The sequence below is a fragment of the Pseudophryne corroboree genome, chromosome 2, assembly GCF_028390025.1.
Source record: "Pseudophryne corroboree isolate aPseCor3 chromosome 2, aPseCor3.hap2, whole genome shotgun sequence".
NCBI lineage: Eukaryota > Metazoa > Chordata > Amphibia > Anura > Myobatrachidae > Pseudophryne > Pseudophryne corroboree.
The window spans coordinates 47,567,768-47,811,560 of NC_086445.1; the positions used below are offsets into that span (position 1 = coordinate 47,567,768).

The 243,793-nt window shown below is 46.6% G+C and overlaps 1 protein-coding gene across 1 annotated transcript; it reads left to right on the forward strand.

Annotated features, from left to right (window-relative positions):
* Positions 1 to 127,567: 127,567 nt before the first annotated feature.
* Positions 127,568 to 233,629, forward strand: LOC134997196 (antizyme inhibitor 2-like). The gene is made up of 8 exons (XM_063951256.1): positions 127,568 to 127,713; positions 129,029 to 129,202; positions 185,778 to 185,950; positions 188,458 to 188,592; positions 191,589 to 191,754; positions 193,213 to 193,360; positions 211,817 to 211,935; positions 232,962 to 233,629. Exons 1-8 carry the CDS (start codon positions 127,570 to 127,572, stop codon positions 233,214 to 233,216), a joined length of 1,314 nt encoding a protein of 437 aa, XP_063807326.1. The 5' UTR covers positions 127,568 to 127,569; the 3' UTR covers positions 233,217 to 233,629.
* The last annotated feature ends 10,164 nt before the right edge of the window (positions 233,630 to 243,793 follow it).

The following is a 243,793-nucleotide window of genomic DNA, read 5'->3' on the forward strand; positions in this document are numbered from 1 at the left end:
TATTTTAACAGCATACAGGACCAGTGTACTTTAATTTTAACAAAAGCACACCTGTATTTTTACAGCATACAGGACCAGTGTACTTTTATTTTAACAACAGCACCCCTGTATTTTTACAGCATGCAGGACCAGTGTACTTTTATTTTAACAACAGCACCCCTGCATTTTTACAGCATACAGGACCAGTGTACTTTTATTTTAACAACAGCACCCCTGTATTTTTACAACGTACAGCACAAGTGTACTTTTATTTTAACAGCACCCCTGTATTTTTACAGTATACAAGACAGGACCAGTGTACTTTTATTTTAACTACAGCACCCCTGAATTTTTACAGCTTACAAGATAGGGACAGTGTACATTTATTTTCACTGCACCCCTGAATTTTTACAATTTACAAGACAGGGCCAGCACCCCTGTACTTTCACAGCATACAGGAGGACAGTGCCCCTGCCCCCTGTACAACACAGTGACAGCCAGGACAGCAACACTTGTGTACAGCTGCAGCACCCCTAACAGCACATGAAACACCAGTGACAGGAAGGACAGCACCCCTAACATCACAGGGACACCACAATGACAGGAACAGCACCCATACAGAGCACACACTGACTCCACCCGATGCCACCACCCACAGAGAGACAGAGGTCTGTCTCCCTCACTCTCCAAGTCTGGAGTGAAAATGGTGGAGATGCGCGGCTGTTTATGTGGAATCCAAAATCCACGAGAATCCGATAGTGGGATGACAAACTTTTGCCTCGTTCTGGTCTCCGATTCTGGCGGGAAGTCCCGAGCCGGGCTCGGTTCCCATCTCAGAACATGGAGTTCAGTCCTCTGCAAACTGAACCCGCTCATCTGTAATCTTAATATGGTGCAAGGGACATTACTGTGTGGTTCATAATAAAGTACAAGGGGCATTACTGTGTTGGTCTTAATATGTTGCAATGGGCATTACTGTATGGGGCATAATAAAGTGCAAGGGGCATTACTGCATGGGGCATAATAAAGTGCAAGGGGCATTACTGTGTGTGGCATAATAAGGTGCAGAGGCATTACTGTGTGGGGCATAATTTGGTGTAAGGTAGTATTTTCCTTGAAGACCACACCCATTTCAGAAAGGTCATGCTCATTCTCTGATAGACCACACACCCTTTTCCCGGGGTGCGCAGGCATTCCGCCCTTCCCTCAAGCTATGGGGGACACAGGGACAAATGCAGGATTTTCATGGAGGGGTTTCCGCACATAGCATACACACACTGCATATACATGCAAACACACACAAATACACAGCATATGGACGCAAGCACACAAACACACACAGCATATACACACACTAACAGCATACACACACATATACAAAGAAACACACACACAAAGCATACACACACAGCATATACACACACAAACAGCATACACACACAGAAACACACATACAGCATATACACACAAAGCATACACACACACACACACACCGCATACACACATATAATACGCAGAAACACACACAGCATATATATATATATATATATACACACACACACACACACACACACACAAAGCATACTCACACACAAACAGCATACACACACCTATCATACACATAAACACACACACAGCATGTACACACACATAGCATATACACACAAACACACCATATACACACAAACACACACAGCGTATAAACACAAACACACATACATAGCATATACACACACAGCATATACACAAACAGCATACTGTATACACATATCATACACACATAGCATACATCCCCCCCAAACATCAATACTACTACTACACCAAGACACCATAATAACTATGCCCCCAGCACCTGGCTGCTCAGCTGCAGAGGACAGTCACTGGAGTGTCTTCCGTCCCTTCAGCTCTGTCCTGAAGTAACATGGGAGTCTGCCTGGGAGGAGCTGCACTCTGCCTCTGCAGCTAGCTCCCGCCCCCACATTCACATGATTCATCCATCGGCCAGCCTGTGTCTCCGTGGCCCAGCATGATTCAGCTGCCGGCAGCCGCACAGGCTGCACTGTTTACAACTGAATAAACATTGGACAGCTGATCCGATAGATCGGTGGGCAGGGGGGGTTTCTAGGTACTCGGAAACCCCCCCTGCGTGCACATGTGGGACGCACACATTTTTTTGTGTTCGCACTGGGAGCCAAATTGGCTAGAAACAGCCCTGCTTCCAACCCATGGTGCTGCACAGAGCATAAGGGATGGAAGACACATATTATTTCAGATACACCAAGGAGGAGAGAGGAGTAGTGTGTGTGCATTTACACATAAAGGTTGATGGAAAAATATTGAATTCCAACTGCTATCCATCACATACCAATAGAATTTTTTTTTGTATAATCTGTTTTTATTCAGAAAAATATAAAGATTACATCACATTCAGATACAAAAACGACAATGTGTAAAATTAGGATTAAGTACACTTTAGCCTATGGTAGCAGAGTAGTGGGTTACCCCAGACTCTGGGGGACAGTATAGGTAAAGGCATTGGTATCTCATCCTATAGCATCAATACAGTATCCACATGCTTTCTATCTACACAATGAATACAATCGTGGTATCTGAGTGAACATAATAGGATAGTTATAGGGAGAGTGAGAAATGAAGTAAAGAAAAGGAGAGGGAAAGAACAAAGAGTGACCAGTACTGGGGGGGTCTGTAAACTAAGAGATATATATATAATGCCGCCTCTGTAATCGATCAATTGGGATGCTAAGTTACTTGGTTGCATAAATGTAATCTTTGTAGTCTTTGGAGGACATGTATTCTACCCATGGCAGCCACGTGGTCATGAACTCTGAGAGTTTGTCTCTGGAGACCAGGAGAATGTTCTCCATGTTCATGTAGTAGTTAATTCTAGTGAACCATAGTTTTCTTGTAGACGGGGTTGGGGTCCTCCAGAGAGTGGGGATAACTGCCCGTGCTGCGTTTGATAGGTGGCGGAGCAATGATATTCTATGCTGGGCCAGCGAGAGAGATGAGTGGGAAAGCAACCAGAAGGCCGGGTCAGTAGGGACAGAGGCATGAAGTATATCTTGAGAAATGGAAATGACATCAGCCCAGAAAGGGCGGAGTAGAGGGCAGCTCCACCAAATGTGCATTAGGGAGCCGGTGGCGCTAAGGCATCTCCAGCATCTGTCCGTCACTCCAGGATACATGAAGTGGAGGAGAGAGGGGTGTCTGTACCATCTCATTAGTAGTTTGTATTGGGTTTCCCTCACTTGTATGCACACTGAACTTTTATGGGATTTGAGGAATATCATCCGCCAGTCCCTGTCTGTTAATGGAATCCCCAGGTCCCTCTCCCAGGCCACCTGGAAGGATGTAGGTGTTTGAGCATCAGTGCTTTGTAACAGTTTGTAGAGTGTAGAGACAGTATGCTGGGGGGAACACTTGGATACACACAACCTCTCAAACTGTGTTAGTTCCCTTGAAGCCTGGAGATATCTACGCTTGGAGTGCAAAAAATGTCTAAGCTGTAGATATTTCCAGAAGTCATGTTGTGGGATGTCCCATTTTGATCGTACCTCTGAAAACTGCTTAACTCCTGAGGGAGTCGCCAACTGACCTACCCTAAAGAGACCCGCAAGGGCCCAGTCGCTAAAGTTGGAGGGCGTTAAGCCGGGTAAGAAGTCGGGGTTGGCTAGAAAAGAGGTCAACGGGCCAAAAGCGGAAGAAAGGGAGGGCCAACTGCGAGCTTTTTTCCAGAAAGAGAGGGTTGCGTTGATAGTTGGGTGGGAGGGTGGAGGCCTGGGCAAGGAGGGGAGCCAAGGGAAGATCTCTGGGAATTGCTGCATATAGAGCCCTTCTAGAGCCACCCACTGTTTGGTATCACGACTCCTCGTCCAATCCAGAACCCTATTTAGCAATATTGCCCAATAATAGCCTCTGATATCTGGTAATTGGAAACCACCACTTCGGGTGGAACGAATCATAGTGGATCGACTAATTCTGGGTCGTCTCCGAGACCATATAAATTGTTGTATCAAGAGTTGTATGGACTTGAACCAGGAGTCTGGGATCCGTATGGGGAGGGCTTGTAATTTGTAGAGTAGCTTAGGGAGAGTATTCATTTTCACAACGTTTACCTTCCCCAGCCTTGAGAGTGGTTTAAGATACCATCTGCTATAATAAGCTTTGAGTGTTCGGAGAAGGGGTGCGAAGTTCAAGTTGAACAAACAGGTCAAATCACTCGGCAGCTGTATTCCCAGATAGGATAGGTGAGAGGTGTTCCAAGTGAAGGGGAAGGATCGCTTAAGTTTAGCCACTGTGTCGGGGGGTGTGGATATGTTCAGGGCGCAGGATTTGGACATGTTAATCTTAAAGTTGGAGAGTAGTCCAAAATGGGACAGCTCTTGCATGAAGTGAGGAAGGGAGGAGATCGGATGTGTTATTGTGGCCAATAGGTCATCAGCAAACAGGGAGAGTTTGTGATCTGTATCTCCAACCCTCAGGCCAGTGATGCAGTCATTGGCCCTAATAGCTCTCGCGAAGGCTTCGATACAGAGGATAAAAAGTAAGGGGGATAGTGGGCAACCCTGACGTGTCCCATTACTTATGCAAAAGGGGTCGGATAAGGATCCGTTGACTCGGACTCGGGCTGTGGGTGATCTGTAGAGTCCCATAATTCTGCCAAGCGCTAGGGGACCCAGTCCGATGTGCCCCAACACCGACCTCATAAAACCCCAACTGACTCTATCGAAAGCCTTCTCGGCGTCGGTAGATAATAACACGGTAGGGGAACCCCCCTGGTATGCTATATGGATTAGGCTCAGAACCTTGGTGGTATTGTCTTTGGCCTCGCGGTTCGGGACAAAGCCCACCTGGTCGTTGTGGATTAGGGAAGGCAGGAAAGCATTTAGTCTATTTGCCATTAATTTTGCAAACAGCTTAACATCGACATTTAGAAGAGATATGGGCCTATAGCTGGAGCACACCGAGGGGTCCTTGCCGGGCTTAGGCAAGACGGAGATGTGGGCCTCCAGGGATTGGCGTGAAAAATGGGTATCTGCGGAGATGGAGTTAAAGGCCTGGAGAAGATAGGGGGAGAGAAGGTCTTTGAATTGTTTATAATATGCAAGCGTGAAGCCGTCCGGCCCCGGGCTCTTACCAGAGGGTGTCGAGGCCAGGGCGTCTTCCAGCTCTAGCTGGGTAAAGGGTTGTTCCAGTACCTCCCTGTCCGTAGGTGATAGGACAGGATAGGACACCTTTTCTAAATATGCTTTCGCCTGTAGGAAGTTATATGGAGTGGCTGTGTCATCGGCTCGGTTCTCTAGGTTATATAGAAGGGAATAATATTGTTTAAAGCACGCAGCAATTTCAGGGGTTTTGAATCGGAGGGCATCTCCGGTATCTTTTATGTTGTTAATGTACAGAGATGAGCGTTGAGCTCTGAGAGCTTGGGCCAGGAGGCGACCGGGTTTGTTGCCCCATTGGTAGTATTTGGAGTTGCATTTGCGGACAGAGAGCTGAATACTATCAGTGAGGTTTTTTTTTAGTTGGGCACGGGCATCAAGTAGTTCTAGGTAGTCAGTCTCCGAGAGGGACGTTTTGTGTGAGGACTCGAGATGGTGAAGTCGTTCTAGTAGTTTAGTGATTAGTGCTGACCTCTGTTTCTTCATAAATGTCCCCAGCTGTATAAGTTTACCCCGTATGGTACATTTATGTGCTTCCCACAGAGTAACCTTGGAGACGTCATCAGTATCGTTAAAGGAGAAAAATTCCGTCAGGGCTTTTTCTATTTCGCCCTTACAATATTGGTCTTGTAGTAGTGACTCATTGAGGCGCCAAGTCCATTGGCCCAAGGCTGCCTGGGGGGTTGAGATGGTCATATGTACTGGGGCGTGGTCAGACCAGGTTATCGAGCCTATGGAGGAATCTATTAGTAAAGGGAGATGTCTATGACTCAGAAATAAATAATCGAGACGAGAGTAAGCATTGTGTGGGGTCGAATAAAAGGAGTAGTCTCGATCAGAGGGATGGAGAACTCTCCAGGAATCCGCCAGCTGAAGGTCATGGAATAGTCGCCTAACCTGTCGGTATTGACGCTGGGATGTCCGGGGAGAGCCGGAAGAGGAGTCCAGTGATGGATCCATTATCCAGTTCAGGTCTCCCCCTAGGACCACAACCCCTGAAAGTAGTGGTTCCACTAGGGTAAGGGCGGAGCGGAGAAATGGGATCTGGTCCTTATTCGGGGCATAAAGTACAACAAATGTGTATGGACACATACATATTTTACAGCTGACTATCAAGAGTCGACCCGGGATCGGTTTGTGGACTGATATGTCAGACAGTTGGAGAGTCCTAGAGAAAATTATCGCTACCCCCTTGGACTTGGCGTCTGGGTTGTTGTTATAAAAGGCCTGAGGATAGCGGTAGTTAGTCAAGGGGGGGGGTTCTTGGCGGAAATTTTAAAATGTGACTCCTGGACTAGCGCAACATCCACTCTGTCAGCCCAAAGGGACCGCAACAGGGATGCTCTTTTCTCCGGCACGTTAAGGCCTTTCGCATTGATCGATGTTACTTTAACTCTACCAGGGGTTGCCATAGGTCGCGGTGGAAGGTCGTGGGCCCAGAATGGTCAATGAAAGGAGAGAGGGGGGAGTAGGGGAGAGTGAGAAAGGGACAGAGCATGGAGAAAAAACAACAATAACATTCAAAAAACCTGCATTGAGGTTACCGATCCAACTAAGGATTGGGAACCCAAGAGGCAATACAGCCAGGGGCGGGTGTGGGGCGGATAAGGGAGCCTCCGCCGAGGGCAACTTGGCAATAAGCAAAAGTAGAGCAAGAATCAATAAACATGCATAGTGTTAAATTAGCTATTTGTAAACTTTAAACTGTAAACTGTAAACCTCGTTAACATGTAAAGGACATCGGGTGATTGGCTGCAAGGAATCCCATAGTCAGGGAACAGGAATTTGCAATCAACGACTCGTGACTTAATGGGGGGAGGGGGCGTAGCCCCAGCGACAGCAAGATATCGGATGAGAGTCCATCAATGTTGAGAAGCGGTATCACGTTGTGATCCAGGAAACTGTGTCCCACCGCAACCTTTCTATCAAGTAACGCGTGAGTCCCTGTCTGGGGGGGGTCTGTTGGAGCTTCTTCTCCCAGCTTTCCGCACCTCTTTCCAGGGTGCTCCGGTACGCAGGGGTTGGAAAGATGGTAGCTCAGGAGTGGGGAAGTCCCAGTTGCGCAAATCAGGTTTCGGAATGCCCAGTCCAGTACAGAATTCCGGGAAGTCCGAGAATGAGTTGAGGGTGTGGGTTCTCCCCGACAAGGAGACTTGGAGATTAAAGGGAAAGCCCCATCTATATTTCAATTGGCGTTTACGGAGTTCATCCGTTAGGGGCTTGAGGGCCTTCCGCTGTTGGAGTGTGTGCCAGGATAGATCTTGATATATCTGGATCGGTGAACCGTTGAAATCAACTCCATCGAGTTGACGGACTTTGCGCATGATATCATCCTTTTGAGAGAAATAATGCAATCTGTAGATTACGTCACGTGGTCTATCCGCAGAGAGACCCCTTGGTTTCAGAGCTCTGTGGGCCCTATCGAAAGTAATGGTATCGTTGGAGTCGTTGCCCAAGATCTCGTTAAAAATTTTCATGAGGGCGTCGATCAGACCTGTCTGAGGGACATCTTCCGGCAAGCCCCGCACACGGATATTGTTTCTTCTCCCTCTGTTGTCCAAATCTGTTAGTCGTGTTTGGAGTGAGCGGATCTCCGAGGACTGAGCATCGATGATGGTTGTCAACGACTTTAGAAATGTGTCGGAGGAATCCTGGTGGTCCTCTAGGCTCGTCACCCAGTCGGAAATGTGGGAGATATCTTGTCTCACGGCGGCCAGCTCACGTCTAACTGTATCTTGCAGATCTTGCTTAGTGGGTAGGTTTTTCATATAGGCTAAGATATCTTGTAGGTCCCTACTTCCTTGGGAGCAAGTGTGTGATGCTTCCGCACCTGGAGGAGATGAGTGGGGGGATCTGTGGGGGTGCGGGGGAGTCCGCAACAGGAGGGCTGTCAGCCAGGGCGGGTGGGGTGGGTTGTAGAAAGGATCTCATGGCCGATTGTGACATGTTTCCTCGCGGAGTTGATGTGTCGGTCTTTTTAGAAGGTCTTTTGTTCCTGGTCATCACTCAATCAGCGGCGGGGGGTGTAAATTCCCTGAATTCAAATCAACGAGGTTGGATTTATTTACATAGCTTGCATAAGAATGCCTTCAGCGGAGCAGCTCCCTGTGGGTTGGCATCAGCAGTGCATTACGGTATCAGTAGCAACGACAACCAGGTGTGGCGCATAAGAAAGGAAGGAGGCTGCGCTAGTGGAGGAAAGAACAATATAAACAAATCAATGTGTAATTAAAAAATTTATTAAAATACATAAATTCATTAAGAAGCAATAATTCTGTGCAAGATAATGTGCCAAATATATGCAGAAAAAGGATGGAATTTGCCAATGCTATGCAAAGATAGGAGTTTACCCAAGGTGTTGGTACAGGATTGGTGGAGGTAATTCTCTAGAGTCCGTTCCTTATTTTGCCCATCAATGAAGTATCCAGTAATATTCCGGTAAGGAGATTCCCTTTTAGATGTTACTGAGGAGAGTCCATGGAGAATTTCTATATACCGCTAGAGGATTAGTGCAATGTCTCATGGATGTAGAGTACCTCATGCAATGCGGAAATAGGCTGGTGCCTCTCTCGGGCTCCTCCGGATAACTGGTCGGCAGAATGGGCTGGTTCGGATCCAATTCAGATATATCCTGTTCCAACGGGTAGGTACCTGACGCGTTTCGCTGCATAAACCTTGCAGCTTTTTCAAAGGTGTATTCTAATGCCTGGGTTTTGGCTTTATATACCCTAGGCAAGATGGTGGCTTAATTGGCACCTGGATGCACATTTCCTGTTTGGCACTAATATTTCTTTTTCCAATCTTTAAAACAATAAAAAAATAATAAAGATGTATATAGGAGACAGACCTACTAATATAAAGCAATTTGAATTTATATAAAGCTTTTATTTTAGCTGTTTTTATAAACATTTCGTTTACTTGACTTTTAACATGGGATACATTGATCCAATCAGAGGGTTTGTATATTGCTCTGTAGTCATGGAGACCTTTGAAAGGGATCATTTCATAGGTCAGAAGCAAATCACGTCATCGGTATTGATCATGTGACCTAGGTCACCTGATAAATGAAGTGTCACCAAATGTGTTTACATAATATATACTAAATGAAGAAACCGTTATTTTTAGGTTTCTATATAGTAATAGGACCTGATTGTTCATGTCGATTTCAAATTCATACTCTTTTTAGAAAAAGGGAGCTCCGAGGAATCGTCTTCTACTCCCGGACCGTTGCCTAGGCAACCGCTACCGGAAGTGACGTGACGTATCAGAGAGCCAGTGAGAATACCCGGGCTGTCACCATAGTAACGCGGCTTGTAGTGGACGGATTGTTGTCCCTGCATGCTTAGAGGTTTAGACCCTCCTCTCTCCGTCGTCATAACGACGTGGTCTTCGGCCGTATCCTCCGCAGCATAGATACAAATGTTTCCATGGGATTTTTTCTATATGATTCCTAACCGGTAACCATGGAAACCTTCCTCAACTCGTCCTTCACAGGCTGATCTCAGCGTGAGGGCAAAGGGATTAATATTATTTATATATTGTATGGGAGGCTTTGGTCCGGTTTCCATGGGAACCTAGCTGGATCATCTTATACTAGACATGATATAATTGGCTGTACTATAAGCTTAGTGTATATTTTATACCAGTAACTATGGCAATCGTTTCAAGCTAGAATGCTAAGGTAACTCAATGGCTACTGTTCTAAAGAGCCCACACATATCTTATAGCTGAATCATATACATGATTACAGGATCAGTAATATATTTATACCTTAACTAGAGTAGTTGATGGTTAATTCTTATATCTTTTAATATTCCTCTGTGTATAAATTTGATCCAGTAGGTTTTACACTTATATATAATATAGATGTCTATAGGTTATTTATTTATTTATTACTCAGGTTTTTTACAGATATTTTTAAGTATTGAGTTTTTTTATATTATTTTGATTCTCTATATAGTTCAAGAACAATTATTCTAAAGACCTGATTGTATCCAATTAGGCCAGTGGACCCCATATAGCAAGATCCTATACATGTCTACAACAAAATATTTTTTTATTTTTTTATTATTTATTTTTTTAATTTAGTGTATAATAGTTGTCTTATCGAATTTCTCCATGGGGACTACAATTGGTCAAAAAAAAAAAAAATAACATGTTTCTATGGTTGACGAGATAGTTAACGCCTGTTAGGAGGGACAAAGACTACATGATATATAGAAAAATAGAAAAAAAGAAGAAAGTTGATTAGCTGAATAGATTGAAGGTGTTAGGCGATAATGCCTATACAGAAAAAAATTCGCTATAAATAGCAAATGAACGGGTAGAGGGACATAATGATTGATCTTAGGATTAAATAATCATATTTAATTCTACTGCCTCGTTGAGGCCATCTGGGTGAATGGAGCCCATTCTAAACATCCAGTAAACCTCCTGTTGGCACAGTTTTTTGAAACGATCTCCTCCCCTATTTGTTATGGGAATTTGTTATCCGGAGGAGCCCGAGAGAGGCACCAGCCTATTTCCGCATTGCATGAGGTACTCTACATCCATGAGACATTGCACTAATCCTCTAGCGGTATATAGAAATTCTCCATGGACTCTCCTCAGTAACATCTAAAAGGGAATCTCCTTACCGGAATATTACTGGATACTTCATTGATGGGCAAAATAAGGAACAGACTCTAGAGAATTACCTCCACCAATCCTGTACCAACACCTTGGGTAAACTCCTATCTTTGCATAGCATTGGCAAATTCCATCCTTTTTCTGCATATATTTGGCACATTATCTTGCACAGAATTATTGCTTCTTAATGAATTTATGTATTTTAATACATTTTTTAATTACACATTGATTTGTTTATATTGTTCTTTCCTCCACTAGCGCAGCCTCCTTCCTTTCTTGTACTTCTCACCTGGGAGTGACTCCCCTGTAATACTGGCTGCTGCTTAGCCAACCATCTCGTCTCACAGCGCCCGTATACCTTTGGGTATATTTTACCTTATTTTTGCAACCAGGTGTGGCGCATGTCTGGTAGCGCCATTTACTCGAAGTTGTAGAGACATGCAGATGGTTTCCCTTGGGTGGGTTTAAAATAAATGCACTTCTTTGGTGAATTATCCCAACGTAGCCACCAGGGGGAGTTTTCTGTGTGAGTAATGGCTCAGGGTCTATGAAAGAGCCTGTCTCAGAGCCTGTCAGGCGTAGTGAATAATTGAGTCCCCGGCTTTAGGAGTGGAGCTAGGCCGCAACCTGCAGGGGGGTTTTAAGGCCCCCCCCCCGGCTCCGCAAACCTAACTCCTATGATCCAGGTAATACCCCTGTACTGATAGGGTGTGAGTGGGCACTGGGGTAGAGGGAATAGACCACTATAGGAGTGGTATTAATCCTATTGGGGCAGCTGCCTCAAGTAGCAGAGAGAGGCCTCCCGGGATGGTGTGTCCGAGGGTGAGGGGAGCCCCAGCGCCTGCAGGGCGAAGGGGAGCACGGGTGGGGCTAGCTGCCAGCGAGACCGTCGGGCGGTCCGAGCAGCGGGACGTACAGTGCTGCGCTGCGGGGCTGCGAGCGCGTAGCAGCGGGTTCACAGGAGCGGCGGGCCGCCGAGGACCGGCCTAGCAGTCTCAACTCGAGCTCCGTGCGTGGAGCGGACTCACCCCGGGATGCGGGACCAGCCCTCCACTTTCCAACCGAGGCTAGGTGGGTCCGGGTAGGGTAGCAGGAACCGCCAGGCGCCGTCACGTAGCGGAGGTCCACCTCCGGATGGAGCGATCCGGGCTCCTCTCCAACTCCAGGCCCCGGCTTCCGTCCGGGGAGAAGGCCGCAGTCCGCAGAAGCGCTGAAAAGCGCTCCCCGACTCCGCGGGTCTCCCCAAGCTGTAGTGGTGAGGTAAGGGGTGCAGCTGAGTTGCCTCCTGGCTATGTGGGGATTGGGTAAAGGGAGTAAAAAGGCTTTGGTTGTTGTTCACTGAGGGAGCTGTGGTAAAACACAGCCACCTTCCCTGCTAGCCAAGCCACGCCCCATACCAATAGAAATTGTTTCACCTTCCTGGACTCCAAGGAAAAAATGCGGCAACCAGGACTCAGCTTTAGACTTCACTCTCCTTCTAAGCCCACCCCCAGACTCCCATTGGTGAGTTTCACAGGAGTCTGGGGGCTGGCTTAGGAGAGTGAAGCCTAAGGCTGAATCCCTGTTGCCATACAGCGGCTTAATACACAGAGCACTGCCAATCCCCGGGATAACCAGACAGCATATATATTACATGCAGCATAACATGCATGTTTATATGTGCTAAGCACCCCCCCCCCACCACCCCCCACCTTCACGGGACAGGGACTGCATCTGCCACTGGTTGGCTGACAATTTAGAAATACATAGATGTATGACCAAAAGCAGGTGATATCATCATGTACAGTAGTATACTATAGGATCGCCAGATAGCAGTGGCTAGTGGCATGTGTTTGCAAACGTATGTAACGGAGATCTCTACATTTTACTATCATGTTGGATGCTTGTCTCTTTTGCTGCTTAGGTATGGCCATCGACCATCGATCATTTCAAATCATCTGTGAAACCATCAATGGATCCCTTCCAGATGGTTTCACACCATAGAGATTATCCGTCAATGGTGACCATCGATGGATAACCCACCAATGGCCATCTTTATCGCTGGTCTAGTATGGTGTGCTAGAGGAATTTATGTCTTGTCTTTCTTGTCTAGATTAAACTCTGACCTTGCAAGCACCTGTGATGGACCAATTAAAATGATTGAGCATCTTCCAATCTGTGTATCACTAAACAGGTAACTAGTAGACAGGAGCATGGAAGGTAACTGGATAAACTGGCAAGTGGAGTAACTTGGTATACCAGGTCATTTGCACAAAGGGAGCAGCACTTCTGGCAGAGATTGGACAGACTCAAGGAGAGCTGGACCCCTGATGGATGGTACTAGTGCAGGTGCATCTGACTTAAGGGGGGAGGGTTAGTTGATTCAGTTGGATGAAATACAGTATGCTGTTCTGGAATGGCACATAGGGCCCATCACCATCACAAGTCACACCACATGTAAGTGTGAGGGAAAGCCTGAAATATTGACATATTGGTCATCAGCAGTACTTCAGTGGAAGCGGATTGAGAGGTCATTCCTTCTGAGATGCATTGACTGGCCTTGGGGAAAGTTATTTTTCAATTTACAGAAATTGGATGTGATGATCCTACTCAAAACTTTCAGGGTCACAACCAGGAAGTTTACCTGAAGAATAAATGAAAAGTCCATTATTTTTACTAAAGGTTGATTTCCATCAGTTTTTATCAATTTCAAATCAATGGGAATTGATCTAAATCAATGTTGTATTTCAGGGGCTAAAACAGACATTTATACCGCTTCCACGCCACACATATACCGGGTCTGCGCGGGTTGCTGTTCAGTGTGAAAGAGTCACTCCCGAATTCCCGGGTCGCCTCTGACCCAGTAATTCAACCCGGGAATAAAGGAGGGTTATTCCAGGTTATTACTGGGTCCAGTGCAGTGTGAACGTGTTACCCGGGTCGATATGGCCAGGGACCCTTTCACAGTATAGGCAGAGGAGGCGTGGAGATGATCTCCTCTCCCAACGCCGCCTCCGCAACCCAAGATGCCGCCTCTGTCCCTGCCCCCAATGGCAATCTGACCCGGCAATAAGCCGGTTTGGGAAGCCAGTTGAAAACGTCGAATGCTGGGTCGCACCCGTGAAGGACCCATTCCCAATTCCCGGGTGCGAACCGGCATTTGTGATCTGAAAGCGGTATAACTAACATTTAAAAATTAATTAAAAAACTGTCTTTATTAAATGTATGTTTTAGCCTCAGAAATACAACATCGAAATACTGCAGATAGAAAGTGATGGAAATTGACCCTTAGTAAATATGGGATCCGGTCTGAAGATCGACACTGTCTAGGTTGACAATGTTTAGGTCGACCACTATAGGTCGACAGTCACTAGGTCGATAGGTCAAAAGGTCGACATGAGTTTTTCTCATTTATTTCTTTTTTTGAACTTTTTCATACTTAACGATCCACGTGGACTACGATTGGAACGGTAATCTGTGCAGAGCGAAGCGGTAGCGGAGCGAGGCACCTTGCCCGAAGCATGGCGAGCGAAGCGAGCCATGCGAGGGGACACTGTGCACTAATTGGGGTTCCTGGTCACTCTACGAAGAAAACGACACCCAAACAATAAAAAACCTCATGTCGACCTTTTGACCTAGCACATGTCGACCTAGAAACCCTGTCGACCTTCCTACCCTGTCGACCTAGTGACTGTCGACCTATAGTGGTCGACCTAAACATTGTCGGCCTAGACACTGTCGAGCTAATAATCCACACCCAGTAAATATACCGCCAAGTGTACAGAGTTCTTTTATGCCTTGTTATGTAAACAACTGGGACCCCAGTGTTTGGGAATTTGCTAATCTCAGCATAACAGCTAAGGTGGTTTATTTTTTTATGAAAAAGTTTTTATTATTTCTTACACTCATAAATGAAATATGTTTTAAAAAATATGCGGTTTACTGCAATGGTTGAGAAATGGAACCCCCTTACTAATTAACTGAGTTGGGTATGAACGGCCCGCTCCTCCCCCTCATTCTTTTTTTTGGCCAAATGTGGCTGCCTCCCCCATCATCTGTGCCCATCATTGCTTTGATTGCTCTGGTTTAAAGGTAAATATATATATAATGGGGTCAATTTTTATATTTGCTTTTTATTATAGAATACAAACTGACCACTATGTGCTGTTTTTCTTAATATTCTTCTACTCTCTGAACTTTTGGACATTAACACTGTCCTTTAATAACAGCTAGTGTTTATTGCAAACACGTATTGAGTGCCACTTAGTGGACAAACTAGGGTGCAGAAACACGATTGTTTTCATTGGGGTCTTTTTTAATTCAAGTCAGAATTCCCGACTTGTCGGTAAAACGTCAGTTTCCAACATTTTAAGGTCAAATCCAGATTCGACCTATTCAATAAAACTGACGTTTTTCCGACAAGTCAGAAAATCCGACTTGTCGGAAAACATGTGGATCGGCGGATTAGCCGTGGATCCATGTGTTTGTCGGATTAGTGATCCAAATCCGACAGGTTTTAGATCCGTTTCCAACAATGTCAATCTGACTTTAAAAAAGTCGGATTGGCATTGTCGGAAAGAGCCAAAACCTGTCGGATTTGGCAGCAAATGAAATACTGAAATGTCGACATCGATTGAATAGACCGAATTGTCTCAGTTTATTTTATTGTAAAGTGGAAATCATTTGATTTATTGGAATGGTGGTTACAATAAGGGCATAGGAGATGTGAAAGTGACTTTTAGTCCACACCAAGATGCTAGGTTTATAGGTAAACAGCAGTTACAGAAGATGCAGCAACACAGTGGTAGTGAAGAGGTTAACAGCAGTCACCAAAGATAATGCAGCAGTGGTATCAAACAGTGGTAAATACAGGTATTAGATGTCTCACCTCAAGAGGTTAAGTACCATACTGTGCTTCTGCACAGCACAGTATCACTCTACATAGTAAAGAAGATGGCTGCAGTCGCATATCAGGTTGGAGGCTGCACCTCTTTGCAGACACTGTGTCCTAGTGTCCAGCATGTATGCACATTGACAGTACTGAAGCATACTGCTCTTTAATACCTCAGCTCTGGACTGTGTATGGTTACATAAACACACATAATATAACACACTTTACTGAACTGAATTGGTAACCAGAAAAAGTGGTGTTATACATAAAAACAACAATAAAAAAAATATAAACATATCGGGCTAAATGTAATAGCCTGTGAGTAGCAGGAAGAGCATGGGATATTGGCCGAGTCTTGACGAATTTTTAATGCGGCCATTTACATGGCAAACTCAACCTTTCCTTGCCACTGCATGTGGTGAATGGCGTGTTGGTAATTTTATGTTTTTCTGCAGTAAACTTTCCCTTTATTAGAGATGTTTTTTTGTTTACCAATGTAAAATGTTTTAATTCAGATGCCCTGACTTAAACCTTCTATGTCCTTGAGCATCGGCTTTAGTAGATGATGTTGAAGCACTAGTATCATCATCACTGGGGCAGTAGCTGCAGTGCTAGTATTTGGTTGCTGCTCCTGCTCTTCTCTTAACTTAATGTTATGCATATCGATGAACACACACAAGTTGTACAAAAAACTACTTTTTTTTAAAACTTTCTTCACAAATTACAACTCACACTGCGGAGTCACAGTGCTTATATTTATGTGAACACAGTGGGGTATGGCACCTACAGCACACACAAGTTGTACTTTATTACACAAATGACAACAACTTCCCCAAAAACTTTAGCGGGCCCCAGCGTTCACTGTACACTAAAAAAGGGTTAATGATGCTGCCCATATTAGGAAATCTGGGCTGCAATGTATACTAGACAGTGACAAAAAACATCAGTATGCACCAACAGTTAATGCTGCCTTATGTGGAGCTCTGGACTGCAATGTAGGCATGGCACTAACAAAAACACACCAGTGTGCACTGTGCACTAAGGGCCAATACTGCCCATGTATTAGGAGGACCTAGTAGTGACAAAAAAACACCAACAGTCTGCTGTGCACCAAAGTGCTGCAGGTAAGTTACAGCGCCAGTGTGACAGAAAAGCAATTAGTATTATGGAGGTGCCTTTCTGACCTATACAAAATAACAAATAATGTTTTGCTAACTGCCTACATCCATCTAGCACAGCCAGTAGTTAACTAGGGACATGTCAAACAGTGACTCCTCACTTCAAAGCTTCCTCAGCAGCAATGAGCACCAGTGTGACTGTGCATGTGCACCAGTAATGATGGGTAAATGCCCTTAGTAGCTCTGGGCTGTGTACCAGTAAAATACTGTTATATTTATTAATAATAGGATTTTGGTACTTACCAGATAAATCCTTTTCTTTGAATCCATAGGGGGCACTGGAGTACTCTTGGGATATGGACGGGCTTTAGCAGGACAGGCACTGAATATTTAAATTAAGTAACTCTCCTCCCCTCCATACTCCCATAGTACCTCAGTCTTTTTTACTGAGCAGAACAGGAGCGATAGAGAAGATGAACCATGGAGAATTACATATAACATTATAACATAACGGACAACAATAAAGTTGACACATATCGTAACTGACAACTAAACAGTTGACACCATAACCGATATAACCTGAACATTTGAACAAGTCGGTGAGAATGTGTTACCATAAGATCCACTGAACTTACCACAAGACAGGTAAAACTGCTCTGGGTGGGCGTCCAGTGCCCCCTATGGATTCAAAGAAAAGGATTTATCTGGTAAGTACCCAAATCCTATTTTCTTTTTCATCCACTAGGGGTCACTGGAGTACTCTTGGGACGTACCAAAGTTTCCCCCTTGGGCGGGAGAGCTGTTTGGCACCTGTAACACTAGGCGGCCAAAGCTAGATGCTGATGCATCGTATCAAACTTGTAAAAGCGCACAAACGTGTGCACTGATGACCATGTAGCCACACAGCAAAGCTGAGTTGTAGAAGCCCCACGACCAGCTGCCCATGAAGTTCCCACAGAACGTGTGGAATGAGTTGTAACTGATGTAGGCGGCTGTAGCCTAGCATGAAGGTAAGCCTGACGTATGGTCAGTTTAATCCATCTGGATAAGGTCTGCTTGGAAGCTGGCCAACCCATCTTGACAGCATCATAGAGAACAATGTATCCGTCTTATGAACTGTAGACGTTCGGGCTACATAAACGCGTAGTGCGCGTACCCCATCCAAAGTTCCTGAATTTTCTGATAACACAGGCACTACTATTGGTTGATTGATATGAAAAGATGACACTACCCTTGGCAGGAAAGCGGGATTCGTCCGAAGTTCCGCTCTGTCATCATGAAACACCAAATATGGTGGCTTGCATGACAAGGCACCCAAATCTGAAACACGCCTTGCCGAAGCTAAGGCTAGGAGAAAAATTGTTTTCCAAGTGAGGAACTTAACATCCACTTGTTGTAAGGGTTCAAAATATGAAGACTGTAAAAAAAAATCTAAAACCAAATTCAAGTCCCATGGCGCTGTAGGTGGTATAAATGGAGGTTGTACTCTGAGGACACCTTGCAGAAAGGTGTGTACAGTCGGCAAAAGAGCCAAACGCCTTAGAAAGTAAATTGACAAGGCAGAGACCTGCACCTTCAGTGTAGATAACCGTAGTCCTCCATCCAACCCCGTCTGTAAAAATAACAAAAGACGGGATAACCTGAAAGATGATGTCGGAAACATCCGAGCTTCACACCAACCTATATAGGCACGCCAAATTCTATGATAATGAGCTGCCGTAACTGGTTTCCTAGCACGTAACATGGTTGGTATAACCGATTCCGGAATGCCCCCACTTCTTAAGAGGGCGGTCTCAACAGCAACCCCATCAAACGCAGCCGCACTAAATCAGGGTAAAGGAACGGACCCTGCAGTAACAGGTCCAGACGTAGCGGGAGCGGGCAAGGATCGTCTGCGAGTAGTCCTTGGAGATCCGAGAACCATGCTCTCCGAGGCCAATGAGGCGCCACTAGTATGACTGTGGCGGCCTCTCGTTTGATCCGTTTAAGCAACAGAGGAAGCAGCGGAAACGGTGGAAACAGATACACGAGGCTGTACGGCCACGCGATCGTGAGAGCATCCACTGCCACTGACTTTGGAACTCGCATTCTGGACACATACTGGGGTGTTTGGTGACTGTGGCGAGATGCCATCAGGTCCACTTGTGGGTAACCCCACCTCTGGACCAACATGTGAAACACTTCTGGATTTAATGCCCATTCTCCTGGATGAAAATCCCGACGGCTGAGATAATCCGCCTTCCAGTTGTCCACTCCCGGAAGGAACATTGCCGACAATATCACTTGGTGATGCTCGGCCCAATTGAGGATTCAAGTTACTTCCCGCATGGCCATGCGGCTTCTCGTTCCTCCTTGTTTGTTGATGTATGCGACTGCCGTCGCGTTGTCTGACTGCACCTGGACAGTCTGAGACCGGAGCATGTGCACTGCTTGTCGCCACGCGTTGTAAATTGCCCGGGGTTCCAGGACATTTATAGACAGCAATCTTTCGTGATCCGCCCAGAGACCCTGGAGCTGACAATTTTGGACCACAGCTCCCCAACCTCTGAGACTCGCATCCGTCGTTAGAATTATCCAATTCCAGACGCCGAACCGTTTCCCTGCGGTGAGATTGTGTACTTTGAGCCACCAGAGTAGAGATACTCTGGCCCGTGGAGACAACCGCACCATCTGGTGAATCTGCAGATGCGAGCCTGACCACTGTGTGAGCACATCCAGTGAGTGAAATCTTCCGAACTGAAGCACTTCGAAAGCCGCCACCATTTTCCCTAACAGTCGAATGCACCGAGACTGTGCGTGGCTTGAGCACTAACTGTACCAGATGACGAATACTCTGTACCTTCTGTTCTGGTAGGTAAATTCTTTGATTCACCGTATCGAGAATCATTCCTAGGAATTGAAGTCGTCGAGACGGAATTAGATTTGATTTCTTGAAATTGGCAATCCAACCGTGCTGAACTAGCACATTGTATGTCAGCAAGGCATGTTGTAGGAGTATCTGTTGAGACAGAGCATTGATGAGCAGATCGTCCAAGTACGGAACTATTATCACTCCCAGGGATCTGAGATGAGCTATCATCACAGACATCACTTTGGTGAATAACCGAGGCGCTGACGAGAGGCCAAACGGTAGAGCCTGAAATTGGTAATGGTTTTGCCGTACCGCAAACCGTAAGAACCTCTGATGAGGTGGCCAAATTGGAATGTGTAAGTACGCATCCTTGAGATCCAGCGCAATCATGAATTCCTGTGGCTCTAAACCTGCAATTACTGGCCGCAGGGATTCCATCTTGAATCTGTAGTAAGTGACGTACTGATTGAGACCCTTCAGGTTTAATATTGGTCTGACCGAGCCATCCGGCTTTGGTATTACAAAAAGACTGGAATAATAACCCTGACCTTGTTGGTGAACAGGGACCGGAATCAAAACTGCTGAATCTAGCAGAGACTGAATTGCAATTTGCAGAACCGCCTTCTTGTCTTCTGACACAGGCAGTCCTTTCTTGAAAAACCGCACTGGTGGGAGACAATCGAACTCTGTTTTGTAACCTTTTAACTAGAGATGAGCGGGTTCGGTTTCTCTGAATCCGAACCCGCCAGAACTTCATGTTTTTTTTCACGGGTCCGAGCGACTCGGATCTTCCCGCCTTGCTCGGTTAACCCGAGCGCGCCCGAACGTCATCATGACGCTGTCGGATTCTCGCGAGGCTCGGATTCTATCGCGAGACTCGGATTCTATATAAGGAGCCGCGCGTCGCCGCCATTTTCACACGTGCATTGAGATTGATAGGGAGAGGACGTGGCTGGCGTCCTCTCCATTTAGATTATAAGAGACTGAGAGAGATTTACTGGAGCTGACTAGGAGGAGTACTGTTACTGTAGAAGTGTAGAGACTGAGTGGAGAGAGTTTACTAGTGAGGACAGTGCAGTTTACTTTTATAATCCGTTCTCTGCCTGAAAAAAGCGATACACAGCACACAGTGACTCAGTCACATACCATATCTGTGTGCACTGCTCAGGCTCAGGCCAGTGTGCTGCATCATCTATTATCTATATATAATATTATATATATCTGTCTGACTGCTCAGCTCACACAGCTTATAATTGTGGGGGAGACTGGGGAGCACTACTGCAGTGCCAGTTATAGGTTATAGCAGGAGCCAGGAGTACATAATATATTATATAGTGAATGACCACCAGACACACAGTGCAGTTTATTTAATATATCCATTCTCTGCCTGAAAAAAGCGATACACACAGTGACTCAGTCAGTCACATACCATATCTGTGTGCACTGCTCAGGCTCAGGCCAGTGTGCTGCATCATCTATTATCTATATATAATATTATATATATCTGTCTGACTGCTCAGCTCACACAGCTTATAATTGTGGGGGAGACTGGGGAGCACTACTGCAGTGCCAGTTATAGGTTATAGCAGGAGCCAGGAGTACATAATATATTATATAGTGAGTGACCACCAGACACACAGTGCAGTTTATTTAATATATCCGTTCTCTGCCTGAAAAAAGCGATACACACAGTGACTCAGTCAGTCACATACCATATCTGTGTGCACTGCTCAGGCTCAGGCCAGTGTGCTGCATCATCTATATATATTATATATCTGTCTGACTGCTCAGCTCACACAGCTTATAATTGTGGGGGAGACTGGGGAGCACTACTGCAGTGCCAGTTATAGGTTATAGCAGGAGCCAGGAGTACATATTATATTAAAATTAAACAGTGCACACTTTTGCTGCAGGAGTGCCACTGCCAGTGTGACTGACCAGTGACCTGACCACACTGACCACCAGTATAGTTAGTAGTATACTTATATTGTGATTGCCTGAAAAAGTTAAACACTCGTCGTGTGACTTCACTTGTGTGTTTTTTTTTTTTTTATTCTATAAAAATAAAACTCATTCTGCTGACAGACAGTGTCCAGCAGGTCCGTCATTATATAATATATAATATATACCTGTCCGGCTGCAGTAGTGATATATATATATTTTTTATATCATTTATCATCCAGTCGCAGCAGACACAGTACGGTAGTTCACGGCTGTGGCTACCTCTGTGTCTCTGCACTCGGCAGGCAGTCCGTCCATAATTGTAATACCACCTAACCGTGGATTTTTTTCATTCTTCTTTATACATACATAGTTACATAGACATCTTCTCTTTATCAACCAGTCTATATTAGCTGCAGACACAGTACAGTACGGTAGTTCACGGCTGTGGCTACCTCTGTGTCTGCACTCGGCAGGCAGTCCGTCCATAATTGTATACCACCTAACCGTGGTTTTTTTTCATTCTTCTTTATACATACATAGTTACATAGACATCTTCTCTTTATCAACCAGTCTATATTAGCTGCAGACACAGTACAGTACGGTAGTTCACGGCTGTGGCTACCTCTGTGTCTGCACTCGGCAGGCAGTCCGTCCATAATTGTATACCACCTAACCGTGGATTTTTTTCAGTCTTCTTTATACATACATAGTTACATAGACATCTTCTCTTTATCAACCAGTCTATATTAGCTGCAGACACAGTACAGTACGGTAGTTCACGGCTGTGGCTACCTCTGTGTCTGCAGTCGGCAGGCAGTCCATAATTGTATACTAGTATCCATCTCCATTGTTTACCTGAGGTGCCTTTTAGTTGTGCCTATTAAAATATGGAGAACAAAAATGTTGAGGTTCCAAAATTAGGGAAAGATCAAGATCCACTTCCACCTCGTGCTGAAGCTGCTGCCACTAGTCATGGCCGAGACGATGAAATGCCAGCAACGTCGTCTGCCAAGGCCGATGCCCAATGTCATAGTACAGAGCATGTCAAATCCAAAACACCAAATATCAGAAAAAAAAGGACTCCAAAACATAAAATAAAATTGTCGGAGGAGAAGCGTAAACTTGCCAATATGCCATTTACCACACGGAGTGGCAAGGAACGGCTGAGGCCCTGGCCTATGTTCATGGCTAGTGGTTCAGCTTCACATGAGGATGGAAGCACTCAGCCTCTCGCTAGAAAAATGAAAAGACTCAAGCTGGCAAAAGCAGCACAGCAAAGAACTGTGCATTCTTCGAAATCCCAAATCCACAAGGAGAGTCCAATTGTGTCGGTTGCGATGCCTGACCTTCCCAACACTGGACATGAAGAGCATGCGCCTTCCACCATTTGCACGCCCCCTGCAAGTGCTGGAAGGAGCACCCGCAGTCCAGTTCCTGATAGTCAGATTGAAGATGTCAGTGTTGAAGTACACCAGGATGAGGAGGATATGGGTGTTGCTGGCGCTGGGGAGGAAATTGACCAGGAGGATTCTGATGGTGAGGTGGTTTGTTTAAGTCAGGCACCCGGGGAGACACCTGTTGTCCGTGGGAGGAATATGGCCGTTGACATGCCAGGTGAAAATACCAAAAAAAATCAGCTCTTCGGTGTGGAGGTATTTCACCAGAAATGCGGACAACAGGTGTCAAGCCGTGTGTTCCCTTTGTCAAGCTGTAATAAGTAGGGGTAAGGACGTTAACCACCTCGGAACATCCTCCCTTATACGTCACCTGCAGCGCATTCATAATAAGTCAGTGACAAGTTCAAAAACTTTGGGTGACAGCGGAAGCAGTCCACTGACCAGTAAATCCCTTCCTCTTGTAACCAAGCTCACGCAAACCACCCCACCAACTCCCTCAGTGTCAATTTCCTCCTTCCCCAGGAATGCCAATAGTCCTGCAGGCCATGTCACTGGCAATTCTGATGAGTCCTCTCCTGCCTGGGATTCCTCCGATGCATCCTTGCGTGTAACGCCTACTGCTGCTGGCGCTGCTGTTGTTGCCGCTGGGAGTCGATGGTCATCCCAGAGGGGAAGTCGTAAGCCCACTTGTACTACTTCCAGTAAGCAATTGACTGTTCAACAGTCCTTTGCGAGGAAGATGAAATATCACAGCAGTCATCCTACTGCAAAGCGGATAACTGAGGCCTTGACAACTATGTTGGTGTTAGACGTGCGTCCGGTATCCGCCGTTAGTTCACAGGGAACTAGACAATTTATTGAGGCAGTGTGCCCCCGTTACCAAATACCATCTAGGTTCCACTTCTCTAGGCAGGCGATACCGAGAATGTACACGGACGTCAGAAAAAGACTCACCAGTGTCCAAAAAAATGCAGTTGTACCCAATGTCCACTTAACCACGGACATGTGGACAAGTGGAGCAGGGCAGGGTCAGGACTATATGACTGTGACAGCCCACTGGGTAGATGTATGGACTCCCGCCGCAAGAACAGCAGCGGCGGCACCAGTAGCAGCATCTCGCAAACGCCAACTCTTTCCTAGGCAGGCTACGCTTTGTATCACCGCTTTCCAGAATACGCACACAGCTGAAAACCTCTTACGGCAACTGAGGAAGATCATCGCGGAATGGCTTACCCCAATTGGACTCTCCTGTGGATTTGTGGCATCGGACAACGCCAGCAATATTGTGTGTGCATTAAATATGGGCAAATTCCAGCACGTCCCATGTTTTGCACATACCTTGAATTTGGTGGTACAGAATTTTTTTAAAAACGACAGGGGCGTGCAAGAGATGCTGTCGGTGGCCAGAAGAATTGCGGGACACTTTCGGCGTACAGGCACCACGTACAGAAGACTGGAGCACCACCAAAAACTACTGAACCTGCCCTGCCATCATCTGAAGCAAGAAGTGGTAACGAGGTGGAATTCAACCCTCTATATGCTTCAGAGGTTGGAGGAGCAGCAAAAGGCCATTCAAGCCTATACAATTGAGCACGATATAGGAGGTGGAATGCACCTGTCTCAAGTGCAGTGGAGAATGATTTCAACGTTGTGCAAGGTTCTGATGCCCTTTGAACTTGCCACACGTGAAGTCAGTTCAGACACTGCCAGCCTGAGTCAGGTCATTCCCCTCATCAGGCTTTTGCAGAAGAAGCTGGAGGCATTGAAGAAGGAGCTAAAAGGGAGCGATTCCGCTAGGCATGTGGGACTTGTGGATGCAGCCCTTAATTCGCTTAACAAGGATTCACGGGTGGTCAATCTGTTGAAATCAGAGCACTACATTTTGGCCACCGTGCTCGATCCTAGATTTAAAGCCTACCTTGGATCTCTCTTTCCGGCAGACACAAGTCTGCTGGGGTTGAAAGACCTGCTGGTGACAAAATTGTCAAGTCAAGCGGAACGCGACCTGTCAACATCTCCTCCTTCACATTCTCCCGCAACTGGGGGTGCGAGGAAAAGGCTCAGAATTCCGAGCCCACCCGCTGGCGGTGATGCAGGGCAGTCTGGAGCGACTGCTGATGCTGACATCTGGTCCGGACTGAAGGACCTGACAACGATTACGGACATGTCGTCTACTGTCACTGCATATGATTCTCTCAACATTGATAGAATGGTGGAGGATTATATGAGTGACCGCATCCAAGTAGGCACGTCACACAGTCCGTACTTATACTGGCAGGAAAAAGAGGCAATTTGGAGGCCCTTGCACAAACTGGCTTTATTCTACCTAAGTTGCCCTCCCACAAGTGTGTACTCCGAAAGAGTGTTTAGTGCCGCCGCTCACCTTGTCAGCAATCGGCGTACGAGGTTACATCCAGAAAATGTGGAGAAGATGATGTTCATTAAAATGAATTATAATCAATTCCTCCGCGGAGACATTGACCAGCAGCAATTGCCTCCACAAAGTACACAGGGAGCTGAGATGGTGGATTCCAGTGGGGACGAATTGATAATCTGTGAGGAGGGGGATGTACACGGTGATATATCGGAGGGTGAAGATGAGGTGGACATCTTGCCTCTGTAGAGCCAGTTTGTGCAAGGAGAGATTAATTGCTTCTTTTTTGGGGGGGTCCAAACCAACCCGTCATATCAGTCACAGTCGTGTGGCAGACCCTGTCACTGAAATGATGGGTTGGTTAAAGTGTGCATGTCCTGTTTTGTTTATACAACATAAGGGTGGGTGGGAGGGCCCAAGGACAATTCCATCTTGCACCTCTTTTTTCTTTTCTTTTTCTTTGCATCATGTGCTGATTGGGGAGGGTTTTTTGGAAGGGACATCCTGCGTGACACTGCAGTGCCACTCCTAGATGGGCCCGGTGTTTGTGTCGGCCACTAGGGTCGCTAATCTTACTCACACAGTCAGCTACCTCATTGCGCCTCTTTTTTTCTTTGCGTCATGTGCTGTTTGGGGAGGGTTTTTTGGAAGGGACATCCTGCGTGACACTGCAGTGCCACTCCTAGATGGGCCCGGTGTTTGTGTCGGCCACTAGGGTCGCTAATCTTACTCACACAGCTACCTCATTGCGCCTCTTTTTTTCTTTGCGTCATCTGCTGTTTGGGGAGGGTTTTTTGGAAGGGACATCCTGCGTGACACTGCAGTGCCACTCCTAGATGGGCCCGGTGTTTGTGTCGGCCACTAGGGTCGCTAATCTTACTCACACAGCTACCTCATTGCGCCTCTTTTTTTCTTTGCGTCATGTGCTGTTTGGGGAGGGTTTTTTGGAAGGGCCATCCTGCGTGACACTGCAGTGCCACTCCTAGATGGGCCCGGTGTTTGTGTCGGCCACTAGGGTCGCTAATCTTACTCACACAGCTACCTCATTGCGCCTCTTTTTTTCTTTGCGTCATGTGCTGTTTGGGGAGGGTTTTTTGGAAGGGACATCCTGCGTGACACTGCAGTGCCACTCCTAGATGGGCCCGGTGTTTGTGTCGGCCACTAGGGTCGCTTATCTTACTCACACAGCGACCTCGGTGCAAATTTTAGGACTAAAAATAATATTGTGAGGTGTGAGGTATTCAGAATAGACTGAAAATGAGTGTAAATTATGGTTTTTGAGGTTAATAATACTTTGGGATCAAAATGACCCCCAAATTCTATGATTTAAGCTGTTTTTTAGTGTTTTTTGAAAAAAACACCCGAATCCAAAACACACCCGAATCCGACAAAAAAAATTCGGTGAGGTTTTGCCAAAACGCGTTCGAACCCAAAACACGGCCGCGGAACCGAACCCAAAACCAAAACACAAAACCCGAAAAATTTCAGGCGCTCATCTCTACTTTTAACACTAAATTGCGGATTCACCCATCTGTGAATGTCTGGAACCACGCCAAATGGAACGTCTGAAGGCGTGCCCCACAACTGAAGTTCCGAGATGGGCTGGGAGCCCGTCATGCCACTGGCTTGTCGGTGGGCTTAGCGTCCTGACGACGGGTGGTGGTTTGTTGAAAACCACGTCCTCTACCACGTCTACCAGGTATGGTTGTTCCTCTACCACGGCCACGAAAGGGCCGAGGTCTAAAGGATTTGAATGCTGGTCCAGAATATTTCCTTCTAGGTACCTTTGGAGGCAATGGAAGGAAAACAGACTTACCCCAAAACCCCCCCACCCCCGTGGCCTCAGAAATCCATTTGTCCAATTCAGGACCAAACAACTTCTTGCCAGCGAAAGGTAACGCTTCTATTCCTCTCTTGACCTCTGCCTCCGCCTGCCAAGAACGCAGCTAGAGTGCCCGTTGTGCCGTAACAAGAGACGCTGGAAGGCGTGATCTAACCTGACAGACATACGTAGAAGCTGTACATAGATACTCAGCAGCTTCACAGATTTGATCAGCGCAAAGTATAAGGTGGTCGTCTTGTAGAGCAGACCTGAGTTCTGTTATCCATATAATCAGCGCCTTAGTTACCCAAATTCCAACCAAACCAGGTCTAAGCAGCACCCCTGCTGCTGTATACATCGACTTTAGCATAGCTTCTAACTTACGCTCTGACGGGTCTTAAAGCGTAGTAGCAGCTGATACAGGAATGGTTAATTTTTTGAAAGTTTTGACACAGACGAATCCACCATTGGAGGATTCTCCCATTTAGATGTCACAGACTCTGGAAACGGGTAACTAGACTTAAACCGGCGAGGTATAGAAAACCGTTTATCCGGATTTTGCCGTGCCTCTATTAACAGCTTATTAAGAGATTCTGAAAAAGGAAAACACATTGGAGATCTCTGTCGCTTAGCAAATACCACCTCATCATTTGTAAGAGGTTCTTCAGTCTCTGCAAAATTCAGAGACTGACGTACCGCCCTGATGAGATTATCAATGCACGGTCTGTCTATATCCTCACTATCTGACTGCTGGTCTAATTCACCTTCCTCATGCTCATCTTGCACAGTGAAGTCTGGCATTGAATCGTCAGAAAACAACATAGCAGAAACTGGTAAATTATAAGACAAATGAAAACTATCTTTGTGACCCGAACTAGACTTGGACCTTTGCAAAGGCTGAGACCCCTCTGGTATCTCTGGCGGCCTCACCCGAGACTCAGATCCTGCCGCTTTCCGCTCTTGTCGAGCGGCGGCCAATTCAGATTGCAACCCAGCCATTACATCCACTAGTATTGCCCATTGAGGGTCAGGAGATGAAATCGGAGGTGAAATGGTATTTGTGGTTGATTTTGCTGGTGCTTTACTCATTATGTAACCAGACAACACAAATAGACAAAGACAGACAAAACCCACGACTCAGTAAAATTGTTACTAAGGTGTGTATATATATGGCCGAAGTGCAGTGCACGTGGCCAGACTATAAGAAACCTGATCCAAAATTCCCACTAACACCCCTGCGCCATCCGGTGGAGTAGTGTTGTAGGACAGGAACGTTCTGGAATCATAAACAGGAAGAAACAGGAAGCATGGTTAAAATGGCCCCCATGCCATGCTTTCAGACATAGTAACATATCAGGTTATAAATACGTGTCTATACACATTTATAACCTGTAACTACCCTGTTAATATAGACTTAACAGCCTATGCAATATCCCTGTAAGCCCATGCAGCCTTGCCTATAATGCTGCTGCTGATATGTGCAATACTCCCCCCCCCCGCAGCTGCGCTGCCTCAGAGGACAGACTTCTACCCCCTCTGCTCACCCCCTTGAACTCCGTCTAACTTCTCCCTCCAGCAGACGGGAGCGGGTGCAGGGAGCTGGGGTCAGGGAGCAGGGATGCAGGGAGCCGGGGAGCGGCGCCGGGAAGCGGCGGTGTGGGAAGTGGCCTTGTGAGTGGCCGTAGCGGCCGGCGGCTGTGAGCGACGGACGGCGGCTCTGGTGGGCGGCTCTGAGTGCTGCTTACTTCTGAGCAGCGGCGGCGGCTCTGGCGGTGAGCGGCAGGTGGGGCAGCTCTGGCGGGCGCTGTGAGCGCTAGTGCTCCTTACTTCCGGGCAGCGCATACAAACCAGCGTGTTCCTCACACAGCGGGCGGCAGCGTGAGCTGACCGCCCTGTCCCCCCCGCATACCTGATCTTGTAGTGAGGGGCTATGACGGGGCTTCTTCTGTAAGCTCCGTCCAGCCTTTCCTGCAGGTCAGAGACTGAGCTGCTTGTGGATGTTAGGGTGCTCCTTGTATGAGCGCCGACACGCCATTAGCTGCTTCTTGCAGCGTGCACTATCCCAGACCCAAACTTCTTGTTAAGCTGGGAAGGGATGTGCTTGTGTAAAAATCTGAAAAAAATATTTTACAAAAAATTGGAGTATGTGTGGAGGAATCCACTCATGCTGTCACTCCTGTGAGCACTGAAAAACACTGAGGTACTATGGGAGTATGGAGGGGAGGAGAGTTACTAAATTTAAATATTCAGTGCCTGTCCTGCTAAAGCCCGTCCATACCCCAAGAGTACTCCAGTGACCTCTAGTTGATGAAAAAGAAATTTTATTAATTTCTGAATGACAGTACAGTGATCATGCTATCCCCCTGGCAGTCCCGTGTGAAATGGTGCCCAAATCACTGCGGAAAGGACTTTGGATTATTGAATCCAAAACCCGTGAGATCCGACACCCGGATGATGAAGTTTTACCTCAATTTGGAATTCCTTGGATCCCTGAAGTTCAGCCAGCCTCGGTTTCCCGCACAACTCTAATATATAATATATAATGTGTGTGTGTGTTTGTGTGTGTGTGGATATATATATATATTAGTGCTGGGCAATGATTAAAATTTCTAATCGCGATTAATCGCAGGATTTTCTGCGATTAATTGTATTGTTAGGCACTAAAGTCAATAATGAATTTAAAAGTAGTGAATTGCTCACTTTTAGTATTTCTATATGAACAAAAGTGCAATAACATTTGGTTTGCAGTTTTCCCTTTACACAGTAGCATTTAAAAAACTTTCAAATTAAAAATAAAATATATTTTCTGAGAGTCTAAATCTGTTTTCTTTTGTTTTCTTTCCCAGATTTTTTTTCCCACCAGACAGATTGGACATACATATATTGTAACCTATTTACTCCTCTGCACCAAGCCAGTTGCTAAGACACACAAGGTTATTTACATTTTCAGATGATAAAGAAACTCTCTTCTTCTGTACAATATGACCAGCAAGAGAAAACAACCTTTCACAGGGTACTGATGTTGCAGGTGTGGCCAAGTACTTCTGTGCAATGGAGGCCAGCCTGCTGTGTGAGCCTGCATGTTTGGACCACCACTCTAATGGACAGGACTCTGGGGGTCATTCCGAGTTGATCGCTCGCTGCCGATTTTCGCAGTGCAGCGATTAAGTAAAAAAATGGCAAAAATGCGCATGCGCATGGTACACAGTGCGCATGCGCTAAGTACTTTCACACAAAACTTAGTAGTTTTACACAAGCTCGAGCGACGTATTTTCATCGCTCGAGTGATCGTAGTGTGGTTGACAGGAAGTGGGTGTTTCTGGGCGGAAACTGGCCGTTTTCAGGGAGTGTGCTAAAAAATGCAGGCATGCCAGGTAAAAACGCGGGAGTGGCTGGAGAAACGGGGGAGTGGCTGGCCGAATGCAGGGCGTGTTTGTGACGTCAAACCAGGAACTAAACGGACCGAGCTGATCGCAATCTAGGAGTAGGTCTGGAGCTACTCAGAAACTGCAGCAAATTATTTAGTAGCAGTTCTGCTAATCTTTCGTTCGCTATTCTGCTAAGCTAAGATACACTCCCAGAGGGCGGCGGCCTAGCGTTTGCAATGCTGCTAAAAGCAGCTAGCGAGCGAACAACTCGGAATGAGGGCCTCTGTACTGATGGTGGGCTCCGCTCTGTATTGACACACACTGTTCTCAAATGAATCTTCCTCCTGTTCAGAATCAGACTCTGATGAAGCAGCCAAAAGGGCTAACTTTTTATTTGGTGCCTCTGATGTTGTTGCTTCCACAGGTTTCTCTGCAACAAACCTCTGTTCCTTGAGTAAGTTGGTGACTAAGGCCCACACCTCACCCCTCTCAGCTCTGGGTATACACTTGTGGTCTTTGAATCTAGGGTCCAATGCGGTAACAATCTCCAGATATGCAATGTTGGCATTTTCCTTGTGTGTCAGACTCTCCAGGTCTGTTCTGAATGTAGACTTAAATTTGACCACGTAGGCAGGGTCATCATCTGAACTCTCCATGACCCGAGAGAGATGGCAAAAAGCAGGCAGAACCACAGAGCATGGAACATACTTTTCTCCCAAAAGTTCAGTCACATACCTGCAACAGCAAAAAAAAAAAAATCAAACCCATTTCTTTGGGTACGGAAGAATGCTGGTGGTCGGGAGACCGACAGCGGCATCCTGAAATCCAGATACCCATAAGTCCCTGGTAAGTATACTAACCCTCCCTACCCTTAACCCTCCCTGCATGGTGCATAACCCTAAAAGTCAGCTGGTGGTTCCTAACCCTAACTCTCCCTCCATGTAGCCCAACCCTAACCCTTCCTGCTTCCTACTAACCCTAACCCTCCCTGCTCCCTTCTAACCTTAACCCTCCCTGCTCCCTACTAACCCCAACCCTCCCTGCTCCCTACTAACCCCAACCCTCCCTACTCCCTACTAACCCTAACCCTCTCTGCTCCCTACCCCCCACCAGTAAGTGCCTAATCCTACCTACCTAACCAGGGGCAAACGCAGGATTTTCTGAGGGGGGTTTCCATACTGTACACACACATATATATATATATATATATATACAGTAGCACATCACACACACACATTCATATTCATATTGCATACACATACATAGCATAACACACACACACACACACACACACACACACACACTCACACACATTCATATTCAGATTGCATACACATACATAGCATAACATACAAACACACACACACACACACACTGACACTCACACACACACACACACACACTGTATACATAGCACACCACACATACTTACATACATACATACATATACATACATACTGTAGCTCACAACACACATTGCATACACATACATAGCACACACACATATACATTACATAGAACACCACACAAATACACACATGGCTTTAACGCGCTTGTCCAAGAAGGTGGCGCTGCCGTCTCCAGACACGGCAGCCCTCAAGGATCCTGCTGATCGCAGACAGGAAACTACCTTAAAATCTATTTATACACATATGAGTGCTTTACTCAGGCCGGCAATAGCATCGGCTTGGGTTTGTAGCGCAGTAGCAGCTTGGACAGATACCTTGTCAGCTGACATTGATACCCTAGATAGGGATACCATTTTATTGACCTTAGGTCACATTAAAGACGCAGTCTTATATATGAGAGATGCTCAGAGAGACGTCGGGCTGCTAGGTTCGAGAGCCAACGCCATGGCGGTTTCTGCTAGGCGAGCCCTGTGGACCCGCCAATGGACGGGTGATGCTGACTCAAAGAGGCATATGGAAGTTTTGACTTACAAGGGTGAGGTTTTGTTTGGGAAAGGTCTCGCAGACCGGGTTTCCACAGCTACCGCGGATAAATCTACCCTTTTGCCTTATGTTCCCCCACAGCAAAAGAAAACTCCACAATATCAGATGCAGTCCATTCAGTCGCATAAGTCCAGAAGAGGTCGGGGCTCTTCCTTCCTTGCCAGAGGTAAGGGTAGAGGAAAAAGAATGCCTGCTACGGCTAGTTCCCAGGAGCAGAAGTCCTCCCCGGCTTCTACAAAATCCTCCGCATGACGCTGGGGCTCCACTGAGGGAGTCCGCACCGGTGGGGGCACGTCTTCGAATCTTCAGCCAGGTCTGGGTTCTGTCAGACGTGGATCCTTGGGCGATGGAAATTGTATCCCAAGTCTACAAACTGGAATTCGAAGAGGTGCCTCCTCGCCGATTTTTCAAGTCGGCTTTGCCAGCTTCTCCCCCAGAGAGGGAAATAGTTTTAGCGGCAATTCAAAAGCTGTGTCAACAGCAAGTGATTATCAAGGTTCCCCTAGTCCAACAGGGGAAAGGGTACTATTCAACCCTGTTTGTGGTCCCGAAGCCGGATGGCTCGGTCAGACCCATTCTGAATCTAAAATCCCTAAACCTGTACTTGAAAAAGTTCAAATTCAAGATGGAATCGCTCCGGGCAGCCTGGAAGGGGGGGATTTTATGGTGTCCCAAGACATAAAGGATGCATACCTTCATGTCTCCATATATCCTCCTCATCAGGCCTACCTGAGATTCGCTGTACAGGACTGTCATTACCAGTTTCAGACGTTGCCATTTGGGCTTTCCACGGCCCCGAGGATTTTCACCAAGGTAATGGTGGAAATGATGGTGCTCCTGCGCAGGCAGGGAGTCACAATTATCCCGTACTTGGACGATCTCCTGATAAAAGCGAGATTGAGAGATCAATTGCTGAAAAGCGTGTCGCTCTCCCTGAGAGTGCTGCAGCAGCACGGTTGGATTCTAAATCTACCAAAGTCACAATTGATTCCAACGACTCGTCTATCATTCTTAGGCATGATTCTGGACACGGAACAGAAGACGGTTTTTCTCCCAATGGAAAAAGCCCAGAAACTCCAGAACATGGTCAGAGACCTGCTAAAACCAAAAAGAGTGTCAGTTCATCAATGTACTCGAGTTCTGGGAAAAATGGTGGCAGGCCTACGAGGCCATCCCCTTCGGCAGGTTCCATGCGAGGACATTTCAGTGGGACCTTCTGGACAAGTGGTCGGGGTCCCATCTGCAAATACATCAGAAGATAAGCCTGTCCCCCAGGGCCAGGGTGTCTTTCCTGTGGTGGCTGCAAAGTGCTCACCTTCTAGAGGGTCACAGGTTCGGCCTTCAAGACTGGGTTCTGGTGACCACAGACGCGAGCCTCCGAGGATGGGGAGCAGTCACACAAGGAAGACATTTTCAGGGACTGTGGTCAAGCCAGCAGGCTTGTCTACACATCACCATACTGAAATTGAGGGCCATATACAACGGCCTACGACAAGCGGAGAATCTTCTTCGTGACTTACCGGTTCTGATTCAATCAGTCAACGTCACAGCCGTGGCTCATGTAAACCACCAAGGCGGGACAAGGAGCAGAGTGGCGATGGCGGAAGCCGCCAGGATTCTTCGCTTGGCGGAAAATCACGTATGCGCTCTGTCAGCAGTCTTCATTCCGGGAGTGGACAACTGGGAAGCAGACTTCCTCAGCAGACACGATCTCCATCCGGGAGAGTGGGGACTTCATCAAGAAGTTTTTGCAGAGATAACAAGTCTTTGGGGACTTCCTCAAATAGACATGATGGCGTCACGCCTCAACAAGAAGCTTCGGAGGTATTGTGCCAGGTCAAGAGACCCTCAGGCAGTAGCGGTAGACACCCTGGTGACTCCATGGGTGTTTCAGTCGGTCTATGTGTTCCCTCCTCTTCCTCTCATCTCAAAAATATTGAGAATCATAAGACGAAAAAGAGTGCAGACAATACTCATTGTTCCAGATTGGCCTCGAAGGTCCTGGTACTCAGATCTTCAGGAGATACTCACAGAAGATCCGTGTCCTCTTCCTCTCAGGGAGGACCTGTTGCAGCAGGGGCCCTGCGTGTTCCAAGACTTACCGTGGTTACGTTTGACGGCGTGGCGGTTGAACACCAAATCCTAGCAGGGAAAGGTATTCCGGAGGAAGTCATCCCTACTCTGATAAAGGCTAGGAAGGAGGTGATGGCAAAACATTATCACCGTATCTGGAGGAAGTGTATATCTTGGTGTGAAGCCAAGAATGCTCCTATGGATGATTTCCATCTGTGCCGTTTTCTCCACTTTCTACAAACAGGAGTGGATATGGGCCTAAAGTTAGGCTCCATTAAGGTACAGATTTCGGCCCTATCTATCTTCTTTCAAAAGGAATTGGCTTCTCTTCCAGAAGTCCAGACTTTTGTAAAGGGAGTGCTGCACATCCAGCCTCCTTTTGTGCCCCCAGTGGCACCTTGGGACCTTAACGTGGTGTTACGGTTCCTGCAATCTCACTGGTTTGAACCTCTTCAAACGGTTGAATTAAAATTTCTCACTTGGAAGGTGGTCATGTTGTTGGCCTTGGCATCTGCAAGGCGGGTGTCCGAATTGGCGGCCTTGTCTCAAAAGGGCCCCTATCTTATTTTTCATGTGGATAGAGCGGAGTTGAGGACTCGTCCTCAATTTTTGCCTAAGGTGGTTTCATCATTTCATATGAACCAACCTATTGTGGTGCCTGTGGCTCTGGGTGACTTGGAGGACTCCACGTCCCTGTATGTAGTCAGGGCATTAAAAATGTATGTAGCCAGGATGGCTCGGGTTAGGAAAACAGAAGCACTGTTTGTCCTGTATGCAGCCAACAAAGTTGGCGCTCCTGCTTCTAAGCAGACTATTGCTCGCTGGATCTGTAACACGATTCAGCAGGCTCATTCTATGGCTGGATTGCCGTTACCAAATTCGGTAAAGGCCCATTCCACTAGGAAGGTGGGCTCTTCTTGGGCGGCTGCCCGAGGTGTCTCGGCTTTACAGCTTTGCCGAGCAGCTACTTGGTCGTGTTCAAACACATTTACAAAATTCTACAAGTTTAATACCCTGGCTGATGAGGACCTCATGTTTGCTCAATCGGTGCTGCAGAGTAATGCGCACTCTCCCGCCCGGTCTGGAGCTTTGGTATAATCCCCATGGTCCTTACAGAGTCCCCAGCATCCTCTAGGACGTAAGAGAAAATAAGATTTTAAACCTACCGGTAAATCTTTTTCTCCTAGTCCGTAGAGTATGCTGGGCGCCCTTCCCAGTGCGGACATATTTCTGCAAGACTTGTATATAGTTATTCCTTACATAAGGGTTATGTTACAGTGGAGATCAGTCTTTGGCTGATGCTGTGTTGTTCATAATGTTAACTGGTTGCATATATTCCAGGTTATATGGTGTGGATGGTGTGGGCTGGTATGAATCTTGCCCTTAGATTAACAAAAATCCTTTCCTCGTACTGTCAGTCTCCTCTGGGCACAGTTTTCTAACTGAGGTCTGGAGGAGGGGCATAGAGGGAGGAGCCAGTGCACACCCATCTAAAGTCTTTAGAGTGCCCATGTCTCCTGCGGAGCCCGTCTATACCCTTACGGAGTCCCCAGCATCCTCTACGGACTAGGAGAAAAATATTTACCGGTAGGTTTAAAATCTTATTTTCTCTTGCGTCCTAGAGGATGCAGGGGTCCACATTAGTACCATGGGGATGTACCAAAGCTCCCAGAATGGGAGGGAGAGTGCTGAGGCTCCTGCAGAACTGATTGACTGAACTTCAGATCATCAGAGGCCAAAGTATCGTACTTGTAAAACTTTGCAAACGTGTTCGACCCAGACCAAGTTGCAGCTCGGCAAAGTTGCAGTGCCGAGACACCCCGTGCAGCCACCCAGGAAGACCCCACCTTACGAGTAGAGTGGGCCTTAACCGATTCTGGACACGGCAGTCCTGCCATAGAATAAGCGTGCTGGATAGTGAACCTAATCCAGCGAGAAATCGTCTGCTTAGAAGCAGGACCCCCAATTTTCTTGGGATCATACAGGACAAACAGAGAGTCCGACTTTCAGTGACAAGAAGATCTCTTCACATATCTTCAGAGCCCTTACGACATCCAAAGCCTTTGATGTAATTGAGGAGTCAGTAGCCACTGGCACCACAATAGGTTGGTTGATATGAAATGCCGACACAACCTTTGGAAGAAACTGCTGACGAGTCCGGAGCTCAGCTCTATCTTCATGGAAGATCAAGTAAGGGCTTTTACAGGACAAAGCCCCCAGCTCAGACAGACGTCTAGCAGAAGCTAAAGCCAACAACGTGACCGCCTTCCACGTAAGAAATTTGACCTCTACCTCCTGTAGAGGTTCAAACCAATCCAACTGGTGGAACTGGAACACCACTTTAAGGTCCCAAGGCACAGTAGGTGGTACAAAGGGAGGTTGGATATGCAGAACTCCCTTCAAAAAGGTCTGAACCTCAGGGAGGGCAGCCAATTGTTTCCGAAAGAAAATGGATAGGGCCGAAATCTGGACCTTCACAGATCCCAACTGCAGGCCCTTATCCACTCCTGCTTGCAGGAAGAGGAGGAAACGTCCCAGATAAAACTCCACCGTAGGAAACTTCTTTGATTCGCACCAAGGGGTTTATTTACTAATATTCGTGTTTGAGTCGGTTTGTGTAGTGCAGGGATGGGGAACCTTCGGCCCTCCAGCTGTTGTTGAACTACACATACCAGCATGCCTTGCTACAGTTTTGCTATTTGGCCATGCTAAAACTGTTGCAAGGCATGCTGGGATGTGTAGTTCAACAGCAGCTGGAGGACCGAAGGTTCCCCATCCCTGGTGTAGTGTTTAAACTCATTTTTTATCGGGTGCATTTTCATGCAACTTTTTGAAGCTATATACGCTAATGTACTAAGCTGTCGCGTTATTTGTTTTCGTGTTTTCCTATGTCGATGGCAGTCGTATTTTTTTGGGTCATTTACGGCCGTCATTGACGTTTGCGTTCGTGTTTTTGTTGTTTTTACTTGTTTTTGTTCTATGTTAAATGCGGCAGGGTTTTTTACCAACCACGTCCGCATTTTCACTTGTAGTTTCGTTTTTCATCCACGTTCGTGATTGGTTGTGTTTCAGATGTAGGAGTGTCTGTGCGCAACCATATAAATACGCCCAAACCGTCCGCACCTCCTGGGTTTAGTTAGTGGTGAGGAGGGAGGTTGTGCTGTGGAGGTTGGTGAGTAGTTGGTTTGGTGAGGAGTTTTTTGGGCGATTTCTGAGTGTAGTATTGTGTTTGAAAGTAGTTTTGTCATTCTTGTAGTCTTGTTTTTTTGGTTTTGTCTCATTTTTTGTCCAAGTTTTTTTGCTTTATAGTCCCTTGTCAGTGTGTGTGTGTGTGTGTGTGTGTGTGTGTGTGTGTGTGTGTGTGTGTGTGTGTGTGTTGTGCAGTGGTAGTGGAGGAGTGTGTTGTTTGTCTTATTTTTTTTCTGTGTTAATTGTTCAACCACACAATTATGTCTGACTCAGAGGTGGGTGAGGTGGCTGAGGTGAGTGAGGGGGAGGGTGTGAGTGAGGGGGAGGAGGTTGGTCAGGTGGAGGAGGTGAGTGAGAGTGAGGTTAGTGAGGTGGAGGAGATGGGTGAGGCTGCTGCAGCAGCCTCAAGTGACAGTGATAGTGACAGTCAGACAGCTCCGCAGCCACGCACCACTACTAAGACTGGGCGGAATGTAAGGTTTAGTTATGCTGAAAATGTGGCATTGGTGTGGGAGCTCATGAAGTATCAGCGGCAGGTATTTGGGCCTGAGTCCGCCAAGGTGCCAACACGAAAGAAGACGGTGTTGTGGGCGAAAGTTGTTGCTGCTGTAAATAGTGAGGGGCTGGTCAAGCGGACGGAGGACACGTGCCGCAAACGGTACTATGACATAAAGCGACGTGTCAAGTCCAAAATGGCCAAGGAGGCGAAGTCGGCTCGCAAAACCGGTGGTGGACAGCCCTTTATTGCCAGATATCTGAACTATGAGGAGCCCATGTGGAGTTTAATACCTCCTGAAGTAGTGTCTGCAACCCATGTCCGTGATTCTGATCGGCCCAGGAAGGATGGTGAGCATGTGTATTTGTCTTAACATTCTATGACATTACTTCTGGCTTAATTTTTTTTGAAAATGTGTGTCATGTGACGTTGCATATTACTCCCATCTTCAAGTGTGCGTCAGCAAATACATTGTTTTGGGTAATGTTTTCTACAAAAGCCAATGTAACATATTACTTTATTGTATGTCATGTGGTATTTTCACAGTACATTTTCCATGTGTAGTTTGGACTTGGTGTGTCATTGAATTGTCCAGCAATAATGTTTTCCTTTTGCACATTTTACAGTTTGAAAGTTGGACTATGTTTTTTTTTTCACTTATCCATGTGCAATGTTGCCAAAACGTGGTTGTCATTTTAGAGGCTGGAGTAGTGCAAAGTGGCTTTGAAGCCAGTTACATGTGTAATTTCATGAGTACTGAATGTAATATTGTTTAAGACAAACCCACTATTTGTTGGTTCAGTTTGAGTCTGTATTTGTACCCTGACACAACACTGCAGACTTAGTTACCTTACTATTATGATGTTTTTTGTTTTGTTTTTGTTTGTTTTTTGTTGGCTCATATTGTGCTAATGTGTGTTTGGAGTGCCATATCACAGAGCAATTTCTATATTGCATCTTTAATTTTGTACATTTCATTAGAAAATGAAGATGTGTGTGTTTTGGCTTGTTAGTGTATGTATTTGTAATTGTGTCCTATGTCTGTGTCCTGTACATTATTTCCTGTGTTGCACTTTCCATAGTGCATACGGCTATTGGTCAATGTTTTTTTTCTTCATGTTTTGGTTTTTTGGTTTAAGGTCCTTATTTTTGGACAAATAAAAAAACAACCATTTTTTTAAGATGTTATGTTTATAAACATAATGGGTGGATGTATCAACAATAGCATGAATAAATGAGTTATGTTATTTGTTTATTTCTTGTTGAAAAAAAGCGGTACTGGTCGTCCTACAGTCACTCCCATCACATCTGATGATGATGACGCTGCGGAAGCAGGTAAAGTGTCCATTGTAGTATAGGTTATATTTGTAAAGGAATGGCCATAACAAAATGTCACTTTCAATACTAGGTCCATCAAAAGAAGTCTTGAGCAGCAGAAGGCGGACTCCTGGACCACACCACAAAATAATACATGTGGCAACAAAGAAAGCAAGGTCTGATGTCCAGTCCCAACCACAGCAGGCTACCCCGCCACGAAGATTATCGTCAGTTTGTTCGGTCCCACCACTCCAAATTTTGGACACACCTCCAAGATGCCAACCACACTCCCCTCATCTTGATTGTGAGTAACAAACTGAAAAAATAGAAAAAAATGTCAGCTCGTAATAATCCATTTACTTAAACTAATTAAGTAAAAAACCATCAACATCTGCTATACTTACCGAAGTCAGTAAAACATGAAATGGAATCCGAGCAAAATGGCCTTGTCCACATCCAGTAAAGATATGTATGTCCACTTCAGCCATACAGTAGCACATTGTGTGGAAGATGCTGCAACATGTGTAAGCTTGGCAAATAGTAAGGTTGTTGTATTCATTTTCACATGTGTGTTTGTCCTAACATTGCCAACCACATGCAAAAACATTACTATGTTTTTGTTTGAGACACTATAAGGCAACACATTATGGATTAAAATGTGTTTTTATGGTGGAGTATGTCTGATCTACCATACAACTCATGTGTTTGCTTTCAGAATGAATTAACCAGACACATTTGCCACAAACAGGCATATGTATGTATTTAAGTGATGATGCAGGATATCTGAAAGCACCATTCAATTACATGTGTTCCAGGTTTATTGCTTTGTATTAATTTCTTATACATATGGATAACTAATGGCTAAATGTTTATATTTCCAGATTCTAGTACTGGTACCAGCATCCCTACGCAACACCAGCAACACAGTGACATGGATGAGACAATAATTTTAGAAATGCAGCCAGTAAGCGAAGGAATCAGCCACCCAGCACCTGTGAGTACACCACCACAGCAAAGCACACCACTACCACAACACAGCCCAACAACACCACTAACACAAAGCCCTGATCAAGTGTTTTGGAACATTTGGGCTAGACAGCAGGCCACTAATGAAGATTGCCTGCGTAGGCAGACCCAAATGTTTGCAAGCCTACCATCTCACCTCAGAAGAATCAGCAGAAATATCAGTAGACAAAATGAACCAACTACGAGAATTGCCAATACCATGGAAATCATGCGTGCAGACATTACACAGATCATAGGCAACTTACAACGCATAATGGAAGAACAGCACAGACAACAGCAAAGCTATATCAACATTCAAATAATCAATGAATCTATCACCAGAATTTTAGAAAATCAAAATGCTGCAACACGTGAACTCAATGCCACCCTCACTAACCTCAATGAAACACTCAGATCCCAGCACCAACAGCAACCAAGCAGCAGTTCTGGTACGACTACTCCAATTATATCGCCAGTGTCATCACCGCCAAGGCGCTCCACCAGAGCACGCCAACACGACAGTGGTAAAGGCAAAGGCCAGTACAAGCAGCCACCCAAAAAAACATAAAAAATATATAGACCGATTTCTGTAAAGAGAAGGAAACAAACACACTTAGTAAGTGTATGATTGTCAGAATATATATAACACTTAGCACCTTGACAATTTTTACAACATCATTAATTAGAACTGTTACAAACAACAACATGATTTTTGTCCAAACATTTATTCTTTAACATCTTTTTATTTTTTTGGAGGAGGAAAATGTTGTTTGAGCTGCACATAGATCTTAGCATGCAGAAACCAGACCACTTGATTTTTTTCTAATCATTACTCTTTCTAGATTCCAATCATTCTCAGATCCTGCAGACAGACTAATTGGCAGCCAGGCAGAATGTCTTTAGCATGCAGAAACCAGACCACTTGATTTTTTTTTAATCATTACTCTTTCTAGATTCCAATCATTCTCAGATCCTGCAGACACACTAATTGGCAGCTATGCAGATTCATCCATGACCAATACAACTTACAATGTGAATTTTAACTCTTTTACATTTCTTCCCTAGACGACATTACAAAAATAACATAATTGAGTTGGCGAAAAGTGTCCTAATATGTTGGGTAAAAATGTAGATAATTCATTCCCAAAATGAATTACATTATTGTTGTGGCATGTTTGTGTGTGGTAAAAATGAGTAATCAGATTCCAAAACATGATGCAGAAACAACAAAATTGGAAATTTTTGAATGTTAAAAAATAATGTGTGTAATAAAAATGCATATATGTTGAAAAATGTGTATTGACTTACAAATCACCAAGTTTACTCCAGCAAACATAACGAAATAAATTATTTTATTTGAGACTAAGTTTGTGTCCCTTAAATACGATGGAACATCACACATAGGGACACATGTATTCCTCAAGGCTAACATATTTTATGTGGAGAAGTGTTACATTAGGACGTTACACACATTCATACAGTTAAAAACATACTCAATTATTATGTGGATTATGTGTGCTTTTAAAAAATTATCAGTAAAAGTTTATGAACACTTATCCTGACTTCATGCATGTCACTCATAATCTGTGGTTTAGAAAATGTAAAAAAACACAATACACGTGCTGCATTTGTTTGGCATAAAGCGAGGGTATGTTTGTATGTCTGAAGGAGACAGGCACATTCAGAGTAATGGTTTATAAGGAAAAATGGGCCAACATATATTTAGCCTTACACAACAAATGAAATAAGCAAAACAAACTTACCTTAAAAATAAGTATTTATGAGGTCTTGCCGAACCTGCCTCCCTACATCTGTACTCCAAGTGTCGCCAGATGTCTCTAATTCCTCTGCTTGCTGGCTGCTTTCTTCATCCTCCTCGTCATCATCAACATGTGGCAGATGTTGTTGCAAACACATGTTATGAAGAAAGCAGCAGCAGAACACAATTTGAGTCACCTTCAAGGGACTATACAACAAAAGGCCACCAGACACCGAAACCTAGATTTCAGCACACCAAAACATCTTTCTATCACATTCCGCGTGGACTTATGTGCATTATTGTAATTGTGTTCAGCAGGGGTATCAGGTCGGGACAATGGAGATAGAAGCCAAGAGAAATAGCCATATCCTCCATCACCTGAAAGACAGATATAGTAACGTGATTCATGTTAAGATACAGCAACACATAAATAACACAGTGTATTTTGGCAAAGTATACACAGTCTTACACATATCAAATTACATACCCAGCAGCCATCCATCTGGCATTTGTCCGTCCTCAAACTTATCAAAGAGGGATGACTGACTGAGGATGAAGGAGTCATGGCAGCCCCCAGGGTAACCAGCAACAACACTCATTATTTTGAGTTTTGCATCACAAACCACCTGCACATTTGTGGAATGGTCTAGATGACGATTAGTATAGATGTGCTGCCTGCCCCTAGGTGGTCTCAGCTGAATGTGTGTGCAATCTATGGATCCCAGCACATTGGGCATGCCAGCAAGCTCATAGAAATCTACCCTGACGGCATGCCACTGAGACTCCTGGGTAGGGAAGCAGATTGAGGCATCGATGTGGGGCTGTAAAACAGCCAACACCTGTATGTATATTTGACAGACAACAAAACATGAGATTTTAGGACAGAACATCATCACTGGCCACTGAGAGTAACTAAAACCAACCAAAAACAGAGGAGGTAGTTAGGTATACATCACCTGTGTTAGTATTCTTGAAAATGAGGGCTGTGAGATTCCAATGACATCCCCACACACAGCCTGAAAGCTCCCAGTAGCCATAAAGTGCAACACAGCCAGGAGTTTGTGCAGGCCTGATACAGGGCAAGAGCGTGCTGTCTCAGGGTCTAGGCCCAGTTTGACAAGGTCATACAGACGGAAAATGTTGTTACGATTTAGACGGAACATCTGTATGACCCTGTCATCGGACAATGCGTTCAAGTTTAAACACCCCCTTAAAAAAACGAGGCCTGCGCAGCCTCTGCGGAACCTGTACAACCTGCTGACCATGTTCAGTTTCTTGGCCCTGGTTACTTACAGGCTGATGTCTGAGTCTGAGGAATCCCACAGCACACAAAATATCACTGGCCCACAGTCCTGCAGCCATTTCTGAGTGTAGGTTGTTTGAAATGGGCCTAAGATCCTCTTATAGGCATCCTAATTCAGGTGTGAATGATTTGTACGTGTAGAAAATTTGGTTACCCAAGGGTACTCGGGCGCTTTAGGTAGGAGATATTTCACCAAGCTGCAGTCTCAGGAAAGGGGAAGTCACTCCCGTATACAATGCACAGAAAAGAAGTAGTGAGGCTGCGCTGAATTTGATGAATATAACAATATTAATGTAATGAGTAAAACACAGTTTTATTCCTAAAATAGGTACAATAGGTATATATTAAAAACTAAATACATAAAATGCATATCAGAAACAAAGGTATAGTTTCTATGTTTCGAAAAACAATTCTAAAGGGTTACCCAATTCGCCAGGCAGAGAGTGTGGAATTGTGGAGTTTTTTGCAGTGACCGTTCCAAGATGTTTTCCCCTGTAGTGTTATAGTCCAGCATAGACAACAGTCTCAGAATTAAGCAATATCCAATGGGTGGACTAATTACCGTTAGAGGGTAGTGTGCTCCAGATTCTTTGGTGGAGAGCTCCTCATGCGTTACGGTTGGTACAGTCCTTTATGCAATTATTGCTGTATGCAGTCTGAGAGTTTGGTAAGGCCGTCTGGACAGAATTCACATTCTGTGAATGATTTGTAAGTGGTAACACATGTAAACACGCCTGAAAAAAGCAGGTCTATTTTTTTGCTGCTTTTTTTTTACGATACGCAAAAAAATACGACCGCAATTGAGCACTCAGAGACTAACACCCAAATACGAATGAATAGTGAATACCCGTGTTGTATAAAATAACAGGCGCGTTTGACCGATGGTCTATTCATTCGTATTTCTGAACTTTGCCGTTAAAACCATTACGAACAGGCCAAACACTGCCGAGATTGGTGCTTAGTGAATGCCCGTGTTGGGACTTAGAAAAAAAAAAACACAAATCGGAAAAACTCGGATTATTAGTAAATATTGGCCCAAGAGACATATTTCTTCCAAATATGATGGTAATGTTTAGACGTTACCCCTTTCCTAGCCTGTATCAGGGTAGGAATGACCTTCTTCGGAATGCCCTTCTGAGCAAGTATCAGGCGCTCAACTTCCATGCCGTCAAACATAGCTGCGGTAAGTCTTGATAGGCGAACGGTCCCTGCAGCAGCAGATCCTCCCGAAGAGGAAGAGGCCTCAGCTCTTCTTGCAGTAGATTCAGAAGGTCCGCGTACTTGAGGCCTTGTTCTCCTTATGAGCTTTAGGATTCTTGGGATGAGTGGGAGTGGAGGAAACACGTACACTGACTGGAACACCCACGGAGAGACCAGGGCGTCCACTGCCACTGCCTGTGGATTCCTCAACCTGGAACAATAGCGCCGAAGCTTCTTGTTGAGGCGAGAGGCCATCATGCCTATTTCGGGTAACCCCCAAAGGTCGGTTATGTCCTGGAACACCTCCGGATGGAGACCCCACTCCCCCAGATAGAGATCATGTCTGCTGAGGAAGTCTGCTTCCTAGTTGTCTACTCCAGGAATGAAGATGGCTTACAGCGCCAACGTGTGTTTTTCTGTCCAGAGGAATATTCTTGTCACCTCTGACATTGCCGCTCTGCTCTTCATTCCGCCCTGTCAGTTTATGTAAGCCACTGTTGTTACGTTGTCTGACTGCACTTGAATGGCCCAATTTCTTAGAAGAGGGGCCACCTGAAAAAGACCGTTGTAGACGGCTCTTAGTTCCAGGATGTTGATGGGCAGGCCGGCTTCCAGGCTTGACCACCATCCTTGGAAGGTTACTCAGTGAGTGACAGCTCCCCAACCCCCGAAGGCTCACATCCGTGGTTAGCAGGACCCAGTCCTGAATCCCAAACCTGCGGCCCTCCAGAAGGTGAGGCAATTGGAGCCCCCCGAGGAGTGAAATCCTGGCCTTTGGCGACAGACGAATCCTCTGGTGCATGTGGAGGTGAGATCCTGACCACTTGTCCAGGAGTTCCAGTTGGAAGGTCTGAGTGTGGAACCTCCCATACTGGAGTGCCTCGTAAGAGGCCACCATCTTTCCCAATAGGCGGATGCATTGATGAACTGACACCCGGAGTGGCTTCAGGACATACCGGACCATAGCTTGTATCACCAACGCCTTGTCCTGTGGAAGAAACACCCTCTGCACTTCCATATCCAGGATCATACCCAGAAATGACAACCTCCGGGTTGGGTCCAAATGTGACTTTGGAAGGTTTAAAATCCAACCGTGACTCTGGAGCAGTCGTGTTGTGAGAACAATGGACTGCAGCAGCCTCTCCTTTGATGATGCCTTTATCAGTAGATCGTCCAGATAGGGAATGATGTTCACCCCCTGTTTGCGGAGGAGAATCATCATTTCCGCCATCACCTTGGTAACCATCCTCGGTGCTGTGGAGAGGCCGAATGGCAGGGCCTGGAACTGGTAATGACAGTCCAGTAATGCGAAGCGGAGATAAGCCTGATGCAGCAGCCAGATCAGAATGTGGAGGTACGCATCCTTGATATCCAGTGATACCAGGAACTCCCCTTCTTCCAGACCTGATATCACGGCCCTGAGAGACTCCATCTTGAACTTGAACTCCTTTAGAAAGGGGTTCAACGCTTTTAGGTTCAGAATGGGCCTGACCGAACCATCCGGTTTCGGTACCACGAAAAGGTTCGAATAGTAACCTTTGTTCAGCATGTGAGGTGGCACGGGCACAATGACCTGTGCTTCCACCAGTTTTTGGACAGCGTCTTGTAGCACAGTGCTGTCCTCCAACAGAGCTGGTAAGCCTGACTTGAAAAAGCGATGAGGAGGGAGATTCTGAAATTCCAGCCTGTATCCCTGAGACACAATATCTATCACCAAGGGATCCAGGCCGGATGAAACCCAGACATGACTGAAGTGTCTGAGTCTCGCTCCCACTGGCCCCACCACCGGGGTTGCAGTCCACCGTCATGCGGAGAATTTGGCATACCCAAAGTAGGCATTTGTTCCTAGGAACCCACAGTGGCAGGTTTCTTGGACTTAACCCGACCTCCCCTAAAGAAGGTCTGGGATGTTCTGGCCTTTCTAGGCTTGTTGGGCCGAAAGGACTGCGTTGTAGCTGAAGAGAAAGATTTCTTCAGAGCAGGTGCTGCCGAAGGAAGAAACGGAGACTTACCCGCTGTAGCGGTGGATATCCACGCATCTAGAGCTTCCCCAAAGAGAGCCTGACCTGTATAGGGTAGGGACTTCACACTTCTTCTGGATTCCACATCGGCCGACCACTGGCGCAGCCACAGTCCCCGATGAGCTGAAACAGACATGGAAGATATTCCCGCAGCCATGGAACCCAGGTCTTTCATTGATTCTACCATAAATCCTGCAGAATCATGTATGTTGTGTAAATACAATGCAACGTCATCCCTATCCATCGTATCCAAATCCTTAAGCAAGGTAGCCAACCATTTCACTATTGCTTTAGCAATCCATGCACTAGCAATAGTGGGACGTAATATGGCCCCAGAAGCAGTGTACATTGATTTAAGCGTGTTATAAATTTTCCTATCTGCCGGCTCCTTTAAAGCGGTAGATCCTGGAACAGGCAAAACCACCTTCTTTGAGAGTCTGGACACAGATGCGTCAACAATCGGAGGGTTTTCCCATTTCTTCCTATCCTCCTCAGGGAAAGGAAACGCCACCTGGACCCTTTTAGGGACCTGGATTTTTTTCTCTGGGTTTTCCCATGCTTTTTCAAATATAGCGTTCAACTCCTTTGACAAAGGGAAGGTTAGCAAGGCTTTTCTACTTTCAGTGAAAAAAGCCTTCTCAACCTGCTCAGGTGTGGGATTATTAACATTTAACACATCCCTGATAGCCTCTATCAACACCTGCACCCCCTTTGCAAGAGATGCGGACCCCCGCAACACATCCCCATCACCATATATAGTGTCAGAATCAGTGTCCGTGTAATCTTGTGTGACATGCACAAGCGCACGTTTGTGGGGGTATATAGCAGGGCGTCCTGAGGTACCAGAATCGGGCCATACTGCCATAGAACTCTGTAATACCTGGGTTGCAGATTCATTACTTGCAACCCTGTCAGAAATCTGAGAAATCCTAGATTTGATAGAGGAAAACCACTCAGGTTCCCTTGCTGGTATCTGTGGTTACCCAGCGATGTCCAGTAATCTCCAGTGAGAGCAACATGTGGTGCACATTGTAACGCCATCGCTTTTGTAGTCCTCTCCTTTTTATACAAGTCATGTATTCTTCTTGCGATGGTGCATCTTGAGGGAGGCTCATACGTGCTGTCATTAGAGATGAGCGGGTTCGGTTTCTCTGAATCCGAACCCGCACAAACTTCATGTTTTTTTTCACGGGTCCGAGCAGACTCGGATCCTCCCGCCTTGCTCGGTTAACCCGAGCGCGCCCGAACGTCATCATGACGCTGTCGGATTCTCGCGAGACTCGGATTCTATATAAGGAGCCGCGCGTCGCCGCCATTTTCACACGTGCAATGAGATTGATAGGGAGAGGACGTGGCTGGCGTCCTCTCCGTTATAGTAGAAAAGAGTAAAGACTGAGTGACTTAGTTATAATTGTGGGGAGGATTGGGGACGGGGAGCAGCTGTTAGGGAGTACAGTGATTTAGATTAGGAGAGAGAGAGAGAGAGAGAGAGAGATTGACCTGATTTACTGGAGCTTAGGAGTACTGTAGAAGAGAGTGCAGAGTTTACTAGTGACTGACCACAGTGACCACCAGACAGTGCAGTTGTTTTATTTAATATATCCGTTCTCTGCCTGAAAAAAAACGATACACACAGTGACTCAGTCACATACCATATCTGTGTGCACTGCTCAGCCCAGTGTGCTGCATCATCTATGTATATATTATATATCTGACTGTGCTCAGCTCACACAGCTTATAATTGTGGGGGAGACTGGGGAGCACTGCAGTGCCAGTTATAGGTTATAGCAGGAGCCAGGAGTACAAGACAGTCACATACCATATCTGTGTGCACTGCTCAGCCCAGTGTGCTGCATCATCTATGTATATATTATATATCTGACTGTGCTCAGCTCACACAGCTTATAATTGTGGGGGAGACTGGGGAGCACTGCAGTGCCAGTTATAGGTTATAGCAGGAGCCAGGAGTACATATTATATTAAAATTAAACAGTGCACACTTTTGCTGCAGGAGTGCCACTGCCAGTGTGACTGACCAGTGACCTGACCACACTGACCTCCAGTATAGTTAGTAGTATACTATATTGTGATTGCCTGAAAAAGTTAAACACTCGTCGTGTGACTTCACTTGTGTGGTGTTTTTTTTTTTATTCTATAAAAAACTCATTCTGCTGACAGACAGTGTCCAGCAGGTCAGTCATTATATAATATATATACCTGTCCGGCTGCAGTAGTGATATATATATATTTTTTATATCATTATTTATCATCCAGTCGCAGCAGACACAGTACGGTAGTTCACGGCTGTAGCTACCTCTGTGTCGGCACTCGGCAGTCCGTCCATAATTGTATACCACCTAACCGTGTTTTTTTTTTCTTTCTTCTTTATACATACATACTACGACATCTCTTTATCAACCAGTCTATATTAGCAGCAGACACAGTACAGTACGGTAGTTCACGGCTGTGGCTACCTCTGTGTCGGCACTCGGCAGTCCGTCCATAATTGTATACCACCTAACCGTGGTTTTTTTTTCTTTCTTCTTTATACATACATACTACGACATCTCTTTATCAACCAGTCTATATTAGCAGCAGACACAGTACAGTACGGTAGTTCACGGCTGTGGCTACCTCTGTGTCGGCACTCGGCAGTCCGTCCATAATTGTATACCACCTACCCGTGGTTTTTTTTTCTTTCTTCTTTATACATACATACTACGACATCTCTTTATCAACCAGTCTATATTAGCAGCAGACACAGTACAGTACGGTAGTTCACGGCTGTGGCTACCTCTGTGTCGGCACTCGGCAGTCCGTCCATAATTGTATACCACCTACCCGTGGTTTTTTTTTCTTTCTTCTTTATACATACATACTACGACATCTCTTTATCAACCAGTCTATATTAGCAGCAGACACAGTACAGTACGGTAGTTCACGGCTGTGGCTACCTCTGTGTCGGCACTCGGCAGTCCGTCCATAATTGTATACCACCTAACCGTGGTTTTTTTTTCTTTCTTCTTTATACGTACATACTACGACATCTCTTTATCAACCAGTCTATATTAGCAGCAGACACAGTACAGTACGGTAGTTCACGGCTGTGGCTACCTCTGTGTCGGCACTCGGCAGTCCGTCCATAATTGTATACCACCTAACCGTGGTTTTTTTTTCTTTCTTCTTTATACGTACATACTACGACATCTCTTTATCAACCAGTCTATATTAGCAGCAGACACAGTACAGTACGGTAGTTCACGGCTGTGGCTACCTCTGTGTCGGCACTCGGCAGTCCGTCCATAATTGTATACCACCTAACCGTGGTTTTTTTTTCTTTCTTCTTTATACGTACATACTACGACATCTCTTTATCAACCAGTCTATATTAGCAGCAGACACAGTACAGTACGGTAGTTCACGGCTGTGGCTACCTCTGTGTCGGCACTCGGCAGTCCGTCCATAATTGTATACCACCTAACCGTGTTTTTTTTTTCTTTCTTCTTTATACGTACATACTACGACATCTCTTTATCAACCAGTCTATATTAGCAGCAGACACAGTACAGTACGGTAGTTCACGGCTGTGGCTACCTCTGTGTCGGCACTCTGCAGTCCGTCCATAATTGTATACTAGTATCCATCCATCTCCATTGTTTACCTGAGGTGCCTTTTAGTTGTGCCTATTAAAATATGGAGAACAAAAATGTTGAGGTTCCAAAATTAGGGAAGGATCAAGATCCACTTCCACCTCGTGCTGAAGCTGCTGCCACTAGTCATGGCCGAGACGATGAAATGCCAGCAACGTCGTCTGCCAAGGCCGATGCCCAATGTCATAGTACAGAGCATGTCAAATCCAAAACACCAAATATCAGTAAAAAAAGGACTCCAAAACCTAAAATAAAATTGTCGGAGGAGAAGCGTAAACTTGCCAATATGCCATTTACCACACGGAGTGGCAAGGAACGGCTGAGGCCCTGGCCTATGTTCATGGCTAGTGGTTCAGCTTCACATGAGGATGGAAGCACTCAGCCTCTCGCTAGAAAAATGAAAAGACTTAAGCTGGCAAAAGCACAGCAAAGAACTGTGCATTCTTCGAAATCCCAAATCCACAAGGAGAGTCCAATTGTGTCGGTTGCGATGCCTGACCTTCCCAACACTGGACGTGAAGAGCATGCGCCTTCCACCATTTGCACGCCCCCTGCAAGTGCTGGAAGGAGCACCCGCAGTCCAGTTCCTGATAGTCAGATTGAAGATGTCAGTGTTGAAGTACACCAGGATGAGGAGGATATGGGTGTTGCTGGCGCTGGGGAGGAAATTGACCAGGAGGATTCTGATGGTGAGGTGGTTTGTTTAAGTCAGGCACCCGGGGAGACACCTGTTGTCCGTGGGAGGAATATGGCCGTTGACATGCCAGGTGAAAATACCAAAAAAATCAGCTCTTCGGTGTGGAGGTATTTCAACAGAAATGCGGACAACAGGTGTCAAGCCGTGTGTTCCCTTTGTCAAGCTGTAATAAGTAGGGGTAAGGACGTTAACCACCTCGGAACATCCTCCCTTATACGTCACCTGCAGCGCATTCATAATAAGTCAGTGACAAGTTCAAAAACTTTGGGTGACAGCGGAAGCAGTCCACTGACCAGTAAATCCCTTCCTCTTGTAACCAAGCTCACGCAAACCACCCCACCAACTCCCTCAGTGTCAATTTCCTCCTTCCCCAGGAATGCCAATAGTCCTGCAGGCCATGTCACTGGCAATTCTGACGATTCCTCTCCTGCCTGGGATTCCTCCGATGCATCCTTGCGTGTAACGCCTACTGCTGCTGGCGCTGCTGTTGTTGCTGCTGGGAGTCGATGGTCATCCCAGAGGGGAAGTCGTAAGACCACTTTTACTACTTCCACCAAGCAATTGACTGTCCAACAGTCCTTTGCGAGGAAGATGAAATATCACAGCAGTCATCCTACTGCAAAGCGGATAACTGAGGCCTTGGCATCCTGGGTGGTGAGAACCGTGGTTCCGGTATCCATCATTACTGCAGAGCCAACTAGAGACTTGTTGGAGGTACTGTGTCCCCGGTACCAAATACCATCTAGGTTCCATTTCTCTAGGCAGGCGATACCGAAAATTTACACAGACCTCAGAAAAAGAGTCACCAGTGTCCTAAAAAATGCAGCTGTACCCAATGTCCACTTAACCACGGACATGTGGACAAGTGGAGCAGGGCAGGGTCAGGACTATATGACTGTGACAGCCCACTGGGTAGATGTATGGACTCCCGCCGCAAGAACAGCAGCGGCGGCACCAGTAGCAGCATCTCGCAAACGCCAACTCTTTCCTAGGCAGGCTACGCTTTGTATCACCGGTTTCCAGAATACGCACACAGCTGAAAACCTCTTACGGCAACTGAGGAAGATCATTGCGGAATGGCTTACCCCAATTGGACTCTCCTGTGGATTTGTGGCATCGGACAACGCCAGCAATATTGTGTGTGCATTAAATATGGGCAAATTCCAGCACGTCCCATGTTTTGCACATACCTTGAATTTGGTGGTGCAGAATTATTTAAAAAACGACAGGGGCGTGCAAGAGATGCTGTCGGTGGCCAGAAGAATTGCGGGACACTTTCGGCGTACAGGCACCACGTACAGAAGACTGGAGCACCACCAAAAACTACTGAACCTGCCCTGCCATCATCTGAAGCAAGAAGTGGTAACGAGGTGGAATTCAACCCTATATATGCTTCAGAGGTTGGAGGAGCAGCAAAAGGCCATTCAAGCCTATACAATTGAGCACGATATAGGAGGTGGAATGCACCTGTCTCAAGCGCAGTGGAGAATGATTTCAACGTTGTGCAAGGTTCTGATGCCCTTTGAACTTGCCACACGTGAAGTCAGTTCAGACACTGCCAGCCTGAGTCAGGTCATTCCCCTCATCAGGCTTTTGCAGAAGAAGCTGGAGACATTGAAGGAGGAGCTAACACGGAGCGATTCCGCTAGGCATGTGGGACTTGTGGATGGAGCCCTTAATTCGCTTAACAAGGATTCATGGGTGGTCAATCTGTTGAAATCAGAGCACTACATTTTGGCCACCGTGCTCGATCCTAGATTTAAAGCCTACCTTGGATCTCTCTTTCCGGCAGACACAAGTCTGCTGGGGTTGAAAGACCTGCTGGTGAGAAAATTGTCAAGTCAAGCGGAACGCGACCTGTCAACATCTCCTCCTTCACATTCTCCCGCAACTGGGGGTGCGAGGAAAAGGCTCAGAATTCCGAGCCCACCCGCTGGCGGTGATGCAGGGCAGTCTGGAGCGACTGCTGATGCTGACATCTGGTCCGGACTGAAGGACCTGACAACGATTACGGACATGTCGTCTACTGTCACTGCATATGATTCTCTCACCATTGAAAGAATGGTGGAGGATTATATGAGTGACCGCATCCAAGTAGGCACGTTACACAGTCCATACTTATACTGGCAGGAAAAAGAGGCAATTTGGAGGCCATTGCACAAACTGGCTTTATTCTACCTAAGTTGCCCTCCCACAAGTGTGTACTCCGAAAGAGTGTTTAGTGCCGCCGCTCACCTTGTCAGCAATCGGCGTACGAGGTTACATCCATAAAATGTGGAGAAGATGATGTACATTAAAATGAATTATAATCAATTCCTCCGCGGAGACATTGACCAGCAGCAATTGCCTCCACAAAGTACACAGGGAGCTGAGATGGTGGATTCCAGTGGGGACGAATTGATAATCTGTGAGGAGGGGGATGTACACGGTGATATATCGGAGGATGATGATGAGGTGGACATCTTGCCTCTGTAGAGCCAGTTTGTGCAAGGAGAGATTAATTGCTTCTTTTTTGGGGGGGGTCCAAACCAACCCGTCATATCAGTCACAGTCGTGTGGCAGACCCTGTCACTGAAATGATGGGTTGGTTAAAGTGTGCATGTCCTGTTTTGTTTATACAACATAAGGGTGGGTGGGAGGGCCCAAGGACAATTCCATCTTGCACCTCTTTTTCTTTTCTTTTTCTTTGCGTCATGTGCTGTTTGGGGAGGGTTTTTTGGAAGGGACATCCTGCGTGACACTGCAGTGCCACTCCTAAATGGGCCCGGTGTTTGTGTCGGCCACTAGGGTCGCTTATCTTACTCACACAGTCAGCTACCTCATTGCGCCTCTTTTTTTCTTTGCGTCATGTGCTGTTTGGGGAGGGTTTTTTGGAAGGGCCATCCTGCGTGACACTGCAGTGCCACTCCTAAATGGGCCCGGTGTTTGTGTCGGCCACTAGGGTCGCTTATCTTACTCACACAGTCAGCTACCTCATTGCGCCTCTTTTTTTCTTTGCGTCATGTGCTGTTTGGGGAGGGTTTTTTGGAAGGGACATCCTGCGTGACACTGCAGTGCCACTCCTAAATGGGCCCGGTGTTTGTGTCGGCCACTAGGGTCGCTTATCTTACTCACACAGTCAGCTACCTCATTGCGCCTCTTTTTTTCTTTGCGTCATGTGCTGTTTGGGGAGGGTTTTTTGGAAGGGACATCCTGCGTGACACTGCAGTGCCACTCCTAAATGGGCCCGGTGTTTGTGTCGGCCACTAGGGTCGCTTATCTTACTCACACAGTCAGCTACCTCATTGCGCCTCTTTTTTTCTTTGCGTCATGTGCTGTTTGGGGAGGGTTTTTTGGAAGGGACATCCTGCGTGACACTGCAGTGCCACTCCTAAATGGGCCCGGTGTTTGTGTCGGCCACTAGGGTCGCTTATCTTACTCACACAGTCAGCTACCTCATTGCGCCTCTTTTTTTCTTTGCGTCATGTGCTGTTTGGGGAGGGTTTTTTGGAAGGGACATCCTGCGTGACACTGCAGTGCCACTCCTAAATGGGCCCGGTGTTTGTGTCGGCCACTAGGGTCGCTTATCTTACTCACACAGTCAGCTACCTCATTGCGCCTCTTTTTTTCTTTGCGTCATGTGCTGTTTGGGGAGGGTTTTTTGGAAGGGACATCCTGCGTGACACTGCAGTGCCACTCCTAAATGGGCCCGGTGTTTGTGTCGGCCACTAGGGTCGCTTATCTTACTCACACAGTCAGCTACCTCATTGCGCCTCTTTTTTTCTTTGCGTCATGTGCTGTTTGGGGAGGGTTTTTTGGAAGGGACATCCAGCGTGACACTGCAGTGCCACTCCTAAATGGGCCCGGTGTTTGTGTCGGCCACTAGGGTCGCTTATCTTACTCACACAGTCAGCTACCTCATTGCGCCTCTTTTTTTCTTTGCGTCATGTGCTGTTTGGGGAGGGTTTTTTGGAAGGGACATCCTGCGTGACACTGCAGTGCCACTCCTAGATGGGCCAGGTGTTTGTGTCGGCCACTAGGGTCGCTTAGCTTAGTCATCCAGCGACCTCGGTGCAAATTTTAGGACTAAAAATAATATTGTGAGGTGTGAGGTATTCAGAATAGACTGAAAATGAGTGGAAATTATGGTTTTTGAGGTTAATAATAATATGGGATCAAAATGACCCCCAAATTCTATGATTTAAGCTGTTTTTTAGGGTTTTTTGAAAAAAACACCCGAATCCAAAACACACCCGAATCCGACAAAAAAAATTCGGTGAGGTTTTGCCAAAACGCGGTCGAACCCAAAACACGGCCGCGGAACCGAACCCAAAACCAAAACACAAAACCCGAAAAATTTCAGGCGCTCATCTCTAGCTGTCATTCATTGCGATCCTAAGAACGTTCCTCAGACCGACATCTTCCACAATACTAATCGGTCTGCAGTTTGTAGCTATCCACTTCGCTGTTATTTGTTAGCTTTTCTTGCTTTTGTTTATCTACACTTCTCCCATATGCTGTATCCAACGTCATGGCGCTCTCCTGATTGGCTGTGCACTCCTAGCCTGTCACTCAGGAGAGCGCCATGACGTGGTGCTCCCTGATTGGCTGGCGTGACCTTCAGTGACAGAAGTCACCTGGGTTCCCGGCATTCTCTTGAACGGCCGATACATCGCGGGACCATCGGCCAGTGTGTACGGGCGATACGTCTGTAAACTCCGTCATTCACAGACGTATCGCGTCGGCCGCGCAGCACAGCCGACAGCCAATATATCTAACGATATATTAGCCCGTCGCTGTGTGTGTACGAGGCGGTCGTCCGACCGCCCGTACACATGCTGCGGCGGCCGGCGGTGAGTGACAGGTGAAGTGGGCGGGCGCGAGCGCCCGCCCGCCCAGTTCATGACGTCAGTCCCCCGACGGATCGGGCTGTGTGTATGCACAGCACACTGCCCGATCCATACATAGATATATCTGCAGATCAATTGATCTGCAGATATATCTAATAGTGTGTACCCACCTTTACAGTTGAAGACAATACAGGACAAGTGCAGGGTAAATAAACATCGCTACAGCAGCAGATGACACTGGAATAAGTATCAGGTGGCAGAAGACTGCTGGATTTGGTGCAGTTGAAGATTATTAAAGTAAGAAAAAGGATAAGCACATGAGGGAAGAGGGCCCTACTCGTGAGAGCTTACATTCTAAAGGGGAGGGGTAGACAGACAGGGGTGAGACAGATGGGGTACATAGAGAGCGTAGAACAGAGGGTTAGGATGAGATTTGGCTGGGTTTGGTGAAGATGTGGGTCTTGACAGCTCGTATGAAGTTTTGCAGAGAGGTGGAGAGTCTGAGGGGGAGAGGTAGGGAATTCCAAAGAAGTGGTGCAGCACGTGAAAAATCTTGGAGGTAGGAGTGGAAGTAATCAGTAGGCAGGAGAGTTGGCGTGCATTAGCAGAGTGAAGAGGATGGGTGGGAGTGTAAAGGGAGATTTGGTCAGAGATGTAGATGGGAGAGGAGTGGGTGAGGGCTTTCTAAGTGAGTGTGAGAAGCTTGAAATGGATTCTGAAAGGGAAGGGAAGCCAGTGAAGATCTTGTAAGAGAGGAGAGGTGGACATAGTGCGTTTGGTGAGGAAAATGAGCCGGGCAGCAGCATTGAGGATAGATTGGAGTGGAGAGAGGTATTTGTCAGGAATGCCAGTCAGGAGGAGATTGCAGTAGTCCAGTCTGGAAATGACCAGTGAGTGGATAAGAGTCTTAGTAGCATCCTGGGTCAGAAAGGGTCTGATCCTGGTAATATTTTTTAGATGAAAATGGCAGGTTTGCGAGAGGTGCTAAATGTGTGGTTTGAATGAAAGGGAGGAGTCAAGGATTACTCCACGACAGCACACTTGGTGGCTAGAGGAGATAGTCGTGCCATCAATAGATAAAGAGATTGTAGGAGGTGAGGTTATGCGGGAGGGAGCGAAGATGATCAGCTCGGTCTTAGACAGGTTAAGTTTAAGAAAGCACTGGGACATCCAAACAGAGATAGCAGAGAGACAGTTGGAGATACAAGTGAGGAGAGCAGGGGAGAGATCTGGAGAGGAAAATAAGAATTTACTTACCGATAATTCTATTTCTCATAGTCCGTAGTGGATGCTGGGGACTCCGTAAGGACCATGGGGAATAGCGGCTCCGCAGGAGACTGGGCACATCTAAAGAAAGCTTTAGGACTATCTGGTGTGCACTGGCTCCTCCCCCTATGACCCTCCTCCAAGCCTCAGTTAGGATACTGTGCCCGGACGAGCGTACACAATAAGGAAGGATTTTGAATCCCGGGTAAGACTCATACCAGCCACACCAATCACACCGTATAACCTGTGATCTGAACCCAGTTAACAGCATGATAACAGAGGAGCCTCTGAAAGATGGCTCACAACAATAATAACCCGATTTTTGTAACAATAACTATGTACAAGTATTGCAGACAATCCGCACTTGGGATGGGCGCCCAGCATCCACTACGGACTATGAGAAATAGAATTATCGGTAAGTAAATTCTTATTTTCTCTAACGTCCTAAGTGGATGCTGGGGACTCCGTAAGGACCATGGGGATTATACCAAAGCTCCCAAACGGGCGGGAGAGTGCGGATGACTCTGCAGCACCAAATGAGAGAACTCCAGGTCCTCCTCAGCCAGGATATCAATTTTGTAGAATTTTACAAACGTATTTGCTCCTGACCAAGTAGCTGCTCGGCAAAGTTGTAAAGCCGAGACCCCTCGGGCAGCCGCCCAAGATGAGCCCACCTTCCTTGTGGAGTGGGCATTTACAGATTTTTGGCTGTGGCAGGCCTGCCACAGAATGTGCAAGCTGAATTGTACTACAAATCCAACGAGCAATAGTCTGCTTAGAAGCAGGAGCACCCAGCTTGTTGGGTGCATACAGGATAAACAGCGAGTCAGATTTCCTGACTCCAGCCGTCCTGGAAACATATATTTTCAGGGCACTGACAACGTCTAGCAACTTGGAGGCCTCCAAGTCCCTAGTAGCCGCAGGCACCACAAATAGGTTGGTTCAGATGAAACGCTGAAACCACCTTGGGGAGAAACTGAGGACGAGTCCTCAATTCCGCCCTGTCCGAATGGAAAATCAGATAAGGGCTTTTTCAGGATAAAGCCGCCAATTCTGACACGCGCCTGGCCCAGGCCAGGGCCAACAGCATGACCACTTTTCATGTGAGATATTTTAACTCCACAGATTTAAGTGGTTCAAACCAATGTGACTTTTGGAACCCAAAACTACATTGAGATCCCAAAGTGCCACTGGAGGCACAAAAGGAGGCTGTATATGCAGTACCCCTTTTACAAACGTCTGAACTTCAGGGACTGAAGCTAGTTCTTTTTGGAAGAAAATTTACAGGGCCGAAATTTGAACCTTAATGGACCCCAATTTCAGGCCCATAGACACTCTTGTTTGCAGGAAATGTAGGAATCGACCCAGTTGAATTTCCTCCGTCGGGCCTTACTGGCCTCGCACCACGCAACATATTTTCGCCAATTGCGGTGATAATGTTTTTGCGGTTACATCCTTCCTGGCTTTGATCAGGATAGGGATGACTTCATCCGGAATGCCTTTTTTCCTTCAGGATCCGGCGTTCAACCGCCATGCCGTCAAACGCAGCCGCGGTAAGTCTTGGAACAGACAGGGTCCTTGCTGGAGCAGGTCCCTTCTTAGAGGTAGAGGCCACGGATCCTCCGTGAGCATCTCTTGAAGTTCCGGTTACCAAGTCCTTCTTGGCCAATCCGGAACCACGAATATAGTGCTTACTCCTCTCCATCTTATCAATCTCAGTACCTTGGGTATGAGAGGCAGAGGAGGGAACACATACCCTGACTGGTACACCCACGGTGTTACCAGAGCGTCTACAGCTTATTGCCTGAGGGTCCCTGGACCTGGCGCAATACCTGTCGAGTTTTTAATCATGTGGAAGACTTCTGGGTGAAGTCCCCACTCTCCCGGGTGGAGGTCGTGCTGAGGAAGTCTGCTTCCCAGTTGTCCACTCCCGGAATGAATACTGCTGACAGTGCTATCACATGATTTTCCGCCCAGCGAAGAATCCTTGCAGCTTCTGCCATTGCCCTCCTGCTTCTTGTGCCACCCTGTCTGTTTACGTGGGTGACTGCCGTGATGTTGTCCGACTGGATCAACACCGGCTGACCTTGAAGCAGAGGTCTTGCTAAGCTTAGAGCATTGTAAATGTCCCTTAGCTTCAGGATATTTATGTGAAGTGATGTCTCCAGGCTTGACCATAAGCCCTGGATATTCCTTCCCTGTGTGACTGCTCCCCAGCCTCGCAGGCTGGCATCCGTGGTCACCAGGACCCAGTCCTGAATGCCTAATCTGCGGCCCTCTAGAAGATGAGCACTCTGCAACCACCACAGGAGGGACACCCTTGTCCTTGGTGACAGGGTTATCCGCTGATGCATCTGAAGATGCGACCCGGACCATTTGTCCAGCAGGTCATACTGGAAAGTTCTTGCGTGGAATCTGCCGAATGGGATTGCTTCGTAGGAAGCCACCATTTTACCCAGAACCCTTGTGCATTGATGCACTGAGACTTGGCTCGGTTTTAGGAGGTTCCTGACTAGCTCGGATAACTCCCTGGCTTTCTCCTCCGGGAGAAACACCTTTTTCTGGACTGTGTCCAGGATCATCCCTAGGAACAGAAGACACGTCGTCGGAACCAGGTGCGATTTTGGAATATTGAGAATCCAATCGTGCTGCCGCAACACTACCTGAGATAGTGCTACACCGACCTCCAACTGTTCCCTGGATCTTACCCTTATCAGGGAATTGTCCAAGTAAGGGATAACTAAAATTCACTTCCTTCGAAGGAATATCATCATTTCGGCCATTACCTTGGTAAAGACCCGGGGTGCCGTGGACCATCCATACGGCAGCGTCTGAACTGATAGTGACAGTTCTGTACCATAAACCTGAGGTACCCTTGGTGAGAAGGGTAAATTTTGACAAGAAGGTAAGCATCCTTGATGTCCCGAGACATCATGTAGTCCCCTTCTTCCAGGTTCGCAATCACTGCTCTGAGTGACTCAATCTTGAATTTGAACCTCTGTATGTAAGTGTTCAAAGATTTTAGATTTAGAATCGGTCTCACCGAGCCGTCCGGCTTCGGTACCACAACAGTGTGGAATAATACCCCGTTCCCTGTTGCAGGAGGGGTATCTTGATTATCACCTGCTGGGAATACAGCTTGTGAATGGCTTCCAAAACTGTCTCCCTGTCAGAAGGAGACATCGGTAAAGCCGACTTTAGGAAACGGCGAGGGGGAGACGTCTCGAATTCTAATTTGTACCCCTGAGATATCACCTGAAGGGTCCAGGGGTCTACTTGCGAGTGATCCCACTGCGCGCTGAAATTCATTGAGACGGGCCCCCCACCGTGCCTGATTCTGCTTGTAAAGCCCCAGCGTATACTGAGGGCTTGGCAGAGGCGGGAGAGGGTTTCTGTTCCTGGGAACTGGCTGATTTCTGCAGCCTTTTTCCTCTCCCTCTGTCACGGGGCAGAAATGAGGAACCTTTTGCCCGCTTGTCCACGAAAAGACTGCGCCTGATAATACGGCGTCTTCTCATGTTGAGAGGCGACCTGGGGTACAAACGTGGAATTCCCAGCTGTTGCCGTGGCCACCAGGTCTGAAAGACCGACCCCAAATAACTCCTCTCCTTAATAAAGCAATACTTCCAAATGCCGTTTGGAATACGCATCACCTGACCACTGACGTGTCCATAACCCTCTACTGGTAGAAATGGACAACGCGCTTAGACTTGATGCCAGTCGGCAAATATTCCGCTGTGCATCACGCATATATAGAAATGCATCTCCCTATCTAGGGTATCAATATTTTCAGTCAGGGAATCCGACCACGCCAACCCAGCACTGCACATCCAGGCTGAGGCGATTGCTGGTCGCAGTATAACACCAGTATGTGTGTAAATACCTTTCAGGATACCCTCCTGCTTTCTATCAGCAGGATCCTTAAGGGCGGCCATCTCAGGCGAAGGTAGAGCCCTTACAAGCGTGTGAGCGCTTTATCCACCCTAGGGGGTGTTTCCCAACGCACCCTAACCTCTGGCGGGAAAGGATATAATGCCAATAACATTTTAGAAATTATCAGTTGTTATCGGGGGAAACCCACGCATCATCACACACCTCATTTAAATTTCTCAGATTCAGGAAAACTACAGGTAGTTTTTCCTCACCGAACATAATACCCCTTTTTTGGTGGTACTCGTATTATCAGAAATGTGTAAAACATTTTTCATTGCCTCAATCATGTAACGTGTGGCCCTACTGGAAGTCACATTCGTCTCTTCACCGTCGACACTGGAGTCAGTATCCGTGTCGGCGTCTATATCTGCCATCTGAGGTAACGGGCGCTTTAGAGCCCCTGACGGCCTATGAGACGTCTGGACAGGCACAAGCTGAGTAGCCGGCTGTCTCATGTCAACCACTGTCTTTTATACAGAGCTGACACTGTCACGTAATTCCTTCCAACAGTTCATCCACTCAGGTGTCGACCCCCTAGGGGGTGACATCACTATTACAGGCAATCTGCTCCGTCTCCACATCATTTTTCTCCTCATACATGTCGACACAAAAGTACCGACATACAGCACACACACAGGGAATGCTCTGATAGAGGACAGGACCCCACTAGCCCTTTGGGGAGACAGAGGGAGAGTTTGCCAGCACACACCAGAGCGCTATATATATATACAGGGATAACCTTATATAAGTGTTTTTCCCCTTATAGCTGCTGTATAGTTAATACTGCGCCTAATTAGTGCCCCCCTCTCTTTTTTAACCCTTTCTGTAGTGTAGTGACTGCAGGGGAGAGCCAGGGAGCTTCCCTCCAACGGAGCTGTGAGGGAAAATGGCGCCAGTGTGCTGAGGAGATAGGCTCCGCCCCCTTATCGGCGGCCTTATCTCCCGTTTTTCTATGTATTCTGGCAGGGGTTAAATGCATTCATATAGCCCAGGAGCTATATGTGATGCATTTTTTGCCATCCAAGGTGTTTTTATTGCGTCTCAGGGCGCCCCCCCCCCCAGCGCCCTGCACCCTCAGTGACCGAAGTGTGAAGTGTGCTGAGAGCAATGGCGCACAGCTGCAGTGCTGTGCGCTACCTTGTTGAAGACAGGACGTCTTCTGCCGCCGATTTTCCGGACCTCTTCTGCCTTCTGGCTCTGTAAGGGGGCCGGCGGCGCGGCTCTGGGACCCATCCAAGCTGGGCCTGTGATCGTCCCTCTGGAGCTAATGTCCAGTAGCCTAAGAAGCCCAATCCACTCTGCACGCAGGTGAGTTCGCTTCTTCTCCCCTTAGTCCCTCGATGCAGTGAGCCTGTTGCCAGCAGGTCTCACTGAAAATAAAAAACCTAAACTAAAACTTTCACTAAGAAGCTCAGGAGAGCCCCTAGTGTGCACCCTTCTCGTTCGGGCACAGAGATCTAACTGAGGCTTGGAGGAGGGTCATAGGGGGAGGAGCCAGTGCACACCAGATAGTCCTAAAGCTTTCTTTAGATGTGCCCAGTCTCCTGCGGAGCCACTATTCCCCATGGTCCTTACGGAGTCCCCAGCATCCACTTAGGACGTTAGAGAAAGATAGATTTGAGTGTCATCAGCATACAGATGATATTGGAAACCAAAAGTACTAATGAGCTTACCTAGTGAGGACATATAGAGAGAGAAAAGAAGAGGATCAAGGACAGAGCCTTGGGGTACACCTACAGTTAGTGGAAGTGAGGGGAAGGTGGTGTCATGAGAGGCGACAGAGAATGAACGGTCAGAGAGGTAAGAAGACAGCCAAGAGAGGGCAGTATCACGCAGACCAATGGAGTGAATGATTCGCAGTAGGAGAGGGTGGTCGACAGTGTCAAAAGCAGCAGAGAGGTCAAGAAGAATAAGTAGCGAGTAGAGGCCCTTAGATTTAGCAGCATGGAGGTCATTGCAGAATTTTGTAAGGGCAGTTTCAGTGGAGTGGAGAGGATGGAAGCCAGACTGGAATGGGTCAAGCAGTGAGTGTGAGGAAAGAAAGGAAGTAAGGTGGTTGTAGACAATACAATCAAGGAGTTTGGCGGCAAAAGGGAAAAGAAAGATGAGTCGGTAGCTGGAGAGAGTGTTTGGATCAAGGGTAAGTTTTTTTTAAGAATAGGAGAGACAAGTGCATGCTTGAAGGCAGAGGGGACAGTGCCTGATGAGAGGGAGAGATTGAGAAGGTGGGAAAGATAGGAACAAGCAGAAGGAGAGAGGTAGCGGAGGAGGCGGGAGGGGATATGGTCAAGTGGGGAGGTGGTGAGGGGACAAGAACGAATGAGGGCCAAGACTTCCTCACCAGATGCATGGGAGAAAGATATCAGAGTTGGTGAGTGGGTTGGGGAGGGATGGTAAGGGATGGGATGAGGCTGGTTGCTGATGGTCTGGTGTGATGTGATGTCTTGACATATGGAGTCAATTTTGGATGTGAAGTAAGTGGTAAAGTCAAGAGCAGAGAGTGAGGAAGGGAGACGAGGTGGAGGTGGGCAGAGGAGTGAGTTGAGAGTGGCAAAGAGGCACCTGAGTTGAAAGACTGGGAGATGAGGTTCTTGAAGTATGACTGTTTAGCAAGAGAAAGGGCAGAACTGAAGGATGAGAGCATAAGTTTGAAATGAAGGAAGTCTGCCTTAGAGCATGATTTCCTCCAGTGTCGCTCAGCAGTACGTGACCATTTTTGCAGATATCTGGTGCATTTAGTGTGCCAGGGTTGAGGTGTTAATTTGCAAGGGTGAATAGTGGTTGGTGGAGCAACAGAGTCAAGAGCAGAAGTAAGGGATGCATTGTATATGGAAGTGGCTTGTTCAGGACATGAGAGAGAGAGAGAGAGAGAGAGAGAGAGAGAGAGAGAGAGAGAATAGGAGAGAGAAGTGAGTCAAACAAGGAGGAAAGGAATGTGGTGTCAATAGCCTCAATGTTACGCTTAGTGATGGTAGCCTTAGGAGGTAGAGATGGGGAAGCCGAGAGAGATAAGTTAAAGGAGAGTAGGTGGTGGTCAGAGAGGGCAAATGGGGAGTTGGAAAAATCAGAAATATCACAACAGTGAGTGAAGACCAGATCCAGTGAGCTCCCATTCACATGGAAGGGTGAGGAGGTCCACTGGGAGAGACCAAGTGAAGAGGTGAGGTAAGGAGTTTAGAGGCAGGGGATTGTGTGGGGATATTGATAGGGATGTTGAAATCGCCTAGGATAATGGAGGGAATGTCAGAAGAGAGGAAGTGAGGAAGCCTGGAAGCAAAATTGTCAATGAATTTGGAGGCAATGCCAGAGGGGCGGTAAATGACAGCTACTCTAAGATGGACTGGTTGGAAGAGGCGTATAGCATGGACCTCAAATGTAGAGAATGTAAGGGATGGTTCTGGTGGTATGAGTTGGTAGGAGTAACTAGAAGGTAAAAGAACCCCAACACCACCCCCATGGCGACCCCAAGGTCAGGGTGTGTGTGTGTGAATGTGAGGCCCCCAGCAGTGAGAGCAGCAGGAGAAGTAGTGTCAAGTAGGTAAATAGGTTGAGGGAAACTGGAACTAGGAGTGGAGACTGTAAGGGAATCAGAGCAGAAGAATTGCAGAAATCCAGGTGAGAAAAGCCGTGTAAGCTCAATGGGTGTAGATTTAGCATGAAGTGAATCAAAAGCGTAGATAAGGTGTGTGCAGAAATGTATTGGGACTGTAAGAAATTAGAGGATTGTGAGAGGATTAAAAAGCAATGGTAATTCTAAATGGATTTTAAGTGTTTGTAGGTAAAATTGCATTGGCGCAGCTGTGCATAAAAAACAAAATTACAAAAATACAGATACAAGCATTTATTGGTGAAATGGATGGTTTTTGAAATGTCCAAGTAAGGTAGTTCAGTGCTATTTAATTAGATGCAACAATCGTTCCTAGCACAGATTTAAGTTATAAGTGTCCAGGTTAAGGGCCCTGGCCGATCCGCCGCCGAGCTGCCCGACGGCGGATACGGCCGACGGGCGACCCGGTGGCCTGGGGGCAGTGACGGGGGGAGTGAAGTTTCTTCACTCCCCCCGTCTCCCAGCTCCATAGCAGTGCAGGCAAATATGGACCAGATCGTCCATATTGGCCTTCATGTACAGCCGACGGGGCACCAGCGATGAACGAGCGTGGGGCCACGCATCGTTCATCGCTTGTGCCTCCACACTCAAAGATATGAACGGTATCTCGTTCATTAATGAACAAGATCGTTCATATCTTTAAGTAATGTCGGCCAGTGTGTAGGGCCTATTACTCAGACTGGAGTAGTTTGATGGGTAGAGTAAGTGGACTCATATTTGTTTGAAAGCAGTCCTTCAGTGGTCCAGATTGTGGGTTGTTTGTGATCCATCAGTCTTCCTTCGGTTTAACGTCAGTGTAACATCATAATTATATTTAAAATTGTAGTTATCTTTTGAATAATGTCCTTTGAATTAATGGACACAAGCCTATGGGCACAAGCCTTCCTAATGCTCTTAAGTAATGGGCAAAGCATGTGAATACACTGATTACACCCAAACTCTAATGAACCCTCCCCCAGCAATGGCTAGTAATAAAACAGTTTAAAGAAAAACAAGCTAACATACCAACCTTCAAAGATTTAACAGAGTCATGCCCTCATGCCTATACTCAGGATATAACATTCCAATTTATCAATAGCAACCCATCATGTGCATAAGCAATCTAATACAAAAGCAGATGCCTTATGCCAATTTGCTAATTAGTATTTCAGTGCAATCAGTAGTGATAATCTGCAGCTCTCATTTTCAATATACCTAAACAAGTATATTTTCACAAGCAGTCATTTGATTGAAATGTTCTGCAGGAGGATATTAGATGATATTACCTGTTGAAGAGAAGGATGAGGGAGGAGTCATTTCACAATCGATATCAGTTGAAGATGTGACTAATATATCTAATTACGTCAGTGTAATATCATAATTATGTTTAAAATTGTAGCTATCCTTTGAATAATGTCCTTTGAATTAATGGACACAAGCCTATAGGCACAAGCCTTCCTAATGCTCATAAGGCGGGGGGGCAGTGACAGGGGGAGTGAAGTTTCTTCACTCCCCCCGTCACCCGTCTCCATAGAAGTGCAGGCAAATATGGACGAGATCGCTCGTTCATCGTTGGTGCCTCCACACTCAAAGATATGAACGGTATCTCGTTCATTAATAAACGAGATCGTTCATATCTTTGAGTGATGTCGGCCAGTGTGTAGGGCCTATAACACCAAGGGCTACATTTACTAAGATGGGAGTTCTATTTAAGATGGGATGTTGCCCACAGCAATCAATCAGATTCCAGGTATTATATTCTAGAAGCTGCTAGATAAATGAGAAGTAGAATCTGCTTGGTTGCTATGGGCAACATCCCATCTTAAATAGAACTCCCATCTTAGTAAATTTACCCCCAAGACTTAAAAACCTGGCCATTGCTATCACATAAGAGTCAAATTGAAAATATGCTTCTAGGTTTAAAGCTCACCTGCCAACTAACTTATGGCTTTTAAAGGTGAGATAGTCACCAACACAGCTTCTAAATTACCACCAAGGAAGCAGCTGACACAGGTTTAAAGTAAATGAGCTTACAAGGGGTGCATGAGAAAGCTATGATCACAGAAAGGTTTATTAAAAATTAACCACATATACATACTCTCCAACATGACTAATTCCATTAGGTACAAAATGCTCTGTTCCTGGACTTGTTTGCCAGTGGCAGTTGTAGAGGTGGGGCTGCAGCACAGTCCAACATTCAAATAGGATAGGACCTTAATACATCAGTACATAGGGGGTAATTCCAAGTTGATCGCAGCAGGAAATTTTTTAGCAGTTGGGCATGTGCACTGCAGGGGAGGCAGATATAACATGTGCAGAGAGAGTTAGATTTGGGTGGGTTATTTTGTTTCTGTGCAGGGTAAATACTGGCTGCTTTATTTTTACACTGCAATTTAGATTGCAGATTGAACTAACCACACCCATATCTAACTCTCTCTGCAAATGTTATATTTGCCTCTCCTGCAGTGCACATGGTTTTGACCAACTGCTAAAAAATTTCCTGCTGCGATCAACTCAGAATTACCTCCATAGATAAGTAATGGGGTTTTAGTTCATGGAATGTACAATGCATTTAAGCTTGCAGCCCAACATTATTTATTTAAGTACTGATGTATTGAGGTGAGTGAGCTTACTAAGGTAAGTGCAGGGCTCTCGGTATAATATTATTTAAGCAATGTGGTCACAGGCCTGTGGGTGGTGAGTGCAGGTGTGCACCCCATTCCTGGGTATGGTGAATGCAGTGGTGTCCTGTAGATGTCATATATAATATATAGTATATATCTATACATACACTGTATATTATATGGTCCATGAGTGTGGGGGAAAAAAATAATAATAATAATAATATGTGTGTATATATAAGTCAATTGGTGCGGCACTCACGGCGACTTTCCAATAAATGCACTGTAGACAGCAAAGTTCAGCAACGTTTCAATGCTTTACGCATTTTCCTCAGGCTTACAAACATTACATGAAAGAACACTCACCTAAATAGCTGTAACACCACCGTGCATGGCGCCATGACTCCGGAACCGGGATTGAAGCCCGCCCAGTGGCGCTGACGTCGGTGTGGCCAACGTCATCATTGTGCTCCCATCACCATGACAACATGTCAACTTACATGGAGATCTATATACAATAGGATTGCATCATGCTAAAGGCATATATCATTTACATGAATATCTGATATAACATTTTCATGTGAAAACAAATGTTTTCACATGAAACCCCCGGCGCCTCTTTGCCACTGTTAACTCCCTCCTCTGCCCACCACCACCTCCTCTCCCTTCCTCATTGTCTGCTCTTGACTTTGCCACTTATTTCACATCAAAGATTGACTCCATACGTCAGGATATCACTTCCCACCAGACCAGCAACCAGCCACCACCCATCCCTTGCCACCCCTCCCCTTCCCTCTTACCAACTCTGACATCTTTCTCCCATGTATCTGGCGAGGAAGTCATGGCCCTCATCCGTTCCTCCCCCCCCACAACCTCCCCGCTCGACCCTATCCCCTCCCACCTCCTCCGTTACCTCTCCCCTTCTGCCTGTTCCCATCTTGCCCACCTTCTCAATCTCTCCCTTTCATCAGGCACTGTCCCCTCTGCCTTCAAGCATGCTCTTGTCTCCCCTATTCTTAAAAAACCTACCCTTGATCCTAACACTCTCTCCAACTATCGACCCATCTCTCTCCTCCCCTTTGCCTCCAAACTTCTTGAGCGTATTGTCTATAATCGCCTCACTGCCTTTCTTTCCTCTCACTCACTGCTTGACCCATTCCAGTCTGGTTTCCGTTCTCTCCACTCCACTGAAACTGCCCTCACAAAAGTCTGCAATGACCTCCATGCAGCCAAATCTAAGGGCCACTACTCTCTGCTTATTCTTCTTGACCTCTCTGCTGCTTTTGACACTGTGGACCATCCTCTCCTTCTGCAAATCCTTCACTCTCTTGGTCTGCGTGATACTGCCCTCTCCTGGCTGTCCTCCTACCTCTCTGATCGTTCCTTCTCTGTCTCCTCTCATGATGCTACCTCCCCCCCACTTCCACTAACTGTTGGTGTCCCCCAAGGCTCTGTTCTTGGTCCTCTCCTTTTCTCTCTCTATACGTCCTCTTTAGGTGAACTCATTAGTTCTTTTAACTTCCAATATCACCTCTATGCTGATGACACTCAAATCTACCTCTCCTCCCCTGATCTCTCCACGGCTCTCCTCACTCGTACCTCAAACTGTCTTTCTGCTATCTCTTCCTGGATGTCTCAGCGCTTTCTTAAACTCAACATGTCTAAGACTGAGCTGATCATCTTCCCACCCTCCCGCACAGCCTCACCTCCCACAATCTCATTATCCATTGATGGCACAACTATCTCCCCTAGCCCCCAAGTACGCTGTCTTGGCGTAATCCTTGACTCCTCCCTCTCCTTCAAACCACACATTCAGCACCTCTCACAAACCTGTCATTTTCATCTCAAAAACATTTCTAGAATCAGACCTTTTCTCACACAGGATGCCACTAAGATCATTATTCACTCACTGATTATTTCCAGACTGGACTACTGTAATCTCCTCTTAACTGGCCTCCCTGACAATCACCTCTCTCCACTCCAATCTATCCTCAATGCTGCTGCCCGGCTCATCTTCCTCACCAAACGCACTACGTCTACCTCCCCCCTCCTACAGGCCCTCCACTGGCTTCCCTTCCCTTTCAGAATCCAATTCAAACTTCTCACACTCACTTACAAAGCACTCACCCACTCCTCTCCCATCTACATCTCTGACCTTATCTCCCTTTACTCTCCCACCCGTCCTCTTCGCTCTGCTAATGCACGCCGTCTCTCCTGTCTTCTGATTACTTCCTCCCACTCCTATCTCCAAGATTTTTCACGTGCTGCTCCATTTCTCTGGAATTCTTTACCTCTCCCCCTCAGACTCTCCACCTCTCTACAAAACTTCAAACGGGCTCTTAAGACCCATTTCTTTACCAAACGTAGCCAAATCTCAACATAACCCTCTGTTCCACGCTCTCTATGTACCCCATCTGTGTCATCCCTGTCTGTCTACCCCTCCCCTTAGAATGTAAGCTCTCACGAGTAGGGCCCTCTTCCCTCATGTGCTTATACTTTTCTTACTTTAATAATCCTCAACCGCCCAGATCCCACAGTTTTTTGACCACCTGGAACTTATCTCTATGTTTACTGGTGTAGTTATGCTTAGCTGCCCTGTACTTGTCCTATATTGTATTCAACTGTAAGTCACTGTTTTCCTATTTTTTATGTGCATTTGTACTCTGTAATCGGGCGCTGCGGAACCCTTGTGGCGCCATATAAATAAAGGATAATAATAATAATAATAATACTAAGAAAACTTTTCAAACAAGTATGTTGCTACTAAACTACCTTTTCTATACGTACAGCTCTATGGAATATCTTATTGAACTGCGAGTATAATAATTATGTATCCTATGTGGTTAAAAAAAAGTTGACATGTTGTCATGGTGATGGGAGCACAATGATGACGTTGGCCACACCGACGTCAGCGCCACTGGGCGGGCTTCGATCCCGGTTCCGGAGTCATGGCGCCATGCACGGTGGTGTTACAGCTATTTAGGTGAGTGTTCTTTCATGTAATGTTTGTAAGCCTGAGGAAAATGCGTAAAGCATTGAAACGTTGCTGAACTTTGCTGTCTACAGTGCATTTATTGGAAAGTCGCCGTGAGTGCCGCACCAATTGACTTATATATTGAAAATTTCTATATGCGGGCACCCGGTGCATAATTTGGAGCAAGTGGGAGAGCCGGCACTTGCTGATTTGTTGTATTATCTAGCCTCGCCACAGACAGCCGGCGTGGCTACTCTGCAAGGCTCCCCAGCATTTATATTGATATTTCCACAGGACCTCATCTTTTAGTGGGCACCCCTGCTATGGGGGCCTTATAGTTTTGTCCAGCTACCGCACAGGTCTTTTGGCCGTAAGTGGATTCTTTTAAATTGCACCAGCACTTTTGTTTGCACTTTAAAGCAACAGTCACTTTCATTGGATCTTTTTTGCACGAATATATTGGTCAATATGACAGCTGCTAATCACAATGAGGAGGGCACAAGCGGATATATGCCGCGAATAAGTCCCTTGGGAGTGTTACATATGTACTCTGAGTCTGAAGCTGAGGAAATTTTATATACAGCAGCGTTGGAAGATCAGGCGGAGGCCTGTTCCTTGGAAAATATCTACCGCAATCTGTTAAAATACAAGCGCAGAGAAACGGATTTCTACTACCACTGTTTATCCCTGAGCGAATATTATAGATCTAAAAAAATCCCCCGCGGATTGAGGATTACCAACTCGCCTACAATTGGTAGGCATGATCCTACCTTTTGCAGAAAATGGGTTGGTATCATGAATCGCTGCTCCATGGATCTCATGTTATTAATTATAGAGCAGAGTACCAAAGAAATGAATATACTTAAAGAAAAAATCAAGACGTTGGAAACAGCTCATAAAGTTGCACTGGAAGCAGATACTATTAACAACTGGTACGAGAAATTAAATAACCAGTTGCAAGTCTATAAGAGAGACCTAATTAAATTTAAAGCAGACAAAAAAATGAAAGTGGATCAGGACTATGACAATAACAATGTGTATCGTTGGAACGACAATCAACGCACCAATGGGAATAAGAAACCTTTTTTTCCGTCGTCGACAGAACAGACGTTACCCTAAGGATTCATCTAACGACTATACGTCAACGGCTAGTGAGTCAGATTCTCATGCCCAATCATCTCAAACCAGGGGCCCTTTAGGGGTCACTACAAGAACCAAGGAACGAGATGGCCAAGAAGGAGAATCCACACCAGGCGCGGCAAACAGTGGAGGAGGCAAAGGACGGGGCAGAGGCAGGGGCACAAAACCACCGAAGGCGAAATCAGCCCGGTAATCAATCTTTCAGACTATGAGCTCAATGACATTGAGAAACAAGTTCTTAGTAAGGGCTTGTTGTTTGTGCCAATGTCTAAACCCCAGCCGTTAGAATGGAAAGTCGAAAAATATAAACTCCACAGAACTCTTAAACTTAAGGAGTACTTTGCTAAGTCACCTAACATTATCAAGACACACAATGAGGAATCAACGATCAAGGTTCCAGACAAATTAAAGAAACTGCTACCAAAGTCGACGTTTGATCCACAGTCTTTCAATGCATCAATACGTACTTTCATGCGGCTTATTGAACAGGACTGTGATCCGCTAGTTAATCACCCCCCCGTAGTCCGTGATACTCTCACTAAAGGCCAAAGAGAAGCGCTTAATAAATTAGCAGCCAACAAAGATCTTATATTTAGGCCTGCAGACAAAGGGGGAGCCCTTGTGATCCAAAATTTAGTAGACTACAAGGAGGAAATATCGAATCAACTTAGCGATGGTAACACCTACTGTAAATTAACTGGTGACCCTACGAGCCAATATACTAGGGAACTCATGGTGTGTTTAGAATCTGCAGTTTCTGCTGGATATATTCCATCTGACGTGAAAGATGCGCTCATACCTTCACATCCCATAGTCCCGTTACTTTATACCACACCGAAAATCCACAAAAGGTTGAATAAGCCCCCTGGCCGACCTATTATATCGACATGGGGTTCCTTATTTCAACCTGTAGCGATTTTTTTGGATGATATTTTCCAACCATATATACAGAGAATGTCCAGGTATCTATTGGATACCAGTACTATACTTAGACGACTGGAGGCTCTACCTGAATTGCCGACCGGCACTTTGCTCTGCACAATTGATGTGCAGAGCTTATATACGGTCATCCCCCATGATGGGGGTCTAGCGGCAGTTGATTCATTTTTGCATGCCCAACCTGATTATGCGGGACCTGATATCCCGTTTTGTCTCAAATTGCTTGAGATGACGTTATTAAAGAATTATTTTCTGTATGACGGCAAGTACTATCTGCAGTGCCGGGGGTGTGCGATGGGGTCCAGTGTGGCCCCATCGTACTCTAACATTTATATGTTTGGGGTAGAAGAAGATTTGTTTTTTGCCGATATTGAAATTTCCCAGTATATCTTATTTTTTGGTCGATATATAGATGACCTATTGGTCATCTGGCGAGGCCCCAGAGAGTTACTAATGGCGACATTAGATAATCATAATACTAAAGAACATCCCATTAAACTTACTTATTCTATCGAACCCAATACTACTCAATTATCAAGTACTTAGATGTACAAATATCTATAGTCAACAACAAAATTTTTACCTCCCTTTATTCCAAACCCACAGACAGAAATAATTTATTACATTTCACTAGTAGTCACCCGTTGCCCCTTAAACGTGGGTTGCCTTACTCCCAGTTCCTGCGAATTATAAGGATTACATCAGATCCTGAATTGGCTGCCAATCAGATAGACGCAATGTATAACAAATTCTTGGATCGAGGATATAGTCCAAGGTTACTAGATCAGGCTAAAACTAAGGCTATGGGCCTTGATCGCAACAATTTGTTATATGCACAAACAGAAAGGAATCAGCGAAGTGTTTTGCCATGGGTGAATAGCTTTAATTCAGCTAGTCGTTCAATTGTAGGGTCTGTTAAAAAACACTGGCATTTGATTCAGTCGGATCCAGAACTTCAGTTACAACAAACTAGACTAATGCCCAGTTATAAACGTGCAAAAAATCTGCGTGACATTCTGGTTAAATCAGATGTTTATAATCCAGTACAGCAGACATCGTTGTATGGAGTTAGAAAGGTGACAATGCTAAATTCCTTTGTCGTATAAACAACCCTTTATGAAGTCTAAGAACACTGTACGCTGCTTACTTAAGAAGTACCGTAAGGGTACGCTATTTGCGTAACGATCGCTCAGCCGTAGGCGAGACGCTCACGCGTCACGATCGCTCACGGCCCAGTGATCACAGGACAACACGTTATTGGTTATGACTAGAGTAATGATTCGCTATGGCGTAGCGGACGCTCGAGACCACGAGGAGGTCACCAGCGGCGCAGACGCTCACAACGCTATACCTTTATGTCTAAACCTTATACCAATGAAATGCACAGAATACCTTAATGTGAGTACAGGGTGTAAGTGCAACCTTGTGTAACCTGACTAACTACAAAGCTGCTTGAGCGTCACCGACGCTCAAGTGAACACTTAACACTATAGAAAATACACAGATACTGGTTTAGGGTCCAAAGCCTATTAACTGTATTATATCTAATATACTTGTAAAAGGGGATAACAGTACAAATGATACACTACAATATAACAGAGACTTCCTAACCAAAATACAATACTATCTAATACAATACAATACTAGTCTAGGGGAGATGTGAGAGAAAAGAGAAAGGAGAGAGAGAGAGAGAGAAAGAAATGGAGAGAGATGAGAGAAATTGGCTCACAGTAAGACAATGATTACGGAGAGAAACTTACGCACAAAGGTAAACGATCGCATGCGCCTGGACATCCAGCACCCGATTTTCAGCAATGAGAACCGTTGAAGAGTGAGAACTGGATGTGGTCGGCCTGCCTATTTATGCCCCACACACAATGCAATCTCATAGTCCCTACAATCCCATTGTCCATTGGACGTCGGAATTCGGCCCTGTATCATAACAAAAGGTCATAGGTTGATTCATACAGGTGGGCTGTGACGATTTCAAACAGCTCAGGTGGGTGGGAAACTAGGTTTCCCGCCGCATACCTGAGTATGAGTAAATAATAGAAATGGACATAAACTTCTTATGTCCATAACTATTCGCACGAGCGATTAATACGCTCCAAACCAACACCGGAATATTGCTAATTAAATACTCTTCCGATGGGTACCAAACACTGCTGCATGACTCTTGTTAGACCCTTCCCACAATACAAAGAGGGATTCCTCAGCTCAGGGACATTCTATATTAACTAAACTTTCAGAAACTATCAAAGGGACCATGATCTACAAACTACATTAATTGTGAAAATATGTAACGATTGGGTCGCACGCTACGACTACATACTCTTTACCGTAAATACGCATACCGATGCGAGCGGGTGCACGCATCAGCGGGTATGCGCTATCACGGGAAAGCGCACGCATGCGCAGCACGGACCAGCATGAGGTGCAAATATGGCAGCGTGTATAGGGATATTTTTCTGACTTTGACAGTCCACCCTTTGGCAGTCAATAATAACTGCCACCTTCTAAAACATTTCAAAAGGAGAAAAATATATGTCAGGGGTTAATTCATTTCCATGGTTGGGTGAGGGAGGAGAGAGGAGTAGGTGTGAAGAGGGTATGACCTAGTGTGATAGCAGAAGCATGTGTGTATGAGTCCATGTTTGGAGGGTCATGTATCATCGTGCCGTACGTGTTGTAAATCAAGCTTCGAGGTATTGCGAAGTATACATTTGAATTCCTTCTTATCCCGTGGTACGGGTCTGTGGATGGGCTGTCAAACTTTACCGAGCTCATTTCGGCTTTCAGTTGTAACAAAATGGGGATGCACATTTTAGTTGATGATACATGAATGGGGGAGGTATGTGGTTGCTGATATCTGTGCCTGTATTCCCTATCGTCTATGTGTGTCATTACCTGAGGGTTGTAGAGATGAAGATAAAGAACACTTATGGAAAATGCAATGATATTCTATGTCAGGGAAATGTACATCTGTCGTTGAAGTTGTGTTCGGTATCTGTTGAGAGTCGTCTTCTTTGCGCTGTATTGCTCCTTGGGCATGAGCAAATAGCTTTGTCAGTGCCATCAGATTTACAAAAAATGTTGGGCTAGCGTGAGTTTAAAAATACTAGGGAAACTGGGGATCCATGGCAAAGTTCATCAAGTGTCCATATCATAGGTTGTCAAAACTTCATCTTGGGTGCTTGTCTGTTGTCTGTATAGCGTCTCGTCAACTTCCTCGTCCAAGGGGGTCTTTGTATCTTGGAGAAAAGCAGAAAAACAGGTGAAAGAAACGGACCGTATAATCGCATTTTCATCACATTCTGGTTTCTATCATTGTGTCATAAATCAAATCCAGGTTAATTACAGTTTCCTCACTCCTCAAGCTCATCACTTTTGTACTTTGTTTGCACCTCATTAAAGCCTGCCCGCATCTAAATATCAATCCAATCGATATAACGACACCCAAGATACATAGTAGAAACTTTCCAACATCCATTATGACTCCTTGAGCCCAGTCTCCCAAACCGGAGAACCAATTTCGCGGGTTCAACCATGACACCCAACCAGTCAGCTCATTACCTACAGCAGCAAGGGTGAGATTGTGTTTCCGACGAAATTCCCACTTCAATTGGAGAATATCGTCCATCTTTTGGTCTATGACCTCTACCGGATCCTCGGTGATATTTGTGATATACGTGCAACACTTTATGCCATACTGTGTTGCCAATGTAACACAATATCCGCCTGTTACTGCTGTAAGATAATTAAGAACCATCCTATGCTGAACTAGTTCTGTTTTGTACGCTTGAAGTTCTCTTCCAGTGTATCTGAACGTGTCATCATACATTTCAGTGATATTATCTAACAAATTGGCGAGTGCGGAAATGTATCTATAATTCATCACTCCTCGAGCGGTGCGAGTGAAATCTAACGCTACCAGAACCTGAATCCCGGTGGATTCATGGATAAGATCAGAGGCCGGATGCTCTAACCTTTCTGACAGTTGTCTTTTAACTCGGTGCTCGTAATGAGTGTGAGTATAAGGAGCTTGGGCACCACGGTGTATGTCCTTCATTTTGTCATGTGTAACAGTCATCACTTCAGGCAATACTTTTCCAATATAACACAATCCTTCAGAGTTTGGGGCAAGCCACTTGTACGCCTTTCTCCCGCATATGAAATATGCGTCATCGGGGAGAACATATGGGACGGAGAAGGACATGACCATGTTACAAACCTTCCAGGTGAAATCTCCTGACCCTAATTCTTCCATCTGCTTAAGGCACGTATCAGTTTGTACGATATGTGCACAGTATCCTGGTGATACTTCTCCAACTCTAGTAATCCTATTTCCTAAGGTATATCGATACCGGAAAGATTTTCCTCTACTGGCTATGTGGCGTACAAGCTCTGTATCTGTAGGCATTCTATCTGCTCTGTGTGAAAAGGTCATGGTAAGGTTGCTCCATGACACTTCCCAATTTCCCGGCTTACGGGGATTGGAGATATTAAAACATAATAGGGACCTATCCACATGGTATTGGTGGAGCTTCAACCTAGGAGGGCTGGAGATATTAAACCTCCTGTCCACCGGTCTCCCACCCTTTAGCTCAAGTACCTCCCCTACCGTTAAAGGAAATGGTACTAGCCCTGATTTACTATGACCCTGAGGTACTTGAGAGCATACCCAACAATCTGTTTTATTTAACACACTACCCACTAAGGAGTGATAGTCACTCAATGGATGCCGGTCCATATGGATATTAAAACTGGATTGGCATTTCTTTATGCATCCATCTTCAACCAGGTTATCACAGAGCCTACAGATACAGTTTTTCTTTTTGAACTAACAATCCTTCAAAGAAAATGTTTACAGATAACATGGTTGTTAGATCGTGCCCGGTACTCGCCTTTGCTTGGTGATTGGGTTGCTATTGGAAATTTACACCTCCGTCTCAGTCATCAGGACCTTTCTGGATCCTTTCTCGACCTCGCTGGTACTCTCACCGAAACAGACTGCTCTGGTCAACATCATGGTCAACAGGAAAATCCATATCACAGTCTCTTGGGGTAAGTCCATCTTACAGGAGGAGAAAAGAAGAAATTTGTAAAGGGGGTATAAGAAATCAGTTTGAGGGGGGAGAGAACTTGTTACGATAATAAGTTCTCTCGTCTTGTTGTTCTTCTTGTTCTGCTGTCCTCTCAAAGGTGCTGTCTCTCAGTCTTCCAAACGAACATTCTGGTGATGCAATATTCCTTCCCAACCGACGATCTTTCTGTAAGGAGCAAAAATCTGGCATTACCATTGGTCCAACTGAGGGGTGACATAGCATCTTTAAACCATGGAAACATGCGTGGGAAGAGAGAGAAAACACAAAAAAAAAACAAAAGAGATAGAGAACAATTCATGTGCATATATGCATTACATAACTCGACAATAACCATCAATAAGAAAAGAGAAACAAAACATTTTTTTTTTTTTTAAACATTGTCAACATTAAGAAAACATTGTTAGCATTAGAAAAACATTGTCAGACTTATTAGGCTGTCATATCTATGTGTCTAATGGTCTCCTTGAGCAGTCTCTCCCCACCAGCACCTGCATTACTCCACTGTCTGTATCTGGCCAGAAATACATTGTGGCGGAGGTCATGCTGGGGTTTGGTAGACTTCTGCAAGGACCAAGTGGATATGCAATGTGTGAATTCTTACCACTACTCGTCAGAGATGGGGATAGAGAGAGAGAGAGAAAAAAAAAAAACATTTCACTGATACATTTACAACGTTTCACCTGGTCATTCCTGTGTCTTTCAGTGAATGACCTCCCAATTTATTAACCGTTACCTCAGGCTTACCATCAGTCCTAATGATCACCTTTCCTGACTATATATTATGGGTGTGGCCCAAAATTCTTCCTATATGATCCCTGATTATAATGGTGTGTGTTGTAATTTTGCTCATTTCTTGGTCTAGGGGGTCTAACTTTATGTGGGTTATTACAGTTGTTGGCATAATGCCCTTCTCTTCTACAATGGTAACAGATCCTTGGCTTTCTCCGAGTGTCAGTGAACTGGGGTCTTGGCTGATTTGATGCCTCCTCAAACGCTCGGATGCTCATCATCATCAACCGTTTCCCCTGTTCTTCCCTGATTCCTTGGATTTCATGATTATGGTGTTGTCTTTCTCTTGATCTACAATCTCTTGCAAAGTGTCCCTTTTTATGACAATTGTAACAGACTTCCATATCTGGATTTCTCGCAGGGGTGTGGGGCTTTTGTTGGGGTGGTCTTGTGGTTAGGGCCTGTATATTTGCTGCCATTAACTTATCTCTTAGTGACTCTCTGTATCTGGTGATATTCTGATCATGATTAATGACGGCCTCTCTTAGTGCGGTCACCGAGATATCTCTCCAGTTTGGGTTGGTGGTCTGTACCTTTGTTTTTAATTCATCCTTTAAACCATTCATTAATACCTTAACCGCTATTCCTTTATGTTGTGCATTTGTCTTGATGTCTGCGATCCCAGTGTTTCTAGCCATTATTTGCAGTGCTCGATTGAAATAATTAGAAACATTTTCCCTTTCGTTTTGCCTTATGGAGAAAATGTCATTCCACTTGACAGCGGCTGGGAAATATATTCCTAACTGTCGGTTAATCTGCCTAATACATTCCTGATTGTGTTCCTCCATACAAGGTACCTCCGTGTCTAATTTACAATCAGCAATGAATTTTGCAGGGTCAACACTGGAGGGCAAACATGCCCTCAGCACTGTCCGCCACTCTTGGTTGGTGGGTTCTGTGGCTTTTCCTAGTTCTTTAATAAACCTTTGACATTTGGCTAGATTTTTCCTAGGATCAGGAAATTCAGACATAATTGATCTCAATTCGGTCCGGGACCAGAGACAGTGCATTGCGCTGTCCTTGACGGGAATGATTCCCTGATCGTCAGTCTTCCCATTGGGGACTGAGATCACCCTGGCCAGATCGAACTCAGTTACATCATCTTGTGTTGGTCTTACATTTTGGGGTACATCTGTTTGTGCGTGATATGAAACATTGTACGTACCTGTGGACACGACCTCACCTGACCCTTCGTTAGGGGGTTTGATTATTGCCTTTACCAATTTGGTCGCGTCCACCTGGATGGCTTTTGTGATGGTTGCTGGAAGAGGTGCTGACATCGTTCTGGGCTCACTTTCTTGTTTGTATTCCTGAGGGAAGTTTGACATGGGGTGCAACTTGCATAGGTTAATAGTTGTACATTCAACAACATTACAATAATCATTGTTACATTTATTACACTTATTCTTATAATCTTTATTACAGTTGCTAAGAGCGTTTTTATTGTTCCACCTTGTGCTTTTCTCCGCAACCACAATCCTCCCTGCTGCCATATCTCTCCCCTCAAGATAAGAGTCAGAAAAGTCAATTGAATCTCTTTGTAATTCACCTTCCTGTTGCCATAACTGCAAATAATCATAATGTTTACTTCGTCTCTTTGTTGGTTCAATGAGACATATCCTCCTCCTTAAATTTTGTAACACTTTTTGGCTGAAGCTACCTATTCTTGGGAACTTCTCCCCATCATGTACAGTCATTCTCTCCCATTCATCACATAAAACTTCAGCGTGATTTCCATATTTCTCACACATTGCCGACCCGACTGGCCGGTTCCCTAAATCAACCCGAACCGAGGTTGATCGCCCCCTACCTGAACAACTGGCCCCCATAATCTGCAGGTGTTGCTTACTACTCCTTTGATCTTTATATCAAGGTTTTCAGCGAACCCTTACAAACAAACCAAGATGTCCTGGGCAGGCTGGCGGTGGCGGTTTACCAAGTACCCCACTCACTTCTCGCCCACGTTGGCCAGTACTGCAATCACTGTAACCAGAGCTGCTGTACCCAACTCAGGGCCCCTGTGAACCTGTGTTTACTGGAACATATGAGGGTTACCCGCAGGACACTTACTCTTTCCAGTAAAGGTGGGGTTGTTAGATAGTTCCTGAGTGACCAGCGAACTTCCCTTTAAAATAAAAAATTACACAAATCACGTCAGAATGTACAAATAGCGTTTGTGACCACTTTACTCTAATGGTATTAGGTCAGATTACTAACTACTGCACACAATTACGTGCGGTCCAATCGTTCAGTACATAAGCACTACTTGTCATGTACTGAAAGATCAATGGAATCGATGTTTCCGGCCGCGATTCCTTCAGCAAGAGCTTGTATGGCCTATATGGGTTCTGCACCAACACCCCAGGCGTTGTGCCTCTTGTACCTTTATAGCGGACCTCTTTGTCTATTTTACCTGTTACCTTATGACCTCCTGGTCTGTTACCGTCTGTTAATGACCTCCTGGTCTGTTACCTTATGACCTCCTGGTCTGTTACCTTCTGTTAATGACCTCCTGGTCTGTTACCTTATGACTTCCTGGTCTGTTACCTTATGGTCCGCTATACTCTAATGCTCAAATATTATTTAACCAGGGATGCCTCCCTAGCCACCGTATATGTCACTTACACGTGTGTCCCTTGACGAGTACCCGACTTTCCTTTTGGTTCAACCTCTAAGTTATATAAACTTATGTGATAAAAAACACACTCACTCAACACATGTACACTTGGTTTCTATATCTATTTCTGCGCAGAAATTTTTCTTCAGCCCAGCAGTGTTACCAATTTGGAGCAGGATCTGTTAAACTAAATTTCAGATTTTTCCAAAAATAGATTTGCGTTATTTACCGCTGTGCGTTACTTATCGCCTTTGCGCTAATTATCGCTTTGCGCTAATTCAACTTTTCGTGACTTGAGCTACGTGGGCGTAACCAGACGCTACGTTGCGTAATGTACGCTGCGTGCGTCTGCCTCTGGATTGCGTACGCTAGTCTTTGTTAGAGACACGTGTACGCAAAACAAAGATCCACCGTAACACAATTTCTACCTTTATCAATGTAGATGATCCCTGATCATCTACCGCACACCACACTGACTGCCTTGTCTCCCAGACAAGCCGTGTGTTGGTCTATATTTTAACTATTACCTCTACTATGAAATAACAGCAAATCTCTTTTAGCGCTTTCTATCAACTATAAAAATTGGCAAACAGGAATAGTGATATACGAAATTGAAAAAGAAATGCAGATATATATGTATGCGTGCGTGTATACGCAAGACAGAAGAGAAATAAAACAGTTTTAAAAGACACAAGCGTTTTGTTCTTACTTCCGGTTCCCGGATTCCTTCAGCACTCTTTATCTAAGCGAAGCAGACGCTTATCCCGTCAGCACTGCGAGACAACCTCCCACCCTTTGCTGGGGGATAATGTCTGCTGATCTACCTAGTGCAGATATGAGAAGGATAGGACGAGTCCCCAATTGACAATGCTAAATTCCTTTGTCGTATAAACAACCCTTTATGAAGTCTAAGAACACTGTACGCTGCTTACTTAAGAAGTACCGTAAGGGTACGCTATTTGCGTAACGATCGCTCAGCCGTAGGCGAGACGCTCACGCGTCACGATCGCTCACGGCCCAGTGATCACAGGACAACACGTTATTGGTTATGACTAGAGTAATGATTCGCTATGGCGTAGCGGACGCTCGAGACCACGAGGAGGTCACCAGCGGCGCAGACGCTCACAACGCTATACCTTTATGTCTAAACCTTATACCAATGAAATGCACAGAATACCTTAATGTGAGTACAGGGTGTAAGTGCAACCTTGTGTAACCTGACTAACTACAAAGCTGCTTGAGCGTCACCGACGCTCAAGTGAACACTTAACACTATAGAAAAAACACAGATACTGGTTTAGGGTCCAAAGCCTATTAACTGTATTATATCTAATATACTTGTAAAAGGGGATAACAGTACAAATGATACACTACAATATAACAGAGACTTCCTAACCAAAATACAATACTATCTAATACAATACAATACTAGTCTAGGGGAGATGTGAGAGAAAAGAGAAAGGAGAGAGAGAGAGAGAGAAAGAAATGGAGAGAGATGAGAGAAATTGGCTCACAGTAAGACAATGATTACGGAGAGAAACTTACGCACAAAGGTAAACGATCGCATGCGCCTGGACATCCAGCACCCGATTTTCAGCAATGAGAACCGTTGAAGAGTGAGAACTGGATGTGGTCGGCCTGCCTATTTATGCCCCACACACAATGCAATCTCATAGTCCCTACAATCCCATTGTCCATTGGACGTCGGAATTCGGCCCTGTATCATAACAAAAGGTCATAGGTTGATTCATACAGGTGGGCTGTGACGATTTCAAACAGCTCAGGTGGGTGGGAAACTAGGTTTTCCGCCGCATACCTGAGTATGAGTAAATAATAGAAATGGACATAAACTTCTTATGTCCATAACTATTCGCACGAGCGATTAATACGCTCCAAACCAACACCGGAATATTGCTAATTAAATACTCTTCCGATGGGTACCAAACACTGCTGCATGACTCTTGTTAGACCCTTCCCACAATACAAAGAGGGATTCCTCAGCTCAGGGACATTCTATATTAACTAAACTTTCAGAAACTATCAAAGGGACCATGATCTACAAACTACATTAATTGTGAAAATATGTAACGATTGGGTCGCACGCTACGACTACATACTCTTTACCGTAAATACGCATACCGATGCGAGCGGGTGCACGCATCAGCGGGTATGCGCTATCACGGGAAAGCGCACGCATGCGCAGCACGGACCAGCATGAGGTGCAAATATGGCAGCGTGTATAGGGATATTTTTCTGACTTTGACAAAGGGTTGTTACAAATGTACCTGTACCACCTGCCAGTATCTAATATCTGGCAGCACGTTTCAACACCCACATACTGGTAAGACATACCATATCAGATACCGACTTATGTGTAATTCCAAATATGTGGTTTACCAATTAATTTGCCCCTGTGGGCTGTCATACATAGGTAAAACTGAGAGAACGTTTAAGGAACGTATGACAGCCCACAGGTGTGCTATAAAAGCAGCCATAGCCACCGGCAAAAGTGATCAGCCGGTGGCTAGACACTTTGCCTCTGCTCGGCATTCCCTTACATCCCTCAAATATCGGATGATAGACCAGGTCCAACCGTCCCTTAGAGGGGGGTAATAGAGGTCTCAAATTGTTGAGACTTGAGACACAATGGATACAGCGATTGGACACAGTATCTCCGCGAGGTCTTAATGAGCAATTAGGGCTAAACTGCTTTTTAACCACATAGGATACATAATTATTATACTCGCAGTTCAATAAGATATTCCATAGAGCTGTACGTATAGAAAAGGTAGTTTAGTAGCAACATACGTGTTTGAAAAGTTTTCTTAGTATAAACATTTGTTTTCACATGAAAATGTTATATCAGATATTCATGTAAATGATATATGCCTTTAGCATGATGCAATCCTATTGTATATAGATCTCCATGTAAGTTGACATGTTGTCATGGTGATGGGAGCACAATGATGACGTTGGCCACACCGACGTCAGCGCCACTGGGCGGGCTTCGATCCCGGTACCGGAGTCATGGCGCCATGCACGGTGGTGTTACAGCTATTTAGGTGAGTGTTCTTTCATGTAATGTTTGTAAGCCTGAGGAAAATGCGTAAAGCATTGAAACGTTGCTGAACTTTGCTGTCTACAGTGCATTTATTGGAAAGTCGCCGTGAGTGCCGCACCAATTGACTTATATATTGAAAATTTCTATATGCGGGCACCCGGTGCATTATTTGGAGCAAGTGGGAGAGCCGGCACTTGCTGATTTGTTATATATATATATATATATATATATATACAAATGGAGATCTGGCATTCAGTTACCCCAATTGGGTGTATTACCTTGCTCCGGTGCCATCCCTTACAAGGGGCATCCCCTGTTACATCCAGCACTATCCAAAAGGCGGCACTTGGAGACTATGAGCTTGGTGAACAAGTGAAGAACTTTATTCAACAATACAGTTGTAGCCTGACCACTGGCGTTTCTATAATGGGTGCAGTGTGTGCAGTGCACATGGGCCCCTGAGTCTAGAGGGGCCCCAACCGCACACGCTGCATCCATTTGTAAAATACTTACCCCTCCGAAGTCCAGCGCCTGCATCCGCAGCGCCGCTAGAACACAGTGAAAATGGCCCAGCGGCCATTTTCATGGCATGCTGCACATGTGCAGTAGAGAGATCTCAGGGAAAATGGCCGCCGCGCCATTTTCCCAGAGATCTGCGCATGCGCATTAGAGTCTGAGCCCTCTAGTGCTCAGACTCTACGGCGCTCCTGGCAGAGAGGAGGGGGCCCGACGGAGGAGGCTGAACACGGGCCTCCTCCTCTCTTAAAACGCCCCTGAGCCTGACGAAGGGGACTAGTGCCCCGAAACGTAGATTCAAGTTTTCCACTTGTTTACCAAGCTCATAGTCTCCGAGAGTTGCCTTTTGGATAGTGCTATACAGTATACATCCTACAAATTCAGCACTCACTTCAGAGAATGTTAGATCCAAAATATTGCAATAGTTAGTTAAGCTGAGCAGCTCCTTCATGGCCATTCCCTATTGGTCAGTCCCTACACTGACTTTCAAAAATATGTGCATTGCTCTCAGGCATTTTTTGGATTTTAAATACACAGTATGCTTCTATTCTGTCATGGATTTAGGCCATGTGTCACTCTTTTAAAGAGACAGGAACCACACCCAAGCATATCAGTTAATGAACACCTGGGGAATTTCTTAACATTTAATTTACATATGGACAATAGAGGTGCAAGAAAAAGTGTGACCATAAAAATGTTATATAAACAATAGGCTAGAACCCGCAACACTCATACATCTGCGGTGCCAGTGGTATTGTGACCACACCATTTATATAAAAAAGTAATTGTTCATTTCATTTCTGAGTGCTGTGGATTCTAACCTATATATATATATATATATATATATATATATATATATATATATATAGACTGGCGTGTACGGCGGCACTCAGGTCAGAAAAACGACAGGACACAGCCTCTGTTTGCCAACGTTTCAAAGATTTCTCTTTTTCGTCAGGGCATGAAAACATACACAAACTTACACCCTATTTAAGTGCTCACCATTCACCACGTTCTCAGTTCGCGGCGGCGGCCCCCGTGGCCCGCCGTGCGCCTCTTGATGACGTCACCCGTGCAAACCGTCACCATGACAACAACCATATACAAAATATTTAAAAACATCAGAAAGCGGTATTGTTAATACAGAACACCACGGTTCAGTGCCTATCCATGCTAATCACTACATTGGAAACGTTAGAAACATTTAATCCAATATAGAACAAGGTAAATAGAAATATATGGGACTAAGCACGGCATACAATCGCTAACGATCCACATAATATTAACAATACCGCTTTCTGATGTTTTTAAATATTTTGTATATGGTTGTTGTCATGGTGACGGTTTGCACGGGTGACATCATCAAGAGTCGCACGGCGGGCCACGGGGGACGCCGCCGCGAACTGAGAACGTGGTGAATGGTGAGCACTTAAATAGGGTGTAAGTTTGTGTATGTTTTCATGCCCTGACGAAAAAGAGAAATCTTTGAAACGTTGGCAAACAGTGGCTGTGTGTCCTGTCGTTTTTCTGACCTGAGTGCCGCTGTACACGCCAGTCTCTATTGGGAAACTAGTTCAGTCTCCTTCACGGAAGGCAACGGGCAAAGGTAAAATATTGTTATGCGGAGAAGTGCCGAACTCAACGAATTATATATATATATATATATATATATATATATATATATATATGGACAAATAAGCAGCAGCACTCTGGGATTTGGTAAAAATCAATCTCTGTATTGTGAAAAACGGTCACATAAGGTCAACGTTTCGGGGCCCGCAGCCCCTTTGTCAAGGCATTAACCGCCTTCACAAAGGGGCTGTGGGCTACTATTTCAGGTAGTCACCCTGATATTCAGGAGGTGACAAGTACAGTAGTAAGTAGTAAGAAGTAAGGAGATGCTGGAAGGAGAATAGCTGCATTTTGATGCAATCAGGTTGACAACCTAGTACTGTGTAAGTATTTCCTAACCACGTTCTGATGTGTTAGGGAACTGGTATTACAGGAATTTCCTTTTTGCTCACCAGCTATGGGTTGTTTGAGCACTGGACTAGTCTGCTGGAAATGGTGCAGGCTGTACTGTGTATTATTGTTTTTTAAACTGTATCACTATTATGACGCCCAGCAAATGTGGCCGAGCCAGTTACAGATCTCACAAATGTACGGGGAGCACAGAAAGCGTCGCTGCTGCCATTGTTAATATTATCACGGCGGATATTTGAATTTTGAATGAGAAATGTACCAAAGTTATTGTAACTCGCAGGGACAAACATCATCCTTATCATAGTGTCAGTTTTTAAAAATATTTGTTTGTTCAGTAGACACATTTTGCTTAATTAATTATTATTAATTATTATTTTTATCATTGATTAGTATTGTTTGCTTAATAAAGTTTATGTATAGCCTGTATTTTGCCTTCACAGCAATACTATTCCCATATTATGAGGTTTATGTAATAGGGTGCGGGTTGACTACGGTGGCGGGATCCCAGCGAATGGGTCCTGGATTTTTATTTGGGAAAAATGACAACCCTACCCTGTTCTGTTCTTGCCTTATGTGCAGCAGAGCCGGATTAAGGCTATGGGGGGTCCGTGGCACTTCAGACTGTGGGGCCCTTACTAAAGAGGAAGTAGATACAAAAAAAAAAATATATATATATATATAGGGTTTGGATGACCCTGGAGGGCACTGGAGCAAGTAAAGACATTTACCATTGGAGTGCCGGCATTTTTTCAACAAAGAAAAAGATAAATAAATATATACGTAAAACAAACTTCTGCAAATGCGGCACTCTTCAGACTTGTATATGTAGTGGTGCATTTTAATTAATCATCAACATTTCGAGGGCACAGTGACCCCATCATCAGAACACACAGTGTCCTCATGACGGGGTCTCTGTGCCAAATATATACATATATATATATATATATATATATATATACACTGCTCAAAAAAATTAAGGGAACACTTAAACAACACAATGTAACTCCAAGTCAATCACACTTCTGTGAAATCAAACTGTCCACTTAGGAAGCAACACTGATTGACAATCACATTCACATGCTTTTGTGCACATGGAATAAACAACAGGTGGGAATTATAGGCAATTAGCAAGATACCCCCAATAAAGGAGTTGTTCTGCAGGTGGTGACCACAGACCACTTCTCAGCTCCTATGTATTCTGGCTGATGTTTTGGTCACTTTTGAAAGCTGGCGGTGCTTTCACTCTAGTGGTAGCATGAGTCGTAGTCTACTACCCACACAAGTGTCTCAGGTAGTGCAGCTCATCCAGGATGGCACATCAATGCGAGCTGTGGCAAGAAGGTTTGCTGTGTCTGTCAGCGTAGTGTCCAGAGCATGGAGGCGCTACCAGGAGACAGGCCAGTACATCAGGAGACGTGGAGGAGGCCGTAGGAGGGCAACAACCCAGCAGCAGGACCGCTACCTCCGCCTTTGTGCAAGGAGGAACAGGAGGAGCACTGCCATAGCTCTGCAAAATGATCTCCAGCAAGCCACAGATGTGCATGTGTCTACTCAAACGATCAGAAACAGACTCCATGAGGGTGGTATGAGGGCCCGACGTCCACAGGTGGGGGTTGTGCTTACAGCCTAACACGTGCAGGACGTTTGGCATTTGCCAGAGAACACCAAGTTCGGCAAATTCGCCACTGGCGCCTTGTGCTCTTCACAGATGAAAGCAGGTTCTCACTGAGCACATGTGACAGATGTGACAGAGTCTGGAGATGCCAAGGAGAACGCTCTGCTGCCTGCAACATCCTCCAGCATGACCGGTTTGGCAGTGGGTCAGTAATGGTGTGAGGTGGCATTTCTTTGGGGGAGCCGCACAGCCCTCCATGTGCTCGCCAGAGGTAGCCTGACTGCCATTAGGTACCGAGATGAGATCCTCAGACCACCTGTGAGACCATATGCTGGTGCGGTTGGCCCTGGGTTCCTCCTAATGCAAGACAATGCTAGACCTCATGTGGCTGGAGTTCCTGCAAGATGAAGGCATTGATGCTATGGACTGGCCCGCCCGTTCCCCAGACCTGAATCCAATTGAGCACATCTGGGACATCATGTCTCGCTCCATCCACCAACGCCACGTTGCACCACAGACTGTCCAGGAGTTGGCGGATGCTTTAGTCCAGGTCTGGGAGGAGATCCCTCAGGAGACCATCCCCCACCTCATCAGGAGCATGCCCAGGCATTGTAGGGAGGTCATACAGGCACGTGGAGGCCACACACACTACTGAGCCTCATTTTGACTTGTTTTAATGACATTACATCAAAGTTGGATCAGCCTGTAGTGTGTTTCTTCACTTTAATTTTGAGTGTGACTCCAAATCCACACCTCCATGGGTTAATAAATTTGATTTCCATTGATAATTTTTGTGTGATTTTGTTGTCAGCACATTCAACTATGTAAAGAACAAAGTATTTAATAAGAATATTTAATTCATTCAGATCTAGGATGTGTTGTTTAAGTGTTCCCTTTATTTTTTTGAGCAGTGTATGTATATATATATATATATATATATATATATATACACACATATATGTATATATAAATAACCCAGAGCCGACATTTTTTTTCATTTTTAGCAGCAGGGAAAAATCAATGAAAGATAGCCAGCCTTACTTACTCAGGCTGCTGCCAGTGTCTGCTGAGACAGAGGAGATCGAGAGCTCGTTCCCCTCTGCCTCTAGTCTCCGTTAAGGGCACCAGCATTCCCCTGCTGGGCTGGCTCCACATGCTGTGCAGAACTGTCCTGCAAGCTGCACACGTTGAGTAAGTGATAGTCTGCAGTCATTTGTGTGCGTGGAGTTGGATGAGTCCTGAAGACAGGAGCGCTTCTGAACCCATAAGAAGCCTCCACTTCTTAATCAGACCTTCCGACCAGAGTTGACATATATTATACTGCCTCCAGCATCATCCATGCCTTCTTCTGTGATTGGCTGGTTCTGTCCTCAGATTACTAATTATAATGACTATTGCCCCCAGGATCATCCCGCCTCCTCCTGTGAGGCTGCTTTTCATCCTTTAAATGTCACAAAATCTTCAGTCTAGATCACTGTAAACAACACACTGTGAGATGATGAATATAGAGATGTGTAAGTATGATAACTTCTTTACATACATTATATAGCATTAATGGATAATTACAGATAGAAATCTGTTGTCAGTAGTGTGATGAAATTCTATCATTGCTGATTATTTTTCTTATAGCTATGCATGCGTTGTACAGTGCTGTGGATATATATATATATATATATATATCTATCTATCAGGGACGTGCACTGAACTAAATGGCTCAGGAGGCAAGTACCAGGGACAGATTTACACGCAATATATAAGGCAAAAGGTACATGTGGGCATTATACACAGGTGCAGCAGTATATACATGTGGGCATTATACACAGGTGCAGCAGTATATACATGTGGGCATTATACACAGGTACAGCAGTATATACATGTGGGCATTATACACAGGTGCAGCAGTATATACATGTGGGTATTATACACAGGTGCAGCAGTATATACATGTGGGCATTATAAACAGGTGCAGCAGTATACACATGTGGGCATTATACACAGGTGCAGCAGTATATATATGTGGGCATTATACACAGCTGCAGCAGTATATATACATGTGGGGATTATACACAGGTGCAGCAGTATATACATGTAGGCATTATACATAGGTGCAGCAGTGTATACATGTGGGCATTATACACAGATGCAGCAGTATATACATGTGGGCATTATACACAGATGCAGCAGTATATACATGTAGGCATTATACACAGGTGCAGCAGTATATACATGTGGGCATTATACACAGGTGCAGCAGTATATACATGTGGGCATTATACACAGGTGCAGCCAGAGCTGGCCCTAGGCATAGGCAAACTAGGCAAATGCCTAGGGCATTTGGTATTACTAGGGGCACCATCAGTTTCTGCTGATTAAAATGATATGCAGCATGCCTATATTCTGTGTGTAGCATTTCATATGCAGATACAGCCACAGTCTCACACAGTATATAGGCATGCTGCATATCATTTTAATCAGTAGAAGCTGCTTGTGCACCCTAGCCACATAGCAATGCAAATAAGATGCATTTTCATAAAAAAAGGCACCTGACGTTAGCAGAGCTGCCAGCTGACTCACGCCAGGCATCTCCTGATGCATGGCGCATTGAGGCAAGATGTATGAGGACATATCTATATCCAAGCAGGGGCAGAGGTCACAGTGTAAGCGGCCGTGTGAGTGCTGTGTGCGGGTTTTTTGGTTGTGCAGTAGTGTTCGGCATATGTGTAATGGGCATTATGCATGTCGTGTTTAAATGCATATGTGTAAGAGGCACTATGTGTGTCATGTGTATAAGGGCATTAATAATGTGCGGCTTATGTGTAAGGGACATTATGCATTAATAAAGGTTGGCTTAATGTGTTAGGTGCATTATGTTTATAAGGACATCAATAATGTGTGTCATATGTGTTAGGGGCATTACTGTGTGGTATTATGTGTATAAAGGCATTACTAATGTGTGGCATTATGTGTATAAGGTGCTCTACTGTGTGGTGTTACGTATAGAAAGGGCACTACTGTGTGGTGTAATGTGAATAGAGAGCAATATGGTGTGGTGTAATGTGAATATGGGGCACTACTGTGAGGAGTAACGTTTATAAGGTAAAGTGGTACTACTGTGTAATGTAACATGAATAAGGGACACTATCGCATGATATAATGTGAATAAAGTTGTAGTACTGTGTGGTAGATTTGGAACTGGGGGTACAATTGTGTGGCCATGCCCCTTGCCAGCAAAAACACGCCTCTTTTTGGGCTGTGCACCGAATGTGTGCACTGTTCCTATGTAAAATACAGGGGGTAGGAACACCAAAATAAGGACTGCTATGGGTGAGGGGTGATGGTGCTGAGAAAGGGGTGCAGGGTCAGAGGTGGAACTAGTGGCAGTGCTAGGGGGCACCAGCCAAAATCTTGCCTAGGGCATCATATTAGTTAGGGCCGGATCTGGGTGCAGCAGTATATACATGTGGGCATTATACACAGGTGCAGTAGTATATACATGTGGGCATTATACACAGGTGCAGTAGTATATACATGTGGGCATTATACACAGGTGCAGCAGTATATACATGTGGGCATTATACACAGGTGCAGTAGTATATACATGTGGGCATTATACACAGGTGCAGCAGTATATACATGTGGGCATTATACACAGGTGCAGCAGTATATACATGTGGGCATTATACACAGGTGCAGCAGTATATACATGTGGGCATTATACACAGGTGCAGCAGTATATACATGTGGGCATTATACACAGGTGTAGCAGTATATACATGTGGGCATTATACACAGGTGCAGCAGTATATACATGTGGGCATTATACCAGGGCCGGTGCTAGGGTGTTCGGCGCCCCCCTGCAAACTATAAATTTGCGCCCTCCCATATTCCTTTGGCGCGTGCCGGGAAAAGGGGTGTAGTCTCACAAGTAAGGGGCATAGCCACACAATAGTACCCCCATTCAAAATTACGCCACAATGTAGCACAATCTTATTTATCTTATACGTAATGCCCCACCCGTAGTAGTAGCGTCCTTATATGTAATGCCCCCCCAGTAGTAGTAGCGTCCTTATACATAGTGCACCCCCAGTAGTAGTAGCATCCTTATGCATAATGCCCCCCCAGTAGTAGTAGCATCCTTATGCCCCCCAGTAGAAGTAGCATCCTTATGCATAATGCCCCCCAGTAGTAGTAGCATCCTTATGCATAATGCCCCCGCAGTAGGAGTAGCATCCTTATGCATAATGCCCCCCCAGTAGTAGTAGCATCCTTATACATAATGCCCCCCCAGTAGTAGTAGCATCCTTATACATAATGCCCCCCCAGTAGTAGTAGCATCCTTATACATAATGCCCCCCCAGTAGTAGTAGCATCCTTATACATAATGCCCCCCAGTAGTAGTAGCATCCTTATACATAATGCCCCCCCAGTAGTAGTAGCGTCCTTATACATAGTGCACCCCCAGTAGTAGAAGCATCCTTATACGTAATTCCCCCTAGTAGTAGTAGCGTACTTATACGTAATGCCCCCTCCAGTTGTAGTAGCGTCCTTATACGTAATGCACCCCCAGTAGTAGTAGCATCCTTATGCGTAATGCCCCCCCAGTAGTAGTAGCATCCTTATACATAATGACCCCCTCCAGTAGTAGTAGCATCCTTATACGTAGTGCACCCCCAGTAGTAGAAGCGTCCTTATACGTAATTCCCCCTAGTAGTAGTAGCGTCCTTATACGTAATGCCCCCTCCAGTAGTAGTAGCGTCCTTATACGTAATGCCCCCTCCAGTAGTAGTAGCATCCTTATACATAATGACCCCTCCAGTAGTAGTAGCGTCCTTATACGTAGTGCACCCCCAGTAGTAGAAGCATCCTTATACGTAATTCCCCCTAGTAGTAGTAGCATCCTTATACATAATGACCCCTCCAGTAGTAGTAGCATCCTTATACATAATGCCCCCCCCAGTAGTAGCATCCTTATACGTAATGCCCCCCCAGTAGTAGTACCGTCCTTATACATAATGCCCCCCCCAGTAGTAGCATTCTTATACGTAATGCCCTCCCCCAGTAGTAGTATTGTTATACGTAATGCCCCCCCAGTAATAGTAGCGTCCTATACATAATGCCCCCAAGTAGTAGTATCGTCCTTATACGTAATGACCCCCCATTAATAGTAGCGTCCTATACATAATGCCCCCAAGTAGTAGTATCGTCCTTATACGTAATGCCCCCCCAGTAATAGTAGCGTCCTATACATAATGCCCCCAAGTAGTAGTATCGTCCTTATACGTAATGACCCCCCAGTAGTAGCGTCGTTACAAGTAATGCCCCCCCTGTAGTAGTAGCGTCCTTAAAGCACACATAAACGCACACAGACATACCACACACACAGACACAATACACACACACACACACAGACACAATACACACAGACACAATACATACACACACACACACACATTTCCCTCTCACACTTCACTTACTTAAGCCAGTCTCCCTACACTACAGCAGCCTGGTCCGTGTAGCTCCGCCCCCTTCTTGCCCGTTTAGCCCCGCCCCATTCTGCCTTGCTTAGCTCCGCCCCCTTCTGTACCGTGCACAGCGCTGTCCTGTCACACAGGTGAGGGGAGGGGAGGGAGGAGGATTTTCATGCTGCAGGTGCCGCAGCCAGTGCCTGTCATACAGTGACAGGCACAGCAGCAGCAGCAGCAGCAGCAGGGGGCACAGGACGGCGCAGAGGGAAGGAATGCAGAGCAGGGGGAGCGCCTCTCCGTCCCAGCGCCTCCCTGCACTGCATCCCTTCGCTGAGCGGGTAGCGCCGGGCCAGCATTATACACAGGAGCAGCAGTATATACATGTGGGCATTATACACAGGTGCAGCAGTATATACATGTGGGCATTATACACTGGTGCAACAGTACTATAAACTCCTGGAAATTTGGGGAATTTTGATCAGAGATGTACGGAAAAGATAGGCAATGCCTCACCTGCCATAGACTTTTTACTCCAGAGTTTTGGCTATAAAAATGATTAGAATAACACAAAGAAGATATTTCAAACATATTCTTGGTATTTTTCATATACTTTATATAGTCAAAACTCTGGCACAAACGTTAGTATGACAGGAAAGGTTCTGCCTCATCTGCCTCACCCCACCGCACGTCACTGTTTTATATATATATTTATATTAAAGATGAGTGGGTTCAGTTCCCTGAGAACCGAACCCTATCAAACTTCAATACCCGAGCCCGGATCAGGTTTTCCCGCCTGACTCGGAAACTAGAACGAGGCAAAACATCATCATCATCCCGCTGTCGGATTCTCGCGGGTTTTGGATTCCATATAAAGAGCCGTGCGTCGCCGCCATTTTCACTCTAGCCCTGGAGAGTATAGCGAGAGGACGTGTCTCTGTACTCAGTGTCTGTGCGGGCGGGAAAGTGGGTCTGTGTGGGCGGGAAAGTAGGGTGGCGATTCCAGTGCTGTCTTTTGCTGCTCTGTCCAGTGTAGTGTCTCATGCTGCATCAGTCCAGCCAGTCACAGTGGTGGTATCCTCTGCTGCCATATGTCCAGTGCTGCTGTATAATGCCAGTGCAGTGGTGCTGTGTTGTCCTGCATCAGACCAGTGATAGTGTCTTATGCAGCATCAGTCCAGTCACAGTGGTGGTGTCCTCTGCTGCAATAAATCCAGTGCTGCTGTATAAGTCCCTTGCAGTGGTACTGTGTTATCCTGCATCAGTACAGTGGTGGTGTCCCTGTGCTGCCGTATAAGCCCAGGGGTACTGCCGTATAAATCTTGGGTACTGCCGTATAAGTCTTGGGGTACTGCCGTATAAGCCCAGGGGTACTGCCGTATAAGCCTTGGGGTACTGCCGTATAAGTCTTGGGGTTCTGCGTATAAGTCCAGTACAGTGGTGCAGCTGTATAAGTCTAGGCAGGGCCGAAACTAGGGGGGGGGCTAGGGGGGCATGTGACCCAGGCGCAGGATTTAGAGGGGCGCTGAGAGAGACCCGGCGGCAGTGCCGTTTCTACTCCTTATCGCCTCTCCCCGAGCGCTCCTGCTCGGGGGGCGGAGTTTCGCGGAATGACGCGTTGCGTCGTGACGTCACGACGCAAACGCGTCATTCCGCGAAGCCCCGCCCCCTGAGCAGGAGCGCTCGGGGAGAGGAGATGAGCCTGGAAGAAGGAGGCGGCCGGCGCGAGGGACGTGAGGCGGCGGGACCGAAGAGCGGGAAGACGTAAGTATTCTCTCTCTCTCTCCCCCCCCCTCCTTCCCCCCACCTTGAAACCTGCCTGCCGCTGCCGCACTGTGTAAAATGGGGACACCTGCCTATGGGGATACCTGCCTGCCGCACTGTGTAAAATGGGGGCACCTGCCTATGGGGATACCTGCCTGCCGCACTGTGTAAAATGGGGGCACCTGCCTGCGTACTGTGTATTATGGGGGCACCTGCCTGCGTACTGTGTAATATGGGGGCACCTGCCTGCGTACTATGTAATATGGGGGCATCTGCCTGCGTACTGTGTATTATGGGGGCACCTGCCTGCGTACTGTGTAATATGGGGGCATCTGCCTGCGTACTGTGTATTATGGGGGCACCTGCCTGCGTACTGTGTAATATGGGGGCATCTGCCTGCGTACTGTGTATTATGGGGGCACCTGCCTGTGTACTGTGTAATATGGGGGCATCTGCCTGCGTACTGTGTAATATGGGGGCACCTGCCTGCGTACTGTGTAATATGGGGGCACCTGCCTGCGTACTGTGTAATATGGGGGCATCTGCCTGCGTACTGTGTAATATGGGGGCATCTGCCTGCGTACTGTGTAATATGGGGGCACCTGCCTGCGTACTGTGTAATATGGGGGCATCTGCCTGCGTACTGTGTAATATGGGGGCACCTGCCTGCGTACTGTGTAATATGGGGGCATCTGCCTGCGTACTGTGTAATATGGAGGCATCTGCCTGCGTACTGTGTAATATGGGGGCATCTACCTGCGTACTGTGTAATATGGGGGCATCTGCCTGCGTACTGTGTAATATGGGGGCACCTGCCTGCGTACTGTGTAATATGGGGGCACCTGCCTGCGTACTGTGTAATATGGGGGCATCTGCCTGCGTACTGTGTAATATGGGGGCACCTGCCTGCGTTCTGTGTAATATGGGGGCACCTGCCTGCGTACTGTGTAATATGGGGGCATCTGCCTGCGTACTGTGTAATATCTGGGCATCAGCCTGCGTACTGTGTAATATGGGGGCATCTGCCTGCGTACTGTGTAATATGGGGGCATCTGCCTGCGTACTGTGTAAAATGGGGATATATGCCTGCCGCGCTGTGTAAAATGGGGATATCTGCCTGCCGCACTGTGTAAAATGGGGATACCTGCCTGCAGTGTTATTGTTGGTAATGTAGATGTAGTGTAGTGTAGTGTAATGAAGTAATATATAGTACAGCATATAGGGTATGTAGTACAGTGTATAGGAGCATGTAATGTAGTGCAGCATATAGGGGATGGTGTAGTAGTGTAGTGCAGCATATAGGGGATAGTGTAGTAATGTAGTGCAGCATATAGGGGCATGTACGTAGTGTAGTGTATAGGAGCATGTAATGTAGTGCAGTGTATAGGGGATGGTGTAGTAATGTAGTGCAGCATATAGGGGCATGTACGTAGTGTTAGGAGCATGTAATGTAGTGCAGTGTATGGGAGATAGTGTAGTAATGTAGTGCAGCATATAGGGGCATGTACGTAGTGTAGTGCAATATAAAGGGCACTTAGTGTAATCATGTAGTGCAGTAATGTGGTGCAATGTGTGGGGACACACAGGGGCTATGTGACAGATGCTTAGGACATTTGGGGCACATGAGGCGCAATTTTGTTCAATGGTATCCCCTTTCTAAATATTTAATAACATGATCATTTTTTGTGTAATGCGGGGGGGGGGGGGCGCCAAAATGCTTCCTTGCCCCGGGTGCTGACAAGTCTAGTTTCGGCCCTGGTCTAGGGGTACTGCCGTATAAGTCTTGGGGTACTGCCGTATAAGTCCAGTACAGTGGTGCAGCTGTATAAGTCTTGGCGTACTGCCATATAAGTCTTGGGGTACTGCTGTATAAGACAAGGGGTACTGCTGTATAAGTCTTGGGATACTGTCGTATAATTCTTGGGGTACTGCCGTATAAGCCCATTGGTACTGCTGTATAAGTCTTGAGGTACTGCCGTATAAGTCTTGGGGTACTGACGTATAAGCCCAGGGATACTGCCGTATAAGCCTTGGGGTACTGCCGTATAAGTGTTGGGGTACTGTCGTAGAAGCCCTGGGGTACTGCCGTCGAAGTCTTGGGATACTGCCGTATAAGTCCAGTACAGTGATGTAGCTGTATAAGTTCAGGGGTACTGCCGTATAAGTCCAGTACAGTGGTGCAGCTGTATAAGTTCAGGGGTACTGCCGTAAAAGTCTTGGGGTACTGCCATATAAGTATTGGGGTACTGCCGTAAAGGTCCAGTACAGTGGTGCAGCTGTATAAGTCTTGGGGTACTGCCATATAAGTCTTGGGGTACTGCTGTATAAGTCCAGTACAGTGGTGCAGCTTTAAAAGTTTATGGGGACTGCCATATAAGCCCAGGGGTACTGCCGTATAAGTCTTGGGGTACTGCTGTATAAGTCCAGTACAGTGGTGCAGCTGTATAAATCTTGCGGTACTGCCGTATAAGCCATGGGGTACTGCCGTATAATTCCAGTACAGTGGTGCAGCTGTATAAATTCACGGGTACTGCCGTAGAAGCCCTGGGGTACTGCCGTCGAAGTCTTGGGATACTGCCGTATAAGTCCAGTACAGTGATGTAGCTGTATAAGTTCAGGGGTACTGCCGTATAAGTCTTGGGGTACTGCCGTATAAGTCCAGTACAGTGGTGCAGCTGTATAAGTTCAGGGGTACTGCCGTAAAAGTCTTGGGGTACTGCCATATAAGTATTGGGGTACTGCCGTAAAGGTCCAGTACAGTGGTGCAGCTGTATAAGTCTTGGGGTACTGCCATATAAGTCTTGGGGTACTGCTGTATAAGTCCAGTACAGTGGTGCAGCTTTATAAGTTTAGTGGGACTGCCATATAAGCCCAGGGGTACTGCCATATAAATCTTGGGGTACTGCTGTATAAGTCCAGTACAGTGGTGCAGCTGTATAAATCTTGTGGTACTGCCGTATAAGCCATGGGGTACTGCCGTATAATTCCAGTACAGTGGTGCAGCTGTATAAATTCACGGGTACTGCCGTATAAGCCCAGGGGTACTGCCGTCGAAGTCTTGGGATACTGCCGTATAAGTCCAGTACAGTGATGCAGCTGTATAAGTTCAGGGGTACTGCCGTATAAGTCTTGGGGTACTGCCGTATAAGTCCAGTACAGTGGTGCAGATGTATAAGTTCAGGGGTACTGCCGTAAAAGTCTTGGGGTACTGCCATATAAGTATCGGGGTACTGCCGTAAAGGTCCAGTACAGTGGTGCAGCTGTATAAGTCTTGGGGTACTGCCATATAAGTCTTGGGGTACTGCTGTATAAGTCCAGTACAGTGGTGCTGCTTTATAAGTTTAGTGGGACTGCCATATAAGCCCAGGGTTACTGCCATATTAGTCTTGGGGTACTGCTGTATAAGTCCAGTACAGTGGTGCAGCTGTATAAATCTTGCGGTACTGCCGTATAAGCCATGGGGTACTGCCGTATAATTCCAGTACAGTGGTTCAGTTGTATAAGTTCACGGGTACTGCCGTATAAGCCCAGGGGTACTGCCGTCAAAGTCTTGGGATACTGCCGTATAAATCCAGTACAGTGGTGCAGGTGTATAAGTCTTGGGGTAGTGCCGTATAAGCCATGGGGTACTGCCATATAAGTCCAGTACAGTGGTGCAGCTGTATAAGTTCAGGGGTACTGCCGTATAAGCCATGGGTTACTGCCGTATAAGTCTTGGGGTACTGCCGTATAAGTCCAGTACAGTGGTGCAGCTGTATAAGTCTTGGGGTACTGCCATATAAGTCTTGGGGTACCGCCGTATAAATCCTGTACAGTGGTGCAGGTGTATAAGTCTTGGGGTAGAGCCGTATAAGTCATGGGGTACTGCCATATAAGTCCAGTACAGTGGTGCAGCTGTATAAGTTCAGGGGTACTGCCGTATAAGCCATGGGGTACTGTCGTTTAAGTCTTGGGGTACTGCTGTATAAGCCCAGGGGTACTGCTGTATAAGTCTTGTGGTATTGCCGTATAAGTCTTGGGGTTCTGCGTATAAGTCCAGTACAGTGGTGCAGCTGTATACGTCTTGGGGTACTGCCGTATAAGTCTTTGGGTACAGCCTTATAAGTCCAGTACAGTGGTGCAGCTGTGTAAGTCTTGGGGTACTATCGTATAAGCCAAGGGGTACTGCCGTATAAGTCCAGTACAGTGATGTAGCTGTATAAGTTCAGGGGTACTGCCGTATAAGTCTTGGGGTACTGCCGTATAAGTCCAGTACAGTGATGTAGCTGTATAAGTTCAGGGGTACTGCCATATAAGTCTTGGGGTACTGCTGTATAAGACAAGGGGTACTGCTGTATAAGTCTTGGGATACTGTCGTGTAATTCTTGGGGTACTGCCGTATAAGCCCAGGGGTACTGCTGTATAAGTCTTGAGGTACTGCCATATAAGTCTTGGGGTACTGACGTATAAGCCCAGGGCTACTGCCGTATAAGCCTTGGGGTACTGCCGTATAAGTCTTGGGGTTCTGGAGTATAAGTCCAGTATAGTGGTGCAGCTGTATACGTCTTGGGGTACTGACGTATAAGTCTTTTGGGTACAGCCGTATAAGTCCAGTACAGTGGTGCAGCTGTGTAAGTCTTAGGGTACTGTCGTATAAGCCATGGGGTACTGCCGTATAAGTCCAGTACAGTGATGTAGCTGTATAAGTTCGGGGGTACTGCCGTATAAGTCTTGGGTTACTGCCGTATAAGTCCAGTACAGTGGTGCAGCTGTATAAATTCAGGGGTACTGCTGTATAAGTCTTGGGGTACTGCCGTATAAGTATTGGGGTACTGCCGTATAGGTCCAGTACAGTGGTGCAGCTGTATAAGTCTTGGGGTACTGCCATATAAGTCTTGGAGTATTGCCGTTTAAGTCCAGTAAAGTGGTGCATCTGTATAAGTCTTGGGGTACTGCGGTATAAGCCATGGGGTACTGCCGTATAAGTCCAGTACAGTGGTGCAGCTTTATAAGTTTAGGGGGACTGCCATATAAGCCCAGGGGTACTGCCATATAAGTCTTGGCGTACTGCCGTATAAGTCCGGTACAGTGGTGCAGCTGTATAAATCTTGGGGTACTGCCGTATAAGTCTTGGGGTACTGCTGTATAAGTCCAGTACAGTGGTGCAGCTTTATAAGTTTAGTGGGACTGCCATATAAGCCCAGGGGTACTGCCATATAAATCTTGGGGTACTGCTGTATAAGTCCAGTACAGTGGTGCAGCTGTATAAATCTTGTGGTACTGCCGTATAAGCCATGGGGTACTGCCGTAAAATTCCAGTACAGTGGTGTAGCTGTATAAGTTCACGGGTACTGCTGTATAAGCCCAGGGGTACTGCTGTCGAAGTCTTGGGATACTGCCGTATAAGTCCAGTACAGTGGTGCAGGTGTATAATTCTTTGGGTAGTGCTGTATAAGCCATGGGGTACTGCCATATAAGTCCAGTACAGTGGTGCAGCTGTATAAGTTCAGGGGTACTGCCATATAAGCCATGGGGTACTGCCGTATAAGTCTTGGCGTACTGCCGTATAAGTCCTGTACAGTGGTGCAGCTGTATAAGACTTGGGGTACTGCCATATAAGTCTTGGAGTACTGCCGAATAAGTCCAGTACAGTGGTGCAGCTGTATAAGTCTCGGGGTACTGCCGTATAAGTCTTGGGGTACTGCCGTATAAATCCAGTGCAGTGGTGCAGGTGTATAAGTCTTGGGGTAGTGCCGTATAAGCCATGGGGTACTGCCATATAGGTCCAGTACAGTGGTGCAGCTGTATAAGTTCAGGGGTACTGCCGTGTAAGTCTTGGAGTACTGCCGTATAAGTCCAGTACGGTGGTGCAGCTGTATAAGTCTTGGAATACAGCCATATAAGTCTTGGGGTACTGCCGTATAAGTACAGTACAGTGGTGCAGCTTTATAAGTTCAGGGGTACTGCCGTATAAGCCCAAGGGTACTGCCGTATAAGTCCAGCGGTACTGTCCTGTGCTGTATAATATTTACTCCAAATAAAGGGGTTATTAATGTTTAGTCCAAATAATTAGTCCAAATAATTTTTACATGGTTTACCGTGTGTGGTGTAGAGGTACGCTCTCCTGTGCTGCATATCGTGTTATATAACTCCAGAAAAATAATGGAGAACAAAAATTTGGAGGATAACATTGGGAAAGATCAAGAACCACTTCCTCCTAGTGCTGAAGCTGCTGCCACTAGCCATGACATAGACGATGAAATGCCATCAACATCGTCTGCCAAGGCCGATGCCCAATGTAATAGTAGAGGGCATGTCAAATCCAAAAAGCCAAAGTTCAGTAAAATGACCCAAAAAACTTAATTTAAATGGTCTGAGGAGAAACATAAACTTGCCAATATGCAGGGCCGGTGCAAGGACTCTCTGCACCCTAGGCAAAGCTTCAGCCTAGCGCCCTCTAACCTGCAAACCCAACCACCACCACCTCTCGGAGGAGAGATGCAGGTGGCCACTAAGTGGGCTGGCATGAATTGCATCATTATACATATACAGAGAAAAGGGACAACACTCTTAAGGACTTTTAAAGTGATAAATATATTGTTAACGGTAGAGATGAGCGCCTGAAATTTTTCGGGTTTTGTGTTTTGGTTTTGGGTTCGGTTCCGCGGCCGTGTTTTGGGTTCGAACGCGTTTTGGCAAAACCTCACCGAATTTTTTTTGTCGGATTCGGGTGTGTTTTGGATTCGGGTGTTTTTTTCAAAAAACACTAAAAAACAGCTTAAATCATAGAATTTGGGGGTCATTTTGATCCCAAAGTATTATTAACCTCAAAAACCATAATTTACACTCATTTTCAGTCTATTCTGAATACCTCACACCTCACAATATTATTTTTAGTCCTAAAATTTGCACCGAGGTCGCTGTGTGAGTAAGATAAGCGACCCTAGTGGCCGACACAAACACCGGGCCCATCTAGGAGTGGCACTGCAGTGTCACGCAGGATGTCCCTTCCAAAAAACCCTCCCCAAACAGCACATGACGCAAAGAAAAAAAGAGGCGCAATGAGGTAGCTGTGTGAGTAAGATTAGCGACCCTAGTGGCCGACACAAACACCGGGCCCATCTAGGAGTGGCACTGCAGTGTCACGCAGGATGGCCCTTCCAAAAAACCCTCCCCAAACAGCACATGACGCAAAGAAAAAAAGAGGCGCAATGAGGTAGCTGTGTGAGTAAGATTAGCGACCCTAGTGGCCGACACAAACACCGGGCCCATCTAGGAGTGGCACTGCAGTGTCACGCAGGATGTCCCTTCCAAAAAACCCTCCCCAAACAGCACATGACGCAAAGAAAAAAAGAGGCGCAATGAGGTAGCTGTGTGAGTAAGATTAGCGACCCTAGTGGCCGACACAAACACCGGGCCCATCTAGGAGTGGCACTGCAGTGTCACGCAGGATGTCCCTTCCAAAAAACCCTCCCCAATCAGCACATGATGCAAAGAAAAAGAAAAGAAAAAAGAGGTGCAAGATGGAATTGTCCTTGGGCCCTCCCACCCACCCTTATGTTGTATAAACAAAACAGGACATGCACACTTTAACCAACCCATCATTTCAGTGACAGGGTCTGCCACACGACTGTGACTGATATGACGGGTTGGTTTGGACCCCCCCCAAAAAAGAAGCAATTAATCTCTCCTTGCACAAACTGGCTCTACAGAGGCAAGATGTCCACCTCATCTTCACCCTCCGATATATCACCGTGTACATCCCCCTCCTCACAGATTATCAATTCGTCCCCACTGGAATCCACCATCTCAGCTCCCTGTGTACTTTGTGGAGGCAATTGCTGCTGGTCAATGTCTCCGCGGAGGAATTGATTATAATTCATTTTAATGAACATCATCTTCTCCACATTTTCTGGATGTAACCTCGTACGCCGATTGCTGACAAGGTGAGCGGCGGCACTAAACACTCTTTCGGAGTACACACTTGTGGGAGGGCAACTTAGGTAGAATAAAGCCAGTTTGTGCAAGGGCCTCCAAATTGCCTCTTTTTCCTGCCAGTATAAGTACGGACTGTGTGACGTGCCTACTTGGATGCGGTCACTCATATAATCCTCCACCATTCTATCAATGTTGAGAGAATCATATGCAGTGACAGTAGACGACATGTCCGTAATCGTTGTCAGGTCCTTCACTCCGGACCAGATGTCAGCATCAGCAGTCGCTCCAGACTGCCCTGCATCACCGCCAGCGGGTGGGCTCGGAATTCTGAGCCTTTTCCTCGCACCCCCAGTTGCGGGAGAATGTGAAGGAGGAGATGTTGACAGGTCGCGTTCCGCTTGACTTGACAATTTTGTCACCAGCAGGTCTTTCAACCCCAGCAGACCTGTGTCTGCCGGAAAGAGAGATCCAAGGTAGGCTTTAAATCTAGGATCGAGCACGGTGGCCAAAATGTAGTGCTCTGATTTCAACAGATTGACCACCCGTGAATCCTTGTTAAGCGAATTAAGGGCTCCATCCACAAGTCCCACATGCCTAGCGGAATCGCTCCGTGTTAGCTCCTCCTTCAATGTCTCCAGCTTCTTCTGCAAAAGCCTGATGAGGGGAATGACCTGACTCAGGCTGGCAGTGTCTGAACTGACTTCACGTGTGGCAAGTTCAAAGGGCATCAGAACCTTGCACAACGTTGAAATCATTCTCCACTGCGCTTGAGACAGGTGCATTCCACCTCCTATATCGTGCTCAATTGTATAGGCTTGAATGGCCTTTTGCTGCTCCTCCAACCTCTGAAGCATATAGAGGGTTGAATTCCACCTCGTTACCACTTCTTGCTTCAGATGATGGCAGGGCAGGTTCAGTAGTTTTTGGTGGTGCTCCAGTCTTCTGTACGTGGTGCCTGTACGCCGAAAGTGTCCCGCAATTTTTCTGGCCACCGACAGCATCTCTTGCACGCCCCTGTCGTTTTTTTAAAAATTCTGCACCACCAAATTCAAGGTATGTGCAAAACATGGGACGTGCTGGAATTTGCCCATATTTAATGCACACACAATATTGCTGGCGTTGTCCGATGCCACAAATCCACAGGAGAGTCCAATTGGGGTAAGCCATTCCGCGATGATCTTCCTCAGTTGCCGTAAGAGGTTTTCAGCTGTGTGCATATTCTGGAAAGCGGTGATACAAAGCGTAGCCTGCCTAGGAAAGAGTTGGCGTTTGCGAGATGCTGCTACTGGTGCCGCCGCTGCTGTTCTTGCGGCGGGAGTCCATACATCTACCCAGTGGGCTGTCACAGTCATATAGTCCTGACCCTGCCCTGCTCCACTTGTCCACATGTCCGTGGTTAAGTGGACATTGGGTACAACTGCATTTTTTAGGACACTGGTGAGTCTTTTTCTGACGTCCGTGTACATTCTCGGTATCGCCTGCCTAGAGAAGTGGAACCTAGATGGTATTTGGTAACGGGGGCACACTGCCTCAATAAATTGTCTAGTTCCCTGTGAACTAACGGCGGATACCGGACGCACGTCTAACACCAACATAGTTGTCAAGGACTCAGTTATCCGCTTTGCAGTAGGATGACTGCTGTGATATTTCATCTTCCTCGCAAAGGACTGTTGAACAGTCAATTGCTTACTGGAAGTAGTACAAGTGGGCTTACGACTTCCCCTCTGGGATGACCATCGACTCCCAGCGGCAACAACAGCAGCGCCAGCAGCAGTAGGCGTTACACGCAAGGATGCATCGGAGGAATACCAGGCAGGAGAGGACTCGTCAGAATTGCCAGTGACATGGCCTGCAGGACTATTGGCATTCCTGGGGAAGGAGGAAATTGACACTGAGGGAGTTGGTGGGGTGGTTTGCGTGAGCTTGGTTACAAGAGGAAGGGATTTACTGGTCAGTGGACTGCTTCCGCTGTCACCCAAAGTTTTTGAACTTGTCACTGACTTATTATGAATGCGCTGCAGGTGACGTATAAGGGAGGATGTTCCGAGGTGGTTAACGTCCTTATCCCTACTTATTACAGCTTGACAAAGGGAACACACGGCTTGACACCTGTTGTCCGCATTTCTGGTGAAATACCTCCACACCGAAGAGCTGATTTTTTTGGTATTTTCACCTGGCATGTCAACGGCCATATTCCTCCCACGGACAACAGGTGTCTCCCCGGGTGCCTGACTTAAACAAACCACCTCACCATCAGAATCCTCCTGGTCAATTTCCTCCCCAGCGCCAGCAACACCCATATCCTCCTCATCCTGGTGTACTTCAACACTGACATCTTCAATCTGACTATCAGGAACTGGACTGCGGGTGCTCCTTCCAGCACTTGCAGGGGGCGTGCAAATGGTGGAAGGCGCATGCTCTTCACGTCCAGTGTTGGGAAGGTCAGGCATCGCAACCGACACAATTGGACTCTCCTTGTGGATTTGGGATTTCGAAGAATGCACAGTTCTTTGCTGTGCTGCTTTTGCCAGCTTGAGTCTTTTCATTTTTCTAGCGAGAGGCTGAGTGCTTCCATCCTCATGTGAAGCTGAACCACTAGCCATGAACATAGGCCAGGGCCTCAGCCGTTCCTTGCCACTCCGTGTGGTAAATGGCATATTGGCAAGTTTACGCTTCTCCTCCGACAATTTTATTTTAGGTTTTGGAGTCCTTTTTTTACTGATATTTGGTGTTTTGGATTTGACATGCTCTGTACTATGACATTGGGCATCGGCCTTGGCAGACGACGTTGCTGGCATTTCATCGTCTCGGCCATGACTAGTGGCAGCAGCTTCAGCACGAGGTGGAAGTGGATCTTGATCTTTCCCTAATTTTGGAACCTCAACATTTTTGTTCTCCATATTTTAATAGGCACAACTAAAAGGCACCTCAGGTAAACAATGGAGATGGATGGATTGGATACTAGTATACAATTATGGACGGGCTGCCGAGTGCCGACACAGAGGTAGCCACAGCCGTGAACTACCGCACTGTACTGTGTCTGCTGCTAATATATAGACTGGTTGATAAAGAGATAGTATACTCGTAACTAGTATGTATGTATAAAGAAAGAAAAAAAAACCACGGTTAGGTGGTATATACAATTATGGACGGGCTGCCGAGTGCCGACACAGAGGTAGCCACAGCCGTGAACTACCGCACTGTACTGTGTCTGCTGCTAATATATAGACTGGTTGATAAAGAGATAGTATACTCGTAACTAGTATGTATGTATAAAGAAAGAAAAAAAAACCACGGTTAGGTGGTATATACAATTATGGACGGGCTGCCGAGTGCCGACACAGAGGTAGCCACCGCCGTGAACTACCGCACTGTACTGTGTCTGCTGCTAATATATAGACTGGTTGATAAAGAGATAGTATACTCGTAACTAGTATGTATGTATAAAGAAAGAAAAAAAAAACACGGTTAGGTGGTATATACAATTATGGACGGGCTGCCGAGTGCCGACACAGAGGTAGCCACAGCCGTGAACTACCGCACTGTACTGTGTCTGCTGCTAATATAGACTGGTTGATAAAGAGATAGTATACTCGTAACTAGTATGTATGTATAAAGAAAGAAAAAAAAACCACGGTTAGGTGGTATATACAATTATGGACGGGCTGCCGAGTGCCGACACAGAGGTAGCCACAGCCGTGAACTACCGCACTGTACTGTGTCTGCTGCTAATATAGACTGGTTGATAAAGAGATAGTATACTACTAATATTATATATACTGGTGGTCAGGTCACTGGTCACTAGTCACACTGGCAGTGGCACTCCTGCAGCAAAAGTGTGCACTGTTTAATTTTAATATAATATTATGTACTCCTGGCTCCTGCTATAACCTATAACTGGCACTGCAGTAGTGCTCCCCAGTCTCCCCCACAATTATAAGCTGTGTGAGCTGAGCAGTCAGACAGATATATAATATATATAGATGATGCAGCACACTGGCCTGAGCCTGAGCAGTGCACACAGATATGGTATGTGACTGACTGAGTCACTGTGTGTATCGCTTTTTTCAGGCAGAGAACGGATATATTAAATAAACTGCACTGTGTGTCTGGTGGTCACTCACTATATAATATATTATGTACTCCTGGCTCCTGCTATAACCTATAACTGGCACTGCAGTAGTGCTCCCCAGTCTCCCCCACAATTATAAGCTGTGTGAGCTGAGCAGTCAGACAGATATATATAATATTATATATAGATAATAGATGATGCAGCACACTGGCCTGAGCCTGAGCAGTGCACACAGATATGGTATGTGACTGAGTCACTGTGTGCTGTGTATCGCTTTTTTCAGGCAGAGAACGGATTATAAAGTAAACTGCTCTGTCCTCACTAGTAAACTCTCTCCACTCAGTCTCTACACTTCTACAGTAACAGTACTCCTCCTAGTCAGCTCCAGTAAATCTCTCTCAGTCTCTTATAATCTAAATGGAGAGGACGCCAGCCACGTCCTCTCCCTATCAATCTCAATGCACGTGTGAAAATGGCGGCGACGCGCGGCTCCTTATATAGAATCCGAGTCTCGCGATAGAATCCGAGCCTCGCGAGAATCCGACAGCGTCATGATGACGTTCGGGCGCGCTCGGGTTAACCGAGCAAGGCGGGAAGATCCGAGTCGCTCGGACCCGTGAAAAAAAACATGAAGTTCTGGCGGGTTCGGATTCAGAGAAACCGAACCCGCTCATCTCTAGTTAACGGTCACATAATTTTATGACTTTGTTCACAGTATACTGTGCTTTCACTGTAAAAGTCCTTGAGTACCGTCTATTCTTTATATACTGTATAATACTGTATATGGGGTCTTGTAGGGATGTTTAATTGGGGTTGTGTATGGGATGCTGCCAGTCAGAATACAGACAGCGGCATCCCAGCCACCATAATATGCACATTTTAAATGAAATTAATTAACCTTACCCCTTATCCTTATCCTAACCCACCCCGCAGCCTAACACTAACCCTTCCCAGCATACAAACATTCCGCAACTCGGCTGTCGGGATTCTGGCATCATTTATTTGTATGCTCCTTACTATGTTTTATGCCTTCATCTGAAAGTTCTTTACTGACCCGCATACAGAGACATCCTTTATTTTTTTGCTAGATGAATTCAGTGGTGCCCTCCAGTGGCTGGCACCCCTAGGCAGCCGCCTAAAGCTAACAAAGAGAACTACCCAACTGCGCACAGCTTGTAATGATCCACTTAAATGTAGAAAGTTTTTTGAAAAATACGTCAGTCAAAATAGTGGAGAGTAGATCGTTGTCCAATCTTCTTCTCCTCTTCTTTTCTTCCTTTCTGACTCCGATGAATCCCCTTCAATTTCGCCAAATGTTCCTCAAAAACAGTGGAAGAGCAATATTGTGTAGTATGTCCTAAATTTCGGTGGTTCTGGATTGTATGGTTCAACAAGATGGTTCGTACCGTACTCACGTCTAATACGGAGGGATTCACACGTATAAAGGTTTCTTTATGGACCCGAAAACTTCTCCCAGCTGGATGGTTTGTTGGTCGTGTTCTTTCAAATCCTCACCGAGTGGTGTCCCAGCGTGGGAGATACCGGGGAGAAGAATACCTCAATTAATGAATATATCACAGTCGATTTTATTCAATTAATTATACTGGTAGCCGGTGGAAATAAGCTGGCATACCGTACTCACACTCCAAGTATATTTAGTACACCCATAAAGGTATCTTTAAAAGTAATCCAAACTCAGACAGATCAAATGAATGTAAAGATGTAGATGGGCAAGCGTACCCCACTTACAATCTTCTATGATGTTATCCAGCACGTAGCGGTTTCTTTTTCCACTTTCTTCCCAGGAAGTGGAACTCCACTCACGAGTGCTTCCAATCTCGGTATAATGAAATATATATCAAGAGGGGAAGTTTGATAAAAAAAGGTTTTTTATTAAATTCAAACAGCAAAATAGCAGCAATAGGGCAGAAAACTCCTAACAGGACGACCAGAAGATGTTTTAACACCATCAAAAAAAAGGTGAGAAAGATCCGGATTATCTCACCTCAGTCAATGGTGGTCTGGACGCGTTTCGACCAGGAGGTCTTTTTCAAGGCCCGGATCTTTCTCACCTTTTTTTTGATGGTGTTAAAACATCTTCTGGTCGTCCTGTTAGGAGTTTTCTGCCCTATTGCTGCTATTTTGCTGTTTGAATTTAATAAAAAACCTTTTTTTATCAAACTTCCCCTCTTGATATATATTTCATTATACCGAGATTGGAAGCACTCGTGAGTGGAGTTCCACTTCCTGGGAAGAAAGTGGAAAAAGAAACCGCTACGTGCTGGATAACATCATAGAAGATTGTAACTGGGGTACGCTTGCCCATCTACATCTTTACATTCATTTGATCTGTCTGAGTTTGGATTACTTTTAAAGATACCTTTATGGGTGTACTAAATATACTTGGAGTGTGAGTACGGTATGCCAGCTTATTTCCACCGGCTACCAGTATAATTAATTGAATAAAATCGACTGTGATATATTCATTAATTGAGGTATTCTTCTCCCCGGTATCTCCCACGCTGGGACACCACTCGGTGAGGATTTGAAAGAACACGACCAACAAACCATCCAGCTGGGAGAAGTTTTCGGGTCCATAAAGAAACCTTTATACGTGTGAATCCCTCCGTATTAGACGTGAGTACGGTACGAACCATCTTGTTGAACCATACAATCCAGAACCACCGAAATTTAGGACATACTACACAATATTGCTCTTCCACTGTTTTTGAGGAACATTTGGCGAAATTGAAGGGGATTCATCGGAGTCAGAAAGGAAGAAAAGAAGAGGAGAAGAAGATTGGACAACGATCTACTCTCCACTATTTTGACTGACGTATTTTTCAAAAAACTTTCTACATTTAAGTGGATCATTACAAGCTGTGCGCAGTTGGGTAGTTCTCTTTGTTTGTTTATGTTCATGGTATATGGTGTTGAGTGACACTAGGGTTCTACATAACTGCAGCCGCAGTGAGCGCAGTGGTCTACTATCTTTGTATTTCTTGTGTAAAGCCGCCTAAAGCTGCCTAACGGTACACACAGGAAGTACTGGAAAGAAAAGGATTGTCTCTTTGTTGGCGCACTTACAGGAAAAGAGTAAATATGTGTAAAATTTAACTTTTAATTTCATATAATTAAAATGCCTGAGAATGTGAAAAATCACAAGACAAACATTTCACAAAATAAAAATAATATCAAATCCTCCTGTGTGTCTTTATTATATTTATATGATTTATAATTCTTGGATGTGTGCAAAAATATCTTGGAACCAACCACAAATTGTTGACTGCTCAAATTAAACCCTTATTTACTAGAGTACCTTTATTAATTCAAATTGTGAAAGGGTATGTCACTATGTCTAACAATCACTGAAAATTTGCGGTTGAGCCTTTATTCTGTATTCATAATTGTGCATATTTATACGGAACCAAATTGTGTCATTCTGCACACAGTGACAGTAATCAATTGTTATAGCATATATTTCAGCAATTGTAGCTCATTTGTGGCTCTCTCATGTAACTGTTGTGTTACTATCTCAAAAATTGCAACAGTCTGTGGCTATTGTGATACTATCCTAAAAATTACAGCAGTTAACGCTGGAGCTGCAGGTTTTTATTCCCTCTGTTAAACAGTCATAGATAAGCTCCTGTGTCTGTTTATTACATAGAGTATCCTGCAGGGGGTATTTGCATTTGCGTATCAAAAATACAACTCCACCACATGAATTTTTTCATTAAATAGGTATGAGCTATTTTCTGTGTGTGTTTATTGCACAGGATTTCCACAGCCTATATTAGAGTATATCTATATACTATGCTAGTTTAATTTAACAGGATGTATTCATACTGATGTACTGGGATCATAGCTCTACCCTTTGGTTAACATAAAGACCTGCTATTACGCAAGTGTAACCATGTTTAATCTGTTAGTATCCAGGTGCTGTTTCATATAATGTAACAATTGCGGCTCATATTACTTCTTACCAATGTGGCTATTTTCCTATTAGGTAAATATAAGCTGTTCACTGTGTGCATATATTGCACAAAATTTCCAGCCAATATTAAACTGTATCTATATAATAAGCTGGTTTGATTTAGTCAGATATGCTCGTACTAGTATATTGGGATTATGGCTCTACCTTTTACTAAGCATGAAGGTCCCGCTGCTGAGCGAATATTGACCTATAAGTACTATTTCGATGAACGCCTGTCCCATCCACATCCCTGACTACAATTATGTTCCATATATTGCACTAAGTATTTAGGATTACATAAATTAATTAAAACATTGCATACACAAATAATTCTTAGTATAGACACATAGTAAGTGAGCTGGCATGCTGGCGCCGCTCTGAAACGCCCACGTGCACGTTTCACATTAGCTTCATCAAGGCAAACCCGATTGCCCTGCTCAGAGACACTATAACGGCTGGAAGAGCCAATCACGGCGCGGTTTAGCGGTCATGTTATCTCCCATTCAGAGACGTTTTATCACGTCCCCTTCCCTCCGTGGCTGATCGTGTAAACAACACCTCTTGTGTTATAAGTAATCCAGTATAGGTGGTTTGTATTGATTATATCCTGGGGCCCGGGCATTGAATATTAATAGTTCAAGATCACAAAGAAAAGAAGGGCACAGAGAGGGACACCAACACATGATTGCATTTTGAATATTGAAGATTATGTTAGTGAAATTGCTAGACACTAAATATTAAAAACACTGACACTATACTTGAAAAGGATCCGAAGTAAAGGAATTCTCCTTATAATAATACAATAGGCAACAATTACTCCTGCCTGTTGTGTGGGATTCTGCACATGTTAGTGTGCTTTTTGTTAATTTTGGTTATGTCTTCATTAAGTTTATAAGATGATGACTCAGGTAAGTATTCATATCTATAAGTGTAGGTGTTAAAGGAATACCAGAATGGTTATAAAATATAAAAACAGTGATATAGATGTAAAATGTGTAGGTGACCTAATTGTGAACTTTATAATATGATAAGTGTTGTGTGCTGAAACCATAAATATGGGATCATATATATACACATATAAATGTATAGTGATGTATAAACCAATACATGCAATCAAAGTGAAAAAACTGAACCAATAAAAAATGACAAGTAAAAAATATTAAAAATGATATGTGTATATATGTGATGTGAATAATAGCAACCTAGCCGTGACCTGTCTTGATACTGTACCCATCTCTAATTTTATAACATAATATTAGCTCTGAGAGTGAATCCTCAAGTTTAATCGTCAGTACAGTCCCATCTATTACTATGAGAAAATATTCATACTCCGGAGATTATTTCTGTTATCTTAAGTTATTCTTATCCCTTTGGTACGTAATTCTAATTAGTATTAAGTGTGTCAAAAATATCCAGAATCTAGAGTCATATGGATGTGTTCCTCCTATAAGAGGACCAAAATTGATCTATCCCAACTGTTCCTTAAAACAAATATAAGTAATATAAAAGTGTGGTGGAACCCAGTAGTGTGCAGTAATTATCTAAGACTCCGGGGTAAGAACCACGCAGTCAGCAAATATTTGCCCAGATGTTGCTAAATGTCTAAGATCTCTCATTGTTATGAACAAAGACATTTTAAGTGATAATAGTACCACTGTATCAAATAATTCCACCAAATAGTGCCATCATAACATTGGATCGTTATCTACACAGCAGAAGTCTAGCCGTGAAGATGGAATCTACGTAAGCAACAATTACTGGTATTCACTTCTATAATCACAAAAAAAGGTAAATAACTGTTATTCTCGTTCAGCCCTTTGGGATGTTGACTTCCCATCAAGAATATCATCTTACTCTCAATCCTGAGGAGGTCCCCATCAATGTCATCTCCCCGAATGCCTATGCCAAAATGTTTCAAACCGAAGGCCTGAAGACCCTTCGGGATCCCATTATGTTGCTGCAAAAAGTGGTTGGCTACAGGAGTCAATGATTTGAATCTCAATTTATCCTGTCTGGCATTCCTGATGTTGCCGACATGCTCAAGTAGTCTAACCTTCAGTGGTCTTATCGTCTTACCAATATATATCATGTTACAAGGGCAAATTAGTTGGTATACTACTCCGGATGTTGTACAATCAATGTAGCTGTCAACGTACCACTTTCTGCCATATCTATCCTGATAATCGGTTTTGGGAATCATGTATTGACAGGCTTTGCATTGCCTGCAACAATAGGAGCCTTTCTTATGATGGATTGGTTTCTTTTGGGATGATAGGTGACTCTTAACCAGTATGTCCTTTAAATTACGAGACCTCCTCCAACTGGTTTGTACTTTTTCAGGTAAGATTTCCTTGAGATCATTATCCGTTCATAAAATCGACCAGTGTCTTCGTAAGATGGTATTGATTTCACGCCATTTGTTGTTAAAAGTGCCAATATATCTCACTGGTTCTTTCCTTGGGAGTTCTAACCTTAGGAACAAGTAGGGATTCTCTGGAGTAGGTTTTAATGTCTCGTTTTGCTGATTTGCTGATCCTATTACTGTAACCTCTTTGCTTCAGTCTGTCTGTCAATTGTTGTTCTCTCACGGAAAAATTGGTGGGATCTGAACAGTTTCTATTTGTACGTAACAGTTCAACTTTGGGTATCCCCTTGATAGTTGCCGGTAAGTGTGAACTGGTTGAATGTAAAATACTGTTTGTGGCCGTTTTTTTCCTGACTATATCTGTTGAGATTGACCCGTCATCTTCAATACTTATGGTAAGGTCTAAAAAATGAATTACCTCCTGACTCATATCCCCAGTAAGTTTCAGGTTCAAATCATTCTTATTGAGGACAGATATAAATTCCTCCAAAAGGATTTGATCACCGTCCCAGAGGATGAGAACATCATCAATGTACCTCAGGTAGATTATAATGTGATCAGTGTACTTCTCGTGATTTTCCTGAAAAACCATTTCCCTCTCCCACCATCCCAGGTAGAGGCCAGCTTATGTGGGGGCACACGCCGTCCCCATAGCTGTGCCCCTAACCTGGAGATAGTACCGCTCATTACATTTGAAGTATTTTTTAGTAAGTATAAACTCCAATAGGGAGAGAAGAAAGGCATTAAAGTCATGCTGTATGCACATATCCAAAAAGAACTTGATCGCCTCTATCCCTCTTGTGTGGTTAATGCTAGTATACAAGCTCTCGATGTCATATGTTGCTATCCATGTGCCAGGGGTAACCGTGATGTTTTGAAGTCTCGTTAAGACATCCATTGTGTCCCTGACGTAGGAAGGTAATGAAATCACAAATTGTCATAGATACTGATCAACATATATACTTGCTTTCTCAGTGAGACTACCTACGTCAGAGACAATGGGCCTCCCTGGTGGCGTGGTCTCATTTTTGTGAACTTTCGGGAGCAAGTATAGTGTTGGTGTAATTGGCTTGTCATTCTTCAAAAAGTCAAAGTCCCTTTTGGAAATGATACCCTGAGTCATTGCTTGTGAGATAATGTTATGGTACTGTGCTTGAAAATTCGACGTCGGGTTGAAGGTCAAGGGTTTGTAATATGACCGGTCTCTCAGCTGTTTGTTCAGTTCCTTAATATACATGGTCCTCGGCCACAAAACTACATTGCCCCCCTTGTCTGAGAGCTTGATAATAGTGTCCTGCCATTGGGAGATATCTTTTAAGGCAGATCTTTCATCCTGAGACAAGTTGTCACTATATAGCTGATGAAAATGATGTTCTTTAAAGAGAATGTCCAAGTCCCTGGATACTAAATCCAGATAGACCTGGACTGGAGGACAGATCTTGTAGTCCGGAAAGAAGGTGGACTTCTTTTTAATTTTGGTCGCATCAAAAGGTTGTAGCGTGTGGGGATCTCTTACACTCTCGGTGTCAAGTTCCTCCAGCATTCCCACCATAATTTGGTCTTCTGCAGTTAATACAGCAGAAGCAGATGGAGGTTCATCCAACAGAGGGTTAAACGTGCACGTGGGCGTTTCAGAGAGGCGCCAGCATGCCAGCTTACTTGCTATGTGTCTATACTAAGAATTATTTGTGTATGCAATGTTTTAATTCATTTATGTAATCCTAAATACTTAGTGCAATATATGGAACATGATTGTAGTCAGGGATGTGGATGGGACAGGCGCTCATCGAAATAGTGCTTATAGGTCAATATTCGCTCAGCAGCGGGACCTTCATGCTTAGTAAAAGGTAGAGCCATAATCCCAATATACTAGTACGAGCATATCTGACTAAATCAAACCAGCTTATTATATAGATACAGTTTAATATTGGCTGGAAATTTTGTGCAATATATGCACACAGTGAACAGCTCATATTTACCTAATAGGAAAATAGCCACATTGGTAAGAAGTAATATGAGCCGCAATTGTTACATTATATGAAACAGCACCTGGATACTAACAGATTAAACATGGTTACACTTGCGTAATAGCAGGTCTTTATGTTAACCAAAGGGTAGAGCTATAATCCCAGAACATCAGTATGAATACATCCTGTTAAATTAAACTAGCATAGTATATAGATATACTCTAATATAGGCTGTGGAAATTCTGTGCAATAAACGCACACAGAAAATAGCTCATACTTATTTAATTAAAAGATTCATGTGGTGGAGTTGTATTTTTGATACGTAAATGCAAATACCCCCTGCAGAATACTCTATGTAATAAACAGACACAGGAGCTTATCCATGACTGTTTAACAGAGGGAATAAAAACCTGCAGCTCCAGCGTTAACTGCTGTAATTTTTAGGATAGTATCACAATAGCCACAGACTGTTGCAATTTTTGAGATAGTAACACAACAGTTACATGAGAGAGCCACAAATGAGCTACAATTGCTAAAATATATGCTATAACAATTGATTACTGTCACTGTGTGCAGAGTTGACACAATTTGGTTCCGTATATATATGCACAATTATGAATACAGAATAAAGGCTCAACCGCAAATTTCCAGTGATTGTTAGACATAGTGACATACCCTTTCACAATTTAAATTAATAAAGGTACTCTAGTAAATAAGGGTTTAATTTGAGCAGTCAACAATTTGTGGTTGGTTCCAAGATATTTTTGCACACACCAAAGAATTATAAATCATGTAAATATAATAAAGACACATAGGAGGTTTTGATATTATTTTTATTTTGTGTAATGTTTGTACTTATTGTCTTGTGATTTTTCACATTCTCAGGCATTTTAATTATATGAAATTAAACATTAAATTTTAAACATATTTACTCTTTTCCTGTAAGTGCGCCAACAAAGAGACAATCCTTTTCTTTCCAGTACTTCTCTTCCATTTCATTGTCTATGGCGGCACCCACACATAACACCATGAATTGATTCATAATACTAAAATTGGGGAATCATATCAGTTTATTATAAGTATCATTAATTTGACACAAGTCCAGTGCAGAGGATTTCCACCTTTTCCTTTTTCCTTAAATCTATAATGGTAGACACGGCCCTGCCAATATGCCATTTACGACACAGAGTGGCAAGGAACGGCTAAGGCCCTTGCCTATGTTCATGGCTAGTGGTTCAGCTTCACATGATGATGGAAGCCCTCATCCTTCCGCTACAAAAATTAAAAGAGTTAAGCTGGCAAAAGCACAGCAAAGAACTGTGCGTTCTAAGATGGTATCACAAATCCCCAAGGAGAGTCCTAGTGTGTCGGCGGTTGCGATGCCTGACCTTCCCAACACTGGACAGGAAGAGGTGGCTTGTTTCCACCATTTGCACGCCCTCTGCAAGCACTGGAAGGAGCACCCACAGTCCTGTTTCTGATATTCAAATTGAAGATGTCACTTTTGTAGTACCCCAGGATAAGGAAATGGGTGTTGCTGGTGCTGAGGAGGACGATGACGAGGAGGATTCTGATGGTGATGTGGTTTGTTTAAATCAGGCACCGGGGGAGACAGTTGTCCATGGAATGAGAAAGCCCATTGTCATGCATGGGCAAAATATCAAAAAATCCACCTCTTTGGTGTGGAATTATTTCTCCACAAATACGGACAACAGGTGTCAAGCCGTGTGTTGCCTTTGTCAATCCATAATAAGTAGGGGTAAGGACGTTAACCACTTAGGAACATCCTCCCTTATACGTCACCTGCTGCGCATTCATCAGAAGTCAGTGTCAAGTTCAGAAACTTTGGGTAAGAGCGTAAGCAGTCCACTGACTCCTAAATCCCTTCTTCCTCTTGTACCAAAGCTCCTGCAAGCCACGCCACAAACTCCCTCAACGTCAACTTCCTTCTCAGTCAGGAAAGTCAGTAGTCCTGCAGCCCATGTCACTGGCAAGACTGAGGAGTCCTCTCCTAACAGGTATTCCTCTGGAGGATCCTTGAGTGTCACGCCTACTGCTGCTGCTGCCGCTGCTGTTGTTGCTGCTGGGAGTTGATCGTCATCCCAGAGGGGAAGTCGGATGACCACTTGTTCTACTTCAAGTAAGCAATTGACTGTCCAACAGTCCTATGAGAGGAAGATGAAATATGACAGAAGTCATCCTGTTGCAAAGCAGATAACTGAGGCCTTCACAGCTATGTTGGTGTTAGACGTGCATCCGGTATTCGCCATTAGTTCAGTGGGACTTCGAGAATTGATGGAGGTACCAAATACCATCTAGATTCCACTTCACAAGGCAGCTGATACTGAGAATGTACCGAGACGTCAGAAAAAGTGTCCCTAGTGTCCTAAAAAATGCAGTTGTACCCACTGTCCACTTAACCACGGACATGTGGATAAGTGGAACAGGGCAGACTAAGGACTATATGACTGTGACAGCCCACTGGGTAGATGTATTGCCTCCCGCAGCAACAACAGCAGCGGCACCAGTAGCAGCATCTCGCAAACGCCAACTTGTTCCTAGGCAGTCTACACTATGTATCACCGCTCTCCGTAAGAGGCACACAGCTGACAACCGCTTATGGAAACTGAGCGACATCATTGCACTATGGCTTGCCCCACTTAAACTCTGCTGGGGATTTGTGATATCGGACAACGGAACCAATATTGTGCATGCATTACAGCTGGGCAAATTCCAGCACGTCCTATGTTTTGCACATACAATTCATTTGGTGGTGCAGAATTTTTTGAAAAATGACAGGGGCGTGCAGGAGAACCTGTTGGTGCCCCGAAAAATTGCGGGCCAATTTCGACATTCAGCCACTGCGTGCTCAAGACTGGAGCACCAGTAAACACTTCTGAACCTGCCCTGCCATCAGCTGAAGCAAGAGGCCCTACCATCAGCTGAAGCAAGAGGTGGTAACAAGGCAGAATTCAACACTCTATATGCTTCAGAGGACGGAGGAGCATCAAAAGGCCATTAACACCGATACATCTACCTACAATATAGGCAAAGGAGGGGGAATGCACCCGACTCAAGCGCAGTGGAGAATGATTTCAACGTTGTGCAAGGTTCTCCAACCCTTCGAACTTGCCACACGTGAAGTCAGTTCAGACACTGCCAGCTTGAGTCAGGTCATTCCCCTCATCAGGCTTTTGCAGAAGCAGCTGGAGAAATTGAAGGAGGAGCTAATACGAAACGATTTCGCTAAGTATGTGGGACTTGTAAATGGAGCCCTTCATTCGCTTTTCCAGGATTCAAGGGTGGTCAATCTGTTGAAATCAGAGCACTACATTTTGGCCAATGGGCTCAATCCAAGGTTTAAAGCCTATGTTGTATCTCTCTTTCCAGCAGCCACAAGTGTGCAGAGGTTCAAAGACCTGCTGGTGAGAAAATTGTCAACTCAAGCGGAACATGACCCGTCAACAGCTCCTCCTTCATTTTCTACTGCAACTGGGGCTGCGAGGAAAAGGATAAGATTTCCTAGACCACCCACTGGCGGTGATGCAGGGCAGTCAGGAGCAGGACCTGCCAACGATAACTGACATGTCTACTGTCACTGCATATGATTCTGTCACCATTGAAAGAATGGTGGAGGATTATATGAGTGACAGCATCCAAGTAGGCATTTCTGACAGTCCGTATGTATACTGGCAGGAAAAAGAGGCAATTTGGATGCACTGGCACAAACTGGCTTTATTTTACCTAAGTTGCCCCTCCTCCAGTGTGTACTCTGAAAGAGTGTTTAGATCAGCCGGTAACCTTGTCAGCAATCAGCGTAGGAGGTTACTTCCACAAAATGTGGAGAAGAGGATTGTCATCAAAATGAATAATAAATTCATCCGGGTAGACCTTGACCAGCAACTGCCTCCAGAAAGAACACAGGGACCTGTGATGGTGGGGACGAATTAATTCTCTGTGAGGAGGGGGATGTACACACTGAAAGGGGTGAGGAATCGGAGGATGAGGAGGAGGTGGACATCTTGCCTCTGTAGAGCCAGTTTGTGCAAGGAGAGATTGATTGCTTTTTTTTTTGGTGGGGGCCCAAACAAACCAGTCCTTTCAGCCACAGTCGTGTGGCAGACCCTGTCGCTGAAATGATTGGTTTGTTAAAGTGTGCATGTCCTGTTTATACAACATAAGGGTGGGTGGGAGGGCCCAAGGACAATTCCATCTTGCACCTCTTTTTCTTCTTTGCATCATGTGCTGTTTGGGGACTAGTTTTTTAAAGTGCTATCCTGTCTGACACTGCTGTACAAGTTCAGGGGTACTGCCGTATACGTGCAGTCCAGTGGTACTGTCTTGTGCTGCCATAAGTCCAGTGGTGGTGTCCCTGTGTTGTATATTATTTACTCCAAATAAAAGGGTTATATACATTACTTACATTATTATCAATAATTTTTACAGGGTTTGCCCTGTGTGGTGTAGGGGTACGCTCGCCTGTGCTGCATATTATTATAATACCTCCAAATAAAAGGGTTATTATTATCCAAATACATTTTACAGGCTTTGCCGTGTGTTTGTGTGGTTTAGGGGTACGCTCTCCTGTGCCACCAATATTGTGCGTGTATTACATCTGGACAAATTCCAGCATGTCCCATGTTGTTTGTGTCGCACACTTGTGTCGCTTAGCTTAGTCATACAACCACCTCGGTGCAACCTTTTGGCCTAAAATCAATATTGTGAAGTGTGAGGTGTTCAGAATAGACTGGAAATGAGTGGAAATGAATGTTATTAAGGTTAATAATACCGTAGGATCAAAATTACCCCCAAATTCTGTGATTTTAGCTGTTTGTATGTTTTTTTTCCAAAAATCATCCATATCCAAAACCAAAACACGTAAGGGCGGTTTTGGCAAATCCAATCCAGATCCAAAACACGAGCATGGAATCAGAACCAAAACCAAAACACAAAACACGAAAAGTGCCCGCCGCATATCTCTAATATAAATAGTAAAAATAAATAAATAAATAAAAAAAATATATATATATATATATATATATATATATATATATATATAAAACACAAAAAAATTATCCTTATCTTGCACCTAAAGGAAAAGAGCAGCACTACAGGTGAGATCTCCGTTGCCAAATCTCAAACTTACATAAACAGAAAAAACAATTCCTGAGTGTGCTAAAGTTCTTGTATAGATTGAACGGAAGTTCTTCCAAATGGATATATCTTATACTGTAGAAGATGGGGTTTTCTGGATTCCTACAGTGGATAACCCCTCACCAAAAATTCACCCAAACAAACAATTAGAATAAAATTATTTAATAACAAAATGAATTCATAAAAAGCCTTATACAGAAGGTCTTATGAACTATTGTACATGAAAACAAATTATTTTATGATTCCATAAATATCCAGTAGGTGATATGGATGTACGAACTCCCTCACCTTAACAAGGTGTAAACTTGGTACAAGGGAGCGTTATCCTCAACTGGATTACTGATTTGTAGCTGATAAACCCAATGCGTTTCGTCTATTTGACTTCATCAGGGGTAGCAAAAAAAAAAAAAAAAAAAAAAAAAAATTGTTAGGATCAAAATATTACATCAATAGTTCTGCAGTAAAGATGTTTTTAAAACAACCTTTATATAAAGGCAAGCTCTTCATATATAAAAGGATTATGGACCTTAAAAAGTGGCTTCCCACTTTGACTCTAAAAAGAGCCTTTCCATCTTTAGTACTGGATCACCCTAAAACCATGTACTGATTCAGTGCAATGGGAAAATATTTTTTACATATATATATATATATATATATATAGATAGATACGGAAGCATCAAAAGGTATATCCAGAGTAAAGATAATTATGAATAAACTGGAACTTCCAAAAGGACCCACAGTTGTATCATAAAGGATCTCCTAACTTGCAACTATTGATGTAATATTTTGATCCTAACATTTTTGCTACCCCTGATGAAGTCAAATAGACAAAACGCGTTGGATTTATCAGCTACAAACCAGTAATCCAGTTGAGGATAACCTTTTGATGAGGGGCTATCCACTGTAGGAATCGAGAAAACCCCATCTTCTACAGTATAAGATATATCCATTTGGAAGGACTTCCATTCAATCTATACAAGAACTTTAGCGCACTCAGGAGTTGTTTTTTCTATATATATATATATTAGAGATGAGCGGGTTCAGTTCCGTACCAAACTTCACCATTCAAGTCCGGTTCCGAGCCATGCTCGGGATTTCCCGCCTGACTCAGAAACCAGAACGAGGCAAAATGTCATCATCCTGCTGTCGGATTCGGGGTTTGGATTCCATATAAGAAGCCGCGCGTCCGCGCCATTTTCACTGCGGCATTGGAGAGTGTACAGAGAGGACCTGTCTCTGTTCTCACAGTGTCCGTGGCTTGTGCTGAATCTGTCCATTCACAGTGCTTGTGTCCTCTGCTGCCATATGTCCAGTGCTGTCAAGTGTTGCTGTGTTGTGCTGCATCAGTCACAGTGGTGGCGTCCTTTGCTGCCATATGTCCAGTGCTGCTGTATAAGTCCCTTACTGTGATGCTGTGTTGTCCTGCATCAGACCAGTGGTAGTGTCCTGTTCATCAGTCAGTCCAGTGACCAGTCACAGTGGTGGTGTCCTCTGCTGCCATATGTCCAGTGCTGCTGTATAAGTCCCTTACAGTATTGCTGTGTTGTGCTGCATCAGACCAGTAGTATTGTCCTGGCCATCACCCATCAGTCATTCCTGTGCCGCATATTGTGTTCAGTAGTAGTGTCCTGGCCATCAGTCATTCCAGTGACCAGGCAGTCACAGTGGAATACGCTTCTGCTATATGTCCACTGCTACAGTATTATAATAATAATAATAATAATAATAATAATAATAACAACAAGTCCCTTACAGTGTTGCTGTGTTGTGCTGCATCAGACCAGTAGTATTGTCCTGGCCATCAGCCATTCCTCTGCCGCATATTGTGTTCTAAAACTCCAGAAACATAATGGAGAAAAAAAATGTGGAGGATTAAATAGTGGAAGATCAAGAACCACTTCCTCCTAGTGCTGAAGCTGCTGCCACTAGCCATGACATAGACGATGAAATGCCATCATTTTCTGCCAAGGTTGATGCCCAATGTGAAAGTAGAGGGCATGTAAAATCCAAAAAGCTTAAGTTCAGTAAAAAGACCCAAAAAAAGATACTGAAATGGTCTGAGGAGAAAAGTAAACTTGCCAATATGCCATTTAAGACATGGAGTGGCAAGGAACGGCTGAGGCCCTGGCCTATGTTCATGACTAGTGGTTCAGATTCACATGACGATGGAAGCCCTCATAACTGAGGCCTTGACACTTATGTTGGTGTTAGACGTGCGTCCGGTATCCGCCATTAGTGCAGTCGGATTTAGACAACTGATGCAGGTATTGTGTCCCCGGTACCAAATCCCATCTAGATTCCACTTTACTAGGCAGGCGATAGCGAGATTTTGTCATTTAATTCCAGTGATTTGGACGTATAATTATTAATTTCAGTGATTTTGCTAATTAATTCCAGTGATTTGGATGTATAATTCCAGTGATTTTGCCAATTAATCCAGTGATTTGGATGTATAATTATTAATTACAGTGATTTTGCCAATTAACTCCAGTGATTTGGACGTATAATTACAGTAATTTTGCCAAGTAATTCCAGTGATTTGGATGTATAATTACAGTGATTTTGCAGTATAATTCCGGTGATTTGGACGTATTATTATTAATTACAGTGATTTTGCCAATTAATTACAGTGATTTGGACTTATAATTACCGTGATTTTGCAGTACTATTCCAGTGATTTGGACATATAATTAATAATTACAGTGATTTAGCAAATTAATTTGAGTAATTTGGATGTATAATTACAGTGATTTTGCAGTATAATTCCAGTGATTTGGACGTATAATTATTAATTACAGTGATTTTGCCAATTAATTTCAGTGATTTGGACGTATAATTACAGTGATTTTGCAATATAATTAGTGATTTGGATGTATAATTACCGGTATTAATTACAGTGATTTTGCCAATTAATTCCAGTGATTTGGATGTATAATTATAGGTGTTTTGCAGTATAATTACAGTGATTTGGATGTATAATTATTAATTCCAGTGATTTTGCCAATTAATTCCAGTGATTTTGCAGTATTATTACAGTGATTTTGCCATTTAATTCCAGTGATTTTGCCATTTAACTCCAGTGATTTGGACGTATAATTCCAGTGATTTGGACGTATAATTACAGTGGGAGTTGTTTATGTCGCTTGGCTTAGTCATACAGCTACCTCATTGCACCTCTTCTACATCTTTGCATGAGGTGCTGTTTAGGGCCTAGTTTTTGAAAAGTGCCATCCTGTGTGACACTGCAGTGCCACTCCTAGATGGGCCAGGTGTTTTTGCTGCACGCTTGTGTTGCTTGGCTTAGTCATACAGCAGCCTCGGTGCACCTCTTTTTCTTCTTTGCATCATGTGCTGTTTGAGGACTAGTTTTTGAATAGTGCCATCTTGTTTGCAACTGCAGTGCCACTCCTAGATGTGCCAGGTGTTTGTGCCACACACTTGTGTCGCTTGGCTTAGTCATAAAGCAGCCTCGGTGCACCTCTTTTTCTTCTTTGCATCATGTGCTGTTTGGGGACTAGTTTTTGAATGGTGCCATCTTGTCTGCAATTTATGTGCCACTCCTAGATGGGCCAGGTGTTTGTGCCGCACACTTGTGTCGCTTAGCTTGCTCATACAACCTCCTCTGTGCAACGTTTAGGCCTAAAAACAATATTGTGAGGTGTGAGGTGTTCTGAATACACTGGAAATGAGTGGAAATGAATGTTATTGAGGTTAATAATACCGTAGGATCAAAATTATCCCCACATTCTGTGATTTTAGCCATTTTTATGGTTTTTTTTCTTCATAAATCATCCAGATCCAAAACCAAAACACGAAAGGGTAGTTTTGGCAAAACCAAGCCAAAACCAAAACACGAAAGTGGAATTAGAACCAAAACCAAAACACGAAAAGTGCCAGCCGCACATCTCTAAAATAAAATATACACACACACACACACACACACACACACACACACACACACACACACACACACACACACACACACACACACACACACACACTGTATGCCCTATTTGCATATACAGAAGGTTACGGATAAGCGAATTCCATGCAGAATTGAGTGTTGCCTGTAATTTTCTGCAATTGGCAATGTCTGTGGAATTTATTAGAACTGGAACAGTGGTCAGTTCATTTTGCTGTGTGGTGCTGGGTGACTGGGACTAGGGTCAACTAAATGCCAAAATGGTTGAGGCTTAGTGCGTATCAGCTGTGTTAGTGCATAGCCACCTCACCTTGCAAAAATTTGCCTAAATTGCTGCCAAAGTACAGGACATATAGATTACTGAGCAAGGTCACGTTTGCCAAGAAGCGAAAGTATGAAGCATATGCAATAGTCTCATGGGTGCCCCACGCTTCATGGAGAAGTACAAGAACAAGGTTTCACTTTTGAGGTGCAAGATTACTGAAACAGGTTAAAGGGCTGGAATAAAACTGCAATTGTGGGACATATTCTTGCTGTGTGTAGAGTTCTACTTCGTTTCACCTTAACAGTGAGCGCAGAAGGAGAGTTGACAACTCCAATCCAACAAAATGGGGCATGTTCAACTAACAGCAGTAATCTTTGTTTTCAGCGGTGCACTTAATTTCCGTAACCATGGGGTATTTGGTATTCAAGACTTTTAGCCGTGGTAAGTTCTATAGAAATGAACACTGTTTTTTTCTCACAGCTACAGTATAGAGAAGGTGCAAATTTAGGGGGGGGGGGGGGAATTATATGTCAAAATATTGGGACTTGGGTGGTCATTCGGAGTTGTTCGCTCGCAAGCTGCTTTTAGCAGCTTTGCACACGCTAAGCCGCCGCCTACTGGGAGTGAATCTTAGCTTCTTAAAATTGCGAACGAAAGATTCGCAATATTGCGATTACACACCTCGTAGCAGTTTCAGAGTAGCTCCAGACTTACTCGGCATCTGCGATCAGTTCAGTGCTTGTCGTTCCTGGTTTGACGTCACAAACACACCCAGCGTTCGGCCAGACACTCCTCCGTTTCTACAGCCACTCCCGCGTTTTTCCCGGAAACGGTAGCGTTTTTCCCACACGCCCATAAAACGGCCTGTTTCCGCCCAGAAACACCCACTTCCTGTCAATCACACTACGATCGCCTGAACGAAGAAAAAGCCGTGAGTAAAATACCTAACTTCTTAGCAAATTTACTTGGCGCAGTCGCAGTGCGAACATTGCGCATGCGCACTAAGCGGAAAATCGCTGCGATGCGATGAAATTTACCGAGCGAACAACTCGGAATGACCACCTTGGTGCAGAATAATGCGTTAATAGATATGGGACAGGTATATGGGGTGCTTTATTGATAAGACAGGTATATAGGGATGCTGTATGGATGGAACAGGTATGTTAAACATTGCAGATAAGAGTGACAGATTTATTTATTTTTAAGAAAAACGGGGGCCTCAAATTACCCAAAATTAACTTCTTCTTTTTTAAATGTAAATGTAAGCAAAATATTTATTTTAATGGAAACTTTAATTATTGTTTTACATTTGAAAAAAATGCATAAATCAGCCATTTTCAACATTTTTAAAGTGTAAAATATATTTCTTTGTGACAATATTTAACATCAACACTGTTACCCAATATACTTTTTTGTTATGTTTTGGGGGGTAAAGAATGATTTCCACTTTTTTAAAAAATTTCCTGCAGATGTTTGGCTGAAAAATGTTCACACCCAATTTTTTTCACTGGGGTATCATGGGAATTGAGAGGGTGCAGAGGCCAATGAACTACAGCCCAAATGTCAGGAGACCGGAGAGTCACCAAAATGTGTACAGGGGCTTTTAGTATACTGCAAAAAGTAGAAGCAATGTATAGGGATGCACAGAGCCCTTTGTTAAGCCTTGATAAAGGGCTCTCTGGATCCCGAAACATTGCTTTTACAGTTATTTGGCTATGCTATAAGCCTCTATTAAGACAATGGTGACTTCACTGACATTTGGGGTGCCGGGCATTTCTCAACTTTATGTGGATTCCTCTCTGACACCCTACCTAAAACATATTGTGTGTCCTTGTCTGAATGTTACCCTCTGTACCTCAGAGGTGATTGCATTTAACTGCAATTTAATTCCAAGCACTAATATAAACACACCTCTGAACACCCTCTAGGCTACTGTACATTCAATTGACCAATGTAAATAATCGTAAAGGGGAAGTTAACATAGATTTTAAAGGGGCCCTGCTCCCTCAGCCTTGCGGTTTAACCCTGCTCAGGCACACTGTGATGCCTTATGCTCACCTATTCCTGCAGAGTCTTTTACAGATGTGCACCACCAGTGACAGCTCCAGAGATGGGGCTGCAGCGCAGTTCAAAATTCTAATAGGGGTGCCGCAGCAACTGCCATCCCAAATACTGCCAAACATTGCTGGCAGGGACTCATTGGCAGTTAATGTGGCTCCCTTATTTGAATTTTGGACTGCACTGCAGCACTACCTATGAAGCCACCACTGTGCACCACCATAATTGGAACAGGGCTTTCTGTAACAGACCACGTGTGTCCTGAAGGGACAGGGACCAATTGATTCAGTTTCTATCCATACGGCCCACATCTGCCCATATCTGCTGAGTTTCTAGCATGAGAGAATACAGATCTGTGCACACCTCACTGATGTCACCCACAAATACAAAAGTGCATTTGTTTAAAAACAGCATACTGTATGTGCTACACTTAGTAAATGTGCTTTTCGGTGTTTGTGTTCTGTGGTTGCAGTGGCAGACATGGAAACTCCCTCAGTGGTCAGAAATGGAGCTCTTGAGCACAGCATGTGGGAGAGAATGAAGGATGGCAGCCTGATCCAAGTGGAAGAGGGGGAGTCCGCTCTACAGTTCATGAAGAAGAGAATCAGAAGTCTCCCTCTAAGCGTCGGTGTTACATAGTTTTTTAATTTTCCTGTGACCAGTATTAATATTTATGGTGCCCACTGAGTGGGTTATATCACCATGTACAGTATGCAATACTGGTTATAAGCCCCGCCCCAAAACTGCTGCTTAAATTATTTGGTTAAATCCTACCACAAATCCCAGCAATATTGGTCATTGGTTTGAACCTCCCAGTGACAATGTTTAAGGGACGTAAATGCCTCAGCATCTAAAAGCTATAATTTCTGTTCCTCTTGTCGAAGTCAAAAATATTACATAGAGAGAACTTACAGACTCCACACATTATGAGTCGCTATACTTGCAAATACGCGCAGCTAGCACAGCAATATATGGTAACATACGCATTTACACAGACATGCCACAGAGATAGATTCGACACATATTTCATACAGCACATAATTTGAACATATCAAGTGCCAGACATCATAATGTTTAATAATTATATAATGGAGTAACGTCATATATGTGTATTATTGGAACGAAGCAAGATGGACATGTCGTGTTTGGTATTAAAGCAACCAGATTAATGGGTATATCAATTTGATGCCTGTTATTAAGTTGTAGCTCATTGCAACAAGTAGATGTGATTAAATATATGAAAACTAAAGTCACTCTTATTAGAACAATGGATTTCCTGCAAGACAGCATACCTGACCAGTGGCTATCTCCTGTAATTTGTCCATCAATGCTGAACCTTGTTTGCATATGAACTGACCAGTGACTCATCATGAATGAAAAAGTTCCCTCCCCTAGACTAGATGTGTGCACTTCCCCAAAATACATAGTATATATATAGGTGATCACACACACAGAGCCTATTGCTTCTGTCCTGTTTGTCCCAGATGATGATGGAGATGCTATCTGTCCAGTGCCTACATGATTTTACAGAGAGAGAGAGTGATATGGAGGGGAGACTTTATATGATAAAAATATGGTGATGTATTTGCTGGCCATGTATGTATTTGAATTAGTTTGTATTAACTGCTTACTGTATAAATTGTAGCCATGTAACTATACATATATACTGTACATTGTGATACTGTATATTGAATACATATCCTTTTAATAACAAATATATACATCAATGAGCTTTGGAACTCAGATAATGTGTGTATTGTTTTCTCTTATGGGATGCAGTGTTTTGCGATGTATAGCGCACATTCATAGCACATGGTAATAAGATGCGCAGGCGTCTACAATATATACTAGAGCGGGCATTTTAAATATTTGTTAGAAAGAAATTTGGCATTTACACTCTTTTCCCATGACGATTAATATGTGCTTCTTTCTCTTTTAGGGAGATGATGACGTTTTCTATGTTGCTGACCTAAATGACGTGATACACAAACATTGGCGATTTCTCCAGCAGCTGCCCCGGGTGAGGCCGTTCTATGCTGTGAAGTGTAACAGTAGTATTGAGGTTCTCCAAGTGCTTGCAGTCCTGGGTACAGGATTTGACTGCACCAGCAAGGTAATCGCAGCCTCCTATATGTAACACATTTGCACTTCACAAATTCTGCGCATGTGCAGACAGATCCTGTTTGTGAGAAAAATAGAGGAGAAAGTTTAATAAACTTTATACGTGGCATCGCGTGGCATCACATGACACCAGGTTGATGTAATCGTGGCACTTTACAGTGGTGGGAGGGTCTACATTGCATCACGGCCCCACCTCCAACAGTTGAAAGCCCCAATTCACTGCATTTTACAGCAGGGTGCAATGATAGGGTGATACAATTCACTGCAGATCACATCATCCCACCTCCAGGTCATTCACATCGGTCTTGAAGTGGGTGGCAGTGGGAGAATGGGCAACTCAGTGGGGAGGCTGGGTGTATGTTAAAAAACTGTCACAACACTTCCCAATAAAAAGAACTATAAGATAGCGGCTGATGTGTGAACATTCACTAACAACTCCGTTACTATCGTTACATTCAGGGTAGGAATGGCCATCTGATACTTCTCGGCTGATGGTCTGATGAGCGGTCTGCACTACTGTATTGTGGGCCACTGCTGGGCTGTCTGTGTTACTCTGTAGGCACCTCACGAAGCAGTGATAGTACAGTATATGGGCGTGATATGCTGCTACAGTGTGATATCCTGCCTGAGAAAGGTATCAATTACAGTATGTAGCTAATGGAGGAGGAAAGTGACAGTTAGTGGCCATTTGTAGAGCAGTACCTGAGTATCTGAGCTCTGCATTGGCAGGCTGGTCTGACAAGTTGAGCAAATGCTGCATCAGGGAGCAGAACTGAGATGCTGACATAGAGGGGTATTTAATTAGCCATGGGGTAAAAATTTCCATCGCAGTCCAATTAGCATGGATTTCCCTACACATAAATCATTGAAGTCAGACTGAACCACGAAACTCCCTGAGCTGCCAGGTAAAGTCCATGTAAAAATTGCAAAATTGGGTTTGCGTACGGGAAACATCTCATTGAGTCCGCAGTTTACGTGGAATCAGTGGGTTTCCGCACCTGAATCCCAATTTTTAGGTGACCAAAAATGCGTACTAATTGAATAGCATCTTCCCATACTGCGGATATTTTTGCCAATAATTAGAGATGAGCGGGTTCGGTTCTCAGAGAACCCCCCCCCCCTCCCCTCCTCCCCCAAGCCTAGCCACAGCTCGGATCTGCCTGCCCTGGATCCCCAATCGAGGCAAAACCTCAGGATCCCGCTGACGGATCCTGAGATTTTGCTTCGGACTTCAGTCCCTTTGTATTCAATGGGCTGACCACTGATTGTCTGAGAGAGCCATCTGTCACAGCTCTCAACCAATCAGCGTGTCCCCATTGATTATAGTGGGGCAAGATGGATGCCCCCACAGCATGCGCCGCGGCCCGCATTGCGAACACAGCCGACCACACCTCCGCACTGCCGGCACCACTGCACTGAGGACTCTGCCGGCACTCCTGCACTAAGGACACCGCCGGCACTCCCACATTGCCAACACTTCCGCACTGCTGACACTGCTGGCACCACCACACTGAGGACACAGCTGGCAACCCTGCATTGCCAACACTGGCGGCACCACCACAACGAGGACACCGCTGGCACCCCTGCACTCCTGACGTTGCCGGCACCACCGCACTGAGGACACCACTGGCATCACTACACTGCTGACACCACCACACTGAGGACACTGCTGACACCCCCTGCAATGCTGACATCACTGCACCGAGGAAACCGCTGGCACCCCTGCACCACCGAAACTGTCGACACCACTGCACTTAGGACACCGCTGGCACTCCTGCACTGCCAACACTGCCAGAACCACCGTACTGAGGACACCGCTGGCACCCCTGCACTGCCAACACTGCCAGCACCACAGCGATGAGGACATTGCTGACACCCCTGCACTGCCGACACTGCCGGCACCACCACACTAAGGATACAGATGGCAACCCTGCACTGCCGCCACCACCACACTGAGGACACTGTTGGCACCACCGCATTAAGGACACCACTGGCACCTCTGCACCACTGACACTGCCAGCACCACCACACTGAGGACATCACTGTATCCAACCCACACTTTATCCGACCCATATTGTATTTGACCTGCGCTGTATCCGACCCACACTGTATCCAACCCACACTGTATTTAACCCGCACTGTAACTTGCACTTTATCCGGCCCACGCTGTATCTGACCCACAATATACACAACTCACAGTGTATGCGACCCGTACTGTATCTGACCTGTACTGTATCTTTCACTGTATGCAAGACGCACTGTATCCATCCTGCACTGTAACCTACACTGTATCCAACCCGAACTGTATCCTGTACTGTATCCAACCTGCACTGTATCTCGCACTGTATCCGACCTTGCGCTGTAGCCAATGCACACTATATCCAACCTGCACTGTATCCAACCCGCACTGTATCCAAACTGCACTGTTAGCCTAATTCAGACCTGATCTTAGATGTGAATTTAGCACATCTACGATCAGCTTCCCTGACATGCGGGGGGACGCCCAGCACAGAGCTAGTCCGCCCCACATGTCAGGCCCCCCCCCCCCCTCCCACCCCGCACAAGTACAAAAGCATTGCATGGCGGCGATGCTTTTGTACATGAAGAGTCGCTCCCTACCACCGCAGCTCCAGCGCGCTGGCAGAGAGCAACTCGTCGCTGTCTGGGTCACAGTGGCTGCATGTGACATCATACAGCCGCCGCGGGCCGCCCCCCCCCCCCCCCCTGCGCACGGTCCGGACACGCCTGCGTTGTCCGGCCCACGCCCCTAAAACGGTGGCCAAATGCCGCCGGCCCACCCCCTCCCACCCAGCGACCGCCAGACAGAGGCGATTGCAGGGGTGAGATGGCCGTCGGCTGTCTGGCATGCAACACTGGCGCATGCGCATTTCAGACCTGATCGGCTGCTGTGCGAAAACGCACAGCAGCGATCGGGTCTGAATTAGGCCCAGTATGCGATCTATATACAACAATGACTTCCACCAACACTGTATCTGACCTGCCTTGTATCCACCTGCACTGTATCTGACCTGCCTTGTATCCACCTGCACTGTATCTGACCTGCCTTGTATCCACCTGCACTGTATCTGACCTGCCTTGTATCCACCTGCACTGTATCTGACCTGCCTTGTATCCACCTGCACTGTATCTGACCTGCCTTGTATCCACCTGCACTGTATCTGACCTGCCTTGTATCCACCTGCACTGTATCTGACCTGCCTTGTATCCACCTGCACTGTATCTGACCTGCCTTGTATCCACCTGCACTGTATCTGACCTGCCTTGTATTCACCTGCACTGTATCTGACCTGCCTTGTATCCACCTGCACTGTATCTGACCTGCCTTGTATACACTGTATCTGACCTGCCCTGTATCCACCTGCACTGTATCTGACCTGCCTTGTATACACTGTATCTGACCTGCCCTGTATCCACCTGCACTGTATCTGACCTGCCTTGTATACACTGTATCTGACCTGCCCTGTATCCACCTGCACTGTATCTGACCTGCCTTGTATACACTGTATCTGACCTGCCCTGTATCCACCTGCACTGTATCTGACCTGCCTTGTATCCACCAGCACTGTATCTGACCTGCCTTGTATCCACCAGCACTGTATCTGACCTGCCTTGTATCCACCTGCACTGTATCTGACCTGCCTTGTATCCACCTGCACTGTATCTGACCTGCCTTGTATCCACCTGCACTGTATCTGACCTGCCTTGTATCCACCTGCACTGTATCTGACCTGCCTTGTATCCACCTGCACTGTATCTGACCTGCCTTGTATCCACCTGCACTGTATCTGACCTGCCTTGTATTCACCTGCACTGTATCTGACCTGCCTTGTATCCACCTGCACTGTATCTGACCTGCCTTGTATACACTGTATCTGACCTGCCCTGTATCCACCTGCACTGTATCTGACCTGCCTTGTATACACTGTATCTGACCTGCCCTGTATCCACCTGCACTGTATCTGACCTGCCTTGTATACACTGTATCTGACCTGCCCTGTATCCACCTGCACTGTATCTGACCTGCCTTGTATACACTGTATCTGACCTGCCCTGTATCCACCTGCACTGTATCTGACCTGCCTTGTATCCACCAGCACTGTATCTGACCTGCCTTGTATCCACCAGCACTGTATCTGACCTGCCTTGTATCCACCTGCACTGTATCTGACCTGCCTTGTATCCACCTGCACTGTATCTGACCTGCCTTGTATCCACCTGCACTGTATCTGACCTGCCTTGTATCCACCTGCACTGTATCTGACCTGCCTTGTATCCACCTGCACTGTATCTGACCTGCCTTGTATCCACCTGCACTGTATCTGACCTGCCTTGTATCCACCTGCACTGTATCTGACCCACACTGTAACCTGCATTGTATCCGACCCGTTTTGTATCCAACCTGCACTGTAACCCGCATTTTCTCTGACCCGCACTGTATCCGACTAGCACTGTAACCGGGTGAGTATTTAACTGTGTGTCCCAAAGTATTCCGCACTGTCCTACGCAGGTACAGAATGCTGTTTTTTGTTGATTGGGGAGATATTGGGGAGCTGCTCGACAAAATGGCTGATTGGGGCTTTACATGGGCACAGAGTGCCAGTTATCAATGACTCAGGGTCCCCAGGAGGAGGTACAGACTGGGCACGGAGAATAGGCATGTGCTGGGGGCATGTGCACTTGTGTGGGGGGCATCAATGTCTGCTGTTGCTTATTTACAAACGGTTTTGTTTTTTTTCTTAGCTGTTTGGTAACTACTTTAGAGCAGTGATATTGTACATACGATTCTCAGGAAATCTTTGTGATGGGTTGTTCTCTATTGATAGTACTTGTGAGTTGGTTTGATTGGTTATTGCTAATACAGTACTAATTGGTAAATAACTGCCGTGTGTTTGTGCCGCTGCTCTGTTGCTTAGTTTAGCCAGCCAGGCTTTGGCCTATGTTAGTGAACAATATTGTGAAGTGTGAGGCGGTCAAAATTTACTGAAAATGAGTGGAAATGAATGTTATTGAGGTTAATAATACTGTAGGAACAAAACAAAAACAAAAAATTCTGTGATTTTAGCTGTTTTTATGTTTTTAACAAAAAAATACAGATCCAAAACCAAAACCCGAAACGGTTGTTTTGGCAAAAACAATCCAGATCCAAAACACGAAAGGAGATCCAGATCCAAAACCAAAACCCGAAAAGTGTCCGGTGCACATCTCTACCAATAATTAGCCTCAGGGTAAACCTCATGGCTAATTGAATACCCCCCATAGTGTTCATAGAGGAACAAAGACAGGAGTGACCGCACCATCCACAGTCAGAGCAGTTGTCTCCGTAGTACCGCTTTCAGAACGCAAATGCCAGGTCGCACTCGGGAATTGGAAACAGGTCCTTCCCTGGTGCGACCTGGCATTGGACCCAGAAAACTGGCTTCCCGACCCGGCAATATGCTGGCTCAGGTTGCCATCGGGGGTGGGGACCGTGGCGGCATTGGGGGATCATCTCCGCACCGCCTCTCCCTATGCTGTGAACGGGTCCCGGGAGTGTCAGGAAAAACGCAGGGGTTCCCAACCGTTTTCAGGGCGGGTGTGTGACGTCAGCTCCGACCCCGATCAGCCTCTTTGTATCGCACTGTAGGAGTAAGTCCTGGGATACACACTGGCTGCACACACTGGAAACATCATTCCATGGTGAGTGAGTTGCAAATGGATTTGCAGATGTCCGCTATCTGGTGAAGTTTTCGCACGGTGTACACATGCATTTGCACACTTGTATGGGGTGGGTTTTCACTTTTCCTGAGCGGCGACTAATCGCAAATTTGCAGCACAGCAATCAGGTCTGATCGGGCAACTTCTCCACTGGTTCACGTCTCCACTTTTATCACTGCGTAGTACATGTCCCACAGATTGTGTTACTGTGGAGACTCTTGATGATGTCCCATCAGTCTCTACATGGTCAGATCACTCACCAGTGCCACAATTATGAAGTATATTAAGGTCAACCAAATGAAGCCACAGCTTTGTTTTGATGTGTCCGATGTGGTACGGCACCACATAGTAGAAAAGATGTAGATCAATATCTGACAGAGGATGCCCCATTGATATACCCACCGGGACCAGCAGTGCAGACGGGCATGCGGCAACCTCAAACAGACAAGTGGTGCTCCCGTATACAGGAGGTGGGACATCCCTTCACAGGACATATACAGCTATTTTAAGCTCCTGTTAACCATAAATTAAGGTGGCTTTGCAAGGCTGGCAGTACGGTGCGGCTAATGTAGAATGCCGCTCGCTATTAGATCAAATATCTTCATGGAATCCGTAACTTCGACGCGTTTCTCTGCACAGAGGCGGCTTCGTCAAGAAGACGTGATCCTTCTCCTGCACTCACGACCCCTTGCATATTAATTATTCAGGTGTAACAGTGGAAGTGGTAGAGGGAGCAATAGCTATATCAACAGACCAAAAAACTGGAGATGTTTGCAATTTTATTCCATATATGAGTAATCACAACAAAAAATGGCTCGATAATGTACCTAAGAGCCAACTATATCATATTAGGAGAAACTGTACAAATATAAGTACATTTAAAACTGAAGCAGTAGAGTTGGACTCTTTTAAAGAATCTGAATATCCACAATCTATACTAGTTTAAGCTCTAGACAACTCACTGTCAATCAGTAGGTCACATAGGCAAATGCAGGGGGGTGTTTCGGTTGCCCAGAAACCCCCCTCCTCTTGGCAAGTGGCTCAAATTATGACAGAAATAGCAATGGTATATAATACTATTACTAGAGCTGCTGCCACATCATGCAGTATAAGGGTCAGAGCAGAACTGCTACACATGCCCAGTGGTAGCAGCTTCTTCTACCAAGTTTGCTGTGAGTGTGGATCTGAGAACTCAATCAGTGCACTGGTCCAAAGAGTAGCGATCAGGAAGAAGAGACAGGAGCCTTACCATAAGGTGGGAGAATGTGTGCTTAGAAAATGCAGTACTAGTCATATTATGTTTTTGTTTTTTTTATTGGATGTTTATCCTTTTTTTGATCACTTATCTTATTTATATTAGATAGTGAATAAAAAAAAACCAATGCCTACATTAATGATCAGTGACACTACTAGGCTCTTCTACTGCTCCCCCAGACTCCAGCACTTGATCCAATGTTCCTCAGAGTGGTAGATCGTGGATTGCATTTGAAAACCCCCTCTAGAAATCCTGCGTTTGTCACTGGGTCAGATGCAGTATATTAAAGATAGAGATGAGCGGATTCGGTTTTACTCGGTTTTACTCGGTTCTCAAAACTGAATCTTATTGGCTATCCAAAACACGTGACACCCGTGAGCCAATAAGATGTCGTTTTGAGAACCGAGTAAAACCGAGTAAAACCGAATCCGCTCATCTCTAATTAAAGATAGCAGATTCCCAAAGATTACTAATAATAAAAACACTAGAAAGAAGAAAAATATTACAGTTTATCCTTTATCACCAGGTATAATGCAGCAGCTAAAAAAAATGGCTACCATCATTAAAAAGAACTACAAACTTCTTTTTACCGATCCGGTCCTACGTGACAGTTTGGAGAAAAACCTTCTGTGGTCTTTGAATGACAAGAACTTGCACAATATTTTGGCCCCAGATTTTATTCACAAAAAACTCTTCACATGTAAGGAACTTAAATACCAAGGCCCTCATTCCGAGTTGTTCGCTCGCAAGCTGCTTTTAGCAGCTTTGCACACGCTAAGCCGCCGCCTACTGGGAGTGAATCTTAGCTTCTTAAAACGAAAGATTCTCAAAATTGCGAATACACACCTCTTAGCAGTTTCTGAGTAGCTCCAGACTTACTCGGCATCTGCGATCAGTTCAGTGCTTGTCGTTCCTGGTTTGACGTCACAAACACACCCAGCGTTCGCCCAGACACTCCTCCGTTTCTCCAGCCACTCCCGCGTTTTTCCCAGAAACGGTAGCGTTTTTTCCCACACGCCCATAAAACGGCCAGTTTCCGCCCAGGAACACCCACTTCCTGTCAATCACACTACGATCACCAGAACGAAGAAAAAGCCGTGAGTAAAATACCTAACTTCATAGCAAATTAACTTGGCGCAGTCGCAGCGCGAACATTTCGCATGCGCACTAAGCGGAAAATCGCTGCAATGTGAAGAAATTTACCGAGCGAACAACTCGGAATGAGGGCCCATGTGCACATTAGAAGGTCCCCCTGTTGTTGGGTATTCTAGATGTAATGGTAGCAAATGTACCACTTGTTCGTTTGTATTGAATAATACAAAGACAAGGACCCTCATTACAAGTTGATCGCTAGCTGCCTTTCTTCGCAGCGCAGTGTTCAGGCAAAAAATCGGCACTTCTGCACATGCGTATGGTACGCAGTGCGCAGGCGCGTCGTTCTTTCACAAAAGCTGACGTAGTTTTACACAAGGTCTAGCGACGCTTGTCAGTCGCACTGCTGATCGTTGAGTGATTGTCAGGAAGTAGGTGTTTCTGGGAGGTAACTGACCATTTTCAGGGAGTGTGCTGAAAAACGCAGGCGTGCCAGATAAAAAAAACGCAGCAGTGGCTGGCCGAACGCTGGGCGTGTTTGTGACGTCAAAACAGGAACTAAATAGTCTGCAGTGATCGCAAGGTTGGAGTAAGTTTTGAGCTACTCTGAAACTGCACAATCTTTTTTTGTAGCAGAGCTACGATCCTTTCATTTGCACTTCTGCTAAGCTAAGATACACTCCCAGAGGGCGGCGGCTTAGTGTTTGCACTGCTGCTAAAAACAGCTAGCAAGCGAACAACTCAGAATGAGGGCCAATATGGGCCGAATTCAGATCTGATCGCTGCAACAAATTTGTTAGCAGTTGTGCAAAGCCATGGCCCTCATTCCGAGTTGTTCGCTCGCAAGGCGATTTTAGCAGAATTGCTCACGCTAAGCCGCCGCCTACTGGGAGTGAATCTTAGCTTCTTAAAATTGCGAACTAAAGATTCGCAACATTGCGAAAACAAACTTCTTAGCAGTTTCAGAGTAGCTCCAGACTTACTCGGCATCTGCGATCAGTTCAGTGCTTGTCGTTCCTGGTTTGACGTCACAAACACACCCAGCGTTCGCCCAGACACTCCCCCGTTTCTCCAGCCACTCCCGCGTTTTTTCCGGAAACGGTAGCATTTTTTCCCACACGCCCATAAAACGGCCTGTTTCCGCCCAGTAACACCCATTTCCTGTCAATCACATTACGATCGCCGGAGCGAAGAAAAAGCCGTGAGTAAAAATACTATCTTCATAGCAAAATTACTTGGCGCAGTCGCAGTGCGGACATTGCGCATGCGCACTAAGCGGAAAATCACTGCGATGCGATGAAATTTACCGAGCGAATGACTCGGAATGAAGGCCCATGTGCACTGCAGGTGTGGCAGATATAACATGTGCAGAGAGAGTTAAATTTGGTTGGGGTGTGTTTAAACTGAAATCTAAATTGCAGATTAAAACTAAAGCAGCCAGTATTTACCCTGCACAGAAACAATATAACCCACCCAAATCTAACTCTCTCTGCCACACCTGCAGTGCACATTGGGGGCAATTCAGAGTTGATCACAGCAGGAAATTTTTTAGCAGTTGGGAAAAACCATGGCCCTCATTCCGAGTTGTTCGCTCGTTCTTTTTCTTCGCATCGGAGCGATAAGTCGTAAACTGCGCATGCGCAATGTTCGCAGTGCGCCTGCGCCAAGTTAAATTTGCACAAAAGTTTGGTATTTTACTCACGGCTTAACGAAGAATTTTCATCGTTCTGGTGATCGGAGTGTGATTAACAGGAAGTGGGTGTTTCTGGGCGGAAACTGACCGTTTTATGGGTGTGTGCGAAAAAACGCTGGCGTTTCTGGGAAAAACGCGGGAGTGTCTGGAGAAATGGGGAAGTGTCTGGGCGAACGCTGGGTGTGTTTGTGACGTCAAACCAGGAACGAAAAGGCTGAACTGATCGCAGTGGCAGAGTAAGTCTCGAGCTATTCGGAAACTGCAAAGAAATTTCTATTCGCTATTCTATTCGCAATTCTGCTAATCTTCGTTCGCAATTCTGCAAAGCTAAGATTCACTCCCAGTAGGCGGCGGCTTAGAGTGTACAATACAGCTAGCGAGCGAACAACTCGGAATGAGGGCCCATGTGCACTGCAGGGGGGGGGGGCAGATATAACATTTGCAGAGAGAGTTAGATTTGGGTGGTTTATTTTGTTTCTGTGCAGGGTAAATACTGGCTGCTTTATTTTTACACTGCAATTTAGATTGCAAATTGAACTCACCACACCCAAATCTAACTCTCTCTGCACATGTTAAATCTGCCCCACCTGCAGTGCACATGGGAGGTCATTCCGAGTTGTTCGCTCGCAAGGCGATTTTAGCAGAGTTGCTCACGCTAAGCCACCGCCTACTGGGAGTGAATCTTAGCTTCTTAAAATTGCGAACGAAAGATTCGCAATATTGCGATTACAAACTTCTTAGCAGTTTCAGAGTAGCTTCAGACTTACTCGGCATCTGCGATCAGTTCAGTGCTTGTCGTTCCTGGTTTGACGTCACAAACACTCCCAGCGTTCGCCCAGACACTCCCCCGTTTCTCCAGCCACTCCCGCGTTTTTTCCGGAAACGGTAGCGTTTTTTCCCACACGCCCATAAAACGGCCTGTTTCCGCCGGAGCGAAGAAAAAGCCGTGAGTAAAAATACTATCTTCATAGCAAAATTACTTGGCGCAGTCGCAGTGCGGATATTGCGCATGCACACTAAGCGGAAAATCACTGCGATGCGAAGAAATTTACCGAGCGAACGACTCGGAATGAGGGCCTTGGTTTTGCCCAACTGCTAAAAAATTTCCTGCTGCGATTAACTTGGATAACCCCCAATGTGCACTGCAGGTGAGGCAGATATAACATGCGCAGAGAGAGTTAGATTTGGGTGGGTTATTTTGTTTCTGTGCAGGGTAAATACTGGCTGCTTTATTTTTATAATGCAATTTAGATTTCAGTTTGCACACACCCCACCAAAATCTAACTCTCTCTGCACATGTTATATCTGCCCCCCTGCAGTGTGGCATTCTACATTAGCCACATAGGACTGGCAGCCGTGCAGTCACCTTGATTTGCGGTTAACAGAAGCTAACTATAGCTGTACATGTCCTGTGAAGGGAGGTCCCTCCTCCTGTTTATGCGGGCACCACTTGTCTGTTTGAGGTTGCTACATGCAGGATTGCCAGCAGAAATGATGGGGTCTGGGCCTGACAAATGAGGCAAGGCCCCAGGCTCCCCACCTTCCTCCACCACACACACTGCCCCATTATTCCCCCTGCATTCCCCAAACTTACATTTTGAGGGGGTTGGGTGGCAGCATTTTGAGGGGGCCGGGGGGGCAGCAGTGAGGATCGGGGACAGGGCCAGCTGACTGCACACTGGCAGGCAGCCATGACACGGAAGGACAGAGCCACAGCAGTATTCTTACTACAGAGTCGGCTGTGAGCCAATTCCACTGAAGGGGTGCAGCACGGGCAAAATCTTGAACTCGAGCATGGGAAGTAGTGACCATTGTAGAGGAGAGGTGACGGTCATTAGTTGACTGTAGGGGGCGGGAGGGAGTATGAAGGGAGAGGAGGTTGGAGATGTGGGGAGCAGTTGAACTAGAGAAGGCCTTGTATGTGAGGGTGAGGAGTGTGAAGAGGATTCTGTAGGGGAATGGGAGCCAGTGTAGATTTTGTTGAAGGGGAGTGGCAGATATGGTGCGGCGGGAGAGGAAGATAAGCCTAGCTGCAGAGTTCAGGACAGATTGGAGGGGAGCAAGATGGGAGCAGGTGAGGCCAGTGAGGAGAACATTGCAGTAGTCAAGCCGTGAGATGACCAGTGAGTGGATGATAAGTTTAGTTGCACTCTGGGAGAGATATGGCCTGATACGAGCAATGTTGCATATCTGGAACCAACAGGATTGTGCCAGAGCTTGGATGTGGCGTGCAAAGGAGAGGGAGGAGTCAAGAGTGACGACCAAGCAGCAGAGTTGGATAATGGGGGAGATGATGGTGTTGTCAACAGTGATGGAGATATTGGTAGGGGGTGTTACTCTGGATGGGGGGAAGATGATGAGTTCAGTTTTGTACGTGTTGAGCATCAGAGAGCGCTCAGACATCCCGGAGGAGATGGCATAGTGGCAGTTGGAAACCTGAGAGGACAGAGGGGGACAGATCAGGAGAGGAGAGCTAGAGTTGTGTGTCATCAGCATAGTAGGCCAAAGGAGTTAATGAGCGCACCCAGGGAAGAGGTGTACAGGGAGAACAGAAGGGGGCCTAGGACAGAACCCTGAGCGACACCAACAGAAAGGATGGAAGGGTGTGAGGTGGTGCCGCAGGCAGACGCAGAGATGGAGAGGTTAGTGAGGTAAGAGTTAAACCAGTCAAGGACAGTGCTAGAGATGCCAATGTTTTTGAGTGTGCAGAGGAGGAGAGGATGATCCACGGTGTCAAAGGCAGCAGAGAGGTCCAGAAGGATGAGCAAAGAGAAGTGGCCCCTGGATTTGGCCGAAAGCAGGTCGTTGGTGACTTTCACCAGGGCAGTCTCAGTGGAGTGGAGTGGGCGAAAGCCAGATCTTAGTGGATCAAGGATGGAGTTGTCAGAGAGGTAGCTTGTGAGACGGCTATAGACCAGTCATTCAAGTAGTTTGGAGGCGAATGGGAGAAGAGAGTTGGAGTGGTAGCTAGTGAGTGATGAAGGGTCGAGGTTTTTGTTGTTTTTAGAATAGGTGAGACCAGAGCATGTTTGAATGGTGAGAGAAAGATGCCAGTAGAGAGCGATAGGTTAAAGAGGTGAGCAAGGTGGAAGCAGGCAGTGGGGGAGAGGGAGCGGAGAAGACGAGAGGGGAGGGGGTCCACGGGGCAGGTTGAGGGGTGGGGGGGAGGATAAGATGAGGGAGTGGACTTCCTTGTCTGCAGTGGAATGGAATGAGGACAGGGTGGGATAGATGGAGGGGAAGGATGATGGGGGCAGGGGGTCAGCAGAGGGGTGACTAGAGGAGATATTGTGCCAGAAAGCCTCAATTTTGGAGATGAAGAAGGAATCAAAGTCAGTGGCAGTGAGGGAGGATGGGAGGGGAGGAGTAGGGGGCGAAGGAAAGTGTTGAAAGTTTAAAAGAGACAGCGTGGACTGGAGGACTGAGAAGAGATGAGTACTTGGAAAAAGGATTGCTTGGTGAGGGAAAGAGCTGAGCTGTAGGAGGAGAGAATAAATTTGAAATGGAGGAAGTCCGCCAGAGAGTGAGATTTCCTCCAGGAGCGTTCAGCAGAGCGTGAACATTTTTGTAAGAATCGTGTTAGTTTGGTGTGCCAGGGTTGGGATTTGGAGCGCAGAGGGGGACAGAGGAGAGGGTGGCCACAGAGTCGAGAGCAGCAGTTAGGCAAGAGTGGTCATCAGGTCTGACAGAGTGGGTGAAGGAGAGCCTTCCATAGAAGAGGACAGCAGGGGATGTGGTGTCCGAGGAGGAGAGCCAGGTTTCAGTGATGGCGAGAAGATTAAAAGAGTGGGAGATAAAGAGGTTGTGGATTGTTGGCAGCTTGATATAGCATTCCAGAGTGCACAGGAAAAAGGAAGGGAGGGGAGAGGGGGGTGACCTAGCAGTGAAGATTGGTATGGGACAGGATCGAGGAGCCATAAATCCAGTACAGTAGTGTTGTTCAGACGAATAATATAGATTGGAGTGGGTGTAATGTAGAATGAACAATGATAATGGGGGTGTAGTAAAAGCAAAGACAGTGCAAACAGGAATTTTTGGAAATGGAAGGAACGGAAAGGCTGGGAATGTTACACATTGTAGTAAGAATAGCACCGCGGGCCTGTCCCTCCGAGGTTGCCTGCCGGTGCGTAGGCAAGAAGCTGGTATGGCCCCTGATCCTGCCACCTGGACCCCATCTTAGTCTGGGCCCAGGACTGGAATCCCCAACATCCCCTCCTTGATGGAGGGCCTGGCTGCATGCCTGTCTGCACTGCTGGTCTCAGTGGGCACATGAATGGGGCATCCTCTGTCGGATATTGATCTACATATTTTCTATTGCGGTACCGTACCACATTAGTCACATTAAACCGGAGCTGTGGCTTAATTTGGCTGGCAATAATATACTTCATAATTGTGGCACTGGTAAGTGATCTGACCATGTAGAGCAGGGGTGAAGAACCTCCGGCCCGCGGGCCGTTTGTTCCGGCCCACCTGCTGCTGTGTGTCAGAGAGACACGTCGCCGCTCAGTCCGGCGGCAGCGTGTCTTAGCTGTCAGGGCAGGGAGAAGAGCGCAGCAGCAGCTATGTCCGGAGGTTAGGATCTCAAACCAGCCGTCAGTTCGTGAGGCAATCAGAGCTCGTGGACCAGCCGCCGTTGCCGGTCCACGAGCTATGATTGGCTCATGAATCGGCGGCTGGTTTGAGGTCCTACACGCCGCCACCCTCCCGACATAACCGCGCTCTCCTCCCTGCCCTGACCCTTGACAGCTGAGACACCCCGCAGCCGCCAGACGAAACACTAAGGGGCAGGAGAGGTGCACGCTGTGCTCTCCTCCCCTCCCCTGACACACAGCAGCAGCAGAGGTGAGTAGCACAGTGGGGTGGGGGGGTCATGGGTGGGGGTATTTGTGTATCTGGCACTGCGGGGGCATTTGTGTATCTGGCACTGCACTGGCATATGTGTATATGGCACTGCACTGGCATATGTGCATCTGTCATGGCACTGCACTATTGGGAGCATATGTGTATCATGTCCCATTTTAATTGGCCACACCCATTTTTGGGCGCTCGCACTCAGTACCCCTAAGGGGCATAACTACTGGGGGGCAGGGTCATTTTTAAGTTGATAATTTTTGTATGGCCCCCGAAGGATTTTATAAATATCCAAATGGTCCTTGGTAGACAAAAGGTTCCCCACCCCTGATGTAGAGACCGATGAGATAGTGGTTGAATGCTAAAGATATAATGAGCAGGGGATCGGTATCAATTTTTATTTTATTTTTATTTATTTTATAGCACAGATTAAGCTTTAAGTAATGCACTGAAATGTAGCCAGTATATTATAGGGGCCCCAAATACCCTTATGCTGGCATCCTGGGACAGCCTAAAGCTACAGTGGATTAGGATCCACTCTACACCTGATGTTTCCCTGTGGAACCCAATGTACTGCGCAAGAAGAGAGTTAACAATGGTAAGTCTACCATAACTCTTCTTTTCTGCAGCAGGTTACATTGGTTTCCATAGGGAAACATCGGGTGATGTCCTAAAGCAGTTCCTCAAGGGAGGGGACGCACCTTAGCGAGTATGAGAACCCTGCATCCAAAGGAAGCATCCTGGGAGGCAGAAGTATCAAAGGCACAGAACCTAATGAACGTGTTCCCAGACGACAACGTAGCCGCCTTGCACAATTGTTCTGCGGACGCGCCACAGCGGGCTGCCGAAGAAGGTCCAACAGACCGAGTAGAATGGGCTTTAATAGCAGCCTGCGCATAAGCTTGCGCAATCACCATTCTAATCCATCTGGCAAAGGTTTGCTTATTCACAGGCCAGTCACGTTTGTGAAAACCAAACAAGACAAAAAGGCAGTCAGACCTCCTGATTGAGGCAGTTCTCTCCACATATATACGGAGATCCTGTACCACATCCAAAGACCGCTCTTTGGAGGACAAATCAGAAGAGATAAAGACCGGAACCACAATCTCTTTGTGACCCTGACTGGTTAATATATGTGTAATGGGCAGGATATACTAATAAATATTGTAAAAAATGACCATTATCTAACTAAAAATATATATATATGTATATGTGTACATATAATGCTGATGTTGAGGGAATTATTATAAAAGTGTGGTGAGGTAAATTGGGCTCTGCAATGTTTACTGTGGGGCGGGAAAAGCATTTGTCCCGCGACCCTCCGTCAGAGACTGGTATGTGCCTATGCATGAATACCCAGCTTGGGGAGCACGAGACAGGACCAGTGAGGGTGTCCCGCGACCTGAGCGGGAAAATGACTGCTCTCGAGACTCCCTGAAACAGTATAAAAAGAGGGGATCACAGTGCATTAGGTCACACTGGTGCCGCTCTGGTGAGCATATCTTCTTTCTCTCCCTGCCCTGCCATCAAAGAGCTGTGCTGTAACCATTCAGCAGGAGCAGGGGAGAAGAAGGAGACTCAGTCCGGAGGGAAGGCATCTGAAGATTGGGCAAGAAGAGCGGAGTAAAGAGGAGGAGAAGCGGCTCAACATTCATCAGAGGGAGAAGACGAGGAGAGGGCGGCCGCTGAAAGTTAGGAGCCGAGAAGGCGATCGAGGTGGAAGAGGGATAACTCTCGGTACATCGTGGTAAGATTACCCACCTTATATATTTATGAATCCAGCGCCGCCCCGCTGTCAAAGCCTCTGCCGCACCGCTGTCAAAGCCTCTGCTGCCCGCTGTCAAAGCCTCTGCCGCCCCGCTGTCAAAGCCTCTGCTGCCCGCTGTCAAAGCCTCTGCTATCCGCTGTTACGAAAGGGGGGAGCCGCCTCTGAGGCGATCCCCGTCAGCCGGAGCCGCACACCACAGTTATGACAGTAAAGGCAACCCCTCCGGAGCTCGGATATCAATAGCCGTCCCTGCCGCCAGTCACGCCCGTCGGAGCCGCTCAGATAATTAACTCTAGTGAAGGAGACACATACTAAGCTCCACAAGTAAGAGACGCCTCTGTCGCTATCCCGTTTGCCGGAGCCGCCTCCCGGGCAAACCCAGCCTGTCCTCACCTCCCTCTTTGTTTTAAATAATAGACAATAAGGAGACTCTGGAGCTCCAGCTGAAGGAGCCACACACAGCACAAATCCAGTCTGAGGAGCCTCCCCCTCATTGATATGTAGTGAGTAGCCCCCTCCTGAGATACGTCTGTCAGAGCCACCACTGCTGCTGATACCGCCTATCAGATCATCCCAAAACACTAGTTCCATATAGAAGCCTCCTCCAAAGATCATACTGTATATGCCTCTCTAACCCTGCATGCTGGTGGTGTATACAGTATGTTCTAGATACTGACACTTTCTGTACCCTTTTGTGTTAATACTGTATTATCTGCAGGGGTTAATTATCAATACATCGCTATCAAAGTTCTGTCTATCACGTCTGCCTGGCCACTGATTTCTCTCAGGAAAGAACAAAATCAGTGCACACATTCTGCCCACTGGCTGCAAGGTACACCTCAAGTAACGTCCCTTCACCTACCAATTTTCAACTGTACACCCCTGAGAATGAAAAGGGTGTGTGTCCACTATTCCAGTGTAAAGGCAATGGGCAGGAGCTCATTGTGAAAACATCTAAGGTCTGTTATTTACTCCCACTTGCACCTAATATTTATACACTTTCTACAAAATAACATACCTGACACCCATACTTGCAGTTATGTATAGTGACTCTCCCTCTATTTGAAATAACAAGAAAGACTAGTGACAGCATATTTTCAAAGCATTTCTACAGGTCAACTAATTTCCTATGTACCACACACAAGAGAAGCACTAGTAGCAGGATTGAAAATTAAACACATATAGAATAAGCCTTTCTCAAAGAAATTCAGTTATCTATTTGAGGAGAAGTCTACAGGTTACAGTAAAGGCGGCTGAACTGTTTATTTGTTCGTCGGGAGGCTTGCCACCTAGCAACAGCAGGTGGGTTAGGCAGCAAGCCTCCCGAATCGCTGAGGGAGAGGAGAGTGAAAGAAATTTTCACTCCCTCTCGCCACTCGCAGCGGCCGCCGGCGCGCGCGCGCCGCGGTCACGTGCACGTTGCGTCACGTGCACGCGCGCGGTCACGTGTGCGCGCAGCTCGGCCGCTGATCAGATTTTTTCTGTCAGCGCAGCATGGAGGACTCTGTCTCTGTCTCAGCGACAGATTCTCTCTCCATGGCTGATAGTAGAATAAGCAGAGCCCATAAAAGGGCAATACAGTCTTCTCCTTCATCCTCTGCATCTTCAGAGGATATTCCTGCTAAGAGGAAGAAAAAGTTTTCAGTCACTAATTTCTTAAATTCTGATTCCTCTGAGTCTGAGGTAAGAAAGTCCCCTCAGCAGAACACAAACCTAGTCCCTACTTCAGGGAGTCCATTTCACAGGAAAAAACTGAGTAAGACTGATAAAAATAAGTCTTTTAAAAAGGGGACCTGTTCAGGTGAAATTTCCCTTTTTCCCGGTATTGTCCGTAGCAGACAACCTTTTAGTGCTCGTAGCAAGCACAACTCTCCCGCCCGTAGCCGGCAAGATATATCTGCCCGTAGCAGGCAGCACGAGGAGACCCGCACACAGCATATGGGGTCACCTATAAAACAGCCACTTTTCACCTATAATGAGCACAGTCGCTCCTCCACAGTGGATTGGGAATCCGAGGAGGTGACAAGATCATCCGCGTCTTCCCAGCGTGGAGAATTTAGCGACATACAAATGGCCAGGGTGGCTTTGGCTGGTAAAATTCCACCTCCTAAACTATACGCCACACATTGGGCACTTAAACATGACTCAGAAGTGCAAAAATTTGCCCAGCTGGCGCTCAGAGCTACACTAATTAAAGAAGACGAGTTAGTGTTACGCTCTTATACAGGGCTACCAGATGTCCCAGCATTATTTGCGCCTGGTATAGACCCAGCCTTAACTTCCATAGTGGGTGAAAAAAGATATAATGATACCACTGACCGTACCCTTAGAAAGATTCAATATAAAATAGCTGATGCAGCGGGTCCCCTCTTATATGTACTGGACAAAGCCGAAAGAGAAGGGGAGTCCAGCGTTTCCCTAGATTCGCTAGTGGCATCTAAGTTAGCTCTCCTTAAGGCTATTAGTAGGGCAACACTAATCATTGGCCAGACATTCAACCACATTACCAATACCCGCAGATCCAGATGGCTAACTACAGCGGGTTTAGCCGACCTGGCTCCAAGATCCCTAGAGTTTCCAAATCTAGACAATGCCGACTTATTTGGTCCCCAGTTCATTGAGGAAGTTAAAATTAGACATAAGGCCCGCAAATCCTTTTCCGACCTCAAAAAAGGCAGCGACCAGTTCAGGAAGCCCTTTTCCCAGAGGGGCCGGACTTCGAGAGCCACAGGTCCGCCCCGAGACTTTCAAGGCAACAAAAGAGCCCAGACAGGAGGCTTCGGTAACAGGTCCAACGACACCGCCAGAGCGTCAACCTCCAACGCTTGGAACAACTCCAGGAGAGGTCGCAACTACGGTAAGTGTTCTTACACAACACAAAACACTAGGGGACTCTTTTGCAGAATGGCAAAAGATCACCACAGACAAATGGTTATTAAGGATAATTCGGACTGGTCTAAATCTTCCCCTAATTCGTTTTCCTCACCTAGCGAATCACTTTTCTTGTTCAAGAAACTGCAGGCCTCAGCTGGACGAGGTACTTACACTAGCACTATCACAGGGAAAGATAGAACAAGCAGACCCAGCAAAAAGAGGCTGGGTAAGCCATCTTTTTCCAGTGTCAAAACAGGATGGCTCAATAAGGCCAGTGTTAAACGTCAAGGGCCTGAACAGATACTTAAAAGCGAAGAAATTTCGCATGGAGGGTATCTCAGACATTCCCTATATTCTCACAAGGGACTGCTTCTGTATAAAAATAGATTTAAAAGAAGCTTTCCATTCAATATCCGTCCACCCCAACCACAGACGATTCCTCAGGTTCTCATGGAAACACACCTTATTCCAGTGGACTGTCATGGTATTTGGCCTCTCATGTGCACCCTATACATTTACACGGGTCACGAAAGCCGTTATTTCTCACCTGCGCCAACAAAGCGTTTTGTGCATAGTATACCTAGACGACATTCTATTAGTGCACCCAGACCTTGTTACCATTCTGAAACACAGGGAAATAGTCCTCTCCTTACTAGCCAACTTGGGCTTCACTATAAACCATCAAAAATCCATTCTTACACCAACCAAGACACTAACTTTCCTTGGGTTCAATTTAGACACCCACTTTCTCACCCTAGCAGTTCCCCCAGAGAAATGGTCAGATACAAAAATTTACATAAGAAAGCTTTCCAGCAAACGCAAATTAGTCCTTCGCGATCTAGCAACAATAATTGGGAAAATGATAGCGATGTCTCCAGGCTTTCGACACGTTCCCTTACTATGCAGGGAACTGCAGGGCCTTCTAAGGACCTTAATCCACGCCCATTATACCTGGAAAGAGACAATATTCCTTTCCAGAAGAGCAAAGACAGAACTGTCACACTGGAACAGTCTCCCTATTCCTCCCCCTCGGTTTCTCCTAGATCCGGCACCCTCTATGTCAATAACAACAGACGCATCTCTGACAGGATGGGGAGGATTCTCTCAAGACAGAGCAGTCAGGGGCACTTGGTCAGCCATAGAATCCCAGCTGCATATCAATATTCTAGAACTTCGCGCAGCAAGACTAGCTCTGATTCAGTTAGTTCCCACTCACGTGAAACACACCTCCATTCAGCTATGTTTAGACAATACGACCGCAGTATCATACATAAACAGGATGGGAGGCACAAAGTCTATATCCCTCTGCAGAGAAGCATTAGAAATTTGGAATTGGGCTACTCAGAGGGACATAATCCTGCTAGCGTCCTACGTTCCGGGACAACTAAACGAGCTCGCAGATTCATTGTCCCGCAAGAGACTATCTCTAGGCTCAGTGGCCCTCAGAGCTCAGGTTTTTCGGACAATAATTCAGACCTTTGGGAACTTGGACATAGACCTTTTTGCCAGTCCCACGAACGCTCAGACTCCGCAATTCGCATCCAGAATATGGACCGAAGGAGTATGGCGGATGGATGCGATGTCTTTTCCATGGACAGATCTCCATCATCTTTATGCCTTTCCCCCACCAGCAATGCTTCTAAAAGTTCTCCAGAAGATCAGGGAAGACGAAGTTCCCAGCATAGTGTTAGTATACCCAGTGTGGCCTTCCAGAGTGTGGTTTCCTCTTATCAACCAACTACGCAAAGGCCCCAAGATTCCCCTAGGCCTATCAAGGGAATGCTTCCAGGGAACACCAGACATACTGGAGACGATCCCTCAGTGCATGTGGATGGCAATATCACTAGGTTGTTAACTGACCTGTCTTTAGCTTCCCCCACGAAAGCCTTGATTAATGCATCCTTAAGACCTCGTACAAGAGCCTGATATTGCGCTATCATTAAAGAGTTTAACGTATGGCAATCTCAACAAATAACTCCTAACCAGAACTCATTAACCCACTTAGCTCTAGATTTCCTAGCCTCTAAATACCAATCAGGACTAGCTTCCGCTACCATAAGGTCATACGGGTCTGCCTTAGCCATAATTATTCCAAATTTAACGACTAACAAATTATATTTGCGTCTGCTTAGAGGCATTTTCCTTTCTAGGCCAATAATGCCAAAGTATTCAAACACATGGGACATAGAGCCTTTTCTCACGTTCCTAGCTTCGTGGAACACAGACACTGATATAAGCCTATTGTCTCGCAAGCTAGCATCATTGTTAGCTTTAGCTATAGCTGCAAGAGGGGCCGAACTCACCCTTATACACATTTCAGACCCTTGGCTGTCACTTACACCTAGGGGATATCACATTATACTCAAAGGTCACACGAAAACCTCCTCCTTCAATAGTCCTATCGTGGAATTCGATATTATTCAAGATTCTCAAGACCCAAGCCTATGCATAGCATCCTGCTTGACAGCTTACCTCGGCAGGACAGAGCAATTGAGGGACAACATAACGCAGCTCTTTATCACATGTAGAAAACCATATCGACCGGCTAGACCCTCAACTATCAGGGGGTGGATTGTGGCCTCTATGAAAGAAGCAGGGATTGATACTAGTCACTTCAAGAGCCATTCCTTACGGGGAGCGGCTGCAACAAGAGCAGCTGCCAAAGGCTTACCTCTGCAGTCAATCATGCTGGCTGCAAGATGGTCCTCCTCTCGCACCTTTGCAAAACATTACTGGAGGCCAACGGACTCGCAAAAGATCGAGTTTCTCAGAGCAACCACCAGGTATGTGGTAGTCTACCAACCTGCTGTTGCTAGGTGGCAAGCCTCCCGACGAACAAAGCACTAGTTTGCAGGAATCTATGACCTGCAAACTGGATTTGTTCTAGGGAACAGGATTGCCACCTAGCAACAGCTCCCACCCAACCCGCCCACGTTTTTTACACTTAGGTTGCTACTGCTGTTGTCTTCTCTAGAGAACTCTATGAAGTACTAATACTTCCCTTTCACTGTCTTTTTAGGCGCACCAAGGGATCCAAAGAAACCGCAAGCACCTGCCAGCAAGGATCAGAAGTAGATTAGTTCCCACCTGGGACGTTTTCACCAAAAGTTGTTATGATGTTATTACCTGTTTTTCAATTCATTGTGTTCCGCTACTACCTTTAGCGAGCAGTTAAGCCCTTTACCATTCTCCAGTCTTTTCCGCATTACTGAAATGTAATCCATTGCAGAATAATAAACCAGTTTTGGTTTCAAGGCATTACTAGTGACTCTTTCTTTCAGAGGTTAATACGTTGCTGCTCAAACATTGCGGACATGACTCCGTTATATACTTAGGGGACAGGTTTGTCACCAGTGAGCTTCCGAAAAAATCTGATCAGCGGCCGAGCTGCGCGCACACGTGACCGCGCGCGTGCACGTGACGCAACGTGCACGTAACCGCGGCGCGCGCGCGCCGGCGGCCGCTGCGAGTGGCGAGAGGGAGTGAAAATTTCTTTCACTCTCCTCTCCCTCAGCGATTCGGGAGGCTTGCTGCCTAACCCACCTGCTGTTGCTAGGTGGCAATCCTGTTCCCTAGAACAAATCCAGTTTGCAGGTCATAGATTCCTGCAAACTAGTGCTTTTCCACAGTCAAAGGCAGATTAGTTTACATACAGATATATATATATCTGACGTGGCTTTCACGAAGAAAGAAATAGCTGAGTTCAGAGTCAGTGACATTTAGTAGAAAGGATGCTAACCGTCCTCTCAGACTAATATTAAACTTCTACTGAAGGCTTTCCTATTTGGATACAGTAACTAAATTGTATCAGCAGCATGGAGTGTTACAATTAAACACCAATTGATACATAGTCAGGAAATCTTCTAGTGGTACTGGATACAACCAGCTCTTTTGCCTTTTCAACAAGAGATTTTATATTCTGTTTGAAGGAATACTATTACTACCAGGGAATATATATATAGATATATTTGCAATATTCCACACTGGTACTAATATAAAGTGGAGGAGAAAATCACAAGAAATATATATGCATATATATACAGGACAGGACTGGGATATGAACTATAAGTTATCCAATGTTGTATTAGGACTACAATAAGAAAATGTTGTGTATAATTGGAATGTAATTGGAGTTATTGTATTACTTCTCATATGTAACATAAACCTTAAACGATATTCATTGTATTAATATTTTCAGAAGTAAATAGTAAATGGTGTGGATATATAGTTAAGATATATTTATTTAGTGTATTCATGTGATGTAAGAATATGTTGCAACAACCTAATTTATAGCTAATATAAATTATACTAAAAGGAACCTAACTTGTGGTGTTTACTTACCTGAGGTAATGGTTATAAGAGAAAATTGAATAAAGATAGGGTACGGTGAAAACTGTAAGAAATAACATAACAAAAGAAAGTTAGAGGGTTTTTCCCAAGTTTACCCTTTATTGATATATCAATATCAACTATAAATTTGGGTGGAGGCACAAGAAAGAAAGTAACGATTTAGTAACCCCTACCTCACATTTCACCAATTAGGGTTACATCTTGGTTAAGGTGAAAAGATGACACCACTTTAGGTAAATAACCTGGCCGAGTTCTAAGAACTGCCCGGTCACGATGAAATATTAGAAATGGTGGACGACAGGACAATGCGCCTAAGTCCGACACCCTTCTAGCAGAGGCAGTAGCCAGTAAAAACAAGACTGTGGCCGTGAGCCATTTAAGATCCACCATCTCAAGAGGTTCAAATGGAGACTCTTGCAGTGCATTCAGGACAACAGCCAGATCCCATGGAGCCACAAGAGGGACATAGGGAGGCTGAATCCATATGACACCCTGAGTGAATGTATGAATGTCAGGTATAGACGCAATTTTTCTCTGAAACCATACCGACAAGACAGATATGTGAACCTTGAGGGAGGCCAGAGTTCTGAATCTGTATGCATCATAATTCTTATCAGCACATCAGGTGAAGTAAGAATTTCATACCCTGTAATAAATCCAAGCTGAAGCCAGTTTACGGGCTTTTAACATAGTTTGGATGAATGCCTCAGAGAATCCATTGGCTTTCAGGAGTGATGCTTCAAGTGCCATGCCATGAAAGCCAGCCTGGCCAGGTCCGGATTAAGACAAGGGCCCTGTACGAGGAGGTCTGGGCGCTGAGGAAGTGGAAGAGGACGCTCTGTCGATAGACCCTGCAGGTCTGAGAACCAATGCCGTCTGGGCCACGCTGGAGCGACTAGAAGTAGAAATCCTCCTTCTTGTTTGAACTTCCTTAGGACCCTGTGCAGGAGTGACACTGGAGGGAACATGTAGGGCAGCTGAAAGTTCCATGGAATTGCCAGTGCATCCACGAACGCTGCTAGAGGATCCCTGGTCCTTGATCCGAAGACCGGAACCTTGTGGTTGTGTCGAGACTAGGAGTTGAAAGACTTCTGGATGAAGACTCCACTCTCCGGCCTGCATGTCCGGGCAACTGAGGAAGTCAGCTTCCCAGTTTAGGATGCCCGGTATGAACACTGCCGATATTGCTGACAGATGGCGCTCCGCCCAACGAAAGATTTTTGACACTTCCATCATAGCCATGTGTCTTTGAGTGTCGCCTTGATGGTTTATGTATGCCACCGTAGTGGCATTGTCTGACCGTACTTGAACCATCTTGTTCTGTACCAGAGGCAGGGCGAGAGTCAATACATTGAACACTGCCCGCAATTCCAGAATGTTTATTGGGAAGAGTGACTCCTCCTTGGTCCATCAACCATGAAAAGAGTGTTTCTCCAACACCGCACCGCATCCCCTCAGTCTGGCATCCGTTGTCAGCAGGACCCAGTCGGGGATCCAGAAGGGATGGCCCCTGCTCCATTGCTGGTCCTGTAGCCACCAGGTCAGCGACAGACAAACCTCCGGAGTCCAAGTGATCATGCGAGATCTGATCCGATGAGGTCGGCTGTCCCACTTGAGAAGGATTAACCCCTGCAGAGGGCGAGAATGAAATTGAGCGTACTCTACCATGTCGAATGCCGACACCATCAGGCCAAGTACTTGCATCGCTGAGTATATCAACACTCTGGGGCTACAAAAGAAGCATCTGATCCTGTCTTGAAGTCTCAGGACTTTTTCTAGAGACAGAAACAGTCATTGACTGTGTGTGTCCAGGAGTGCCCCCAGGTGCACCATGCTCTGAGCTGGGACCAGCGAGGATTTCTTCCAATTGATGAGCCACCCGTGGGCTTGTAGGAAGCTTACCATCAGTTGCAGATGACTGAGGAGGACATCGTGGGAGTTTGCCAGAATCAGCAAGTCATCCAGATACGGCAGGATCCTGACTCCCTGGCGATGGAGATGGGCCATGACCTTGGTGAAGATCCGAGGAGCCGTAGCCAGTCCAAATGGTAGAGCCTGGAACTGATAGTGGAGATAGCCAATAGCAAACCGCAGATACTGCTGATGTGACATGGCAATAGGTATTTGCAGGTACGTATCCTGTATATCCAGGGATACCATATAGTCTCCGAGTTCCATAGCCAGTACAATTGAGCGTAGTGTTTCCATACTGAACTTGGACACTCTCACAAACTTGTTCAGTGATTTGAGGTTGAATATAGGCCGGAAAGACCCATTGGGTTTCAGAACTAGAAACAGGGTCGAGTAGTAACCTCTGCCTCTCTGGGCCACAGGAACCGACACTACCACTCCTGCATTCAAGAGGGAACCCACAACCTTTTTTAGAGCGTGCGCCTTTAACGGATCCAAAGGATCCAAAGTTAATTTTTCCACTTGTTACATACAGTAACTGCAGGGAGAGGATAGCGAGCCAAGGCCCATTTAGACAGAGGGAATTTCTTCCCTGGATTAGACCAGGGCTCGTGCCTGATGTCCACCAAATGGTCAGAATGGGGTAACAGATTTTTAACCACCTTCTGCGGTTTAAACATATCAGTTTTCTTCTCATTATCTGTGATTTGTAGGATTTGCTTAATAGCAACCACAAGGGCAGGGACATCAATTTGCAATGGAGAATCCTCATCAGAAACACCTGATTCAGTGTCTGACAGGACAGTATGCTCCCCCTCCTCTACAGATGAAACATCTGAGAGATTAGTGGATTGTGAGGAGGATGCAGCCCACTTAGATGACCCAGAGACACTAGAGTGACCTGGAGTAGATTTTTGCATGACCAAGGAATGATTTAATTGCTGCAACTGGTTAGACAAATTATCCGCCAAAGGCAGATTAACCATAGGGGCAATTTGTGGCTGTAATGGCACAGGTGGTCCCATAGGGTGCATAAGGCGTTCCACCAGAGTACCCAGTAGGTTTGTGAATGCAGCCCAGGGTGGCTCCTGATTGGTAACAGGAGCTGCGAACTGACTGGGAGATGCATGACACATAGGCACTCATTCCGAGTTGATCGCTTGTGGTCGTTGTTCGCTGCGTAGCTATCATTTAAAAAAACGGCAAAACTGCACATGCGTGCGCACCGCAATGCACACGCGCGGCGTACGGGTACAACGAGCAATGTGGTTTTGCACAGGTTCTAGCGACGCTTCCAATCCCCCTGCCGAACGCAAGGAGATTGACAGGAAGTGGGAGTTTCTGGGTGTCAACTGACCGTTTTCTGTGAGTGTTTGGAAAAACGCAGGCGTGGCCGGGCGTTTGCTGGGCATCTGACGTCATTACCGTGTAATTCGTCGCAGCAATAATCGCACAGAATAAGTAACTACAGGGCTGGTCTTGTTCTACACAAAATGTGTTTGCTGCCGCTCTGCTACACAGGCGTTTGCACTCCTGCAAAGTGAAAATACACTCCCCCGTTGGCGGCGACTATGCGATTGCACGACTGCTAAAAGTAGCTAGCGAGCGATCAACTCGGAATTAGGGCCATAGTACACAGACCATCATACACATCTTCCCCCTCTGCAACAACAGAGTGACTTAGGGGTCTATTTACTAAGTCTTGGATGGAGATAAAGTAAATGGAGATAAAGTACCAGCCAACCGGCTCCTAATGGTCATTTTTCAAACCCAGCCTGTAACATGGTAGATAGGAGCTGATTACTGGTTTTTACCTCCGCTGATTTTATCTCCATCCAAGGCTTAGTAAATAGACCCCGGAGTACGATAAAGACAGAGTACAATAACTGCAAATAAATCCGTTAGTATGTGACTGAGTACACAGTAGTATACAAGTAATAGGTAAATACTGTGACGCACTATATATTGACCCTGATGCACCTAGCCCCTTAGGGTACAGAATATAGGAGGTCATTCCGAGTTGTTCGCTCGCAAGGCGATTTTAGCAGTATTGCACGCGCTAAGCCGCCGCCTACTGGGAGTGAATCTTAGCTTCCTGGTTTGACGTCACAAACACACCCAGCGTTCGCCCAGACACTCCCCCGTTTCTCCAGCCACTCCCGCGTTTTTTCCGGAAACGGTAGCGTTTTTTCCCACACGCCCTTAAAACGGCCTGTTTCTGCCCAGTAACACCCATTTCCTGTCAATCACACTACGATCGCCGGAGCGAAGAAAAAGCTGTGAGTAAAAATACTATTTTCATAGCAAAATTACTTGGCGCAGTCGCAGTGCGGATATTGCGCATGCGCACTAAGCGGAAAATCACTGCGATGCGAAGAAATTTACAGAGCGAACGACTCGGAATGAGGGCCATAGTGATAGATATATCTGGGAAACATTGAAAGTGAAACCACACAGCAGATACACACAGTCACAGGTGAGGCAGATAATTATTATGATAATAAAACTGCACTGTGCTGGACTGGTATATATACAGATAGATATATATATATATATATATATATATATAGATATAGATATATACAGTATGTGTGTGTGTGTGTGTGTGTGTATATATATATATATATATATATATAATAAATAAAACACAGCACTGTCCTATACTGGAGGTATCTCCTCTATATTAGCCCAGATCTGTGACTGTGTGTATAACGCTGGGTGAAGTCACAGTCATAGAGCCACAGATCTGGTCAAATACCTCTCTTCCCAGCCGGACGCGTCCTTATCCTCATGGTTCCCAACTCCTGTGCTGGGGTTAGGAGGGCAACTGAGCCCGGCCACAGGATGCCATGAGGCGGAGGATGAGGCTGCCTCCCGCCATTACTAATGCTGCGGCCACCATGAATCCCTGAATCCCCTCCCCCGACTCTGTCAGTCGCGGGCGGCGCGCCCACGCATGTCACTGACTGGTGCGCTCCCTCCCGTCACCTGCTGCTGCTGCAGACTAGCAGCGACCCCGACTCCGAGCTCCCGCCGCCGTTACCCATACAGCAGGAGCTACAATGTTGCTGCTCCAAGAGATTGTGTGTGTGCTGTATTGGGTATAGTGTGTGCATGGGGTATGTGGACAGTGTATCATGTGTGAATGGTAGGATGTATATACAGTGCCCCTCCCCCACCTGCAGCAGCACCGCACCTGCCCCTCCACCACCCACAAGAACCTCGCACCTGCCCCTGCGCCACCTGCAGCGCCCCCGGATCCTCTCCCCCGTCAACCCCGCACCCACCCCTCCCCCACTCGTGCTGTCTCTGGGCCCCTTACCCCAACCGCAACACCCACGCACCCACCCCTCCACTACCGCAGCGCCTCTGGACCCCCTCCTGCATCCACGGTACCTCCCCACTTGCCCCTCCCCACCTGCGGTGCCTCCGGACTCCCTACCACACCCGCGGCGCACCCGCTCCTTCACCATCCCCAGCACCTCCAGAACCCCTCCCCCATCCATCTCATCCCCACACCTGCCCCTTCCACCCACACTTCACGCTCAGCCCTACCCCACCTGCAGCCCCTCCGCATCCCCTCCCCTATTCACGGCCCCCACACCCCTGCCCCTTTCCCACCAGCAGCACCTCCCAACCCCTTTCCCCATCCGCGTGCCCCCCATCTGCACCTCTCCCAACCATAGCACCTCAGGACACCCTCCCCAATCCACGGAACCCCCACACCTGGCCCTCCCCCACCCATGGCACCCCCGCAACCGCACCTCCCCATCCGCTTCTCCCGCACCCACCACTCCCCCAACTACAGCACCTACTAGGTGATTCATCGCGCCCTGCGTGCGCTGTTCATGCCGTCGCAAGCCCTTTGTCCATGCAATATTTCACCACTCTCAAAATTATGATTGGCGGTTATACTACATATAATAAAAATGTTGCACGCCCCAAGGGTGTGCAAGGGCTAAGGGGGCATAGCCCCTTCCAGTGGTGCAAAGAGAGCCCGTAGGGCGCAATGAATCACCTAGTTTATCAGAATACTCGTACAAGGGGGGTCATTCCGAGTTGATCACTTGCTAGCTACTTTTAGCAGCCGTGCAAATGCATAGTTGCCGCCCAGGGGGGGAGTGTATTTTCGCTTTGCAAGTGTGCGAACGCCTGTGCAGTCGAAATCGGCAAAAACATTTTGTGCAGTTTCTGAGTAGCGCTGGACTTACTAAAGCCCTTGTGAACACTTCAGTCTTTTTGGTGCCGGAATTAACGTCACACACTTGCCCTGCAAACGCCCGGACACGCCTGCATTTTCCCTACCACTCCCAGAAAACGGTCAGTTGACACCCATAAACGCCCTCTTCCTGTCAATCTCCTTATGATCGGCTGTGCGAAGGATTCTTCGTTAAATCCATCGCTCAGCAACGATCTGTTTTATACCCGTACGGTGCACGTGCGCATTGCGGTGCATACGCATGCGAAGTAGAAACCTGATCGCTGTACTGCGAAAATCGACAGCGAGCGATCATTTCGAAAATATCCTGTAATAGGTACACTTTTTCTTAACTAACGCTGTCTGTATAAAGACATGTAGAATACTTAAGTGTTTGTAAAGTCTCAGCGCTGTATACAGGCACCTTTATAAGGGAGACCTTGCCCTGCAGTCCCAGAGACCAGCCGCAACTATGCTTAGAAAATGGCGCACAGTGTCTCACTCATGGAGTGAGGGAAAGTGTGAGGCAGCTCCAGGCCGGGAAAATCTGCAGTTTGATGTAGCCCTGGGCCAGGGAAGAGGCTACAGGTCAAGCGCCGGCTCAATTATGCTGGACTTCCATTCCAGGTACTAGCGAGCCTTATTTATTGGTGCGTTAGTACACCTGACCTGTGCTCTATTGCCCTGGTTGTCTAGTGGGGCCCCTGCTCGGTGACAGTGTCCACGCCAGCGCTACAAACCGTCTCCCTAGGTTGCGGATGGAACGCAATTTAATGGTGGGTCCTGCCTGGGGCAGTGGCGGATTTAGCAGGGGGCGATTAGGGCGAACTCCCCCCTACACATATCGTCACCGGGATGGAGGCCGGGTCCCGCCGCGGTGTTGGGAACGGGGTGGAGAGCGATGCAGCACGGCGGAGGAAGGGGAGAGAGAGAGCGTCCTGACGCGCGTACAGGGAGGAGGGGGCGTGGTCAGAACAGAGGCCGGCGGGGACAGGCTACAGTGATTGTATACACTGCTGCCTCTGCCGTCCGTTCTTACCACGCCCCCTCCTCCCTGTACGCGCGTCAGACAAAATATGAGTAGGTGTCACTGTCAGTGTATGCCATGTCTCCTCCCCTCCAAGCTAAAGTGTGTGTGTGTGTGTGTGTGTGTGTCATCCACCCCCCCGTCTCCTCCAAGCTTGCTAGCTAAAGTGTGTGTGTCATATCTTCCACCCCCCCTTCTCCTCCTAGCTTGCTAGCTAAAGTGTGTGTGCCATGTCTCCCCTCCTAACTAAAGCGTCTGTGTTCCATGTCTTCCCCCTCCCCTCCTAGCTAAAGTGTCTGTGTGCCATTTCTCCCCCCTCTTCTCCTAAAGTGTATAATATGTCCCCCCTCCTAGCTAAAGTGTGTGTGTGCCACGTCTCCCCCCTGTGTTTTTTTTCCTCGCTGCTCCAGTGCAAGTTAATATAGGGGTAGGATTCCCCTTGCCCCCAGTGCCTGCATTATTTTGGCTCATTCAGTCTACTGTAATGTGAATTTCGGCTCATTCAGTGTGCTACAATGTGAATTTCGGCTCATTCAGTGTGCTACAATGTGAATTTCAGCTCATACAGTGTGCTACAATGTGAATTTCGGCTCATACAGTGTGCTATAATGTGAATTTTGGCTCATTCAGCGTGTTACAATGTGAATTTTGGCTCATACAGTGTGCTACAATGTGATTTTCGGCTCATTCAGTGTGCTATAATGTGAATTTCGGCTCATTCAGTGTGCTACAATGTGAATTTCAGCTCATTCAGTGTGCTATAATGTGAATTTCGGCTCATTCAGTGTGCTATAATGTGAATTTCGGCTCATTCAGTGTGCTATATTGTGAATTTTGGCTCATTCAGTGTGTTACAATGTGAATTTTGGCTCATACAGTGTGCTACAATGTGATTTTCGGCTCATTCAGTGTGCTATAATGTGAATTTCGGCTCATTCAGTGTGCTACAATGTGAATGTCAGCTCATTCAGTGTGCTACAATGTGAATTTCAGGTCATTCAGTGTGCTATAATGTGAATTTCAGCTCATTCAGTGTGCTATAATGTGAATTTCGGCTCATTCAGTGTGCTATAATGTGAATTTCGGCTCATTCAGTGTGCCACAATGTGAGTTTCGGCTCATTCAGTGTGCTACAATGTGAGTTTCGGCTCATTCAGTGTGCTACAATGTGAATTTCGGCTCATTCAGTGTGCTGTAATCTGAATTTCGGCTCATTCAGTGTGCTGTAATCTGAATTTCGGCTCATACAGTGTGCTATATGTGAATTTCGGCTCATTCGGTGTGCAATAATGTAAATGTCGGCTCATTCAGTGTGCTACAATGTGAATTTCGGCTCATTCAGTGTGCCACAATGTGAGTTTCGGCTCATTCAGTGTGCTACAATGTGAGTTTCGGCTCATTCAGTGTGATACAATGTGAATTTCGGCTCAGTCAGTGTGCTGTAATCTGAATTTCGGCTCATTCAGTCTGCTGTAATGTGAATTTCGGCTCATACAGTGTGCTATAATGTGAATTTCGGCTCATTCAGTGTGCTATAATGTGAATTTCGGCTCATTCAGTGTGCTATAATGTGAATTTCGTCTCATTTAGTGTGCTACAATGTGAATGTCAGCTCATTCAGTGTGCTATAATGTGAATTTCGGCTCATACAGTGCGCTATAATGTGAATTTCGGCTCATTCAGTGTGCTATAATGTGAATTTTGGCTCATTCTGTGTGCTATAGAAACAGAATTTGTCGGCAGATAAGAACCACTTGGCCCATCTAGTCTGCCCCCTTTTTTTTTTTTACATTATTTTTATCTCTAACCTTATTTGATCCTTATTTCTTTGTAAGGAGATCCTTATGTCTATCCCATGCATGTTTAAATTGCCCTTCTGTCTTAGCCTCTACCACCCCTGATGGAAGGAATGGCGATTCGCCAGTCTGTATCACCAGTGCGCAGGGTTCTCTCCACTAACTGGCAACATTTTATTAGTAATGGCAACAATAGGAAATTTTAGAAGCGAACGGGAAGGGCATTACTAAGTGGGAGGGGCTATGATTAGGGGAGGAGTCATCATTCTTAAACCGCCCCCCCCTAAAAGTTAAGTCTAGATCCGCCACTGGCCTGGGGGACCCTCTTACCTCCTCCCTGTAGTAGCCACGCGAACCAGGAGATGGACTGCGACCGTGTGCCTAAAGCCTGAGCGTTTACCCCGCAAGAATAGGCCGCGGGGGTATGTGACGCAGCTTGGGAGGTGTTGGAGCTGCAGCGCTGAAGGGTCACCATGACATACAGCGCTGACAGCCCAGTTTTGAAGAAATTATCTGTCAGAAAAGTATTTTTCAGGGCTGCCCAGTGCAGCCCTCTTGTTAGGTGACCTGCTGCTGCAGACACCAACTGAAACTGAGCTCACAGTGCCTGGAGGCGGGGTTATAAATGAGGCCCCAATGCATTCTGGGACAGCCTAAGCTTTAGTCTGTTGGTGCGTCTGGATCAAGATCCACTCTGCACCCGATGTTTCCCTGTGGAAACCAATGTAACCTGCTGCAGAAAAAAACCTTTTCCCTTCAGGCACTTAAAACCAGAACTCGGGGATTGCTGGGAAACATAGGGGGTAATTCTGAGTTGATCGCAGCAGGAACTTTGTTAGCAATTGGGTAAAACCATGTGCACTGCAGGGGAGACAGATATAACACGTGCAGAGAGAGTTAGATTTGGGTGGGTTTAGTGATGTGCACCGGACATTTTTCGGGTTTTGTGTTTTGGTTTTGGATTCGGTTCCGCGGCCGTGTTTTGGATTCGGACGCTTTATGGCAAAACCTCCCTGAAAATGTTTTGTCGGATTCGGGTGTGTTTTGGATTCGGGTGTTTTTTACAAAAAACCCTCAAAAACAGCTTTAATCATAGAATTTGTGGGTCATTTTGATCCCACAGTATTATTAACCTCAATAACCATAATTTCCACTAATTTCCAGTCTATTCTGAACACCTCACACCTCACAATATTATTTTTAGTCCTAAAATTTGCACCAAGGTCGCTGGATGACTAAGCTAAGCGACCCAAGTGGCCGACACAAACACCTGGCCCATCTATGAGTGGCACTGCAGTGTCAGACAGGATGGCAGATTAAAAAAATTGTCCCCAAACAGCACATGATGCAAAGAAAAAAAGAGGCGCAATGAGGTAGCTGTGTGACTAAGCTAAGCGACCCAAGTGGCCGACACAAACACCATATATGCAGCACACTGAACACAGATATGGAGCGTTTTTCAGGCAGAGAACGTATAATACTGGTGGTCACTGGTCAGCAAAACTCTGCACTGTACTCCTCCTATATAATATACTGGTGGTTCCCAGCAGTGCTTTAAGTGGTCCGAGAGAGGTGGGGGAACTCACCCCCCCCCCGTAGGTGCCAGGGCCACACCTTAGCCCCTCCCACTATGAAGATGCCACACCCACAGCCCCTCCCACCTGTTGTCACATCCCTGGCCTCTCCCCTCAAGAGAGCAATGTAACAGCATCACTCACCCTGTCATTGTATAATAATCAGTTTATGATATAATTGCAGAGTGAGTGATGCTGCTACATTGCTCTCTTCCACCCAATATTGGCCCTCATTCCGAGTTGATCGCTCGCAAGGCGAATTTAGCAGAGTTGCTCACGCTAAGCCGCCGCCTACTGGGAGTGTATCTTAGCATCTTAAAATTGCGAACGATGTATTCGCAATATTGCGATTACAAACTACTTAGCAGTTTCAGAGTAGCTCCACACTTACTCGGCATCTGCGATCAGTTCAGTGCTTGTCGTTCCTGGTTTGACGTCACAAACACACCCAGCGTTCGCCCAGACACTCCCCCGTTTCCCCGGCCACTCCTGCGTTTTTTCCGGAAACGGTAGCGTTTTTTCCCGCACGCCCATAAAACGGCCTGTTTCCGCCCAGTAACACCCATTTCCTGTCAATCAGACTACGATCGCCGGAGCGATGAAAAAGCAGTGAGTAAAAATACTATCTCCATTGTAAAATTACTTGGCGCAGTCGCAGTGCGAATATTGCGCATGCGTACTAAGCGGAATTTCACTGCGATGCGATGAAAAATACAGAGCGAACGACTCGGAATGAGGGCCATTGTTCTCTTTAGCAAGGCCAGCAGACACATGTAATGGCAGATGCTCACAGTGTAACATTATTTATTATATGTCATGTGAAGGTAAAATGACATATAGTGCATACAATATGAAACATACAGGTATGTGGTGATACAGGTTAAAAAAAACCCCCAGAGGACTGTCCACTGCTTTAACCTGTATAATCACATACCTGTATGTTTAATATTGGAAAGAGAAAGAGACAGACAGACAGAGACACACAGAGAGAGAGACGGAGAGAGACACAGAGAGAGAGAGAGAGAGAGAGAGAGAGAGAGAGAAAGAGAGAGAAAGAGAAAAAGAGAGAAAAAAAAAGAGTAAGAAAAAGAAAAAGGGGTCAGGTCTGCTTACCCGCTTATATATGTTTTTTTCAAGATACAAATGCTGCAAATTTTGTTAATTGCAGCATTTGCACCTTGAAAAAAACTCCCTGTGCGGTGTTGAAGCGTCTGTACCTGTTATGCACTTTGCACTTTGAGACTAAATTTTGAATACACTACTTTCTATTTGAAATCCGGAGATTGCCGCCTCGTTCCTGTGTGTGCATGTGTCACATATATAAGCGGGTAAGCAGACCTGACCCAGGGAACCCATCTTTCTCTATTATACATCCTGGATGGCACCCCAGTCGGCATGTATGCCCCTTACCTGCCAATACAAACCTTTGCACCATGGTCAAACACATGAGAAAACAAAAATCATATTATTAATTTCCCCCCATGTGGTTGAGTTTTAACCCACTACTTACGACACCCTTGGACTGGTATTGCTGTCCATGACTTCAGCGTGGTCTGGAGCTCGCTGGTTTGTGTGCTGTTACCCTGTGGCTTTTGGGTCCTCTGCCACGTGCAACACGACTAGCAGAAGAGTCCCTGTTCGGGAGCCATTTGTGACAGGAGTGTTGCTAGAATGCGCTCTGCCACAAAAATTCCATCAGCGACCGACTCCAGGCTTATTCAAAAAATAAATAAAAGAGATAAATAAAGTCATGTCATGGACATGTGTTGCGGTAATAAGTCGTAATGTCACTAGTGAACTGGCCGTTCTTTCTTATTGCCACCATACTTAGTTTAAGTATTATAAATAAATAATGGTTGACCGATATTAATGGCATTTCAGTGGTCTGTGTCGTTATTTCCAGATAAGTTAAGTTAGTTCATATTTAGTTGTAAGGTTATTGTGTAATGATGTCATGCGGTCCGACATCGGCCGATAGAAAGTTTACACATAGTCATAGAGCAATTGTCTTTAGCATAAATAACCAGGGAGAATGGACGCTTCCTCACTAACTTTCCCTTGATAAGGAACCCTTCAGGTCCCGGCATTCTGACACAAGTGCCCCAATCTTCTGGATCCCATTATTCCTAGCAAGCCTTTTGCCTGGGCACTAACTGCCATCAGGAGCCCTGACTTATGGGAGAGACTCTGCTTTAAACACAGCAGTCAGGTGCTGGCTGATTAAGCAGCTTCCTGGGCTGAGAAGCCATAAGACATGGTCAGGAACTAATGGATGGGAACTTTCACTTAGATTCACTGGAGGAAACAATATCATTCATTCAAGGTTGGATTACTATTCGATGTTCTTCTCTCCAATTGTCCTGTGTGTGCAAGGGATGCAGTTAAATGCCATCAGATGGGATCCCAGCGGACATAATACTGACAAAGGCGATGAAGCTGTGCGCTCGGTGAGTGGTGGTGTATATGATTGTCAGCAGCGACTTGGAGAGGGGATGCCAATCCCTCAAAGAGACACTCAATACAGACAGAAACCAAGTTGCGCTCAACAATCAGAATGGAAACATTTATTATAAAAATTATAAAAATTAACAGCAATTCTCCCGGGAGTACAATTAATATGGATAAATTATCATGAATATATACGGTACAGAGTCACTGTGTCCTAATGAATTATAATAATACAACTATTATTTAACAATTGTACCAATTTGGCCACAAACGGTATGATGTATTGAGCAATGATGATACTAATTACACTCTTTTAAACACCATATAGGTCTGTGTGCCAATAATAACTCACTTGTTATGTAGAAGTCCCTGAACAGTCCTTGTTCCGTGCGGACATATATTGGTTTCCAAATTTCTATAAATAGAAGTTGTCCTTATGGAAGGTTATAAGCACTCAAATTTATGCAGGGATGGACAGATGAATCATGTCCACCAAAACCAAACCGCTGTAATGGTGTTAGCAGGGAGAGCCCGGAGTGATGTTTGTGCAGCCAGCCGTTTACCCCCGCACGGGGGAGGGGAGAGCGGTGTCTGAGATGGCCGTCGGATTAGAATGGAATCTAGCCATGCACAGGCTGTCAGACCCGGATCGCTGGATGTTATCTCTGTGACGCGGTATGCATGCGCTCTCACCCAGAACGGCTGTGCTTACCTCCCACGGGCAGCTCCGACTGAGCCTCCCTGCACTTCACCTGCTGTTGGAGCCACGGATGTGTTGCGCTGGCTATATGTGACAGCCAGCCACGCTCTGAGTAGTGATATTGGAATTATGTCTCCTTGCCTGGCTCCAATTAGACTTCACTTAGATGGACCACCGACTGGATCAGAAGGCACCAGAGCCCCGGCACCTAGGCGTCAGCTGGGCGGTATAAAGCTCTGCAGTGCAGCGGCTGTCAGGGACTGATCTCCTGTGTTGGCTCAAGGTGAGCTAGACTTCAATTGGTGAAAGGGTACACCTGTATCCTTAACGCGTTTCAACGCCAGCAGGGCGTCTTCTTCCAAAAAGGCAGGTATAATATCCTGACACCGGAATCCCGTCCAGCAGCATAATAATGACATCCCAATGCAGATAGAGGTGGGATTCCCCCGGCGTCAAAATACACAGGCCAGGAATCCCTATTGTCCTTGCCGGGATGCGATGGAGTCCTGCTGCAGGGAGGGGTGGGGGGGGGGGGGGGGTTTAGGCTGGAGAATGTTAGGTTTAGGTAGGAGAAGGGGTGTCAGGATTAGGGTGCAGGGCCGGGAAGGTTAGGGTTAGGCACTTAGAAGGGAAGGATAGGGCTAGGCACCAAGCAGGGAGGGTTAGTTTAGGCAGTGGGGAAGGGAGGTTCAGGGTTAGGTATAGAGATGTGCACCGGACATTTTTCGGGATTTGTGTTTTGGTTTTGGATTCGGTTCCGCGGCCGTGTTTTGGATTCGGACGCGTTTTGGCAAAACCTCCCTGAAAATGTTTTGTCGGATTCGGGTAGTTTTTTTCAAAAACCCCTCAAAAACAGCTTAAATCATAGAATTTGGGGGTAATTTTGATCCCATAATATTATTAACCTAAATAACTATAATTTCCACTCATTTCCAGTCTATTCTGAACACCTCACACCTCACAATATTATTTTTAGTCCTAAAATTTGCACCGAGGTCGCTGGATGACTAAGCTAAGCGACCCAAGTGGCCGGCACAAACACCTGGCCCATCTAGGAGTGGCACTGCAGTGTCAGACAGGATGGCACTAAAAAAAAAATAGCCCTAAACATCACATGATGCAAAGATAAATTAGGGAAAAAAGAGGTGCAAGATGGTATTGTCCTTGGGCCCTCCCACCCACCCTTATGTTGTATAAACAAGACATGCACACTTTAACGAACCCATCATTTCAGTGACAGTGTCTGCCACACGACTGTGGCTGAAATTACTGGTTGGTTTGGGCCCCCACCAAAAAAGAAGCAATCAATCTCTCCTTGCACAAACTGGCTCTACAGAGGCAAGATGTCCACCTCCTCCTCATCGTCCAATTCCTCACCCCTTTCACTGTGTACATCCCCTTCCTCGCAGATTATTAATTCGTCCCCACTGGAATCCACCATCTCAGGTCCCCGTGTACTTTCTGGAGGCAATTGCTGGTGAATGTCTCCACGGAGGAATTGATTATAATTCATTTTGATGAACATCATCTTCTCCACATTTTCTGGAAGTAACCTCGTACGCCGATTGCTGACAAGGTGAGCGGCTGCACTAAACACTCTTTAGGAGTACACACTGGAGGGGGGGCAACTTAGGTAAAATAAAGTCAGTTTGTGCAAGAGCCTCCAAATTGCCTCTTTTTCCTGACAGTATACGTACGGACTCTCTGACGTGCCTACTTGGATGCGGTCACTCATATAATCCTCCACCATTCTTTCAATGGTGACAGAATCATATGCAGTGCCAGTAGACGACATGTCCGTAATCGCTGGCAGGTCCTTCAGTCCGGACCAGATGTCAGCACTCGCTCCAGACTGCCCTCCATCACCGCCAGCGGGTGGGCTCGGAATTCTTAGCCTTTTCCTCGCACCCTCAATTGCGGGAGAATGTGAAGGAGGAGCTGTTGACATGTCACGTTCCGCTTGACTTGACAAGTGTCTTACCAGCAGGTCTTTGAACATCTGCAGACTTGTGTCTGCCGGAAAGAGAGATACAACGTAGGCTTTAAACCTAGGATCGAGCATGGTGGCCAAAATGTAGTGCTCTGATTTCAACAGATTGACCATCCGTGAATCCTGGTTAAGCAAATTAAATCTCCATCCACAAGTCCCACATGCCTAGCGGAATCGCTCCATTTTAGCTCCTCCTTCAATCTCTCCAGCTTCTTCTGCAAAAGCCTGATGAGGGGAATGACCTGACTCAGGCTGGCAGTGTCTGCACTGACTTCACGTGTGGCAAGTTCAAAGGGTTGCAGAACCTTGCACAACGTTGAAATCATTCTCAACTTCGCTTGACTCAGGTGCATTCCCCCTCCTTTGCCTATATCATAAGTAGATGTATAGGCTTGAATGGCCTTTTGCTGCTCCTCCATCCTCTGAAGCATATAGAGGGTTGAATTCCACCTCGTTACCACCTCTTGCTTTAGCTGATGGCGGGGCAGGTTCAGGAGTGTTTGCTGGTGCTCCAGTCTTCGGCACGCGGTGGCTGAATGCCGAAATTGGCACCCAAATCTTCGGGTCACCGACAGCATCTCTTGCACGCCCCTGTAATTTTTTAAAAAATTCTGCACCACCAAATTCAATGTATGTGCAAAACATGGGACGTGCTGGAATTTGCCAACATGTAATGCACGCACAATATTGGTGGCGTTGTCCGATGTCACAAATCCCCAGGAGAGTCCAATTGGGGTAAGCCATTCTGCGATGATGTTTCTCAGTTTCCGTAAGAGGTTGTCAGCTGTGTGCCTCTTATGAAAAGCGGTGATACAAAGCGTAGCCTGCCTAGGAACGATTAGGCGTTTGCGAGATGCTGCTACTTGTGCCGCCGCTGCTGTTCTTGCTGCGGGAGGCAATACATCTACCCAGTGGGCTGTCACAGTCATATAGTCCTGAGTCTGCCTTGCTCCACTTGTCCACATGTCCGTGGTTAAGTGGACATTGGGTACAACTGCACTTTTTAGGACACTGGTGACTCTTTTTCTGACGTCTGTATACATTCTCGGTATCGCCTGCCTAGAGAAATGGAACCTACATGGTATTTGGTACCGGGGATACAGTACCTCAAGCAATTCTCTAATTCCCTGTGAATTAATGGTGGATACCGGACACACATTTAACACCAATGCAGCTGCCAAGACCTGAGGTATCCGCTTTGCAGCAGGATGACTGCTGTGATATTTCATCTTCCTCGCAAAGGACTGTTGGACAGTCAATTGCTTACTGGAAGTAGTACAAGTGGTCTTCCGACTTCCCCTCTGGGATGACGATCGACTCCCAGCAGCAACAAAAGCAGCGCCAGCAGCAGTAGGCATTACACTCAAGGATGCATCGGAGGAATCCCAGGCAGGAGAGGACTCGTCAGACTTGCCAGTGACATGGCCTGCAGGACTATTGGTTTTCCTGTCTAATGAGGAAATTGACACTGAGGGAGTTGGTGGTGTGGTTTGCAGGAGCTTGGTTACAAGAGGAAGGGATTTAGGTGTCAGTGAATTGCTTCCGCTGTCACCCTAAGTTTTTGAACTTGTCAATGACTTCTGATGAATGCACTCCAGGTGACGTATAAGGGAGGATGTTCCTAGGTGGTTAACGTCCTTACCCCTACTTATTACAGCTTGACAAAGGCAACACACAGCTTGACACCTGTTGTCCGCATTTCTGTTAAAATAATTCCACACCGAAGAGGTGATTTTTTTTTGTAATTTGACCAGGCATGTCAATGGCCATATTCGTCCCACGGACAAAAGGTGTCTTCACGGGTGCCTGACTTAAACAAACCACCTTACCATCAGAATCCTCCTTGTCAATTTCCTCCTCAGCGCCAGCAACACCCATATCCTCATACTGGTGTACTTCAACAGTGACATCTTCAATATGACTATCAGGAACTGGACTGCGGGTGTTCCTTCCAGCACTTGCAGGGGGCATGCAAATGGTGGAAGGCGCCACCTCTTCCCGTCCAGTGTTGGGAAGGTCAGGCATCGCAACCGACACAATTGGACTCTCCTTGAGGATTTGTGATTTAGAAGAATGCACAGTTCCTTGCTGTGCTTTGCCAGCTTAAGTCTTTTCATTTTTCTAGCGGTAGGATGAGTGCTTCCATCCTCATGTGAAGCTGAACCACTAGCAATGAACATAGGCCAGGGCCTCAGTCGTTCCTTGCCGCTCCGTGTCGTAAATGGCATATTGGCAACTTTACGCTTCTCCTCAGATGCTTTTAATTCAGATTTTTGGGTCATTTTACTGAACTTTTGTTTTTTTAGATTTTACATGACATTGGGCATTGGCCTTGGCAGACGACATTGATGGCATTTCATCGTCTCGGCCATGACTAGTGGCAGCAGCTTCAGCACGAGGTGGAAGTGGATCTTGATCTTTCCCTATTTTACCCTCCACATTTTTGTTCTCCATTTTTTAATGTGTGGAATTATATGCCAGTAATATATCAATAGCAATGGCCTACTGTACTGTACTATATATGTATACTGTTGGTAACCAAAATGCTGCACTGTAATACTAGTATATATACTGCTCACAAAAATGCTGCACATATATGGAATGGATACGTGCAGTGATACAGAGCTGCAAGATACAGAAATGGCCTACTGTACACAACTATATACTGTTGGGTCACCAAAATGCTGCACTGTAATACTAGTATATATACTGCTCACAAAAATGCAGCACAGATATGGAATGGATACTTGCAGTGACAGAGAGCTGCAAGATACAGCAATTGCCTACTGTACTGTACTACTATAATTATTATGGGTCTGGGACTGAGGGTCGACAGCAAAAAGGTCGACACGTCTTAGGTCGACGCCAATTGGTCGGCACACCTTAGGTCGACATGGACAAAAGGTCGACAGGAACAAGGTCGACATGAGTTTTTTATGTTTTTTGGGTGTTGTTTTCTTCGTAGAGTGACCGGGAACCTCAATTAGTGCACCGCGTCCCCTTGCATGGCTCGCTTCGCTTGCCATGCTTCGGGCATGGTGCCTTCGCTCGGCACAGATTACCGTTCCAATCATAGTCCATGTGGATCGTTAATTATGAAAAGGTTCAAAAAAAGTAAAAAATCGTGAAAAAGTCATGTCGACCTTTTTCCATGTTGACCTTGTTCCTGCCGACCTTTTGTCCATGTCGACCTTTTGTCCATGCCGACCAATTGGCTTCGACCTAAGGTGTGTCAACATTTTTGCTGTCGACCCGGAGTCCGGATACCAGTTATTGTGGGTCCCCAGTCCCCACAATGCAGCACACTGATCAGATATTTGCAGCACACTGAGCACAGATATGGAGCGTTCTCAGACAGAGAACGTAGATATTTTCAGCACACTGAGCACAGATATTTGCAGCACACTGAGCACAGATACGGAGCTTTTTAGGGAGAGAACGCTGCCACGTCCTCTCCGTTCAATCTCCAATGCACGAGTGAAAATGTCGGCGACGTGCGGCTCCTTATATATAATACTAATCTCGCGAGAATCCGACAGCGGGATGATGACGTTCGGGCGCGTTCTGGTTAACCGAGCAAGGTGGGAAGATCCGAGGCTGCCTCGGACCCGTGTAAAATAGGTGAAGTTCAGGAGGGGGGGGGGGGGAGGTTCGGATCCCAAGGAACTGAACCCGCTCATCTCTAGTTAGGTACCTCCTGGTTAGGGTTGGGTATCCACAAGGGAGGGTCAGGGTTAGGCACAGGGGAAGTTTAGGATGTTCACTGCGTGGCTGCTGTGATTTCGCTGGAGGGGATGCCAATGTCGGTATTCAGACCATCAGTATCCCATCCATCGGGAATACATACTGAACCCGGGTGAACTTATCAAAAAATCAGTTCTTTGAGACCTGAATGACAAAATGGCCCGTATGTGATATATATAGTTACTCCTGTTACATTGAGAAGTTCAATTTAGAGATGTACCCCTGATGAAGTCTCTGTGTGAGACGACAAAACGCATTTGTTAATCACAAATGAAAACTGCAATTGTTCAGACTTTCATCTGTTTTTCTAATTATATGTAAAATTACATCTAATACATTTGATGTGAATATTTTGAACTACTAATGGTATAAGAGTGGCATTTACAAATCAGGGATGTTATTGGATCAACGAGCAACATTTTGTAAGGTCCTTTCAGATATCTAGGTCATATATATATATATATATATTATAGTTATTTGCATTGTCGCTTGCAGCCCCCTGTCAGCAGCAGCATGATTGAAATGCTGCAGCATTTGAAGGGTGGCACCCGGCACCGTTCATCAAAACTGGGGCGCGTTGCCCTGTTTTGAAGGCGTGATGGGTCCAAGGTCTGCATTGTCGGATGCGGCCTTCCTGGACCCGGGTGTCTGGATCCGACACTTTAGCTTACATAGGCTGTCCAGAACCTGGAACCATAGCGAATAATGACCAATTGTCACACTGTTCGCGATGGTGATCAAGGCTACGTCCTCAGGTACAGCTCTTGGATTTCACAAATGCTAATAGAAGGTGACTCTCTCCTATGGGTATGGTAGTCAAAGTCAAGACAGTGACTAGGTCGACCCCAAAAAAGGGCAGACGTGACTAAAAAGGTAGACACGGAAAAAGGTTGACATGAGATTTTTAGGGTTTTTTTTGTGTTGTTTACTCCGTAAATTTACCAGTAACCCCAATTAGTGCACTGCGTCCCCTCGCATGGCCATGCTTCGGGCAAGGTGCCTCGCTCCGCTACTGCTGCGCTTGGCACAGGTTACTATTCCCAATCATAGTCCAAGTGGAAGCATGAAAAAAGTCAAATGAAAAAAATTGTTAAAAAGTCATGTCGACATTTTCCTGTTGACCATTAACATGTTGACATTTTGTCCAGGTCGACCTTTTAACCAAGTCGACCTAATGCCTGTCGACCTTTAGTGGTCAACCTATTGACTATCCACCTTACCATGTCATATATATATATATATATATATATATATATACGTACATAAATACATACTAGGTGCTTCATCGCGCCGTACGGGCGCTCTTCACACCGTTGTAAGGGGCTATGCCCCCTTAACCCCTGTACGCCGTTCAATATATATATTATATGAAGTATTACCTGCATTTCTAGTTTTGTGAGTGGTTACATATTGCACAATGAAAGGGCGTTGGATGTTGAAGGGGGCGTAGCCCCTTGCGACTGTGTGAATAGCACCTGCAGGGCACACTGTACAGAATGCAGTGGGTGTGGGGGGGAGCGCGGATGGGGGAGGGTATTGGGAGGCGCTGCGGGTGGGGATGTGCGGGGGAGTGGGATCCAGAGGCGGTATGGGTGGGGGAGTGGCGGGGGTGCCGCGGGTAGGGGAGGGGCAGGTACATGGATCTGGCGGATGGGGGGGTTCCGGAGGTGCTGCAGGTGGGGAAGGGGCGAGTGCGCCACGTGTGGGGTAGGAAGTCCAGAAGCAATGCGCGTGGGGGAGGGGGCAGGTGGGGGGGGGGGTGCAGCGGATGGGAGAGGGGGTCGGGAGGAGCAGCGGGTGGTGGAGGGGCGGGTGCAGATGGGGGGGGGGGTCGGGAGGAGCAACGGGTGGTGGAGTGGCGGGTACAGTAGGGCCGCGTGGGTGGGGTAGGGGGTCAGGAGGTGCTGCGGTGGGGGAAGGGGCCAGTGCACTGCGGGTGGGGTAGGGGTTCTGCAAGCGATGCGCGTGGGGGAGGGGCAGGTGCGGGGGTGCGGCAGATGGGGGAGGGGGTCAGGATGTGCTGCGGGTAAGGGAGGAGCGGTTGAGGCTGTGGGTGGAGGGGGAGCGGATGCGGGGGGTATATGGTTGGGAGGGTCTGTGGTTGAGGGAGGTGCAGGGGAGTGGGTGCCATTGATGGTGAAGGGGGTCTGGAGGGGACGCATGTGGGGAGGGGTACTGGTGCGACGGATGGTGGTAGGGTCCAAAGGCGCTGCAGGTGGTGGATGGGCGGGTGCTGGGGTCCCGCGGGTAGTGGAGGGGCAGGTATGGGGATCTGGTGGATGGGGGATGGGGTTCCGGAGGCGCTGCAGGTGGGGAAGGGGTGAGTGTGCCGTAAGTGGGGGAGGTGCAGGTGCGGGGGTGTGGCAGATGGGAGAGGGGTCAGGAGTCGCTGCGGGTGGTCGAGGGGCGGGTGCAGTGGGGCAGGGTGTCAGGAGGTGCTGTGGGTGGGGAAGGGGCGAGTGTATTGCGTATGGAATAGGGGGCCAGGAAGCGACGCGTGTGGAGGAGGGGCAGGTGCGGGGGTGTGGCAGATGGGGGAGGGGGTCCGGAGGCGCTGAGGGTGGTTGAGGGGTGGGTGCAGTGTGGCTGCGGATGGGGGAGGGTGTCTGTAGATGCTGTGGGTGGAGGGGTGTGTGCGGTTGGAAGGTTCTGTGGATGAGGGAGGGGCAGGGGAGTGGGTAGCGTGGGTGGTGTAGAGGGTCTGGAGGCGTCGCATGTGGGTGGAGGGGTGGCGGAGTGGCGTGTGTTGGAATTGCATGTGTGGCAGATGGTGGAAGGGTCCGAAGGCACTGTGGGTGGTGGATGGGCTGGTGCTGGGGTGCTGCAGGTGGGGTATGGGGTGAGGAGGTGCTGCGGGTGGGGGATGGGTGGCTGCGGGGTTGACGGTAGATGGGGGAGGGTGTCTGTAGAGGCTGTGGGTGGAAGGGGGCGGATGCGGGGGGGGGGGGGCTGTGAGTGGGAGGGTCTGTGGTTGTGGGAGGGACAGGGGAGTGGGGGCCGTGGGTGGTATAGGGGGTCTGGAGGCGCCGCATGTGGGGGAGGGGTGGTGGTGCGGGGGATAGTGGAAGGGCCGGAAGGCGCTGCAGGTGGTGGATGGGCGGGTGTGAAGATGTGGCGGGTGGGGTAGGGGGTCAGGAGGCGCTTGGGGTGGTTGTGGGGGATGTCAGCGGATGGGGGAGGGTGTATGTAGATGCTGTGGGTGGAGGGGGGGGGGGCAGAGGCGGGACTGTGGTAGGGGGATGGGAGGTGCTGCGGTGGTGAGAGGGGCAGGGGAGTGGGGGCTGCGGGGTGGGGGTAGGAGTTCCGGAGGCACCGCGTATGCGGGAGGGTCAGGGCAGGTGTGGCGGACGGCGGATGTGCTGCAGGTACCTGGCAGCAAGGTAGTTGGAGTAGTTGGAGGGTAATCATTAGCAGCTATCAGTGACACTGCTAATCTCTCTGCCCCAAGGATGCTATCTCTCAGCAGCAGCATCGAAGACGCAGGCCATCCAGGCTAGTGTCAGGGTAACTCTGCCGCACATCTCCCCCCCCCCCCCCCTCCAGCCAGGCAGCCGGGGAGCACATCAGTGTGCGGTGTCCCTGCTGCCGCGGGAGCCGCTAAGCCGCACATATCCCCCCCCCCCCCCCGCCAGCAGCCGGGGAGCACATCAGTGTGTGCGGTGACCCTGCTGCCGCGGGAGCCACTCTGCCGCACATCTCCCCCCCTTCCCCACCAGGCAACCGGGGAGCACATCAGTGTGCGGTGTCCATGCTGCCGCTGGTGCCGCTCTGCTGCACATCCCCCCCCCCCTTGCCAGGCATCCGGGGAGCACATCAGTGTGCGGTGTCCCTGCTGCCTTGGGAACCACTCTGCCGCACATATTCCCCCCCCCTCCAGGCAGCCGGGGAGCACAACAGTGTGTGCGGTGTCCCTGCTGCTGCGGGTGCTGCTCTGCCGCACATCTCCCCTTCCCTCCCGCCAGGCTGCCGGGGAGCATATCAGTGTCACTTTGCTGCCTATGGGAGAACGGGCAGCAGCCAATATCAGCAGCAGCGGGCGATATGAGTGGGACGGGCCCTCACTCTCCCCCTTGATGGTGGCCCTGCCCAGATCTGTGTCTCTGACTCCGTCCAGCATTACGGCAGGCACAGAGTCACAGATCTGGGCTATTATATAGGAGGTATGTACTCTATCCAAGAAAGAACAGCACTTGAAGCTTTTCACATTTGCAAATAAAAAACCTTGTATAGTATTTAAATTTTCAAGTATGGTCGTGACGACGAAACTGCTCCGAAACGTTGACATTTGAAATACAAGGAGCCAGATGTACACACAATATATGGGCCAAAGGGTTCATGTGGGCATTATATACAGGTGCAGCAGTATATATATATGTGGGCATTATACACAGGTGCATCAGTATATACATGTGGGCATTATAAACAGGTGCAGCAGGATATACATGTGGGCACTATAAACAGGTGCAGCAGTATATATATGTGGGCATTATACACAGGTGCAGCAGTATATATATGTGGGCATTATACACAGGTGCATCAGTATATACATGTGGGCATAATAAACAGGTGCAGCAGTATATACATGTGGGCATTATAAACAGGTACAGCAGTATATACATGTGGGCATTATACAAAGATGCAGCAATATATACATATGGACATTATACACAGGTACAGCAGTATATAATGTGGGCATTATACACAGGTGCAGCAGTATTTACATGTGGGCATTATACACAGGTGCAGCAGAATATATACATGTGGGCATTATACACAGGTGCAGCAGTATATACTGTACATGTGGGCATTATACACAGGTGCAGCAGTATACACATGTGGGCATTATACACAGGTGCAGCAGTATTTACATGTGGGCATTATACACAGGTGCAGCAGAATATATACATGTGGGCATTATACACAGGTGCAGCAGTATATACTGTACATGTGGGCATTATACACAGGTGCAGCAGTATACACATGTGGGCATTATACACAGGTGCAGCAGTATACACATTAATTATTATTATTATTATTATTATTATTATTATTATTAATTAACAATTTCTTATATAGCGCAGCAAATTCTGTTGCGCTTTACAACTGAACACAATTAGAAGACAAAACTGGGTAAAAACAAACAGTCCTAGGAGGTAGGAGGGCCTGACCGCAAGCTTACATTCTATGGGCATTATACACAGATGCAGCAGTATACACATGTGGGCATTATACACAGGTGCAGCAGTATACACATGTGGGCATTATACACAGGTGCAGCAGTATACACATGTGGGCATTATACACAGGTGCAGCAGTATATACATGTGGACATTATACACAGGTGCAGCAGTATATACATGTGATCATTATACCCAGGTGCAGCGGTATATACATGTGGGCATTATACACAGGTGCAGCAGGGCGTTATACACAGGTGCAACGGTATATACATGTGGGAATTATACACAGGTGCAGCAGTATACACATGTGGGCATTATAAAATGGTATATATCGCTGGGCATTATACACAGGTGCAGCAGTATATATATGTGGGCATTATAAACAAGTGCAGCAGTATACACATGTGGGCATTATATATAGATGCAACAGTAAATACATGTGGGCATTATACACAGGTGCAGCAGTTTACACATGTGGGCATTATATACAGATGCAACAGTATATACATGTGGGCATTATACACAGGTGCAGCAGCATATATTGCTAGAAATTTGGTGAGTGTTGATCAAAGATGTACGGAAAAGGTAGGCGGGGGAGTGTGTGTGTGTGTGTGTGTGTGTGTGGGGGGGGGTTGTTCACTGCCTCACCTGCCATAGACTTTTTACTCCAGAGTTTTGACTATAAAAATGCTTAGAATAATACAAAGAACATATTTCTAATCATAGGTGTGCGCAGGGGGGTGCCTGGTGCGCACAGGCACCCCCTAATGTCTGGCACCCCGATCTCACAGGCCTGATGCAGCGATCGCCAAGCAGGCTGATTACTGTCCCCTCTGCGCTGCACCCTGTCAGGACTGCATTACTGACTGGACGCCTGGGTTCATCAAGGGTACCACTGCCACCGGCTTTCAAACTCCCAGCTCCACCTCCATGTACAAAAACAGCGTGATGTGACGTGATGACGTCATGCTGCTCGCACGCCCACCTCTCTCCTTCTATGTTATGGCAACACCAGCTACTGATGAGGATCAGCATGCAGCCAGCGTTCCTCTTAGGAAGACAAATTCAATACTGGCAGGCGGTTGGCAGCAGCATTGACACGTCACTAGTTTTTCCAGCAGCAGCAGTACTAGTCTGCTACTGTCAGTGCCAGTGAGTGACAGACTTGTAAGTAAGCTGCTGCAGCTTGCAGGGGAAAGAGACAGGGAGCCAGACCAGGCTGAGGAGGAGCAGTGTAATTGCATGAGTTCCATCAGGGGTGTTTGTTTGGTGCACACCATAACATCTGACAATGTATCTGCTTTATTAGGATTGGTACAAGGGTGGGTATTTTATATTGCGTTGACCGTCAATAGATGGTGCTAGACACGCCCAAAAGGCGGTGCTAGACACACCCCTCCAACAGTGCACCCCCTAATAAAATGTGCTGCGCACGCCTATGTTTCTAGTGTATAATGTATCCTTTGTATTTTTATATACTTTTCATAGTGAAAACTCTGGTGTATACGTTGGTATGACAGGAAAGGCTCTGCCTCACCTCACTGCATATTTTATATATATTCCGTAGACAGAAAACCTTGCGGTTGCACATGTCTCATTGAGGCTTCTTATACATGATCTAAAATTTCATAAAACTACAGAATCTCTACCATAGTTTGGAATAAATGAGAGCGCAAATGCAATTAATAAAATTGTATATACTTTAATACATGCACATCATATATTAGACAATATTAAAAACAAAAGTTATTCTGAAAAGTCAAATTAGTATTGGTGCTTGACACCCCCCCAGAGGGTTCCACAAATTGTAACTGATCCGGTAATTGCCTGTAAATTAATCACTGTCTCAAATGTTGGTAGCTTTTTCTACTATGTTTGAATAGAGTTCCACAGAATATTAAATGGTGGTTTTTAGAAGTAAAGTCTGATGCTCACCGCTGCTGGAGTTCAATAGCAATAAACTTCCCAATATCTGGTGCAGCGGAGGGAGAAGGAGCATACACCTCTCTGGATCCAAACGCCGTATGAAGAGAGGGAGAGCGGCTGTCAGCAGCGCCGCTCACAGTGTCCCTGTCAGCCCGTACTCCGTACTCCACAAATAGGGGCGAGCTGATGAGATGTTTCTCAGGGTACACGTGGAAATGAGCGCGGCTGTAGACTGGCAGTGGAACAGTAGAGACAGAGCCCGGAACAGTGTTGTGGTCCTCACAGGGGTAGCCTTTACGCGTTTCTTCGCTGTCAACGTATAGCGGTTTCCTCAGAAGGTATAATTAGGTGTCAAGCTGGTCCGATATTTATTGTGCAGTTGGCCAATCCACAGAGGCCATTTAGCAGCAAACAGGTGTACATAATAGTCTAAAACAAGTGTTCAATATTAGTAGAGTTAATCTCTAACTCCACTTTTAAAAATAATATTATAAAACATCAGCAATATTTATTTATATATACACAGGCTTTCGATTTTTTTTTATATATAGAACATTTTTTTGTTACAAAGAATTGATGTTTTGTTTGATATAAGAAGGCATCACCGCAATTCATGTTCCTAGTAATATACTTCAACTAATAGAAAACAACCAATATAAATACCAAAGAGGTCAGTGGCACAGCAGACTAATGCAAGAGTGACGTATGCTACCGGACCTATGTTCGATTCCCATCCAAACCCAGATCGTATCACCAATATATATTTTTTATTATTATTTATTTTCTCTCCTCTTCTTTCTCTCCTTCTTTATGCAGCTTTTAATTGGATACTCAAATTATATATTATCTCTAACGATCTTATATATTATTTTCAAAAATACCTATATGTTATTAATATATAGTCAGATCAGTTGTCTCTAATCATATTTTTCTAAAGAGCGTAATCATATAAACTTATAAATGAGAAGGAGAGAGGAGAAAAACAAAACAAAAGATACCAATTACATATTTTGATCATCCCAAAAGAGTACATATAATCATAAGAAAGGGGGGGGGGGGGGGGGGGAGGTGGGAAGGGGAATTATTAATATCTTCAAGCTGATTCAATCATGCTTTTTTGAACCAGCCCTCCGATTTACCGATTTTTATGTTTCACTAATAATTATAATTCTGTTTTTTCACAAGTACATATATACACATATACTAGTAATCGATTTGTAGCTATAGGTAAATTCTTATCCAAATAACCAAAATGAGAAAATATATATATAGAGCAAGTATTTTTCTAAGATCGATGTGACTAATATAGCTCCTTAGGGTGGTTATAAGCACACTAAGAGATAGGCAGACAAACCATGAATCACATTCTCCAGTAGGTTATTTTATGCTAAAGGGACATTAAAGACTATTTAGTTCAACTGACTCATTTAATCCTGCGGGGAACAGCGACCCTAGAGAGAAGATCCAATAAGCCTCTCTTTTGCATAAAAGGTTAAAGCGATCTCCACCTCTGTTTGTGTTCCCAATATGTTTGATTCCTTGTACCTGTAATACATTGATATTACCCTTATGTTTCGTCTGTACATGGCGGGATAGGCTATGTATACATAGCCCTTTCAAAACATTCCGCCTATGTTCCAGGAATCTTGTATTTAAGGAACGAGTTGTCCTTCCTACATATTGTGCTCCACATTGGCATGTTATCAAATATACAACATATGTGGAGTTACAATTAATGTGGTGGTTAATATTAAAAATGGTTCCTAATGCAGTAGAATTAAATGTGGTGCTTTTATTAATTATAAAATTCCAGGTAATGCAACCTATCCTACCACATTTATAGCATCCCTTGATATTTGATATCTTGCCTAACCAAGTTATAGCAGTATTTTCCGTTTTCTTCTCAGTTTTAAAATGACTGGGGGCTAAGAGACTTTGCAGATTTCGATTTTTTTCTATAGACTATTCTAGGTTCTTCCTTCAAGCATGTGGATAGGACTCTATCTGTTTTTAAGAGTCCATAGTTCTTCTTAATAATTCTCTTAATGTCTTTCGAACAAGAATTATACTTGGACACAAAGATCAATTCATGATCAAGTCCTTCCATCATAGATTCATGTGTATCCATACTTGTTTTTCCCAGCAACAATGTTTCTCTCTTTAGAGCTAGCTTCTTCGAGTGCAGAGCTAAGTAGATTTACAGGATATCCTTGTTCTAATAGAGCATTAGTAAGATCTTTAGCTTGTAATTCGAATTTCTCATATTCAGAACAATTCCTCCTTAGTCTAAAGTGTTGACTTTTTGGTATGTTATCTAACCATGGCCTATAATGACAACTAGAATAATTTAATTTACGAGCACCATTCACGGTGGTGGTCATATTACCTTCCTGGATATTGCCCTAGAAGTAGATAAAGATAGAATTGTTACCTCCACATATAAGAAAGAAGTGGACTCTAATAATTATTTAAATTATTCTAGTTGAAACGCGTAAAGGCTACCCCTGTGAGGACCACAACACTGTTCCGGGCTCTGTCTCTACTGTTCCACTGCCAGTCTACAGCCGCGCTCATTTCCACGTGTACCCTGAGAAACACCTCATCAGCTCGCCCCTATTTGCGGAGTACGGAGTACGGGCTGACAGGGGCGCTGTGAGCGGCGCTGCTGACAGCCGCTCTCCCTCTCTTCATACGGCATTTGGATCCAGAGAGGTGTATGCTCCTTCACCCTCCACTGCACCAGATATTGGGAAGTTTATTGCTATTGAACTCCAGCAGCGGTGAGCATCAGATTTACTTCTAAAAACCACCATTTAATATTCTGTGGAACTCTATTCAAACATAGTAGAAAAAGCTACCAACATTTGAGACAGTGATTAATTTACAGGCAATTACCGGATCAGTTACAATTTGTGGAACCCTCTGGGGGTGTGTCAAGCACCAATACTAATTTGACTTTTTAGAATAACTTTTGTTTTTAATATTGTCTAATATATGATGTGCATGTATTAAAGTATATACAATTTTATTAATTACATTTGCGCTCTCATTTATTCCAAACTATTGTCTTTAATTAGGTGATAATCCAAATCACCTGTTGGGAGCAGCAACTACAATCACTTATTTACAAGTGTTCAATTTAGACCTAAAGGAAGCTTGCGCCTAATAACAAGTGTTATTGTTTTTTTACTAGAATCTCTACCACTCAAACCACAAAAGCAATGTAATTCCTATTACTAAGGCTGACGCCCTAATGGACATGTTCCTTGCGCAATACAAATATGGTATGCCATTTTACCCTGTGAGTAACTGCAAAGTCACCACTGGCACAGAGTGAGATTGCTGTCATTCACACAACGGTGACGCTGCTAATTCACAGATCTTTGTGCTCACATTATACACACATGCAGTCTATGCAACTGAAAGTCTAAGCAGTTATGTGGTGCACCCATCTCACTCAGTGGCCACACCCATCCCACTCAGTGCCCACAAACATCGCATTCGGTCACCACAACAATCCCACTGGGTTCCAACATCCTTCTCACTTACTCTACACATACAGCTACTACAAACATCTTTCTTAATTGATAAAACGATCATGCTCCATCTACTGTCTATCATACCTCCCAACTTTGTAGGCAACAGGGGTGGGATGCTCGTGCGGCAAAGCCGCGCGCGACCCAGAAAGGGGTGTGGTCTAGCATTAGTGGGAGTGGCCTTGTCAGAGTGGGTGTGGTCTAGTGTCACAGACTCAATTTTTTAGACATTTTGGAGGAGTGTCCAGCGCTCCCCGAGTAGCTGGGCAGCCCCCTGCTCCCCTCCCAGCACGACATCTATTCAGAGACCACTTCAGAGCCGGCCATAGGTATAGGCAAACTAGGCAATTGCCTAGGGCATTTGATATGCCTAGGGGCATCATCAGCTTCTGGTGATTAAAATGATATGCAACATGCCTACATTCTGTATGTAGCATTTCATATACAGATAAAGCCACAGTCTCACACAGTATATTGGCATGCTGCATATCAGTTTAATCAGCAGAAGCTGCTTGTGCATCCTAGCCACATAGCAATGCAAATAAGATGCATTTTCATTTAAAAAAAAAAGGTGCCCGACGTTAGCATTGATGCAAGATTTGTGAGGACACATCTGTATCCAAGCAGAGGCAGAAGTCACAGTGTTAGTGGAAGTGTGAGGGCTGTGTGCATGTGAGTGGGTTGGTTGTGCAGTAGTGTTCAGAATATGTGTAAGAAACATTATGTGTGTCATGTAAAAATGCTTTAATAACGTGCAACATATGTGTAAAGGGCCACTATGTGTGTCATTATGTGTATAAGGGCAATAATAATGTGCGGCATATCTGTAACAGGGTACTACTGTATGTGTGTCATTATGTGTATAGGGGCACTAATAATGTGCAGCAAATGTGTAGGGGGCACTATGTGTGTCATTATGTGTATAAGGGCATTAATAATGTGCGGCATATGTGTAAGGGACATTATGTGTAAAAGGGCATTAATAAAGGTTGTCATAATGTGTAAGGTGCATTATGTTTATAAGGACATTAATGTGTCTCATATGTGTAAGGGGCATTACTGTGTGGAATTGTGTATAAATGCATTACTAATGTGTGGCATTATGTGTATAAGGTGCTCTACTATGTGGCATTGCATATAGAAAGGGCACTACTGTGTCGTCTAATGTGAATAAAGAGCAATAAGGTGTGGTGTAATGTGAATAAGGAGCAATTCAGTGTGATGTAATGTGAATAAGGGGCTCTACTGTGAGGAGTAACGTTTATAAGGTAAAGTGATACTACTGTGGGAGGTAATATGAATTATGGACACTATCGGAAGATAAAATGTGAATAAAGTTGCAGCACTGTGTGGCGTAATTGGAATTGGGGTTACTATTGTGTGGCCATGCCCCTTCCCAGCAAGAAGATTCCCCTTTTTGGGCTGTGCGTCAAATGTGCGAACTGTTCCTATTTAAAATATAGGGGGTACAAGGACTGCTACGGGTGAGGGGTGATGGTGCTGGGAAAGAGGTGCAAGGTCAGAGGCAGAACCAGCGGTGGTGCTAGGGGGCACCAGCCAAAATCTTGCCTAGGGCATCATATTGGTTAGGGCCGGCTCTGGACCACTTGCTTCTTTGCAGAGCAAAGCGGAGGGTGCTCAAAGCATCCCCATCTGCCCCCGGACCATTGAACACTGCGACCCACGGGAGAACAGCGGGACAGTGTCCAAATAGCCGGACAGTCCCGCTGAAATCGGGACAGTAGGGAGGTATGGTCTATGCATCTACATATTCTTTCCCTATACACCTCCATGATGCTGTCTTCCCCAATCCCTACTGCTGTCTGTTCTCCCATCTGTGCTAGTCTGTGTTCTCCCATCTGCAACAATCTGTCTTTCCCCATCCTCGCCGCCCTGTCTTCCTGCATCTGCGCCACTCTGTTTTCTTCAATATGCGCTGCTGTCTTCCCCCCATCTGCACTGCTCTGTCTCCCCCTCCATCTGTGATGCTCTGTCTTCCCCTCATCCACACTGCTCTGCCCCTCCCCTGCCACTCTGTCTTCCCCCACTGCGCCACTCTGTTTCTTACCCAACTGCACCATTCTGTCTTACTGTCCATCCGCACCACTCTGTCTTCCCCCCCATCTGCACCACACCACTCTGTCTTACCCCCATCTGCACCTGGGCTCAGAAGTACTCAGATATGCAAAATTCATGTGGGTTCCTTTTTCAGAAAACCGGATTCACTCATCTGTTTTGACAACAAAAGTATACAGCTGCCTGGAGACAGGGGGGAGTCAACTTATGCCCCTTTCAGACCGCCACCTCTGAACACAGGTTATGGGCACATGAGCGCACATAACCCGTGTTCAGGTTCGCTCTAAAAGGTGCAAGGGTTGAAATACGAGTGACCTGGTATTTCAACCCTGGTCGCGAGCAGGGTTTAACTCATGTTCAACCCAGCTCACTGTGTGGTGTGAATGGAACCCGGGTCAATGCGACCCGTTTTCCGTTCACTCTCTGTGTATGGGCAGCGCTGCCTCCTCCGCGTCACCGCTGACGTCACCAACCAGGCAATATGCTGGGTTGCAGATAGCGGCAGCGGGGCGCCTGAGGCGGTTCGCACACTGGGAGCTCCCATGTCAGTCTCCCGTGTGCGACCTGTTTCAGGCGGTCAAAAAGGGGTATTACTTTCTGGCTCATCTTAACCCTCCCCTCCCCCACTGACAAATACTGTTTTTTTTTTTTTTGTAAACAAACCCATCTTATACCTTGATTTCTCACATGTTTTTTGTCTTCCCGGAAAGATATGCTGCCAATCCTTCCCAATTATAAATAATGAGACAATTTTAATTTATCTATTCTAATCTGCTGTAATACTTATATATAATGATTTTTCTATACTGTCTCCTCCAGTGGTACAAGCAATACAAGTCACAACACTTTTATTTTGTCCCCAGACTGAGATAAAGATGATACTAGGGATGGGAGTACCTGCCACTGATATCATCTATGCAAATCCCTGCAAACAGCCGTCTCACATGCGATATGCTGCCAAGCATGGAGTCAACAGGATGACCTTTGACTGTGAGAGTGAACTGGAGAAAATCTCAGATAATCACCCAGATGCAGAGTAAGTGATGGGCAACAGCAGAGGCGTCACCAGGTGTGGTGACACCCGGTGCACGCCCCTGATGTACTGCAGCGATCGCGGCAAAAAAGGGGCGTGGCCTTACAGCTAGGGGGCGTGGCTTCGCGGGGATAATGGTATCGTCACTCTGGGGGCGTGCCCAGCATCTCCGGAGATGCTGGGCTTCCCCCAGAGACGGTCTCAGTGTGCTGTCGGCTCCTCTGCTATGACAGGAGCCGGGTGCTGTAGCGGAATTTCACACTGCAGCACCTGGCTCCTGTCACTACCAGAGCCGTCTTAACAGCAGTGTAGGCCCCTGGGCACAGCAATGCACTGGGGCCCCTACCCATCCATCAGCGGTAGGGGTGGGGGGTGCTATCAGCGGCAGCTTTGATGTCACGTGGGGGTAGGGGGGTTCTATCTTTCGCTCAGCATGTAGGACCTGGAGAAATAATTTCTGCTAATTACTCCTTTACTGCACAAATGGGACGCGAAGGAGAACACTAAACTGTAGAAGGGGACACTGTGCTGAATGACGGGGCCCTGGTACATGACTTCCAGGGTGATAGGGGCTGTTTATTACACAGGGGAGGGGTGGATAGTGGAGTGGGCTTAATATTAATCATTTTCCGGGGGTTAGGGCCAGCAGCAGATCTTGCCATGGGCAAGCAGGACTTTTGCCCGGGGCGCCGCCTTCCGGAGGGCGCCGCACCATGGCAAGATCCGCTGCTGCTGTGGTGCCCCCCGCTGCCCGCTGTCCCGCTGTCCTGTGAAGGGAAACTAGACGCTACGCGTCTAGTTTCCCTTCCTGGAGAGGACCTTAACTGTAATGATGTGCGGTGCGCGTTGACGTCATCGCGCTCCGCACAGCAAAGGTCCTCTACACGAAGGGAACTAGACGCTTAGCATCTAGTTTTCCTTCGTGGAGAGGACCTTTGCTGTGCGGTGCGCGATGACGTCATTGCGCACCGCACATCCTACTACAGTACAGGGGGCGTAACTGACCACACCCCCTGTATGAAGCCACGCCCCCTAATGCCGCCCGGGACGCAAGAAGCCCCGGAACCGGCCCTGGTCAGGGCAGCTGCCTTTACTGCAGATATCTTCAGTTCCTGGAAATAGATTTCTTAGCTTTAATGAGATAAAAAAAAAACTAGAGAGTCTCACCTTTCAGGAGGTACTGGGGGCACCTTTCAGGAGGTACTGGGGACACCTTCAGGAGGTAGTGGGGACTTGGGGATCAGACTTCAGGAGCCAGAGCAATCCACTAACAAAAATCTAAAACTGAATATTAAGCGTGTGGAGCTGGAGCAGGGACCTGCTGCTTGAAGTCTGATATCTCTGGTTCTGGGCATAGTAGAGACAAGCTGCCAGTGTCCCCTGAAAGGGGAGAGTCACAGATTTTGGAGTATACCCTCAGAAAAACTCTAAGTCAGACAGAACCTGAGATATCTGGCTGGGAAGAACAATTAACAGGCTTGGATGGGGACCACTGCTTTGAAGTCGGATATCTCCGGTTCCCCATGGCCGATTTTCAAAAATCTGGTACCCCTGGAAAGAGGGGACCCTCAGCTATCAGCATAGGGCCCTTTTACTCTTGGGGCCCTTGGGCAAGAGCCCATTGAGCCCATACGGAAAGACGGCCCTGGTCACTACGGAGGAGCTGACATTTGGTGTCACCCCCTCCAGGTGTCACACCCGGGTGCGGGCCGCACCCCCCGCACCCGCCTTGTGACGCCACTGGGCAACAGTCTAGAACCAGCTTTTCTGAAAAATGCCACATCATCATGTAAGACATTACATACTGGTGTGATACACCATCCTGGCGTTGGGGATGCCGATGGTCACATGACTGACACCGGCATCCCGACACTGAAAATGCTGACAGGAGACAGGGTCATTATTTTACTTGTCCCCTACCCTAACCATAAACCACTTGGGGTGGCAGCTTGGGCTAATATTTGGGGGTGGCAGTTAAGGCTAAGAGTCCGGGGGTGGTGGCTAGGGCCAAGACTCGAGGATTGGCGGCTATGGCGACAAAAGGTCGACAGGTTCAAAGGGTTGATATGCCAACAGTCGACACACATATGGTTGACATGAGTTTTTTTGTGTGTTTTTTTTCCACTATTTTCAACTTTTTAATACTTTAACATTCACGCGGACTTTCAGTGAAGTGAGCCATGTGAGGAGACGTGCTGCACTATTTGGGGGTCCACGTGCTCAGAAAATGACACCCAAAAAAATGCATAAATGTTCTGTCGACCTTTTCCTGTGTTGGTCATTTTCCTTGTCGACCTTTTAATGTGTTGACCGTTTGAACCTGTCGGCCTTTTGTCCATGTTGACCTTTTCACTGTCAATCATTTGGCGTTGACCTAATGATTGTAGATCTATTGATCCGTAATTTCTTAGGTAGACTATTTTTTTTATTTAATTTAGACATTCCCTTAAGCTGTGCCTTGCTTTACCATCCACTATATTTTTCTATATGTTTATGTCTCTCCTGTACAGAATGATCCTCCGCATCCACACCGATGATGAGGGATCAGTCAGCTGTCTCAGCAAGAAGTTTGGAGCCCCGGTAGAGATATGTGAGCACCTCCTGATGAGGGCAAAGAGCCTGAATGTGTTGGTCACTGGAGTCAGGTAAGTGGTTCTGTTTGTGTTATTGTTGTGATGTTGTAGGGGGTTGTGATGTTGTAGGGGGTTGTGATGTTGTAAGCGGTGATGATGTTGTAGGAGGTGGTGACATTGTAGGGAGTGGTGATGTTGTAGGAGATGATGATATTGTTGGTGGTGGTGACGTTGTAGGGAGTGGTGATGTTGTAGGGAGTGGTGACATTGTAGGGGGTGGTGGCATTGTAGGGAGTGGTGATGATGTTGTAGGGGATGGTGATGTTGTAGGTACTGGTGATATTGTAGGGGGCGGGGATGTTGTAGGAGATAATGACATTGTCGGTGGTGGTGACGTTGTAGGGAGTGGTGATGTTGTAGTGGATGGTGATGTTGTAGGGGATGGTGATGTTGTAGGTGGTGGTGATGTTGTAGGGAGTGGTGACATTGTAGGGGGTGGTGGCATTGTAGGGAGTGGTGATGATGTTGTAGGGGATGGTGATGTTGTAGGTACTGGTGATATTGTAGGGGGCGGGGATGTTGTAGGGAGTGGTGACATTGTAGGGGGTGGTGGCATTGTAGGGAGTGGTGATGATGTTGTAGGGGGTGGTGATGCTGTAGGTAGTGGTGGTGATGTTGTAGGTGGTGGTGACATTGTAGAGAATGGTGATGTTGTAGGGGGTGGCAATGTTTTAGGGAGTGGTAGTGATGTTGTAGGGGATGGTGACATTGTAGGGGGTGGTGCCATTGTAGGAAGTAGTCATGTTGTAAGGAGTGGTAATGTTGTAGGTGGTGGTGACATTGTAGCTAGTGGTGATGTTGTAGGGAGTGGTGACATTGTAGGGGGTGGTGGCAAAGTAGGGAGTGGTAGTGTTATTGTTGTTGCGGGGGGGTGATGTTGTAGGGGGTGGTGATGTTGTAGGTAGTGGTGATGTATGGAGTGGTGGTGGTGATGTTGTAGGGGGTGGTGACATTGTAGGGAGTGTTGATGTTGTAAGGGGTGGTGATGTTGTAGGTGGTGGTGACATTGTAGCTAGTGGTGATGTTGTAGGGAGTGGTGACATTGTAGGGGGTGGTGGCAAAGTAGGAAGTGGTAGTGTTGTTGTTGTTGTGGGGGGGTGATGTTGTAGGGGGTGGTGATTTTGTAGGTAGTAGTGATGTATGGAGTGGTGGTGGTGATGTTGTAGGGGGTGGTGACATTGTAGGGAGTGTTGATGTTGTAAGGGGTGGTGATGTTGTAGGGAGTGGTGATGACGTTGTAGGGGGTGGTGATGTTGTAGGTAGTGGTGGTGGTGATGTTGTAGGTGGTGGTGACATTGTAGGGAGTGGTGATGTTGTAGGGGGTGGCAATGTTTTAGGAAGTGGTGGTGACGTTGTAAGGAGTGGTGGCATTGTAGGGGGTGGTGCCATTGTAGGAAGTAGTGATGTTGTAAGGAGTGGTGATGTTGTAGGTGGTTGTGACATTGTAGCTAGTGGTGATGTTGTAGGGAGTGGTGACATTGTAGGGGGTGGTGATGTTGTATGGCGTGGTGGTGATGTTGTAGGGGGTGGTGACATTGTAGTGAGTGTTGATGTTGTAAGGGGTGGTGATGTTGTAGGGAGTGGTGGTGATATTGTAGGGGTGGTGATTTGTAGGGAGTGGTGACATTGTAAGGGGTGGTGAGGTTGTAGGGAGTGGTGGCATTGTAGGGGATGTTGGCATTGTAGGGAGTGCTGATGTTGTAGAGGGTGGTGATGTTGTAGGGGGTTGTGACGTTGTAGGAAGTGGTGATGATATGGTAGGAAATGGTGAATTTGTTGCGGGTGGTGGTGACATTGTAGGTGGTGGTTATGTTGTAGGTGGTGCTGGTGTTGTTGGGGGTGGTGGTGTTGTAGAGGGTGGTGGCGTTGTATGGAGTGGTGATGTTGACGATGGCAGTGACGTTGTAGAGAGTGGTGCTGATGTAGTAGTGGGTGGTGACGTTGTAGGGGGTGGTGACGTTGTAGGGAGTAGTGATGTTGTAGGGGGTGGTGACGTTGTAGGGGGTGGTGACGTTGTAGGCTAACCTTGGCTAATCCTTGATAACGAGTGCACCAAACTTTGGCTATTTACAGCTTTGCTTTCAGCCTACCTTAGGAGCAGAGGCACGCAGCTGAAACCAGTGAAGCTGCGTCCAATGGCTTAAGCACGTCCAGAAAATTAGGTCAACACTCCCGTGTTTTCTGAAACGCTGGCCGTCTGCCCCCTTGCCCTCCTACCAAAGTGGTGGCCCCGTGTCAGTTATTTATGGCTTATGGTTGCTAATTTCCCCCACTCTTTGTATACTTTTGTTAATTATGCTTCCTCTCTATGCTCCCTATGCTATATGTGCCTGTCTATAAATTAGAACACTTGTAAATGACCTTCAGTAACATACATGCATAAGCGACATGGAAATATTTTTGCTGTATTACAGCCACACAAAGTGCAACATGACAGCCAGTCAGCCTGTATTGGATTGGTCCGTTGTGACATGTATTGTCTCACATTGGTGGTCATTCCGAGTTGTTCGCTCGTTGACGATTTTCGCTATGCTGCAATTTGTTGCATGGTACGCAGCGCGCATGCGCTTAGTTATTTAACTAAAAACTTAGCAGTTTTGCTGTTGATCCTGCGTCGCTTTTCAGTCGCACTGCTGATCGGTGAGTGATTGAAAGGAAAGGGGCGTTTCTGGGTGGTAACTGAGAGTTTTCCGGGAGTGTGCTAAAAAACGCAGGCGTGTCAGGGGAAAACGCGGGAGTGTCTCGAGAAACGGGGGAATGGCTGGCCGAACGCAGGGCGTGTTTGTGACGTCAAGCCAGGAACTAAACAGACCGAGCTGATCGCAGTCTAGGAGTAGGTCTGGAGCTACTCGGAAACTGCAAGAAAATATTTAGTAGCAATTCTGCTAAGCTAAGATAAACTCCCAGAGGGCGGCAGCCTAGCATTTGCAATGCTGCTAAAAGCAGCTAGCGAGCGAACAACTCGGAATGACCACCATTACTTCCTCTTTACATTCATCTTTTTGCAGCTTCCATATTGGTTCTGGCTCCAGTAATCCCCAAAGCTTTTGTCAGTCTATTGCGGATGCCAGACGTCTGTTTGACATTGGAAACAAACTGGGACACAAGATGAGAGTCTTGGATATTGGAGGGGGGTTTCCTGGTCACCCTGATTTCAAGCCGAGATTCGAGGAGGTGAGAATGGAGACATTTTGGTTGTGGTAATCTGATGTGTAAGATATGGGAATAATAAATTTTATCCATTTGAATATACACTGGGGCTTATTCTGAGGTAGGAGAAAAGCATAAACTTAAAAAAGTAACTTTGCACCAGGAGAAAGAAAGTTGTTATACAAGGGGTACAAATACATTTTGTGTTTTGTTTTTTGTTTTTCATTTCTTGCATGCAGGGTGAATACTGGCTGTTTTTGCATGTAGCACACAAATGCTGGGCAGCTTTATTCTTAAGGTGTCCAGACATCAGGCTGCACGATGCCCCGATCTCCCGACCCGCCGCACATCTGTCTGTCTCTTTGCAACACCTCTTATAGCTGTACTTCAATGGGTCCCCTTTGAGATGGCTCCCATCTAATGAAGTTCAATAATGCAGTAAATTTGCATACAAGGCTCTGGTGTTGTTATATCATGTATGGATTGACCTACGTTCAGAGATGGAATTGCATGTTTCCATGGTTATGTCTCAACCCTTCCAGTTACGCAGGTGAAGTGGCCGATGTCTGCTTGTCCAAAGCCGAACAGCTATAAAATGTGAACGGAACTCAGTGCTTCTAACATAGCCAGCAGGAGTGCTGGGTCTGGGATTTATGATCCACTTGGAAGTGCTGCGATACCGGAGGTGTCTTGTGATGTCTCTTTCCTGCAGTGTGATGTTATACAGGCAGGGCTGCCATGAGAAATCATGGGCCCCGAAACAGCAACTTCCTGCCCCCCCAACCCCCTTAGAGGGGGTGTGACCACAGCATGCTGGAGGCATAGGCTCACCTCTTTGGGGGGGTGTCTAGCACATGAGAAGCACCCACTCACAGGAGCATGGCATGCCTCCCAGCCAGGGCAGTAGAGACCTTGGCTGGATCCAGGTACTTTTCAGGGAGCATAGCATAATCACAGGAGGCATGGACCAGGGCCCCCACTGGGCCTCCCCATCAGACCTGAGCCTAGGTAATATGTACCCTCCCCCCCCCTCTCTTGGCATCACTGTATACGGGCACCTGAGCTTTGGTGCTCCTGCAGTCTGATTGTTGGCTGACTCCAGGAGAAACAACATTCTTCCAGGTAGAGGCTGGGGGCGAGGTCCATGTCCCCTCTCCTGTTAACTACCAGCTACTGCTCTGGTCGCTGATGCTCAGTGTGGGGACCTGGCAGAGCAATGGGTGTAATGACACAGCAGCTGGCGGAGTAGATGCATACAAAGGGAGTTGCAGGTAGATGTGGCCAGTTGCACCCACGGGCTAAATGCACTGTGTGCAGAGCACTGTCCGCAACACCCAAGTTACGGACCTGGATGACTATTGCTGATATGTCTGCTATTGAACTTATGTATATGCAATTTCCAGTTGAAAATGGAATGGCCATTTATAATATTACCTCTATGTTAACTAATGGGTAATACCACATTTCCTTTTCTGTTCCCAGTTTGCTGCTGTGATCGCTGAATCGCTGGATCAGTACTTTCCCAGTACGGAGGATGTTGAAATCATTGCAGAGCCCGGCCGATATTACGTGTGCTCTATTTTTACTTGTGCCATCAATATAATAACAAAGAAAGAGAATTATGTGAAAGGTCAGTAAGTAGAATTAGTATACGTGTGCACCGGATTATTGTCTAAACCACCAATAAAATTGATGCCCCTCCGCCACTACTATGACATGTGGCTGCAGTGTTGCACCGTCATCAAGCAGCTGCCGTGAGCAGAGCAGAATATCAGCCAGGATCAGTGCCGGCGGGCCACCTGTCACTACAGACACCCCTGATGGCCAGGGAGGTTGCAGAGTGGGCGTGCTGGGGTAGCGTTTGCTGCAGTGTGGGGGAGAGCAGTAAAAGCATGCGCAGCCTCAGTGCAGACTGCAACTGCTAGAGGTTGACTATAAAGAGAACCCCCCCAAATTACTTATGTGGGGCTGTGATAAAGTAAATTTTTTTTAACAGTAATAAAATGACAAGTTTGACTATTAATGTACCTCGTAGTATGAAATACAGGCAAGGTAATCACATAGGGCTTGATACAGATATGTGCACAGACCCAATAGATTACATACATACATGTCCCCGTTCTTCTGACCCGCAGCAGTTGGTAATCGCGTCATGTTTGCCGCGATTAGTGTGTCCGCAGGTGGACGGGTGCACTTTGTGCGCATCCTCGATCCATAGGATCATAGGGTGCGCATGCTTCCACAGCTGTACGGCGCTGAGGTCCAATAAAGCGCCCCATGACGTGTGCGCACGAGCGGAGGCACATCTGTACATTTCCGATGTTTTCTGTTCTGTGCATGCGCAGTAGTGCCACGTTCCCCGCATGTGCAGATCTGGGGCTGTGTCGTTGCTCACAAATTATGCTGCATGTTTAACATGCTGCTGCCATTTGGGGGCGGTGACAGGCAGCATTGCAGAAAATGGGGGTGAGTTCACCCTTATTCTGGGCGTGCTAAAGCCGGTGGTTGTGTCCTTGGATGTAGGTTCACTGGCTTCAGCAGTGCGCATTTCCCGGCCATCCCAAGTAACAGCTAGGGTGGGAGACGTGTGCGCGCGGGCTGTGTGTCGGTGTTCTCTGTCTCTCTCTCTCTCATGGAGGCTGACATGTGCTGTGCTGCTGGGGGACATGTTACTCTGTGCTCGCACACTGTACAGTATGGGCAGCCGGCATTACTTCCTAGGCCGTATTTATTATGAAACCTTACTGCATTGAGGCTTACACCCGGCCAGCATCATGCACGGTGTCACACAGCACCCCTCATACTATTAATGAGGAATACAACTAAATAAAAGCTGTGGGAATAAGCAGCTCACATTGCAGTGGGGTGGTCTTCAGTATGCCGGCTGTCGGGATCCCGGCGCACAGTATACTGGCGCCGGAATCCCGACAGCCGGCATACCGACACTTATTCTCCCTCGTGGGGCTCCACGACCCCCCTGGAGGGAGAATAAAATAGTGTGGCGCGTGTAGCACGCCACCGTGCCCGTAGCGTGGCGAGCGCAGTGAGCCCGCAAGGGGCTCAATTGCGCTCGCCACACTGTCGGTAAGCCTAGGTCGGGCTCCCGGCGCCGGTATGCTGGACGCCGGGAGCCCTACCGCCAGCAATCCGTAGTGAACCCTTGCAGTGCTCTATAGCTTGCACTTGTGCTGTGTGAAGTGATAACGGTGAAGAGACAGAGAGCAACGTTAAGGCTCTCACTCTCCTGTTCTGAGATGTAAGTCAGGATGTATTGTTTTTTTGTTTTTAAATGTTCTGCATTAAACGTAGGCTCTGGGTTGTGTGTATAAATATATATATATATATATATATATATATATATATATATACCAGCTCCGGCACGCTACAAGATCTTAATTATTGCTGCTACTAGTGCCCTCCACAATTCAGCCGGCAATGCTGCATGTAATACAATACTCCAACGGCGGCACTCAGCATAATTACAAACGATACGATATTTGTTAGGCAACGTTTCAGTGCCTGTCAGCACTTTTATCTTGATAAAAGCGCTGACAGGCATTGAAACGTTGCCTATCAAAGCTGTTACATCGTGTCATTTGTAATTAATATATATATATATATATATATATATATATACAGTTGTGCTCATAAGTTTACATACCCTAGCAGAATTTGTGATTTTCAGGCCATTTGTCAGAGAATATGAATGATAACTCACAAACTGTTTTTTCACTCATGTTTACTGGTTGGGTGAAGCCATTTATTGTCAAACAACTGTGTTTACTCTTTTTAAATCATAATGACAACTGAAACTACCCAAATGACCCTGATCAAAATTTGACATACCCCAGTTCTTAATACCGTGTATTGCCCCCTTTAACATCAATGACAGCTTGAAGTCTTTTGTGGTAGTTGTGGATGAAGCTCTTTATTTTCTCAGATGGTAAAGCTGCCCATTATTCTTTGCAAAAAGCCTCCAGTTCCTGTAAATTCTTGGGCTGTCTTTCATGAACCTCACGTTTGAGATCTCCCCAGAGTGGCTCAATGATATTGAGAATAGATAAAACAGTATTGAGCGCTTTAAAAATTATGTGGCACCTGTAAAAAAAGATATTTTGTTAGCATATGTTTACAGCTCTTTTTTAAGAGCTTTGTTTGCGGTATGGCACAGTCCATGAGAGATCTAACTATCCCTACCTCACTCCCAGTCCACGGGATTCCTCAACCTGATGGTAAAAATTGCTATCCGTGGCTTGGATGTTCTTCTCCTCCACCGCTGCGTCCAGCGGAGAGGTGGAGTGTGGCGAGGTTTAGCAGGTGACGTCACTCGGCGGCGTCCGATCTCTTCGGCGGCAGAGTGCCCTTGTAATACCGCTATCCACCAGGTGGAGGAGAAGAACATCCAAGCCACGGACAGCAATTTTTACCATCAGGCTGAGGAATCCCGTGGACTGGGAGTGAGGTAGGGATAGTTAGATCTCTCATGGACTGTGCCATACCGCAAACAAAGCTCTTAAAAAAGAGCTGTAAACATATGCTAACAAAATATCTTTTTTTACAGGTGCCACATAATTTTTAAAGCGCTCAATACTGTTTTATCTATTTTCATTATTTTATTTGAGCAGCTTTTTTAACACAAAGCGCATGAAACATCATATTTACAGTTGTTCAATGATATTGAGGTCAGGAGACTGAGATGGCCACTCCAGAACCTTCACTTTATTCTGCTGTTGCCAATAACAGGTTGTCATGTTGGAACGTCTAAGTACATCCCATGCGCAGCTTCCGGGCTGATGAGTGTAAATTTTCCTCCAGTATTTCCTGATAACATGCTGCATTCATCTTGCCATCAATTTTGACCAAGTTTCCAGTGCCTTTGTAGCTCACACATCCCCAAAACATCAGCGATCCACCTCCGTGTTTCACAGTAGGAATGGTGTACCTTTCATCATAGGCCTTGTTGACTCCTCTCCAAATGTAACGTTTATGATTGTGGCCAAAAAGTTAAATTTTGGTCTCATCACTCCAAATGACTTTGTTCCAGAAGTTTTGAGGCTTGTCTCTGTGCTAACTAATTAGTGGACAACAGATCTAGACAAATGTCATAAATCTGTTAATCCGGCGCTAATTATAGAAAATATATAAAATAAAAAAATAAAAAATGTGAATTGGCAGCTGAGTAAAAAGCAACTTGCTAGGTTGCTTATAATTAAAACAAATAAACAGAAAAAGAAATTACTCTGCGCCAAAAAAACACTTTATAAAACCAGTGTGCAGTCTGTCATGTATAATAATTGACTCAGTACAACTTCAATTATAAACAAACACTTTTATATTCGGTCTATTAAAATTAGCAACATGAAACACATATATGCATAAACTTTGTAGCAATAGATTACTCTCTATGCAAGCAATGTAAAACAATATACAATGTATTTAAAAGTAACTTGTTGGCTCTGTTTGGTTAAGGTTAAATTACTAGACACTGGCGTCCCAGTTTCAAATTAAGTGAAAAAAAGTCCCGCAAAATATAATAATGCAGTCTCTTATTGAATGATTTATAAAAGTTGCAATTAATAGTTACCCATGTGCTGGTTCCTGGAAAGATTAAATGCAGGGTCCGTTTTATAATATATTGCACATGTGTAGGTAATTAGTATAGAATTGAGTTACCGTTCCAATCACCAAAGCTCACCCTGGTTAGTGACTTTGTCAGGAGGCTTCTATGATTGATTCCACACCACGGGCAAAGGACCCCACTGCGGAGGACAATAGCAGGCACCCGGTATGAACAAGTGAAATGTTAAATGTGATTGAAGCAGCTGTGGACAGCCGTAAGCGGTAATTAGCTGGTACTCGCCGGCTTTGAAAACAATGGTGAGCCTTTGACGTGAATGTTGCAGGGTACCGCCGGCTATGGACACCAGTCTGCAGCCTCTCGGGATGTAATCAGCGGGTAGTAGCCGGCTGAAGCGCCCGGCGTGCAGCGTGCAGAAGAATGCTGTGGCTGTGTGCAGCAGTAGGTCCGTTCTACGGACAGATAAAGCCAAACAGAAACCAATGTGGAGTGGGCGTCAACGCGTTTCGTCTCCTAGGCAACTGGAGACTTCCTCAAGACGGATACCTCCCCTCTCAGTGATCCTGAATTTATACTTGTCTAATAACTCTATTGGCAACGGCTGTGACAATTTAGTAAATACGATCACTAATTTAGTGTGTTTAAAACCAATCAGTGAAAAAGTATAAATACATCAACATGAACAATTATAAAGACCAAATTTACATGCAATTACACATAGAATAAAACATATATAAAGAAAAGATTGTACTGAGTCAATCCGTCAAAATAGTTTTATATTATATATTATTTAACTATCAATTAATTAGATCTAATTTACTTGTTTGATCAGTTAATCAGATGTAATGATTAACTGATCAAACAAGTAAATTAGATCTAATTAATTGATAGTTAAATAATATATAATATAAAACTATTTTGACTGCATTATCATATTTTGCGGGACTTTTTTTCACTTAATTTGAAACTAGGACGCCAGTGTCTAGTAATTTAACCTTAACCAAACAGAGCCAACAAGTTACTTTTAAATACATTGTATATTGTTTTACATTGCTTGCATAGAGAGTAATCTATTGCTACAAAGTTTATGCATATATGTGTTTCATGTTGCTAATTTTAATAGACCGAATATAAAAGTGTTTGTTTATAATTGAAGTTGTACTGAGTCAATTATTATACATGACAGACTGCACACTGGTTTTATAAAGTGTTTTTTGGCGCAGAGTAATTTCTTTTTCTGTTTACTTGTCTCTGTGCTGTTTGGAGTATTGTAAGCGGGATGCTTTGTGGCATTTGCCTAGTAATGGCTTTCTTCTGGCGAATCAACCATGCAGCCCATTTTTCTTCAAATGCCTCCCTATTGTGCATCTTGAAACAACCACACCACTTTTTTTCAGAGAGTCCTGATTTCAGCTGAAGTTATTTGTGGATTTTTCTTTGCATCCTGAACAATTTTCCTGGCAGTTGTGGCTGAAATTTTTGTTGGTCTACCTGTCCGTGATTTGGTTTCCACAGAATCCCTCATTTTCCACTTCTTAATTAGAGTTTAAACACTGCTGATTGGCATTCTCAATTGCGTGGATATCTTTTTATATACCTTTCCTGTTTTATACAGTTCAATTACCTTTTACCACAGATCCTTTGACAATTCTTTTGCTTTACCCATGACTCAGAATCCAGACACGTCAGTGCAGCACTGGATGAAAGATGCAAGGGTCTTTCAGGAGTCCACAAACTCACTGACCTTTTATACACACACACTGATTACAAGCAAACAGATCACAGGTGAGGATGGTTACCTTTAGTAGCCATTCAAACCAGTGACGTGCGGTGAGGTCAATGACTGGGGAGGCACTGGCTTATAACAGAACTGGATTTACACCAGAATACAGTGTATGAACCCAGGGGTTCCATGGGCATTATACAAAAGGTGCAAAGGTCTCACTTTAAAGATATTATGCAAGCAGTAAAGTATTAAGATACACACAGGGCTGGCCCGAACATATTTTTTGGTAAGCGATTATATACTTTGGTGGTCATGGGAAAAGAACAGTTGTAGTGGCCCTTACACATTACGCTCATTATGGCCGAGATTGTATAAAATGACACTTTGTTCTAGGAGAGTAAACAGTTACTTTCTCCACTGTTGGGTATCACTGTACACAGGAGTTGGAATGGGGAGAGGTGCTTACTGTCACACAACATACATGATCTATATACAGTGTACAGCAACATGAGTAAGTGATGTTATGCAGCTCGCCACAACGCAAATGTATACTGCAGTGTACATGGTAAGTCAGCGGGGGCTAGGTTCATACCTTGTAGTGGAACACAGCTTTGTGAACTTCAGCGCAACCAGCTTCAGTGCAGTGGCGTCCATGTCCGCATCTGCTGGGGGTTATCTCACAGCACAGATACTGATGTAGCCAGCCCAGGGAAGGTCTATATTGTGTATGATGTGCTGGGTGCTATGAGGTGCACGACCAGGCAGCAGCAGCTGAACAGATGTGTCCTGCTGGGGGCTCCAGTGCTCCTCTCTCACCTCCCATTCCCTGCAGCAGCAGCTTGATCATCTATAGACAGAGTGTATATACCTACCTTACCTTCCCCCCTGGCCCCCTAACTGTCCCTCCCTGAAGCCTAAACTTAACCCTACTGGGGTAGTGCCTAACCCTATCCCACCTCCCCACAGCCTAAACCTAACCCGCCAGGGACAAAGCCTAAACCTAACACTCCTCCAGCAGCCTTAACCTAACCCCCCCCCCCCCACACACACACACACACACACACACACACACACACTTCCTGCATCATCCCGCTGGCTTGTCATTTGGCATCTTGGCTGTCAGGATTCTGGCGCCGGGATGGTGAACCTATTTGGGATGCCGGTGTCGGCATTCCGAATAGTGGAGCCGGTGTCGGCATTCCGAATAGTGGAGCTTATTCAGCACAGATTACAGATTTTGCTAAAAAACAGAATCTGCAATCCCTTCTGTGCATGCTGGGGGCCGCCCATTGAAGGGCAAATGATAATTGGCGGGCCCAACTATGCGATCGTAAAATAATTGTGCTTGCATCGCTCATGCAGAAATTAGGGATGCGTATGCAGGAGGGCCGCTGACATTTTTTACATCGGAGCGGCTGCATGTGATGTCATGCAACCACCCTGAAAACGCAGCTGACCTGCCTGTTTTCCCCACACTGCCCCCACAATGGTCCATCGCCACCCCCCACCACCTGCCTGCACTGCGAACGCCTATGCCTGTCAATCAGGCAGAGGCGTTTGCACCCATTGCGAACCATCGAATTTGGTGGGTGCGCATGCAGTACAGAACCTGCGCATGTGTATTGGCACCATGGAGGGTGAATTGTGGTCCTATCACGACAGCGATGTAATCTGAATTAACCCTTGTGTTGGGTTTTCCGGCATCAGAATTCTGACAGCTGGTATCCCGATACGCGGGATCCTAACCGGATCCCTCCAGTGGTATCTGTGTGAATTTATCACTGAGGAAGAAGGATGCCAGAATTTTTTAGGCATCTGCTCACATACAGTATATTTTGGGAGATTGCTGAGGGTAATACCATAGTGGCTATCCTCCCCTGTCTCACAGAAACCTGGCATGTGACAGCCCAGAAAGGGAGCCTGAGCCTGACCTCTGTGTCATCACTCAGCATTCACGGCACTACACAACAACCAGACCTTAGCAAAGCTAGGGAAGAGCCCCAGCCTCCATCTTCCTCCCACTCCCTGCCAGGGCCAGTGGCAAACGCAGGATTTGCATGGGGGGGTTTCCAGAACTGGGTGGAGCCAAGCACGGGGGTGGGGACTGAGGTGACCCAGTATATGCTGGGTCCGTAAAACTAGTGTGTATGTGTGTATATATATATATATATATATATATATATAAACATATCTACACATATATATATACCGTATATACACCTATATATATACACCTATATATATATATATATATATATATGATAATGTCCATTTGCAAGTGAACCTATGCAGGAACCAAGCTAAGGATAAACCAGCACACTATTGGTTTAAATGAAATTTTTCTGTATTCAATAAAGTGCAATGTATTTGATGCAAACATGTAGCACAGGTGATTTTAGCAGCAACATATCTAATGCAGTGATATACTTATCATCCCAACAGCCGTTTCGTATGCCTTCATCAGGGGAAACATAAGTTTAACATGTTGATCAAAGCACTGCACGTCCTGCAGTGCAGCAAAGTAAAGTGCCAAGTGCCAGGGCACTGGCACTTGGCACTTTACTTTGCTGCACTGCAGGACGTGCAGTGCTTTGATCAACATGTTAAACTTATGTTTCCCCTGATGAAGGCATACGAAACGGCTGTTGGGATGATAAGTATATCACTGCATTAGATATGTTGCTGCTAAAATCACCTGTGCTACATGTTTGCATCAAATACATTGCACTTTATTGAATACAGAAAAATTTCATTTAAACCAATAGTGTGCTGGTTTATCCTTAGCTTGGTTCCTGCATAGGTTCACTTGCAAATGGACATTATCATGTGATTCATCTGACCTGGCACCTAGCAAATAACTTGGAAGTGTGTTGCGACTCCTTTTGTGGAAATTTATATATATATATACATATGCACGTATACATATACACATAGCATATTAAACATGCATACATATATATATATATATATATATATATACACATACAGTACACGTATATATACGCATGTAAATAATTCCTATATATTTGCCCAAGTCTGTGACTCTGTGCCCGTAACGCTGGGCGGAGTCACAGGCAAAGATCTGGCCAGGAACAGTCCCCTCCCTCTCTCCGCCCAGTCCCCTCCCCATCTCCGCCCAGTCCCCTGTCTCCCTTCTCCCTGTACACTCTCTCTGGTGACACCGCAGCCGCTGACTGTGAGCAGAACTCACACTACCCGCCTCACAGACTAGCGGCTGCTACAGAGTTCAGGGGGACATGCTGAGCACTGGCAGCTGCTCTCGCTCACTCTCCCACCCGCGGCATCCACCCGTCACTTACCCGCAGTGGGGGCGTGGCTTCGTGAAAGGGGGCGTGGCTTCACGTCCCGACCACCGTTTTCGGCACAACTCCCCCCCCCTCCCACCCACGGCAACCACCCGCATCTGCCCCCCACCCGCGGCATCCACCCGTCACTTACCCGCGGTCGCGGGTGAAAAGGGTTGTGGCTTCGTTGAAGGGGTGTGGCTTCGCGAAAGGGGGCGTGGCTCCGGGTCCCGACCCCCGTTTTCGGCACATTGTGGGTCGGGGCATACGGCCTTCACCCGGACACTGCTGAATCTGCAGTGCTGGCTTCTGGACTGTGACAGGAGTCGGCACTTTGGTGTCACCCCTCAGAGGGTAACACCCGGGTGCGGGCCGCACCCCCCGCACCCACGTTGTGGCGCGACTGCTCCCGCCCCCACCCGTAGCACAAACACCCGCCGCATCCTCCCACCACCCGCGGCACTCCCGTCCTTTCCCCCACCTAGAGCACAAACACCCGCGCCACCCACCCGCGGAACTCCCGCCCCCTCCCCCACCCGTAGCACCAACACCCGAGGCAACCAACCGCATTCGCCCTCCCACCCGCGGCAGTCCCACCCGCAGCACCAACACCCGCACCACCTACCCGCGACACCCACCGCATCCACCCACCACCCATGGCACTCCACCCCCTCCACCACCCGCAGCACCAACACCCGCACCACCCGTGGCACTCTGCCCCCTCCCCCACCCACAGCACCAACACCCGCTGGCCCACCCTGCGGCACCCAACGCATCCCCCACATCCGCTCTCACCCGCGGCACTCACGCCCCCACCTGTAGCTCCCACACCTGCAGCACCCCCCGCCCCTCCCCCACCCGCTGCAACCCTGCCCCTCCCTCATACCCACCTCTCCCCCCTGCTGCACCCTTCACCACCACCGCAACTGCCCCATCCTGCACCCACGCCTCCTGCACCCACCCCTCCCCCACCCGCACCACCGCCCCAACCCTCGGAACCCCAGCAGCTGCCTCCCACCACCCAACTGCACCACCACTGCTCCAGCCCCTGCCCCCTCTCCGCACCTGTCCCTCCACCCCAAGCACCCCCCCCTCCCCCATCCACGGCACTCCCACACCAGCTTCTCCCGCAGCCCTCCCACACCCACATCACCCCTGCTCCCAACCCCCCATCCATGGCACCCCCGCCCCTCTCCTACGCACAGCACCCCTGCTCCCGCACCCCCACCCCTCCCCTACCTGTAGCACCTGCCCCTGCAACCGTGGCACCCTCAAACCCACCACCCCCCAAATGCACCAAACTGGCAAACCGCCCCCTCCCCCACCCGTGACACCCCCCCACTCCACCCACATACCCACCTCTCCCGCCGCTACAACCCTGCATCCTCCACTCCACCCGCACCACCACCGCATCTGCCCCTCCTGCACCCACCCCTGCACCCCCTCCCCCACCCACGCCACACCCCCAACCCTCTGAACCCCTGCAGCCGCCTTCCACCCCCCATCCGCACCACCACTGCACCCGCCACTGCCCCCCCACACCTGTCCACCACCCATGGCACAACGCCCCCACGCCCAGAACCCCCCCTCCCCTACCCACGGCACTCCCACACCAGCTTCTCCCACAGCCCCCCCAACCCTCCCAAACCCACATCACCCCTGCTCCCAACTCCCCACCCATGGCACCCTGACCCTTCACTACGCACAGCACCCCTGCTCCCGCGCCCCCACCCCTCCCCTACCTGCAGCACCTCCCCTCCCGCCCCTGCAACCATAGCACCCTCACACCCACCCACCCACCCCCAACCGCACCACCCCGGCAAACTGCCCCCTCCCTCACCCGCGGCACCCCCGCCACTCCACCACTCCACCCCTATACCCACCTCTCCCCCGCTACACCCCTCCACCCCACCGCACCACCACCGCATCTGCCCCTCCTGCATCCGCCGCTCCCCCATCCGCAACACCCCTGCTCCCGCACCACCTCCCCCACCCGCGCCAACCCTTGGAAACCCACGCAGCCGCTTCCCACACCCCAAACGCAGCACTACTGCACCCGTCCCTGCCCCCCGCACCTGTCCCCCCACCCACGGCACTCCCACACCAGCTTCTCCCACAACCCCTCCCACACCCATATCACCCCTGCTCCCAACCCTCCACCCATGGCACCCTGCCCCTCCCCTACGCACAGGACCCCTGCTCCCGCACCCCACACCCCTCCCCTTTCTGCAGCACCACCCGCCCCCGCAACCGTGGCACCCTCACACCCACCTCCCACCCAACCGCACCACCCCGCCAAATGGCCCCCACCCACAGCACCACTGCACCAACCCCTCCCCAACACCCACACACCTGCCCCTCCACCACCCGCAACACCACCACAGCCGGCCCTCCCCAACTGCGTTAACCCCGCACCAGCCCCTCTCCCACCCACAGCGCCCTCTGATCCCCTCCCCCATCCGCACCATCCCCGCACCCGCCTCTCCCCTGCCCGTGGTACATCCGGACCACCACCACACACCCACAGCCACCACTCCCCCACCCACAGCAACTCCCCCACCCCCATCATCTACAGACACCTCCCCCACCCCCAGCACTTCTACAAACCATCACCCAACCTCCCCCTCTGCAACCCCACCTCCCCCTACATCACCCCTCCCCCACACACAGCACCTCCAGACCCCCTCCTTCATCCACAGCCTCCTGCACCTGCCCCTCCACCACCAGCATCTACAGACCCCATCCACACCCCCTCCCGCCCCCCCCCCCCCACCTCACCCGCAGCATCCTCACACCCGGCCCTTCCCCACCGCCGCACCCCCTCCCCTGCCCCTCCCCTACCCGCCACAGCTGCACCAACCGCCCTACCCCAACTGCGGTATCCCTGCACCGGCACCCTCCCCCACCCACTGCAGCAGCACACCTGGCCCACCACAACCGCCGTAACCCCACACCCACCACTCACTCATCCACAGCGCCCACGGACCCCCTCCCCCATCCGTGCCATCCCTGCACCCGCCCCTCCCCTAGCTACTGGACATCCACATCACGTACCCCTCTCCAGATCATGTACCCCAGCCGCAACACCCCCGCCACTCCCACAACCACAGCACCTACCCGCCCGCATTATCTACAGGCACCCTTCACATCTGCGGACCTCCCACACCTGCCCCTCCCCCACCCGCAACACCTCTGGACCACCACTCGAACCACCTCCGGACTCCCTCCCCCATCCACAGCTCCCCCGCATCCACCCCTCCCCCATCCACAACATCTACATCCCCCATCCGTGCCATCCCACACCTCCCCCACCCACAGCACTTCTGAAACCCATCACCTAAGCTCACCCCCCCTGCACCTCCAAACGCACACCCCTACATCGCCCCTCCCACACACACATCAACTCCATACCCCCTCCTTCATCCACGGTCCCCCGCACCCACCCCTCCCCCACCAACAGCAACTACACTCCCCATCCGCGACCCCTCTACACCTCCCCCTCCCCCACCCACAGGACCTCTGCACCCTTTACGCCATCCGTGCCCCTGCACCCACCCCTCCGCCACCCACAACACCTCTGGACCCCCTCCCACACCCAACCCTCCACCACATGTAGCACCTCGAATCACCATCCACAGCCGCTACAAGTGATTCCCACGGATAGGAACCTCACTGAACCCACCCCCTTTCCAAACCCCCCAAACTTTTGTGAGTATAGTTGCTACCAATGGACATTGGATTAATTAGAAACACTAATACTGTGGCCATTATGTGTATAAGCAACACTGCTACCTGTGCCCATTGTGTATAAGTGGCGCTGCTACCTGTGCACACTGTGTGTATAAGCAGCTCTGCTACCTGTGGTCACTGTGTGTATAAGCGGCTTTGCTACCTGTGGGTATTGTGTGTATACGCCGCTCTGCTACCTGTGGGTATTGTGTGTACACGTGGCTCTGCTATCTGTGCCCATTGTGTGTATAAGCACCTCTGCTACCTGTGGGCACTGTGTATAAGCACCTCTGCTACCTGGGGGTATTGTGTGTATAAGCTGCTCAGCTAGCTGTGGGCACTGTGTGTATAAGCGTCTCTGCCCCCTGTGGATATTGTGTGTATAAGCGGTTCTGCTACCTGTGGGTAATGTGTGTACATGTGGCTCTGCTACCTGTGCCCATTGTGTGTATAAGCCCCTCTGCTACCTGTGGGCACTGTGTGTATAAGTGCCTCTGCCCCTGTGTGTATTGTGTGTATAAACGGTTATGCTACATGTTGGTAATGTGTGTACAAGCGGCTCTGCTACCTGTGGGTATTGTGTGTATAAGCGGTTCTGCTACCTGTGGGTATTGTGTGTATAAGCGGTTCTGCTACCTGTGGGTATTGTGTGTATAAGCGGCTCTGCTATCTGTGGGCACTGTGTGTATAAGCGCCTCTGCCCCCTGTGGGTATTGTGTGTATAAGCGGTTCTGCTACCTGTGGGTATTGTGTGTAGAAGCGGTTCTGCTACCTGTGGGTATTGTGTGTATAAGCAGCTCTGCTATCTGTGGGCACTGTGTGTATAAGCGCCTCTACCCCCTGTGGGTATTGTGTGTATAAGCGGCTCTGCTACCTGTGGCCACTGTGTGTATAAGCGGCTCTGCTACCTGTGGCCATTGTGTGTATAAGCGGCTCTGCTACCTGTGGCCACAGCACCTTCGTATCTTATCTACAGTGCATTGCTGTTACTCATCTGGTACTTCATAATGCAGACCCTAGCAATATATACTACACTCTACACTATGTTATTCATTGTGCACTGCGGCCACTCTGCACGCCCTCACAAAGGCCTACGCTCCCTTGACAATCGCACGCCCTCCCCCCTTACAATATTTACCCACTGCCATAAAAAAAACAGGTAATACTCCATATAATAACAATTATAGCACAGCTGAAGCCCGTGCAGGGGATAATGGATCGTAGCCCCTTGCAACGTTATTTTCTAACACCTTCCCTCTCTTTATCCTCTCCCTACCACCCTGCCTCTCCCTATCCTTTACCGATCGCACAGCGTTTCTGTACATTCCCTTTCTCTTCCCCTACGCCTCTCTATCTTATTTCAATCGGAACCCATTTCTGTATGCCCTCTATACTGCCCTGCGTTTCTGATTCTGTTATCTACCGCCCTGCGTATGTTCAAAGGCGTGCAGAGGTTAACGGGGCGTAGCCGCTAACGACTGTGTGAAGAGCGCCCGTAGGGCGCGATTAATCACCTAGTATCATATATGTGTGTGTGTTTATATGTTAGTATACACGTGTATATATGTATGCACAAATTGCACATGGATATATGTACTATAATTAAAATAAAGTCAACTTTTATTAAGCACTTACAAGTGCCACCAGGAAGACAGCAGGCTGCAGAGGACGCTAGACAGCCATTAATAATACTCATGCAGTACATTTTTTTTTGTGGAGGGAGGTTTCTGGGTGCTCGGAACCCCCCCTGGGTGCGCCACTGAGGGCTGTGCTGCTGCTGCAGCAGCGTGTGTGTGAGAGAGGGACATATACTTGAGTTACTCTTACAGTAAAAGTCATATCCACAGGCAGTAGCTGAGGGCTGGGAAACTCAAGGCTGGAGCAGACAGTGACACACAGCCTGCTCCTGCCATAGCCCTGACCCTGTCAGCAGTAGCCTGATCCTACCTGACTGTAACAGCCAGGGGAACCAGAGCCCCCTGATAACAATGCTACCCCTGCAGCTGGTATAGATGTGTGGGATTGTGCACCCTTATCTACTTACATCACCATCTGTATACGACCAGCACCTGGAGAGGGAGGGAGGGAGGGAGGGAGGGAGGAAGAAAGCCGGACTCTGCACTGACAGCAGGAAACACTACTGGAGCTGCTGACCAATCAAATCTGCCTCACTGACAGGGGCGGGCTCTGAGGTGGAAAGCAGGCACACCCCTGTCACTGAGGCAGATCTGGTGGTGCCTCTACTCTTATGTTTCTCAATGGGCTTTTCCTGCCCTCTGTTTGGCCCCGCCCCCTGGCCAGCTCCAGCCTCAGACACTTTAATGTTATCAGTGTGAAGCAGCGCTCTCAGCTGCCTCCCACCCACAGTTAGCAGTGTTTCCCCTGAAAATATGATTAGAAAAATGCAAAGAAGATACCAGAACATGTGTTATAATTATCCCGCGAGTAACCTCAACCGCTGACCGCAAAGTTCCCACCATTGGATACAATGGAGCGCCTATGCGCTACATTGTATCTTCAGTGCGCAGCCTCAATCACACTACAGGAGCGCACAGCCAATCAGGAGAGTGCCACAACGTGGCACTCCCTGATTGGCTGAAGGGACCCTCTTTGACAGGAGCCAGGGGGGTCCCAGCAGTCGGGGAAAGGGGTCCCATGTGTAAACATGGGACCTCTTTCAGTGCTTGGTTCGGGTTTTCCGGTTTGTTTTTTTGCCAAGTACGTGGATTACAAAGAGGACAGAAGCTACCCTGGATTATGTGAGTATAATTTTTTTCTCAGGCACCCCGTGGAGTCTACATGGAGAAGTGGACCGAGCCTCGTGGGAACATAGGTAAGTATGTATGTACGGAGGTGTGCATGTATGTAATAAAGTTTCACTGTCACAGTGTGTGTCCTGTTTTGTGTTGGGTATTTTTTTTGTATTAGTACTACAGGTACCAGCGAACCCATTTTCCCCTCGCATGCTGGTACTTGTGGTTCTCCAAGTACCAGCTTGCGGGGGAGGCTTGCTGGGACTTGTAGTACTGCTACAAAAAACAATATTCTATTTTTTTCACAAGGCTATCAGCCCCCCATCCGCCGCCCTTGGATGGGGGGGGAGAGCCTCGGGCTTGACCACTGGCCCTTGGGTGGCTGGAGGGGGGGGACACCCCTTGATTTAAGGGATTCCCACTCCTCCAGGGTACCCCGGCCAGGGATGACTAGTTAGTGATTTAATGCCAGGGCCGCAGGGACCAAGATAAAACTGTCCCCCGGCTGTGGCATTATCTCTCTGACTAGTGGAGCCCGGTGCTGGTTCCAAAAATACGGGGGACCCCTACGCTTTTTGTCCCCGTATTTTTGGCACCAGGACCAGGCGCAGAGCCCGGTGCTGGTTGATCAAATATGGGGGAACCCCTGTAATTTTTTTCCCATATTTTGTCAACCAGGACCGGCTCAAAGAGCCCGAGGCTGGTTATGCTTAGGATGGGGGACCCCACACAATTTTTTTTTCAGATTTTAACACAATTAAAACACCTTTTTAAGGTACACAATGAAGCCCTGCACGGATCTCACAGATCCGGCCGGGATTCCTTGTGTTTTGTCAGGCAGTGTTTTACTCATCACTCCTGTAAAAAACACTGCCTGACATTACGAATCACATCGACATCGAAAAATACGAATTTGGAAAAGTCGGCAGCTTAGTGAATGACCGTATCAGGATTCAAAAAGTTGCAGTAAAATGCACCCGATACCATTTGAGATCAAACACCCTTAAAAACTTCAAAAACACGAATCTTTGTAAATATACCCCCTCTGACAAATGGCCAGAAAATTACAAATTCTGCTAGGGTATGTAAACTTATGAGCACAACTGTGTGTGTATGTATATATATATATATATATATATATATATATATATATATATTGTTTGGAGGGAGGCGGCACTCTGGAGACTGTAAACTGGCATATCTCACCAAACAACAATGTTTATTAGTTCAACGTTTTGGGGCGCCAGCCCCTTCCTCAGGACATGTCTCAGCTTTCAGGGGAGGAGAGCGCCCCAGGGCCGCTATGTCTGGCGGCGTATAGTGGACTTCAAACCAGCCGCCGGTTCGTGAGCCAATCAGAGCTTGCGGACCGGCATCAAATCAGGAGCCGCCGCTGCCGGTCCGCGAGCCATGATTGGCTCACGAACCGGCGGCTGGTTTGAAGTCCGCTACACGCCGCCAGACATAGCCGCGCTGGCGCGTTCTCAGGTCATGACACTGCAGCTCGCCCCTCAGTCACTTCCCAGCCGAAGGGGGCGCAGCAGCAGCAGCGGTAAGCAGCTGCAGCTGCAGCACTGCTGTGGGGGCAATTGTTTACCTGGCACTGTGGGGGCATTTGTATACCTGGCAGTGGCACTGTGGGGGCAATTGGCTGGCACTGTGGGGGCATTTGTATACCTGGCACTGTGGGGCATTTGTGGATCTGGCTCTGTGGGGGCATTTGTGGATCTGGCACTGTGGGGGCATTTGTGGATCTGGCACTGTGGGGGAATTTGTATACCTGGCACTGTGGGGGCAATTGGCTGGCACTGTGGGGGCATTTGTATACCTGGCACTGTGGGGGCATTTGTATACCTGGCACTGTGGGGGCAATTGGCTGGCACTGTGGGGGCATTTGTATACCTGGCACTTTGGGGGCATTTGTATACCTGGCACTGTGGGGGCAATTGGCTGGCACTGTGGGGGCATTTGTATACCTGGCGCTGTGGGCCATTTGTGGATCTGGCTCTGTGGGGGCATTTGTGGATCTGGCACTGTGGGGGCATTTGTGGATCTGGCACTGTGGGGGCATTTGTATACCTGGCACTGTGGGGCATTTCTATACCTGGCACTGTGGGGCATTTGAATACCTGGCACGGTGGGGCATTTGTATACCTGGCACTGTGGGGGCATTTGTATACCTGGCTCTGTGGGGGCAATTGTGGATCTGGCACTGCACTATTGGGGGCATATAATGTAAATTTCGGCTCATACCGGGTGCTATAATGTGAATTTTGGCTCATACTGTGTGGTATAATGTGAAAGAGGCACCAGTACTAGATAGTATAAGGGGTCCTACTATTGTGGTGCATAATGCGTATAAGGGGTGTATGGTGTGGTAAACTACACTGAAGGCCACGCCCCCTTTTGAGTGACCACACCCCCTTTTCCGGAGTGCGCACTTAATTACAAACTTCACATTTCCATACCCCCACTTAAAAATTTCCACTTCAACCACTGGTTGTGTGTATTTTAATAGAGAATGATGTACACTTGTATGTTGTTAGAATATTAATTTTATTTGTAAGAGCATAGACTAATAAGTGGGAGGAGTCAGGAATAGTAAGGGGAGGAGTCACAGAGGTGGGCCTGTGTGCTTCAAAAATGCCAGGGCCTATTTTTAGTCCCAGTCCGGCCCTGCCCCTGACTTAAGTACTCCGGGCCCCCCAATGCCTTAATCCAGCTCTGGAGCCAGTGTTGTATCCTCGGTGCAGCTGCGGATCAGGGAAGCCACCGGGAGATGACAATTTACACAGCTGCTGCATACAAAGATACACAGTCTGTGCAATACTTTACATCTCTGAATCAAACCCATAGTTAGGACCCCTGAATAGAAGAATCAGGTTCTGCATCTTTGTGACGTTATATGACTGTGGAAGTACTGAGACTTCTAATATAATAATATGTTATGAAGCACGTGTATGAACAGTAAACTAATCCAATGCTCTTATTACAGCAGCAGATGGGAAGGACAGAAGAAAACTCTCCTATTATCTGAACGATGGTCTGTTTGGCTCATTTCTATTTTATAAACTATACAAAAAAGAAATTAGGCCCGTACCAGTAGTGGAAAAGGTAAGTGATCACATATATTCCTGATCTATGTGGAAATAGTCAGTGACAGAATTATGAATTATTATTAAATTCATCCAAATGGAACTGACTAATAGGCAATGTGAGTATATGTGCGCAGTGCAAGGTATATCAACAAGCTATTGAATGAAGCTCTATCATTTCTCCAGTCCTCCAGCAGCAGTAAGAGATTCACCTCCTAAACGGTTATTCAGTGAGCAAAATGGGCCTGATTGTAATATGGAAGTAAGAAAAGAAAAAAAAGCAAGTAACTGTGCACCTGGGCAGAAGTAACATGTGCAGAGAGAGTTAGATTCACTCTGCACAGAAAACATATAAATGTATTTGCTCCCCTTGTATGGCAACATGGATTTTTCCAAATACAAAGTTACTGGGCTAGATGTAATAGGATGTGATATTTAGGGTTAAAACAGAAATCGCATGCAATTTTTAGTAATGGAAACATGCGATTTTTAGTGCGTTATCATTATATTGTGCACGTAGCCAGAAGCATGCACAGATCAGAGAGATCTGTGCATGTTTCTGTCTGTAAAAGTAAAGAAAGAGTTAAAAAAAAAAAAAAATAAACATGTGCAGGTCCCCCCCAAAAGCATAACCTGCCCCGGGCTCTTTGAGGGAGCTGGTTGCTAAAATGCAGGGTAAAAAATGTGTAGGATTGCCCCATATTTTAACAACCAGCTCTGGGCTCTTGGACCGGTCCTAATTCCAAAAATACGTGTGGAAAAAGACGTAGGGGTCCCCTGTATTTTTGGAACCAGCACCGGGGCTCCACTAGCCAGGGAGGTAATGCCGCAGCCAAGGGACACATTTATATAGGTCCCTGCAGCCGTGGCATTGACCCCGCAACTAGTCACCCCTGGCCTGGGGTCCCTAGGGGAGTGGGGACCCCTATAATAAATGGGTCTCCCGTTCAGGCAACCGAGGGCCAGGGATTAAGCCCGGGTTGTCCCCGCCATCTGTGGGCTGTGGATGGCAGGCTGATAGTCATAAATTGTGTTTAAAAAAAATAATAAATAAATATTGTCTTTTGCTGTGGAACTACAGGTCCCAGCAAGCCTCCCCCGCATGCTGGTACTTGGAGAACCACATCAAAAGAAAAATTCAAATAAAGACTAGAGATGAGCGCCTGAAATTTTTCGGGTTTTGTGTTTTGGTTTTGGGTTCGGTTCCGCGGCCGTGTTTTGGGTTCGAACGCGTTTTGGCAAAACCTCACCGAATTATTTTTGTCGGATTCGGGTGTGTTTTGGATTCGGGTGTTTTTTTCCAAAAACACTAAAAAACAGCTTAAATCATAGAATTTGGGGGTCATTTTGATCCCAAAGTATTATTAACCTCAAAAACCATAATTTACACTCATTTTCAGTCTATTCTGAATACCTCACACCTCACAATATTATTTTTAGTCCTAAAATTTGCACCGAGGTCGCTGTGTGAGTAAGATTAGCGACCCTAGTGGCCGACACAAACACCGGGCCCATCTAGGAGTGGCACTGCAGTGTCACGCAGGATGTCCCTTCCAAAAAACCCTCCCCAAACAGCACATGACGCAAAGAAAAAAAGAGGCGCAATGAGGTAGCTGTGTGAGTAAGATTAGCGACCCTAGTGGCCGACACAAACACCGGGCCCATCTAGGAGTGGCACTGCAGTGTCACGCAGGATGGCCCTTCCAAAAAACCCTCCCCAAACAGCACATGACGCAAAGAAAAAAAGAGGCGCAATGAGGTAGCTGTGTGAGTAAGATTAGCGACCCTAGTGGCCGACACAAACACCGGGCCCATCTAGGAGTGGCACTGCAGTGTCACGCAGGATGGCCCTTCCAAAAAACCCTCCCCAAACAGCACATGACGCAAAGAAAAAAAGAGGCGCAATGAGGTAGCTGTGTGAGTAAGATTAGCGACCCTAGTGGCCGACACAAACACCGGGCCCATCTTGGAGTGGCACTGCAGTGTCACGCAGGATGGCCCTTCCAAAAAACCCTCCCCAAACAGCACATGACGCAAAGAAAAAAAGAGGCGCAATGAGGTAGCTGACTGTGTGAGTAAGATTAGCGACCCTAGTGGCCGACACAAACACCGGGCCCATCTAGGAGTGGCACTGCAGTGTCACGCAGGATGTCCCTTCCAAAAAACCCTCCCCAAACAGCACATGACGCAAAGAAAAAAAGAGGCGCAATGAGGTAGCTGTGTGAGTAAGATTAGCGACCCTAGTGGCCGACACAAACACCGGGCCCATCTAGGAGTGGCACTGCAGTGTCACGCAGGATGTCCCTTCCAAAAAACCCTCCCCAATCAGCACATGATGCAAAGAAAAAGAAAAGAAAAAAGAGGTGCAAGATGGAATTATCCTTGGGCCCTCCCACCCACCCTTATGTTGTATAAACAAAACAGGACATGCACACTTTAACCAACCCATCATTTCAGTGACAGGGTCTGCCACACGACTGTGACTGATATGACGGGTTGGTTTGGACCCCCCCAAAAAAGAAGCAATTAATCTCTCCTTGCACAAACTGGCTCTACAGAGGCAAGATGTCCACCTCATCTTCACCCTCCGATATATCACCGTGTACATCCCCCTCCTCACAGATTATCAATTCGTCCCCACTGGAATCCACCATCTCAGCTCCCTGTGTACTTTGTGGAGGCAATTGCTGCTGGTCAATGTCTCCGCGGAGGAATTGATTATAATTCATTTTAATGAACATCATCTTCTCCACATTTTCTGGATGTAACCTCGTACGCCGATTGCTGACAAGGTGAGCGGCGGCACTAAACACTCTTTCGGAGTACACACTTGTGGGAGGGCAACTTAGGTAGAATAAAGCCAGTTTGTGCAAGGGCCTCCAAATTGCCTCTTTTTCCTGCCAGTATAAGTACGGACTGTGTGACGTGCCTACTTGGATGCGGTCACTCATATAATCCTCCACCATTCTATCAATGTTGAGAGAATCATATGCAGTGACAGTAGACGACATGTCCGTAATCGTTGTCAGGTCCTTCAGTCCGGACCAGATGTCAGCATCAGCAGTCGCTCCAGACTGCCCTGCATCACCGCCAGCGGGTGGGCTCGGAATTCTGAGCCTTTTCCTCGCACCCCCAGTTGCGGGAGAATGTGAAGGAGGAGATGTTGACAGGTCGCGTTCCGCTTGACTTGACAATTTTGTCACCAGCAGGTCTTTCAACCCCAGCAGACCTGTGTCTGCCGGAAAGAGAGATCCAAGGTAGGCTTTAAATCTAGGATCGAGCACGGTGGCCAAAATGTAGTGCTCTGATTTCAACAGATTGACCACCCGTGAATCCTTGTTAAGCGAATTAAGGGCTGCATCCACAAGTCCCACATGCCTAGCGGAATCGCTCCGTGTTAGCTCCTTCTTCAATGCCTCCAGCTTCTTCTGCAAAAGCCTGATGAGGGGAATGACCTGACTCAGGCTGGCAGTGTCTGAACTGACTTCACGTGTGGCAAGTTCAAAGGGCATCAGAACCTTGCACAACGTTGAAATCATTCTCCACTGCACTTGAGACAGGTGCATTCCATCTCCTATATCGTGCTCAATTGTATAGGCTTGAATGGCCTTTTGCTGCTCCTCCAACCTCTGAAGCATATAGAGGGTTGAATTCCACCTCGTTACCACTTCTTGCTTCAGATGATGGCAGGGCAGGTTCAGTAGTTTTTGGTGGTGCTCCAGTCTTCTGTACGTGGTGCCTGTACGCCGAAAGTGTCCCGCAATTTTTCTGGCCACCGACAGCATCTCTTGCACGCCCCTGTCGTTTTTTAAAAAATTCTGCACCACCAAATTCAAGGTATGTGCAAAACATGGGACGTGCTGGAATTTGCCCATATTTAATGCACACACAATATTGCTGGCGTTGTCCGATGCCACAAATCCACAGGAGAGTCCAATTGGGGTAAGCCATTCCGCGATGATCTTCCTCAGTTGCCGTAAGAGGTTTTCAGCTGTGTGCGTATTCTGGAAAGCGGTGATACAAAGCGTAGCCTGCCTAGGAAAGAGTTGGCGTTTGCGAGATGCTGCTACTGGTGCCGCCGCTGCTGTTCTTGCGGCGGGAGTCCATACATCTACCCAGTGGGCTGTCACAGTCATATAGTCCTGACCCTGCCCTGCTCCACTTGTCCACATGTCCGTGGTTAAGTGGACATTGGGTACAACTGCATTTTTTAGGACACTGGTGAGTCTTTTTCTGACGTCCGTGTACATTCTCGGTATCGCCTGCCTAGAGAAGTGGAACCTAGATGGTATTTGGTAACGGGGGCACACTGCCTCAATAAATTGTCTAGTTCCCTGTGAACTAACGGCGGATACCGGACGCACGTCTAACACCAACATAGTTGTCAAGGACTCAGTTATCCGCTTTGCAGTAGGATGACTGCTGTGATATTTCATCTTCCTCGCAAAGGACTGTTGAACAGTCAATTGCTTACTGGAAGTAGTACAAGTGGGCTTACGACTTCCCCTCTGGGATGACCATCGACTCCCAGCGGCAACAACAGCAGCGCCAGCAGCAGTAGGCGTTACACGCAAGGATGCATCGGAGTAATCCCAGGCAGGAGAGGACTCGTCAGACTTGCCAGTGACATGGCCTGCAGGACTATTGGCATTCCTGGGGAAGGAGGAAATTGACACCGAGGGAGTTGGTGGGGTGGTTTGCGTGAGCTTGGTTACAAGAGGAAGGGATTTACTGGTCAGTGGACTGCTTCCGCTGTCACCCAAAGTTTTTGAACTTGTCACTGACTTATTATGAATGCGCTGCAGGTGACGTATAAGGGAGGATGTTCCGAGGTGGTTAACGTCCTTACCCCTACTTATTACAGCTTGACAAAGGGAACACACGGCTTGACACCTGTTGTCCGCATTTCTGGTGAAATACCTCCACACCGAAGAGCTGATTTTTTTGGTATTTTCACCTGGCATGTCAACGGCCATATTCCTCCCACGGACAACAGGTGTCTCCCCGGGTGCCTGACTTAAACAAACCACCTCACCATCAGAATCCTTCTGGTCAATTTCCTCCCCAGCGCCAGCAACACCCATATCCTCCTCATCCTGGTGTACTTCAACACTGACATCTTCAATCTGACTATCAGGAACTGGACTGCGGGTGCTCCTTCCAGCACTTGCAGGGGGCATGCAAATAGTGGAAGGCGCATGCTCTTCACGTCCAGTGTTGGGAAGGTCAGGCATCGCAACCGACACAATTGGACTCTCCTTGTGGATTTGGGATTTCAAAGAACGCACAGTTCTTTGCGGTGCTTTTGCCAGCTTGAGTCTTTTCAGTTTTCTAGCGAGAGGCTGAGTGCTTCCATCCTCATGTGAAGCTGAACCACTAGCCATGAACATAGGCCAGGGCCTCAGCCGTTCCTTGCCACTCCGTGTGGTAAATGGCATATTGGCAAGTTTACGCTTCTCCTCCGACAATTTTATTTTAGGTTTTGGAGTCCTTTTTTTTCTGATATTTGGTGTTTTGGATTTGACATGCTCTGTACTATGACATTGGGAATCGGCCTTGGCAGACGACGTTGCTGGCATTTCATCGTCTCGGCCATGACTAGTGGCAGCAGCTTCAGCACGAGGTGGAAGTGGATCTTGATCTTTCCCTAATTTTGGAACCTCAACTTTTTTGTTCTCCATATTTTATAGGCAGAACTAAAAGGCACCTCAGGTAAACAATGGAGATGGATGGATTGGATACTAGTATACAATTATGGACGGACTGCCACGGTTAGGTGGTATAAAAAAACCACGGTTAGGTGGTATATATTGTAATACAATTATGGATGGACGGACTGCCTGCCGAGTGCCGACACAGAGGTAGCCACAGCCGTGAACTACCGCACTGTACACTGGTTGATAAAGAGATAGTAGTATACTCGTAACAACTAGTATGACTGACTATGACGGTATAAAGAATGAAAAAAAAACCACGGTTAGGTGGTATATATTGTAATACAATTATGGATGGACGGACTGCCTGCCGAGTTCCGACACAGAGGTAGCCACAGCCGTGAACTACCGCACTGTACACTGGTTGATAAAGAGATAGTAGTATACTCGTAACAACTAGTATGACTGACTATGACGGTATAAAGAATGAAAAAAAAACCACGGTTAGGTGGTATATATTATAATACAATTATGGATGGACGGACTGCCTGCCGACTGCCGACACAGAGGTAGCCACAGCCGTGAACTACCGCACTGTACACTGGTTGATAAAGAGATAGTAGTATACTCGTAACAACTAGTATGACACTATGACGGTATAAAGAATGAAAAAAAAACCACGGTTAGGTGGTATATATTATAATAATACAATTATGGATGGACGGACTGCCTGCCGAGTTCCGACACAGAGGTAGCCACAGCCGTGAACTACCGCACTGTACACTGGTTGATAAAGAGATAGTAGTATACTCGTAACAACTAGTATGACTGACTATGACGGTATAAAGAATGAAAAAAAAACCACGGTTAGGTGGTATATATTGTAATACAATTATGGATGGACGGACTGCCTGCCGACTGCCGACACAGAGGTAGCCACAGCCGTGAACTACCGCACTGTACACTGGTTGATAAAGAGATAGTAGTATACTCGTAACAACTAGTATGACTGACTATGACGGTATAAAGAATGAAAAAAAAACCACGGTTAGGTGGTATATATTATAATACAATTATGGATGGACGGACTGCCTGCCGACTGCCGACACAGAGGTAGCCACAGCCGTGAACTACCGCACTGTACACTGGTTGATAAAGAGATAGTAGTATACTCGTAACAACTAGTATGACACTATGACGGTATAAAGAATGAAAAAAAAACCACGGTTAGGTGGTATATATTATAATAATACAATTATGGATGGACGGACTGCCTGCCGAGTTCCGACACAGAGGTAGCCACAGCCGTGAACTACCGCACTGTACACTGGTTGATAAAGAGATAGTAGTATACTCGTAACAACTAGTATGACTGACTATGACGGTATAAAGAATGAAAAAAAAACCACGGTTAGGTGGTATATATTGTAATACAATTATGGATGGACGGACTGCCTGCCGACTGCCGACACAGAGGTAGCCACAGCCGTGAACTACCGCACTGTACACTGGTTGATAAAGAGATAGTAGTATACTCGTAACAACTAGTATGACTGACTATGACGGTATAAAGAATGAAAAAAAAACCACGGTTAGGTGGTATATATTATAATACAATTATGGATGGACGGACTGCCTGCCGACTGCCGACACAGAGGTAGCCACAGCCGTGAACTACCGCACTGTACACTGGTTGATAAAGAGATAGTAGTATACTCGTAACAACTAGTATGACACTATGACGGTATAAAGAATGAAAAAAAAACCACGGTTAGGTGGTATATATTATAATAATACAATTATGGATGGACGGACTGCCTGCCGAGTTCCGACACAGAGGTAGCCACAGCCGTGAACTACCGCACTGTACACTGGTTGATAAAGAGATAGTAGTATACTCGTAACAACTAGTATGACTGACTATGACGGTATAAAGAATGAAAAAAAAACCACGGTTAGGTGGTATATATTGTAATACAATTATGGATGGACGGACTGCCTGCCGAGTTCCGACACAGAGGTAGCCACAGCCGTGAACTACCGCACTGTACACTGGTTGATAAAGAGATAGTAGTATACTCGTAACAACTAGTATGACTGACTATGACGGTATAAAGAATGAAAAAAAAACCACGGTTAGGTGGTATATATTATAATACAATTATGGATGGACGGACTGCCTGCCGACTGCCGACACAGAGGTAGCCACAGCCGTGAACTACCGCACTGTACACTGGTTGATAAAGAGATAGTAGTATACTCGTAACAACTAGTATGACACTATGACGGTATAAAGAATGAAAAAAAAACCACGGTTAGGTGGTATATATTATAATACAATTATGGATGGACGGACTGCCTGCCGACTGCCGACACAGAGGTAGCCACAGCCGTGAACTACCGCACTGTACACTGGTTGATAAAGAGATAGTAGTATACTCGTAACAACTAGTATGACACTATGACGGTATAAAGAATGAAAAAAAAACCACGGTTAGGTGGTATATATTATAATACAATTATGGATGGACGGACTGCCTGCCGAGTGCCGACACAGAGGTAGCCACAGCCGTGAACTACCGCACTGTACACTGGTTGATAAAGAGATAGTAGTATACTCGTAACAACTAGTATGACTGACTATGACGGTATAAAGAATGAAAAAAAAACCACGGTTAGGTGGTATATATTATAATACAATTATGGATGGACGGACTGCCTGCCGACTGCCGACACAGAGGTAGCCACAGCCGTGAACTACCGCACTGTACACTGGTTGATAAAGAGATAGTAGTATACTCGTAACAACTAGTATGACACTATGACGGTATAAAGAATGAAAAAAAAACCACGGTTAGGTGGTATATATTATAATACAATTATGGATGGACGGACTGCCTGCCGACTGCCGACACAGAGGTAGCCACAGCCGTGAACTACCGCACTGTACACTGGTTGATAAAGAGATAGTAGTATACTCGTAACAACTAGTATGACACTATGACGGTATAAAGAATGAAAAAAAAACCACGGTTAGGTGGTATATATTATAATAATACAATTATGGATGGACGGACTGCCTGCCGACTGCCGACACAGAGGTAGCCACAGCCGTGAACTACCGCACTGTACACTGGTTGATAAAGAGATAGTAGTATACTCGTAACAACTAGTATGACTATGACGACGGTATAAAGAAAGAAAAAAAAATACCACGGTTAGGTGGTATATAATTATACAATTATGGATGGACAGACTGCCTGCCGAGTGCCGACTGCCGACACAGAGGTAGCCACAGCCGTGAACTACCGCACTGTACTGTGTCTGCTGCTAATATAGACTGGTTGATAAAGAGATAGTATACAACAATATACTACTATACTGGTGGTCAGGCACTGGTCACCACTAGTCACACTGGCAGTGGCACTCCTGCAGCAAAAGTGTGCACTGTTTAATTTTAAATTAATATAATATTATGTACTCCTGGCTCCTGCTATAACAACCTGCAGTGCTCCCCAGTCTCCCCCACAATTATTATAAGCTTTTATACATTGATGTGCAGCACACTGGGCTGAGCTGAGTGCACACAGACTGAGTCACACTGTGTGACTGCTGTGTATCGTTTTTTTCAGGCAGAGAACGGATATAGCAGAGAACGGATATATTAAATAAAAGTTAACTTAACAACAACTGCACTGGTCACTGTGGTAAACTCTGTCTGCACAATCTCTCTCTCTTCTAATCTATTCTAATGGAGAGGACGCCAGCCACGTCCTCTCCCTATCAATCTCAATGCACGTGTGAAAATGGCGGCGACGCGCGGCTCCTTATATAGAATCCGAGTCTCGCGAGAATCCGACAGCGTCATGATGACGTTCGGGCGCGCTCGGGTTAACCGAGCACGGCGGGAAGATCCGAGTCGCTCGGACCCGTGAAAAAAAAAGTGAAGTTCGTGCGGGTTCGGATTCAAAGAAACCGAACCCGCTCATCTCTAATAAAGACATGACACGCACACCGTGAAAGTAAAACTTTAATAAATCCCTCTTGCACACTCACATATACTTACCTATATCCCACACCGCTGTTCACGTCCCCTTGTCCCCAGAAGAATCCATAGGGTACCTGTAAAAATAAAAACCTATTCTCAGCTTCAGAGCAATAGATTTAGTGTAATTTATTTTAAAGATAGAAAGATAGCAAAGTATATAGGCCCTCATTCCGAGTTGATCGCACGTAGCAAATTTTTGCTGCTCGTGACGCCACCTATGGGGGAGTGTATTTTAGCATAGCATGGCTGCGATCGCTTGTGCAGCCCTGCTATTATAAAAAAAATTGTGCAAAACAAGACCAGCCCTGCAGTTACTTACCCTGTGCGATTAATCCAGCGACGAAGGTCCCGGAATTGACGCCAGACACCCGCCCTGCAAACGCCTGGACACGCCTGCAGTTTCCCAAATACGCCCAAAAACCGGTCAGTTGACAACCATGGACGCCCTCTTTCTGTCACAATGAGAATGATATGGAGATACCCTATTGGTGCAAAGATAAAGCAGCAGCTGTCTTCTGTCTTGGTTATACCCAATAACGAAAGGTAAATATGAAAAAAGAAGATTGTGAGTGACAGAAAACCTGCACGCTAAACGTTTGAAATCACCCAAAAGTGTAGCAGTAAAATAAACAATTTCCTACTTATCTCAGAGTGATTCAGATCTGCTTAATGAGCTTCATTCCCATTAATCGGACGTGCATGGGAATATAAGGATAAGAAAGAAAAGAGAAATGCTCCACATAGTGCAATATCATCAAATATTAAATTCGATATACAGCCCTCTTTCTGTCAATCACCTTGCGATCGGCTGTGCGAATGGATTCTTTGCTAGATCTATTGCTCAGCAACTATGCGCTTTGTACCCGTATGATGCGCATTGCGGTGCAAACGCATGCGCAGTTTTGCCATTATTATAACTGATCGCTGCGCTGTGAAAATTGGCAGCGAGCGATCAACTCGGAATGACCCCCATAGTGCCAGTTTATATTCATGGTCACCTACCCGTATACAATGAATGTTTTCGTTAGCACTAATTGCTCTGGCTAGTGCCTCCATACAGAGCACGAATATAAGCAGGGAGAGGGGGCAACCCTGCCTCATTCCATTCCTAATCTCAAAGGCACTGGAGAGGGCACCATTCACTTGGACCCTAGTCGTGGGGGAGCTATATAAGGTTAATATGCATTGGAGACAAGTGGGACCCAGACGGCTGAGAAGGCCTTTCATAAATTGCCAATTCACCCTGTCAAAGGACTTCTCCGCGTCAGTGGATAGGAGAACCATGGGTGCCGACCGAAACTGAGCAAAGTGAATAAAATCTATAATTTTGGACGTATAGTCCTTTGCTTCTCGGCCTGGGACAAAGCCCACCTGGTCCCCATCTACCACCTCATGAAGGAAAGGGCATAGGTGGTCATTCCAAGTTGTTCGCTAGCTGCATTCGTTCGCTGTGCAGCGATGAGGCAAAAAAAGGCACTTCTGTGCATGCGTTTGCGGCGCAATGCGCACGTGCGTTGTACTATTACAAAGAACGATATAGTTTCACACAAGGTCTAGCGAAGCTTTACAGTCGCACTGCTGGCCGCAGAGTGATTGACAAGAAGTGGGTGTTTCTGGGTGTCAACTGACCGTTTTCAGGGAGTGTTCGGAAAAACGCAGGCGTGCCAGAAAAAAACGCAGGCATGGCTGGGCGAATGCAGGGCGTGTTCGTGACGTCAAAACAGGACCTGAACAGTCTGAAATGATCACAAGCGCTGAGTAGGTATTGAGCTACTCTAAAACTGCACAAAAAAAGTTTGCCGCCGCTCTGCGATCCTTTCGTTCGCACTTCTGCTAAGCTAAAATACACTCCCAGTGGGAGGCGGCATAGCGTTTACACGGCTGCTAAAAACTGCTAGCGAGCGATCAACTCGGAATGACCACCAAAGTCGGTACTCAAGCATTTTAGCGTATAATTTCACATCGCAGTTCAGAAAAGAGATAGGTCTATAACTCGAGCACTGAGCAGGGTCCTTGCCCTCTTTGGGTATTACAGAAATATGGGTTTCCAATGACTGCTTGGGGAAGCCGCCGTCTTAAGAAACCGAGTTGCAAGCCTTTAGAAATAGAGGCAACAGGTATGATTTAAACTCCTTACAATAACAAACTGGGAAGCCATCCGGGCCTGGGCTTTTGCCTATTGGGGTGGCAGATAAAGCTGCTTCCAACTCCTTAATCGTGAATGACCTTTCCAATGACTCCAGGTTCATCTCGGAAAGTTTCAGGAAAGTTGATTTTGTGTAGATAGTTTTGGAACAAAATCTTTGGGTCAGGGACTACTGAGGGGGACCGACCAGAACGTAAGTTGTAAAGGGAGGTGTAATAATGTTGAAAAGAGTCTGTTATTTGGAGTAGGGTATAAACCAGGTCACCATGAGGACCTCGAACTGAGTGGACATAGGACTGGAGTCTCTGAGCCCGTAATACTCGTGTTAACATAGAACCCGGTTTATTGCCGCAAAAGGTACAATTTATGATGGCATTTGACTAAGTTCCACTTAGTGGTGTTGCTAAGAAGCCTCTTTAGTGCCTGTCTAGCCTCGGTTAAATCGAGTAGTATTTTGGGGTCTAAGGAGGATTGGTGTTGGGTTTCTAAAGACGCTATGCAGACAAGAAGGAGCTGTCTCTGAGCCGTTCTTTCCCTTTTCAACCGTGAGCCCAACTGTATTCATTTACCTCTAAATACACATTTGTGTGCCTCCCAATGGCCAGTGCACCTACATCAGGTGAATCATTAAGTTCAATGTAGTCCTCAATGGCGGAACTAAGCTCTGATAAGTCGTGGGTCACCGAGCACAGAAGAGTTAAACTTCCAAGTCCAGGGTGTGCGGGTACACGGGGACAGGTTAACAAGTACTGTATATACTAGTGATGTGCACCGGACATTTTTCGGGTTTTGTGTTTTGGTTTTGGGTTCAGTTCCGCGGCCGTGTTTTGGATTCGGACGCGTTTTGGCAAAGCCTCACCGAAAAAATTTTTGTCGGATTCGGGTGTGTTTTGTATTCGGGTGTTTTTTTCAAAAAACCCTAAAAAACAGCTTAAATCATAGAATTTGGGGTTCATTTTGATCCCATAGTATTATTAACCTCAATTACCATAATTTCCACTCATTTCCAGTCTATTCTGAACACCTCACACCTCACAATATTATTTTTAGTCCTACAATTTGCACCGAGGTCGCTGGATGGCTAAGCTAAGCGACACAAGTGGCCGACACAAACACCTGGCCCATCTAGGAGTGGCACTGCAGTGTCAGGCAGGGATGGCACTTCAAAAAAATTGTCCCCAAATAGCACATGATGCAAAGAAAAAAAGAGGCGCACCACAGGTATAGAATGTAGATGGATAGTAAACTTAATGACGACACAGAGGTAGGTACAGCAGTGGCCTTCCGTACCGTACTGCTATATATAGTATACTGGTGGTCACTGTGTCAGCAAACTGCAAAACTAAAATGCACCACAGGTAGAGAATGTAGATGGATAGTATACTTAATGACGACACAGAGGTAGGCACAGCAGTGGCCTTCCGTATCGTACTGCTATATATAGTATACTGGTGGTCACTGTGTCGGCAAACTGCAAAACTAAAATGCACCACAGGTATAGAATGTAGATGGATAGTATACTTAATGACGACACAGAGGTAGGCACAGCAGTGGCCTTCCGTATCGTACTGCTATATATAATATACTGGTGGTCACTGTGTCGGCAAACTGCAAAACTAAAATGCACCACAGGTATAGAATGTAGATGGATAGTATACTTAATGATGACACAGAGGTAGGCACAGCAGTGACCTTCCGTATCGTACTGCTATACATAGTATACTGGTGGTCACTGTGTCGGCAAACTGCAAAACTAAAATGCACCACAGGTATAGAATGTAGATGGATAGTATACTTAATGACGACACAGAGGTAGGCACAGCAGTGGCCTTCCATATCGTACTGCTATATATAGTATACTGGTGGTCACTGTGTCGGCAAACTGCAAAACTAAAATGCACCACAGGTATAGAATGTAGATGGATAGTATACTTAATGACGACACAGAGGTACGCACAGCAGTGGCCTTCCATATCGTACTGCTATATATAGTATACTGGTGGTCACTGTGTCGGCAAACTGCAAAACTAAAATGCACCACAGGTATAGAATGTAGATGGATAGTATACTTAATGATGACACAGAGGTAGGCACAGCAGTGGCCTTCCGTATCGTACTGCTATATATAGTATACTGGTGGTCACTCTGCACTGTACTCTTCCTATATAATATTAATTATACTGGTGGTCCCCAGTCCCCACAATAAAGCAGCACACTGAGCACAGATATGGAGTGTTTTTCAGGCAGACAACAGATACTGGTGGTCACTGTCAGCAAAACTCTGCGCTGTACTCCTGCTATATAATACAGCTGCTCCCCAGTCCCCACAATTAAGCAGTGTGAGCACAGATATATGGGTGGTCATTCCGAGTTGTTCGCTCGCAAGTTGCTTTTAGCAGATTTGCTCACGCTAAGTCGCCGCCTACTTGGAGTGAATCTTAGCTTCTTAAAATTGCGACCGACGGATTCGCAATATTGCGATTAGACCTCTCTTAGCAGTTTCTGAGTAGCTCCAGACTTACTCGCCATCTGCGATCAGTTCAGTGCTTGTCGTTCCTGGTTTGACGTCACAAACACTCCCAGCGTTCGCCCAGACACTCCCCCGTTTCTCCAGCCACTCCCGCGTTTTTCCCAGAAACGGTAGCGTTTTTTCAGACACACCCATAAAACGGCCAGATTCCACCCAGAAACACCCACTTCCTGTCAATCACATTACGATCACCAGAACGAAGAAAAAGCCGTGAGTAAAATACCTAACTGCATAGCAAATTTACTTGGCGCAGTCGCAGTGCGAATATTGCGCATGCGCAATAAGCGGAAAATCGCTGCGATGCGAAGAAAAATACCGAGCGAAAAACTCGGAATGACCACCATTATGCAGCACACTGAGCACAGATATGGAGCGTTTTTTTCAGGCAGAGAACGGATAAAACTGGTGGTCACTGATCAGCAAAACTCTTCACTGTACTCCTCCTAACAGCTGCTCCCCAGTCCTCCCCACAATTAAGCAATAAAGCAATCAAGTTCAACAATAAACGGAGAGGACGCCAGCCACGTCCTCTCCTTATCATCTCCACTGCACGAGTGAAAATGGCGGCGACGCGCGGCTGCTTATATAGAATCCGAATCTCGCGAGAATCCGAAAGCGGGATGATGACGTTCGGGCGCGCTTGGGTTAGCCGAGCAAGGCGGGTAGGTTCGAACCTGCCTCGGACCCGTGTAAACCGAACCCACTCATCACTAGTATATACTAGTGCGTGGTCCGCCCAGTATATCTGTCCAATTTCACTTGACGGGAAAAATTGCAGAAACCTGTGATCTACGAGAAAGTAGTCCAGTCTAGAGTACATAGTGTGAGGGGAGGAGTAGAAAGTGTAATCTTTCAGTCAGGTGGTGGATCCTCCCCAAGTCCATAAATTGGAATTCATGGAGGAGCCGCCGCATTTTCCTGTGTTCACGAGTGAGTTGGCGTAAGGAAGAAGGTGAGCAGTCAATAACGGGGTCCAATGACCCGTTAAAGTCGCTGCAGGTGGGGCGGATGTAACATGTACAGAGAGAGTTAGATTTGGGTGGGGTGTGTTCAAACTGAAATCTAAATTGCAGTGTAAAAATAAAGCAACCATTACAGAAAAAAAATAGCCCACCCAAATCTAACTCTCTCCGCACATGTTTATCTACCCCCCCTGCAGTGCACATGGTTTTGCCCAACTGCTAACAAATTTGCTGCTGCGATCAACTCTGAATTATCCCCCCATATTCTGTGTGTACTAGTAACTGTATTTGCATACAAAATGTTATGCTACAGTGTATTTCAGCCAAACACTGTAACATAATGTGGTATGCTGATACAGTCAGGGGCGGAAGTCCCGGAGGCAGCGGAGTCGGCTGCCGCCGGGCTCCTGACCTGCAGAGGGCGCCTCGCAGCGCCCGCTGACTTTACACAGATTGACATGCGGACGAGCGCCCGCATGTCAATCTGCAGTCCCCCCCCCCCCCCCCTTGTGTTGGAGGGACACGGTCGGAGCGCATAGAGCGTCTCTCCTGTGTCCCTCCCTGGCTCTCTCCCCCGGCGGTCTAATAGAGGAAGTGCCGTTCGTGAGCTCTGATTGGCTCACGAACCGGCACTTCCTGTATTAGACCGGCCGGGGGAGAGAGCCAGGGAGGGACACAGGAGAGACGCTCTATGCGCTCCGACCGTGTCCCTCCAACACAAGGGGGGGGGGGCAGGCACTGGGTGGCATATACCTGGCACGAGGGGGGGGGGGGAGACCTGGCACTGGGGGGCATATACCTGGCACTGGGGGGCATATACATGGCACTGTGGGGGAAGACCTGTCACTGGGGGGCATATACCTGGCACTGGGGGGCATATACCTGGCACTGGGGGGCATATACATGGCACTGTGGGGGAAGACCTGGCACTGGGGGGCATATACCTGGCACTGGGGGGCATATACCTGGCACGAGGGGGGGGGGAGACCTGGCACTGGGGGGCATATACCTGGCACTGGGGGGCATATTCCTGGCACTGGGGGGCATATACCTGGCACTGGGGGGCATATACATGGCACTGGGGGGCATATACATGGCACTGTGGGGGAAGACCTGGCACTGGGGGGCATATACCTGGCCCTGTGGGGGAAGACCTGGCACTGGGGGGCATATACCTGGCACTGGGGGGCATATACCTGGCCCTGTGGGGGAAGACCTGGCACTGGGGGGCATATACCTGGCACTGGGGGGCATATACCTGGCACTGGGGAGCATATACCTGGCACTGGGGGGCATATACCTGGCACTGGGGGGCATATACCTGGCACTGGGGGTGAAGACCTGGCACTGGGGGGCATACACCTGGCAGTGGGGGGCATATACCTGGCCCTGTGGGGGAAGACCTGGCACTGGGGGGCATATACCTGGCACTGGGGGGCATATACCTGGCACTGGGGGGCATATACCTGGCCCTGTGGGGGAAGACCTGGCACTGGGGGGCATATACCTGGCACTGGGGGGCATATACCTGGCACTGGGGAGCATATACCTGGCACTGGGGGGCATATACCTGGCACTGGGGGGCATATACCTGGCACTGGGGGTGAAGACCTGGCACTGGGGGGCATACACCTGGCAGTGGGGGGCATATACCTGGCCCTGTGGGGGAAGACCTGGCACTGGGGGGCATATACCTGGCACTGGGGGGCATATACCTGGCACTGGGGGGCATATACCTGGCACTGGGGCGGGGGGCATATACCTGGCACTGGGGAGAGGGATATATTTGGCACTGGGGGCATATACCTGGCACTGTGGGGGAAGATCTGGCACTGGGGGCATATACCTGGCCCTGTGGGGGAATATCTGGCACTGGGGGCATATGCCTGGCACTGTGGAGGAATAGCTGGCACTGGGGGCATATAGCTGGCTCTGTGGGGGAGTAGGCACTGAGGGGGCATATGTGGCACTGTGGTGGAATATTTGGCACTGGGGGGAGCAGGCACTGAGGGGGTATATGTGGCACTGGGGGGGTATATTTGGCACTGGGGGCATGTACCTGGCACTGGAGGCATATACCTGACACTGTGGGGGAATATCTGGCACTGGGGGCATATGTGGCACTGGGAGCACGGCCCTAGCAACAAGCACTACCCCCTAGCAACGAGCATGACACCCAGTGCATGAACCCCCTGGCAACGAGCATGACACCCTGAGCATGAAAACCCCTGGCACCGTGCATGGAACCGCTGGCAACGAGCATGACACCCAGTGCATGAAACCCCTGGCAACGAGCATGACACCCTGAGCATGAAAACCCCTGCCACCGTGCATGGAACCAAGAGCATGAAACCGCTGGCAACGAACATGACACCCAACGCATGAAACCCCTGGCAACGAGCATGACACCCTGAGCATGAAAACCCCTGGCACCGTGCATGGAACCAAGAGCATGAAACCGAGCAGGTAATTTAAAAGTAATTAGAAGCCTTACTGTAGAACTTAATGTGTAATGGGCATTACGGTGTGTGGCATAATGTATCACGGACATTGCGGTGTGTGTCATAATGTGTCGGGCATTACGGTGTATGGTATACTATATCGCGGGCATTGTGATATGTGGTATAATGTCTCAGGCTCATTGTGGTGTGTGTTATACTGTGTCAAAGACATTGTATGTGCTATAATGTATCAAGGGCATTGCAGTGTGTAGCATAATGTATAATGGGCATTGTGATTCCTGTCATAATGTGTCACAGGCATTACGGTGTGTGGTATAATGTATCAGGGGCATTGCAGTGTGTAGCATAATGTATAACGGGCATTGCGATTCCTGTCATAATGTGTCGGGGGCATTACGGTGTGTGGCATAATGTGTCGTGGGCATTATGGTGTGTGCATATTGTGTCATGTGCATTATTGTGTGTGGCATAATGTCTAAGGGCCACTGCAGTATGTGGCATAATGTATACTGAGCATTACTATAAGGAGGAAAAATTACAAATAATGTAAGGGGCATGAATCAGGATTATTTTTCTTTCCCGTCTGGGCGTGCAGGTTGGAAAACTGGGGTATAACGCAGTCTTTTCCTGCAATGTCACGCCCCTTTATGGTAAGCCACGCCCATCCCAACGAAGCCACACACTCTATACTGCCAATTATGGAGGGGGGGGGCAAATAATTTTTTGGCTTGGGGGAGAAAAATTTCTAGTTACGTCACTGAACTGACTCATTCCTGTAAGCCGCCACCACAGCGCAAACCCCAGGAGAGTACGCTGGTGCGCGCCTGCTGTGGGAGGTAGGAGAGGAGCTGCTGCTACCGTTGCCCCGCTGCTGTGGGGAAGGGGGGGACGGGATGGATGGACACACGTGCGAGGCGGTGTTTAAGAGCTGGTACCACGCTTGCCTTGTATTCCACTTCCTAATTGCGCTCTGCCTCCGGTAATTGGGGAGGAGAGAAGAGCCTTCTTTCACTACACAAGGTATCCATCTATGCTCCCTTTCTCCCTGTATAAGTGCACTGCCAGTATGTATGTATGTTTGTATATATAGATAGAGGTAGGGGTCTGGCACAGCCACATAATAGACTAATACATTGGGTGCCCTCACAGCAAAGTAGTTTAGCAAAATAGAGGTGGTGCGGCACTCCAATGATTTGCACACTGACACCAATTGAAGTAGTGCAACGTTTCAATGCCCGTTTAATGAATCTGCATTTTTGTCATATATACTATGACCCCCATTCTGCCTCATCCCGTCCTCCAGACCTCTGTTACTCCATCTGCCCCCCCCCCCATTTGCCAAGTCCTTCTGCCCACCCGCGACCATCCCTCCCCATCTTCCTCCCATAATTAATTGTCCTCCCGCAGGGAATACATATGTTTTACCGACAGACGGGATGCCGTCTGTCAGCATCCTGACAGCAGCATCCCGTCCGTCAGAATGCTGGCAAGGGGCATGCGCAATGAAGGCCCTTGCTTGTTGCGCTCGCAACTCAGTGGTCTCGGTGGTTCCCATCCCACTCTATTGGTGTTGTGGACACCCACGAATGGGAATAAGACCTGTGAGACGGTATTCTGGTGTCGGTATCCTGACCGCTAGGAATCCCGACAGCCAGCAAAATGATTGCCTCCCCTCCCGCAGTATCGGTCACATAATAGACTCACTTTCAGCTCCAGGCCCATGTGGACCCTAAACTGGCACTGGTCTGCTGGGATGTATCATTAGCACAAGGTTAAAAATGCAGCCAAACCTCCAAAAATGCAGTTTTCATAGGTTTGGCGGCTTACTACTTATCCACCAAGCCTAGACCCCAGGGCTTGGATGAGGTGGGCAACACCATCTTTAGATGGGCCTCTATCACATTTCCCATTGGACCCCTCCCAGCACCCCCCAGTGGGGCGCATCAGCCCATGCATGCACAGATAGGACTCCGGATCATACACCGGGAAGTTCTACTGTATCATGGCAAAGAATAGCTCTCACCGCAAGAGCTGTCCTTTGGAAATTTCTTCATGCATACGCCATTATGCTTGCAAAGAATGGCAGGATATATATATATATATATATATATATATAAATATATATATAGCCTGCAGGATCAATATTGGTGTGGTGTGTGTGTGTGTGTGTGTGTGTGTGTGTGTGTGTGTGTATATATATATATATATATATATATATATATATATATAAAAATTTTTGCCTCTATATAGGGGGGCACCTGTATTTATATTGCCTCCGGGCGTCTAGGACGAACTTACGCCACTGGATACAGTCACAATTACACACTGAATATAGCCATGCCGCATATCATTTAAATCAGCATGCTTGGGCAACCTGGAGGACTGTGGATTATTTAGGATGTGTGATACTTTAATCATGGGACTTTTGGGTGACAATGGGTGACTTTCTCTGACACTGTGGTCCTCCTATACTAAAAGAAGCATTTCGGTTGGTCTGTACATATCGGAGGTTTTCTAGACTAAATACCGCAACACCTCAGATCCAATACGCAGAAGCCAGGAAATAGACGCACACTATTACATTGCTCTAGTTCCGTGAAATAGACACACATTTGTAATGTCCGATGGGGTGCGATAATTTTTCACCCGGCATTATCGATTCCCATTACATCCCGGCCTATATCTGAATCAAGGCCTTAGTTTTTTAATTAACCTGAATCATACTTTGCTGCCTCTTCCTCCGGAGCGTTGTAGGTGCATGGGGGCGTGGCCGGCAGCAGGACGGGTGGTTCGGGGGCGTGGCCGGCAGTAGGATGGGCAGTTCCGAGGGCGTTGGATCAGGGTCGCGTCATCGTGACTCCACCCCCCGCTGTGCTGTGCCGAGAAACGACCCCCTCGGCCCGCCTACTTGTTCACTGCTGCGGGCGGCCGAGGGGGAAAGCGGGAGGCTTGCCCACCTTTCCGGGGGGCCGGGAGGGTCACACGATTTTCGGGAGCCTCCCGGCCATTCCGGGAGGGTAGGGAAGTATGACCTGAATACTAAACTTACCGCAAAATGACCTTTAGCCTAAACACTAATTTGTGTTACTCCAAAGTCCTTTTAAATGTGCATGGAGGAAAATGCATTATGGGAGTGGGAGTACGTGGTGTTGGAAATGTGTTGATGGTAATTAGTATTAGTGGTGGTCAGCCATGGGATCACTTATATTACAATAACTATGTTCTACAATTGTTCCCCTACAGGTCATCCTCCCGTCGGTAGAACGCTTTCCCAGTACGCTATGGGGACCGTGCTGCACAGAGAAGGATATGATCCTGAAAGAGGTCGATCTCCCAGAGCTGGAAGTGGGGGATTGGATCATATTCCAGAACATGGGAGCTTATCACATCACCATGGCAACTGTGTTCTGCGGCTTCCGTCCTCCACGTGTTCATTATATTCTCAGCAAAGACAAATGGATGATTTTTGAGAGACAGTGTGGCAAGCTGAGCTATTAAACTCTGTAGGCTTATTTTTTATTTTTTTGCCACTACTATATTTGCAATCAGTTAATATAATACATAGGGGGAGATGTATCAAGCCTTGGAGAGAGATGACGTGTAGAGTTGCCCTAATCCACCAATCAGCTTCTGTCTTTTATTTAGCGCAGTGTTTGAAATGACAGAAGCTGACTGGTTGGTCTTTGTAACTACTCCAGTTTGAGTCTCTCCAAGCAGGGTATAAGTGGTCACAGGTGGCGTGACACGGCAACAGAGGCAGTGGGCGGGGGCATGGTGGCACATTTGCATCATCATAGCCATGCCCCCGCTGTACAAAGCCAATATTACCAGCATTGTACAGAAGGGGGCGGTGCTATGATACTGCAACTCAGTGCAAATCATTCCATCAGCCCCTCCCCCAGACTGCCAGCTTTCACAGGGGGGCCGGGGGAATGCAGGCGGTGGGGGCCAACTCCAGGTTTCTTGCTCACTATTTTTCCGTGGGCGGTGGGGGCCAACTCCAGGTTTCTTGCCCACTGTTTTTCCGTGGGTGGTGCCAACTCCAGATTTCTTGCTCACTATTTTTCCGTGGGCGGTGGGGGCCAACTCCAGGTTTCTTGCCCATTGTTTTTCCGTGACGCCGAGAGCGCCACCCAATTTTTGAGAACCTCTTGGCCATTCTGGGAAGGTAAGCAAGTATGCTTGATGGACCGGTCTGACCTAAAAGCCTGGCTAAGCTGCTCGGCACACAGGGAGCCAGGGGCTGGCCAAGCAGCACCGCCTCCCATCACTCTGCTCGGCTGCCCAGCATATAGAGACACAGAGGGGAGTGCCTATGGTGATCCACATGTGGCTTGATTTATTTTTTGACATATACTGGTTTCAGATTCTAAAAGAGACACTGTAAAGTAAGTAAAAAAAAATAAAAAAAAATTTAAATTCTAAAATGAACTCAGTGCCTGAAACTATTGTCATTATTATAATGTAATTTTACAATTGTGGCTGCAGCAATGCCTTCACAGAGAGTATAAAATGTATCTATGTTTGTTGAAGTGCATTGAGAATGATACAGATGTGTCCCCATACAGCTGGGGGTAAATTTACTAAGCTACGTGTTTTCCCAATTTTGCAAACATGTAAGTGTTTGCCCAATTTTACATGGGAAGTGGGGGATTGGATAATATTCCTGTGAACAATTTCGTAGAGGGGTACAGCGCACAGGTTCTACAATAAAAAATGCCAATTCTTTTTTGCTTTTTTTTTTTTTAGAAAATGACAACTCAAAGCAACCAATAACACTGCTTATATTTATAGTGTCAATAAAGGCACAGTGGTGTACAGCACACACCGCTTGCATAATATTATATATATAATATTGGATAATATATAATGGATTTTTTTTAAAATGACAACTCACAACAGCAAATCACACTAATTATATTTATTATGTCAACAGAGGCGCAGTGGGGTACAGTGCACACAGATTGTATAAAGAGAAAATTATTCGGGGGAAAATGACAACTGAAAGCGGCGAGTCAAGCTGATTATATTTATTATGTCAACACAGGTGCAGTGGGGTACGGCCTGTGGAGTCACAGTGCAGCACCAATGTGACCCATTTAGACAATAGATATAACTAAATTTCTGCCCTATAAAAAAATAATAAACAATGACTTGCTAACTGCCTGTACTGTAATCTATTATTAACAACACTAAGTAGCACTGGAGTGAATGGACACAGTAGATTGGACACAGACAGACCAGCTCAGTGAAGCATGCAGGGGGGGGGGTTCCGAGCAGCCAGAAACCCCCCCTCCACCAAAAAAATAATAACTATTATTATTTATTTATTTAGTTTTTTGCTGCATGAGTAGTATTAATGGCTGTCTAGCATTCTCTGCAGCCTGCTGTCTTCCTGGTGGCACTTGTAAGTGCTTAATAAAAGTTTACTTTATTTTAATTATAGTACATATATATCCATGTGCATACATATATACACATGTATATACATACATATAAACACACACACACATACAGTATGATATATATACATGTGTATATATATATATATATATATATATATGTATGCATGTTTAATATGCTATGTATATGTGTATATGTATGTATATATGTATGTATATATATATATATATATATATAGGTGCATATATATGTGTAGATATGTGTGTGTATATATATATATATATATATATATATATCCTATATAATAGCCTTGTGACTCGGTGCCTGGTGTTCTAATGCTGGGCGGAGTCACAGTCACAGATCTGGGTGGCTGGATGCAGGCCAGGAACAGTCCCCTCCCTCGGTCCGCCCATCCCCACCCAGTCCCCTCCCCATCTCCTCCCAGTCCCCTCTTTCCCTCCTCCCTGTACACTCCCTGCACCCTGGTGACACTGCAGCCGGTGAGTTTTACGGCTGCCACACAGTCCGGAGGAGAATGCCGTGGATGACCTCTGCCTGCCCCGCCCGCGGCACCCACAGCCTTCACATCATCCACCCCCCACCCATGGCAACCACAGCCTTCACATCATCCGCCCGCCTCCCGCGGCACACGCCCTGCTCCTCTCCGCACCCTCCCACCCGTGGCACCCACACCTGCAGCACCCCCCCACCCCTCCCCCATCCGTGGCACTCCCGCCCCTCCCCCACCCACGGCACACACCCCTCCCCCACCCATGGCACTCCCACCCCCAACCCTGCCCGTACCACCCACACCTGCAGCACCCCCTGCCCCCTCCCACACCCGCGGCACTCCTGCCCCTCCCCCACCCGCAGCAACCACAGCACCCACCATATCTGTCCCCCACCCACATTCCCGCCCCCCACCCACACCACTCCCACCCCTTCCCCATAGCACCCACAAAACGCGGAGCCCCCCCTCCCACACCTGTGGCACCCCCACCCCCATACCCACCTCTCCCAACCTACACCCCCTGCACCCTCCACCCCACCCACCCCTCCCCCACCCGTGACTCCAAGTATCCACCACATCCACCCGCCACCCGTAGCACCCACACCAACAGCACCCCCCGCCCCTCCCCCACCTGCGGCACTCCCGCCCCCACCAGAAGCACCCAAGCCACTCCCCCACCTGCCACACCCACCATATCCGCCCACCACCCAGGCACATACTCCTCCCCCACCCGCGGCACTCCCACCCCATCTCCCACCAGTATCACCCACAACCCGCAAAACCTCCGCCCCTCCCCCACCCCCATACCCACCTCTTCCCCTGCAACACCCTTGCACCCTCCACCCCACCCACCCCTCCCCCACCTGCGGTACCCCTGCACCTCCCACACCCCACCCCCATACTTACCTTTTCCCCCCATTACACCCCTGCACCCTCTACCTCCGGACCACATTCACAGCTCCCCTGCAGCCACCCCTTTTCCATCCGCACCACTTCTAGAACCTATCACCCAACCTCACCCCCCCCTGCAACCCCACCTCCCCAAACACCCCCCACTACATCGCCCCTCCCCCACGCACACCACCTCCAGACCCCCTCCTTCATCCACAACCCTCCGCGCCCACCCCTCCCCCACCAACAGCATCTACACTCCCCTTCTGCACCCGCACCTCCCCCACCTGCAGCACCTCTAGACCCCCTCCCCCATCCGCACCTCCTCCACACCTACCCCTCCCCCACCCACAACACCTCTGCACCCTTTCCGCCATCCGTGCCACCCCACCACCACCCGCAACACCTCTGGGCCCCCTCCCGCACCCACCCCTCCACTACACATAGCACCTCGGACACCATCCGCAGCCACTACAAGTGATTCCCTGAATCCGGGTGATCAGTGGCATGGATAGGCACCTCCACCTCACTGAACCCACCCCCTTTCCAAACCCCCCCCCACACACACACACACTGAACTTCTGTGAGTATAGTTGATACCAGTGGACATTGGAGTAATAAAATAAAGTAATACTGTGGCCATTATGTGTCTAAGCAACACTGCTACCTGTGGCCATTGTGTATAAGTGGCACTGCTACCTGTGGGCACTGTGTGTATACACGGCTCTAGTACCAGTGACCATTGTGTGTATAAGTGACACTGCTACCTGTGGCCATTGTGTGTATAAGCGGCTCTGCTACTTGTTGCACTGTGTGTATAAGCGGCTCTGGTACTAGTGGCCATTGTGTGTATAAGTGACACTGCTACCTGTGGCCATTGTGTGTATAAGCGCCACTGCTACAGATGTAGCCACCTTTATCTTGACCGATTCTCCGCCTAGATGGGCGTTTAGTCACGCTAAGGCGATAGCTTAGTTTGCTGAGTTTAATCACAGGCAGGCGTGTTGAGGCGATTCTAGATACTCAGCATGCATTACACATCTCCACCACTGGGTGGCTAATGCTCCACTAATCCAGTACTTTAGATCGTATAGCGGCGGATAGATCTACAGCTCTGGCAAATGGTCAGTGACGACTGTAATGTTAATAGATGCTGACCAATAGTCAGACGGTGAGAGTTCTCAATATTGATAAAAAGTTTATACAGACACAAACAAACATGTTAAAACACTTGTGTATGCAGACGCAAGATTGTGTATGGAGACGCAACTAATTGTGTACAATGCATAAACACAGTGCTTTTGAAATACATATACAGTATAAGCATCCGAGTTCCCGTGACATTCACTTTATTATAATATTTTTCTTTGTTATACCTTCAATGGAAGGGTGCACACAGGTTTCCCATAAATCTTGCCTTGTAACCTGATTGGAACTCCCTACCTGTCTACTGCATGAACTGTGCAGGCTCCCAGGGGGGAAGGGGAAAGTGGGATGGGGGTAGGGCGAGGCAGTGGAAAATACCGCGTTCAAAGAATGGGCTAATGCTGAAGGAGCGTCAGAATCCCTTAGCTAAAATACACAGGGTCGATAGGGATAAGCGAGGTCTATGCACATAACGATACACCAGACCCCATTGCATCACAAAGTGACAAAATGTCCGAGGCACATGAACCCCAGCCTTGTAGCATTATGTGCATAGACCTTGCTTAACCCTATCGCCCCTGTGTATTTTAGCTAGGGGATTCCGACGCTCCTTCAGCACTGCCCCGTAGCCTGCAAAATCTATGCCATCACTCACTCCATAGCTGAGTGCTGACACAAGGTGGATGTTCATGTGCCTTGGACATTTTGTCACTTTGTGATGCAATGGGGTCTGGGGTATCATTAAATGCAGAGACCTCACTTATCCCTATCGACCCTGTTTATTTTAGCTAGGGGATTCTGACGCTCCTTCAGCATTGCCCCATGACCTACAAAATCTGTGCTATTACTTGCTCCATAGCCGAGGGCCTCCATGGGGCAAGGAGTCACACAGGTTAAGGTTCTATGCACCGTACAGTACACATACAATTCTGTAGCAAGGTAGACTCAATAGAAATGGCTATCACCTATGACTCCTTGCCCCATGGAGGCCCTAGGCTACAGAGAAAGTATCAGTCCAGATTTTGCAGGCTATGGGGCAATGCTGAAGGAGCGTCACAATCCCCTAGCTAAAATACACAGGGATTAAGTGAGGTCTATGCACATTACGGTACACCGGACTCGATCGCATAGCACACTGGCAAAATGGGCACCGCCCCTGAGCCCCCAACATGTGGCAGGCAGCGCTTGGATATGGAGTGAGAGATGGTATAAGTTTTGCAGGCTATGGGGCAATGCTGAAGGAGCGTCACAATCCCCTAAACCAAAATACACAGGGGTGATGGAGATAAGCGAGGTCTATGCACATTACGTTACACCGGGCTCGATCGCATAGCAAACTGACAAAACACAAGTTTTACATAAAGCAGGGCAAAGCTGCAGGAGAGTTTCTACTGTCAAGGTTCTATGCACCGTACGGTACACATTCAATTCTATAGCAGGGCAGACTCAATTGAAATGGCTACCACCTGTGACTCCTAGCTCCATGGAGGCACTCGGCTATGGAGCAAGTAACAGCACAGATTTTGCAGGCTATGGGGCAATGCTGAAGGAGCATCAGAATCCCCTAGCTAAAATACACAGTGTTGATAGGGATAAGCGAGGTCAATGCACATAACGATACACCGCAAAGTTCCCCATGGTTTTGATTATGACTTTTCTTTGAACACGGTATTTTCCACTGCCTCGCCCTACCCCCATCCCACTTTCCCCTTCCCCCCTGGGAGCCTGCAAAGTACATGCAGTAGAGAGGAGGGAGTTCCGATCAAGTTACAAGACATGTGCAACAGTATACTACTCTATGTAAGAAAATCCCCCGCCCACTCTGATTTATGTGAAACCTGTGTGCACCTTTCCATTGACTGTATAACAAAGAAAAATAATAATAATAAAGTGAATGTTACAGGAACACATTAAAAAAAGGTTGGCACTTCCTTCCCATTGGTGTTGGTTTATGCCTTAGGGGACTTGGACGCTAATACTTGTATTTCAAGAGCACTGCATTTTCCACTGCCTCTCCCTACCCCCATCGTCCTTCCCCCCTGGGAGCCTGCACAGGTCATGCAGTGGACAGGGAGGGAGGTCAGGTCAGGTACAATACACAAATGCCGACGATCTACAGTACTGTGTTGCTCAGTTGCGTCGGAAAACACTAATTTATACTCATTACCGCTGTGTATTTGTATATAGTGGAATGAATCGCTACTGCAGATTTACTTTGATTTATGTGAAACCTGTGTGCACCCTTTCATTGAATTTATAACAAAGAAAAAAATATTAATAAAGTGAATGTCACTGGAACAGATAAAAAAAAAGGTTTGCACTTTGGAACTCTCAGCGTGGGAGGTGGGAGCCTTCATCGCTAGTTTGGTATTGAAGGGGAGACAATAAGATACCAGAGGGTACCAACCCCAAGTTTCTGTGACCCTCACAAGGCTCATGGCAAGCGTCGGAAACCCATGGTGGGTCTGAATTAACGGGCCCATTATAGTCTATGGGAAAAGGGGTCCACCTTGCGTACTGATATCTCTGGTTCTGGGTGTCCCAGAGACTCAGGACTGGTACCATACAAAAGAGGAGACTCTTGACTTTCGGGGAAGACCAACCACTAGTTTATGTGACACTGTAAAGGGAAACGGGAAGCAACCGAGTTTCGGATCCCCTCCAGTTGTCCGCCTAGCTTGCACAGGATGCAGGGTTTCTGGCTAGATAGGAAATACTGTACAGAAATGCTAAGCATGGTAATTTGACATCCATGAACATAGGGAGGACTTTTTATCTCTCTCCATTACACTTGCCACTGTACGTTACAAGCTGTTCGTGCTAATTAGTACACTAGTAGAACATACTGTACAGAGATACTAAGGACAGTGATTTGTCATCCACAAATTTAGAGAGGAGCTTTAATCTCTCTCCATTGTAATCTTTCTAAGTATAATGGAGAGAGATAAAAGCTCCTCCCTAAGTTCCTGGGTTCCAAATTACCGTCTTTAGTATCCCTGTACTCTATGTTCTACTAGTGTACTAATTAGCACGAACAGCTTGTAACGTACAGTGGCAAGTTTAATATTTCTATGTATAATGGAGAGAGATAAAATCTCCTCTGTAAGTTCCTAGATGCCATATCACCATCCTTAGTATCTCTGTACAGTATGTTCTACTAGTGTACTAATTAGCACAAACAGCTTTTAACTGAATTCCAAATCACTGTACTTAGTATCTCTGTACAGCATGTTCTTCTAGTGTACTAATTAGCATGAGCAGCTTGTAATATACATGGCAGGTTTAATCTTTCTATGTATAATGGAGAGAGCTAAAAGTTTCTCAGTAAGTTCCTGGATGCCAAATCACCGTACTTAGTATCTCTGTACAGTATGTTCTACTAATTAGCTGTTCGTGCTAATTAGTACCCTAATAGAAAATACTATACAGAGATACTCAAGACGGTGATTTGGCAACCAGGAACTTATGGAGGAGCTTTTATCTCTCTACATTATACATAGAAAGATCAAACCTGCCACTGTACGTTACAAGCTGCTTGTGCTAATTAGTACACTAGAAGAACATGCTGTACAGGGATACTACGGACAGTGATTTGGCATCCACGAACTTAGGGAGGAGCTTTTATATCTCTCCATTATACTTAGAAAGATTACAATGGAGAGAGATAAAAGCTCCTCCCTAAGTTCCTGGATGCCAAATCACTGTACTTAGTATCTCTGTACAGTATGTTCTACTAGTGTACTAATTAGCACGAACAGCTTGTAACGTACAGTGGCAATTTTAACCTTTCTATGTATAATATAGAGAGATAAAAGCTCCCCCCCTTGTTCCTGATTGCCAAATCACCATCCTTAGTATCTCTGTATAGTATTTTCTATTAGGGTACTAATTAGCACGAACAGCTTTTAACTGGATGCCAAATCACCGTACTTAGTATCTCTGTACAGTAAGTTCTATTAGGGTACTAATTAGCTCGGACAGCTTGTAACGTACAGAATCAAGTTTAATCTTTCTATGTAAAATGGAGAGAGATAAAAGCTCCCCTGGAAGTTCCTAGATGCCAAATCACCATCCTTAGCAAAATCACCGTCCTTAGTATCTCTGTATAGTATTTTCTATTAGGGTACTAATTAGCATGAACAGCTGTTAACTGGATGCCAAATCACCGTACTTAGTATCTCTGTACAGTATGTTCTATTATGGTACTAATAAGCACAAACAGCTTGTAACGTACAGCGGCAAGTTTAATCTTTCTATGTATAGAGAGATAAAAGCTCCTCCCTGAGTTCCTGGATGCCAAATCACTGTACTTAGTATCTCTGTACAGTATGTTCTATTAGAGTACTAATTAGCTGTTTGTGCTAATTAGTACCCTAATATAAAATACTATGCAGTGATAATAAGGAAGGTGATTTGGCATCCAGGAACTTAGGGAGGAGCTTTTATCTCTCTCCATTATACATAGAAAGATTAAACTTTGTGCATAGACCTCGCTTATCTCTATCGCCCCTGTGTATTTTGGCTAAAGGATTGTGACGCTCCTTCAGCATTGCCCTGTAGCCTGCAAAACTTATACCATCTCTCACTCCATATCCGAGCGCTGCCTGCCACATGTTGGGGGTTCAGGGGCGGTGCCCATTTTGCCAGTGTGCTATGCAATCGAGTCCGGTGTACCGTAATATGCATAGACCTCACTTATTCCTATCGCCCCTGTGTATTTTAGCTAGGGGATTGTGACGCTCCTTCAGCATTGCCCCATAGCCTGCAAAATCTGGACTGTTACTTGCTCTGTAGCCTAGGGCCTCCATGGGGCAAGGAGTCATAGGTGGTAGCCATTTCTATTGAGTCTACCCTGCTACAGAATTGTATGTGTACTGTACGGTGCATAGAACCTTAACAGTAGAACCGCTCCTGCAGCTTTGCCCTGGTTTATGTAAATAAAAATAATAATAAAGTGTCTGGAAAAATGTAACATGCATTCGTACTTTAGGAATCAAACCCGGGACTCTGAGTATAGGAAGCAGAAAACTTCACCACTTCGCCGCAGACAGATGAATAAATCCATTGGTTTTGATTATGCTGTAATGGCTATGGGATTAGGACGCTAACATACTGTACAAAATTCCTAATCTCAAAAGGCAATAGTGAACTTCTAACACGTCCATTTGCGACAGTGTACACTACTGGTTTTATGTTGTTTTGTCTGCAGGACTTGGATGCTCACATATTCATAAAGTACTGTAGATGGATCATATACTGTATGCTGTACTATTTGCATCTGTACCATATATACTGTATTAAATAATCAGCGTAATGAGTATTTACTGTATTAAATAATGCAGCGTAATGAGTATTTACTGTATTAAATAATGCAGCGTAATGAGTATTTACTGTATGCAGCGTAATGAGACGCCTTAGTAAAGTAGTCCTTATTATATATATATCAGTATTGTATTTTACAGGAGACCACACGCATGCGCAGTGGTGATTTTAAGAAGCGACATCTGGTGGATGATCACAGGTATTACATTTAAAGGTAACGCCAAACGCTCTCCGTGCGATTAGGTACGCCTCTCTGTGACTAGGCGCGCCACCCTACGCCCCGGGACGCTGCATATGCTCGATCGGGACAAACGCCTCAGCCAGTCAAGATAAAGGTGGCTACATCTGTACCTGTGGCCATTGTGTGTATAAGTGGTGCTGCTGCCTGTGGCCATTGTGTGTATAAGTGACACTGCTACCTGTGGCCATTGTGTGTATAAGCGGTGCTGCTAAAAGTGGCCATTGTGTGTATAAGTGGTGCTGCTACCTGTGGCCATTGTGTGTATAAGCACCTCTGTTACCTATGGGTATTGTGTGTAGAAGTGGCGCTGCTACCGGGGGCCATTGTGTGTATAAGCACCACTGCTACCTGTGGACATTGTGTGTATAAACTGCTTTGTTACCGGTGGGCACGTTGTGTATAAATGTCTCTGCTACCTGTGGGCACTGTGTGTATAAGCAGCTCTGCTACCTGTGGGCACTGTGTGTATAAGCGGCTTTGCTATCTGTGGGTATTGTGTGTATAAGCTGCCCTGCTACCTCTGGCCACTGTGTGGATATGTGGCTCTGATACCTGTGGCCA

What these genes read in the sequence shown, in the direction of transcription:
- LOC134997196 (XM_063951256.1), top strand. Translation starts at nt 127,570, where the DNA reads ATGGAAACTCCCTCAGTGGTCAGAAATGGAGCTCTTGAGCACAGCATG. An exon ending in TCAGAAGTCTCCCTCTAAGC is followed by an intron (nt 127,714 to 129,028) that starts GTCGGTGTTACA and finishes TTTCTCTTTTAG; the next exon opens with GGAGATGATGACGTTTTCTA. An exon ending in GATTTGACTGCACCAGCAAG is followed by an intron (nt 129,203 to 185,777) that starts GTAATCGCAGCC and finishes TTTTGTCCCCAG; the next exon opens with ACTGAGATAAAGATGATACT.